The sequence below is a fragment of the Carcharodon carcharias genome, chromosome 15 (assembly GCF_017639515.1).
Source record: "Carcharodon carcharias isolate sCarCar2 chromosome 15, sCarCar2.pri, whole genome shotgun sequence".
Lineage (NCBI taxonomy): Eukaryota > Metazoa > Chordata > Chondrichthyes > Lamniformes > Lamnidae > Carcharodon > Carcharodon carcharias.
Window position 1 is genome coordinate 107,859,191 of NC_054481.1, and position 288,358 is coordinate 108,147,548.

General features: G+C 43.2%; 6 protein-coding genes and 1 pseudogene across 15 annotated transcripts in view; 2 read left to right on the top strand and 5 right to left on the bottom strand.

Annotated features, from left to right (window-relative positions):
• Positions 1–8,606, top strand: part of LOC121288446 (tumor necrosis factor receptor superfamily member 4-like) — a 17,767-nt gene extending 9,161 nt beyond the window's left edge. The window contains exons 2-7 of the mRNA XM_041206979.1: positions 1,606–1,734; positions 2,537–2,620; positions 4,200–4,275; positions 4,914–5,041; positions 6,388–6,498; positions 7,757–8,606. Of these exons, the coding sequence (XP_041062913.1) occupies positions 1,606–1,734; positions 2,537–2,620; positions 4,200–4,275; positions 4,914–5,041; positions 6,388–6,498; positions 7,757–7,848 (620 nt within the window). The 3' untranslated portion in view covers positions 7,849–8,606. The remainder of the gene's footprint in view (positions 1–1,605; positions 1,735–2,536; positions 2,621–4,199; positions 4,276–4,913; positions 5,042–6,387; positions 6,499–7,756) is intronic.
• Positions 8,607–16,982: 8,376 nt separating this feature from the next.
• On the bottom strand, positions 16,983–25,237 carry LOC121288674 (zinc finger protein 239-like). Of its 4 annotated transcripts, XR_005945409.1 has the most exons (4): positions 25,181–25,199; positions 22,626–22,733; positions 21,789–21,947; positions 19,955–20,089 (listed from the first exon to the last, which is right to left on the bottom strand). XR_005945409.1 is itself a non-coding variant. In XM_041207391.1 (3 exons), exons 1-3 carry the CDS (start codon positions 25,185–25,187, stop codon positions 19,122–19,124), a joined length of 1,083 nt encoding a protein of 360 aa, XP_041063325.1. In that variant the 5' UTR covers positions 25,188–25,228; the 3' UTR covers positions 16,983–19,121. The 4 variants fall into 4 exon arrangements, 2 of the variants coding, with proteins under 2 accessions (XP_041063325.1, XP_041063326.1); XM_041207391.1 differs by lacking the exon at positions 21,789–21,947 and having other exon boundaries at positions 16,983–20,089; positions 25,181–25,228; XR_005945410.1 differs by lacking the exon at positions 22,626–22,733 and having other exon boundaries at positions 25,181–25,237.
• Positions 25,238–30,912: 5,675 nt separating this feature from the next.
• Positions 30,913–37,912, bottom strand: LOC121287764 (ceramide-1-phosphate transfer protein). Its single transcript, XM_041205674.1, has 2 exons — positions 37,785–37,912; positions 30,913–34,416 (listed from the first exon to the last, which is right to left on the bottom strand). The coding sequence occupies exons 1-2, from the start codon at positions 37,901–37,903 to the stop codon at positions 33,894–33,896; spliced, it is 642 nt and encodes a 213-aa protein (XP_041061608.1). The 5' UTR covers positions 37,904–37,912; the 3' UTR covers positions 30,913–33,893.
• A 91-nt stretch (positions 37,913–38,003) lies between these two features.
• On the top strand, positions 38,004–69,407 carry ints11 (integrator complex subunit 11). Of its 4 annotated transcripts, none has more exons than XM_041207098.1 (18): positions 38,004–38,067; positions 39,728–39,839; positions 39,925–40,022; positions 41,930–42,003; positions 42,507–42,735; positions 43,174–43,272; positions 46,221–46,255; positions 50,564–50,702; positions 53,900–53,964; positions 56,253–56,442; positions 57,645–57,728; positions 57,838–57,927; positions 59,526–59,688; positions 61,761–61,868; positions 63,686–63,747; positions 63,843–63,985; positions 65,396–65,525; positions 68,975–69,407. In XM_041207098.1, exons 2-18 carry the CDS (start codon positions 39,812–39,814, stop codon positions 69,041–69,043), a joined length of 1,806 nt encoding a protein of 601 aa, XP_041063032.1. In that variant the 5' UTR covers positions 38,004–38,067; positions 39,728–39,811; the 3' UTR covers positions 69,044–69,407. The 4 variants fall into 4 exon arrangements, with proteins under 4 accessions (XP_041063032.1, XP_041063034.1, XP_041063035.1 ...); XM_041207100.1 differs by having other exon boundaries at positions 38,022–38,067; positions 39,725–39,839; XM_041207101.1 differs by having other exon boundaries at positions 38,051–38,099.
• Positions 69,408–73,687: 4,280 nt separating this feature from the next.
• On the bottom strand, positions 73,688–80,342 carry LOC121288523 (lysophosphatidic acid receptor 6). The gene is made up of 2 exons (XM_041207090.1): positions 80,174–80,342; positions 73,688–75,244 (listed from the first exon to the last, which is right to left on the bottom strand). Exon 2 carries the CDS (start codon positions 75,175–75,177, stop codon positions 74,170–74,172), a length of 1,008 nt encoding a protein of 335 aa, XP_041063024.1. The 5' UTR covers positions 75,178–75,244; positions 80,174–80,342; the 3' UTR covers positions 73,688–74,169.
• A 22,243-nt stretch (positions 80,343–102,585) lies between these two features.
• pusl1 (pseudouridine synthase like 1) lies at positions 102,586–207,313 on the bottom strand. 4 transcript variants are annotated; one of them, XM_041206630.1, is made up of 8 exons: positions 207,221–207,313; positions 204,362–204,419; positions 188,869–189,056; positions 178,951–179,100; positions 142,974–143,147; positions 115,076–115,130; positions 106,497–106,659; positions 102,586–103,253 (listed from the first exon to the last, which is right to left on the bottom strand). In XM_041206630.1, exons 1-8 carry the CDS (start codon positions 207,253–207,255, stop codon positions 103,222–103,224), a joined length of 855 nt encoding a protein of 284 aa, XP_041062564.1. In that variant the 5' UTR covers positions 207,256–207,313; the 3' UTR covers positions 102,586–103,221. The 4 variants fall into 4 exon arrangements, with proteins under 4 accessions (XP_041062564.1, XP_041062568.1, XP_041062565.1 ...); XM_041206634.1 differs by lacking the exon at positions 207,221–207,313 and adding an exon at positions 206,981–207,114; XM_041206631.1 differs by lacking the exon at positions 207,221–207,313 and adding an exon at positions 206,480–206,640.
• Positions 174,321–174,439, bottom strand: LOC121288761 (annotated as a pseudogene).
• Positions 207,314–288,358: the final 81,045 nt, after the last annotated feature.

The window sequence follows — 288,358 nt, forward strand, 5'->3', positions numbered from 1 at the left end:
TGGATGTCTGGAAAAACATCTTGTGATAGTGAATTAAATAACACCAATCACCCAGTGCATTAAAAGAATATGGTTGCCGCCATGCCATTACCCATAATTAGGAGTTATTATTTATTTAGGAGTAAGAATATAATTAGGGATTAAGATTTAAGGGGAAATGATGGTGTAGTGGTAATGTTAGTGGATTAGTGAACGCAGAGGCCCAGGCTAATGCTTGGGGGATATGAGCTTGAGGGATATGAGCTTGGGGGATATGAGTTCCAATCCCACCAGAGCAGCTGGTGTAATTTAAATTCAACTAATAAATCTGGAAATATAAGGCTAGGCTAGTCTCAGTACTGATGTCCATAACAGCTATCATTGATTGTTGTAAAATCCCATCTGGTTCACTGATGCCCTTTAGGGAAGGAAATCGACCATCCTTACCTGGTCTGGCCAGACCCATGGCAATGTGGTTGACTCTTAACTGCCTACTGACATGGCCTAGCAAGCTACACAGTTCAAAGTCAATTAGGGATGGGCAACAAATGCTGGCTTTGCCACCGATGCCCACATCCCATGAAAGAATACATTTTTAAAAAAGGAGGGGACATGGACATTGTCACACTCCAACAAGCAATTTAAAAAATACTGCCTTTCAACCTAGTGTTGAAAGTCATTGAATCACAGAGTCACGCAGCACAGAAAGAGGACCTTCGGCAATCGTGTCTGTACTGGCTTTTTGTTAGAGCTACTCAATTTGTCCCTCTTCATTGCTCATTCCATATAGTCCTGCAAATTGTGCAGGAGGCACAATTTGACATAAATTAGGTGTTTTATGTTCAGGACATTGATACAGTTGCCTTGGTGATGGCACAGTGGTAGTGACATACCATTCTCAAATGAAAATGTATTTGAATAAATACAATGCTGACCTTGATTAGATTGAGATTTCCAATATCCTTACTGATGATTTACTTATCTCTTTCACTGTTTTGGTTCTGTAACCAAGGAGGGAATGGTCTTTAAGCATGTCTAGAATTGGGCCATTTCCGTTCAAAAACGCTATCAGAAAAAACATAATAGAAATAAATCTAATCTTTCACTTAAGTTAATATAATCATGTAATCCTGCAGATTAAAAATGTTTGTACTTTTATATAAGGCATTGAATTTTCTATAGATGTTTAACGGACAAAAATATCCAAAATTAGTTTAGTTTGTATTATAGACTCTATAATATTTAACCTCAACCCTATGTTGCATTCTTCCAGTAGAGGATTTTTATTCCTGGTGACAAATGGTGATCTGTGATTCTAGAATGCAAGTTTCACATTGTTCCTGGCTCGGATTTTATTTTGGTTAGTTAAGGATATCACAGGATGTAAGCCTGAGGTGGGTGGATTGGAGTTAAGTTACAGATCAGCCAGGATCCAACGGAATGGTGGAGCAGGCCCAAGGGGCTGAATGGCTTGCCCCTGTTGCTGTGGTCAGAATTTCTAAAGACTTCAAATACTGGTTAATAAAATTATCCAGCAATTCACAGTACAGTGTTCCAACATGATATGGTCATATCATTAATTCTCCAAGTCTGACAGAAAGCATTACTGGCATTTTTTAAAAATAGGATACTACTTGAGAAAACGGTGCGAAAATTTCAACGATATTGCAGATTGTCGACAATGCCCCTCGGGAAAGTATTCTAAAGATTGGAACACGTACAGTTCTTGTGCTCAATGCAGAACCTGTCCCAAAGGTGAGTCTATTAACTACTATTTAGTTTCTAAATCTGCTTATTGCTTCCATCATTCAATCAAGGATTGAAGGTCCACACACATGTGCTACTTTGTATCTATAATTGTTATTTGTAGAATTTCCAGTCTAGAAGGAGAATCTTCCTTTCATCAAAGCTAAGCCTGCTTTTCAGCAGGAACTTTCCACATTCATTCCATTTGCCTGCTCCTTCGCTGCTTCTTTTTACATCCTCTCTTTTCCTAACGCTTAAAGCAATAACATTTTTGATATCTCAATGGAGAGGCAACTTCTGCCACCATTGAAGTGAGGGAGTTGGATGAGAAAGTGACTGTGACAGGACATCAGCTCGTCCAGCTGTGAAGGAGGAGGAACAGGAGAAATGGGGCAGAAAGGAAAAGGAAGGAGGGAAAATTGTCAAAAAAGAGAGAAGGATCCATCAAAAGTCCCTCCTACTGTCCCAGCTGGCAGCTCATTGTTAGATTATGCAAATATGATGTCTTTGATTAAGACTGTTATGTTAGAGGCAATGAAATTTCAGTTTCATGCTCCTCAGCATCTGGATTGGAACCCCAGGCCTAACTTCATATTCTTAAATGTTGTGCTGGGAGGAGTTGCAAGTTTGACATTTGTTTTCTTGTCTGAAGAAGGCTTTGGGTAGTCAATCAGAGAATGTGTTATCGTATGTTTTGATCTTTTTTTCTAAATCAGCATACATTAGAAAAACGTACAAAGAAACACTTTTTATCCTGGTCCTTTTGCAAGAGTAGTGTCTTTTATGAAAATGTTTTTTGTCCTCAATGCAGAAATCGGTACCACATATAAAAAGAATTGTTCCACCACGTCTAATGCTGAATGCTTGTGTGGTAAAGACAAACAATGGAATACAGGTATGAAGCTATTTAATATACTGCAACAAAAGAAATCAGTAAAAATCATCTGAATTACCAGGCCTGATGTCTCCTCAACATTAATCAGGCAAGGAGGCAGCAGGGAAGCTTTATCAATACCTCTTGTATGTCAACCATCCTCTCCCGAGCAGTCACTAACTACAGTGTTACTACCACCTCTCTTTTCACTCCCACTGCAGTAAAGCAGACTTAGGAGCCACAACTTCTTACCTAGACCATTGATCACTAGTGGCCTGATACACATCACATTTCTCATGGGTCTTTGGAAGCTAATCTCTCAGGCTCAGTGTCATTGGTTACTCCTTCAAGTGTATCTCATAACTCCCTTGGTCACACTCTATGGTTGCATATAACCAGCAGATATTGCAGCGATTTTTAGGCAGATTTTAAGCAGCTTAGATAGGGGCCTAAATTTCATTGAGGCAAAAATGACCTAAACTCCAATCCAATAAGGAAACAATAAGAATTAAAGCCTCTACCTGTGTTATTTAGTACAATGTAGATACAGTTGAGGCACTTAAATAATTTATTTATATGAATTGTTGGACAATCCTAAATATAGTGGAAATATATCTCTCTTAGTCACTCCTTATTCACTGGAGGCAGCCTTGAAAATAGGCCTTTCTGTAAAACACCCCATGACATGGCAATGTGAAACTCTTGTTCCAATGACATGATGAATGGGAATGTTTCCGTAGTCAATTGTTCCCATTCAGGTTATCATTGAATGATCATCAATAATTGGTTGAACATAGGCAATGGGAGTACCTTGCATTGAACCCTGACGAGCAAATGCCAGTTTATGCTTCTGTCTAGGTTGGAAACATCTCAATTGCAAGGGACCCCTGACTAACTAGCAGCTTTGCCTGTAAACTGGAAACGTGTCTCCCCAGCACTCACCATTAAGAGGGCATCCACGATCATTTGGGCCAAAGATTTTGTTTGGACAGCAGCAGGCTCATATGACAATTTTATTGTGACATTAATGCATTAAAACCGTCACATCGCATGTTTGCAAGTGAACAAGCAACAGTTTACCAGACAATTTTTTTCATTGCAGCTGTGTCATTTTAGACAGAATTGTTCACAAAAACCAGCAGGAAGGAATGGAAGAAAACAAAATGATGTCAGGGAATATAATTCTTTGTAATTGCTTTTTGAAAGGAGTGAAAAAGTAATGAAACTTACCCCTTTTAAACTTTTATATAAATAAAATTCCTTCAGTGTATGTGAAGATTTAAAAAATACAATTGCTCAAAATGAACAGCCCACGGTTGTTTTTAGTTGCATGCTTAAGCTCAGCATGAGGTAAGAATAGGTCTGAATCAGTTAACTGGAAGCTATTTAATCATCTGCTTATAATTGTGAACATGACTTCATTTGTGTTATATACTGCAGATGCTGGAAATCTGAAATAAATACAGAAAATGCTGAAAATACTCAGCAGGTCTGGCAGCGTCAGTGAAGAGAGAAACAGAGCTAATGTTGCATGCTGATAACCTTTCATCAGAATATTTTGTGATTAACTGTGTTTGTATCTTATTTCCATTCATGGAAGACCTCAATTCCTGTATGCCATGTCAACCAGGATTTTATTCAGATGGAGACGAGAAGCCATGCAAAAATCGGACAGAGTAGGTAAAACTCCTGTACAGCTTTGTTGCTAATATGTGTCTGTTTTAAAGCAGTGAAGGTCTGTATGTGATGGAAGTGTCAGGATTCAGGGTCCTCCCATCCACTTTCCCCTTGCTCAACAAAAAGATTAATTCCCACAAACAGGCATTCTCATTCCATGTGAACTGGAGTCACAGTTAGTGCAGCAAGTAATCCAGCATCACCTGTCCTGGGCAATAGTAGATCCATTTACTGTCTTTGAGTTAATATGCAGGATTCCACTACACACAGACAACACCTTCATAGATAATTAATATCTGACACTTACACATTAAACTAACAATTCACAGATAACAGCGGTTTGGCATCTGATGGTTGAAGACAGCTCTAGTAACACAGTAGCTTTGATAGTTCTGATAGTTTCAAGAGGGGATCTGGAAAGATATTTGGAGGATAAAGCAATTAAAGATAGGAGAAGTAGAAAGACTGAAGCTGTACTTTGGGACCTTTGAGTTCTAGTTAGGTCTCTTCCAGTCCCTGTGTGTTTCTATGTTGTATATAAAGAAATACACAAACAATGTAACCAGTTCAGTCTAACTCCAACATTATTTACTTTTCTTTTGTTCCATCCTCTGCTTTACGTCATATCTCACCCAAGTGGCATACCTACTACAAGGACCACCATAACTCAAGGAAGAACAGCCTCTAACTCTACAACTGTGCCCAGTGCAACGTTGCTCAATACTTCAACTGGACCACTTTCTTCAGTAACAGAAGGTCAACCAGGTTCGTGCCAATGACTGTCTCATGCTTAAACATAATTTCAGTTTAAAAAACATTGCTTTCTGTATAGTTTTTCTGATGAAGAAGGTTTTGAATGGTCTCCATCATTACACTTAACACTGTAAATTAAACATCAGGGCCAGGGATTTTTCACTACGCAGCAGTAACTTTTCTGGAAGAGTAGCAGCAATCCTGCTCAGGTGTGGAAACACAGCTCAGGGCTACAATTTCAGCAGGAGGAATCCCACAGAAATTCCAAGCCCAGGATTTCTTTTTATTTTCCCTGGAAGGAGCAAACAGATCATTACATGAGTGCTTGCAGCTCTCCCACAAGGGGCGTATCCTTATGCAGGAGCCAGAAACGTGAAGGCCAGTTGCCCGAACACCTTTGGGATCAACATCGGCCGATCCAAATTCTAAGAGCCTAAGTCTTTTCAAAAAGACTTGCATTTCTATTGCACCTTTCACAGCCTCACAACATCCCAAAGTATCTTACAGCAGATGAAATACTTTTGAAGTGTAGTCACTGTTATATAGTAAGAAGAGTGGCAGCCAATCTCCGCACAATAAGGTCCCATGAACAGCAATGTGATAATGATCAGATAGTCTGTTTTTAGTGATATTGGTTGGGGGTAAATATTGGTCAGGAAACTAAGGAGAACTCCCTTTCTCTTCTTCAAAGAGTATCATGGGTTCTTTTACAACAACCTAAGAAGGTAGACAAGGCCTCTGTTTAATTTCTCATTTGAAAGACAGATTGGGGTATCATATCCAAGGGATAGAGCGAGGCTCAGCTCTGCAGATTTGCAAGCACAGTCCATTGGACAGTGATCAAAGGCAAGCAATATACGGGCAAGTATAGAACCTACAAGCTTTATGTTTTTATGATTTGCAGCCACACTAAGCAGCAGATTTATTCACTAAGCCACCAGAGACATGTTTCATATTATATACAGGCATTCACGGTTGTGCCCCAAAAACTCCGCATTCGTCCAATTCTGGACTCCCATGCATCCCTGATTTCCTTTGTTTCATCACTGGTGGCCGTGCCTTCAGCTGTCTCAGCTCTTAAGTTCAGAAATTCGTTCCCTAAGACTCTTTTTCCCTCCTTTTAAAAACATATCTTAAAACCTCTCTTTGACCACGCTTTTGGTCACCTGTCCTAATATTTCCTGAAGGCTCCTGCGAAGCTCCTTGGGTCATTTTGCTATAGTAAGGCTCTATATAAATGCCAGTTGTTGTTGCTTCCATGGTGATAAAAGTGTTAGTAATTAATAAATGAATGTTTTGAGATGTTTAAAATTTTGAAATGTAGACCACTTCAATATCACACTGTCTTTTGTCTTTAGCCTTGTCCATAGAAGTCAAATTTTATATCAGTGTCATCACTGTGGCGGCTGTGATTTTTCTCATTTTCCTGATTAAGAGGGGGAAAATGAACCTTGGAGTGAAAAAACAAGGTGAGGACATAGAAGTTTTCAAAGGCATCACCCCTTTCTTCATTTATTTTCTTTATCTGCTTCACAATGCCATTATGCTTCATCTCTACAAATATAAAAACAAAAGCCCCTCAGTAGGTACAGGCTGGAATCAAAATCTACTCTCTATGGTGCTTAATCGATGAATATCAAGGTGATGTTCCAACTAGTTACAGGCACCAGACCCCCTTATCCAGCTTCCCAAAATCCGGAAGGACCCAAGAACATTCAAAGCTGGCACCCTGGATAGCAATTTAATGTAACCCCTTTATTCTTTATTTTTCATACTTTATTTTATGTATTATAAGTACATGCTAGGCCCAAAATCTGTAAAATCCCCAAATCCAGCACACATCCGGTTGTGAGCTTCCTAGATACGGGGTCCGGTACCTGCACAATGTGGTAGAGTTGGGATCTGCATCACTATCTTCACCTCACCTCAACAGCTGACCTGCTCTTTATTTCATGTGATGTCCAGATCACACCTTCCTGCATTATTGCAGCTCCATTCACTCCTGTTATTAGCCTGCAAAATATTAGTTTGTATAATCCATGACCCTTCTCTAGTTGTTAATGTTCATCAAACAAAGCCAGTCAGGAACATGAGATGGACAGCCAAGTGAAGGTGGTAAAGCATGCCTGCATGCAGAGGGAGGGACAGCTAGCCTGTTTGGCGGAGTCAAGTACGTCAAGACTACACAAGCTGTCATTTTTAATTGTGGGGATGATAAACAACAGGACCAAAACTGTGATGAAATTTGGAGGTTGGGGGGGGAGGTGAGGGGAAGCCTCAAATTCCTCTTTGTAAAGTTTAACCTTTAAGTGCAACCTAGCAAATTTGGGGTTTTGTATAGGGGACTGCCACATAATACCTGCTTATAATGCAAAATAAAAGAAGACAAGTTGCTTTAAAAAAATGGAGCCACAACAAATATTGTGATGGTAAATGCCTTCAATTCTGTTTCCAGGATGTTGTGTGGAATAAAGGGCTGGCCGAGTTGGCAATAGGGAAAACTTTATGCCATTTTTGTCTTTTCCACCCTAGTTTGAAAGGTGTTGTGTAAGATGATCTTTTTACACCTGGATTCTGACCCTATCCAATTTTTAATTGAATTAGAAGAAAGAAACAGCCTGATTAGAATGATAGAAAGCAAACTTATTTAGTAACTCTTTCTTCCAAAAGAAATTGACAGGCACACCTTGTAACTAACATGGAATTTTACTGCATTGTTAATTACAGGTTTCCATCGGTGTTTTGGGATCAAACAAGATGTAAAGGGTCCTGTGCAAGAAGTGTCTGAGGATATCACATCAGTGCAAGTAAAGAACTGACCAATCGTGGGTAGGGAGAGGTCTTTAATTGATCTCAAATTGACAGCTCGGTGCCTATACCTGAACTGGAGAACAAACCTGTTCATTGATCATGACTTTTCATCAGACCTCGTTATGAATTGGCTTTACTTGGAATACTGTATGTTATTTGTTAATATGCTTCCATACATTCCTGAGGAGGGCCTGGGAAATGTAATGGGAACAGACATATGGTATTTCGTTGAATCCTTACAGTACAGAAGGAGGCCATTCTGCCCATCAAGTTCATGCCATTTCTCATATTCAGCAGCTAGAATACTACTTCAGTGCTCATACGGGTGAACTTTCTGTAGTGACTTATGGAAGCATAAAAAGTGGCTTGATAACCATCTATTCCTTGGAACAACGTTCTCATTGGTGAGGTGTTCCTATTCAATGTCAAGGCCTAAAGAGTTGGAATCCTTCCTTCAGATCAAGCAGCTTAACTTGGGACATGGGACAGCTGAGAAATAGTTCATTACACCAGTTGTTTGTGTCTGGCCAAAAATATTTCTGTCTGGCAAAGTAAATTCTAGTAACATCGTTTAAACGTGGAACTCATGCTCCACTTTTAGTCAGAGGTGTGCAGCACTCTGGCTCCTGCTTATCTCCTCTGGCCTGTCCCCACTTTTCCCTGGATTTACAAAGCGGCTTGAGTTCCCTCTTGGACAATACTTCCTCCATCCCGCTGTCAGACCACTGTGAATACAACAACAATTCAACCTCTTGAGGAACCTGAGAAATGGCTTTAGGCTTTCATGTAGGCAGTTCTACGGTTAGAATGCTAGTGCATTATGAGGAATATGCGTGAATGGTGGACGCTAGGGAAAACAGTGGGCTTGCGCTTTGTCCTGTTGTTTGCACTTGTTAGAGTTAATGGGCTGTCCTGACCATTAGATCAGAACTGAATTCTCTGCAAGTTTTGAACAAAATATTCATACCTCCAGCCTTTATTGAATAAAATGCACTTCTCAAAATTAGTGGCATTAAAGTTCTCATTCATAATTGTCGTGTCAACAAGATATAGCTTGTTCAGTATTAGGTAGCTTAGTGGAAGCCTGGGGGAGGGTGCTGGGAAAACAGAAGGCTAACAACCAGAGATTGTCCTACACTGACCTTGACTTTATAAACATTGTGGAAATCAGGAACATATTGTTGAAGAAACAGACACACTGAGAAAGAGACAAGATAGGAAAAGCCGCAGTAGGCTGACACACTGAGCCTTGGACTCTTAAGTTTGAAAGCAGACTGCAGCAATGATGAGAGGTGCTAGCTAGAGCTTGTGAAGATTCTATGCAAAACTGGCAGTACAGTTCCTAATGAGTATAGGTTTCAAGCCAAATATTGCCCTTAATTCAGTAAGCAAGTAATTAGCCATAATCTGCAAAAGATTATAAACATCTCCCTCCATTAAAGAGAGACACTCTACTACTTGCAAATAAATTAACCCCTGATATGGCAAAGGGAAAAATGTTCAACGGGAACGATACTCTTGAGTTTGGATCTGAGGCATATTGTTGGGCATCTTAGAGGAAGGTTAACTTGACTATGCCGGTCTGGGAATACTTGAAGTAGATTTGGCGTAGTTAAGATGGGAAAGTGTTCCATTTTGTGACTCTTAAGTGCAAGAAACAATCATCACCAAAACGCAATAACATGAAAATCTCAGGGGAAAGGGGAAGATGAACTGGAAGCTAAGAAAACAGTGAAATATTTTTTATTAAAGAAATGGGGGCAAGATTATCTACATTGTAGCTTGGGTGGATGATCACCTGAGACTGCTTCAGTGCATATGTCTTTACTGTTTCTGAGATGTTTTCTGTAAAACTGCAGTATATTACAAACACTTAGGGATGGGTCACTGTATGTCTTGCTTTGCGCAATATTATGCAAGTTTGAAATTCCAGCTGATTGTGCTATGACTCTGATGTGCAAGGCAATTGGATACAATGCTATGAAGGGAGAGCAGGCCAGTGGGACTCATTTGGGATTCTTCTTGTAAAGTGCCAGCACAGACACAATGGGCTGAATGACCTGCTTTAGTGCTGTAAACCGCTATGGAAAATGTTGAGGAGCCTGTTGCAGGATCTACATATTGTGCCACGCAAAACAAGTGCCCAAGGAAAACACATCTCATTAAGTTAATACTGTAGAAAGTTGAGCCAAATTGAATCTGTAATGGGAGGTTAAAGAAATAGGAAGGATGTATGGTGGTACCTCCAAACTCAAGGAGCTTTGTATGGAAATAATTATGAAAACTGCGAAAGTATAGAGCTCTGGGGGAATTTTCACATTTTTTCGTGAAAATGCTCTGTGAATACAGGGTAATAAATTCTAAGCACTTATTCCATCTTAGGCTAGACGATATAGAAGTAAGAACTCCTCGATCAATTTGTGTTTAAATAGTTGCTTGTTTGTACAGAACTTGGATTTTGTTGAAAAGAGACATGTTGTCAAAGCTTTTTTTCTTGCACTCATCTGGACAAACGCAAGAATGCCAAATTTCGAATGATCACAACAATTTATACTACAAATATTTATATACAATTTAAGCTTCACGTCAAGGTAAATATTGCAAAAAAATAAATAAAGCAAAATGCAAACTAAACTCTCCAGCAAATATTGGGGCTGCTAATGCCTAAACCTGACCAAGTAAAATCTCATGAAAACCTCACAAAAGAGATTTGTTTAAAAAATGATCTGTTAACATTAAGAGTTTTGAATCCAGCCAAAGCTACGTAATGGCGTTTGAAATGTTTGTGAAGTTTTCCTCTGTTCAGGGTGTTCAGGAGAAAAGGGTGCTGATTACTCCGATGCCAGGTACACAGGCCGTACATTCCAGTGATTGGCTAATCAAATCAAACAGCATGTTCCTTCGGTTGTTCATATTAGGCAAAGTACAAACCATACTCAACCAGCCCGCACTGGCAAAACCCAAAATGAAATGTCTACTGTTACATGTGATTCTGCATTTGGGCAGCACTTGCTGAACAATCCTCAGTGCACTAACAGGTACACTAACAACCAATTTAAGATAATCAGTTGAGCTCATAACATGGCTCATTTATGGTTGCTAGATGTGACATATATTAACACGCAAGGAACCTTTCTCTCCAATCAAAAGGAATATGTTCAAGCCTTGCACCTTTTTAAAATTACCAGCAGCCTGGCGAGCCTATAGTACCCTGTTGCTTTCTCCATGGCCATGCCTCAGCCAATAAGAGTCAATCTGCCAACAAATCAGCGCTGCCTTCTCCTATAGTATCAATAGTTGTGATCATTTGAAATTTGGCATTCTTGTGTTTGTCCTGATGAGCGCAAGACAAAAAGCTTCAGCAACATGACATGTCTCTCTTTAGAGCAATTTTTGTTTAGTGAAGAAACTGTTGCAGTGTGCAAGTCAATATTGGTAACAGTGCCTGTAAAAGGTTTTCTCTGGTCACTATTTTAACGACAGGTTTACAATTTGGCAAGAAATAATGAACAGAGGAAATCTTCACAAACATTTCAAATGCCATTACATAGCTTTGGCTGGATTCAAAACTCTTAATGTTAACAGGCCATTTTTAAAACAAACCTCTTTTATGAGGTTTTCATGAGATTTTATTTGGTCAGGTTTAGGCATTGGAACTCAAATATTTGCTGGAGTGTTTAGTTTGCATTTTGCTTTATTTGTTTTTTTGCAATATTTATCTTGACGTGAAGCTTAATTTGTATATTCATCAGCTGTGTTTGATGAAAAGACTGCTATAAGATTCACATCAATGATTAAACAAAAGTTTTACGGGTAATATTTGCTACTTGAAATTTCCATTCCTACAGGAATCACATATTACAGTCTCTTTCTGTGGTACTATTCTGCATATTAATGGTAAAGTTATGGGAAATTTATCATTTTTACTTAAAGTTGAACTAAACTATTCTGCTCATCCTTCTGCCTCTGCTTCAAATTTCCACTCTATTTCTGTTATGTTAGTCTCTAATCCTAGTTCACACTGCAGTGCAATATCTTTACTTGAAATGGTGGTTCTCTGCTACCTCTCTTTTCATAGAGACCTATCAAATTATGTCACAAACCAATTTCACCTATTCAGTGTGCCCAACAACACAAATTGTTCACATCCAGCTAGTAACTAATATTCACTGTCTAAATGCCAATTCACTATCCATTGCCTAAATCTAGGTTTAAAATTCAGTTAGAATGTAAAATACACACAGAAACCCATAATATTTTGAACTACACATCTTTTGGTTGTGTTGTTAAACTGTGGCCTCGTCTGCCTCTCAGGTGGATGTAAAAGATCCCACAGTACTATTTTTGGGAAGAGCAGGGGAGGTCTCACCAAGGGCATTGGTGTCCTGGCGAAGAATTATCCCTGAGCCAACATCTCTAAAACAGATTTCCTGAGCTTTACCACATTTATGTATGCAAACCTTCCTGTGTGCAAATTGGCAGCCATATTCCCCATATCACAAGTGCTTCATTGGCTATAAAGCATTTTGGAACAGCCTGAGCTTGTGAAAGGTGCTATAGAAATGTGAGTCTTTGTCGTCTTCTCACCTCTGAATTGCCACTTTAGACAAATTCCTGTTATGGATGTATTATTTCCACTTATTCCTACTTCAGTCCATTCCCGGTTCACTCAGTGGTGCACTCTTAAATGGGATTATGCCAAGTGTTCGCTTCTGGTTGTATTTTGTTTATATCATAAACCCGAGTGTGATACTATCTTATGGCCGTTTAAATGGCATTTTTGGCCCATGATATTAATGGAGACGATCATTCATTTTCATAAGTGCCTTGCTTTCAACTAATAATTGTTAAACATTCCAATTCACAAGGTTCTTCTATGGAGCCAATTTCATAGACCAAACTGTGAAGTTTACATACAAGGTGATGTAAACAAAGAAATCCTAATGTTCCCCAATTCTGCTGACAATGGGACACTCGCAAACCAATCACAAGCATTTCTCCCCCCCAGTTTCTGCAATTTTGCTGCCGTCTCCTGTAAGGAGAGAATTACCATTTTCCAAGTTTTATATTTGCCAGTTTCAGAATGAAACAATGCTTTGGACTGATTTTAATGAGTTCAAATGCTAATTTGTATCATTGCATTATTGTGGGGAGATGATTTTGGAATGGTAATGTCAATGAACTAGGCTAATGTTCAAGTACAAGTTCAAATCTCAACATGGCAGCTGGTGGAATTTGAATCCAATGAAAAAAAAAACTGGAATTGAAAACTAGTCTGTGATGGTGACCATGAAACTATCGGTGGTTGTTGTAAAAATCCATCTGATTCACTAATGCCCTTTAGGGAAGGAAATCTACTATCCTTACCTGGTCTGGCCTCCATGTGACTCCAGATCCACAGGAATGTGGTTGGCTCTTAACTGCCCTCTGAGGTGGCCTAGCAAGTGACTCAGTTCAAGGGTGATTAGGGAAGGGCTTCAAACGCTGACCTTGCCAGCAATGCCCACATCCCATGAAAGAGTAAATTTAAAAAAAAGGTTCAGATGAACCTTTTAAGATCTCATCAGGCAATGTATTATAAATTTTCTCCAGATTTTTTAGAAATGCACTCGTGAAGAATTTATTCACTCAACTGTTTTAGAATCACTAATGTAAAGCTTGTTTAAAAAAATAAATTATTCTTCATAAATTTCTCCCCTCCTGAAGGCTCAACCTCATGCTTTCTCAATGACTGGAGGTTAAACCAAGGCCCAGTCTTTCTCAGATGGGTGCAAAAGATCCCATGGCACGATATAGGAGTTATTCCTGATGTGCTGGGCAATATTTACCCTCAATCTACATCCCTAAAACAAAACATTTGTTTATTATCATATTGTTTGTGGGAGTGAGCTGGGTGCCAATTAGCTGCCACCTTTCCAACATTACAAACAGTGACAACAATTCAAAATGACATCATTGGGTGTAAAGTGCTTCACTTGTACATTACAGCACTGTTATGGTTTTACAACAATCAGCAATGGTTTTGTGGTCATCATTTTAATTTGAGATTTTTATTGAATTCAGATTTCACCCTCTGCCATGGTGGGATTTGGACCCGGGTTCCCAGAGCATTACCCTGTGTCTCTATAATGCTAGCCCAGTCAAACGTGTACCAGCAAGAATGAAGGGTGGGACTATCCACTAGGCAGAGGCCAATCCATACTACACACAAATGTTTCTTTTATACATATGTTGTATTAAATAAACCAGGAACCATGATAAAGGTCAGACTCTGGCCCAACCCTTAGGATCATGTTGAACACAACCTGTAACCTAATCCAACTAGAACCCATGACATTTACAATATCAGGGAGGAAAGAAAGGGCTGCATTAAGGCTTATAGCTCTGGGATAAGTGATCAGGTTAGGCTGACAATTACAGCTAAATGAAAGAGGCGATGGGGGACTGAGCATGCTGAGGTTATAATTGATATAGACATTGTAGAATTATTTAATAAATATTTTGCTTAAGCATCTACTTGTGCGTATAGAAAGGTAAATAATAAATTATAGGTAAAAGAATGTTCAGGAGACAAGGATGCTAATAATGGATTGAGATTTGACTGAAAGGTGGACAACAAAAGCTGGGATGAATTGAGAGATAATTAAGAGACAGCAAAAGGGTGCAGTAAATAGAGGTTTCCCAAATTGGCAGGCAGAAGTTAGTGGATGTTGCAGGGACTGGCTTTGGAACTGCTTTTTGCTGTTCCTTCCTCATGAAATGTTAAACCAAACACCCCCCAACCAACCACCAAGTCCTCATTCTATCACGGTGGAATCAAACCTCAGTCTGCATTAGTTGGTCCTAAGCTGCTTGTAAGATGTGCCATTGTATATACAGTACAGAATGTATTGCTGTGATGTTTTGAATAATGTAAAAAGCTAAATTACAATATATTATGGGAAGGAAATTCTGAGTTTTTCTTTTCTGCGGGCTTTGTGATTTTACTTTGTTAACGCAGAGCACCTCTAATTTTTAATTTACCAAGATGCCAGTGGATGGCAGCTGTATTGATGCTCAAGAAATGTGATTCTTCAGGGGAAAAATAGCTAATAACCCAGTATAGGTGGTACACTATCTGTAACCTTTTTGCCAGTTTCATTTTATTTTTGTAATATAAAAGTATTTTAAATAAATAAAATCTGCTAAACATCTCACAAATGGTAGTGTTGATTATTAAACAAATGACCATTTTACAAAAGAGCAGTTCTAGACTTCTCAATCTACCCAGCTGTACTGTGCACCCCTGGCTCTGAGTGTGAGGGCGCACAGGGTCCAGAAATGCAGAGTTGCACTGTGGGAAGATGAGGTGGAGTCAAGTGCAAGGTTCAGGAAGCACAGCAATTTCTGTGAACACAGTGCACTTGATCACAGAAACAAAATCCTCGACTTGGGGAGACTAAATGCAGATTGGGTGACCACTTTGCAGAACGCCTTGGATCAGTCTGCAAACACGACCCTGACCTTCCTGTCGTTTGCCATTTAATTCACCATCTTGCTCTCATGCTCACATTTGTCCTCAGCCTGCTGCAATGTTCCAGTGGGGCTTAATGCAAACTTGAGGAACAGCACCTCATCTTCCAATTAGGCACTTAACAGCCTTCTGGACTGGGCATTTGTGTTCAATAACTTCAGACCATGAACTCTGTCCTCCATTTTGATTTGAGAACTGGTTGAAATGTAATTAAAGATCAAATGCCCACTCGAAATTCTGCCTAGCATCTCTGGTTAAGAGGAGAGCTCTCCCATAAATGAACATTGTACCGCTTCTGGCGGATGACTGAAGAGAGGGGCAGGGGATCAGTTTAAAACTGGGAAGAAGCGAATTTAAAAGGACGCCAACTATTTCACATAAAGAGCCATCAGAATGTGGATGGACTTCCAAATGGAGACGAATCCTTTGATTGGTTAAGGGCACAGTACAATTATAAGGTCTTCTTGGATCCATGAGGTAAAATGGGCCAAATAGCCTTTGTAGTGCATATTTATTTTATTGAAACATTGAAAATTATTCAGCTGACTTGCTCTATGCTGGCATTTGACATCGAATGACCAATTTCAGTAACTGGTACTTTACATGCGATATTTCAGTTGATATTCATACCAACGTAGCCTGAACGACAATCTGATTGTAATCGTGATGAATATTGACCTTCCTGTAACAAATGATCTCACAAGTGATCTTGGTTCGTATGAGTAATTCAAAAACGTCAAAGCGGTGTGCCCTCAAGAATGAGCAAAATTTACAAGCGATAGAAACTGGCTTGTCTGTCATCCTGCGTTATTTTACGAGAACAGCTGCTTCGAATTCAATTACAAACTCCAAATACGTTGTATCTGCAATTCTGCTTTAAAATGATCAATCTGACCGGAGAAGCATTACGAAAGCAGGGAAAAAAGATGATAGAGGCGGCATAGGGCAAAAGTTGTTGCAATCGAGCAAGTGATCCCCTCGCCCCCTTCTCTCTGCCTTTCTTTCTGATAGAGCAGTGCACGACAGCCAGCGGGCACGTTTGCATTTGCAAGCAGTCTGCAGTCAATGGGCACAAAGCTACAGGTGCCAGTCCCAAATAGTGGAGGGACCATTAACGACCCCATTTCAATGTGAAGTAGGGGGAAAAGCTTCTTTAAACATCCCACTTTACTCAAACACTAACCGACATCCCACACCACCCAACCCCCACAAACCACAACCCAGTCTATACAAATCCCTAAGCAATGTTGAGGAAGTAGCACTTGCCTTATAACCTTTAACAGTACATGGTATAATCCTCCCATTACAAAAAGAGGATATTCTCTGACTCACTGTGAGCAATACTATGACCCACACCAATAGTTAAAATATTGGTTTAAACAGATTACGACTGACATTTAGCACATCTACTGCCCACTTATTAAATTATGGGAAAATAATACCTATAGTAGTGAAAATATGCAGTAGGCGCTTATGGTTTTCAAATGTTACTCAGTACAGAAGTTGTACAGTAATTTGGCAGTTATACTGTTCTACCCACATCCAAAAAATGGAAAGTTAATGCAAATGTTCAACAGGAATATTCAACATGTACAGAAAATAGCTGCATTGTAGACAGAAAGACAATCATCGGTTCTGTGGCTTTTAATGGGAAATTCTAATTCCACTACACAGGACATTGCGTTTAGCATGGTCACAGTGAAAGGAGGGTAGGGCGTGTATCTTCATAAAGAGTAAAGGAAACTTGCAGTCACTTTAGATAAAGATCTTGATTCACCCATTGAGAAGGATGAGGAGTTATCTTGCCTTCAAATACTGATGAATATTCATTTTATACTCAGGTTGATTACATGCAAGCCTTAGTTTTAAAAAAAATCTTTTTCATGGAACTTCCCTGGTAAGGCAGCAATATACAGGAGTGACTAGGTGATGGAGTGATTTGGTAAGACCCGCCGATGCTGCCGGACCTGCTGAGTTTTTCCAGGTAATTCTGTTTTTGTTTTGGATTTCCAGCATCCGCAGTTTTTTTGTTTTTATCAATATACAGGAGTGACTGGGTGATGGAGTGGGTCGGAAAATGACCTTTTCACCTCTGGGACATGGACACAAATCCAGACTAAATCAATGGAATGAAAGTCCTCTCTGCTGACTATAGGATCCTATTAGAATCAAGATCAAACAGTCTCAATCCAGCTTCTATTGGGTGTGGATCTACAGTACAGAACAAAATGAATTTGAAACTAATTGGCAATGTCATTCATTTAAATCTAAGGGTAGTTGGTATGGGAAAATGCTCTTCTAAGCCTGGGACTGACCTATATTATAGAGCCTTGGTTATGACTGTGTTATACCTGACCTGCGAGTACTTGATGCTATGACAGATCATTTTCTTTTAGCTTCCCAGGGAGGGGCAGGAGGTGGAAGAAGAGTATTTATTCACAGGCCTGAAATCCGTGTTTCAAGATGTTTTGCCGCAATGTGATGGAGCAGCCCATGGACTGGCCCCTTACTTGCAAAGTGCTCAACCTGCTTCAGCATAAAACACAAGAAACATCTGGGGAGGGGAGGGAGCCGAGTCTCCATGTTACATCATACCAACATTTTCTCTGCTGAGGTAAAATATTCTTCAATGGGGAATTCTGTTGAAGTGGACAGCACTTCCCCAAAATGGGCTCTGCAAGACTTTATACAAGAACAATCCCAGCCAAGGAAAACCCCAGATGAGGTAGCTGATTACAGTTTGGGCAACACTAGAATTTATTTCAGCACCAAAAGGTCCTCAAAACAGCAAGATGGCAAATTTTCTGCTTAAAAAGAAAACATAATTATGTTTTATGCTTTCAGGTTTTTGCCATACATTAATTTGGTTCACATATCTTCAATCACTCATGATCAAGTCCCAACCATGAGTATCTTTCCCTGCTGGAGATCCAGCTAAACAGCTAACCCTGCTTGGTGATAGGTTTTAGATACGGGAGTATCTTGTGGCACCGTAAGGTCTCACTTCATTTTTCAAAAGCGATACAGCATCACAACAGATCATGCTTATATGTAGGTTCAAAATATGAAGTGAAATTATCATACAACAGCATAATTGAATAGTGAAGTTATACATTGACAATAAAACATCTTTTTATCTAAGTCGACAATTAGATAGAATAATAAAGGATAGTAACCCTATGAGCTAATCAAATCCTTTGCAAACGATTTTTAAATAGTGTTTCTCTTCATTTTCGGGAACATCAACTCATCTTCTCTTTGCTTCTCTCAATTCCCATGTTCTGACTCCTGGGATATTCCATTGGCCAACTTTATTCTGAGCAGAGAAGAACCTTTTGCATATCCTGGAAACGAGTGACCAGGATTTCATATCTTTTGAAAACTAGACACTCAAATACAAACTGCATCAAAACACAGTCTGTATGGATGTCTGAAAATTGTGCACTAGACTTTAGTTCAAGCCTGTTCCTGGGGAAATTTCACAAGATTGTATGGGGATAGGCTTGATACAAGACTTTTAGCCGGCTTAATTCCCCAAAGCACCAAAACTTGAGTTTCAAAGAGACAGAGACTAAATGATTTGTGCCACAGAAATTCACAGGAATGCCCTTACCAAGTGAATTATTGTCTCTTAATGTAAAAATCTCCCCAGGTTTAAAGTCACTTGGTGCTTGCAGCAAATGATGACAGTCTGGTCTAATGCAGATGCTGTGCGAGATGAGTGTGATGGCTCAAATCTCTGTCTGGTAGCCGCAGCCATTGAGCACTCTACCTCCTATGGACACGGTGGTGACCGATTAGATTGGATGCGCTCTTGAAGCCCTTGCCGCATTCCAGGCAGCGGTAGGGTCGATCGTCAGAGTGTGTGCGGTAGTGTACCTGCATAGTGGAAGTCTGCCGGAAGGCCTTGGCGCAGATGGGGCAGGTGTATGGCCTCTCCCCGGTGTGTGTTCGGCGGTGCCGCACCAGAGTTGAGCTCTGCTTGAAGCCCCGGCCGCAGGTCTCGCAGCTGAAGGGAGGCTCGCCGGCGTGGGCACGGCGGTGTGCCAGCAGCTGAGCTGGGTTGCCGAAGCGCTGGCCACAGATTGGGCAGAAGGCCGGTTGCTCGCCGATGTGTGTGCGGCGGTGGGTGGCCAGGTGGTGGGAGTGGAGGAAGCGGCGGCCACACACCTCACAGGCAAAGCGCCGCTCGCCGCTGTGAATACGTTTGTGCTTGGAAAGGTTCGACGAGGTTTTGAAGCTCTTGGCACACTCGGGGCAGCGGTACGGCCGCTCCTCGGCATGGATGCGCTGGTGCACCATCATGGTGGAGGACTGGCGGAAGGCCTTGCCACACACTGGGCACGGGTAGGGCTTCTCGCCCGTGTGTGTGCGCTGGTGAGTGACCAGGTGGTGCAGCTGGACAAACTCCCTGCCGCACACCCGGCACTTGTACTGCTTCTCACCACTGTGCACCAGCTGGTGGATCAGCAGGTTGTAGGAGGTGCTGAAGCGTTTGCCACAGGGTGGACACCGGAAGGGCCTCTCACCCGTATGGACCCGGCCGTGCCGCTTCAGGTCACAATACTGCTTGAAGCTCTTCCCGCACTCGCTACAGATGAAATGCTTTTGGCCATATTGCCGGGAGTTCTTGCGGGGCTGGGGCGTGGGTGGTGCAGTCCCATCTTCAGCAGCCTCCCCAGAATGAGCGCAAGATTTTGACTGCTGCTTGGTTTCCGTGAGGCCTCCTGTCACCCCTGCAATACAACAGGTTAACGTTAGTTACATATCACAACTCCCTAACAATTAAAAAGTCAAATGCATTCACATTCAACACCTCATATTACTGGGGAGCGATCTGTACACTACTGACCGGTGTTTCTCAGTCCTTCTCCTTTAAGGAGGTCTGCCTGTTTCTTGTTTGCTTCTGTCAGTTAATCATAGAATAGAATGGATACAGCGCAGGAGGTGGCCATTTGGCCCATCATGTCCGTGTTGGCCCTCTGAAGCAGCAATTCACATGGTGCCACACCCCCTGCCTTTTCCCAGTAGCCCTGCAAATTTTCCTTTTTTCGAAAATGATCCAATTCCCTTTTAAAAGCCTTGATTGGACGTGCCTCCATCGCATTCTCAGGGAGTGCATTTTAGATCCTAACCACTCACTGCGTGAAAAGCTTTTTACTCATGTCGCCATTGTTTCTTTTGCCAATTACTTTAAATCTAACCTTCCACCAATGGGAACAGTTTCTCTCTCTCTCTACTCTGTCCAGCCCCCTCATGATACCTCTATCCAATCTCCTCTCAACCTTCTCTTCTCCGAGGAGAACAGTCCCAACTTGTCCAATCTTTCTGTGCAACTGAACCCCTGGAAACATTCTTCCTAAAGTGCGGTGCCCAGAACTGGACACAATACTCCTAGTATTCTAAATAGAGCAACCCACAACATTCTAGAAAGAAGTCAATTTGCCCTATCCAGGTGTTACTAGATCCTTTAAAAAATTACAGGATCTAGATCTTCTCCAAAAACTAATCAGTTCTTCCTTGGGTCATATCCTGTGTTGAAATCCGTCCATTAGTTTTTGAGATATATTGTTTACAGATAAGCAGACTAACAAATGGGATGAAAACGTTATCTCTGCCCAACTTCAGTGGCGGAGGTAATGAAGAATATCTAACATTCCACAAAAGCATTGATTCAGAATGTGTTTATGTTACCATTCCCATATTGCTTCGAACCACCTTCTGCTTTGCACAGATTGGAAAGCTGAGAACACCTCTGGAATCAGGACCCAACCCAGTTGCAGAGAAAGTTGATAGAAGACACCATCATGGTGTGCTGCTTCACCACAGTCAAAGCAAGTGGACAAGTTGCTCAAGTGTTCTCCTGCCTGGACACCTGCAATGCTGCTAAGTTTTCTTGTTGCTGCAAAATTTCAGGACACCAGCCTTTGGGGAAATCAGAAGGTGAGCCACTTGTCACAGGATAACCAGCCTCTGATGTGCTTTAGCGTTCACAGCATTTAGGTGACTGGTCCAGTTGAGTTACTGGTCAATGATGACTCCCCTGCCCCAGGATGTTGATGGTGGGGGGAGTTAACAATGGGAGTGCTATCGAAGGCCAAGGGTACAGTTAGGCTCTTACTTGTTGTAGATGGTCATTGCCTGGTGCTTGCAACCTCATTGGAACAGAGAAAACTGGGGGGGTAACAACTGAGATGTACAAAATTATTAGGGGCCTAGATAGAGTAAATAGGGTTAACCTATTTACTGTAGCAGGGGAGTCAAAAAATAGGGGGCAAAGATGTCAAGAACGATTAGAGGGGAGCTGGGAAAACATTTTTACCACCCAGAGGGTGGTGGCGACCTGGAACTCTGCCTGAAAGGATGGTAGAGGCAGAAATTCTCACCGCATTTAAAAAGTACTTGGATGTATCTACTTGAAGAACTGTGACCTACCAGACTACAGACCAAGTGCAAGGAGGTGGGATTAGGCTGGGTAGCTCTTCCTGACCCGATGGGCTAATTGGCTTCTTTCTATGTCATAAATTTTCTATGATTCTATGCATAGTGCGGATGTTGCTAGCTGCCAGAATGTTGGCCACACAGCTTCGTTATCTGAGGAAACAAGAATGGGGCTGAATACGGCAATCATCAGTGGACAGCCCTACTTTTAACCATCTGATAAAGGGAAGGTCATTGATGAAGCTGAAGACAGTTGATCCCCAAACATTGGTTAAAAAAATCCAGAATACAGTGTAATATATAATAAAAAATTCCCCTATTCAGTCTCACAGTTGTCTTAATATTAAATTATGTTGCAAGGCACAATATTCCTCGTAAGCAACTAAGCAACCGTACATATATATATATATATACTGTACTAAAAAAAATCAAATTTGGACCTTGAACAATATAAATAAACCTTAAAATGATCACCCAGCTCAAACATATTGATGTATATGGCTTATCTACTGTAAAGTCTAATAACCTGTAAGACACAGGGAGTGTGTACAAACTGCAACATCTGGATTAATATTGAATAAATGCTCCCCAAAAATGTTTTGAATCAATTTATCAACATAGCATCAATGCTTTTGTACATAATTACTACTCTGTAAAAAGAAGGGGGGGGAGTGGAATTCTTCTCATATTCTCAGCTTGAAATGGTCCTGTGCGGGTTAATTCCCCTCCCACTTCATTTTGCCCACATTGTACAGCTAATTGTTCGTGTGCAGCCCAGTTCCTTTTCCATCTTAATGCTATCAGCACAAAACCAAATCACAGAATGAGTACTTCGAAAATGCTGACTTCCAACACTGGTTAGGACTTGTGGTGACGAACAGGAGGTTTCTCTTCTTCCAATTATCTGTCCTCCCTTTCTTGGAAGCACTAATACAGTTCCTGTAATTAAAATATAGCATTGTTTTGCTTAATTACATTTAGCCCCACAGTTGCCCCTTTAAATCCAGTTGCAATAGACAAGGAAGTTAAGGCAATCCATGTCTGAGCTAAATCCAATACAAATATTTACAATCGGTTCGACTGTTTACCCTACCCCCTCCCAAACTGTAGGCTTGAGGAGAGGAACCATAAAATTTTAAACAAATGTAGACTAGTATTAGGTGCCAACTCTATTGTTTTTATTTAAGTTAGAAGATAGAATAATATTTTCAGTAGGGACACCCTGGTCCACTCCTCCATCACCCCCTACTCCTCAACCCCCACCTATGGCACCACCCCATGCCCACGCAAAAGATGTAACACCTGCCCCTTCACTTCCTCTCTCCTCACCGTCCAAGGGCCCTAACACTCCTTTCAAGTGAAGCAGCATTTCACTTGCATTTCCCCCAACTTAGTCTACTGCATTCGTTGCTCCCAATGTGGTCTCCTCTACATTGGAGACACCAAAAGTAAACTGGGCGACCGCTTTGCAGAACACCTGCGGTCTGTCCGCAAGAATGACCCAAACCTCCCTGTCGCTTGCCATTTTAACACTCCACCCTGCTCTCTTGCCCACATGTCTGTCCTTGGCTTGCTGCATTGTTCCAGTGAAGCCCAACGCAAACTGGAGGAACAGCACCTCATCTTCCGACCAGGCACTTTACAGCCTTCCGGACTGAATATTGAATTCAACAACTTTAAGTCTTGAACTCCCTCCTCCATCCCCACCCGCTTTCTGTTTCTTCCCCCTTCCTTTTGTTTTTTCCAATAAATTATATAGATTTTTCTTTTCCCACCTATTTCCATTATTTTTAAATATTTTTAAATCTTTTATGCTCCCCCCACCCCTACTAGAGCTATATCTTGAGTGCCCCTACCATCCATTCTTAATTAGCACATTCATTTAGATAATATCACCAACTTCAACACCTATGTGTTCTTTTGTTCTGTTGTCTGTGACATCTTTGGATGATCTGCTTCTATCACTGCTTGTTTGTCCCTACAACCACATCACCCCCTCCACTTCTTCTCCTCACCCCCACCCCCGCCCACCCCCAAACACCTAAAACCAGCTTATATTTCACCCCTTCCTTGGATTCACCCAGTTCTATTGAAGGGTCATGAGGACTCGAAACGTCAACTCTTTTCTTCTCCGCCGATGCTGCCAGACCTGCTGAATTTTTCCAGGTAATTCTGTTTTTGTTTTAGATTTCCAGCATCCATAGTTTTTTTGTTTTTATTTTTTTTTCAGTAGGGAGTCTATTACAGAAATTTTAGACTATATGTTGACTGTTTAATAAATTCACTTCACCTTTTACACTCAGTGAGCTCTGATGTTGTGTCCCTCTTTTGCAAACACAAAAAAGATTCCATGGATCCTTAGGATAAATTGCATTAGCTTGTAAATAATTCGCAAACAGGGATTGTGATTTGTTGTCCAGGATGTATTGCTTATCTGTCTCTCAAGGCAACAGTGGACACTCTCAAAACATATAGGAATTGGCCATGAGAATCATTGAAGATACGAGAGGTGAGAAACTACAGGAAGGAGAGTTGAAAAGATCCCAAAATATAACTTTCATCAGTGCCACTCAACCTAAGCGGCCATTATCCACTTGAGAGTATTGTTAGGGTTCATGACAGTGGGAAGGGCATCACAGAATTGTTACAATGCAGGAGGCCATTCAGCCCATTGTGTCTGCACCGGCTTTCTGAATGGGCAATTCACCTAATGCCATTCTCCTGCCTTCTCCCTGTAACCCTGCACATTCTTCCTTTTCAGATAAGTCTAGCTCCCTTTGGAATATCTCGATTGAACCTTCCTCCACCAAACTCTCAGGCAATGCATTCCAGACCTTAACCACTTGTGAAAAACTTTGTGCCCATGTCCAAGCATGGTCCGTTCTTCAGCTGATACTTTCCTGCAAGAATCAGGACTTGGAACTCTAGCTGACTTTTGTCCTCTTCAATCCTCCAGCACAGAACATTTTATCACCTCTCCCTACTGGGGCAGCGGACTAAAAGTTGAATGAAATCTGCTCAATCTAACTTTCTGACAAATTCCTCCTCTGGAAAGGGGCAGGCTCAAAGAACATGCATTTAATAGCAAGCTAGATAAACACATAAGGGAGAAAGGAATAGAAGGTTGTGCAGAGAGGGTGAGATGAAGCAGTATTGGGGCAGGGGGAAGAGGCTGGTGTGGGGCATCCAGCAGCTGGGCCCAGTGGCTAGAAAAGCTATGCATCTGAAAACAAATGGGAATAAAATACAATGCAAAAATAAATGAGCCTGTTACTTTAAGGAAGAGGAAGCCAAAATACACGATCCCATTCTACAAATATCATTAGTCTACTGTAAATTGGCAGCCCAGCTTGTCTGCAGCTGGTAACACTGAAGGAGGGTTTTACCTGCCATTGTCTGCAGCAGCTCCAACAATCTCCTGCACCTCCCACCCAGAATGCAGCACCACCACAGATTCACTTCCGGACCTGCGCTTTACACTCCTGCTGTCCATTGCAGAGATAGGGGACTTTCTGGAGCGCAGGGGACTCTGGGTAAAATACCTCCATTATTAAAGGTAACCCTGCGATTTCTTCTTTGAAGCTAGATTTGCGATTCCCGTTGTGTTTCTTTTTTAATACTTAAAACACATTTAATTTCCGTTAACTGTTGTACCAGTTTCGGAGCCGGCAAAAATAACTATTTGCATTCAGAAAGAAAATACGCAAACGTAAAATACTGCGGATGCTGGAACTCTGAAACAAAATCAGAAAATGCTGGAAATAATCAGCAGGTCTGGCAGCTTTTTTGGAGGGAGAACTAAAGTCAACGTTTCGGGTTAATGACCGTTCAAAAGAATTGGCTGTTGGTAGAATTCTTTGTTTCCTTGGCTTGATGAAAACAGCACAGAAAGGTTATTAGTGTACCTGAAAGGAACAGGGAAATTGTTAAGAACGATGAAAATGTCATAGTTCATTGACGATCCAAACGTTGTGAGGAACAAAGTTGCTATGCTTGGTCATTTCCATCATTCGGGAAAGTTTACGTTTATTGTCCTGTCTAATCTCAAACATTTGTAATTGTTTGTCAACTCTGTTGAACTTTGGTTTCTCAATAAAACTTTTGCTAAGTGTAGAAGTTCCGGTTCACAAGACCAACAAGATCTTCATGTCAGAGTCAGGCGAGGATGATTACATTTGTAGCAACATCTTTGCAGAGAAGTAAAATAATGATTGTCAGCTCCGATAATGGTCTACTGGATAAATGCACCAACCAGTTCTCCTATTAAGCTACATACACGAGACCAGGAAGACCCCATATCCCTAGTCTGGGATGAAGTAATTGAATTCAATCAGATTAGAGGCAGGGATCTTACAATTGGTCTCAAAATCTTTGACTAAGGGAAGGAAAAAGTCAGCTAGGCTATCTACCTGTTCTCCTATGGCCCCACTAGAAAGTGTACATGTACAAATGATAGAAGAAATGTGCATTTCTGTAGTGCTTTTCAAGATCTTGAAATCCTAATATACTTTGCAGCCAACTCATTACTGTTAGTTGACAAATGGAACAGCCAGTATACACAGCAAGTTCCCAAGCAAGATAAATTTGTTTCACTTGTGTTAGTTGAGGATTAAATACTGATCCAGAATATTGCTCTGCTCAGAATGATATCCTGGGATCTTTTACATTCGTCAGAGCAAACAGGTGAGGTCTTGTATTGTCAGCTTGGCTCAACTGGCAGCATTCCTGTCTCTGAATCAGAAGGTCATAGGTTCAGCTCCAAGGCAGGACTTGAATACATGATTTAGACTCATACCTCAGTGCAGTACTGAAAGAGTGCTACATGGCCAGAGATGGCACCTTCCGGGTGAGACATTAAACTAAGGCCCTCTTGCGTAGATGTCATCTAAAGATGCATCATTATGCATTCTTTCTAGCAGGACTCAATGGATACTGATGAGGAACACTGACTCCAGAAATACAGAAATTAATTGTAATGCCTCCACCATCCACTTGGATAAGATCACCTAACTCAGCACAAACTGGGAATCAAATGTAAGACCTTCTGGTTGGCACGGCTGAGATACACATTGGCTCTACAAAAGAAGAGTCATCCAATAAAGTAATGTGAACAATATTACTCATGTAAATTCTCAATTTGAATCTGTTTCTAACCTTGACCCATTTTATTTGATGCATTTTGTTCATAGGATGTGGGCAGGGCAAGTTCACATTTATTGCTGATTCCTAGTTTCCACGAGGAGGTGGTGAGCCTTCTACTTGAACCGCTATAGTCCATGTAGTGATAAGTTCTCCCACCACAGCATTAGGGACAGAATGGCCCAGGATCATTGCCCAGAAATGACGAAGTCAGAATGGTGTAAGTGACTTGCGAGGGAGATTTGGAAATGTTTTTCCCATTGCTCCAGCATCTTAATTATTTGTTTTCCTCTAATTTTCTTCCTTTCCCTGAGGTAATCTCACATAGCTATGCAGTGCCAGTGAGCTGGCAGCTCTCTTGTGACCATGTCAGAAATGTCAGAATGGGCAGGTTTATCTGTTTATTGAGTTTTAAGGGCTTAATTATAAATTGAACAAGGATATCAACATCTGTTATAGCTCAGTTTGCTTACTGAACTATCAGAACACACTATTCCTGTGTATCTACTTGAGAGGAAATCCAGTTTAATTTCATAATTTTGACCCTGAGAGATTGTTTCTGCTGATCGAGGAATCTAAAACATGGAGCAGTCTCAGGATAAGGGGATTGAGATGAGAAATTACTTAAAATTTTTGGAATTTTCTACCCCAGATGGTTGTGGATGCTCCTTCATTAAATACATTTAAGGCTGGGATAGACAGGTTTTTGATGTCTCAGGGAATCAAGGGATATGGGGGACAGGCCGGAAAGTGGAGTTGAAACCCATGATCAGCCTTGATTGTACAGAATGGTGCAGCAGGCTCGATTTGCTGTATGGTCTAGTCTTGCTCCTATTTCTTGTGGGGTGTGCTTTGAATAAAGCTGAACAGAATCTGTTCTTTTCAGAAGGTCCATTATGTGTTTAGTTATCTCCCAATTACTGTTAAAGCACAGAACCATATAACAGGGCCACTTAATCTCCCTTGGAATGGATCATAATGAATAATTAACATGAATGCAAGTTGTTGGTGGTTTCCTGTTTCATCTGGGTGCTTATCAAATAAATTGCACCATCTACTGGCTATATGTGCAATTACCTAGCATCATTATAAACCTTAAACATTTTGGAATATAATGATATGGGAACTATCAACCTTCAGCAAAATCCTTAACCAAATAATTTCAGACACTGCACTCTTTAATTGTAATTACTTTAATCTTTTTTCTCTTCCCCAATAACTTTAGTGTGATGACAATTTGAATTTGGAAGAACCCAGATACAGATACCCATCTGTATCTTTACAAATTAAGAGGCAGTGATGGGTGAATCACACTTGTGGGTATGCTAATGGAAGAGCCTGAACCTGAATGCAGATATACACCACCTATAATCATACTGAAAGCCAAATGAAGCAGTCACGAGTTGCCTTGTGACTGTAAAATGCCTGGCAGACATTTAGCAACTTCACATTCAGTCAAACCGAAACCCAGCAGACATGCTTGCATCGTGCAGGGATGTCTCCCCAGCTGTTCGAGTTAATACTGCAAAATTCGCACTTTGTAGCAATTCCCTCTGCTGCAAACCTATAACTCGCCATACAAGATAGCTTTGGGAATTCTATAAAGCAAGCAGGTGAATTATATTTCCAGAAGAGAACAGTTGGACATTTGGATGAGGCAGTAAAGGTTTGGAGCATTATGAGCAATTAAAAATGTTCTCTCTTGACCTGTTAAATTGCTTCCCCAGTTTGCCTTCAAAACCTTTGTTCCTATCAAATCACCCACAGGGGTCGATTTTCATTGCCTTTGTCCAGCATTCATGGCCTCAAAATGAGATCACTAGTCTTACCACCCTTAATACTGGCTGTCTAAAGTATTATCCAATGTCAGACAACAGGGAAAGTGGGGTTCTATTATGTAAATAGGGCTCCAATTGTAATTTTTGGTCCAAGCCTGCCCCACCAAAGGTAAGTGTCAAATTATTTTTGAGGGCCCTGCACAAGAATGAGCAAAATTCTGGTTTTGCTGAAGGAACACGTGCTTTAGTCTGCAATTGCCCATGGAACGAGGCACTAATCTCCCACTGCAAAGTGATCTGCTGTAATCCATCACCTAAAGCAGTACAGTCATTATGTAATCCCAGAGTGTTGAAAGAAGCAGCTAAAGAGATATTGGTGATCATTTTCCAAAATTCTATAGATTGTGGTATGATTCCTGCGGATTGGAAGGTAGCAAATGTAACCCCTCTATTTAAGAAAGGAGGGCGACAAAACAGGGAACGACAGACCTGTCAGTCTGATATCAGTAGTAGAGAAATGCTAGAATCTATTATAAAGGAAGTGATAACTGAACACTTATAAAATATTGGTAGGGCTGCGCAAAGTCAACATGGATTTATGAAAGAGAAATCATGTTTGCCAAATCTGTTAGGAATTTTTTGAGGTTCCTAGCAGAATAAATAAAGAGGAACTAGTCGTATTTGAATTTTGAGGCTTTTAATAAGGTCCCATACAAGAGGTTAGTAAGCAAAATTAGGGCACAAGGCATTGGCATGGAATGGGTTGAGAATTAGTTAACAGGCAGAAAACTAGACAGTAGGAATAAATGGGTCATTCTCAGGTTGGCAGATTGTACTACCAGAATTATGGGGAGGTGGTGGCATAGCAGTATTGCCACTGGACTGGTATCCAGAGAGCCAGGGTAATGCTCTGGGGACCTGGATTTGAATCCTGCCATGGCAGATGGTGGAATTTGAATTCAATAAATATCTGGACCATGAAACTATTGTTGATTGTCATAAAAACCCATCTGGTTCACTAATGCCTTTTAGGGAAGGAAATCTGCTGTCCTTACCTGATCTGGCCTACATGTGACTCCAGACCCAGTGTGGTTGACTCTTTAAAAAATGCCCTCTGAACAAGGGCATTTATTATTTGTTTGTGGGATGCCCATGAATGAATAATAAAAATCAGTGTTTGTGCCCCAGCTATTCACAATTTATAATAATGATTTGGAGGTGGGGACCAAATGTAATATTTCCAAATTTGCTTATGACACAAAACTAGGTGGTAATGCGAGTTGTGAAGTGAATACAAAGACGCTTCAAGGGGATTTGGGTAGGCAAGAACAAGGGAGATGGAACAAAATATGAAGTTATCCACTTTGGTAGGAAAAACAGAAATGCAGAATATTTCTCAAATGGTGAGAGATTGGGAAGTGTTGACAACCAAAGGGACCCGGTGTCCTTGTTCATAAATCACTTAAAGCTAACATGCAGATGCAGCAGGCCTTTATTGCAAGAGGAGTTGAATACAGGAGTAAAGATGCCTTACTGCAATTGTATAGAGCCTTGGTGAGACTGGACCTGGTGTATAGTTTTGGTCTCCTTACCAGGATATACTTGCCATGGAGGGAGTGCAACAAGGGTTCACCAGACAGAATCCTGGGATGGCAGGATTGTCCTTTGAGGAGAGATTGAGGAGACTGGGCCTCTATTCTCCAGAGAGTTTAGAAGAATGAAAGCTAATCTCATGGGTGGGTTTGGGGGGGGTGGGGGGGGGGGTGTCTAGAACCAAGAGACACAGTCTCAGAATAAGGAGTATTTAGGACTGAGATGAGGAGAATTTCTTCACTCTGAAGGTGGTGAATCTTTGGAATTCTTTACCCCAGAGGGCAGTGGCGGCTCAGTCATTGAGTATGTTCAAGACAGAGATCAATTTCTATTGATTAAAGATATCAAGGGACATGGGGAGAGGGCAGGAAAATTGCATTAAGGTAGAAGATCAGCTATAATCTAGTTGAATGGCGGAGCAGGTTCAAGCAATCAAATGGCCTACTCCTGCCCCTATTTCCTATGTTACTAAGTTACGATGAGCATGACGACAGTAGGATGACATTTGGCATCAGCAGGCTGCTGAGAAATTCAATTTACTTACCTGTTTTCCTGCACTCCTAAGATTGATGAGCCTTAACAGTTTATATACCAAGCACAACGCAAAATGATGTACATCACAATTTAATGCTTTTATACAGTGAACATAATTATTCCAAAATTACAAAGATACCCTAATTTTAAATAAATTATGAATCATGTTTGGTCAAAGATCAAATATAAACATATTTCTGATATTATAAACATCTACATTCAGAAGGAAGTAGTATTATTTTTGAAGTCCAGCAATTATAATGTTATTATAATGGTTGAAATTTAGACAAGTTTATAACTAGACTAACGATTATGAAAATCCTCCAAAGTAGGTCAAACTCATTCACGTATAATAGTTGAAAACAAGGAGTGTAAGAGTTGCCTTTTTGACTACTCAAAGACTCGTGTTGATTAAAGCGGATATGTGAACAGGATTAGGAAAAAAAATCCCAGTAACAATTCTGATCTCAGTGAAAATAATCATTAAGACTAACTTCCAGTGTTCTTCACATAATTAATTAAAGTTTATCTGCAATTGTTTGAAATCCCTTTCTTTTTGTTTCCTGTTTCCATCTATGTCCTAAAAGCAGTGACTCTTCCTGGGGTAAAAGGCCACTGGCTCCATTGTTCATGTTTTAGTCTAGACAACAAGCAGCAGCTTCTTGGACCACAGGGAGCATCACAGCTGAGCTGATCTTGTTTTCGCAGAAATTCTGCACATACTGTTTCCAGTTTCTGCGGAAACACTGGATTTTCCACTCCCTAACCAGTTAATAGACCGGCGCTGTTAACAGAATTCACTGACTACAATTCCTGTTCTTCTAAAAGAGTTATAAATGACTAATCTTCCGCAGCTAATCAACTGGGTAAGTGCACTGCCCCTGCACAGACCAAAAAAGGTTCATTGTTCAACCCAAAAATTTGCTGCGCTCCATTGAGGCATTAAAATTGACCTGAATGACAGTGGGGGAACAGGGCAAGGAAAAATCACAGCTGATTGTTAACCATCGATTTCTGTCTGTCTGTCTATCCAGGATTAGGCGTGGATGTCATGCCCTTTTATAACAAGACACTATCCAGGATCACCTGTTGACAGGCCATTCTGGAAAACAGCAAATGCCAGTTGAACTGTACCCAGAAAGAGGCGGGAGAAACAAAAATACACAGTAAATGGCTTATTCTTTCCACACAGAACAATGAAAGCATTCCAGGTGTTCTTAAACTAACATACATTCCCTTTTCATTTCCTAACTTGCAAAGCAAATGATATGGTTAAAAGATACATGAAGTATACCAAGAAAACGCAGTTCAAAAAGTTATCTAAACCATATATTCTAGTTCTACGATGACTTCAAATTTCTCCGAATTCAATCTTGCAAAAGTAATACTGGGGACTGGTCTCTTTTTAACTGTGGTAGTAATCTAATGGCTTTGTTGCTCATTCCAAGCAATAGCTTTTATACAACTTAATTCAATCACATAACAGTATCAGTCAGTATCTGAAATGAGAACATTTTAGAGCCTTCGTCATGAACTTGTTCATAGCTGGACCAAGTACACCTACCATCTTGGAGCTAAGAACAACTGAATTTAAAAATGATATTTGGATAGTGGGAGGGAAGCTTTTTAAACTTACCTGTTTACGGAGTATAACAAAGCTATAGAACACATAAAGGAGATGACTCATTAGCCTATGTTTCATCTTCTCACAATTACAAGCTCAGCTATACAATTGTGTATCACTCAGCTGGGAGGGGCCCAGAATCAATCTATGGCTTGGACTCAGCTACCCTGTTTCATTGAGGTAGTACAAATGGCTTTGCTGTCCTTGGACAAAAGAAACAGGAACAAAAAATTGTCAGTCACCGCGCCCCCCCACCCGCCCGCCGCCAAACCTACTTCGAAATGCACAAAATGTTTAAGTCACTGACAACAGAATTAGGCTGGACTGTGATGAATGCCATAGTTAAACAGGCTCACAGCCCACATTCAGACATGAAGAATGAGCATTTGGAAAAGGCATATGTTTCTGATACCCTTAGAATCATAGGAAACACTGCGGAAACACTGGATTTTCCACTCCCTAACTGGTTAATAGACCGGCGCTGTTAACACCGTTAGAGAGTAGAGAATATAATGGTGAGAGTGGGGGCAATTTATAGTGTTAACTTTTCTCATTGAAGACATGTGATCTTCATTTACACATCCAAAGATTATTAAAGCATGTTCTTGGTCAGCAATAGGGATTGAATTAAAGCTTACTCTTGTGCATTGGAGCTTGAGGCATTGCAAATGAATATTCTTGAAATTTTTTGAAGGATCATTTTCATCCTTTTAAAATGACTCCTAGGCTGTTTTACCCAGCTTTTAAACAGTTGGGCATCTTCATGGCACCAATACCACCTGAAAAATGCAGAAGCAATGGCGGTTTGTGCTGCAATAAATATTGATGCATGGCAAACACCACTGGCAGCCAAAAAAATATGAAAAAGAGGTTTTGAAGCAGGCCATTTCATGAATCAAATGTCACTGTGAAAGTAAATGATGGAGATTAGGGATAGTAGTCCTATGGAACGAAATACTTTCTATTTTGGGCAGCAGTGTCTGCAATCATTCCCAGGTTAGCTACGATTACGGTTAAATGCTGAACAACACTCCCATAATCTGTTCTAACCTTTGAGAAGCATCCTGGCTGTACCTAAACCTATTTTTCACTTTCCATACCAGTCATCCTATGACCCTCCCAAACCAGTTCTGCACTGTGGGGCCACGCCTTTTAGCAACTAGTTTGAAATTTCTCAGCTTCATTTTACGAAGAATCCATACAGACAAGTGACATTTTCATCCCGTCAGTCTAGGGATCTCATTGATATTTACCCTTTCAATAAACAGTTTCGCAGAGTGAAGGGAGTAGCCAATAAATTATTTTCAGGTGAATTGATGTTAAAGTAGTTTTTTCTATTAAACGTGGAATATTTGGTAGCTGAAGTTTGCATTTGAAGATACCACTATTAAAATGCCCAACACAACCCAACTGCTTTACAAAAGTGCTCTATTAAGGAAGGTCAAGCAAGCCGTGTTTACTGTATAGGTCTTGTGTGATGTTGTAAGTCTTTGAAATGAGTGGCAGTGCTTCTCCCAGTATAGCCACAACCTTTTCAGTCGGACCCATATTCATAATCTCAAAGAAGCTTGCTCGGCTTGGCAGCATATAAAAGGCAACAGCTGCAGCTTTGCATATTATCCAGGGATGATAGTTGGCCAGGGAGTCATTATAGGCCTCTGTACAAAGGACGGACGTTTTGCTATCGTCAGGAGCTACCCGCAACTTCTCCAGAAAGAGCTGCAGCCACTTGAGGGCACGATGGAGCCGCAGTAACGTACGACAGCCAGAATTCGAGTAGTCGCCCCGCTTCTTCAGATCCACAAGGTTGTGGTCTACCTCAAATTTCACCATTGACTGAATTGTTAGATAATCATGGCCATTTGCACCACATCTGTAGTTTTCCAGAATTTGGATTTTGGCGACGGCATCGCTTGAAATAAAGGAAAAGGCCTTCCCGAGGCTATTCATGAACCTAAAGGGTAACAAACAGAAATATATCTTAGCATTACCACCAACATCCTGGTTTTTAAAAATTGAATTAAATCACTGATCTAACAAAAATTAAAATTAAAAATTGAGGAGCAATAATCCTAGAGCAACCACAAAATAAGCCCATTGTCAAGCAGGTCACCACATCCAGAAAAACAGCTACAACTTGAACTCCAGTTCAACTTGTATGTTGCAACTAAAAGGTTGCAATTTTGACCCCTGATTTTTCACTGAACTGGAATCGTAGAAGCACCACAATTGTACTTCACCTCTAATGGCTAGAGAGGGGGGAAAATAGGGGTCCCTCTTCTGATTGCTAGCCAGTGAGCGCCTGCCAGAAGTACCAAAGAGAATGGGACTGAAGTCAGCAATGATGTTACCAGTGAATGAAATATATCGCCATTCCTTCACTGCCACTGGATCAAAATCCTGGAATACCCTTCCTGACAGCACTGTGGGTGCACCTACACCACATGAGCTGCGGTGGTTCAAGAAGGCAGCTCACCACTACCTTCTCAAGGGCAGCTAGAGATGGGCATTTATTGCTGGCCCAGACAAAGCCCACATCCTGTGAATGAATTTAAAAAAGTCTGCCAACATGAACCATCAAGACTTGCAGTTAAATACCCACTGAAGAGTTGCCGAATGCCCAAAGTATCCCAGTATAGAATCAGTACCTTCAGGAGATGAATTAGCTAAGAAAATTTGAGAGGGATTAAAAGTGACTTTTACATGCCTCAGATTATAACACATTTCTTAACAAAATTGGTATTCCTTTTGAAAATTTTGTCAAGAGGCACTCACACATTGCATGTACACATTTTCTCCAAAGTAGCACCCAGCCATTAACTGAGTTCAAGTTGCACCTACTTGTCAGGATGTAGTGACTTGCTTTGCAATGAGCCAAATATTGTGGTGACTCTTGGATTACTGTTTCCAAGCAGAACTTTTATACAAAATATTAAAGATTTTAACCATAGATTAATAAAAATGCAGTATATCCATTGTCATGTCCATAAGTAGTCACCATGTCCTGTTCCTGAACAAATTACTAATGAAGTGGATTCATTTAGAGAAACGCTAAATTTGGGGAACTAAAAACCACTACTTGTTTGCTAGAAATGTGCCACCTGCATGGGTAGGTATACTGAATGTACTATTAGTGTGGGAAAATGGGACATTTAATCAATATCTATTGACTTATAATGTTAGTGAAGTGCATTCTTGCACTAGAGAACTTTAACAGCTCTGTTCATTAAACAGCACAACTCTAAATTCACTGAAAACTGAAAGCTCACTTAACTAAAACTTTAAATCTAAGTATTAAGGCAATTATGAATAGAATTAAATAGGAAAACAAACTAGGAATCAGAATTAAAAATGGTAGATGTGGAGGTACACAATGAGTCATTGGTTCAGATGTTACTGTGGTAACACTGGCTTCACTACTCCATTGAAAATGGCAGGAACTTCGGGAGTCCAGACATGCAATGAATCACTTGGAAATCCCGAAGTTGCTGTCAGTGATGTTCTGTATTTCTCCAAAGTGTGTACTATTGAGGGCCCCCAGGCTGCAATCATTGGGAAATCTATGACATGATAAGAACTTCCACTCTTCCATCATTAGTCTCGCAGTAAAAAATACTTGAAAAGTTACACCTCGCTGACAGAGATGTAATTGGGTTTTCAATGGTGTACCAACTTCATAATTACTGCCAAAAACCCTTACAGGCCCTGAAAAGCTCATTTATATGTGTGGGATGTCTTCTTGATATGTTTTAATGACCTAGACTGTGTTGTGCAGGGCATAATTTCAAAATTTGTGACGGATACGAACATTGGAAACATTGTCAACTGTGATGCGGATAGACTTGACCTTTAAAATTACATATGGGTGGATTGGGCAGATGAAGTTCAATGCAGAGGTGTGAGGTGATTCATTCTGGCAGGAAGAATATGGAGAGACAATATAAAATGAAGATAGAAATGCTAAAGGAGGTGCAGGGAAAAAGGGACTTTGGTGTATATATGCATAAGTCATTGAAGGTGAAGGGGCATGTTGAGAGAGCATAGGTATCCTAGGTTTTATTAATAGGGGCATTGAGTACAAGAGTGAGGAGGTCATGTTAAACTTGTATAAGATGCTAGTTAGGCCTCATCTGGAGTACTGAGTCCAGCTCTGGGCACCATACTTGAGGAAGGATGTGAAGGCATTGGAGAGAGTACAGGGGAGATTCACAAGAATGATTCCAGGGATAAACAACTGTAGTTATGAGGATAGATTAGAGAGGTTGGGTCTATTTTCAATGGAGAAAAGAAGGCTGGGAGGGGACTTGATAAAGTTATTCAAGATCTTGAGCGGTACGGACAGGGTAAATAGTGAGAAACTGTTCCCACTCAAGCGTACATAAAGAACTAGAGGGCATAGATTCAAAATAATGGACAAAAAGAATAGAAGTGATGTGAGGAAATTTTTTTTTAACCCAGAGGGTGGCTAGAGTCTGGAACAAACTTCCTGAGAGCGTGGTGGAGGCAGGTTCGATCAAGGTATTTGGATAGGGAATTGGATTGCTATCTAAAAAGAAAGAATGTGCAAGGTTATGAGATAAGGCAGAGCAGTGGGATTAGGCAGAATGCTCTGTCAGCGAGCCAGTGCAGACTTGATGGGTCATATGGCCTCCTTCTGCACTGTAAAGATTCTGCGATGTCACTATCTGAAAACATAAAATAAGGGTTTTAAGTGAGTTTAACTTCCTGGTTTTGTGCTCTGTGAATATTTCAATGCAACTGACTACTTACCCTGCTCCCTGACACTGGCTGCTGCTGCACGCTAAGGCATTCCCTCGACTTGGTGCCAGATTTAAACTGCCGTTAGGAAAGGGAAAGTACAAACTACTGAGATTACTAGATCTTTGTGGGCAGCTTTCTTCGAGATCACCAGCGAGCATCTTTGCTTTATCACTAACCACAAAATCCAGGCCAATGTTTTTCGGAGGACATGGTTCTGGTAACGTCCCAAAATCCGAAGCTGTCTTTTCTCCACAATTCTATATAGTACCAATATTTCTGCTTCTTAGTAGATTGGGAGATAGGGATTTCATTTACAAGATATATAAATCACGAAAAGCTATTTAATGAAGAGATTATCATCATTCAAGTGCATTTGGCAATTAAACAATTTACAATAACTTTCATACCCATGTACTATTATCACCATGGGAAATGGCTCACATTATCTCATTCGCCCCAAATATTTGTCTTGTTAAGTTTGTATGTTACCAAAAATTTTGTACTTTGCCCTCACACTAAGTGAATTTGATTATGATGAAAGGATTATTTGAAGTCACTCACTTTACCAGCCCCTTCCATCCATTTAAGTAGTGCTCCTGCACGATCTCCCCATCGTCAGTCAGACAGTTTCTGAAACACTCCAAGGCCTCCACCAGACTAAACTTGACCGGGTCAACCATTTTCAAACCGGAAACTAGCCCCACTGGCCCCAGCTAACACAGCGCGGCCTCCCTCGCAGGAAGCCCCGCCCCCCCACACCACGGAGCATCCGATTGGTTGATTTCCCCTGTCAGTCGGGGGTGTCTTGGTAACGCTGGCCTTCTCGGGCCTGGCTGGCAATGAGGTAGGCCTGAGGCTGGCGTGGTGGCTCTGCCGGTTAGTGGCTGCGGTGTGTGGGGGAGGAGAGAGAGGGCGGTGGCTGTCATTGACCGGGGCCACCGCGTGTTTAAAACCTGCAGCAAGATAGAGACAATAAACTAAGTTGTGTTTTTAACTGCACTGTCTAAAATGGGAATCCGAAGACTTTGGTTGTGATCTTATAGTAATACCGACGAATGGAGGCCTCAGCTGGCTTTCTCCAATGCCCACTTTCACTATCTGGATCTTTGCTGCACCCCACTGCAAACCAGTGTTGTGTAGTCAATTCAATTCAAATTGGCAGTTTAAATTTTAAAAGTCCCCACCTTTTAATGGGATGAATGGTGTTGAGTTTAAACCATTGCATAATTCAAATGCAGAAAGCATTTTTTGGATTATTCGTAGTGAGGCAGTTTTTTTTTGCAGCAGCTTGACTGCTTCATGGTCACTTTTATTGTTACTGTCTTAAGCTTTTTAGTTTTAGTTATCCTTTGTATCCAGTTGAAATTCTCAAGCTCCCAGTGTGGGATTTGAATCCATATTCTCTGGATTATTAGTCCCTGGATTAGTCTCTAGACCACTATGCTACTGTACTCATTGATTTTTATGAAGGTCTTTTAAATGAGAGTGATTGCAATTGAAAAGGCCATAAAAAGCAGATGAGTTTCAAGGTTTTATATATTGGAACATTGAAAATAAAGTTAAGGAAGTTCATTTGTTCAAAGCATTGCATCCATGGTACAGTGAAGATCTACTAGAATGATAAGCAACAAGTTTTGTTTTTTTTATTCATTTAAGGGATGTGGGTGTCGCTGGCTAGGCCAGCATTTATTGCCCATCCTTAATTGCCCTTGAAAAATGCTCTAAGTTATTTCATGGAGATGTAATCAGACAGGAGTACCAGAAATAAAAAGCTGTAGTTATGATAATCAGCTCAAAAATTGAATCTATCTTCATTGGAGCAAAGAAGGTTAATTAGAGATTTAATAGAGGTTTTCAAAGTTCTTAAAGATTTTAAAGGGTAAACAGTTGGCATTTTGTAACAAGATTTAGGATTATACTGGAAGAACAAAGGGGAAACACTAGTAGAACCTTTTTGACACACAGGCATTGTACAAGTGACTATTGAGGTTCAGACTATAATGGTTTAAAAAATAAATTGAATAAGTATTTGAGATAGACATTTGGAAAAAGAAACAGGGAAAAGGAACCTGATAAGAATAGATAGCTTCAGTTGAAGTGGCAACACCACAAACTAAATTTTATGATTTCACTGTTTGTTTAGTATTGAAAGAATGATTGAAAGAATGGGAAAGTTAGAATCTTTTTCACACAGGCATTACATACGTGGCTACTGAGGTTGAGACTGTAACTGTTTAAAAAATGAATAAGTATTTGAAAAAGTCATTTTGTAAAAGTATATAGGGATGTAGCTTTTGAAAAATTGTTTCTAAGGTTATCACGGTTACTTAGAGGTACTATTAATCTTCCTCTAGACTTCAGGACACACTGCTACTCCTTTCCCCTCTCCAACTGGTACACAGAGACATTCTCCCCTCCCCTTCCGTATCTATACATAGGAGACAGTAAACCAAGAGGTCTCTCATGATGCATTTTGTTGATAATGTCTGCTTTAAACTTAGCAGATCTGTTTTGCTGAATTTAAGATGAGTGACTGATTTCATCAGTGCGATCTTGGAAGCACGAGGTGCAGGGAAACCTGGTTGCAAATGCCGGAAATAAAAGTCACACCTTTGGGTAAGAATTCAGATGTTCAGCTAAGTTAATGGATGCAATCCTTAGAACGATAAACTTGCAAAATGACGAGTCCTTGCTTTTTCAGGGGCAGGCCAAGATGTGGGCCGCAGCTGCATCCTGGTCTCAATTGGTGGGAAAAACGTGATGCTGGATTGTGGAATGCACATGGGATATAATGATGATGTAAGTACATGGAATTATTGAATAGTAGAAAATTTGGGAAAATTCTTCAGCCAGTGCTATTAAATAACAGAATTTCATATGGTTCATTTGTCAACATTTGTGTCTTCCTAAAGACATGGGCCTGCTACTCCATCAGTAGAGGTGTTGCAGGGTTCCCAGCCTCCTGCAGCCTAAGGCATCCCATATCATTGGGGGCAGAGTTATTTCCATAACTGGGACAGCTGCCCATCCCACTCTGCCAATGGTAATTAGCATTGAGGCCCGGATAAGGCCCTTCCTTTCTGTTCATTGGCTGTTGTATTCTGTTAGGCCTAGGGAGAGTGTAAGAACACAACAAGTGGGAACAGGAGTACGAACCCTCAAAGCGCCTCCACCATTCAGTAAGATCATGGCTGATCTACTACCTGAACTCTGCTTTCCTGCTTTATCCCCATATCCCTCTATCCCCTTAGTGCCCAAACATGTGTAGTAATCTGGAAACTGTCCCCTGTAACTGTCTTTGTATGTAAGGGGTAGGGTGATGTCTCGGCCTCTTCAGACTGGCTTGTACATGGAATGAAATCACACAGATCTAGGTTCTTCTACAACTGGCTGCCTGGCTAAGATCAGCTATCTTAGCTTGGACTGCGATTCAAATCTGGGGCCATCCTAGCTTATATGGGCCAACTATTCATGGTTTAAATATGTCAGGGAAGCTACTGAGCTAAATAATTTTATGAATAGCTTCTATTTCAAAGGTAGAGTAAGTTTTTTTTTAACCTCAACTCCACATGTTGTGGCCTTGCTGAATTCTGTCCCTTTAACATGTACAGTCAGTGCGACAAATGCAAGTTATGTCCCTGACATTTTCATAAAGCTATCAGTGGAATTGAAGATGGCAGTGAAATCATAGTTAAGTATAACAGTGGTTAGTGCCGTAACTGCAACTGAAAAGTGCAGATTTCAGGATTAGGACTTAAATTGAGCTCATTACTTACAAACTGTACTTGTCATGTTGTGAATGAACCCTCAGTTACAGCTGCATCACAAGCAGAGTCAGAAATTGCTGTATTTCAGTACGCTACAGCAAACATTATTATTTTTTCCCTTGTCACAGATGGGGACAGTAGTGTGAGAACTTTTTCTAATGTATTTACAAATGCACACAACTCTTGAAGTAATTTCTCCTTTATATTTTTTCAATCGCCGCTTCTTGCAAGGTTCCAGTCACTGGATGCCCTCTGGCATTCCTACCATCCCAGATGGAGGTGTGATTTCATGAGTTTGTGCTTCCAATGGCGAGTCTGTCCCATTCTGAGCACTTGTCTGAAGTTCAGATGCATGTGATACTTTTAAGAAAATGGCTGGAAAATGATGCACGGACCATGCCTAGGTTTCCAATAATGCAGATCCACTGGACAAGAATCTCTTGCTGAGAGTGCTTAAGTCAGAATGCTACCCCTCATGATTTTAGAGAAGGTACTCAATCATGAGGAGTAGAACAATTGGGCCTGATTCCTGCCTTCACTTGGCATTCACCCACTTGCATTCTCAACACATGTTTCTAGGTAACAATTAGACGCAGGAGCCCTCTGATGTTTCTCCTAAAAGGGTGAGCAGATAGGTCAAAGGAATTGTCTTTATCTAGGAGTTTGTTGGAACATAAAATGCTTTTCCACCACAAGCTGGAAGACTCCACTGCATCTTTTCACAGGAGCTTCGATAAACCTTTGAAGCAGATGAAGATAGATAACGATGAAATTAGTAAAGTGGCAGCACAGACCTGATGGGCCAAATGGCCTTCTTTCTGTCTGTAAGCTTGCCAATTATTCCCCAGCTGCTGTAGCAGCACAGAGAGGGAGTTGAAGCGGAACTTTCCCTACAGCACTGTCCAGTAATTTGTGATTTATTGCTGCTTGTTATTTCAGAGACGCTTTCCTGATTTCTCTTATATAACTCAAAATGGAAGACTAACAGAATTTCTTGACTGTGTCATCATCAGGTAAATATTACTCTCATAGATTGTAACTTGTGACATCATTAGAGCTGAGGTGAAAAGGAGACCTTGCTCCTGGCTGTAGTGTTTGTTTTGAATTTTATTTGCTGCTGGGCCTGCTGAGTGTTTTCAACAGTTTCTGTTTTTATTTCAGATTTCCAGCATCTGCAGCATTTTGCTGTTACAAACAATGATTTTAGTCCCAAAAGATTTAAAATTGGTTTTGCTATTATTTTTAGAATGTAAGGATTATTCTAGCATGCTGCGATGGATTTTCTTCAGTTCTGTACAGAATCTGCTTATGACCTGTTTTTAGAGTAAATAGAATGGAGATACTGGATGAATCCAAAAGGGATTCTTCAGTAATGTAGGTGATAGGTGAACTGTTAATTTCCTAGCCTTGCTTTCTCAAAAGCAAACATTTTACTAAGTTAACCCTAAATTTTCCAACTTCTCTGAAAACGTACCCTTGTTGTAGTGTTTATCTATACAATCTTTAATCTTCTCAGTCATTTCCACCTGGATCACTGTGGTGCCCTTCCTTATATGAGTGAGATGATTGGCTACGATGGTCCCATATACATGACCCACCCTACAAAAGCCATTTGTCCAATCCTTTTAGAAGATTATCGGAAGATTACAGTTGATAAGAAAGGCGAGACAAACTTCTTTACTTCTCAGATGATCAAAGACTGCATGAAGAAAGTTGTAGCTGTTCACCTGCATCAAACCGTACAGGTAAGCAATGTTGCTGCAGAGTCATACGAACTCAAAACGTTAACTGTGCTCCTCTCCGCAGATGCTGCCAGACCTGCTGAGTTTTTCCAGGTATTTTTGTTTTTGTTCAGGTAAGCAATGTGTTGGTTGCAGTCTTTTGTTTAAAAAGTAAGAAATATTAACTTGCACTAGGAGAACAGATACACAGGATTTGTAGATAATGCACCAATCTGACTATGATCACCAGGCTTATGGTATCTTAGATAGGATTTTTGTTTTAATGTTACTTACAATGAAAGGATTTTCCATTCTGATGCCCCTTGATTCCAGTACAGACTGATTCACTGACCTTCTATTCTATACTGCCTGCCACAGGACTCTGGTCCCATGCTGCAAACAGGATTACTAGAATTGTCTAAATTAGAAAATACTGATTTGTATTTTGGAATGATCTTCTAGGTTGACGATGAACTCGAAATTAAAGCATATTATGCTGGGCATGTGCTAGGTGCAGCCATGGTCTACATCCGGGTGGGCTCCGAATCAGTGGTCTATACAGTGAGTATGAATGAACCTTAGCCATGGCACCATTCATTTATTATTACATGGGTGTAATGCCAATCAATTGCTTGAAGGCTAGTTATTCTGATTGAATGTTGATTTTTGTGGGCTATGCCGCCTTGGATATGAATGATCATAGAGGTGTGACAACGTCTCCCGTTGCACTGAACTATTTGTATAATGCACAGTGGTATCATAGTGCTAGATACACTGAGAGATGTCCACATTGATATACAATCTATATCAATGATTTGGATGAAGGGATAGAATGTATGATAGCTAAATTTGCTGATGACAAAGATAGGTGGGAAAGTAAGTTGTCAAGAGAACATAGAGTCAACAAAGGGATATAGATAGGTTAAGTGAGCGGGTAAAAAATTGGCAGGTGGAGTATAATGTGTGAAAATGTGAACTTGTCCATTTTGGCCAGAAGAATAGAAAAGCAGAATATCATTTGAATAGAGAGATTGCAGAATTCAGAGGTACAGAGGGATCTGGGTGTCCTGGTATGTGAATCACGAAATGTTAGTGAGCAGGTCCAGAAAGTGATTAGGAAGTTGAATGGAATGTTGACATTTATTGTAAGGGGAATCGAGTATAAAAGCAGGGAAGTGTTGCTACAGCTGTACAGGGCCTTAGTGAGACTGCATCTGGAGTACTGTGTATAGTTTCAGTCTCCTTATTTAAGAAAGGGTATAATCAGAATCACAGTGCAGAAGAGGCCCTTCGGCCCATCGAGTCTGCACTGACATGTGAGAAACACCTGACCTACCTACCTAATCCCATTTACCAGCACTTGGCCCATAGCCTTGAATGTTATGACGTGCCAAGTCATACATTAGAAGCAGTTCAGAGAAGATTCACTTGACTGATTCTTGGGCTGAAGAGGTTATCTTATGAGGAAAGGTTGAGCAGGTGAGAGTGAGAGATGATCTATTAGAAATATGTAAGATCCTGAGGGAACTTGACAGGGTGGATGCTGAAAGGCTGCTTTGCCTTGTTAGGAGTCTAGAATTAGGGGACACAGTTTAAAAATTAGGGGTCTTCCATTTGAGATAGAGCTGAGAATAATTTTTTCTCTCCAGGGTCATTTGTGGCATTCTATTTCCCAGAGAGCAGTGGAGGCTAGATCATTGAATATATTCAGGGCTGAATTAGATTTTTGATTGACAAGCAAGTCAATGGTTATGGGGGGGCAGATGGGAAACTGGTTTGGAGGTTGCAATCAGATCAGCCATGATCTTATTGAATGGTGGGGCAGGTTCAAGGGGTCAAATGGTCTACTCAATTCTATTATTCTTGTGTTCTAATGCTGTTCTATGATATACAATACACTGATCCTATATAGCAGCTGTTTTTGTCCTGTTAATTTTCATTTGCTTTCATCTTTACTGAAGTTGTTGATGCCAGACTATGGTTATAGTGACCTGAAGTATTGTTCATGTGTGAGCTTACACTGAGCACGGTAGAAAACTATTGAATCATGGTGGGGGAGAGCATCCAATCGTACCCTCATCCATTTACACATCCGCACTTTCTAACAAGAGTCATTGGATACAAATTAAGGATGGAACTTAGGCTGGCTTTTCCTGTCTGCTTTTTTTTTATTTGTTCATGGGATGTGAGAGCTGCTGGCAATGCCAGCATTTGTTGCCCATCCCTTATTTTCCTTGAGAAGGTGGTGGCGAGCTGCCTTCTTGAACCGCTGCAGTCCATGTGTAGGTACACTCACAGTGCTGTTAGGAAGGGAGTTCCAGGATTTTGACTCCACATCAGTGAAGGAATAGTGATATAGTTCCAAGTCAGGATGGTGTGTGGCTTGGAGGGAAACTTGCAGGTGTTGGTGTTCCCATGCATCTGCTGTCTCTGTCCTACAAGGTGGTAGAGGTTGAGGGTTTGGAAGGTGCTGTTTAAGGAGGCTTGACAAACTGCTGCAGTGCATCTTGTAGATGGTGCACACTGCTGCCACTGTGCATCAGTGATCGGGTGAGCGAATGTTTAATGCGGTGGATGGGGTTCCAATCAAGCAGGCTACTTTGTCCTGGATTGTGTCGAGCATCTTGAGTGTTGTTAGAGCTGCACTCAACCTGGCAAGTGGACAATATCCCATTACACTTCCGACTTGTGCCTTCTGGATGGTGGCATCTAATCCGGAAAGCCAGTTGGTGAAGAATAGTACTGGAGCCAGTCTCTACTTGATTTTGCATTTATTTACAGAATGAAACATTATAAGCATACACCTCCTAACTCAGCCACACCACAGTTGCATAAGTGTTTCTTGAAAGCCCAATTAATGCTACCATCTGCATACAGTTAAACACCATTTATATACAGTTAATTGTGGAAAAGCTTTGGGGTGTTAGGAGGTGAGTTACTCATCACAGAATTCCAAACCCCTGACCTGCCCTTATAGCCACAGTACTTACATAGCTGGTCCACTTACGTTTCTGATCAAGGGTAATTCCCAGGATGATGACGGTGAGGGAATTCAATGACGGTAACGTCGTTGAATGTCATGGAGAGATGGTTAGATTCTGTCTTGGTGGAAATGGTTCTTCCTTGGCACTTGTGTGGTGTGAATGTTACTTACCACTTATCAGCCCAAGACTGAAAGTTATCTAGGTCTTTCTACATGCAGACACGAGCTGCTTTAGTATCTGAGGAGTTGCAAATGAAACTGAAGACTTTGCAATAATCAGCAAACATCCCCACTTGTGACTTTATGTTAGAGGGAAGGTCATTGCTGAAGTAGCTAACATCTAGCCCAAGAGGTGCTGAGATCATTTATAGTGACCTCTGACACTTGTCTGAAAGCACAGACTTCAATTTATTTAAATTAGAAATCGCTGAGACAAACCAAAAATATAAGGATCAACTTGAGTTTTTTTTTTACATGTTGGCTTTTCGCCCTCTGATTGTATTTATTTTGGTTTTAACATTTGCAGGGTGACTACAACATGACACCAGATCGACATTTAGGGTGAGTTTATGCATTTTGTCATATTCTTGTTGTACTTCAAAATGTATTTGCTTCAACTACAATTTGCCGGTGAATTGTTCAGAACGTTACAATACTGCTATTCTCCTCAATGCTGAATCATGGATATAGCATAAGGCTACAAATCTGCCATGCTTCTTTTAGTTTTACCCAGCCTCTGCCCTCTGATTTCAACTTCCTGGGCTCACCATGTATTGCATGAGAATTTGCTTTTCTCTTGATAGGGTTGGATGCTGAATCCCCATGTCCGCCATTTTCCGTTCAGATTGCCGCGCATTGGCAGCGTTTGACACAGAGTCAAAGATCCCAACTGCGGCAATTTTTAAAGCATTTTGGAAAATTCTCCAAACTGTGACCTGCACTGTGTATTCTGGATCTTTGAATGGATATGTAGGACACCAGACTAACATTAAAACTTAGAAAGCTTTGATTGTACTTTTTAAGCATGCTGTCCCTAATGTACCTAACTAATGGTTTGATTAATTCAAACTTCGTCATTCTTCTGTATAAATATTAAAGAATGAAAGAGCCCAGGTAATTCAGGACTTTTATCGGGCCCCACACACTGATTTCTGTTCTTTATGGTTTTTATTCTGTATGCTAATAAGTTGGCAAAAAATTTCTGTGTAAGCATCACAGGCTGTAAATCGGTGTAATTTTTGACATAAGCTTCCGGTTATTCCATTAAATAAATTCCAGATCAATGTTTACCATTCAGTATACTTTTTATTTTTGTAGAAAATATTTATGATGCAACATGTAATACCACAGGCATCCACAAAGTGTCTCACTTGCACACTATATATAAGACCATAAGACATAGGAGCAGAAATTAGGCCATTCGGCCCATCAAGTCTGCTCCACCATTCAATCATGGCTGATAAGTTTCTCAACCCCATTCTCCCGCCTTCTCCCCGTAACCTTTGATCCCCTTACCAGTCAAGAACCTATCTATCGCGGTCTTAAATACACTCAATGACCTGGCCTCCACAGCTTTCTGTGGCAATGAATTCCATAGATTCACCACTCTCTGGCTAAAGAAATTTCTCCTCATCTCTGTTCTAAAAGGTCTTCCCTTTACTCTGAGGCTGCGACCTCGGGTCCTAGTCTTTCCTACTAATGGAAACATCTTCCCCACGTCCACTCTATCCAGGCCTTTCAGTATTCTGTAAGTTTCAATCAGATCCCCCCTCATCCTTCTAAACTCCATCGAGTACGGACCCAGAGTCCTCAAATGTTCCTCATATGTTAAGCCTTTCATTCTTGGAATCGTTCTCGTGAACCTCCTCTGGACCCTCTCCAGGGCCAGAACATCCTTCCTGAGATACGGGGCCCAAAACTGCTCACAGTATTCTAAATGTGGTCTGACAAGAGCCTTATAAAGCCTCAGCAGCACATCCCTGCTTTTATATTCTAGTCCTCTCGAAATAAGTGCCAACATTGCACTTGCCTTCCTAACTACCGACTCAACCTGCAAGTTAACCTTAAGAGAATCCTGGACTAGGACTCCCAATTCCCTTTGCACTCCAGATTTCTGAATTCTCTCCCCATTTAGAAAATAGTCTATGCCTCTATTCTTCCTACCAAAGTGCATGACCTCTCACTTCCTCACGTTATATTCCATCTGCCACGCCTTTGCCCATTCTCCTAACCTGTCCAAATTCTTCTGCAGCCTCCCCGCCTCCTCAATACTACCTGTCCCTCCACCTATCTTGTTTCATCTGCAAACTTAGCCAGGATGCCCTCAGTTCCTTTATCTAGATCATTAATGTATAAAGTGAAAAGTTGTGGTCCCAACACTGACCTCTGCGGAACTCCACTAGTCAACGGCCGCCATCCTGAGAAGGACCCCCTTATCCCCACTCTCTGCCTCCTGCCAGACATCCAATCTTCTATCTAGTAATTTTCCAGTCCTCTGGGACCCTCCCTGACTCCAGTGATTCCTGAAAGATTACCACTAACCCCTCCACTGTCTCTTCAGCTATCTCATTCAGAACTCTGGGGTGTAATCCATCTGGCCCAGGTGATTTATCCACCTTCAGACCTTTCAGTTTTCTTAGCACTTTCTCCTTGGTTATGGCCACCATACTCACCTCTGCCCCCCCGACTCTCTTGAACTTTGGGGATGTTACTAGTGTCTTCCACCGTGAAGATTGATGCAAAGTACCTATTCAGTTCCTCCGCCATTTCTTTGTTCCCCACTACTACTTCTCCAGCGTCATCTTCCAGTGGCCCAATGTTCACTTTTGCCTCTCTCTTACCCTTTATATATCTAAAAAAAGCTCTTGCAATCAGAGTATGATGCTAGTTTGCCCTCAGCTGCAGTATTACATCCAGTTCTGGGTCCCGCACTTTAGGAAAGATGTGAAGGCATTGGAGAGAGTGCAGGAAAGATCTACAAGAATGGTTCTGTGATGAAAAACTTCTATTATGAAGGTGGATTGGAGAAGTTGGGACTAATTTCCTTGGAGATAAGAAGGCTGAGAGGGGATTTGATGAAGGATCTGGACAAAATAGACAGGGAGAAACTGTTCCTGCTAATGAAAGGATCAAGAATGAGAGGGCACAAATTTAAGATAATTTGCAAAAGAAGCAAAAGTGATATGAGAAAAATCTTTTTCATGTAGTGAGCCTGGTCTGGAAGGCATTTGCCTGAGAGTGGTGGAGGCAGGTTAAATTGAGGCATTCAAAAGGGAATTAAATTATTATCCGAAAAGGAAGAATGTGTAGGGTTACGGGGAGAAGGCGGGAGAATGGCAGTAAGTAAATTGCCCATTTGGAGAGCTGGTGCAGGCACAATGGGCCGAATGGCTTTCTTCTGCACTGTAAAAATTCTGTGATTTGTGATTTCTTACTCCCCGCTTACTTTACTGCCATTGGCAGCAGACCTAAATTTGACAGCATTGCTAAAAGCAAGTGAGTTGGTGCTACTGCTGCTGGAGTACCTGAAGATACTTTGCTTGTCTCCTTCACCGGAGCCACTAGCATTAAATATAAAAATGCGCTTCTGTCCTAGCCAGCCTTCTTGGTCATGGATGCTGAGGACTCAGCCTGCCCTTAAGACCAGTTGTACAATTATGGACTTTCTCCAGTCTGTGGCCAGAAATGACCTTTAAAAAAATGTGTGCCCAAGATTGCATGTGCACAGTTGCCAAAGGTTTTATGTGATCCGCCCTTCCACATAAATGGGATAAGTTTCTGTTCAAAACGGTCCTGAGTTAGAAAGAAGGTTTGGCACCTTATAGATTTTGTCATTTGTCAACCTTTGTGGTCATATACAGCCCACAGATTACTTGTATTCAAGCCAGTTGCCCCCTTGTAACGTTGGCACACTGTTGCTTTTGATCTGGATGTGAGATTCATTAGCTGGATCTGAAAACCATGTACCCTAACTCATGAAATAACACAATTTAAACTAACCTCTGTTTCATAAGCCTGAAGATGGACGAAGGGAAAAATTTGCAGGTCTTGCATGATTGCCTTCCTGTAGTTGGCACAGTGTCTTGTGTGATTCTCAAAAACACCAAAATGATCATTCTATTGGTTTCAGTGCGATGGCACAGTCTAAACATATCCTTTCCCCACATACAGCAGGTTAGTTCTGTCAGTGAGAGGGGCAGGCTGGCTTGTAACTGGAAGGATATATTTTCTCATGGGGTAAATTGATGTCCAAATCACTTCCTGATATCTTCGGATGATTTGAAAAGAAGCTACATGTTTATCACTTATTTCATTTTAGCTCAGTAAGGTAGCTAGTGATAGAGACTGTGTTTTCCTTATCCTAATTTGAGTTCCATTTTCATTTTCAATGAATGAGGTAATTCCAGAGCTTTGATACCTCACTTGTATTTTGTTATTATTTAGAAAATATTTTACTGTTACTGGATTCCTTTTGCAAGTGTAACGCATCTTGTTCAATAGAAGAAAAATCATGCTTTGGGGCATATATACGAACAGAAAATAAAGTAACAAATTAAATAGTTTCTTGAAAGAAAGGAATATTAAAATACATAGGCAGTAAACGGGAGGTGGGATTGCGGAGCTGTGGGGGAAGAGTCAGGGAATTGGGACTAATTGGATAGCTGTTTCAAAGAGACTGCAGAGGCACGATAGGTCAAATGGCCTCCCTCTATGCTGTAAGATTCTATGATGGACTATGGCTTATGTGGGAAAAAAACACCAGTCTAAAGTTGATGGGCCAAACAGCCTGTTTCAGTTACACCAATTATTCTATGTTTTGAAGAATTTGAAGCAATTTGTCAAACCGTGACTTACCTTTCCTTGTGTTAGAGCTGCTTGGATTGACAAGTGTCGTCCTGATTTATTTATCTCGGAATCCACGTACGCAACTACAATCCGAGACTCGAAGCGTTGCCGAGAAAGAGACTTTCTGAAGAAAGTGCACGATGCAATAGAGAGGGGTGGAAAGGTATGATGTGAATATCAAACTCTGAAGAAAAATGAAAAGTAGATGTGCTTCCTGAATACTCACATTTTTCTTTCAGCTTTTTTTTAAACATTCATGTAACCTCTCTAAAGCTGATCTGAGCCTTATTGTAGTCTCCAGGCTCAATGTCTGGTCTGTGTTGAACTAACTGATCACAGCCTTAATGCTGTACTTGCCCTCTGCGCCCTGGATCAAGTGGCCACTGCTGAAGCTGTGTGCCAGTAAGGGTTGGATGAGGGTAGGGTCAACTTCTGTGGGACATCAGTCGCCTGATAACCTGCGGACGTTGCTATGATGTGGGGCCTTGAGTACAAGAGGGCAACCAGCGTCCATGGACCTAGATTTGATGTCAGGACAGATGAAAGAAGATTAATGAGGAAAGAAAAAATGAAAACATTCAAAGTTTAGCATGTATTAACCAGTCTCCCATGGATTTGCACAGAGGTAGTCAAGACTTAGAGTAATCTTCAGATGAACCAGGTGGATGAAGGTCATTTGGCCCAGGTATGGTTACTTCCCCATTTTAAAGTTATATATTCTGTCCTCATTTTTGTCTATACATCTGTGAGAACTGCCTGTGCCCACATTCAAAATGGACACTGCCTACTCAAGCTTGTCATGTGGTGAGTGCAGCCTCCTTTACTGGTGCTACAATTTCCATTATAAAGGTGGCATTTTTGTTGATAGGAAGTGTGATTAATGTAAAGTTTTTAATGTGTTCCAGTAATTCTCCTCTGGCTTTGTAACCTTGTCTTGAAAGCTAAGTTAAGTAGGTTAAACAAGGGGGTTTTAGGGAGGTGATGGGTTAGGGTGGGGGTGGGGTGGGGAGAGAGAGAGAAAGAGGAAGAGACACGTTTAGGAGACTACACAAAGGTAAGAGGGAGGTGCGAAGGCATTACCATTGAGCCATACTTACATGTGAAAAGGACTTCAGACTATTATTTTTTTCCAATAGCCTGGCTTTAATTTTCCTTTTGCCTCGTTTCTTATATATGTTAGTAGCTAACTTTGGTCTATTTTGTTGTATGTATTGAGAACTTTTAAATTTTTATAAAAATCTTAGCAATTATTCATGCTTATTAAAAGCACATATATTAAAAATGAAAATATTTCACTGTTTCAATGTTCATAGGGCAAGATATGGTGAAATACTGTATTCTGATTTGGCCATTTGTCCATGATTCTTGGAAGTAGGGTCTCTGATTTTCTACCTTGCTGTTTGAGTGGTATGATACAGACCAGAAGGTCCCAGCTTCACCTTCCAGCGTAAGTTAGAAATCTCAACCATGGTAAAGGTAGAAGTGGTACCTCAGAAGCTGCAATGGCTGTGATCAGCCTTAGCAGCTTCATGTCTGCTCAGACTACTGCCAGTGGAGCAAGGATCCCTCTGCCACCTTCAGACTCTTGCAGCTTTCAGTCCAAGCAGCAGCAAAAGGTGTTCTTCAGCTTTGGTGCAAGCCAACAACCCCACAACAAACATGTAGCTAAAGAACCTGAGATATCTGTGAACCCCAGCAACTGATGTGGAGGCTTCAACTGGATCTAGCAAAACATCCAACTATATTGGGCCTCTTTCCTGCAGATGCAGCCTGACTCACTGATCTTAGGCCAATTATTGAGCAACATAATCTGTGATCTTCTCTCATATAATCATGTGTGAAACCACTCTTGTGACAGTGAGCTCCGTCTCTCTCGACCACCTCCCCACACCCACCCACAAACACACACACACACCCCTCCCCCCTCCCCAGCCACAGCTTTCTTTCCAATATATCCTGAGCCTGCTGGCCCAGCCCTGCTGAAAAGGCTTCATGATGGCGGCCTCCTGTCTTGTGTCATAGTGGTCAACTCTGTGTTAAGCATCGCCTGGTGTGACTCAGGAACCACACTCTGGCATGCCAGTCCCTGCCGCATTCGCTGGTTTAAAAGGCTTCACCCCCGAGGTGTGAAAACTATGTACTGAAAGGAATCTGAATGTATATGTTTACAAACGATCTCCACAGCAGAGCATTGAGTCTGTTCTTTGGTGTATCACTGTCTGAGCACAAATACAAGTATTTCACAGTTCAATAATAAAATGATTTGGGGAAAACAATGGAAGTAGCATATTGCCCTCGACAGCAGAGATTGCAAAGTTTACAGAGTAGATTTCCTCTCATTATCACATTGATTGAAAATAATTTGTTTCAAAGAATTGTTTTGCTTAGTCCTGATTTAAAAATTAAGTGAAACTCTGAAGAAATGTCGAGAGGTTGAATCACTTTGAGAGGTTCAGCTCCTTTTTTTTTGCTCTGTGGTTTTCAGCACTCCCTCATGTTCTTTTCCCAAATGTAGGGGAAGGCCTGATCTCTTGTTCGGTTGCAAAGGTGATCATGGCATTGACCAGTTTTTTTTTTTGCTTTGCCTTCAATGTACACTTTGGAGGTGGAAGGTTGGGGGATGGTGTCTGGGTTTGGGGTTGGTGGTGTTAAACCATCCTCCAATGAACAACCAGTGATTTCTCCCCCACCCCAAGTATTGTCAGGTATTTTTCTAAATTTAAAATGTCCCCTTGTGAATATTCTCTAATTTTCTGCCCTCCTCTCCTATGCACACTGCCTCATGCTATATGGAGTCGAGGTGCAGATCAGTCATGATCTAATTGAATGGTGGAGTAGGCATGAGAGGCTGAATGGCCTCTTCCTCATGCCAGACAGCCTCCAGTATCCTACTCAATGTGTGTATCTAGATAGCGAGTATCAGTGCCAGCTGTCGCATTGAGAAGGGATCTCACATCTGAGCCTCAACCAACACCTCAACACCCACAATTAAAACAATTAAATTAACACCCCAACACCCACACGCAGCCATTTTCCTGCAGGAGTCAGCAATTTGGAGCGGAACCCCACCTCTTTCACTCCTACAAAATCCCCCCGTCTGAGATGACTGAGCCTAACGGCAACAGGTTGACTGAGATCAGCCAGCTCTCAGCATGGTCCAGTAAGCAAAAGTGGGATCCAATGGTCTGAATAACTGAGCGCTACACCGGTCAGCATCTTTACTCACTAGACAACCAGGGAAACTCAACAAATAAAACATGAATAAATGTAGTACTGTTTTTTTTTAAATGCTTGTTTAGAATATTTAACCAGATGTAGAATGGTGTCACAAATGCATTTTGACAAACTTCATTTTAATAGGTGTTGATTCCTGTCTTTGCCCTCGGACGAGCCCAGGAGCTTTGCATCCTACTGGAAACCTTCTGGTAATTTTTGTCAGCTTTCAAAGAAATGGCATATCTAAAGATAATGAAGATTATTTTCCATGAGGGTAGAAAGGCAGTGAGCAGATATTAGTCACCTGCTGCAAAACTTTACAAAAATTCTGAGAAAAGTTCTGAAATCCAGCTGATAGTCAGCTTTTGTGCTGAGAATTCCTACCCAAGTCCTTAGATCACCACAGTCCCAAGGTCTCACTTACATAAAAAAAATCACTCAATTCTTCTTGGTACTTAAACAATTAAAGCCATTCAGATGTTAGCAATGATCATATAACTGCAGTATTGACTTTACATTGCTTAAAGATACTGTTTCGTATGTTATAAAGTCTGGCAGAAATACTGTTTTAAATATTTTCCTTTCAGCTGCACCTGACTTGGCCTCCCTCTCTTGTTCTCTCTTAGTTAAATGTGATAAATAATTTATATGAGGGGGCGGCTAGCTCAGTTGGCTAGATAGCTAGTGTGTAGATCAGAATAACACCAACTACGTGGGTTTTATTCCTGTTCCGTTTGATCTGACTTGGGATCTGCCTCATCACCCCCTGCCCCTGAGAGTGGAAGACAACAACAAACCACCACTGACAAAAACTGCCAAGAAAATGACTCAGGGTTAAACATCGGCAGCCAAGGACCTGCCTTTGGGCTAAGCACACATGAATGCAAAAACAAATTCAACTTTTAATATGTTTCTTGTGTGACATTGTTCACAGCCACATGTACACCAATGTCATCCAGCTCTACTTCTCCACTGCCTCTCTGTTATCAGACTGTTTTTCCGACATCCAGTCTTGGATGAGCTCAGATTTGTTCCATTTCAACATCGGGAAAGCCAAAGACATTGCCTCTGGTCCCCACCAATTCTATTGCCCCTTCCTTGACCATTGTTTTAGGTTGATCCAGACTATTTGCAAACTCTGTCCTATTCGACCCTGAGCTGAACTTCCAGCTCCAGTCCACTCAATTATAAAGATTAATTCACTTGACCTCCATAAAATCACCCGTGTCTGCCCTTTGCTCAGCTCATCTGCGGATAAACTTTCTCTGTGTTTGTTACATTCAAACATGACTATTCCCATGCTCTCTTAGTTGGCCTCCCATCCTCTAAACTTCAGCTTATCCAACGCTCACCCCACTCTGTCTCTGCAACCCGCACCAACTTCTACCTCTGGCCTGTAATGCGCTCCCCATCTACCTTCACCGCTTCTGGCTGTTCATGTGCATAATTTCCTGGAAATGTTCAATGTACAAGATATTCAATAGAAATTTGAAAAAATAGGAGGAAACCTCAGCACACTTGTGTGCTTCCCAGTCCCCACCGATGAGCCATGATGGACTCAAGTCTTCCATGTCTCTACCTAACGACACCATCTTCCCCCTCTGCTCCTACTCCCTGCCATGCACAGAAGACCCAGATGAACTGAGTAATTCCAAATCTCAAATCCCAGGTCTCATTTCCTTACAGGTCTGGTTTCTGTATCTATTGTCATCCGCAAACCAACAGTGAGTGCCCCCACACCGTGCTTCCTGTCAGTTCCTCTCAGCCCAGCACTTCCTCTTTCATTTGCATGGGTTTTTTTGTATTTTTCTGCAGCTCTGATGGCACAAATTAGCTGTATTAATAATATGTTGTAAATTAGTTAGCATAACATCTAGCCTTTAAAACACCATGGGCCAGATTGGCTGCCAAAATAACGGTGAGATTAATGCCTTTTTCATCACTTGTGTGTGAGTGGTACAGCAACTGCAGGAGTGAGGCATATGCATGGTTAAATATAAATATCAAAAAAGTTATAATCCAAGATGCAATGTTAGTTACCTTTGTGAACAGCATCTCGCTGTCTGCCTCACCATTAAGCAGCCTCGAATACCATGCAGGCACTGTACCTGCACAGTAGATATGAACTAAGCCAGCTTCGGATATTTAGAGCTTGTAATTAGTAATATTAATACCCTTTTAACAATGTGGTAATTGTTAATTACTGCCAGTCAGCATCTCTGATGCTGAAGATTAGCTATTGCATCATGGAGTCTGAGTTCGTCAGGTTTTGGACTTTTTGGGGCAATTTCAACCATGTCAATTTTTAAAAGAATTTTTGCTTTTTCTTCTGTCTATCCCTTCATCCAGCTTTTCTTTTGGTCTGTTTATTTCTTTTTCATAATTAATTTGACATTGAATTTACCCACTAATTCACTCTCATTCAGCTAAATTACCCCTGATAATACACTGACTGATAAAGACGGTTTCAGAGTTTGATTGTCATGTCTAATTTCAGGGAAAGAATGAACTTGAAGGCACCCATTTACTTCTCAACTGGATTGACAGAAAAAGCTAACCATTATTATAAATTATTCATTACATGGACCAATCAGAAAATTCGGAAGACATTTGTGCAGAGGAACATGTTTGAGTTCAAACACATCAAGGCATTTGATCGGACATATGCCGACAATCCTGGACCAATGGTATGTTGCTGTCATATTTTGACTTGTTGTTTCAATCTGCTTCAAATCTTTCAGCTGTGTACAGAAATTTCTGGTTCCAAAAAAGTTTTCTTCTTTGTTTGAGTCGATATGAAAATTTTAACATAGACTAGATTCATATTTTGAACTAAAAGCCTCTATATGCCTATAGTCATGACGTTTGGTTGAAACCCAAATGGTACAGAAGGTGGTACTAATTAAGGTGTTAATGGGGTGAGAAAGTTTAGTTGCAAATAGAGACTAGAGAAACTGGGGCCCTTTTCTCAAAACAGAGAAGTTTGAGGGAGGATTTGATAGAGGTGCTCAAAATTGAGGTATTTTGATTAGATTAAATGGAAAATAGTATTAATGCAGTCATTTCACTACTACTGGTCATTTAGTTGGTAACTGGAAAGGCCTCATTTAACATCATGACCAAAAGAATGAAGGAGATATTCAGAGAAATCCTTTTATGCAAGAAGTTGTTAAGAGATTGAATACTTAATCAGAAACTGAGGGAACCAAAATTCATAACCATTGTAAAAAGGAAGTTGGTAAATATTTGGAGATGGTAAATTTTAAAGGGTATTGTGAAAGAGTAAAAGAATGTTACCAAACTGCTAGGTCGTCTTTGCGTGCTGCAAAATTCTATGGACAGAATTTCACCCATATCAGGTGGGCTCGGCAGGGGTGGGTGGGGATGGTTGGGAAGCTGACCGCTGCCTGCAATCGGCACCAGACCGCGATTTCACGCTGGTGGGCCTTAAGCGTGAAACGCGAGCAGCAGCCCTGAGTGCTGCCTGTGCGGGTGGGGGCTGGTGGGGAGGTGGATGGCATGGTGAATGCAAGTCGAGCGAGCGTGACCTTCATGCATGCGTGCAAGTGAGCGCTTCATAATTTCCCTGAGGCAGCTCTGAGATGAAAACATATGAAAAAAAAAATAAAAATGCAATGAAACATGACCCTCATGTCCCTGCTCATGTGATAGTCACATGCTATTAATGAAAAATTAAAGTTTTTATTTTATTTGCTTTTTAATTACTATCGATTAGCTGTCTTTGGCGTTTTGATTTGTTCAGTCATTAGATTTCATTATCCTCATAATTGTGCTCTATTGCACTATGAAATTAAAATGTAAAAGTTTGTACCATAATATTTGATGGAATCAGTCATCTTGAAGGTTGATTTTTTTTTTTTCCCCTCAGGTTGTCTTTGCTACACCAGGCATGCTTCACGCTGGGCAATCCCTCCAGATTTTCAGGAAATGGGCAGGCAATGATAAAAATATGGTAAGACAGCAGGCCCACCGACACCTAGTTTTCAACGTTGGCCTTTTCTCAGCTATAAGTTCAAAATTAAATATCACTTGGGCTCTAATATGCTCGGTTGCTCTCTCAGGTCATCATGCCAGGGTATTGTGTACAAGGAACCGTGGGACATAAAATCCTAAGTGGCCAGCGGAAACTCGAAATGGAGGGCAGGCAGACTGTAAGTGTTCCTTTGCATACGTTAATAAATTGGGCTTTTAGACATTCAGGATTGTACAGAACCAGAAAAGACCATCGTGGTCCTCTTAACCAGCCCCAAAGCAAAAGGCATTTGTTGCTGTGATACTTTATCATATTGATTCGCATCAAGTTAATTGCTTTGCAGTGTAGTGACTGGTGAAAGCAAGATCCCACAAAATGGAAGTGATTTGAATGAGCATCCGTGTTGTCTGGCAGTATTAGTTGAGGAAGCAATTTATTAACTCCCTCAACTTCTTGCAGAAGTCCTTCTGATCTGGAAGAAGGAAGGAACTTTGGTTTAATGTCTCATTTGCAGGACAGCCAAGGCAATGGTTAATGCCTCTGCATTCTCCTCCCCATTATCTTTCATTATTCTGTATGTAAGCCAACTGACCTTGATGACTTTTCTACTTTTAATTTAGAGTTCAAACTTTCAATAAGGTCTTCCCTAATTGTTTTTCTTCCTGTGTAACATTCCCAACTTCATTGTCTGTTCTTGTAGCTCAGATATCTAATCTCCTCTGAGTTTAGTAGCCCTCCTCTGTATCCTCCCTGAAACCAGGATTTCCTGATTGTAATCAATGGCCAAAATTGTCTTAAGTTATCCACTAGGACCCCTGATATGTCTCTGTATCGTGTCCTGTATTCTTCTACCATTCATCTTGCAGTTCCAATACTTCTTCCCCATCTCCGCCAGCATTTGTCCACATTTGGCAGCTGTTAGACTGAGCCTTAATTCATCCAGATTTCCTGTAATTGGTGTGCTTAATCCCTGTTATTTGTAGCTCTTCCTTCCCTGCTGCTAAATTTCATATCATTAACAAACTTCAACACCATTGTTTTTGTCCCCACCCTGAATCATTTATGTACATTGTTTAAAAAAAGCCTCATCACTAATTCCTCAACCGCCCAATAATCACCTCCCTTTATCTTGCTCTAGCTCCATGTCCTTTGTTTCCTGTGACTCAGCCAATTCCTGACTTGCTGCAGGAGCTTCTTTGGGGCTCCAGCTGTTTCACTGAATAAAGATTTGCCTTGAATATATTTACAAAAGTCATCCACTTTAATGGTGTCTTGTATTTTTGTAATTTTAATCTCATTATTTTATTTTCCTGACCGGCTCTCTAATCTATTTTCATAAATACCTCTGACTTTGATCCATTGGGATGTATACATGAGGAAGGACATGTTCACACTTCTTTATTAATGAACCAGCGTTGTCATTTGGGTCAGCTTGTCTATTTTAAAATTGTAAGCGTATATCGTGGGATGTGCTGAAACCAGCTGAGGAAGCCCTTTTTTCTTATTATTAGTCAAGTTGATCTTGTCTCCTTTTGTGCTATTATTAGAGATCTCTTGGCTGTTAGGCATTGGGAGTTACAACATGTGTCACAAAATAAGATTTATTGCTCATTGTGTCTTAAACATGGTTTGTCTTCAGGATTTTTTTGTATTAATTCTAAATTTGGTATTGAGATTTTGAGTTTCTTTAATTAAAGATCATTTTAATTCTATTCGATTGAAAATAGTATTTATAATACTGCACATTACTTCTGTTGTTCATGTTATCCTCCCCAGCTAGAAGTGAAGATGCAGGTGGAATACATGTCATTCAGTGCACATGCTGACGCCAAAGGTATCATGCAACTTATCCGTCAAGTAGAACCACAAAATGTGCTGCTGGTCCATGGAGAGGCTAAGAAGATGGGATTCCTTAAAGAGAAAATTGAGCAGGAGTTCAGTAAGTATCACTGAAGCTCGCATACTGTATTATTACCCTCTGCAAGGCAAATCTTTTCATGTGAAGAAAATATCAAGTATTACATAAAATAAGAATAGGACAAGATATTCAGCAAATTGGCATTCTCTACCAGTTTGCTAACAATGAGGATTTCATCTTTTTAATCCCAATTCCCTTTTCTCACATTCCTTAATTGATACTTTAGGAAACATCTTTATTAGTTCTGCTGATGGAGCTGTATATACCACATTTTCACAGCCTTTTGCATGAAGAAGTTGTTTCTGAATTTACTACTGATTGGCTTTCTTTGGATTTTAAGATAATGTCCTTTTCGATCTAGATTCCAATACAGAAGGGCAGTTTTTTTTTCCTCTCTGTACCCTGCTATTCCCTTCTTCATTACAAATACTTAAGTCACATAACCCCTTAACCTCTCTTTAACCCATGTTTGTCCAATTTTTTGACATGGCTAAATCCCATCACCCAAAGTATCATTCTGGTGAATTATTGCTTTACATACTCCAAGCATTTGCTTTTATATTCTATATGTCTCGCGATGAAGCCCAGAGCCCCTTTGTTTTATCTGATTCCACTTAATGATTTATATATTTGGACTACTAAATTCCTTTATTTATCTGCACTGCTCTGTTTCCTCGTTTAGACTGGATTTTCATCTGCCATTCTTGTGTCCAAAATGTACTACCTCACAGGATAGTCTATTACTGTCATTTACTTAATTGAACTGTCGTCCTCTTAAACCTCACCACACTTCCTAGCTTAGCATCGTTTGGAAAGTTGGAAATACTTTTCTAGGTACAAATCTCAATCATTTAGTATAAAGTATAAAGCTGGGCTCCTAGCAGCAATCCTGCGGAACACCACTTGTCATTATTTGTCAAGCCAAGAATATTTCTTTAATCCCAACTGTTTTCCTTGCACTTCCTAATCACTTTCCTATCCAAGCGCAAAGTTTAACCAACAATCTCTTATGCAGAACCTTATCCAACTGAACTCTAGCTGGAATTTATGATATTTATTGTGCTTTGACTGACCCAGTGTAGTGATTTAGTACATTGCCTTTTGTATCTCTGGGACCTGGATTTGAATCCTCCCAGATAGCTTGGACAGAGGTGCCCTCTCTGCCAGCTCTAACGATGCCATGTAAAATTAATTTGGATAGAATTAACCTTGGTGCTTGTGTGTACAAAGCCCAGGACAGCCCACATTCTGGGATAAATTGGCACTAACTGGGTAACTCACTGAGAGGCCATCAAGATGGCTGGTGTGTGAAGTGAAGGCTGGGATTTTCCGGCCCCCGTCGTGGGTGGGCCCTGCCTTAGGTGAGGTGGCACCCCAGCCAGAAGCCCATTAACTTGTGGCGGGATTGGAAGATCCCAACGGCAGGCAGGTGTGGAAAATCCCACCCGAAGAAAATCACACTGGTATGATGGAAGTGCTGTTCTCGGGTGGGATAGAATGACTTTTAAACTGCATTTGGTCTTGTTATACCCACCTTCGAGGTGTGTGATATTAAAAAAACTCTGCCCAAAGGAGAAACATTCATTGTTCTTGAATGCTGATATCCCTCACCTCAATCAGCACAAAATGGACGCCCAAAAAAACTCACGTTTTCTTTCCTTTTCTTTCCTGCAGATGTAATTTTGAATCATTCCACTACCCAGTTGGAATGAAGCAAAAACCCTTTGTATCTGGCAGACTTCCGCTTGATGAAAAGCCAGATGCTGCTTTCTCCTTGTTCCCATTGGTATCAAGTAGCTCATTAATGTCATCTGATGTCACTGTCCCCAAACACAGCCCTCAGATGTGGCGTTTCTTCCCATCTCCGTCAGGAATGTGGCTGCTCATTCCAATTGCAGATGAAATCCCCCCAAGTATGATGATTACCTGTCCTGGCAGTTTGTATTCCCAATGTGCCAATCCACTGCCAAGGTGCAATTTCACTAATTTTTTTAAAATTATGTTTTGTTGCTGGCATTTTCGATACATTTTTGGTTTAACGTGGTGGAGAGAAGACTTGTAATACTTATTTACATTTTTGTTTTTTTGTTCAGGTATTAACTGCTACATGCCAGCCAATGGAGAGACAGCTTCAATCACCACTAATCCCAATATTCCCGTGGATATATCTCTCAGCTTGCTCAAGGGAGATTCAACTCTTGGTAACAGAATAGGTCTTAACCTTAAGATTTAGGAAATAGCCTACTTTTTTTTAAAAAGACCTGAGATTCCCTTTATAAGTAAAAGTATGATTGAATTATGGCTCCAATGTTTAATGCATTGCCCAGCCTGGAACTGAGGCACACCAGCCAAGATTGCCCCAGGTTTGTTCACAGATCTGTTGGTGGGGAAGGGACACACAGATAACTCCAACGTAAGAGTCACGTGGGTTTATGCTCACCTAACTTATATTATCAACTGGAAAACACAGGTGCTTAGATATAGGCCAAAGAAAAGCTGGAGTTCAGCGGTGATGCTCCCCATTGGTGAATAGCTTGCCCACACTTATTATCTGCACTCATCTATGAGAGAGAGGCAATTGAGTGAAGTATCATAGCATGACCAGCACCTGTGGAACTATCTGCCAACAAGACTCTGCTTCAGCAGTGGGGCGAAAAATATTTAAGGAAGGAAGGACATGCATTTATCAAGCACCTTTCACAATTTCAGGACATCCCAAAGTATGTTTCAGCCAATGAAAGTGCTTATGACGTTTAGCCATTGTTGTAGAAAGCACAGCAGCCACTTTGCCCACAGCAAAATCCCACAAGCAGCAAATTGATAAATGAACAGAAATTCACGTTTAGTGATAATTGAAGGATATCAGTCGCATGAGAGCTCTCCTGCTCTTCTTCAGATAGTGCCATGGGATTTTTTTTTTACATTCACCTGAGAAGGCTCCTGATTTAATGTCTCACCCAAGAGGTGGTACATCTACCAGTCCTCAGTATTGCATTGGGACTTGAACCATAACTTTGAGTTAGAGGTGAGATGACGTTCTTGGTGGTCACTTGCAAAAGTTCTTCCTGTGTGCCTATTTTCCTCGAAACTTCCTCATTAGTCGTGTCTTGTCGAACTAATCTTCATCATATGCCTCAGAAACCACATCTCTGCTGCCATTAGTTCATTTTCCATTGTCTTGCTTATATTCCAACTTCTCTATCCAAGTAGTAATGTTAAGCTGATGCAGCATTTCTGTAATCTCTTTCTGCTTTCCATAGGGACGTTCTTATTTGTAAAGAGGTGTGAAATTGTTTTTGTGAAGGTTTGTTTGCAAGTGTTATGTGCTTCCTGATGTCTTGATCACTTTCACTAAGTGAAATAGTTTGGCTATTTTCAATCCAGTTTCTGGTGAGCGCAAGTCCTTACCACAAAACTTCCCTTTATCTGTGTCACCGTCATGTTTCATTTACAGTCTGACAAACCACAAGAGTAGAAGATATGCAAAATGGGAACGCCACATATAAATGCAGTGGAAGTTTTATTATTGTGGTGTGAAGTTTAAACTACATTATTGATAGAATGTCGAAGCATCTTTACTGTGTATGTTAACTGACAGAGCAGCTGATGCACTGGATGCACAATTTGAAGATAGGTCCATTCCTATCACAGACAGTTTGATTGTTCTGTGTACTGACATGGACCAAAGACAGTATGATAGCAGGTCAATGTTGGACTGTAATGCAGGAGACTATCACTCCACTGGTATTCAAAGAACAGGCCAGTAGCAACCTGGAGACCCAGGAATTTGGGTCTGCGCCAGTGAGTGCCACTGAGAAGCCACAACATTACATGATTTATATTGTATTGAAGTAAAATTCACTACAATTTCCTGCGGAGGTTAAAAACTTCAATTTATTAGATGATTTTTAAGAAAATAACAAAACTAAATATTTTACATTTCATAAAGACTATGTCTGTAAGCACGGATACTGATACTTGCTGTGATGTCTATGACTTTTCTCCCCTTGTTCTGTAGGCCCAGTACCTGATCCAAAGAAACCAAAACTAATGCATGGTACACTGATTATAAAAGATAATGTGAGTAGTGCATGTTTCATGTATTTTTAGTGGAAATTTGGGAATAATTGAAGGAAAAATTAAAAGTCATCCATTCCTGTTGCTTTTACATTTAGAACCTTCGCCTAGTTTCACCTGAACAGGCTGTGAAAGAGTTGGGTCTCAGTGAGCATCACCTTCGTTACACGTGCAAAGTTCAGATACAGGACCACCACTCAGAACAGGACACCTTAAACCGAATATACAACCACCTGAAAAAGTGAGCACATTACCCTACTTAGGTCAACAGAGGCAGTAACTAGCTTCACTTTTTATTTTAACTGTAGCAGAATACAGGGGTGAAGTTAGACATATGAATCAACGAAAAATGTGTCATTCAGAGCAATGGCTGAAAAGGATAAAAAAACACAAAATAATAAAGCAAGAAACAGCCAAATGTGTACACACAAGGAACATGAAACTTAAAAATATATAATTCAAAACTGATTATTGTTCTGTTCAATTCACTGCTGAGGTGCAGGAGGTATAATGAAGGGTTTTTTTGTATTTTCTCTCCATTGCCATTATGATTTTGAATCTGCTGCCATACCTTCTCAGGTTTGGTGGTTTCGGTTCCTACATTTGGGTCCCATGTCCCTAATGAGCAGTAATTGACTTGCGTTGCATAAAATCTATTTATACGATAGCATAACCCTAGGGATGTCACAATTCTTGTCTTACGAACTGGTTATCGTGTCTTTAACTTGTGATTTCACATATTTCTTCAATCTGTAGCAATTATATTGATCAGAGAACAAATTAACATCAAGCAATGGTCTGCTTGATGATCGGCCTTGTTTAATTCAAACAAAACACTTTATCTCTTGAAATAATACAAAATAATGAAAATGCTAAACTTCCGCACATCTGTCATTCATCTTTGACTTAAATAACCTCTCCCCACCGTCCTGTATGCTAACCTTCTGAGTGTAGGCAACAGTTGGCCCTAACAGATTTTTGTTTACAAGTCAGACAGCCTACTTGTGTTTTGTCACTGTTCTAACCCCCTGTTGTCACAACTTAGATGAGGGCCTATGGTAGAAAGTTTCCGCTGCATATCTGGGACCAGAGACTTCTCAACATAATGGGTGTGAGGTTGTTAGAAGTTACCAATGCAAGCTAAAAAAAAAACTGGTTACTGTTTAAATCTTTGGGAAAAGCACTTCAGTACCTAGCTTATTAGTATATTAACTATTTTTTCACCTTAGTACTAAAAAAAACAACTTTTGAATGACTGTGCTATCTGGTAAACCTTTATGTTTAAATGTAGCTTCAACCTTTTCTGTGGCAATATGGACAGAAAATCCCAAAGAATGACAAATATCTATTCTCCAGTTGGTGACTAGGTGTCCTGTTCTGGACTGGACCCCTCAGTATTACATATATAACTGATTTGCATAAATGATAATACAGATAAATATTGTTTTCTAGGAAGAAAGACAAGGAAGAAATTAGCTAACGAAGGGTGAAAGAGTCCAGTTGTTGGTGAAGGGTGAAAAAGTTGTTGACCTTTAATTTGAGTCCCATATATATAGTTACTGTTTATAAAGCATTAAGATACAAGAGCTTTCTAAATTGCTCAACCGGTCAATTTTTAAAATTCTTTCCTTTCTTCAATGTCTTCTTGAAGCATCTTGAAGGATTATCCCATTCAACATCTCCCTGATGGCTCTGTGATGGTGGAGTCCATTCTCATTAAAATCAGTGCAATGTCTGATGATCAGAGTACTAAAGATGTGTTAGTTTCATGGACCTACCAGGTGAGTGAAGCAATTTTGGAGAGTCGGTGACTTTCATGCACAATGGGGAGTGCTGCAAAATTGCAGCTTCTGTTTAGAATGTTCCACATGTTATCAGACATCTAGCTAGAGGCTCGATGAATGTCTTTCACACTCCCATGTCCTGTTTTATATAGGTCAGTAATTGTTGAGATTGAGTAATGTCCAAAGATACCCCACACATCTAAAAGTGCCCCTCCTCTGAAAAGGAGGGCGACTCTGCTAATATCCAAACTAGTGCCCTTAAGTGAAGAAATATGACAAACTGCAATTGTGAAATTAGATTGAAGGATGTAGCCAATCCCTTAAGATGCCCATCAGTGCAGAATGTTGTCAGTGACCTGTGAAACACTGCCTGTGCAGCAGGGGTTACATGTGTGCGCATGTGCAGGTGGGTGGGGGGGCGCGGGTGGGGAAGCATGTGTGCCCATGCTGGGGTGCATGTGTCTGTGCGGCATGGTGTTTGTCTGTGTGGGCATGTGTGTGTCTACTTCTAGGATCACCCACAGTTTGAAACATAGCTTAGCAGTTAGATTGACATATTACCCTATCTATCTGTGAATGGTTGAGATAGCCAAGTGCCTCAACAGACCCTCCAGTAGAAGTTCCCTGATCTGATCTTGCTATATTTACAAGATGGTTGCTATGATGGTCAGCCAAATGTTGAGGAGAATCTCCTCAACTGGCGAAACAGAGATCCTGAACCTTTGGCATAGCCCATACATCTATGAATAACAATCTTTCTCTCACTGCAAAAGGGTGTGAAAAACCTTTTTTTCTAAAGGCAGTCATTTCATTCTGAAATCCATTGTAAGTTAATTTCTGTTCGTGAGATGGTTTGCAGATTTACCTGTAAACAGAATTTGCAAGTACCCGGCAATCTTTACAGTTATCTCCCAATTGACCCCTTGGCCAATGTAGACCAACTTCTACCGAATAGATTGGCACTCCACTGTTAAGGGTCTAATTTTTCCTCCATCTCCACCAATTTTGAAAGGTTTGGTAGAGAAACATGCAGCCCCAGGTCTCCTCAGAAGTAACTGAGCAGTCTTGAAGGGACAGGGTCCAGTTAGTAGCGAAACATTAGACCTCGGGCTATCCGTGTGCAATGTCATGGGAGACAAGTTAATTTGGATAATTTATTGTACCATGGAGATGAGGCCCAGTTCCAGCAATTCTGACATTCGCATTTCTGACAAATTTCAGTAATTTGCCATGGAGATGGTTTATTTTTGTGGTGCCCTAACTCTGGAGTGTTGTGTTTGCATTCAGCCATTAAGTGGGTACTTTGTTGGTCAGTCTATTTATAAGATTTGAAGCTTCTAGCAAATCTTGTTGTGGATGCTGAATTTGCTTCAATATTTTAAAAGTTTGAATACCTGCTTAAAGGGGAAAGCAAACTGCACTCCAGCAGAAGTCAGGAGAGGCAGAGGAGGAATATCCAAATGCAAGTACTATTTACATATTTCAAACTGGTGCATAGAAACCATGCATGTGCACAAGAAGCCTTTTCAATGTTGAGTCCTCCCCTCTAGTTAAGTAAATAAATTTGCAAAAGAGTTATGCTTGATAGAAGCTGTGTAATATAAATATGCCTTTGTTCCATGGAGAATTGTTATTGGTTAATTGTTAACATGGACATCTCTTACAGTCAGCAGCACTGTCACTGATTGGCTTCCTTACTAGTTTTTCATTTATTGCCAAATCTGAAAGACGGAGATCCATCATACAGGGCATCACCATGGTTCAGCTGAGTCAGAGATAAACCGATATAAGTAGGCAGTATGATTAGGTGACTACAAGCATGGATGTTTAATAGGAAGTGTGTGAACCTAAAAGTGGCACCAAACTGCAGATAAGCGGCATATTACACCACTTCTACATTACGCCAGTCTGATGATGTAGTTCATATTGAGAGAAATTCTTTTTAAGGGATTTCCCATATGAGTGCTCAGTGTAGCGGAATCATAAACCATTTTTTATATTGAAGGTATAGGAAATTATAGTTGACTGGACATACATGGTGTCCTCCAGTAGCTCAAAAATAAGAAGCTACCACCTCTAGGAAGATTAGTAGATTGATGATTATTCTGTATTAAATTGAAGTGAGTGATTGTTTCATCTGCTGATTAGACTGTGACAGTTGGATTAAAGTGGGCAACAGAGCAGAACTGGTTCGTCACTCCCAGTCACCTCCATGGGAATGGGTGCTGATTGAATACTGTTTTGATTGAGAATTTAACCGGTTATTTATACTTACAAATTGTCCTCTGAAATTATACTGTCGGGATTGTGTTCCTTGGAGATTTTGTGATTATCGTTGATTGATTGTTACCTTTCAAAGCTTGTAAACTCACTTCAGTTTGACTAATTATTTAATTTTCCAAATAAATCATTGATGATTTACACCCATGTAATCTTTTAAAATCCGTGACAGAAATTTGTAAAGGGAACTAAAGCTGGAGTAATTTTATTTTTTTTTTTTTAATTACGTTACTCAATCTTGTCTTTTACTAGGGCTGACCGTTCTTAGATTGTCATTTGATCATTTTTCTTAGTGCTTGGTTCACTTAGTTGGATGTGAGTCTTTAACCTGCTCATAGACATGTGCAAATTAAGTAATTAAGAATCTGTACTATTATATAAACCTGTGACCCCCATGGAAAATTTCATTACTTAAATGAGAGATTATGGAATTTTCCAGTATGCAACTGTTATCAGTCAGGCAAGGTAACTTCATAGTTTGTGCCCACGATAACACTGATTGGGTGTTGCATTACTTGAAGTTGGTTTCATTTTCTGTGGCGGAGGATTAAAAATTTACCAAAAGGTTAACTGCAGCAGAAGGAAAATTACACCGAGTTCACTTTTACAAATGTGACCTGGTCAAATTTGAGTACGACACAAGTTGCAAAGTTATTTGATCTGTTTCCATCAGATGAAAGCTTTAGTTCAGCAAAGCAACTCCTCCCCCCCCACCGCCCCCAGTGGAACTAAAGTGCAGTTGTTAATTAACATATTACATTTTATATGATGAACTGTTTAACAATAACTTGCATTTATATTGTACCTTTAACACAGAAAAATCATAGAATAGTGCAGCGCACAAGGAGGCCACACGCCCATCTACTCTTTGCTGAATGCTTCAGAGTGATCCACAGAAGAAATATTAAAAACTGAGCTAGAACGTGCCAAGCACTTAAAAAAAAGGCAGGAAAAATCTGGCCCATCAACCTGTCCCAATTAGGACATTTAAAATCTGGAATATTTCTCTTTAATCTCCTTAGGTAATTAAAGCAATTCCAGGGGACCCATTGACCCTGATTAACCAGGTCCTTACCTCTTCTGCAAGGCCTTGCCCGAGTCAGGTCTAATTCTTTATGCTGCTTCTGAACATACACTACTTACTGACTAAATATGTTTTTTCCTAGGATGAAGAATTGGGCAGTTACCTGATAACCTTATTAAAGAAAGGACTGCCTCAGTCTATTGCTCTCTGATCCACAGGGTTTCGGAAACAAATTAAACACCATAGAAAGATTATCTTTTTGATATTTTTATATTTGCTTCCTATCTAAAAGAGACATGCCTTGCAGGAGTCAAGAAGTTATGTTAAATATGCTGTTGTTTATAGAGTTAAATATGCTGTTGTTTATAGAGAATTGGAGATGGGGGCACTGAGACCTACGTAATCTGTAGATTACAACATGAGTGACTTTTTGCATTTGCTGTGGTTCCATTTTATTTTTCTAAATAGGCATGTTTTTGTGGGTTGGATTGGGAATTGAGAAAGGATGTGGCTCACATACTGTTTCGTCTATTATTTTACCAAAACATGTTTGTAAAATAAATTTTAAAAATAGAGTTTGGATTTTGTGATCCATTTTGTGTTGCTTTATGACATCCTCCGATAAGCAGAGATAAACATTGCCTTTTGTAAGCATTGCAGTCTGTTGAGTATCTGGATCCTCAAACGCAAGGCCAATATTCATGTCCACTACTACTTGAAACATAACTGGACCAGCTATATAAAACTACAAGAGCAGGCTAGGAAATCTACAGTGAGTTACTCTTCTCCTGGCTCCCCAAAGCCTTTCCACCATCCATAAAGCACAAGTCAAGAGTGTGATGAGTGCAGCTCCAACACTCAAGAAGCTCAACACCATCCAGGACGAAACACACCACTTTTATTTTAACCTGATCAACTAACTTAAACAATAATTTCTTTCACCACTAGTGCACCATGGCTGCATTGTATACTGTCCACTAGATGCACTGCAGCAACTTGCCAAGGTATCTTCGATAGCATCTTCCAAACCTGTGACCTCTACCCACGTAGAAGAACAAGGGTAGCAGACACATTGGAAAACCACCACCCTCCATGTGACACACCATCCAGATTTGTGAATATATCATTGCTGTTCCTTCACCAGGTCTGGAACAGCATCTTGAACTTCCTACCAACAGAACTGTGGGTGTACCTACGCCATAGGGATGGCTCACCACCACCATCACCTCGAGGGCAATTAGGAATGGGCAACAAATGTTGGCCTTAGCAGTGATGCTCACATCCTGTGAACAAATATAAAAGATTCTGAACTGAACTTGGTTGCATGTTCCAGTCAGGCTGGGCTGGGTCTTTGAAGGTCCAGTCTGAAGCAGCTGTGAGCTTCATTAAGTATTCAATAGAGGACAGGAAAGGGCGCAGCTTCAATTAGCAGCTAGACCTCTAGCTCAAAACACCCTGGACACCTAATAGGAATGGGGTCACCCAGTGAGTCTTCAGGCAAGAGGACCTATAGAACACCCCCAGATGATGTTGGTAAATATTTAAAGGCTTTTATCTGGGCCTTTAGTAACTTGTTTTGATCATTTCTTGCTGGCACTGAGACTTTCATATGCATTTGCTGCAGGCCTTAATCACTAGGTAGCCCTCTAAGTGTCAATAAAGGTAAGAACCCATTGTTGAGTCTGCTTCTACACGCTCCCAGGCTTCCCTCAGCTCTTCCACTCTGAAGAGGATCCTGATACAAGCTGGTGGCCTTCAGGTGAACTTTGGCAAACATTCACCAATACAAGCAACAACTCATGCCTGAGATTCAGGTACAAAATCCATAACTTTGTGTTCTTTCTCTCAGAAAATTGGGCCTCCATCTGGCACTAGTCGATATGTCAGCACGGATTGATTCACCCTCACCTCTGGATGCACGGGTGATCCCAGCAGGGTATTGCATTGGAGGGGAATGTCCTACAAAGGCCTCTCCCACAGTTATAATCGGTGCCTGTTAATTCATTTGGCCTATGAACCATTGTTTTCCTCAACAAAATGAGGCCTTAATTAGTTGACAAAAATTGTATTTTCCCAGCAAAGACAAATATAGATTCATACAGCACAGAAAGAGGCCATTCGGTCCAGTGTGCCTACACTAGCTCTTTGAAAAAGCCATTGAGTTAGTCCCATTTCCCTGCTCTGAAACATATCAAAGACCAGCTATCATTCAAGTTCCAGTTTATTATATAGTATTTCTTGCCATTTTATGAGCTTTGAGACATGAACCAACATGATATTTTTGGAACAAACTCCTGAAAAGACTACACAGAAAAGATTGAAGCAAAAATAGTTTTAATTAACATTTATCTTAAAATACTTAAAATCCTAAAATAAAATTTCTTAAAAACATCACAATTAAAATGCAAACTACAACTTGAGAACTAAAGACCAGAAGTTGAACTAAATTTCATTTGAAGACTAGATTAAAATAAGACTTAACATTTCAAATAAAGAGACTAGAAGGAAACTAAAATTATTTTGAAGGGAAAAACGCCCAGCCACCTGGAGTTCACATTAGTGTGGTTACTTCTGGTACATTTTCATACTTTAGTGCTGAGCAAATCACTGTGTGTGTGTAACTGGACGATACTGGAGTAATCCTTGTCATCAAGTGACTGGGGACCCTGAACGGGATTAAATTACTCAACATTATTCAATGCGCAGTGCATACTTCTTCGAGAAGCTTCTCATGATTAGCAACAAGCTTTCAACAAGTTTTTCTTACCTTTCGGTCCATCCTCAATAGATTCTCAAATTGGATACGCACCATGGGGACTGCACGCAGATTGTCAGATTCTTTTGTAACGTTAATTTAGTAACTCATTATTTCTGTAGCCACAGACAAAGAAAAAATGCTTTCTGCAACAATAGCACTATTTTCTTTCAGTTAGCCTACACTGACTTCCAAATGGAGGGTCCCTAGGAATGTAATATTTGTAAATGGACCCCTGTTGGGCATAAATTAATATTTTCAGGAAAATCAGGAAATCTTAATATTTGCAAATGATCACCAGCATTGTATTAATATTTGCACAGGGTGCAATGGAACCGGTTAATTTTGTGGCTGAGTTGGGATGGGGGCAGGAGGGGTGGTGTAATTCAAATCAGTTACTATTTATAAGGGGTTGAATGGAATTTGTTATTATCTGCAGAGTTCAGCAGCAGTGAGTTACTATTTGCAGGGCGTGCTTGGAATATTTGCAGTCAGTTCTTCAGAATCTAATATTCTGTGTAAAGTTTACATGACAGACACAGGTGACTTAATCCAATGCTCCACAAATCCCTCCACTTACCTTATTTTGCCCATCCCTATCAGTATATTTGCAGGGATTGTCACCAGAGTCTGGTAATATTTTCAGAGGTGGTTGGAGAATATCTATTCCTAATGGACAAGTTGTTAACACTACATCCATTGCAGGCACTAAGGGAAACTGGGACTAGAAGCAATAACAACATTTATTTACATAACTGAAACATAAAATATTGAGAGCACTCAACAGGTTAGGCGGCACCTGTGGCGATCTCTGCTGGGTGCAGCATTATCTGTTTTTAGTTCAGATTTCCAGCATCTGCAATATTCTAACATAATCTATCAATCTCAGTTTTGAAATTGTCAGTTGACCTCCAGCCTTTACAGCTTCTTGGGGGAGGGGGGAGGGGAAGGGTTACAGATTTCCACCATCCTGTGTGTGAAGATGTGCTTCCTGACATCACATTTGAATGGCTTGACTTCATTTTTAAGGTTATGCCTCTTTGTTGTGGACACCCCACCACAGGAAATAGTTGTTTTCTGCATACACTATTAAATCCTTTGGGCAGTAGGTACTCAATTATATCCATTTTATTGGAATTGATAATTAACCTAAATGAATATTAGCAACCAGTATAATTATGATCTCATGCCAACTCACTTTTATTTAAGTAAAATTAACAAAGCTGTGATACCCAAAAACATCAACCTAAACTTTAGTGTGTTACCTTAATGCACATTTTCTTTTGTTTTTGTGTATTAGCCAGGATAACCAGTGTGCAGGCAGAGAGCTGCAATGGAGATTGAGATCTGACACATAGCGATTGCTGCAAGGACAGGAAAAACTTGGAAAAATTACGCTGGGCACCAGTGACCAAACACAGTCTTCCTGTCACCCACTGAATGCCGATCCATGGTTTCAGGGCTCAAGATCCTAAACAGAAGAGATGGGGGATAGAGAAAAACTATTTCTAATAGCTGGGAGTGGAGGACTAGGGAATATAGTCAAAAAATTAGAACCAGACCTTTTAGGAGTGAAATTAGGGACAGAAGGCGATTTCAAGCTGGCGGACCAATTAAGTCCCACCCAGCGTGAAATATGAGCGGCAGCGCTGCCTGTGTGGTTGGAGAGAGGAGGGTGAATAGTTCGAGCGTGAACTTTGTGCATGCGTGTGAGTGCATGCTTGAGAATCTCCCTGAGGCACAGAGCTGCTTGAGGGAGACGAAGAGTTTAAAAAAAAATAAAGAAATGAAAAATGTTATAAAACCTTGTTATAAATGTTATAAAAAATGTTATAAGTCCCCTCATGTGACTGTCACATGAACAGGGACATGTTATTAATTAAGTTTTATCATTTTTATTTTATTCTTATTTGCTTTAGGAAACCTCATCCCACTCATAGATGAGGTTTCTTAAAAAGTGCAATGGCCACTTGGCCTTTTTGCCTGCCCGCCTACTGTAAGGTTGGACAGGCAGTGAAAAATGTCAGTTAATTGAGACTTTAATGGCCTTAACAGGCATGTTAATTTTCGGCAGGCGTGCTGTCGATTCACTCGCGCGCCCGCCGACCGAAATATCGTGCGACTGTGTGTTGATGTTAGGACGCTCGCCCAACGTCAACACATTTCATTTTACACCCGAGCAGGTTGGGCGTGCGCCAGCCCGCTGAGGTAAAAATCAGTGGGTGATAGGAAACACTTCCATACACAAAGGATGGCAGTTTGGGACCCTCTTCCAAAAATGGCAACTAATGCTAGATAAATTGTTCATCCTAAGTCTGAGATTGTAGATTTTTCTTAAACAAGGGACATGGAGCAAAGGTAGGTATACAGACTTAGGCCACAGATCAGCCATGATCTCACTGAATGGTGGAACAGGCTCGAGGGACTATTTGGCTTACTCCTGTTCCCATGTTCCTGACCACTGCACTGAGATAGGTAAGCAGTAAATTGTTACTTTGACTTCAAAACTCAGCTGGGATAGTCACAAAACCAGCATACATTCAGACCCTGAGTGACATAGTTTGTACACGTGTCTGGCAGTATCAGATTTCAGTTTTCTGCCAGACTATGGTGGTAACCTGCTGAACTGATTTTTTTTCCCTATTGAAATTTAAAACTTGCTGAATGGATCTCTTTTTTCGATCGTAACTTAACCTAAAATGGTTGGTTGCAAAGTAATATATCAGAGGGTCTAAGCAGCTGTTGAGGCTGACTAAGGCCATCGTAACTCGCCTGAACTTGTACAGAAAGCTCTTGAAAGCACAGTTTTGAATGAAGTCCAAGCGAGCGAGGAAATAGAACAAATGGGTGACATGATAAGGGACAAAACAAACAACTGAGATCACCAAAATGACCCGGATCATTGTCAAAGCCTTTTCCTTGTAGGCACTACTGTTAAGCTGAGTTATTTTCTTGGCTGCCAAAGGGTAAAATATTATGATGATTGTAAACGGGATGAAGAAACCAAACAAGAGTGCCAGAATGTTGTAGGCTGCCATTCTGTTGAACAAGGTATCGAGGTCAAAGTTCTCGAAGCAAGTTGTTGTGTTTTTGAAAGTGTTGTTGAGTGTACCGCCAAAGATTAAGGGAAGCATGATGGTCAGGGAGAGGATCCACACCAGAGCTGAGATTATCTTCGAGCAGTGCGTGTTTCTCATCCTGATGTATTTTCTTGGGTGGACCACTGCTAAATAACGGTCCATGCAAATGAGGCTGAGAAAAGCTAGGCTGACGTATATGTTAGCAAAATAGAGGGTCCCTGTAATCCGGCAGGTTATGTCCCCAAAGGACCAGTCATTCTTTCTTATGTGGTAGCAGATTCGAAAGGGCAAGGTGCAAATGTAAATGATGTCTACAACAGCCAGGTTTGTAATGTACACGTAGGATGGGGAGGCTTTCTTCATTTTCTTGGTCAATAAACACAAAGCTGAAACATTTCCAATCAAGCCCAGAATGAACACAATGCTGTAGACTACTGGAAATAAATAGAACTGGAAATTAGCCTCATAATTGCAGCTAACGTTTGAGGGAATGTTTTGTGAGCTGTTCATGTTTTCGTCTCCCTTCAGCTGACCTCTGACTCCGTTATATGATCAATGTAGTGGGTTTTAAGGAGATCTGGACACATAAAAAAATTAAATGTTACCAGAGGAATTGTTATCTACAAGGAACACGGTAAAAGCTGTTGTTCTTTTTAAGCAACCTTTTTCATCTAGAATTTATCACGTAGAAAACAACCAAGAAAAGCCTTCATCCTCACAAACAAAGACGATAACAGAAATATTGGGAAGGGTTTCAGGTAGAGTTGCCAACTGTGATTAAATGTATTGCTGGAGGTTTCATCACATGACTTGCCCCAATGCTCCAGCCATTTGTTGACCATCCATCCTTGTGATGCACTGTCTTCCTACTTCAACTGGAAAGCAAAAAGACTCATTGCCCATTTGGATGATGATCGTCACCCAAACAGCCCTTCATTCCCCCATTTTCAATATTTTTATACCTTGTAAAAAGAAATGTCTAAGGGAATGTTTTTTTAAAATAACTATTTTTTATGGGCCCCAGCTATGCCTGTCTCTTTATGGGGTATGTGGAACATTCCTTGTTACAGTCCTACTCCGGCCCCCTTCCACAACTCTTTCTCCGGTACATCGATGATTACTTCGGTGCCGCTTCATGCTCTCGTCAGGACTTGGAAAAATTTATTAATTTTGCTTCCAATCTCCACCCCTCCATCATTTTCACGTGGTCCATCTCTGACACTTCCCTTCCCTTCCTTGACCTCTCTGTCTCAATCTCTGGTGATAGACTGTCCACCAATATCCATTACAAACCCACCGACTCCCACAGCTATCTCGACTACAGCTCCTCACACCCCGCTTCCTGTAAGGACTCCATCCCATTCTCTCAGTTCCTTCGCCTCCGTCGCATGTGTTCCGATGATGCTACATTCAAAAACAGTTCCTCTGACATGTCCTCCTTCTTCCTTAACCGAGATTTTCCACCCACGGTCGTTGACAGGGCCCTCAACCGTGTCCGGCCCATCTCCCGCGCATCCGCCCTCACGCCTTCTCCTCCCTCCCAGAAACATGATAGGGTCCCCCTTGTCCTCACTTATCACCCCACCAGCCTCCGCATTCAAAGGATCATCCTCCGCCATTTCCGCCAACTCCAGCATGATGCCACCACCAAACACATCTTCCCTTCACCCCCCTTATCGGCATTCCGTAGGGATCGCTCCCTCCGGGACACCCTGGTCCACTCCATCACCCCCTACTCCTCAAACCCCTCCTATGGCACCACCCCATGCCCACGCAAAAGATGCAACACCTGCCCCTTCACTTCCTCTCTCCTCACCGTCCAAGGACCCAAATACTACTTTCAAGTGAAGCAGCATTTCACTTGCATTTCCCCCAACTTAGTCTACTGCATTCGTTGCTCCCAATGTGGTCTCCTCTACGTTGGAGAGACCAAACGTAAACTGGGCGACCGCTTTGCAGAACACCTGTGGTCTGTCCGCAAGAATGACCCAAACCTCCCTGTCGCTTGCCATTTCAACACTCCACCCTGCTCTCTTGCCCACATGTCTGTCCTTGGCTTGCTGCATTGTTCCAGTGAAGCCCAACGCAAACTGGAGGAACAACACCTCATCTTCCGACTAGGGACTTTACAGCCTTCCGGACTGAATATTGAATTCAACAACTTTAGGTCGTAAGCTCCCTCCCCCATCCCCACCCCCTTTCTGTTTCCCCCTTCCCTTTTTTTTCCAATAAATTATAAAGATTTTCCTTTTCCCACCTATTTCCATTATATTAAAAAAAAAACCCCACTAGAGCTATACCTTGAGTGCCCTACCATCCATTCTTAATTAGCACATTCGTTTAGATAATATCACCAACTTTAATTTTAACATCTATGTGTTCTATTGTACTATTGTCGTTGACATCTTTTGATGATCTGCTTCTATCACTGCTTGTTTGTCCCTACAACCACACCCCCACCCCCCCTCCACCTCTTTGTCTCTCTATCTCTCCGCCCCCCACACACACACCTTAAACCAGCTTATATTTCAACTCTTTCTTGGACTCGAATGCAAGTTCTGTCGAAGGGTCATGAGGACTCGAAACGTCAACTCTTTTCTTCTCCGCCGATGCTGCCAGACCTGCTGAGTTTTTCCAGGTAATTCTGTTTTTGTTTTATATTTTTTAATGTCCTGATGATTTTCTCCAGGGTTGCACACAGCAGTGTCCTGGAGATTGATTTTCAATTCTTGGAGACTTCAGACCAATCCTAGAGGGTTGGCAACCCAAGTATCAGGGAATAACACACATTTTACAGATTCAGGTAAGTACATAAGCTTTGGGAGAAAAGGTACAGGAATAGGAAGCAGTTGGATGTTTTATTCTGGAAGAAGAAAGGACACTTGCATTTATATAGTGACTTTCACAAACTCAGGACTTCCCACAGCACTGAAAAGTACTTTTTGAAGTGCAGTCACTGATAATAATGTAGGAAAGATCAGTCAATTTGCGCATGGCAAGTTCCTATAAAACATTCCCTGTCATAATGAGTATGATGTCAACTGAAGTAAATTGGCCAGGGCACTGGGGAGAACTCCCCTGCTCTTCTTCAAAATAGTGTCATGAGACTGTAATAATTATAGTTTTGATAAATGTAGGGCTGTAGCTTTAAGAATAATCCTGTGTTTAACATCACATGGTCTGTGTAAACCAATGAGTTAGCAGTGTGGGGAACCTCTAGGGGAGAGTTCTTCTTTAGTTATAGAGTTTGATGCATGCATGTAGTTGCTACTGCTGTCTTGTAAATAAAGTTCAACGTTTCCACCAAGAAAAGTTGCCTGGAAAATCAACTCTATAACAGAGGTCTTTTACGGTCAGCTGATCGGGGCCACATCTGATCTGATCAGAGAAGGGTGAACATTTAAGAGTTCATTCCCAAATCACACGGGAGCAGACACAAAAGGGCATGCTTATTTTGATAAAAACAAAAAACTGCGGATGCTGGAAATCCAAAACAAAAACGGAATTACCTGGAAAATCTCAGTAGGTCTGGCAGCATCGGCGGAGAAGAAAATAGTTGATGTTTCGAGTCCTCATGACCCTTCAACAGAACTGAGTGCATATTAGGAAAGGGGTGAAATATAAGCTGGTTTAATGGGGGATGGGCTGGGGGGAGAGAAGTGGGGGCTGGGGCGGTGTGGTTGTAGGGACAAGCAAGCAGTGATAGGTGCAGATAATCAAAAGATGTCACAGACAAAGGAACAAAGAAGTGTTGAAGGTGGTGATATTATTTAAACAAATGTGCTAATTAAGAATGGATGGTAGGGCACTCAAGGTACAGCTCTAGTGGGGGTGGGGTGGAAAGAGTAGCAGGGCATACAAGATTTAAAAATAATGGAAATAGGTGGGAAAAGAAAAATCTATATAAATTATTGGAAAAAACAAAAGGGGGAAGAAACGGAAACACTTCTTTGTTCCTTTGTCTGTGACATCTTTTGATTATCTGCTCCTATCACTGCTTGTTTGTCCCTACAACCACACCCCGCCCCGCGCTTCTGTCCCCCCACTGCCCCCCCCACCCTCACCTTAAACCAGCTTATATTTCACCCCTTTCCTAATATTCAATCAGTTCTGTTGAAGGGTCATGAGGACTCGAAACGTCAACTCTTTTCTTCTCCGCCGATGCTGCCAGACCTGCTGAGTTTTTCCATGCTTATTTTGATACTTTGTAAGTGTGGGAGTTGTCTCATATGATATCACAAGGTATACCCAATAGTCCAAAGAATCCACTGTTGCCAACGGAGATGGGGCATTTAAAAGTTACAAGTTTGGAATTCCTTGCTGCAGTTAATCACTGGGCTAAACTGCCTGTCCCAAGCCAGACCAATTTTTGCTTTTTTAAAGTTTTTCATACCTTCAGCTGGCTCCCTAACTCTGGAAGCAAGGTCTCATAGTCAGTTTGCTTTCCTCCCGACTTGAGGTGTGAGCTTGCATTGTGCTTCCATGGGTGCCTGACCGACATATATCCTAAACCCAGGGATCAGGGAGGCAATTAGTGGGCTTGCAGGAGTGTGGTCTCTGCCTTCCTAGGATCAGGGGAAATACAGCATCTGGATTTAGATGACAGAGGTTGATTCAATTATTGTTGTTAAGAAATGCAAATAGTATTTTAAGTTACACTTCTCGAAGTAAATCATCCAGAATTTTGCATTTAAGAGTATAATGAGGGGTGATTTCTGGCCTTCCAGCTCCAAGGTGCTGCTTAGGAAGTGGAAGCTAACATCCACATTGCTGCCGATGTAGTGAATCCTGTTGTTTAGCTGATGAATTTGCTTGTTAATGAGAATGAGTGAAAGGGTCTTGGGCTGACTCCCAGGTTTCTGCCTTCCCATGGATTAGCTGAGTCAAGGCAACAAACGCTGTGATAATGGAATGAGTCTGAATCACATATTAATTCCAATCCAGCACCACATCTTAGGCCTGCAATACTTGGAAGCAATCTGTACAGACGCACATTTGCTTACATTTTTACAGCATAATTTGTTGTAGCATACTTCACAGAACATAAACCAGTAACTTTAATGTACAAAACCTCTGGGTTTGTTCCAGCTAGATATTGTTAGGAGCCACTAACCAACTCACATTTGATCTCAGTTGAAATTTGTTGTTATCGCCTATATAAGATGATTAAATATCTGCAGCAAATAAAGAATAAGAAACTTCTCCACATGGAAAGTGGTTATTCATACAATTATTGTAGCTGTTATATTAAAAACCTTACTGTTTTTTAAATTGTGAAGTGTCAATGGATCTGTAAACACCAGGATTTAACCAACCTGACGTTGTAATATTGGGCAGAAAGACTATCAGATGCATTAAATAGTTTAATTTCATGTATTTCACTTGCTTCCTTTGAAGGTTTTTCTCAGCTTATAAGAACATGGACAATTTCACTTTCTGGGGATCTGCTTTATAGGTAGACCCATGGAATAATAGCAGAAAATGCAATATATTATACATCACTCACCAAGTATGGCTAACAGTTTTTCAGATATGATCCTTTCCGGCTTTACAATAACCTCAGTGGTTGAATTTGTTTTGAAAATCAGGATCCTGTGCAGCTAGCTGAAAGCAGGTCTCAAATACATTCATTCTGCTTTTCAGATAGCAACTTCACCCAACACGTTGCAACAGCGACAAATGGTTTACATCACGGCCAACCTCCCCTGCAAAATGGAAAGGATGTGAAGCAGATTGCTGCAAAAACTATGATGCACAGCACAAATCGTCATGCAATTCAGCACCCAAAGGATGTCTTCTAGCCCTTCAGTTCATTTCTGTGTAGCCCACACAGCAGATAAAAATAGCCCTTGGGCTACAACAAACTACTCCATTGATGTAGGCAATTTCCTGTGAAGTAAATATATTGTTTATTGTTAAATCTAAATCAATTTTCACAAACAATTCTAAGTAAATCTTATGTGCCTTATATTTTGGGAGCACTTAAATTGTTTTAAACTGTAACAGTGACAATCCCAATAGTTTCTCATAGATCCAAGCTCTATGACTTTGCAATATTGCTTTCACAAGAACAGGTAAGATAATGTTGTTTTATTTCTTTAGATTGTAGTTTAAGTATAATGACTGTCACAGAATCAATGGTGCTTTGTTTTTTCAGTCTGAATGATTGGACTGCCTGAGAATGAATGGGTAAACTCACACAAACTATTAGAAATTTCAGGAATGGATAAAGGATATCAGATTCATTAAAGCTGGCCCTATTTGATGCATCGATCCAATCATCAGCTTCTCGCTACCTCCCTCAATTTATTTTCCAAAGAAATTTAAATCAAATGCCTTTTAAACCTTAAATGCGGCCCCTTTCAGCATCTTCCCTGGTAACAAGTCTTTGAGCGATTTCCCTTTTGGTTCCTAATACGGATTTTTGTCTTGAGCTCCCGAATATTTGACATTTTTACCATAGTGAAGCATTTGTCTAGATCAACTAGATTTCATAATCTGAAAAACTGTAAGGTCAAGAGGTTACTCAGCATAATATAAAAGCAAAATACTACGGATGCTGGAAATCTGAAACAAAAACAAAAATTGCTGGAAAAACTCAGCAGATCTGACAGCATCTGCGGAGAGGAATACAGTTAACGTTTCACGTCCATATGACTCATCAGAACTGAGGAAATATAGAAATGAGGTGAAATATAAGCTGTTAGAGGGGAGTGGGACAGGTAGAGCTGGATAGAGGGCCAGTGATAGGTGGAGGCAAAGAAGAGATTGCCAAAGATGTCATAGACAAAAGGACAAAGGGGTCTTGATGGTGGTGATATTAGCTAAGGAATGTGCTAATGGTGACATTAAGGGTAGAAAGCAGGATGAGCAAGTGACAGATAGTCCTAGTGGGGGCCGGGTAGGGAGGGATCGAAATAGGCTGACACGATTGGTCTGCCAGGACAGTCCTGTTTGTGGATTTTGGGTAGGAGGTAGAAGTGGGCCATCCAAGGTTGGGAACTATGAGGTTGGAAGCTATGGAGGGAAGATCTCCAGAGGAGATGAGGTCAGTGACAGTCCTGGAAACAATGGCTTGATGCTCAGTGATGGGGTCATGGCCTGGGGGAGGTAGGAGGAAGTGTCTGCGAGTTGACGCTCAGCCACTTCAATGCGCCAGACAACAACAGCACCACCCTTGTCAGCAGGTTTGGTGACAAAGTCAGGGTTGGACCTGAAAGAACGGAGTGTGGCAAGTTCTGAAAGAGACAGGTTAGAGAGGGTAAGAGGGGCAGAGAAATTGAGACAACTCAAGGTTACTCAGCATAATGGTCAGCCCTCTTAATATGGGTAAGAAAAGTCTCCTGCCACACTTTGTAAGAATTCACAAAATCTGACCATTAACATGGAAATCCATTTGAGTCACTCCCCATTCTTTGCTTTCAACACAATCTTACAGCACCAGGTTCCTGCCAAAACCCAGGATCAGCCTTTACTAATACTCAGAACCCAGCTCCTGCGCTTGCTAATCCCCAAGACTCCTGCCAGGTTCTTTAAAATATTAAATCTGCTCAAACTGATGCAACTTTCTTACCATTTATTATTTATCTAATGTTTTTAAAAAGGTAAGACTTAAAAGCTGAGATCAAGGATTTTGTAAAATCAAGAAAATACACTGAAGGGTTTGGTTGAACATGAAGATCTAGGTGTTTAAATCAATAAATCCCTGACAGTGCTGAGTGTAGGCAAATAAAGCCACTCAGATCAAACTCAGGGGGCTCACAGATGAAACAGGATAAGGATTGCCATATAAATACTGTGGCTACAACAGCAGGTCAGAGACTGGGAACTCAGTGGCGAGTAAGTCACCTCCTAACTCCCCAAAGCCTGTCCACCATCTACAAGGCACATGTCAGGAGCGTGATGGAATGCCCTCTACTTGCCTGGATGAATGCAATAATGCTCAAAACCCTCAACACCATCCAGGATAAAGCATGCCACTAGATCAGCACCTAATCCATCACCTTAAAAATTCACTCTCTTAACCACCAATGCACAATGGTAGCAGTGTGTACCATCTACAAGATGCAATGCAGCAACTCGCCAAGTCTCCTTCGACAGCATCTTCCAAATCCGTGACCTCTACCACTATGAACAACAAGGGCAGTAGACACATGGGAACATCACCACCTGCAAGTTCCCCTCCAAGCCACACACCATCGTGACTTGGAAATGTATCGCCGTTCCTTCACTGTCGCTGGGTCAAAATCCTGGAACTTCCTTCCTAACAGCACTGTAGGTGTACCTACACCACATGGACTGCAGGGGTTCAAGAAGGCAGCTCACCATCACCTTCTCTAGGGCAATTAGGAATGGGCAATAAATGCTGGCCAAGCCAGTGACACCCACATCTCATGAACGAATACAAACTAGAAGAAAAAAAATTGGAGATCCGATTCAGCTCAACTTGGTACTAAATCTCTGCAGCTCGCTTTTCTCTTTTGATTCACTCATTTACTGGTAATAAGATACACACTGACAAAGGGATTACAATTTATTCAGCAGAAAGCTACATTTGAAGAGTTCTCATCGAGACACCATTTTATGATGTATTATTCATCTCTTTTTCTACCTGAACCACATGAAGCAGAGATGGGGGCCAGTGACTTGGATTTAAGTTTTCCATCTCACAGCAGCCATCATCCCACACTCAAACTCTGAATAACACCAGCTCAGATACACCCACCTCAAAGGATGTGGTAAGAATGCAGAGAGCGCACGGAGTGATTCATACAGCAAATTGAGCGGCAGCTAGCACAGGAACTTGTGTTTCTGAGGCCAACGATGCAGATACTGAACCCACCTTTTCTGGAATCAACCCTCACATGGATGGGATCCAGATAACTGGGTACTTGCTTTTAAGTTTCCTGAGCTTCAAAGCTTGCTGCAACTATTGGAGACTGCCCCAAGCAATTTTCAACAGGCACTGGTTGATGTGGCCCTGTCCATTGATCAGTCCAAAGTGGAATCGAAACACCGCTTCATCACAGAGTGTATGGTAACTTGAGAAATATCTACAACACGGACCCAGCTCTGTGACAGTGGCTCAAGAGTAACCACCATATTGAATACATAGGTGGCTGCCGTAGAAGCCTTTGACTCCATTAGTTAACAGGTTGTCCTCTTCTTCTTCAACAGGCTCTTTACAATTGCATAAAGGGGCTTCAGCAATCTCACAGAGGGACAGGTTAGCTCAGTTGGCTAGAGTGTGGTTCAGAATAACACCAAAAGTGTGGGTTTTATTCCCATTCCAGCGGAGCTAGACTTGGGACCTGCCTCCCTGCCCTGCCCCTGAGAGTGGAAGGCAATGGAAAACCAGGACCAACAAAAACTGCCAAGAATACAGCGCAGGAATGAGCCAAGGACCTGCCTTCGGGCGGAGCACATATGACACGAGAATTAACCAAGGCTGTAATGAGGTCAGGAGTGATCCTGGTGGAACCCAAACTGATTGTCAGTGAGCAGGTTATTTCTAAGCAAGGGCTGCTGGATAGCACTGTTGATGACCCCTTCCATCACTTTACTGATAATTGAGAGTAGACTGATGGGGCAGTAATTAGCCAGGTTGGTTTTGAACTGTTTTTTGCGTACAGGACATTCCTGGGCAATTTTCCACAAAGCCAGGTAGATGCCAGTGTTGTAGCTGTACTGGAACAGCTTGGTTAGGGGCGCAGCAAGTTCTGGAACACAATTCCTCAACACTATTGTTGGCATATTTTCAGGGCTCATAGCCTTTGCAGTATCCAGTGCCTTCAGCTGTTTCTTAATATCACGTGATGCTGGGAACCTCTGGAGGAGGAAGAGCTGGATCATCCACTCGGCACTTCTGGCTGAAGATTCTTGCTATTTGCTTCAGTCTTATTTTTTGCTCTGATGTACTGGGCTCCCCCATCATTGAGGATGGGGTATTTATGGAGCCTCCTCCTTCAGTGAGTTGTTTAATTGTCCACCACCATTCTTGACTGGATGTGGTAGGACTGCAGAGTTTAAATCTGACCTGTTGGTCGCGGGATTGCTTAGCTCTGTCTATCACTTGCTGCTTATGCTGTTTGGTACGCAAATAGTCCTGTGTTGTAGCTTCACCAGGTTAATGCCTCATTTTTAGACATGCCTAATGCTGCTCCTGGCATGCCCCCTGCACTCTTCATTGAATCAGGTTTGATCCCCTGGCTTGTTGTTAATGATAAAGTGGGGGATATGCCGGGCCATGAGGTTACAGATTGTGTTTGAGTACAATTCTGCTGCTGCTGATGGCCCACAGCGCCTCATGGTTGCCTTGTCTTGAGTTGCTAGATCTGGTTGAAATCTATCCCACTCAGCACAATGGTAGGGCCACACAACACGATGGAAGGTATCCTCAATGTGAAGACGGGACTTTGTCTCCACAAGGACTGTCTGGTGGTCACTCCTACTGATGCTGGTATGGACAGATGCATCTGTGGCAGGCAGATTGGTGAGGGTAAGGTCAAGTATGTTTTTCCCTCGTTGGTTCCCTCACCACCTGTCGCAGAGTCAGTCTAGCAACTATGTCCATTAAGACTCAGCCAGCTCGATCAGTAGTGGTGCTGCCAAGCCACACTTGGGTACATTTTGTACCCTTGCCACCTTCAGTGCTTCCTCCAAGTGGTGTTCAACATGGAGGAGCACAGATTCATCAGCTGAGAGCGGGGGGGCAGTATGTGGTAATAAGCCCATGTTTGACCCGATGCCATGAGACTTCATGGAGTCCGGAGTCAATGTTGAGGATTCTCAGAGCAACTTCCTCCTAACTATATACCACCGTGCTGCCACCTCTGCTGGGTCTGTCCTGCCAGTGGGACAGGACATACCCATGGTTGGCAATGGTGGAGTCTGGGACATTATCTGTATGATTCAGTGAGGATGACTATGTAAGCTGTTGCTTGACTAGTCTGTGAGACAGCTCTCCCAATTTTGGCATAAGCCCCCAGATATTAGTAAGGAGGACTTTGCAGAGTTGCCAGGGTTGAGTTTGCCATTTGGTTTCATTCCTCTTTGACTTTCTAGCAGTATGATAAAACTGAGTGGCTTGCTAGGCCATTTCAGAGGCCATTTAAGAGTCAACTCACTGTTGTGGGTCTAGAGTCACATGTAGACCAGATCAGATAAGGATAGCAGATTTCCTTCCCTCAAAGATATTAGTGAACCAGACAGGTTTTTACAAGAATCGACAATGGTTCATGGTCATAATTAGACTTTTAATTCTAGATTTTTATTGATTGAATTCAAATTCCACCAACAGCTTTGGTGGGAATCAAACCCTGGTTCCCAGAGCATTACCCTGGGTCTCTGGATTATTAGTCCAATGATAATACCACCGCCACCCCCCATGACAATATCATAGTTACCATTCATCTATATCAAGCAGAGCAGTGGGCTTAGTGAGACTAAGTAAGGCAGGAGGCATGAATTATGCATGGATTGTGGTGCTTTCTTTCAGGATGACAACTCTTGGATGCTCCCATCCACCTGTTTTTTGTTGATGTGTGAGGAAGCAGACAGGAGCAGTTGCCCTCTTAGCTCCTGAGCTGGAACAGAAGCCCATGACCAGAAAGGTTGAGGACTACCTTCATCACATGAGCTCTTTCTGAAACACAGCAGTCAGCCACCTCACATATTCCTGCCACAAGATCTAGAGCACTTTAGGCACCCAGGGTGACAGATGCTACTAAAGAGGAATTCACACAGTGAAATAAAACTGGTTGCACGGCACTTGTACTATGTGCAGAATGGTGTTATAATATTGGATATTGTACCAGATTATGACAGGAATGAGATCTTTGCATGCTCAATAGGGACTGAAGGCAACGTGGGATAAAGGATATTTGTTGATTGCCTGCAATGGATACACACAGTGGTTTAGGTGGTGTTGACAGTAACAGCCTGTTAAATGGCTCCAGTTGCAGGCAATGGTAATTCAACAGCTTCAGTCTCCTGTATCCCCTTTGTTGGTGTTTGTTACCTCTTGTTGCTATGTTTTGATGCTTTCTTGGGCTGCAAAGTTGTGTAGCACGCATCAGGGTCTGATGAAGTGGGAGACATTGGCCAGGCTAAGTTGTAGCACACCTGATAAATGTCTACATCATCACTTGTGAAGTATATTTAATCATGACTCTAATGGACAGCCATAGTGAGATTACAATTCTAGGCAGCACAGGGTCGCATTGGGCTTTTAATAACATCATGACTTCTGCCAGGGAAATGGGCACTGATCTGCATGACTAAGTACAGGTGGCACAGACCAGTTAGACAGTAATGAGATGATAGCCCTTACAGTTCATGATTATGTACAGGAACACACAAGGATATGTAGGTGCAACCCTGGACTTTGAGGAACCCTGCAATTTAAAAAAATACAATAACCTCTTATGTTATTTCCAGTTGGTCATAGAGAAAGCAATGACGTTGTAAGCTCTGACAGATAGTACAGCAGGTCTGCTTGATACATCTGTGCATTGCAGATTGTCAGAATATGCTCATTCACCCCATGAGAGCCTGGAATGAGTCTTAAGGCATAAATGTCTAGGGATGAAGTTACCTTCCTAGCCACTGACGTGCCACATCAAACCTGGGGTTTGGCTTTGGGCTTGCGTGCAGTATTTGGTAAAACCTACCACAACCTTCCTGGTGAATCTTAGTCTACATATTCACTGTTCCTCAGACAAGTCCAGGGAATTCCATCTTTGACTTAGCTGTAGCTTACCAACCGTGTGGCTTAGCAACCATGGATATCCAAGTTATAAAATTAATTCAGTCTGCTTCTTACACAAAGGTGAGAATGTCCAAATGACATCATATCTACTACTTTAACATTGTGAAATTTGGGTTCTTATTTATTTTTGATGACATCTTTCTATGCCAGTCACACAACCCCACCGGAAATGTACATCATGGATGGAGGTCCAAGGTAAGTGATCTCCACTCATATCTCTGGTCAACTGAGCCTGGATAATGTTGATTGATGGAGCAGTAATCAATCTGAAATCCATCTTATATTGTCTTTCTTCAAATTGTTTCGACGCTTCTCAGCCAAACACAAAAGCTTTGATTATTATGTGTTTTGTTGATAAAAGATGTAAATAATCAAACTCATCAGAGTTGTGCTCTGTTTTAATCCAATGTGTAAGGAAGCTGTTTTGAAAAATTCACTACTTTCCACAATGTCACCTACCACCAACTGCCTACACCATAACCATTCATTCTCCATTCACACTAACCATTTATCAAATTACATATTATTTCTTCTCCTAGCAAACATCCCGAATTCTCATTCCAGCTTCGCCCAAACCGCATATGTATTATGCCCAAGTGCTCAAATACTCACTAGATTCATAGGGTCATAGAGATCTGCAGCACAGAAAAAGGCCCTTCGGCCAATTGAGCCTGCAACGGGCAAACAAGTACCTAACTATTCTAATCCCATTTTCCAGCACTAGGCCCATAGCCTTGTATGCCATGGCATCGCAAGTGCACATCCAAATACTTCTTAAATGTTATGGGGTTTCTGCCTCTACCACCCTTTCAGGCACTGAGTTCCAGACTCCCACCATTCTTCATCACATCCCCTCTAAACCTCCTGCCCCTTACCTTAAATCTATGCCCCCGGTTATTGATCCCTCCACCAAAGGGAAAAGTTCCTTCCTGTCTATCCAATCTATGCCCCTCATAATTTTATACACCTCAATCATGGTTCCCCTCAATCTCCTCTGCTCCAGGGAAAATTACCCCAGTCTATCCAAACTCTCATCATAACTAAAACTCTCCAGCCCAGGCAACATCCTGGTAAGTCTCCTCTGCACTCTCTCTAGTGTAATCACACCCTTCCTGTAATGCGCATGCCAGAGCTGCACGCAATACTCTAGCTGTGGCTTAACAGCGTATTATAGTTTCAGCATAACCTTCCTGCTTTTATATTCTATGCCTCGGCTAATAAACGCAAGTATCCCATGCGCCTTCTTAACCACCTTATCTACCTGTCCAGCTACCTTAAGGGACCAGTGGACATGCACACCAAGGTCCCTCTTATCCCCGGTACTTCCCAGGGTCCTACCATTCATCGTGTATTCCTGTGCCTTGTTTGTCCTGCCCCAGTGCATCATCCCACACTTATCCAGATTAATTCCATTTGCCGTTGATCAGCCCATCTGACCAGTCCATCTATATCCTCCTGTAATCTAAGGCTAGCCTCCTCAATATTTACCGCCCCACCAATTTTCGTGTCGTCCGCGAACTTACTGATCAACCCTCCTACATTCAAGTATAAATCATTTATATATACCACAAACAGCAAGGGATCCAACGCCGATCCCTGTGGAACCCCAATGGACACAGGCATCTAGTCACAAAGACACCCCTCGACTATCACCCTCTGCTTCCTGCCACTCAGCCAATTCTGGATCCAATTTGCCAAATTGCCTTGGATCCCATGGGCCCTTATCTTCGTGATCAGTCTCCCATGTGGGACCTAATCATAAGCCTTGCTGACGTCCAAGTAGACTACGTCAAATGCATTGCCCTCATCTACACACCTGGTCAGCTCTTCGAAAAATTCAATCAAATTGGTCAGACATGACTTCCCCTTAACCAAACCATGCTGACTGTCCTTGACTAATCCCTGCCTTTCCAAGTGTAGATTAATTCTATTCCTCAGAATTGCTTCCAATAGTTTCCCCACCGGTGAGGTTAGACTGACTAGCTTGTAGTTCCCTGGTTTATCCCTTCCTCCCTTCTTGAATAACGGTACCACATTGGCTGTCATCCAGTTCTCTGGCACCTCTCTGTGGTCAGAGAGGTATTGAAAATTATTGCCAGTGCCCCTGCTATCTCCTCCCTTGCCTCTCTCAACAGTCTGGGATACATTTCATCCGGGCCTGGAGATTTATCTACTTTTAAGCCTGCCTGACCACTTAGAACCTCCTCCGTTTCGATGCTAATTTCTTTAATTATATCACAGTCCTTCTGCCAGATTTCCATACCCATGTCATCCCTCTCACTTGTGAACACTGACACAAAGTATTCATTTAGAACCCTACCGACTATTCTGATTACTCCTTGATTCTCCATCCTCGTTCACAACTTATTCCTCCATTACAAGTACCCACTTCCCCATAACATTCACAAGCCTTTCCAAACTACTTGCTACCTCATAACTGCCTCGCTTTCCCAATGTCCTTATCTCTAAACCCAGCAAATCTTTCTCAAACACCATATCACTTTATTTAGCCTGAACAATGCTGCAGAAAATCCACCTGATGTGAGAATTACAACAGGACATTCAAGGGTTATATGGAATGAATGTGGTCTGTTTTTGTAGAACTGCGGAATCTGTTCCAGATAGTGGGGAAAGATGAAGTGAACAGTGGTCATAAATGCTCTTGAGCAGTTACCACTATTTAGAGTTCCAGGAGTCTTCTATATACCCAGATCACCTCTGTAATTGTTAACCACCTGTGGGATACCAAGAACAGGAGATCTCAATCTATTTATAAAAATGTGAAAAAAACAGCAGAATTTCATAATCTTCTAATGGCCACACAAATGCAAAACAACTTTAGAATATTTTCATCATGACTTGTTCAATCTGTTACTCCAATTGATGGCCCATTGCTGGGATTGCCAGGGGGAACCTTATCATGGTTTTGGAAGGGAGAGGAAGGTGTGAGGGTAGAAGCATGGGAGATGGGTTGGACAATCACAATGGGTGGGAAACCTTAGCTAAGGGAGAAGGAAGACATGTCAGAAGCGCCGTTTTGGAAAGTGGCAGTGGAGGCGAAGGAACTGAGAGAATGGGATGGAGTCCTTACAGGAAGCAGGGTGTGAGCAGCTGTAGTCAAGGTAGCTGTGGGAGTCAGTGGGCTTGTTATGAATATTGGTGGACAGTCTATCATCAGAAATTGAGACAGAGAGGTTAAGAGAAGGCAAGTATCAGAGATGGACCATGTGAAAGTGATGGTGGGGTGGAAATTGGAAGCAAAATTGATAAATTTTTCCAGGTCCAGATGAGAGCATGAAGCGGCACCGAAACAGTCATCGATGTACCGAAAAAAGAGCTGTGGGAGGGGGCCTGAGTAGAACTGGAACAAGGAATGTTCCACATACTCCACAAAGAGACAGGCAAAACTGGGGCCCATGCGGGTACTCATAGCCACATCCTTTATGTGGAGGAAGTGAGATAAGTTTAAGAGAAATTGTTCAGTGAGAGAACAATTTCAGCCAGACGGAGCAGCAGTTTAGCAGCATTCACTGCTCTTAATGCGGTTTCCACTTTTCACCCCACCAGCCTCCGTATTCAAAGAATCATCCTCCACCATTTGCGCCAGCTCCAGCATGATGCCACCACCAAACACATCTTCCCTTCAACCCCCTCGTTGAAATTCCATAGGGACCGTTCCCTCCGGCACACCCTGGTCCACTCCTCCAATACCCCCAACACCTCTACCCCCTCCCATGGCATCTTCCCATGCAATTACAGAAGGTGCAACACCTGCCCCTTTATCTCCTCCCTCTTCACCGACCAAGGGCCCAAACTCTGCTTTCAGGTGAAGCAGTGCTTCACTTGCACCTCCTTCAATTTAGTCTACTGCATTCACTGCTCCCAATGCGGTCTCCACTACATTGGAGAGGCCAAACGCAGACTAGGTGACCGCTTTACGGAATACCTTCGGTCTGTCCACAAGCATTACCCAGACCTCCCTGTCACTTGCCATTTCAACACACCATCCTGCTCTCATGCCCACATGTCCGTCCTTGGCCTGCTGCAATGTTCCAGTGAAGCTCAATGCAAACTGGAGGAACAGCACCTCATCTTCTGACTAGGCACTTTACAGCCTTCTGGACTGAATATTGAGTTCAACAACTTCAGAGCATGAATTCTCTCCTCCATCCTCACCCCTTTTTTTTATCCCCTTTTTTCAATATTCATTTTCATTTAAAAAAAATTTATCCACTTATTTTCATTTTCATTTATTTTCATTTTTATTCATTGTTTTATTCCCACCTTTTATCCTATTTTCAATCTTTTTTCCCACCACCGTCCTCTACCCCCACCCCATCCCCACAAAAGCCATCTGTCACTTGTTCATGTTGCTCTTTCCAGAGTGCTTACCCTTGTCCTGCTATTATCACATTCTGCTTTCTGACCTTAATGCCACCATCAGTATCTCCTTCAGCCAGTACCACTACCATTAACACCCCTTTGTCCATTTTGTTCATTACATCTTTGGCAATCTCTCCTTTGCCCCCACCTATCGCTGGCCTTCTATCCAGCTTCACCTGCTCCACCCCCTCTTAAACAGTATGTTTCATCACATTTTTACTTCTCTTTAGCTCTGAAGAAGAGTCACATGGACTTGAAATGTTAACTCTGTTTCTCTCTGCACAGATGCTGTTAGACCTGCTGAGCTTTTCCAGCACTTTATGTTTTTGTTTCAGATTTCCAGCATCTGCAGTATTTTGCTTTTATGCACCATTGTTGTATTCCTTTCCATATTTTAATTAACTTATACAAAGCACAGGCAGATAAGAATTCTACAAGACATCTATACATCAATTAAGCATTAGGGCTACTGAGCGTAAATGTTAATTGATGATGCTTGATACCACACTCTGTTATCTTGAATAAGCAAACACCAAAACTACCTTGAGGCTTGTTATCTCAGTGGGAAGTCACAACATTTAATAAGACAACAGGAATGTCTATAATGAGTCATAGTCATAGAAGTCTACAGCACAGAAAAAGGCCCATTGAGTCTGCGCCGGTCAAACAAGTACCTAACTATTCTAATCCCATTTTCCAGCACTGGGCCCATAGCCTTGTATACCATAGCATCGCAAGTGCACATCCAAATACTTCTAAAATGTTATGAGGGTTTCGCCTCTACCACCCTTTCAGAGAGATGGTCCTATGAATGAGGAACACAACAGATGATAATCCACCACCTAAATAAATAAGAAACTAATCATGCACTAGACTGAGCCAATCAGAATCCAAAATTAGGACAAATCAAGTAGTCTGGAAAGAGTTAAAAAGCACCAGCTTTGAGCTATCAGGCGTGCTGAATTTGAAGACTGTTTTCCAGCTGGGAGTAGAAGACCACAGAACTCGAGAGACAGGGAAAGAGAGAATTCCCTCGTGCTCTAGGCTGAATTAGGATGAAAGAACTGTGTTAAACCAGTAGTCATTGCCTAGCTTTGTTAATTATCACTTTTATTCTTTCATGGGGTGTGGGCATCATTGGCAAGACCAGCATTTGGTGCCTTTGCACTGAGTGATTTGCTGGGCCATTTCTGAGGGCAGTTAAGAGTCAAACACATTCTGTAATGACAGCAGATTTCATTCCCTAAAGGATATTAGTGAACCAGATGGGTGTTTATGAAATTGATGACAGAGAAAAGCTTTCAATTCTAGATTTATTAATTGAATTTAAATTCCACCAGCTACTGTGATGGGATTTGAACCCATGTGGCTAGAGCATTAGCCTTGGCTTCTAGATTACTAGTCCAGTGACATTACCATTACACCACCATGCTTAGGTTGTGGGCTCGTGGGATATTATGTAGGAGGAGGCAGAGTTAAGAAGAGAAACTTAGAAGTTTAGGCTTTTACACTAAAGTTACAAAGAGCGTGAGTGACTGAGAGTTGCTTAATATATGTTTCATGAATTACCTCACTCGATTGTGTCCTATTGCCTGAAAGGTCAAAGACTTAAAAGATCAAATTAATATTGAGTAGGTAGATCTGGAGGTTAACACCCGCCCCCAAAACTTACAAATCAGTGACCCCGATGTGATTTGAGATGAAATAGAAACATCTATCATTTGTAACAAGGGATCTCGGTGTATCTGTCAGGCCAACAGTAGCATTAGGAAGGGAAAGCCCTCAGGGTTGTGGGATCATTGCGAACCCACCAGTGACTCAGACACTTAAAGATGATAGCTAAAAGTGTTTCTTCTCTCTACCAAGAAAAGTTGGACAAGATGTCTTAACAGAGCAGTTTTGAGCACCCTCATATAGAAAGGCGATCAAAGTAATAACAAAGGGAAATTGTAGGTTCATAGGTTATTATGAAGGAAGAGGCAGAGTTAAGAAGAGAAACTTAGAAGTTTGGGCTTTTTCACTAAAGCTACAAAGAGTGAGTGTATGAGAGTGAGTGAGTGTGTGAGGATGTGTGTGTGTGTGTGTGTGTGTGTGTGACTGAAAGTGAGTGAGTTTGTATGTGAGTGAGTGTGTCAGATTGAGAGTGTGAAAGTTGTTACAAACCCAGCTGATATTACTACCAGACCAGTCAGATGCTAGAGGGGAAGCTGAGTTGATAAATCCTATCTATTATTTTGAAACCATGGAGGAAAGTTACTGAACAGATTCACTCGAGTCTGCTGATGAACTTTCAACACAAAGAATAAACATTTATTAAACAAGAAAAATGAACTGTATGACACCAGACAAAAAGATTGGAAAAAAATCTCACTACAGATACAAGATGATGATTCAAACATTTACTATTCTTTTACCGCAGCTATATCTCTACAGGCACATACAAATTTGGAAAGATAATATGATTTACCATATCTATCTTATAATCTAATATTCAGGGTAAGAATGGGGTACATGTGAACCAACTGGTGAACTGTGGTCAGATACACCACACTCCAAAGTAAATGACAGATGTGACCACAGCAGACTCTATGGGTTTCTCCACAAACCACCCAGATGTTTGTCAGACCATGAGCCAACCAGCTCAGTAAAACTCTGTCTTTCTCATAAGGATTTCCAATCTCCACTTTGAAGAACTTACCTTGGAATTCTCTCCAAACATTGCTCCCATTCGGATGGTTTCAATATCGCCAGGATTTCAATCTCGTCTTCTGGGATTCCTTTCCCCTGGAGCTCCGTGTACACTCAAACTTCACCTTCCAAGCACAATTTCAGATCTTCAGCTGTGCCAAGCAGAGCACCACTGCTCAAGGGGCTTGCCTTTGGCTGTTTCCTCGGGTCTTCAGGGCTTATCTCAAGCCCACTTTGCTTCAAATCTGCTTCCCGCAGCTCTTTCTTTAATTTGGAGCCTTTTTCTCTGCTCCTGTCATTTATTTTGACTCAGCAGGATCGATCTCTGATCACTGTCCCTGCCTGGGACCTTCTTCTGGGACCTCTTTCTGTCCTATTCCCTGGTTTGGGACCTTCTTCTTGGTTTGGGCCTTCTCCCTGCCCCATGTCCTGCTCCCTGGAACACCTTTTCTGGAATGGCACTCCGGTTTGGGTCACCTGACCTGCAGTTTCACACTGTTTCGATTTTCTTTTCTTTCTGTGCATGTGCACAGGGCTGGTTCTGGGCCTAAAGAAAGTAAAAATCACTAACGGCAATTGTGTGGCTATTTCCTGGCTGGCGCACGCACGAAAGGCCCTAAGCTCCGGCCTCCGACTGATGAGCTCAACTTAAGGTAAGTTTTTTTTATGTTTTATCACAGAGTGAGTGAGTGAGAGTATGAGATGAGAGTGAGTGAGTAAGTGAGTGTGTGTGACAGTGAGTGAGAGAGAACCCTGAGACTCAGAATGACACACACACACACACACACACACCCCTCCCCTTCTCCTCTTGCCCCACATTCGTAGCCACACTTTTGGCCGAGGAAACCCCAGGCTGAAGGGCAACCTGTTTCTGACTGCCACTTTTGTGTGAACTCCATCGAGGCCATCTTGGAAGTGTGCACCGGCAGAGGCAAACGCTAGGTCGGTGTTAGTTAATACCAACTCCTTAGCTGAGGCCCAGTCCCCTCCCTCTTCCTGGTGACCAGGACTTGGACCTGATCTGTCTGTCTCTAGCTCTGCTTCTTAAGTGAAGATGCAAAAAAGGTTTCACTAATTAGCTCTGGTGTTTGGCACTTTTTAATGGCCATTTCTATTATTTTTTTTAAATTATCAATTTATTTCTTTGACATTAATATTGCTTATGTTTTCTTCATAACTTTTTTTGAAATTTATGTATAATGTTGTGCCAAACCAGATCTCAGGCAGTTGCTACTGGGTTTCTTGTTGAAGGGGAATGAAAGGCTCACAAGAATCCAATTGCTTTTTGGAGGGCTAGCAAAAGCGGCTATTTTTGCTCCAGTAAAAACAGGGAGTGTTGGAAATGTTGAGCAAATCTGGCAGCATCTTTGCGGAGAGAAACAGAGGTCAGTGATCCTTCATCAGAACTAGCAAAGACCACGGACCTTGAAGCATTGACTGTGGGCGGAACTGTCTGGTCCCATTGGCTGTGGGTGTCATGGCAGGCATGAGCGGACAATATGGCGAGAAGGCCAAAAATCTGTTTCACGCCAATGTTTGCGATCGTCCGCTCCACCCGTCAATGGCGTGCCCCGTTTCCTGCCACTTCACGCCGGGAACCTCATTTCAATACTTTAGCATCTAATTATCAGCCCCGCTTGCTGGAATCACCAACTCGCGTCACATTTACCACCCATGTCAGCCTAACGTCAGAACGGCTTCATCACTGCCTTTAAAAAGTGTGCAACTGGCGAGGGGAACTCAGAGACAAGTGCACACAAACCTGCGTAGTGCTTGCGAGCATCACCCATAGGACATCAAGGAAGAGGCATTTGGTGGGGGCACAGGTGACTGAGGGGGTCGTCCGACCCGACTGTCTGCCTCTTTTCTGCAGCTATGTTCGAGGCCGGGTGTCCCTGGAGAGGGAGCACGCGGAATCTACCGGCAGCGCGAGGCCTTCCATGCTCGGTGCGCACCACGGGATCTGGGATGTTTTATTGACCCCCTTAATCACATTTTGTTTAATGTTTGTAAATTTCCTTTAAATTTTGCCTTTGTTTTTACAGTTTCCCTTTAAGATGGTGCTTTTTAATTTGTCCCCAATTTTGTTAATTTAGTTTATTTGGTTGACTCAAAGGAGTTACATCTTCTTCTTTGCACCCAGTGTAGAAGGGGGCCGGGAGGGAGGAGGACTTCCTTGTGAACCTGCTCCTGGGCCTGGCCAAGTTGACCATTAACAGGTCCAGACAGCGGGCAATTGAGGGGGTTGTCTGATCCCACTGTCTCCCCCTCTTCCATGGCTATGTTTGCAGCCGGGTGTCCCTGGATAGGGAGCCAGCACCATCAAGGCCTTCCATGCTTGGTGGGCAATGTGAGGACTGGGGTGTGTTATTTGTTTTGACTAGAAGGAATAACATCTTCATAGAACCATAGAAAAGTTACAGCACAGAAGGAGGCCATTCGGCCCATCTTGTCCATGCCAGCCCAAGGACACCCAGGTGCCCTTTCTAATCCTACCTTCCTGCACCCGGCCCATAGCCCTGCAGCTTACAGCACTTTAGGTGCAAATCTAGGTATTTTTTAAAAGAGTTTAAAGTTTCTCCCTCTACCACCAACTTGGGCAGCGAATTCCAGATACCCAATACCCTCTGCGTAAAAAAGTTCTTCCTCATGTCCCCCCTACACCTTCTGCCACTTATCTTGAATTTATGTCCCCTGGTTCTAGAATTCTCCATCAAGGGAAACAATTTTATCCTGTCCACTCTATCTCATAATTTTGTATACACCTCAATCAAGTCACCTCTCAGCCTTCTTTGTTCCAAGGAAAATAACCCTAACCTATCCAAGCTCTCCACATAGCTACACTTTTCTAACCCTGGCAACATTCTTGTAAACCTCCTCTGCACTTTCTCCAGAGCTATTTCGTCCTTCCTGTAACGTGGTGACCAGAACTGCACACAATACTCCAGTGTGGCCTCACCAGTGTTTTATACAATTCCAACATTATATCCTTACTTTTATATTCTATACCTCTGCCAGTGAAGGAGAGCATTCCATATTCCTTCTTTACAACCTTGTCTACTTGAACTGCTGCCTTCAGCGACCTGTGTACTTGTACGCCAAGATCTCTCACTTCATCTACCCCTCTTAGTATATTCCCATTTATTTTGTAATCCCTGTAACTATTTGACCTCCCTAAATGTATGACTTCACAATTCTCTATGTTAAAATCCATCTGCCACTTTACCGCCCACTCCACCAACCCATCTATATCATTTTGGAGATTATAGCTATCCTCTACACTATCCACTACTCGGCCAATCTTTGTGTCATCTGCAAATTTCCCAATCGTTCCCCCGCCGTTCATGTCCAAATCGTTAATATATAACACAAACAGCAAGGGTCCCAACACCGAGCCCTGTGGAACACCATTTGAGACAACTTTCCATTCGCAAGGGCATCCATTGACCATTACCCTTTGTTTCCTGTTACAAAGCCAACCTTTTATCCAGTTTGCCACATTACCCTGAATCCCAAGGGCTTTTACTTTCCTGACCAATCTGCCATGTGGGACCTTGTCAAATGCCTTGCTAAAATCCATGTACACAACATCCGCTGCACTACCTTCATCAACACTTCTTGTCACTTCCTCAAAGAATTCAATCAAGTTTGTGAGGCAAGACCTTCCTTTAACAAATCCATGCTGACCATCCCTGACTAGTCCATGCTTTTCCACATGACAGTTAATCCTATCTCTCAGGATTGATTCTACTAATTTGCTCATCACCGATGTTAGACTAACTGGCCTATAATTGTTTGGCATTTCCTTTGATCCTTTTTTAAACAATGGAACTACGTTTGCATAACCTTCCTAACTCTGCTGCAATATCTTGGTGCTCCCCCGACATCCACAGCGGAGGTGGAGGCAGCCTGCTGGCTGCAACGGCCTGTCTGTGATAACTTCGGTGTACGTCCTCTGGAGGGCTGAGACCTGGGGGGGCCCCAGCCTGCTTTGGGTGTCCTGCTGCGGTCCAGCTCCACCCTCTTCGGCCTGTTGAGCTGGAGCTGCGGGGTCACAGGAAGAGGAGGTTTGAAATGGCTGGAAACTCCCGGAGTCACCTTGGTGGATGGCTCCGGGGTGTCGGGCTGCTGGTCCTCCTCCCTATGGGTGCCCAACAGCCTCTGGTTGACTCCTTGAGGAGAAGAGCAAGCTGGAGTGGTATCAAGCTGCCGCACACCCCTCTCATTTTGACATTGTTGAAGGCCAACTATGGTATCAACGTTGGAGTTCAGCCCGTGCAGCAGTGCAGGACCGATGTCCTGAACCAAGGTCTTCATGGCAGTTGCCATCCTGTCACTGTTGACCTCAATGTGTTGGCATGCTGGCACTATCACATCGGCCTGAAGGTGGACAGACTCCTCCATCATACCTTGCAATCTGAGGAGGGAACCAGACACCCTTTCCTGATGTTCCCGTAATTGCCTGTGTAGCTCCACCAACTGATTGAGGACCGAGTCCAGAGGCTCATCACCTGACTCGGACTCAGAAGATTCCTTGCCTCCAGCAGTCCTCCAAGTGCCGGTGACCAAAGGTGTCCCAGCCTCTGCCTGCTGTGGAACAGATTGTGTTGTGTGTTCACCAGATTATGATCCTGAGGCTACTCAACATCTAGGTCCCACCAAAGTGCATGTCGCTGCACTGTGACGGGTCTACAATGATGCTGCCCTCAGGGTATTCATCTGATGTGCTCTTGGTACTGGGGTCAGGATCAAGGTTGCCTGAGGGCGACACGTCAGATGTGCCTCGGACAGAAAGCGGAGATCATTAGGCAGCCGCATTGAACACAGCATGGTGGACTCAGAGTAGCGTTGAGAGAGGGACGATGTGGTGCAGGATCCTCATGTGAGTGTTGACTGTTGACCTCACTGTCGCTGCAGGAACGGTCAGTATCCTCTGTGGCCAGATCCAATGCTGGACTCTCGAATGGAATGAGGACCTTGATGTTTGGCACTCCAGCCCCAGTTTGGGACCTCTCCCAGCGATTGTGCACAATCTTGTCCTGTATAAAGACAGATGGAGAGAGTGTGAACAAGATGCATGCCAGGCCAAATGAGGAGGATGGCAACCATGCATGTGTGCTGAGTGCAGCCATGGACGGGATGAGGAGGCTATCTCCTAAGGAGATGAAGCCGATGGAGATGTGAGGGTGTGTGTGTGAGTAAGTGGTGATGGCCCTTGAGCTGGCCATGAGTGAGATGCCAGTGAATGTGTGATGGGCTTGTGAGTGGGTGAGTTCAGATTGATGAGATGGTTGATTTACCCTGGTGGAATGGATGAGGTCATTCATCCATTTTCTGCACTGGAGGCTGACCTCTTGTGTGCAGTGTTGGTACTGACCACCTCTGCCACTGCCTCCCAAGCCGGAGTGGTGAGGCTGATGGGCCTCCTGCGGCCAGAACGAAGGTAGAGAACTTCGCAGCAGGCATCCATGGCATCCAGAAGGTGCCTCAGGGATCGGGGGGGGGTTGCAATCTTCCTGGCTTTTGGGGCCATGTCTTCAGCAGAGCAGTCCTGGGCTGCAAGCATTGAGATTTGTGTGTTCAGCTGCATTTTAAATATGGCACCCAGCGTGAGGGAGTGGCGAGGCAACGGTGTGGTGGGTCAATCAGACTCCTCCCACCAGTGATCTGATGTGTTTCCTGTGACTGTAATTTATGAGGTGGGATTGGGACGAAATATTACGAGAACTTGCCATTGTGGCCAGTGGGTAAAATTACTTCTTTCACACCTGCTACCACACTTAGTGCAAATCTGAGACAATTCCTCTCTTCACAGATGCTGCTTGGCCTGCTGAGTATTTCCAGCATTTCCTGTTTATATTTCAGATTTCTGCATCTGCAGTACTTTCCTTTTCTATTATATGCTCCTTGCTGGTCATATGTAAGTGTGGTTAGTTTCAATTTAAAATGAGAAAATATTTATCCCTCAATGCAAAGTGTAATCTTTCTGTTAACAAAGCCCACTTTTGTGGATAGAAATAGCACATAATTATAGGTGAATTGGTTGCTGCTAATTTACTGGAAGGTTTTGCCATCTTTAATCTTAGAAGTAAAATCAGGAGTCCTGCATCAATATAATATGCCACTGTTAGTTCAAGATATTCTCATCTGTACATAGGGTTAAAAACAAAAAACTGCAGCTGCTGGAAATCCAAAACAAAAACAGAACTACCTGGAAAAACTCAGCAGGTCTGGTAGCATCGGCGGAGAAGAACAAAGTTGATGTTTCAAGTCCTCATGACCCTTCAACAGAACTGAGTAAAATTAGGAGAGGGGTGAAATATAAGTTGGTTTAAGGTGGGGAGGTGGGGGGAGAGAAGTGGGGGGGGTGGGGGGGTGGTTGTAGGGACAAGCAAGCAGTGATAGGAGCAGATAATCAAAAGATGTCACAGACAAAAGAACAAAGAGGTGTTGAAGGTGGTGATATTATCTAAAAGAATGTGCTAATTAAGAATGGATGGCAGGACACGCAAGGTACAAATAGCTCTAGTGGGGGTGGGGTGAAATAAGACTAAAAGGGCATAAAAGGTATAGATTTAAAAATAATGGAAATAGGTGGGAAAAGAAAAATCTATATAAATTATTGGAAAAAACGAAAGGGAGGGGGAAGAAACGGAAAGGGGGTGGGGATAGAGGAGGTAGTTCAAGATCTAAAGTTGTTGAATTCAATATTCAGTCTGGAAGGCTGTAAAGTGCCTAGTCGGAAGATGAGGTGCTGTTCCTCCAGTTTGCATTGAGCTTCCCTAGAACAATGCAGCAAGCCAAGGACAGACATGTGGGCAAGAGAGCAGGATGGAGTGTTAAAATGGCAAGGTGTTCTGCAAAGCGGTTGCCCAGTCTGTGTTTGGTCTCTCCAATGTAGAGGAGACCGCATTGGGAGCAACGAATGTATTGGACTAAGTTGGGGGAAATGCAAGTGAAATGCTGCTTCACTTGAAAGGAGTGATTGGGCCCTTGGATGGTGAGAAGAGTGGAAGTGAAGGGGCAGGTGTTGCATATTTTACGTATGCATGGGGAGGTGCCATAGGTGGGGGTTGAGGAGTAGGGGGTGATGGAGGAGTGGACCAGGGTGTCACATGTACATAGGGTTGTTGTTTGCGGTGGCTGAGGTTCAAGTTCTTTGGATGTTGCCATCTGGATACTGCGTAGGGCCAGGTTGAAAGAAGTAAAGCTGGTTGCATAATATGAATGACCAAGTTGTGTGGACCAAGCTGAAAGTTGGAGAACATTTTCTTTGAATTAGAAATTAGCATTTATTTGCTGATGTAAAAAATTGAGCCAAAATTCTGAAGGGTTTTCTTTGTTCATTAAAGTTTGCTTGTTCCACTCCTCAACTCCTTGTTCCACTCACCAGACTTGCCTCCTGCGGGCCAACAGCACCTATTCCTGGCTAATTATGTTCAAATTGATAAAACACTGTCAAAAAAAATCTCCCCAACACCAAAAGTAATCAACAAAAATTCAAAAAATGAATCCAGCCTTACAGCTTACGCTTCCATCTCTAAACTGTTACATTTTACCGGTAACTCACCCATCTCCTGTGCAGACTCGATGGGCCGAAGGGGTTCTTCTGCACTGTGTGATTCTGTGATCCTGGTTCCATGGAGTATCATTTGTAGCTATCCATATAGCCTCCAATCCTGTCCCTAACCGCATAATCATCCAACTTTTAAAAAAAATGTACCAACTACATTAGCTTGGAAAGTATATTGTACATCCATTAATCTCTGGGGTTATAAATACAGATAGAGATAATGTTGTGTAGATTCCAAGAAGGTTGGTACAATGGGAATATTCTGTCAATGGTAATGTAAGATGAGATGGGCATCCTGCAGATTTACCTTTGAAGGCTGGAAACGGGTTTGGTGGAATCCATTTTGGAGTGTATTGTGGATGTGTTTTAGCAGAAGGGGAATTAATAGGCTGCATGGCATTTTTTTTGCTCTACCTTCTCTCATGTTATATTCCTACTCACGTTCATACATATAGCTCTCTGGAAGCTCATTATTTTTGGTAGTTTCCAAGACAGACAAAAAATAGGCCTTTATCCAACATTGTATTTTCTCCACAATTTGTAACATATTCAGGACTGTTGATGAAATGTAAGCAAGTCTTTGCGCAACTAAACCAATCCTTTTTGTTAATAATTGTCATGTATAAGTGGCAGGCGTGGCACACTTGGTAGCACTCTCGTCTCTAAGTCACAAGGTTCTGGGTTCAAGTCTTTGGCACAAAAATATAGGCTAACACTCCAGTGAAAGACTGAGGGAGTGCTGCATAGTCAGATGTCTTTTAGACGCGACATTAAACCAAGGTCCCATCGGCTCTATCAGGTGGATTGAAAGGTCCAATGGCACCTGAGGAGGGTTCTCCCCAGTGCCATTGCCAATATTTATCTCTCAATCAACACTGCAAAAATACAGATTATCTGCTCATTATCACATCGCTGTTTGTGGGAATTTTCTGAGTGCAAATTAGCTGCCACGTTTCCAAAATTATAACAGTGACCACGCTTCAAAAATACTTGTTTGGCTGTAAAGCGCTTTGAGACATCCGGTGGCTGTAAAAAATGCTAGATAATTGCAAGTCTTTTTTTCCCTTTCTTTGCTACAATAGGCTTTGGAGCCAGAAGTCTGTTCCAAGATACTTTACAGAGCTTGCAGACCGATCCACAATCACTGAATTACACTTTCTCCCACTTCAAGATCTGTAAAACAAAACAAAAGGCAACTTTTTTTATGGTTGCCATGACAATTCACAATTAAGCCTCTAGGGGCCCTCAAGATTTGGTTGCTAGAGAAACACATTCATTGACATCTGTTTAAGACTCACAGCTGTAACATCTGGCATGCATAACAGCGCCAGGACTGCTGGCAAACCTCAACCTCTATTAACATGCAAGACAAATATGCTTTGCACATGAACAGTGCTGAGTCTGTAGTTTAATCAGCGGTTTCAATGGAGAGGTTATGAGCAAGCTACTTAATGAGAAGCAGTACATAGAAGGCACAGAATAACATACAATCTAAACCTAGCTGTCCCTTCCCTCAAAACATCAATATAATTTGTAGGATGCAGTGTAAATAAATGAGAGGACCTGTAAACAAAATAATTCCTGTCATGAAATTATTGCCTCTGCTTTGGGAAAGCAGAAAACATGGTAGAGCACCAGTAACCAACTAACTCACTCCATAGCTGACATTTTCTGAGTGTGTGGACTGCTGGTGCTTTAATCTCTTTTCTGTTAACTTTCCCCTTATTGAACTGCTTTGGTTATATTTTGCCCATTTAAAAATATTACCCTGGTCTCTTCTATGAGACCTGACCTTTGCTGGGGTCCAGGTTGGCAGAAGCTGGCACTGACCTTTGCTGGGGTCCAGTTCTGCAGAAGCTGGCACTGGACTTTGCTGGGGTCCAGGTCGGCAGAAGCTGGCACTGACCTTTGCTGGGGTCCAGGTCGGCAGAAGCTGGCACTGACCCTTGCTGGGTTCCAGTTCTGCAGAAGCTGGCATTGACCCTTGCTAGGGTCCAGTTCTACAGAAGCTGGCATTGACCCTTGCAGGGGTCCAGTTCTGTAGAAGCTGGCACTGACCTTTGCTGGGGTCCAGGTTGGCAGAAGCTGGCACTGAACCTTGCTGGGTTCCAGTTCTGCAGAAGCTGGCATTGACCCTTGCTAGGGTCCAGTTCTACAGAAGCTGGCATTGACCCTTGCAGGGGTCCAGTTCTGTAGAAGCTGGCACTACCTTTGCTGGGGTCCAGGTCAGCAGAAGCTGGCACTGACCCTTGCTGGGTTCCAGTTCTGCAGAAGCTGGCAATGACCCTTGCTAGGGTCCAGCTCTGCAGAAGCTGGTATTGACCCTTGCTGGGTTCCAGTTTTGCAGAAGCTGGCATTGACCCTTGCAGGGGTCCAGTTATGCAGAAATTGGCACTGAACTTTACTGGGGTCCAGGTTGGCGGTAGCTGGCATTGACCCTTGTTGGGATCCAGTTCTGCAGAAGCTGGCACTGACCCTTGCTGGGTTCCAGTTTTGCAGAAGCTGGCATTGACCTTTGCTGGGGTCCAGTTCTGCAGAAACTGGCATTGACTCTTGCTGGGGTCCAGTTCTGCAGAAGTTGGCACTGACACTTGCTGGGGTCCAGTTTTGCAGAAGTTGGCACTGACCTTTGCTGGGATCCAGGTCGGCAGAAGCTGGCATTGACCCTTGCAGAGACCCAGTTCTGCAGAAGCTGGCATTGACCCTTGCTGGGGTGCAACTCTGCAGAAGCTGGCACTGACCCTTGCAGAGGTCCTATTTCACAGTTGCCTATTGAATATAGTGCCTTGGCCAAAGCAGTAGTTCTTCAATTATAAGCCTAAGTGTTGAGTACTCAGGAGGCCATTTCGAATTTGGGGGCATCGCAGTTGAGTCTGATTTCTTCTGCTCCAGATATCCACATAAGTCCACTTCCCAGCAGGAGTTTTGGGCAAACTTTCCCCTTCTTAACTCAGCGATCCCGAGTCCAAGTTTAACATCACAGCAGCCACACTGACTAAAACCAGTTAATTCAACAGAAGGAAAGGACGGAATCTTCCAGTTCTGTGTGCATCATTCACCAACAAGGCCACTTGGAGAGTCTTTATAATGAGAGGAGCATGACAGAGCTGAACAAATTGGTTTAACTTTTTTTTTGCAAAACTATTTAAATGGCAATAACTTTGACTTGCTCTCTGTTATATTTTTCTGTGTCACTCTCTGGGCAATGTTAATTATCTGGACTTACAAATCCAGGAATCCACCAAACTGGCTGTGACTTGTCCACCCTATTTAAATAAGAGTGTGTGTGTGTGTGTATATCTGTATTTGCATGCATACATGTGTGTGTTTGTATATATGCCTATGGATATGTGTACATATTTGCATATACAGACAAACATAAATATTAGTTTGTATCCATGCTTGTACTTATATAAATTTCCCAGAGAGATTGTTACAAGTGTACAGCACAGAAACAGGCCATTCGGCCCAATGGCCTATGCTGACATTATGCTCCTCAAAGGTCTCCTCCCACCCCTCTTCATCTAATCCTATTAACATTCCCTTCTATTCCTTCCTCACTCATGTGACTACCCCTTAAATCCATCTATACTATTCACCTACTCCTTGTGTTAGTGAGTTCCACATTCTCACCATTCTTAGGATAAAGAGCTTTTACTGAATTCCCTATTGGATTTATTAGTGACTATCTTATATTTACAAATATATATAATATATATACAAATGTATTGTGTGCATCATTTTATAGTTATGTGTGAGTCAGCATGTATATCATGTGTAACAGTGTTTGTATATGCATCCTATGCCTGAACATGTCTGTGTGATTGATAGTATATGACTCTTTGTATATGTGTGTATCTGTGCCTATGTAAGTATGCGAGTATCCTTATAAGAGGTGTAAATGTGAGAATAAGTGCCTGTAAATGAATGTGCAAGTGTGTCTATATAGGAGGAGCGTATGTATACAGTACTTGTATGTGTGCATATGAGTGCCTGTATATATGAGTATGTGTGAGTTTGTATATATGAGTGTGTGTCTGTATATATGATAGCAGGTCTGTATGTGTGAGAATGTGTTGCATCTATATATATGTGTCTGTGTGCATAAAATAATAAAATATATTTTTATGTGTGTGTGTACATGAGTGTTTCTGTACATGTGTTTGAATGTGTGATAGTATGTACATACCTGTATATATATATATATATGTGTGTGTCTGTATATATGAGTGAATATAAATGAGTGTGTGTGAACGAATGTGAGTATACGAGTACAAGTGTAAATAAATGTCAGTGTATGAGTGTGAGTGTACATGAGTGTGTGTATATAAGCATGTTTATTGTGCTAAGATTTCTCTCTCAAACAAGAATGAGGAATCACACAATCATCACTTTCATGATGTTCTAGCTTCTTACCCTTTGTGTCATATTCCACATTCTTCAAAAACAGGCCATCAGGTGGGGCTATAATGTTCTGTGGATAAGCCCTAGAATCCCGCACCTCGAGCAGATCTGCTATATGTCGGGGCATTAATTTGCCCTGTCCAACAGCAACCAGAGCACCTGTCATTCTCCTCACCTGGAACAAAAACATTTTTAAAAAAAATCCTTCTACCATTACACGGTTTCACATTTTGGGAACACTACCACAGTGGAGCACTAGGAGCTCCATTTTCTTTTACTAGTCAGATACTTCTTATTTTGTCATGGCTTGTGCTCCTCCAGAAACCATCTTTGGCAGCCAAGGCAGCTGACCTGCTCTTATGCCTCTTTCAGTCTTTTTCTGTAATCAGCCCCAAGGCAGCAAGTTAGAGCAGCCAATGGCAACCCTTCATCTCAATCAAGCATCCAATAGATGAGATTACACCAATATCTAAATGGAACAATGAACCACATGTCATCCAGTGACAATCTGAAGCACTAACAGTGATAATAGTATTCTTCCTTAACACTTTCATGTAAGGGGTTCTCTGCTCAGTGCTAATTTCTGGTTATTATCACAATACGCTCATGATAATTCTTCTAAACTGTACAAATGGTAGTCTTTTTTTGTAACTCTAGCAGCCTGCAATGCTGCAGCAATGGTACTCATGGGTTTCATCTCCAGCCAACTGGTTTTGGCTTATAGTACTATTTCACCATCAACGCTTTTACAGTGGTTTGTGTAAATGGACATTGATTCCCATGATCAGGAAGTACAGTTCTGCCTTTGCAGTTCTTGCATGACACAAGTCAAACAATTAAACCAGCTGGCTTCACATAGTTACTTCCTTTTATCACCAATTTCTCTGAATGGAGGAAACATCAGCCACAAGACCAGATTGTAAAGACTACAATAACTATTACAACAATTTGTGTTTAAATAGCACCTTTTAGTGAAATTAAGCAACTCAAGGTGCTTCACAGAAGTGTTATCAAACAAAATTTAGCACCAAACCACATAAAGAAATATTAAGACAGATGACCAAAAGCTTGATCAAAAAGGTTGGTTTTTAAGGATCCTTTTAAAGGAAGAAAGAGGAGAGGGGTAGAGAGGTTTAAGGAGGGAATTTCAGAGTTTAGGGCCTAAGTAGCTGTAGACACGGCTGCCAATGGTGGAGCGATTAAAATAGGGGGTGTATAAGAGGCCAGAATCAAAAGAATGAGCAGTTCTCGGAGGCATGTAGGGCTGAAGAAGGTTACAGAGATAGGGAGGGCAATGAAGGGATTTGAAAACAAGATTGAGAATTTTAAATTGAGGCATTGTCGGACTGGGAGCCAGAGTAAATCAATGAGTACAGGGGTGCTGGGTTAATGGGACTAGGTGTGAGTTAGTATTCAGGCAGCAGAGTTTTGGATGAGCTCAAGTTTATGGGGGGGGTGGAAGATTGGAAGCCAGCCAGGAGAGTGTTAAAATGGTAAACTCTAGAGGTAACAATGGGATAGATGAAGGTTTTAGTAACAGATGAGCTGAGGCATGGATAGAGTTGGGCGATGCAATGGAGTTGGAAGTAGGCAGTCTTGGTGATGGCACGTGTGGTTGGAAGCTTATCTCAGGGTCAGGTACAACAGCAAGGTTATGAATGATCTGGTTCAGCTTCAGGCAGTTGAAAGGGAGAGTAATGTAGTCAAAGGCTAAGGATTGGAAATTTGGCGAGAATCAAAGACAATAGCTTCTGTCTTCCTGATATTTATCTGCTAATTGATCAACAATGACGCATCAGCATTACACAATAAGTATAGATTCAAGGGTAAACAATGTCAGACTAATGTCTTGTGGTGACTGAACAGTGAACTGTAAAACTACAATGTTAAACCTTGATCACGGCCTGCCTGATGATTCTCTTCCATTGCTTGTCTCAGTAATGTTCAATGTCAGATAGGCTACCGATTTCAAGCAAATAAGTAGGAGAGTAAGATGGTGCAACTTAGACCAATATGTATGGGTTTATTCAATAGAAATGTTGGCATTACACTGCTCAAAAATATCTTCCTGTGGGTGCCTCGGTGGAACAATGCAATGGGGCAGTGCAGCATTCAGGTCTGAATCATCTGGACGCAGGCATGTTGCAATGAGGTGGGGCAGAGAGCAGAAGACAAGTACTGTATTCCCAACAGGTTATGAGGGAATACTGGATGGGTGGGTTTTGAGGAAATATTCTAAGGCTGGGAATAGAGGTCTGGAATCCTGAAGATGTGAGAGGCACTATAGAAATAAAAATTCCCTTTTTCCTCGGTTGTTATTGCTGGAAAGGAAGTTTTCCATTAGGGTAGAGATTTTGCCATGTGCTCCAATGATGCAAATCTTTGTGCTCAGGTAATTATAGAATAACTGCCTGGGGCCTTCCCAGATTGCTGAATCAACTCCACACTGCAGATGTTCACATGACATACAAAGGAAACATGAAAACTTTGCCTCTCAAATGAAATTCAGAACACGGTCAATGACCTTCACAAGGTGTCACAACTTATACAGCATTTCTGTACACGCATCTTGGGATTGGACGCAGGATGTTTAAGGAAGGGTGAACTTGCTTTTATACACAGTCTTATACAGAAGAGTGGGCAGTGTGGAAATCTGGGCAAACATAGCAGCCGATTTTGCCACTGAATGGTCCAATAACAGTCATGACATGAATGACCAGTTAATCTATTATTGGTGAGAACATAAGAAATAGGAGCAGGAGTAGACAATATGGCGTTTGAGCCTGCTTCGCCAGTCAACACAATCATGGCTGACCTTTGGCTTCAACACTACTTTCCCACTACTCCCTATTTTCCCACTACTCCCCATTTTCCTTGATTTCCTGATGGACCAGTCAGTCTATCTCAGCTTTAAATATACCCAACGATGGAGCATCCACAACCCTCTGGGGTAGGGAATTCCAAAGTTTCACAACCCCTTGAGTGAAGAAACTTCTCATCTCAGTCCTAAATGATCGACCCCTTATCCTGAGACTGTGCCACCATGTTCTAGATTCCCCAGTCAGGGGAAACAATCTCTCCATGTCTACCCTGTCAAACCTCTTCAGAATCGTGTATGTTTTAATAAGATCACCTCTAATTCTTCTAAATTCCAGAGAGTATACTCCCAGTTTTCTTAGTCTCTCATCATAGGGCAACCCTCTCATCCCAGGAACCAATCTAGTGAACCTTTGCTGTACCCACCTCAAATGCAAGTATATCCTTTCTTAGGTACGCAGACTGAAACTGCATACGATACTCCAAATGTGGTCTCACCGAAGCCCTGTACAATTGTAGCAAGAACTCATTACTCTCTCCTTCAACAAAATGTCTCATGTTTGATAAAATGATGTATTTTGCTCTGTGCAATTGCTGCTTAATCATACTCTCAGTGCCGCCAGCAGAGGTCTCTGTAAGCTTTCTGCCAGAAGTTTCTCAAGCACTTGTGTCCTGATGGGAGACTGTCAGTGTGTTTGGTTTGCCAATGATCACAGCGTATGTTAATCACAGTCACTTTCAACTAACACTGGAAATGTGATAGGGAAGGTCTGGACACTTTGCAAAATTCATGACTGACTACAGTTAATGCACCATTAGAGTGGTAGCTCAGTTCTTGGAGGATTAAAACTGCTGACTAAAAAACTTATTTACTTATTAGAGATTCCAACCTCAGCAGCAAAGCCACCTGAATTTGGATGGATTCAGGTTGGTTTAAAAGAACACATGGAAACCCTGCTACAGCTAAGGGGTGTGGCAAAAGGTGTGCTAGGTGGAACCAAGGCATAACAAACACTATCAATTTCCTTCATATTGACATACAGCAACTGTCTAGAACCAGTTTTCACAACTACCCACAACACACTAACTGATGGCTGTCGCTCTGTGCTATTCCTGCCTTACACCATGCTGGGAGACTCCAGCAGTATCCCTTCTGCCCTGACTGACATTTTCAGCCCTACCATTTCCTCTGACCTCAAAAGGAATTCCTCTTTGGTTTCCTCTTTCATGCCAAACAATTCTTTTCCTCTTAACAATAAATCAATAAAGCCCCAGTTTGTTTAAGATTGACCATATGTGCAGGGAGGCTCATCAAATATCTTGCTGCTTTCTTTGGCTGTTATCTGATCGGCAATCACTTTCTCACCTCCAGCCTCCCCCACAGAGTCCCATTAAGACCAAGAACTTAGCCCGCCTGATCACAGAAATGAACTGCCACTTAGCTTATTGTGAAATATATACTGACGTATTTTGTATACACTGGGAAGCACCGGCGAACAGCAGCATGCCAGCTCCCCATCAGCAGTCAGAATGTCTGTAGTAAATCCAATCATGAAGGTTAAAATAACATAAATGACTTAAAAATAGAACAATGGCACTCCTAATGACTCAGTTGGTAAGTGAAATAAATAGTGAGAACTGAGCAATTCGGACCAGCAAGATGCTAGTTTTGATCCGTGGTCCATGATGTGTTGGTTCATCGCATACAGGGGCTAGTTGTGGTGCTACAATTGGTCTCAGTGTTACCACAGAATGAAAGAATGGTTACAGCACAGAAGGCGGCTTTTTGGCCAGTTCCGTCTACACTGACTCTAAGAGTTACTCAGCTAGTCCCATTCCCCTGTCTTTGCCCCATAGCCCTGCAATTTTTTTCTCTTCAGATAATTATCCCATTCCCCATTGAAAGCCATGATTGAATCTGCCTCCACCCTCAGGCAGTGCATTCCTGATCCTAACCACTAAAAATATTTCTCCTCATGTCACCTATGGTTCTTTTGCCAATTATCTTAAATCAGTGTGGCCTATGGTTCTCAACCCTCCCATCAAAGCCTTCTGCCAGACCTCTCATGATTTTGAACACCTCTATCAAATCTCCTCAGAACCTTCTCTTCTCTAAGGAGAACATCTCCAATCTCTCCATGTCCCTCATTCCTGTCTTGGCTATGATGAGATAAACCTGCCAGGACTCCCACGTGACCTATTCTTAATCCTGCTGGAACACTGTTCACATTTGTGCTGGCCTCTGTAGTGAAACATCTGAGCAAATTATTGTCTGGATGGTGTATTAGAGGGCATGCAGACATCATTTCCCAATCAGAGGTCAGCATTCTCAGGAGAATAGGGGAGAAATGACTGGCCGAGGGCTAAGACCTTGCAGTTTACCTGTACGGTAGTATGGTCACCAAACAGACTCTCCTCAAACTACCACAAAATACCAGCCCGTTGATCTGTGCTCTTTATATCATGGAACCTACTATTCACCTACTCAATTCCATAGACCCAACACACAATCCACTCCCAGCCAGCAGAACATTCTTTATCACTATATACTTTCTGAAAATGATGGTGTCAGTATCTGCAGGAAACTCCCTGCGATTTCACAGCTTCCACATTTTATGGCCAGTGATAAAGCATATGGGAGGTCTTCTGGAGGAGTGGGTAGGGTCCCTGCCTTGGAGCCAGAAGCTCCCCGGGTTCGAGTCCCATTCCAGGACTTGATGGCCAAGGAAGGTGTGTTTGTAACGCAGCCAAACAGGTTGTGTATCAACCTGCAATTCCTTCCAACATACACCAATGGCAGGCAGTAATAGTGGGAGAGATTCCTGGTCATCCATGTATTGGAAAGAAAATTGGATCCTTTACCATCACTATTTGTAGCTCAGCACTACAACGTGCAGGTAAAAATGCATGTTGCCACAGCAACTCAGACTCATTTGGCTTGCCATCAGACTTGGCATTCGATCCCCATTTCGGCTGGGGTGGATTCAGGACCGGACTCCTTGCTCTACCTGTGGTGGAAAACGTGGTGCTGTGGGACGGACCTGCCTTCGGGCAGAGAACTGAAGAAGTTGATAAAGCACATCTGAGTCAAGTCTTTCTGTGGTATTTTGCTAAGGTTTGCCAGTGACTTTTCCACATTTCCAGATGATTTACTGCTTTAGAGCTGCATTGTTTGATATCACTTTTAAATTTATGTCAATGTAATGGGAAGTAGTACAAAGATAGGGCTGAAAATGTTTATAGTGTCAGACAACTGAAGCTTGTCAGCTTAACTGTGGAGCAAGCAACTGCAGTAAAAACTGGCTGACCATTAACTGAAATGCTCAAGTCTCACCAAACAGATTGAGCATTTTAAAGGAATTTACTAAACCATTAGATGCAGATCAGCTGGCTGACATTGTGAAACTGGATATTCTAAAGTCCTTTAACAAGGTGCCATGCAACAGGCTACTTTAAAAGACAGAGTCATGTGTGATCAGGAGGCAGATACTGGATTGCATAAGGAACTGGTTGCAACCTCAGACCCTTGAACAGAAGCTTGATGTTGCTGGCAGTGGCTTTGTGTGGGGACCTTATACCACGTAACAACTATTGGTATCAGAACCATTGCTCTTCCCCATCTTTATCAATGATTGGAATAAAGGCGGCATGGGGACCAATGCACAAAGTGGTGGATAATACAAAAATTTAAGCGGGTGATAAGACCTTGAATGCTAAAACTAAATTACAAGTAGATCTAGATTCACTGGGACAATGGACTTGTGTGTGGCAGATGTGATTGAATATAGATAAATATAGTGTTATTCACATGGGTACAGCTGATGCCAAACATTTGTACACTCCCTGCCAACAGCTGCAACACTCAAACTCTCAAATATAATCCTAGCTAACACTGCAGTGCATTACTGAGGGTCTGCTACACTGTTACTTGTGCTGTTGCACAGGAGAAATGTTAAACCATGGGCCTGTCTGACTGTTCATTTGGATATTAAATTCTCACTATTCAAAAAAGAACAGGGAGTTTGATTTTCATGCTGACTGACCAAGAATGAATGGTCATCAGTGTGTCCTGGCGCAACATTTAACCCTAAACCAACACAAAGAACCAGATTAACTGGTCAATTATCTTATTACTGTTTGAGTGATATTGTGTGTGTAAAACAATTGCTGAGTTTGATTAGATATCAACATTCACTGCACTCCAGAAAGTGTTTAATTGTATGTGAAGCATTTTGTTTCTGGGAACTGTGATAAAATGTTATGTAATTCGAGTCTTTCCAAATATGGCTGAATATTACTTATTGCCAACATTACACTAAATTCTACATACATCTTCTGTTTTGTGAAGTCAGGAATATTGCAAAATACATTGGAGAATATTGTAGCCATTGCTGCAATGTTGGTTATCGCAGCAAGACATGATACAAAGATATTTATAAGGATAGATAATTCTTGAGTATTGCTGAAAAAAGAGATTTTTTTGTCAAAGCTTTTCGTCTTGCACTCATCAGGACAATTCGCAAGAAAATACCAATGTCAGGGGAAACAACATATTTATACTGTATGAGGTGAGAGTATTGGTCGATTGACAAGTGGACTCTGAATGGTAGAGGCGTTACCATGGAGAATGCACCGGTTAATGGTGACGGACAATTAACTGCAAATCATTATTTGAAATTTAAACCAGGCAGCTTGACCCTGATTGGTCAAGACATTGCCCTGGGGAATGAACCAGTGAATGGCTGTCACTTATTTCAGTTAGCTGAAACAGGTACAATGTATGTACATGTTCTTTCTGTCTGCAAAGAACAGGGTCCTGAGTATTCATGTATGTAGCTTCCAGTACACGCAAATGTGCCACACTGCAAGCCCAACTGACAATCTTAAATTGGTTATCAGCATAATTCTTAGCACACTAAGGATTATTTAGCAAATGTTGTCCAATCGCAAAATCACATCTAATGTTGTACACTGTGTTTTGAGTTTTGCAAGCATGGGTTACGGTCCGTACTTTGCCTGTTGTGAACAGCAGGAGGCACATGCTGTTTGATACGTACTTTGGTACGTACTGCCAACATACCTAGCACCACATTGGCACTGAGAATTATACTCACAACCAATTTAAGATTGTCAGTTGGGCTTGCAGTGTGGCGTATTTGCCTATACTGGCAGCTACATATATTAATACAGGGCCCTGTTCTTTGCAAACAGAAAGAACATGTACACACATTGTGCTTGTTTCAGCTAAACAAAATAAGTGACAGCCATTCGCTGGTTCATTCCCCAGGAAAATGTCTTGACCAATCAGAGCCTGGTTTAAATTTCAAATAATGCTTGGCAGTTAATTGTCAGTCACCATCACCTGTGCATTCTCCATGGTAATGCCTCAACTATTCAACTGCCAACCAATCAGCACTCTCTTCTCATAAAGTATAAATATGTATTTCCCCTGACACTGGTATGTTCTTGGTGATGAGTGTAAGACGAAAAGCTTCAACAAAATGTCTCTTTGTCAGCAATACTCAAGTTCTGTGCTACCAAACGACTATAGGTAATCCTAGTGTTTAAGATTTTTAAAAAATCATCATTGCTTTTGGGTATTGCTGAAAAAAGAGGCATGCGGTTGAAGCTTTTCCTCTTGCACTCATCAGGACAGAATCACAAGAATACCAAATCTCAAAGGGAGCAACAATTTATACTGCATGAGAAAAGGGTGTTGATTGATTATTATTTTTATTTGGCAATATCTCAGGCTGTTTGCATTCCACGCTCACCTGTTTGTAGAGGAAGGATCTGCTCCTGAAGGTCAGCTCCCAGAATTCCAGGTGGCTAAGATCAATTGAGACAAAAAGGTTGTCAGTTTTCAACTCAGGATACAAGTAAGCAATATTCTCTGAACTTATAACTCTTGATAAATGTACTTAAAACAAGTTTAGCAATTTGATGTCCACATCCTGCTTGGATAATTGGCGCCTTTCTTTTTTGTGAATGTTTTTTCAATCTCTTTGGCCTGCAATATTGCCATCTTGAAATTAGGGCTCCAATAACCTGTGTTAAGCTCCAATAGCTGTTTGGCAATAAAGATCGAGACCATGACAGACTTCTTCAAACAGAGTTTTATTTTTATTGCGTAAAATTCTACAGAGAGAACTTGCCTCACCTGTTTTCCCTTTTATAATCTTTATAATGATCAACCTAAAAGGAATTGGTGTACTTGGTGACTGCTTTTGTGCCTTCAGAGACAGTGTGTTTGGCCAGTTCCCCTGGCAGCATGATCTCTCTGGCTGAAATGGTGTGGTGCTTGTTGTAGTGAATGAGGTGCTAAGCCTCGGAGGCGATGCGCTTGAAAATATCAACAACGAAGGAATTCATAACACTCATGGCCTTGGATGAGATCCTGGTGAAAGGGTGGAGCTGGGTCAGCACCCTGTATACATAAGTGGAATAGCTCTGCTTGCGAGATTTTCTCCACTTCTTGGGGACTTCTTGGTGAATATAGTCAGTGACTGCTTCAATGCCTTGCGCCCTTAGCCGCAGCCGCCACCTCAGGCATAACAGTCGATTTGGACCAAATCAAGTCAATTATACATCCAAATGGTTACTTAGGTTGTTAACTGATAATTAGCAATTGAATGCCTTGTGAGTTAACTGTCTCCTTCCCCAACAACCCGGGCAATCCCAGTGGAAGACACCACCGCTTCAGGCGGCTTGATTAAAATTGAATTTACTGAAGAAGCCAGGATTGGAGGAGCACAGAGATCTTGAAGAATTGTGGGGCTGGAAGAGGATACATAGATAGGGAGGGGCGAGGCCATGGACAGATTTAAAAACAAGGACAAAAAATTTTAAATTGAAGCATTGCTGGGCCAGCGTTTACATCAATCCTCAAACTGAAAACAAACTGAAATGAGTAAAAGATAATTTTGTTTAAAATGGTCTTAAATCCCTTTTATCCTGATGTTACTTACTTACAAATGATCAGGAGCGATTGTTAAAATAATTACCTCCCTCAGTACTCTATTTTCTTTTGAAATTTTAATTTATGTATTGATGTTCCACCGTAGAACACCTTCGGAATCAATGCTCTGAAAGAACTAAGAAAAAAATCAGCTGGATGAGTTCTTGACTCTCTGACGTATGATGTTGGAAAATGGTCAGTATGGTCACCTTGGGAGTTCAGAGAGAAACTTTCGGAACTTTTTCTCTTCCTGAATTGGCCGTGAGTTTTTAAAATATTTTTTCATCGCTTGGTGGAGATTTTGTGGCTGGGTAACATCGGGCATTATGATGCTGAGCTGTAACATTACTGTATGGGACAGGCTTGATCAACCAGCTGACCTTTTCCTGTTATGTTGGTATGTAACACAGTGCGGTTTTGTGATTCTCCTCATTGTGGCTTCACATTCCTGGCTGGAGGAGGGGATAGAAAGCTGTTGGCCTCTCCTTCCCAACCAGGCCACACACACTGTGCTTCATAACCATCAACTGAAGTTAGTTTCGCACCTTAGAAAGGTTCAAAACCTAATGCAGGGCTGGATAGGGAGATCGTGGCTGGAGATCTCATCGTGGTTTCTTTGTTTTTAATGCACGTTTACTGAAAACCTCATTCCTTGATCTCCACATCATAAGACAAAAGAAACTTAAAATTAGCTTGGTAAGCTTCTCACAGAAGTTTCCTAATAGTCAGTAGTATTCAGACTCACAACTGAATGGGTGGTAGGTTCATGCGGAGCGCTAGGCCTCAGGTGACTGACTGACATCCCAACCGGTGAATAGTTTGTGACACAGTGATGTGAGAAGGGGGGAAAAAGAATGGCTTAAAACTAACAAGTGCTAAATACAGATAAACCAGAATGTTCCAGGTTTTGTTGCTGGCCTGTATTGAGTCAACCGATCTTAGCCATAATGAAGCAGCAATTCAGCCTGAGGTTACAAGTTCGGCCTGGCTCATCAGTCACTCCAGGTGGAAAGTATTAGCAGGTGGATGCCAAGTGAGGACAGGGTGCACTTGGAAATAATGCACTCTCCAGCTGAATAGTCCAGTGGCATTCGCAGGCTCATGCATCTGAAATAGGGACTTGGGTGATTCAGTACCCACGGAAATGTACCCAAAATGATTTAGGGTCTTCAGGAGATGAGGGCGCAGAAACCTTTAAACAAACTGACTACCATGATCAGATTTGGAACAGAAGACAGAAGAAATGATTTGATTCTACAGGCGCTTGTACTAACTAGCAAGTCTGCTTCATGGATGGGTTAAGCTGTGGGAGAGCATATACCCAGACAAAGAGTGGTCATGTTTCTGGGCCTGTGCATTTTGTTCTAAATCCAAAAAACATTCACAACTGCACATGTACAACATTGGCTTTTTGTTCTGTATCAATTATGTCAAGAGCTCATTTCTTGCCACACAGGGTCTGGCAGAGTGTGCCATAACCACTGAGAACAGCAGAATATATCCCAGACAACTTAAACTATTAGAAAGGGAGTCAGATCATGGGCTGGTCCAAGCAGCTGGCTTTGAAATACTGTACGGGGTTTGAGGCTAGAGGAGGAGGGACAGTTGTACAGCCAGTGGACTAACAGGAGCATTTAGTGCCTCCTCCTTCAATTTCAAGGACGGTGCAATCACGCCTGGTGACTGCGGAAAATGAGCTGCATGAGAAATGCATCATTTCTATTCCCCTTTCAAAATGTGGACAGAAACCTGTGCGTGCACAGTGTAGTTTCTAACCCACACAAACACAGCATTTGTCCCTCACATGTGAACCACGTAGAAAGAAAGTTGAGTAAAATGCTATATTTTACTATGCCCAAAACTGAATGGGGAGCAGGTACTGGCTGGGCCAGGCAGGAGGCGTTCAGAGGCAGATCGCTATGCTTGGCCTCTCTAGTGAGGAAAATTCACAGAAAACCCCAAACAGCAGATTAATAATTTAAAGCTTCTAAATTTTGATTGGAAAGACAATATTGTAAAATTTCGAGTTTCTGGTTTACGGCTTTTATTTTTGAAAAAAGAGAAGTAATTTCTGAGCACAAGATTCTAAAATCGCAGAGTTCGGCTGAAAGGCCAAACCCTTAGTAACACGCATAACATACAAAGCAAACACTGCGCTGGCAGGTTTGAACTGGGCAGCTGTGATCTGGGGGAGCTGAGTGAAATCTGTAAAAGATGTCAAAGACAGGGAGGGCTTTTTCTTGAGATGCTGCCTTAGTTTCTGCAATCAATTGTATTCCACAGGAGACTGCTGCAGAGGAAACTGCTTCTCCCCAAGGAGCCAAAATGCTGCTTATTTGCTGTTAGCAACTTTTGTGCGTCAGACTTAGAGGCATTGCTTCCTGTCCCCACAAACTATGCACGTCTTATCAGGCTTCTTATGCCTAGCCAAGGTGATTAGCTCTCTGCTAAAAGGCCAAACAGTGCATGGAATGGGAGACAAGTGTCAGCGTCTGTTTCTTAGTTGAACAAAATACCATTTTTCTCACGAGCTTTATAGAGGAAAAAAATCTGCATTCCTTCCAGAAAACAAAATACAGCATTTAAAATAAATATATTTCCCACTGTTCAGCCTTAATTCTGATTATAATGAAGGCAATAAAATAGAATTCTGCAGCTCCCTCTGTTGTTACCTGTACTGTCCTATGAGGTCAGAAGGACCATGGCCAGGATTTTACGGCCCCACCTTAAAAAAAAAAATCCACCCCTGGCGGATGCGGTGAGCCATTTAAATCTCCATACAGTCCGGCAGGACCGTAATATCCCACCAGGTTGGGGGGGGTTGCTGTAAAGTGCTGGCCCATATTCTAGATCAGTCAGAATCATACCTGAGGCAGGGATGGGCCATTGGCCCCGGGGTTTTGCTGTGGATGAAAACATTCAGTCAGCCACAAGTAACATCCCCCAGTCGGAATATGCCCATATAGAGGAAGGCAGGTTGGCAACAATGCCAACCCATGATGGAATAACACACCACAAATCCTCACACAAGAAGACCAGTGACTCAAGGGAGGGTACTGGAAATGAGTTACATACCAGGAAATTCTGTGACGATTCCCGCCTGCTGCTTTGGTCTCCTCATCACCCTGCCCCCAAATTGTGAGTGTTCTGTTCCTGTAAGAGTGCAACAGATGTGCCCACCCCTCCTTGCTGCCAGAGTGGCATTTCGCTGTCTGGGCATTGGCAGTGGCCCTGGCCATAATCAGGTTAAAGAATTAAGTTTTGAAAAGAATTTTCTCTGCAGAAAGCCAGCTTTAGGAAGTTATTTAATCAATTAGAGAGGGATTATCTTCTTTGTAACATACTCACACCTAACTATTTCCCAGTGTGCAATGGACTAGTATTGGTTCAAGATTGTTGCTGGAACCTTTAATGTTTCAAATTTGCATTAGCGCCTTGACTTTAGATTTCAATGCAGAGTGTCTCAGTGTTTCACAGCCAATGCCTTTTCTTCTGGGATCAGTCACTGTTGTTATGTGAGTAACTGCAGCAGCTGATGTGTGCACAGCAAGGTGCCACAAACAGAAAATGTGCTGAATGCCTAGCCAATCTGTTTGTGATTGTATTGGTTCAAGGAGAACTGTTGACCAGGAAACAGGGAAAACCTCTTGCTCTCATTGGTAAAGTGCAACAACTTCCTTTATGGGCACCTGAAAAGGCAGGTGGGGCTTAATATGATGCATCATTCTAAAGACTAAACCTCTGAAATTAAAGCATTGCCTCAGCACTCCAGTGTTGTCCCAGCCTAACTTCTCTGCTCAAGTCCAACAGTGGGGACTTCTGACCACCACATGTCTCAAAGCACTATATAGCCAACAAAGTACTTTTGAAGTGTAGTCACTGTTGTAATGTAGGAAACATAGCAAGCTCAATTTTTTTGTGAGGTTGATTGAGGGATAAATATTGGCCAGGACATTATGGAGGTGGGGGGGCGGGGAGAGAGAGAGAGAGAGTTGGGGGGGGCTGCGGGGTAGGTGGAGGGGGGACAACTACCCCACTCTGCTTCCAAATAGTGACATGGGATCTTTTACATCCATCCGAGCAGGCAGCAGAGTGTCAGCCTTTATTGCTGTCCTGTCAAAATTACACCGCATTTGCTGAATTTGGCATAACAGCAGTGTAAAGGAGTTACACCGACATAGATGTGGCAAGGTTAAATTCACAGTCTGTATTCAAAGGGGTGTTGATGAGCATCCAAAACTAGACTCATTACTTGGATGCTGGGAAGAAAAGTCTATTCCTCAGATGGACTATCTCAGGTAGATCCCATTTTGCTCTTGTCACTTACTCTGGTTTCCCCTTTGAAGTAAGTCTGTGGTGAGTTACCTATCACCTGTGACCAATTTATTTTTAACTAACATTTTTCCTGTGCTGGCAGCCATTATATTTTCCCCCTGGGCTTCGAAGCTAATGCCACTGAAATTAATTATACTTACAATCTTGAAGTCTAGTTTGATTGAGAAAACATAATATTCTCTCGGATTTGCAATATCTTCCACCTGCTCTCAAAGCTTTCTTCCTCCTTTAAATGAGTGATTGTAGCTTTGTTTACTCAAGACAGTACAGCACCGGCAATCTAACCAACTCCACCTCTGCAAATCGTTTTGAAAGATAAACAAACATGCTGTAGAAATTGTAACAGCCAAATTGAGCCTATTTTAAAATAAATAAAACTCTTCTGCCTGTGCTCCGGGTGTGTAGTTCCCTGGCAGTATGGCCTGATATTGTGGTAATGTCCTCTCGGGAGCTCTAGTCCACTACTGTGTGACCAGTGGGAAAACTCTCTTTAGTTTGCTTCTATTGCTGGCCCATCACTTTTGCTAATACAAGTACAGTATTTTCTGCACTCGTGGCATCAATCGGTATCAAGAGAATTAACCCTGTAATTAGAATATCTGTTACTGGATGTTAAAATGGAATCATAACAGGAACAGAGATTGGTGCTTATTTCGGTACCAGTGAAATCACTGATGCAAGAGACAAAGGGGCAGCATACGTAGGAAATGGGAGTGCAAAGTTCTCCTAATATGGGAGCCAACTTTCTCTGGGTTTTGCCCTCCTTCATCCATACATTTCTTTCCTCTCCTGAACTCATTAAATCGTGCTTTGATGAGGGCCAGTCGCCCTCTCTCTTGCCCAAATTTACCTGTGAAATTCAATAGCAGATTTCAAGGATTGTGGCAGTCTCAGCTGAGCTTGATCTCATTGTCCCCAATACCAACACAACAATATGGATCGCTGCAAAGCCATTAGCTAACTATGCTAATTTCCGTTGTTCTCCAGCTCAAGCATGTTGTGTATAATTAGGCTCCTGCTACAGATGTCCAGTTAAATAATGTCCTTTCTACAGGCTTCATCGGGAGAAAATCCTGCCCCAATCACTGTACTAAATCCACAAATTCACACATCATGCCTTCAAGGATCACAATGCCATTTAGCGATGTGAATGCCAAATGAGAAATAAACAATTTTTTGCTTACTCAAGGTTCAGCCTCACTGATGCACCATGTGTTTATTCTGTCAGTGATGTGTAAAACTGCATTAGAAGCTTTTCTGACAGCTGTCACAATAAAAGGGAAGAAAGACTCAAAAAAAAGGATTGAAGAGCATTGAATGGTCATTTTTAAAGGAGCTTTAAGTTTACCAATCCAAATTATTTTTCCATACCTGTTTATATATACAAACACACAGATACACACATGCGCATTACGACAACTTGCCAAAGCTCCTTCAACAGCACCTCCCAAATCTGTAACCTTTACCATATCAAAGGACAAGGGCAGCAACCACAGGGGAACACTGCCACCTCCAAGCTCCAATCCCACCCCCAAAAGTTACACATCATCCTGACATCCGCGTCACTGGGTCAAAATCCTGGAACTCCTTCCCTAATGACACTGTGCGTGAAGCTATATAACGTGGACTGCAGCGGCTCAAGAAGGCGGCTCACTATCACCTTCACAAGGGCAATTAGGGATGGGGACTAAATGCTGGCCTAACCAATGAAACCCACATCCCACGAACAAATAAAAACACACCCATGCTCACACAATATGTGTTAAAAGTATTACTTTCTCAGAAGTTGAAGTATGCCATTAAATCATAACAAATTAAAAACTGAACAGCTCTGAGCTAGGTGTAATTATAGAAACTTTAGACTTTTCATCAATGATTCCTACAATTAAGATATGCTACAATTTCTAACTCCACCACTCAGCTATTTCCAACATTCTAAATTAATCTATTATGTTATCTCTGAAAAAGAGACTCCAAATTGTTAGTTTGCCTGTCAGTCGAACAATGTTCTGATGTGCTGCATACACGTAACTGACCCCTCTTTTCATTTTGAGATTGCAAAACAATTCCACCTTCTAGTCTTAAAGGCTGGGACACCTGCATTATATGCTGTAATGTTTCTGTTCTGGTAAAATAATACCTTTGGCTTACCATGCGAGGTTCACTGGTGTATAGAGTACTCAACATGTACTCTATGAGGGTACTCTTCACATAAAGAACCTGAATTACTTCAGTGACTAATCCACACAATCTAGATGCTTCCAGTGTCTACAAAATAACAGTGTCTAAACCTGCCTTGGTGGTTAAGTAATTTCCAACATTTTGAGGGAGTGAAAGACACCTCCAGCCTCTTGTGGGTAATGCCTTTGGTGAATGTTTTAGAACGACTAGTCAATCATACACTGAAGTCCCAAAATGAAGTTCTCAAATCAAAACTAGTTTCACTGCCTTTCAGATAATCACCAGCAATTAACCCTCTAGCATCCTCAATTTTCTACACATTAATGCACTTTGTGTGCAAATTACAATAGTTTGACAGAATAAAGAGTATTATGATTATTAGATAATAACTTAATTTAGCCATCAGAAACTGTGAAAACAAGATGCCCTCAACATTCCGGAATGTGAAAAATTCAGCGTGCTTCCACTCCCCATCATTACCTAGTAACTCCCATAAGGAAGTGGTGTGTGTGGATATTTTAGGGATGCTGGATTTAAGCAGTTCCCTCTTTCTCCCCCTAACAGTGTAATAAACCTGCTGACACACTCTGTCTGGACTAACAGAGGAAGCCAGCCACATGGATGAGGCCAGGGTCCATGGAAACCACCAGGAGCAAGATCTTCAGGTGAAAGGTGAAGGTGAAGGTGGGGGGTGGGGAGAAGCAAAGAGAAATTGTGGTACTGGTGGAGGTTTGGGATCAGTTGGTGCACCTGATGAGACTAAGAGAGTGGGGGAAGGGGAACAAAACCTGGAAAAATAATATGGTACACAGACTCATTGAGCTAAAAAACATTCCATTTAATTGCTGCCTTTTAACTCACTGCCAACATTTAATGGAGTGCAACAGATGCCTAGGACAGATGATTGCCATTAGTGCAAAAACAACAGGAATTGATGCCATTAAATAAACCACAAGACATGGTGCAAAGCAGAGATTGAGCTAAGTGCTGGGCTCTGCACTTTGCTACCCTAATGCAGTTCACAATGTGAGAGTAAATGGCGATGAATTTATCAAAGCTTTATGCAGAACCTTACAAACTGAAAATGGCAGTCAACCTGTGCTCACATTATCACTGGAAACCATCCAGTTGTGTGTCTAACTGGAGGTGCTCCCTCAGTCATTGTTGCTTTGTGTGTAAAAATGTGTGTCTTTTATATATGTACACACAAACAGTATACTTTTTGGTATTCATTCTTGGGTTGTAGATAGTCCTGGCTAGGCCAGCATTTATTGTCCATCTCTTGTTGCCCTCGAGACGTTGGGGGTGAGCAGCCTCCTTGAACTATTGCATCATTGTGAAGATTCTGCCATTGTACTGTTTGGTAGGGAGTTCCGAGTAGTGAGCTGTTTCGCCACTTTCAAAGATAAGGAGGTTTCCTTGTATAAGCATAGGATAGAAACAATAGCTGAAGGAACTTAAAAAAATGTTACCTGTTTATTTACGTAAATATCAGGGCAAGTGAAAGCACCCCTGAGGACAGAGAGAGCTGGGAATCACCCGTGAGAGTAATCTGGAGCGCACACAGCAAAAATATTTAGTTTAAAGAGGATAGCAGGAGCCAAAAATATAATAGGAGCTTAGCAATTTATTTTATTCCAGATGGACAAGCCAAGATAGACTGAATGGCCTCCCGCAATGATCTTGTAAATTAAACCTTCATTAACAGATACTTTCCTTAAGTAGAAATCTTTCCTTTTAAACTTGAATAAAGGTTACTGATTTAAATAAACTTGTCCATTAAATTCTAGATGATCTGGTGATCTAGATGATCATCATCAGTTAGGCATGACTATTTATGAGATGTACATACCATGTTCGTGCATGCGTACATGAAATATATATTTGTTATGTTATAATATATGTTAAAATTTGGCATTCGTCTATCTCGGGAGACGATGGACTGTGCCCAGCATATCTGTCACTTTTTGGATTGAACATTGACTGTTGTGGCTGTAGAGGCTGATATGCGAGTGGCTGCTCTTTCTGCAGCTGACACAGAGGAAAAGCATTGACCCATGGTCAACCGATATTTTTCTTTCCTGTGGGTTTTCTTTTCTGCCATCGGTCATTTGTTTTGTCCTCAGCTTTTTCCATACCCTTCCTGACTGCATGTCTCCAGGCCCTCCGGTAAGCAGTGAGGACTTCCCATGCATCAACTCCGATCCTGGTCAACTTGAAGTCTCGCTTATAGATATCCTTGTATCCCAGACATGAGCGACCTGTTGGTCTCATGTTGATAGCAATCCTTGCCATAGAGCATGTCTTTGGGGATACGGCCGTCATCCATTTGGCTCACATGACCCAGCCAATGGAGTCGCTGCTGACTTAAGAGGGCAAACATGCTGGAGATCCCTGCACACAGTGAACTTCCATGTTAAGCACTCTGTCTTACCAGGGGATGGCCAATATTCGTCTGAGGTAGTGGAAGTGGAAGCTGTTCCCCTGCTTTTCTTGGCTTGCATAAGTTGTCCATGCCTTGCTCCTCCGGTTGCTGTGATATGTCCAGCATGCTAGCATAGTGGGTGGTGCATAGTGGCTATTCTGCTCGTCACCTCTTGCTTTCAGCTCTCACTGCCTGCTAGCAGTACAACTATTGTGAAAAGAGAGCTGAGTGCTTAAGCCTCTCCTGCTAGTACGTATTCTCTTCATCAGCAAGGCCTATGTAGTGCCTCCCTGTGGTGACATACTTAACTGGGTACCTCACGGACCCAAGCTAAAGTGCAGGGGACCCAGAGGAGGACTGGCCCCCAAACGCATGGCATATAGCCCATGGATGTGCGGTTGCACCCCACAAACATAACCCCAGCAAGAGTAAATAGCCCCACTGCCATGCAGATGTCTCGGGAGAGAAAGCAGCTAAGGGATAAACCCTGCCAGAAAATCTTGAGTGGAGTCCTGTATGCAGTAATTTGTCATCTATCAGACAGCTTTCCAGAAATTCCTGCAGCAGAGCTGGTACTAAACAGTACTGGTTACATCCTTTCCTTTAGACAATATTAACAATGCCGAGAGGGGGGTCCCGATGCTTGGGCAACTCAGGGTCTCCGTACTATTTGGCCAGGCCTGCGCCCTGGAGAGGACACTCTAGCTTTGTGGGTTATGTTGGCACACCATGAGAAGAAACAGTTACCAGTTATAATCTCATTATATTGGCGTAGAGCACGAGTGCCAGGGCTTACTTCCGATGGTGGGAGGGATCATTGGATAGCTACCAGCTGCCTCGAGCTGGGCAGCTCTGGTCAGTTAGGTGCTGTCCTGCCATGGCTTGCTTGCTTCAATGGGTGCTTGGAGGTTAGAGAGTCATCTCTCGAAAGGTGGGTTGCTAATCTATGCATCAGGCAGGCCAATCCTTCGCATCACAAACTGAAGCGTAAGGACTATGAATCTTGGCCTTATAATGGTGACTGCTTCTTCCTGCTTTTTTTTAAATTTTAAATTAATGTTATATGTTCTAAGGCAGCTAAAAGCTAAATAGCAGTAGATAAATAATAGATTCCTTAACTGCTGCTCCGGTATATAACAAGTATTGTTACTCTAAAGCATTTTCCTGTCAGGTACCATTATCACTTCAGACACACTTCCTCCTGTTGCTTAGCAACAGTGAGCTTGCCAATGGAAGCAGCTGCTGGCATTGCCCTTTAATGTTCTCATCTGCTTCACCTTAATGCTTACATGCTTACTAAGTTAGTTTTGCTGCAAAATAAGAATGTCACATCAGAATTTATTTCACATGCATTTGAAAAATGGGCAATTATGGCTATGAGTATAATTAATCATTTAAAAAAAATCACTCCACACTGAGATTATATCAACTGATCCGTGTAAAAAAAAAGCACTTATAATAAATTAATACTTTGATTACCGAAATTCAAGGACGAAATTCAATTGCGCTGTAACAATAATTTCACTTGAAAACAAATATTTACAGTGCTGACTTGGAGCTTTACGAAAATTGCAGCCTTCATTAAATTGGTTTATATGGGAGTACCGTCATGCTTTGGAAACTGAATTTTCTCCTCTGGCATCCTTTTATCCTGCCCTATTTGAAATGGACTTCAATTATAAGAACACAAAGTAGAGGACGACGAAAGGCCAATTATTCCACTGACCTGACTCTTTCTAACAGCCCATGGGCCTGATTCTCCTCCTATTCATGGGTGAATGGCAGGGCAGGATCTCTGCATGCTCACGTGACTGCCACCTAGTTTCCTTTAGAAGGGCCTATTTGATTATGTGGGGCAGGATTGCAGCAGTAAAGCTGCTGGGAAATGTTTTACCAGCACAGACAGGAAGTGAAACCAATTAAAGTGACATGTTCCTCAGCGAATGGGAAATCCACAAAGAACTATAATTAAGGAAGGAGTGGGATGGGAGTGGGGGTTGGGCAGAAGAAGGTGGTGGAGGGGGTGGGGGTAGTCAGTCTTAATAAGGATTCTCAGGTTTCTGACTCATCCATTCATGTGTTTCCAGCAAAAGTAACAACCAGACTCCTGGGGGCTAGAAACAGGGGGCCACATAAAAGGATGGTGCAAACATTATGGAGAGAGATTGCTGAGGCAGTCAATGGAACCTGTATCACACTGAGAGCTGCCAGACAGCGCAAGATAACGTTTAATGGCCTCACAAGGTTCGTCAAGGTACGTAAAGGTGCTATTCCTCATCAAAGCCTGTGCAGTTTATATAGGAATGGCCCTCCCCTGACCTGATGGTGAAGGGGATCACTCACAGGGCATAACCCCACTGTCTGAACTCACACTCCCTACCTTAAAGGGGAACTCTGGAAGGAAGGGTTTTTAAAAAGGAGTCAGCATTATAGTTATAGGATGGATATAGGCACGTGGGTGAAAACAAGTGTGGTTGGCGATCAGATTCACCAATAACAACTTGCATTTATATAATCTTTAATATAGGAAAATATCTCAAGGTGTCACTCAGAGACTTAATCTGCAAAAAAAAGGACACCAAACCAAACAGGTATGTTTTGAGGAAAGTCTTAAAAGAGGAGAGAGAAGGGGAGGAACAGAGAGCTTTAGAGCAGGAATTCCAGAGCACTGAGACCTAGGTGGCTATAAGTACAGTTGTCAGTGGTAGAGCAAAGTGAGCGATGCACAAGAGGTCAGGGATGTTTGAGAGGGGTGTGGAGTGTAGGGCTGGAGGAAGTTAAAAAAGTCAGGAGGAATGAGACCAAGAAAAGACTTAAATGCAAGATTGAAAACTTAAATCCGAGGCACTCCTGAACCAGGAACCAATGTAGGTCAGTGAGCTCAGGGTTAGTGTCCTATTGGATAAAAATTTGGCTTAAGGACAAAAAGTAGCGAGTTGTGATAGATGGTTGTTTTTTCAGACTGGAGGGTGGTAGACAGTGGTGTTTCTAAGAGTCAGTGCTAGGATCACTGCTTTTGCTGCTATATATAAACGACTTGGATTTCGGAATATGGAGTAACATCTCAAAATTTTCAATAATACCAAATTTGGCGGAGTGGCAAACACCTGCAACAGGAAACAGATATGTTAGCAGAATTGGCAGACATGTGGTTGATGGAATTTAATACAGAGAAGTGTGAGGTGATGCATTTTGGCAGAAGGGATAGGGAGAGGCAATAAAAACTTAACGGTACAGTTCTAAAAAGTGTGCAGGAACAGAGGGACCTGGGCTGCATGTGCATCAACCTTTGAAGCTGGAAGGATATTGTGAGAGTGATTAGCAAAACATATGGGATATTGGGCTTCATAGATAGAGGCATTGAATACAAAAGCAAGGAAGTCATGATGAATCTTTGTAAAACTCTGGTTGGGTCACAACTAGAGTACTGCGCACAATTCTAGTCACCACACTTTAGAAGAGATATAAAGTTCTTTGACAAGGTGCAGAGGAGAGTTACCAGAATGTTTCCTGGGATGGGATGGGGTTTAGTTACAAGTTTAGGTTGGAAAAACTGGTGGTGTTGTCCTTGGAACAAAGGAGATTGAGGGGAGATTTGACAGAGGTCTACAAGATTATGACAGGTTTAGTTAAGATAGACAAGGAAAAATTCTTCCCATTAGCTGATGGTACAAGGACCAGGGGGCACAGATCTAAGATTTAGGGCAAGAGATGTGGGCTAATGTGAGGAAAACGTTTTTGCGCAGCAAATTATAATGACCTGGAACTCGCTGCCCACGAGGAGGTGGAAACAGAAACAATCAATCATTTCAAAAGGAAACTTGAATTAAATAAACTTGCAGGGCTTTGGGGATCAAGTGGGGGAGTGGGATTGACTGGATTGCTCTGTGGGGAGCCAGCAAGAACCCGATGGGCCGAGTTGCCTCCTTCTGTGCTGTAAATGGCTTTATGACTTTGGGGGATTGGTGAGAAGGATTTGGCACTCGATAGGGTACTAGTAGCAGAGTTCTGGATGAGCTGAAATATATGGAGTGTGGAGACTGGGAGGGAGAGCAATAGAATAAATAGAAGCCTACTGTTCAAAGATAATTATTTTCCAATGACAATTTTATCCTTAGCAAGCAAGTATATTGAATAAATTATTTTCATGTTGGTTACTGTGGTCTGAATTTCATAGTTACGCATTCCACACAAACTAGAGTAAGGAGATAAATAGAACCAGAATGATTTTATGAATTAATTTACAAATTACATACAATTATAATTATTTTTTTGGGCAGTGGTCTGGGGGTGTCACCCAATTAATTCATTGTTACCATCATATGGAAGGAAGATGATTATTTACGGTTTTCACATTAGAGGCAGAGCATGAAAAGATTTATGGAGGCATAGATAAATTTAATCTGGAAGATTGCACAAATTAATTCAGGGCATAGATCAAACCATGTATTAAATTAACCATCTCCAGCCTAGGGAAGCTAACAAAATTAATTATTTATATTTAAGTCAGCCTGTAACCAGTCAGGAGAAAGGTTTATTTCATGAGTAAGGAGAATGGTCCAGGAATGGTGCAGACCAATTGAGTGAGAGGCCTGTGGGGCAGGGTGAAGCCTGAGACACAGAAGGCCACCTGGGGGCTGGGAGTGAAGTAGGCTGGCAAGCAAAACAGCACCAGAAGGGGAATAACTTGTGGCCTTTTAGGAGAGTAAAGCCTATAGGCAGGCATCTTCAACTCAGCTTAACCCTGTCCTCAGCTAAAGTCTGACATGTGTGCCCCAGCGCTAATCAACAGAGAGTAAGCAAGAGCTGATTATTATCATATCCTTAGTCTGAAATGTGGGTCTGCTCCTCAAAAGCTGTCAGTTGAAATGGCAGCTAGATGCAAAGCTGGATCCTAAGGGGAGACACTGAAGCATATTTCACGAGCTGGTTTGGAACAACTTGTTCTTTAAGTGGAAAATATGCGGAGCTGAGAAAGCTGTAAGCAAACACAGGCAAATGACAAGATAGTGCTGGCTAGCATTCTTGGAAGCTGGCTAAGATTCATTAGGAACTGTTTTTTGGCGCGCGGGATCTCAACATTAAACCATTTGTGATATATGACAAAATGATAGAGGAGAACAGATGCAATGAGTTATCCCAAAACAGGAATAAGGTTCAGCTTTGTAAGATTTTAGATTCAAGGTATTTACAGGCATATTGTCCTCTGCCAAGTGCCTTTCTCTATTAAACCACATCTGCAGATGTTTCTTATGTATACACCATGTGTGGATATGGACCATCAATACATATTTCCTAACAACTATTCCAAACACAATAAATCCAAAATAGTTATCCCATCAGATTCAGCTTTAATAAGGAGATATTTTCATACATTTGATGCAGTTAACCAGTTGATTAACAAGGTTATGTATTGTAGAATCTATAACATATCTATGGCCCAAGGAAAGGAGATCATTAATTTTTTTTTTAGGTGTCAGTTGTGGCTCAGTGGTAGCAATCTTGCCTGTGAGCCAACACCCACTGTAGAGACTTGAGGCCAAACTCTGGGTTGATAGTCCTGTACAGTACTGGGGGAGGAACTGCCTTTCACATTAGATGTGACACTGAGGCCCTGTCTGCCCTCAGGCAGATATAAATGTTCCCACTGCCACTATTGCAATAAGTAACCAGAGGGAAGTTCTTCTGGTGTCCTGGTCCAACACTTACTCTTCAACCAACACCAGCAAAAAAGATTATCTGGTCAGTTCCCTCATTGATGTTTGTGAGAGCTTGCGGTGTGCAAATTAGCTTTCCACATTTCCCTGCATTATAACAGTAACTACACTTCAAAACTACTTCATTGGAGATAAAGCCCTTTTGGACATCCCATGGCACTTTTTGGAAGAAGAATTGTTGGTGGGGGTTGCTCACCCTCACCCAATATTTATCCCTCTCCCAACATTACTAAAGCAGACTATCTGGTCATTTGCCTCATTGCTGTTTGTGGGAGCTTGCTGTGTGCAAATTGGCTGTTGTGTTATATTACAACAGAGCCCACCCTTCATTGGCTTTGGGACACACTGAAAATGTAAAAGGGCTAGATGAATGCAAGTTCCCTCTTCATTCTTTAACAGAATGGCTAAGCATCATAGATAGAAAGCATGGTTCACTGACAGGAGATCTTGATGTGTTAATAGATGGATTCCATTCAAAACAGAAGCAGCTGTTTGGAAAAGGAGAGCAAGCAAAGTCAGGGAAGGTGTTACAAGGAAGTTAATTGCAGAAAATATCACTGGCCAATCCACCATGAGTAGTATTTGGAAAGAAATACAGACACAGTTCCATGGCCTGAGAAGGGTCATCGAGCATCATAAGCTGGGGAACAGGGAAATGCATTACATAACACTACAGTAGCACAGGGTAGTCAGTGAAAGGTGGCACTAAAATGACTGAAGTTAACCTATTTCAAGTATGTTATTGTGGCAAGCAAAAATGGATCATAATCATCATGTACACACCAGCACATAGGATGGTGCTAAGATACAGAAGGAACTGACACCCTATTAGCAATGTTGACAATAAGAATAAGTACTTAAGACAGGCATTGGCACAGCCACGTTAATGTATGCAGTTGCATTCAGGTTAGCTAAGTATATAAATGCAACTGCCCTGCAGAATTTGTAAGTCAAAGAAAGAAAATGCATCCACATCGACAATGAACAATCCTTCACAACTGGTATTGCTCTACAACAATGAGTTTCATGATCTCCTAATGTAGTTTATTGGCTGTAAACCACTCTGGAATATTCTGAGGATGCAAAACATGCTACGTAAAAAGTTCCCTTTTTCTAAAATGTCCCCTTTTGCTCTCCTCTCAGATACACATGATGGTAATAATGTGCATCCAGCCCTGAAGAGCACAACAGCTCACAGCAGAGGAAAGAACATCACCCTCAGCACTGCCTGGTGTAAGTGGCAGACACAGCCAACAGGCACAAACACTGCAATTGTCAGTATGATGTGGGAGCTTAGTGACCCTGAATCAACTGCCTTCTCTCGGAATGTCCATTATCACATGGAGGGAAAAGTTATATTAGAAGTAAATTAATGTCCCACACCCACAGAAAGGGCAGTACTGATACCTAGCTGTAGTTCAGGTCAAAGTCAAACCCAAAGTTCTGTCATGAGGCACTGCTCTGTTGTTTTGACTTGGATAGCAGCTCCTCTGTCACCTGGTATTAGCCTGTAGGGACTATAATGCCCTCCTATGCCTTTTGCACTCACTCCAGAGCTTTCTCCATCAGCTAATTAACAATTTGATAACATATTACCACACTGTTTCCCCACAACATTTGTAAAAGAAAATCAACAGCCAAACTTTTGCAACACTTATTCACAATTTACTCTCCTACTGAATACAAGGTCTGGTGGACTTTAACAACACCAAGCAGAGGCACATTGCCGATTGTTATTACTCCATCTTTGGCAGCCTTGCCTTCAGTTGCCTGGGCCTAAGCTCTAGAATTCTCTCCCTAAACCTCTCCACTTCTCCCCCACTCCTTTAAGACGCTCCTTAAAACTTGCCATTTTGACGAAGCATTTGGTCACTTATCCCATGTGGCTCAGTGTCAAATTCTGTTTGATAATTGCTTTTTTGAAGCTCCTTGAGATGTTTCACTGCATCAAGGGTGCCATGTAAATGCGAGTTGTTAATTTCAAGAAGGTATTTTTGCTTGATGGCTAAGAAATTGCTAAGCAGAAACATTGTCTCTTGTTCACTAGTTGCATTTCGACCCTCATAGAAACCCAAAACATAGTTTATGTCAATCTACCCATCATTCCCAAACTACTCTACAATCTGTTAGTCTGGTTTCAAATCCTTTTCCACCCACGTTAATGGGCAAATGACACTGCAAATTAGGACCCCTTCCCATTAGCCTGTCCACTGCCAGTAAAGATGACATTCTCTAGCTGCTGGTGCTGCTGCCTGTGGAGGCATTAAGAACAAATCACAAATGGGTGCTGGTACCTTTTGAGACACAGTGTCACTTTATTTTCCTGACAGTGTCACTGTGAGAGTCAGATTTACCAGCTGCAGTGGGACAGTGAGGTGAGGGAATCTTAAACTAGTGCCAACTCTTGAATATTTACTCTGAGAAAGAGCAGCTTGGCCCGATTTATCACACAGCTGGTGGCTCTATATGATTAGGTTCAAGAACTAAAACAAATAAATTCCTGCCTTCCCTTTGTGCTGCACTGGTGAAAAGCAAGTTCTTTCTTTTGCTGTGAGAATCCTAAAGATTGAGCAGACACTCGATGATAAATCTGGATGAAAACCTTGAGATAGGCCATGCCAGTGAATTAACTCCTGAAAGCAAAGCCTTGTCTAATAATTTCCTCTCTAACTCATTTATCAGTCGCATACACTTAGCAGCAATTGAATATCACAGGCTAGTGAAATACTAGCCACTGTTACATCTAATGGGACTGACGAGATATGAAGCAGTGAATATGAATGGATGGCGTAACCTAGTACAATAATCTTTTGTGTTATCCTTTGAAGTGCACGGTTTTTAATACCAGGCCTACTTTCTCATTAATCTAGCATGGCCGTTTTCAAAAGCTTTGCTTGCAAATCTGTAAACCGTTGACCTTCAGCCTTCTTGTCATGATTTTGGCACCAGACTTCTGTATTCTGCCACACGTTTGAATCCGTGAATATCACCAGTTACCACCCCTCCTTATAAATACCCTGGCTTAATTAACTAAGCAAGATAGCATCATTTCCTCATCTTCATTGGGTGGAAGAACATATCACTCTAGCAGATTGTGAATCAAACTATAAATAAAAGTGGCAAATGGAATTTAATCCAGATAAGTGTGAGGTGATGCACTTGGGCAGGACCAACAAGGCATGGGAATACACGATGAATGGTAGGATCCCGGGAAGAACCGAGGATCAGAGGGACCTTGGTGTGCATGTCCGCCGGTCTCTTAAGGTTGCGGGACAGGTAGATAAGGTGGTTAAGAAGGCATATGGGATACTTGCCTTTATTAGCCGAGGCATAGCATATAAGAGCAGGGAAGTTATGCTGGAACTGTATAAAATGCAGGTTAGGCCACGGCTAGAGTATTGTGTGCAGTTCTGGAATCTACATTATAGGAAGGATGTGATTGCAGCAGAGAGAGTGCAGAGGAGATTTACCAGGATGTTGCTGGAGAGTTTTAGTTATGAGGAGAGATTGGATAGTCTGGGGTTATTTTCCCTGGAGCAGAGGAGATTGAGGGGAGACATGATTGAGGTGTATAAAATTATGAGGGGCATAGAGAGAGTAGAAGGGACTTTTCCCCTTGGTGGAGGGATCAATAACCGGGGGCATGGATTTAAGGTAAGGGGCAGAAGGTTTAGAGGGGATGTGAGGAAGAATTTTTTCACTCAGAGGGTGGTGGGAATCTGGAACTCAGTGCCTGAAAGGGTGGTAGAGGCAGAAACCCTCATAACATTTTAGAAGTATTTGGATGTGCACTTGCGATGCTATGGTATACAAGGCTATGGGCCCAGTGCTGGAAAATGGGATTAGAATAGTTAGGTACTTGTTTGACCGACACAGACTCGATGGGCCGAAGGGCCTTTTTCTGTGCTGTAGACCTCTATGACTAAAACTTACTGAGCATTAAGACAGGTAACTGAACAGCACTAAACACAAATCATGACGACAAACTTTACTTCTCCCAAGTTAACTTGCAGCATAAAACTAACCCTTGAAACCCTATTTGCTAACGTGGGACCTATTGCTGATGACTTCAGCCTGACTGCTGTCTTTGTCTTAAGCCTCACTGGTGACTTCATTCATTGCAACCATGTCAATAATTATGAATGAAGGTCCTCTGTTTGACTCCTGAGTCTTGCTATGACTGCGTCGAGGAAAAGGCATAAATTGATTAGCAGGACACAGGAGGTTTGCTTTCTGAGTGTCCAATGATGCTGAGCCCAAAGAAATTATCTATAAACCCAAAACGTAATAAAAGATGTAAGTTAGATGTAAATGATACCCAAATGCATACTACTTTAGACCTTAATAAGGTAAACTGTCCTTCTAACAGGGTCCTAATAAGGTAGGAAAGATCAGCAGACTTTACAAAATGGGTTAGGAAAGGAAATTGAATTGGTGGTCCTGAGGAGGTAAGGCTATGAGACTGGTGTCTTATGGATGATTAGACAATAGTAGGAAATGGGTAGATTTGACACAGAGTTGCACGGAAATGGAACACCCAGGAGACTGCACTACAGCTAAACCACAAACTGACAAAAGAAAAAGAACCCACGTCAAATGCAACCGTGTATATCTGATTACTGTTCAAAACTCCTGTAAGGCTTACATTAGCTTGCATATTTGAGACCAAGGAACAATCTGTTGCACAACACTTTGGGCAAATTCAAATGTCTTGAGTATTCTGTATAGCATTTATTTTAAAGAAAAACATTTGTTATTTAAGAAATATTTTTATGGTCCTAATTATAAAAATTGTTATGACCAGTCCCTGGCTGGGGTCCGTCAATTTGTTAACTTTCTGAACTGGACCACAATTTTGTTATGCTTCCGGGTGAGGAGGAATGAGCTGGCTCCCCTCCTTTATTCAACTCCCTCAGTTGGTCGCAACAAGGTTAATTTAAAAGGGATCCCTTCCCTCATGGATACCTTTTCCCAGTCCAGATGTATTTATGTTTTAGAAGGAGCCAATTTAACCAGGCTTACTTGAGTCAAAGAAAAAGTAAGTTTATTAGTTACTAAAAACCTAAGAAATATAATAAAAACACAACACACATACACAGATCAGAAACAGGAAGTTAAAAATCCAAAAATAAAAGTTAACAAAAATTTATGAATCAGTCTTTGGCTTGTCTGTGAGGTATAGATGGTGAAACGTTATGGCTGTTAGGCTGGGTGATTCCGGTAGAGCCGGCTTTAGTAGTTTAGCAGTTGGCTGAAGAAGCTGTCCTATTTCCTTTCTGATTGTGGCTTTGCTGACTTGCCGCCAGCAACAGAGAAATGGAGAGAGAATTTGCCTGCGATGAAATGGAATACTCCCCACTTGCCTGGGTGAATGCAGTTCCCACAACATTCAAGAAGCTTGACACCATGCAGGACAAAGCAGCCCACTTGATTGGCACCACATCCACAAACATTCACTCCCTCCACCACTGACGCAGAGTAGCAGCAGTGTGTACCATCTATAAGATGCACTGCAGGAATTCACCAAGAGTCCTGAGGCAGCAACTTCCAAACCCAGGACTACTACCACCTAGAAGGACAAGGGCAGCAGATGGATGGAAACACCACCCCCTGGAAGTTCCCCTCCAAGTTACTCACCATCCTGACTTGGAAATATATCACCATTCCTTCACTGTCACTGGTTCCAAATCCTGGAACATCCTAACAGTACTGTGAGTGTACCTATACCACATGGACTGCAGCAGTTCAAGAAGGCAGCTCACTGCCACCTTCTCAAGGGCAACAAGGGATGAGCAATAAATGCTGGCCTAGCCAGCGAAGCCCACATCCCATAAATGAATTAAGAAAAGGTGGATGTGCAAAGGATGTTTCCTCTTCTGGGACAATCTAGAACTAGGGATCACTGTTTAAAAATAAAGGGTCATTCATTTAAGACCGAGATAGGGAAAAAAAAATTCTCTCAAAGCATTGTGAGACTTTGGAGCTCCCTTCCTCAAAAGGCGGTGGAAGCAGAGTCTTTGAATACCTTTAAGACAGAGTTGGATAGATTCTTAATAAGCAAGGGGTGAAAGGTTATCGGGAGTCGGCAGCAACGCGTAGTTGAGGTTAAAATCTGATCAGCCATAATCCTACTGAATGGCGGAGTATGCTCCAGGGGCCTACTCCTGCTCCTAGTTCGTGTAAGTCACATAAGAGAACATTAGCAGATGACCAGAAGCTTCAACCTCCTGACTCCCCAAAAGCCTGTGCACCTACAAGGCGCAAGTCAGGAGTGTGATAGAATATGAATATTCTTCAAAAAGACATTACAGGCTCTGACGGACAATAGAGGTAATGAACTTTTTAGTGAAAGATAAAACATAGGCTGAAGTGTACCACAATGCTATGGCACATTGAGGGGGCGAAACAAAACTCCCCTAGCATTGCTAGTATATGAGGTTCATGCTCAAGACTGAAATTCATTGAAATCGTAAGATTTGTGATTGATTATCCCAGATTTTAAACAAGCCATTGACACTCAAGTACAATGTCAATTGGAAATTTGATACTTCTCATTTCGCCTGCCATGCCCATAAGACATAAAGGAAAATATATATTTCTATGTCATCCTGGCTACTTTATAAACTTACTTTTTTAAAAAATTGACAAATGGCTGGACTGATAAAATGCCCACAGCTGACCACATGCTGGTAGTTCTAGAGAGTTATGAGAAGTTATAAAATGGACAAAGGTTAACACAACAAACACCTGGAATGTAACAGTCCTTACATTATATTGTCTTGGCTGGAATGTTTATACAAAGGACTAGTAGACGAGGCGTCCTGCACCAGCCAGCGCTGGACAAAGGCAGGGCTATTGGGACTCCTCATCTCCAACATTGTGCTAATTGTTCTACAGTTACCTGCTCAAAACACAATGGGTTTTAACAAGGGGGCTTCTTAGCTGAACAGCTCAACCTGAAACCACCCTGTCACATGACCGAGACTTGCGCTGTTTGAATTGTTTTAACTATACAGCTTTTGGGTTCTATCTTCAGTTACTGTTTAACCTCAGAAGAGATAACAGGACTCCAGGCCATAGCCTCTTACCTTTGTCTCTCTCAAAGTCTGATCTCCAGAAAGAATCCTGCATTTCGCCTACAAAGCAAACTAATTCTCAGAACACAAAAATACTTTGCTGCATCTTCATCTGCCTCAGCTTTCAACTGTGCTCCTAGGAAAAGACTAGAACTTCTGCCAGACAAAGCCAACTGAAAGAGCCTTCCTTGGACAGTGACTTACCGGTCCCTGGATTCACATGAAACAATAACTTTATATTTTTTTGTATGGCCTTTGCCCTGTACCTCTTTCTTTCCCTTAGTCTTCGTTTATTGTGTGAATGTGCTGGGCTTACTTAGCAACAACCCTTCCCCACGTTTTGAATGTGTGTAAAATAAACTAACCCTCTGATTTTACCCTATCTCGAACTTGCTGTGGGGTTATTGATAAAGGATTGGATCACTCCAGAATTGAAGGGTTGGCAAAAATATACTGCCACTTACAAAGGGGGAAATCAAAAATAAAAAATACCTTTCTGTTTATGGATGGGTGGTGAGAGAAGAAATCAGAGCTGTTTTATATTAAACCCCCTCCTATCTGTAACACCCCATATAATTTAATTTCCGCTTTACAAGAAACATAAAATGGGAAAGCCAGTAAACTGGATTGGAATGGGGTTATTTGAATTGGTTTTGGAATGTCTTTTGACTATGTTTTAAAGTAATGTGCCATTATACAAATTACAAAATGGTAGTGAAATGATGTGTGGTTAAAATGTAAATGAGTTAAGTTTTGATGTTGTTTCCTCACAGAATGCAAATAATAAAGAATTGGTTAATCTGTTTCAAAAATTGGTAAACGCCTCACGCCCACTGTGTTGGGAAGTCTATGGTTCCTTTTTTGGCTACAAACAGAGGCAGATTAAAAATACACACTTGACAGTTCCACCAAAGCGCTGCAAAGTCAGACATGCTTTCAAACAGAAAGCTGTGTGAACAAGTTTTGACCATGTTCAGAAGAAAAGAGCAGGAGATTAGCGAGGAGTTATTTTGTTTAAGACAATTAAATAGACCCACTGATGTGAGGACATGTGACAAGTTCATTATTTTGTATTACGACATGCAGACAAGTTATGCTAATCGAGAAAGGTACATTTGATCTTAATGTTGCTGTGCATGTTCACTCACTGTGCAACAAAGTAACCTACATACATGCATACAAAGATACATATGAACAAGGAGCAGTAGGCCATTCACCCCTCAAGCCTGCTCCGCTATTTAATAAGATCGTGGTTGATCTGAAATTTGCATCCCATTTACCACTAACCTATCACTCCCTTGCTTATCAAGAATTTATCCACCTCTGCATTAAAAATATTCAAAGACTCTGCTTCCACCATCTTTTAAGGAAGAGTTCCAAAGACTCATGACCCTCTGAGTGAAAAAATTTGGCCTCATCTCTTGTTTTAAATGGGCGACCCCTTATTTTTAAACAGTGATGCCGAGTTCTAGATTCTTCCGCAAAAGGGAACATCCTCTCCACATCCACCCTGTCAAGGCCCCTCAGGATCTTATATGTTTCAATCAAGTCACCTCTTACTCTTCTAAACATCAACGGATTAAACCTATGAATTTGTATGTGGCCTCATCTACAGTTCAAGTACTGTCTTGGTCTATCTTTGAAGAGATTGAAGCACGTGGAGAAAGATACAAATATCCACTACAGGTTTCAGGTGAATATTAATCTTGCACCCTTGGGTTAGGTTATAATGTGGTTAGATACTGGGATGTACCAGTATGCTCCTAAATTTAAGATACTTCTGGAATGACTAGCACTGTTGCACCCCACATAATATCTCTAGCAAGTCTTTAAACTTGCAATAATAATCTGTTTACAAAATGAGGTTGTAGGCTATTGACTTATTTTCCAAGGGGGAGATGCATGAAATATTCATGACAACACTGGGGTCTCACCAATTCCTCAATACACACTGGATGTGAGAATGCTGACTGAACTTTGTGACTTACAGCTAAATGGCCACGAAATTTGCAAACTGCGATGTGAATCAGTATGTAATCTGCATTGCTTAATCCAATTTTATATTTAAATGAGCCATCGATTGAACAATTTGAGGAGATGCAGTACATTAACTCAGAAAAAGAAACAGCTTATTGCTCTGGCTTATCCCACAGGAGTTTTCGTGTTTAACAACATTCAACCAATCATGTTACTAATAGTCATTTGATAGTACTGAACTTGAGTATTGCTGAATAAAGACATTTTGTTGAAGCTTTTCATCTTGCACTCATCAGACAATCGCAAGAATACCAGCGTCAGGGGAAGCAACAAATTATACTATCAGAGAAGAGTGCTGATTGGTTGGCCGGTGGACCCTGATTGGTAGAGGCATTGCCACGGAGAATGCACCAGCTAATGGTGACTGACAGTTAGCTGCCGAGCATTGTTTGAAATTTAAACCAGGCAGCTTGACTCTGACTGGTCAAGGCATTGCTCTGAAGAATGAACCAGCAAGTGGTTATCACTTACCTTGTCTAGCTGAAACAGGTGCAATGTGTGTACATGTCTTTTCTGTCCACGAAGAACAGGGCCCTGTGTATTAATATATGTAGCTTCCAGTACACACAATACTTTGACAAAATGTCTTTTTTCAGCAATACTCAAATTCTTTTTACTGATGGTGAGTGCTTTTCTGAGGTGGAAAACCACAGTTGTGAAGTTAACTTTGGCTTTATCTGGAATTCTTACTAGCTTCAGGAACCAGCATGGCTATACTGGCCCCAAATCATCAAATATGACTGAAGCAGAGTTCCTCTTTGGTACCGAGCAGAACTCACTAAGTAGAGTCAGGCAAATCTTTCCTTCCTTGTCCATTTGCTTGTGAAACACAGTAACCTAGACAGTACGATAATGATTGATGGTGGAAAAATCCTTCAAAATTATCATCGATGCACGCGCCAAGTGACGCTTCAAGACATATTCGAGTGTTCAGCTCCAACCATTGTAATAAAGGAAGGGCTGAAAGAAAAGTACTTAGCTGCCAAATCAGAATTGTGATTCATTCATACTGGAACCAAAATTGTGGCATACTTGGTTCCAGAATCTAGTCTGTTTGATTACATATATCCATCTTGGAAATGGAGAAACAGTGCTGAGATTAAAATGTACCATAAATAGGAGGTAGAGTAAGAGAACATGCAGTTTAAAATAAATGCTCACTCTAGTCAGCTCCCACTTTTATTATTCGACGACAGTCCCGACTTTTTTGGATAATATCACTAAACATACCTTAAAGATTAAAGAATATCCAGCACAACATACCAGAGATTGCAGACAGTTATAAGATGTTACACATGGCTATAGTGGTCCATAAAACATAACTAAAATTCCTCTGGTGTTTACTGTTCTCGCTCCAGTCTAAATTATAGATCATCATGAAAATACTCTCGATGTTGCTCTAAACATGAAATATTGTTAACACACACAACAGTAATAACTCATCTGGTTGGCCTCCTACCCTCACTTAAAACTCTGTTGCTCTCATCCTATGCCAAGATCTGCTGACCGACCAGCCCTGACCTTGCTGACCAATCAGGCCTAACCTTGCTGAGCAATCAGGCCTGACCTTGCTAGCATACATTGGCTCCCACTTGCCCAATGCCTCAATTGTAAAAATCTCATCTAGGACAGGATTTTTAAAAGCCTAACACAGCCTCGCCTCTCTCTATCATGACAATCTCCTCCAGCATGACAGTCTCCCCGAACTCTGCTCCTTGGACTCTGGCCTCTAATGCATCACCCCTCCCATTACCCTACCTCTGGGTATCCTATCTTTAATCACCTTGGCACATGTATGGGACTGTTACCCCGAGATCCTTCCACTCCATCATTTCCTTTAAGCTTTCCATCAAAGCCACCTCCTTGACCAAGCTTTTGGTGCGCTTCATAATTTGGGTCAGCATCCACTTGCTTCCTGAATTGCCTTACACTTTGCTACTGATAGGTGCTAGAGAAATGCAAGTTATTGCCAATATATGAACAGCTGCGGTGCTTTACCTTCCAGAGTAATTTTAATTTAAAAAAAGAAAAAATGCAGGAATAAAAAGAGAAAATACTGGAAATACCCAACAGGTCTGGCAGCAGAGGGAACCAAGATAAGCTTCAGGTCAGTTCAGTATCAATTCAAATGAAGAAGTCACAGGCCTGAAACGTTAACTCTGTTCCTCTCTCCACAGGTGCTGCCAGACGTTCTGAGCATTTCCAGCATTTTCTGTTTTTATTTCAGATTTTCAGTGCCTATAGTATTTTATTTTTATATGAAGAGTTGTGTGCAAGTTTGCTTCTGATGAAGTGAAAGCTTTGGCCATAATGTGAAAGCTAGAATGGGACTTTAGGTACCAGTAACAGTCAAGAGCAAAATAAGTGGGCCTGTTCCACTGATTTCTCAGCATCATCTGTTGCAAGGATACCCTGCAGCCTTTCCATACTGAACACGCTGAACCAATCTGTAATATCAAGGCTTTAGTTAGACTGAATTGCTCACTCTAGTGTACTTGTAGCTGCAATTTGCTCATTCCCTGCTCCTTTCTGATCTTCAAGCTCTCATCAGTTTAAGCTGCTGGGGTGTTTCAATTGGAGGACAACCTCAGGCTGCCAGGGTGCCTTCCTGGGGGAATCTCACAGCTTAGCATCAAATACACCTGCTTCATGGAGTTCCAGCTGAGTGACTGTGAAGTGGCACTCAATGAGGCCTCGCCACTTTTCTCTGGTGAGGGAAGGGGGGAGGACAGGGCCTTGGCAACACATGGCTCAGGGCAGCTGAGAAGGCACAGAAAGTAGGAGAAGGCCAAAAACCTGAGTGATCGCCTGTCGAGAGCTCAGATAGGTAAGCTGTGGTTAGTGAAGCAGGGGAAGAAATAAAGCAAGGTAACGCTTAGTCACAAACAAATGGCAGGGAGGGAGTGAAGAGTCATGGTACTTATTTCCAGAGTTTTCTCCTACCTGTGGAAATTTTGCTGCAAAAAGATGCTAAAACCTGGCATTATGTCCACCTGGAGCAGTGTTTTCAGCGGTGACTTGAAGGGAGTCTCGGAGTTCAAGGAGCGGTAGGTACTGAAGTCATGCGTGCCCAACAGGATCTGGGCTGCCTCTTTCATGACGTCTGCATTTAAAGGTCTATTTAAGAAAGGAAGAAGTGGTCACTAAAAATGTAAGCAGGTCAGTGCAAAAATTATGCATTCAGGTGACATCAGCCCAAGTCCTTTGGAAATTCAAACACTGTCTCAACACAATCTCAGTTTGACTTAGACAGGTGCCTGTTTTCCCTTATGGTTTATGTACTTGATGAAAGTGCGGTCTATATCAAACACTTAGTAAGGCAATTGCATTCTTAACGTACTAGCCACAGCCATTAACACTTTTCACAGGCACGCACAGTACTTTTCTGCCAAGACCAAAAAGATCATTTTGTAAGCAAGAAGCATTAATTCTCTACAACACCCTAATTCCAAGCCCCTGCCCTGGCCACCCCCACTGCCCAGTTTTTGCCCCTCTACTAGTATCAGAGACACATGATTGGGATATCGTTCTACTTGAACTCACTGCATTCAATACTTCCCCCAAGTATCCCTTCATAATAAAAACAAAAATACCTGGAAAAACTCAGCAGGTCTGGCAGCATCTGTGGTGAGCAGCACAGTTAACGTTTCGAGTCCAAATGACCCTTCAACAGAAATAAGTAAAAATAGAACAGAGGTAAAATATAAGCTAGTTTAAGGGGGGGTGGGACAAGTAGAGCTGGATAGAGGGCCAGTGATAGGTGGAGATAACCAAAAGATGTCACAGACAAAAGGACAAAGAGGTGTTGAAGGTGGTGATATTATCTGAAGAATGTGCTAATTAAGGTTAGAAAGCAGGACAAGCAAGGTACAGATAGCCCTAGTGGGGGTGGGGTGAAGGAATCAAAAAAGGCTAAAAGGTAGAGATAAAGTAATGGATGGAAATACATTTAAAAATAATGGAAATAGGTGGGGAAAGAAAAATCTATATAAATCATTGGAAGAAAAAGGCGGGGGGGGTGGTGGAACAGAAAGTGGGTGGGGATGGAGGAGAGAGTTCGTGATCTAAAATGGTTGAACTCAATGTTCAGTCCGGAAGGCTGTAAAGTGCCTAGTCGGAAGATGAGGTGCTGTTCCTCCAGTTTGCGTTCAGCTTCACTGGAACAATGCAGCAAGCCAAGGATGGACATGTGGGCATGAGAGCAGGGTGGAGTGTTGAAATGGAAAGAGACAGTCTTCCTTCCACAGCTTCCAACCTGATAGTCTCCCAACCTCGGACAGCCCGCTTCTACCTCCTACCCAAAATCCACAAACAGGACTGTCCTGGCAGACAGATCACGTCAGCCTGTTCCTGCCCCACGGAACTCATTTCTTGCTATCTTGACTCCATTCTCTCTCCCCTTGTCCAGTCCATTCCCACCTACATCTGTGATTCCTCTAACACCCAACATCATATCAACAATTTCCAGTTCACTGGCCCCAACCGCCTCCTCTTCACCATGGATGTCCAATCCCTCTACACCTCCATCCCCCACCGGGATGGTCTGATGGCTCTCCACTTCTTCCTCGAACAGAGGCCCGAACAATCCCCATTCACCACTACTCTCCTCCATTTGGCTGAACTTGTTCTCACACTGAACAATTTCTCCTTTAACTCCTCTCACTTCCTCCAAATAAAAGGTGTGGCTATGGGTGCCCGCATGGGCCCCAGCTATGCCTGTCTCTTTACGGGGTATGCGGAACATTCCTTGTTCCAGTCCTACTCCGGCCCCCTCCCACAACTGTTTTCCCGGTACATCGATGATTACATCGGTGTTGCTTCATGCTCTCGTCTGGACCTGGAAAAATTTATTAATTTTGCTTCCAATTTCCACCCCTCCATCATTTTCACATGGTCCATCTCTGACACTTCCCTTCCCTTCCTTGACCTCTCTGTCTCAATTTCTGGTGACAGACTGTCCACCAATATCCATTACAAGCCTACCGACTCCCACAGATACCTCGAGTACAGCTCCTCACACCCCGCTTCCTGTAAGGACTCCATCCCATTCTCTCAGTTCCTTTGCCTCCGTTGCATCTGTTCTGATGATGCCACTTTCAAAAACAGTTCCTCTGACATGTCCTCCTTCTTCCTTAACCGAGGTTTTCCACCCACAGTGGTTGACAGGGCCCCTAACCATGTCCGGCCCATCTCCTGGGCATCTGCCCTCACACCTTCTTCTCCCACCCAGAAACATGATAAGGTCCCCCTTGTCCTCACTTATCACCTCACCAGCCTCCGCATTCAAAGGATCATCGTCTGCTATTTCTGCCTACTCCAGCATGGTGCCACCACCAAACACATCTTCCCTTCACCCGCCCAGCAGCATTCCGCAGGGATCATTCCCTCCGGGACACCCTGGTCCACTCCTCTATCACCCCCTACACCTCAACCCCCTCCCCCGGCACCTTCCCATGTAACCGCAGAAAGTGCAACACCTGCCCCTTTACTTCCCCTCTCCTCACCGTCCAAGGGCCCAAACACTCCTTTCAAGTGAAGCAGCATTTCACTTGCACTTCGCTCAATTTAGTTTACTGCATTCGTTGCTCCCAATGTGGTTTCCTCTACATTGGAGAGACCAAACGCAGACTGGGTGACCGCTTTGCAGAACACCTTCGGTCTGTCCGCAAGCATTACCCAGACCTCCCTGTCGCTTGCCATTTCAACACTCCACCCTGCTCTCATGCCCACATGTCCGTCCTTGGTTTGCTGCATTGTTCCAGTGAAGCTCAACGCAAACTGGAGGAACAGCACCTCATCTTCCGACTAGGCACTTTACAGCCTTGCGGACTGAACATTGAGTTCAACAATTTTAGATCATGAACTCTCTCCTCCATCCCCACCCCCTTTCCGATTCCCCCCACCTTTTTCCCCAATAATTTATGTAGATTTTTCTTTTCCCACCTACTTCCATTATTTTTAAATGTATTTCCATCTATTGCTTTATCCATACCTTTTAGCCTATTCCGATTCCTTCACCCCACCCCACCCCCACTAGGGCTATCTGTACCTTGCTTGTCTTGCTTTCTAACCTTAATTAGCACATTCCTCAGATAATATCACCACCTTCAACACCTCTTTGTTCTTTTGTCTGTGACATCTTTTGGTTAACTCCACCTATCACTGGCCCTCTATCCAGCTCTACTTGTCCCACCCCCCCTTAAACTAGCTTATATTTCACCTCTATTCTATTTTTACTTATTTCTGTTGAAGGGTCATTCGGACTCGAAACACTAACTATGCTCCTCTCCACAGATGCTGCCAGACCTGCTGAGTTTTTCCAGGTATTTTTGTTTTTGTTTTGGATTTCCAGCATCTGCAGTTTTTTTTGCTCTTATCCCTTCATAATGTTTGCAGTCACACAGCAAGTGTTGGTATCCATACATAAGATCATAATAGGAGCTGCAGTAGGTCTAATGGCCTCTCGAGCCTCCTCTATTATTCACTAAGATCATGATGTATCTTCTACTTCAACTCCACTTTCTGGCTCTATCTCCATATTCCTTGATTCCCTTAGAGTCCAAAAATCTATTGATCTGTCTGGAATACCTTATATGACAGCAGCCACAGCCACTCTGGGAAGAGATTTCCAAAGATTCCCAACCCTTTCAGTGGAGAAATTTCCCCTCATCTCAGTCTCTCTGGCTGGGGAAACAGCCTCTCTGCATCTACCCCGTCAAGCCCTCTCAGGATTTTAAATGTCTCAATAAGATCACCTCTCATTCTCTACATTCCAGAGAGTACAGGTCCATTCTACTGAATCGTGGGGGAGTTAGAGTCAAGCCCCATCCTGTCTTCATCTAACGACTGTACATGTGCAATTTCCAGCGGCGGGTAATGGAATATTTACAGCCCTAGCTGAATTGCCCCCTCCCTGGGCCAGTGGCCAATTGTAAGCAGTGGCCACACTCACTGAGCTCAGCTTATTCAGCACACTAACAGGGGACTGATTTTGAGCTGGATAGTCCCACCAGGGCACATAAAACAACTGAGGAAACAGGGGAATGCCAAGTACATTTGTTCACATCACTGTTGCTCCTGAATCCTGGTGTTTTCCCATTTCTAAATGGAATTGAAGGTCCAAATGACCGCCTTCTGAACCATAATGACTCTCTATGATTAGTACAGCTTGAACTTCAAGGTAATTATGCCTGGCCAAATTCTGACAGTGAGTTTTAGTTTTGCACAAGGAAGTATTTTTAAACTAGTCATGATAAATGTAATTAGTTCAAAATACATATTTCGATTGCAGAAATATGTTAATTTTTTTTACATTTTACTTCCTTGGAGCTGAATACCCAAACACAGAATGGCTACAGCACAGAAGGCCATTCGGCCCATCATGTCTGCATCAGCTTTCCAAAGGAGCAATTTACCAAATGTCACTCCTCAGTCTTTTCCCCATAACCCTTCTTTTACAGTTGATAATCCAATTTCCTGTTGAATGCCTCAGTTGAACCTGCCTCCATCAAACTCTCAGTCAGTGCATTCCAGATCCTAACCACATGCTGGGTAAAAAAGTTACTCATGTCTCCATTGCTCTTTTGCCAATTACCTTAAATCTGTGCCCTCTTATTCTCAATCCTTCTATCAAAGGGAGCAGTTTCTCCCCAACTACTCTGTCCAGACCCCTCATGATTTTGAATACCTCTATCAATTCTTCTCTCAACCTTCTCTTCTCCAGGGAAACAGACTCAGCTTCTCCAATGTATCTATGTAGCTGAAGTTTCTCATCGCTTGAACCAGTTTTGTGAATCTTTAATGCGCTCTAATACCTTCATATCATTCCTAAAGTGTGGAGTCCAGAACTGGACACAATACTCAAGTTGAAAGCAAACTAGTGTTCTGAACAAACTTCTCATAACTTCCTTGCTCTTGTACTCTATTCCCCTATCAATAAAGCTGTATGTTTTATTAACTGTACTCTCAACCTGTCCTGCCACCTTCAATGACTTATGCACATATTCATCCAGATGCCTCTACTCCTGTATCCACTATAGAATTGCACCTTTTATTTTATATTCTCTCTCCACGTTCTTCCTACCAAAATAAATCACTTTGCATTTTTCTGCATTAAATTTCATCCACCCATTCCACCAACCTGTCTATGGCTTTTCAAGTTCTACACTATTCTCCTCACTGTTCACAACGCTTCAAAGTTTTGCATCATCAGCAAATTGTGAAATTGTACCCGGTTCTTAGGTCATGACTTTTCAAAACACAGGCCAGTTCTGGTACCAGATCGACTGTATTTAGGTCATGCCTGAAATGGCTTATAGCAGATGTTAGTGCATGTGATGCACTTACAAGATTATGGAATTCAGCACAAGACACAGTTAAATGGAAGTGAGTGAGAATGAATGAGCCAGAAGGTATTGCTGATAACGACCGCAAGATGTAAACCACAATATGAGAACATTTTGCATGTTAAAACACTGGTTTCAGTGTCAGTGAGTGTTTGAATGCTGGTGTTCAGGGTCAGTGAGTGTTAGAACATTTGCGTTCAGGGTGAGTGAGTGTTATAAAATGGAAACATGGAAAATAGGAGCAGGAGTAGGTCATTTACCCCTTCGAGCCTGCCTTTAGCATCCAGAAATATATTTCCTTCTTAAATATATTCAATGACTTGGCCTCCATAGCCTTCTGTGGTAGAGAATTCCATAGGTTCTCCACACTCTGAGTGAAGACGTTTCTTTCACCTCAGTCCTAAATGGTCTATCCCCTATCCTGAGACTGTGCCACACCATGTTCTATTCGCCCCAGTCAGAGGGAATATCATCCCTGCATCCAGTCTGCCCATCCCTGTCAAAATTGCATATGATTCAATGAGGTCTCCCCTCACTCTTTTAAGCAGCAGTGAATACAGGCTTAGTCGGCCCAGTCTCCCCTCATACGACAATCCTGCCATCCCAGGAATCATTCTGGTAAACCTTCGCCCACTCTGACTATGGCAAATATATCCTTGCTATTCAGGTATTAATGGTGTATCAGGTCAGTGAGTGTTAGAACGCTGGTGTTCAGTGTTAGTAGTGTTAGAACACAGGTGTTCAGTGTTAGTGCGTGTTAGAGCACTGGTGTTCAATGTCAGTGAGTGTTAGAACACTGGTGTTCAGTGTCAGTGAGCGTTAGAATGCTGGTGTACTGTGTTAGTGAGTGTTAGAAAAATGCTGGAGTTCAGTGTCAGTAAATGTTAGAACAGTGGGGTTCAGTGTCATAAAATGTTAGAACACTGGTGTTCAGTGTCAGTGAGTGTCAAAACAATGGCGTTCAGCGTCAGTGAGATTAGAGCACTGGTGTTCAGTGTTAGTCGTGTTAGAACACTGGTGTTCAGTGTCAGTGCGTGTTAGACTGTTAGTAGTGTTAGAACACCGGTGTTCAGTGTCAGTGAATGTTAGAAGGCTGCTGTTCGGTGTCATAGAAAGCTAGAGCACTGTAGCTCAATGTTCGGGTGTGTTAGAACACTGGTGCTCAGTGTCAGTGAGTGTTGGAGCACTGGCATCCAGTATTAGTGAGTGTTAGAACGCTGGTATTCAGTGTTAGCAAGTGTCAGAACACTGGTGTTCTGTGTTAGTGAGTGTTAGAGAACTGGTGTTCAGTGTCAGTCAGCGTTAGAGAACTGGTGTTCAGTGTCAGTGAGTGTTAGAACACTAGTGTTCAGCGTCAGTCAGTGTTAGAATGCTGGTGTTCAGTGTTAGTAGTGTTAGAACGCTGGTGTTCAGTGTTAGTAGTGCTAGAATGCTGGAGTTCAATGTCAGTGAGTGTTAGAACTCTGGTGTTCAGTGTTAATGAGTGTTAGTACAGTGGTGTTCAGTGTCATAGGATGTTAGAGCACTGGAGGTCACTGTTAGTAGTGTTAGAACACTGGTGTTCAGTGACAGTGAATGTTAGAAGGCTGGTCTTCAGTGTCATAGAAAGTTAGAGCACCGGTGCTCAGTGTTCGGAAGTGTTAGAACACTGGTGCTCAGTGTCAGTGAGTGTTAGAGCACTGGCGTTCAATGTTAGTGAGTGTTAGAACACTGTTGTTCAGTGTTAGTAAGTATTAGAACACTGCTGTTCTGTGTTAGTGAGTGTTAGAATGCTGGTGCTCAGTATCAGTGAATGTTAGAACACGGGTGTTCAGTGTTAGGGAGTGTTAGAACACTGGGGTTCACTGTCAGTGAGTGTTAAAACAATGGCGTTCAGCTTCAGTGAGACTTAGAGCACTGGCTTTCAGTGTTAGTAGTGTTAGAACACTAGTGTTCAGTGTCAGTGAGTGTTAGAACGCTGGTGTTCAGTGTTAGTAGTGTTAGAACGCTGGTGTTCAGTGTTAGTAAGTGTTAGTACAGTTGTGTTCAGTGTCTTAGGATGTTAGAGCACTGGTGTTCACTGTTAGTAGTGTTAGAACACTGGTGTTCAGTGTCAGTGAATGTTAGAATGCTGGTGCTCAGTATCAATGAGTATTAGAACGCTGGGATTCAATGCTAATAGTGTTAGAACGCTGGTGCTCAGTGTTAGTGCATGTTAGAACACTGGTGTTCAGTGTCAGTGAGTGTTAGAGCACTGGTGTTCAGTGTCAGTGAGTGTTAGAACGCTGGTGTTCAATGTCAGTGAGTGTTAGAACACTGGTGTTCTGTCTGAATGAGTATTAGAACACTGGTATTCAGTGTCATTGAGTGTTAGCACGCAGGTGTCAATGTTCGTAGTGTTAGAACAGTGGTGTTCCATGTCAGTGAGTGTTAGAGAACGGGTGTTCAGTGTTAGTGAGTGTTAGAACACTGGTGTTCAGCGTCAGTCAGTGTTAGAACGCTGGTGTTCATTGTCAGTGAGTGCTAGAACACTGGTGTTCTGTGTTAGTGAGTGTTAGAACGCGGGAGTTCAATGTTAATAGTGTTAGAACACTGGTGCTCAATGTCAGTGAGTGTTAGAATGCCGGTGTTCAATGTTAGTAGTGTTAGAACACTGGTATTCAGTGTCAGTGAGTGTTAGAACATGGTATTCAGTGTCAGTGAATGTTAGAATGCTGGTGTTCAGTGTTAGTGAGTGTTAGAACGCAGGTGTTCAGTGTCATTGAGTGTTAGAACACCGGTGTTCTGTGTTAGTGAGTGTTAGAACACTGATGCGCAGTGTCAGTGAGTATTAGAACGCTGGTGTTCAATGTTAGTACTGTTAGAACACTGGTATTCAGTGTCAATGAGTGTTAGAACACTGGTGTTCAGTGTCACTGAGTGTTAGAAGGCTGGTGTTCAATGTTAGTAATGTTATAACACTGTCGTTCAGTGTTAGTGAGTGTTAGAACGCAGGTGTTCAGTGTCATTGAGTGTTAGAACACCGGTGTTCTGTGTTAGTGAGTGTTAGAACACTGATGCGCAGTGTCAGTGAGTATTAGAACGCTGGTGTTCAATGTTAGTACTGTTAGAACACTGGTATTCAGTGTCAATGAGCGTTAGAACACTGGTGTTCAGTGTCACTGAGTGTTAGAAGGCTGGTGTTCAATGTTAGTAATGTTATAACACTGTCGTTCAGTGTCAGTGAATGCTAGAACACTGGTGTTCTGTGTTAGTGAGTGTTAGAACACTGATGTTCTGTGTCAGCGTGTGTTAGAACGCGAGTGTTCAATGTTAGTAGTGTTAGAACACTGGTGTTCAGTGTCAGTAAGTGTTAGAATGCTGGTGTTCAGTGTTAGTAGTGTTAGAATGCTGGTGTTCAGTGTCAGTGAGTGTTAGAACGCTGGTGTTCAGTGTTAGTAAATGTTAGTACAGTTGTGTTCAGTGTCATAGGATGTTAGAGCACTGGCGTTCACTGTTAGTAGTGTTAGAACACTGGTGTTCAGTGTCAGTGAATGTTAGAACGTGGGTGTTCAATATTAATAGTGTTCGAACACTGGTGCTCAATGTAAGTGAGTGTTAGAATGCCAGTGTTCAATGTTAGTAGTGTTAGAGCACTGGTGCTCAGTGTTAGTGAGTGTTAGAATGCTGGTGCTCAGTGTTAGTGAGTGTTAGAACGCTGGTGGTCAGTGTCAGTGAGTGTTAGAGCACTGGTGTTCAGTGTTAGTAGTGTTAGAACGCTGGCGTTCAGTGTCAGTGAGTGTTAGAACACTGGTGTTCAGTGTTAGTGAGTGTTAGAATGCTGGTGTTCAATGTCAGTGAGTGTTAGAACACTGGTGTTCAGTGTTAGTGAGTGTTAGAACACTGGTATTCAGTGTCATTGAGTGTTAGAATGCTGGTGCTCAGTGTTAGTGAGTGATAGAATGCTGGTGTTCAGTGTTAGTAGTGGTAGAAAGCTGGTGTTCAGTGCCGGTGAGTGTCAGAATGCTGGTGTACTGTGTTAGAAAGTGTTAGAAAAATGCTGGAGTTCAGTGTCAATGAATGTTAGAACAGTGGGTTTCAGTCTCATAGAATGTTAGAACACTGGTGTTCAGTGTTAGGGAGTGTTAGAACACTGGGGTTCACTGTCAGTGAGTGTTAAAACAATGGCGTTCAGCTTCAGTGAGACTTAGAGCACTGGCTTTCAGTGTTAGTAGTGTTAGAACACTAGTGTTCAGTGTCAGTGAGTGTTAGAACGCTGGTGTTCAGTGTTAGTAAGTGTTAGTACAGTTGTGTTCAGTGTCTTAGGATGTTAGAGCACTGGTGTTCACTGTTAGTAGTGTTAGAACACTGGTGTTCAGTGTCAGTGAATGTTAGAATGCTGGTGCTCAGTATCAGTGAGTATTAGAACGCTGGGATTCAATGCTAATAGTGTTAGAACGCTGGTGCTCAGTGTTAGTGCATGTTAGAACACTGGTGTTCAGTGTCAGTGAGTGTTAGAATGCTGGTGTTCAGGGTGAATGAGTCTTAGATGGCTGGTGTTCAGTGTTAGCAGTGTTAGAACACTAGTGTTCAGTGTCAGTGAGTATTAGAGCACTGGTGTTCAGTGTCAGTGAGTGTTAGAATGCTGGTGTTCAGGGTGAATGAGTCTTAGATGGCTGGTGTTCAGTGTTAGCAGTGTTAGAACACTAGTGTTCAGTGTCAGTGAGTATTAGAGCACTGGTGTTCAGTGTCAGTGAGTGTTAGAACGCTGGTGTTCAATGTCAGTGAGTGTTAGAACACTGGTGTTCTGTCTGAATGAGTATTAGAACACTGGTATTCAGTGTCATTGAGTGTTAGCACGCAGGTGTCAATGTTCGTAGTGTTAGAACAGTGGTGTTCCATGTCAGTGAGTGTTAGAGAACGGGTGTTCAGTGTTAGTGAGTGTTAGAACACTGGTGTTCAGCGTCAGTCAGTGTTAGAACGCTGGTGTTCATTGTCAGTGAGTGCTAGAACACTGGTGTTCTGTGTTAGTGAGTGTTAGAACGCGGGAGTTCAATGTTAATAGTGTTAGAACACTGGTGCTCAATGTCAGTGAGTGTTAGAATGCCGGTGTTCAATGTTAGTAGTGTTAGAACACTGGTATTCAGTGTCAGTGAGTGTTAGAACATGGTATTCAGTGTCAGTGAATGTTAGAACATGGTATTCAGTGTCAGTGAATGTTAGAACATGGTATTCAGTGTCAGTGAATGTTAGAATGCTGGTGTTCAGTGTTAGTGAGTGTTAGAACGCAGGTGTTCAGTGTCATTGAGTGTTAGAACACCGGTGTTCTGTGTTAGTGAGTGTTAGAACACTGATGCGCAGTGTCAGTGAGTATTAGAACGCTGGTGTTCAATGTTAGTACTGTTAGAACACTGGTATTCAGTGTCAATGAGTGTTAGAACACTGGTGTTCAGTGTCACTGAGTGTTAGAAGGCTGGTGTTCAATGTTAGTAATGTTATAACACTGTCGTTCAGTGTTAGTGAGTGTTAGAACGCAGGTGTTCAGTGTCATTGAGTGTTAGAACACCGGTGTTCTGTGTTAGTGAGTGTTAGAACACTGATGCGCAGTGTCAGTGAGTATTAGAACGCTGGTGTTCAATGTTAGTACTGTTAGAACACTGGTATTCAGTGTCAATGAGTGTTAGAACACTGGTGTTCAGTGTCACTGAGTGTTAGAAGGCTGGTGTTCAATGTTAGTAATGTTATAACACTGTCGTTCAGTGTCAGTGAATGCTAGAACACTGGTGTTCTGTGTTAGTGAGTGTTAGAACACTGATGTTCTGTGTCAGCGTGTGTTAGAACGCGAGTGTTCAATGTTAGTAGTGTTAGAACATTGGTGTTCAGTGTCAGTAAGTGTTAGAATGCTGGTGTTCAGTGTTAGTAGTGTTAGAATGCTGGTGTTCAGTGTCAGTGAGTGTTAGAACGCAGGTGTTCAGTGTCAGTGAGTGTTAGAACACTGGTGTTCAGTGTCAGTGAGTGTTAGAACACTGGTGTTCAGTGTCAGTGAGTGTTAGAACACTGGGGCTCAGTGTCAGTGAATGTTAGAACACTGGGGCTCAGTGTCAGTGAATGTTAGAACACTGGGGCTCAGTGTCAGTGAATGTTAGAACACTGGGGCTCAGTGTTAGTGAGTGTTAGAATGCTGGTGCTCAGTGTTAGGGAGTGTTAGAATGCTGGTGTTCAGTGTTAGCTGTGTTAGAACATTGGTGCTCAGAGTTAGTGAGTATTAGAACACTGTTGCTCAGTGTCAGTGAGTGTTAGAATGCTGGGATTCAATGTTAATAGCGTTAGAACGCTGGTGCTCTGTGTCAGTGAGTGTTAGAACACTGGTGTTCAGTCTCAGTGAGTGTTAGAACACTGGTGTTCAGTCTCAGTGAGTGTTAGAACACTGGTGTTCAGTGTCAGTGAGTGTTAGAACACTGGTGTTCAGTGTCAGTGAGTGTTAGAACACTGGTGTTCAGTGTCAGTGAGTGTTAGAACACTGGGGCTCAGTGTCAGTGAATGTTAGAACACTGGGGCTCAGTGTCAGTGAATGTTAGAACACTGGGGCTCAGTGTTAGTGAGTGTTAGAATGCTGGTGCTCAGTGTTAGGGAGTGTTAGAATGCTGGTGTTCAGTGTCAGTGAATGTTAGAACACTGGGGCTCAGTGTTAGTGAGTGTTAGAACGCTGGTGCTCAGTGTTAGTGAGTGTTAGAACACTGGTGTTCTGTATTAGTGAGAGTTAGAACACTGAAGTTCAGTGTCAGTGAGTGTTAGAACGCTGGTGTTCAGTGTCAGTGAGTGTTAGAATGCTGGTGCTAAGTGTTAGGGAGTGTTAGAATGCTGGTGTTCAGTGTCAGTGAATGTTAGAACACTGGGGCTCAGTGTCAGTGAATGTTAGAACACTGGGGCTCAGTGTTAGTGAGTGTTAGAACGCTGGTGCTCAGTGTTAGTGAGTGTTAGAACACTGGTGTTCTGTATTAGTGAGAGTTAGAACACTGAAGTTCAGTGTCAGTGAGTGTTAGAACGCTGGTGTTCAGTGTTAGTAGTGTTAGAACACTAGTGTTAAGTGTCAGTGAGCGTTAGAGCACTGGTGTTCATTGTTAGAAGTGTTAGAATGCTGGTGTTCAGTGTCAGTGAGTGGTAGAACGCTGGTGTTCAATTTCTGTGAGTGTTAGAACACTGGTGTTCAGTGTCAGTGAGTGTTAGAATGCTGGTGCTCAGTGTCAGTGAGTGGTTGAACGCTGGTGTTCAGTGTCAGTGAGGGTTAGAATGCTGGTTCTCAGTGTCAGTGAGTGTTAGAACGCTGGTGTTCAGTGTTAGTAGTGTTAGAATACTAGTACTCAGTGTCAGTGAGTGTTAGAGCACTGGTGTTCAGTACTAGTAGTGTTAGAACACTGGTGTTCAGTGTCAGTGAGTGTTACAACGCTGGTGTTCAGTGTCATTGAGTGTTAGAATGCTGGTGCTCAGTGTTAATGAGTGTTAGAATGCTGGTGCTCAGAGTTAGTGAGTGTTAGAACGCTGGTGTTCAGTGTTAACAGTGTTAGAACACTAGTTTTAAGTGTCAGTGAGTGTTAGAACACTGGTGTTCAGTGTCAGTGAGTGGTTGAACGCTGGTGTTCAATGTCAGTGAGTGTTAGAATGCTGGTGCTAAGTGTTAGGGAGTGTTAGAATGCTGGTGTTCAGTGTCAGTGAATGTTAGAACACTGGGGCTCAGTGTTAGTGAGTGTTAGAACGCTGGTGCTCAGTGTTAGTGAGTGTTAGAACACTGGTGTTCTGTATTAGTGAGAGTTAGAACACTGAAGTTCAGTGTCAGTGAGTGTTAGAACGCTGGTGTTCAGTGTTAGTAGTGTTAGAACACTAGTGTTAAGTGTCAGTGAGCGTTAGAGCACTGGTGTTCATTGTTAGAAGTGTTAGAATGCTGGTGTTCAATGTCAGTGAGTGGTAGAACGCTGGTGTTCAATTTCTGTGAGTGTTAGAACACTGGTGTTCAGTGTCAGTGAGTGTTAGAATGCTGGTGCTCAGTGTCAGTGAGTGGTTGAACGCTGGTGTTCAGTGTCAGTGAGGGTTAGAATGCTGGTTCTCAGTGTTAGTGAGTGTTAGAACGCTGGTGTTCAGTGTTAGTAGTGTTAGAATACTAGTACTCAGTGTCAGTGAGTGTTAGAGCACTGGTGTTCAGTACTAGTAGTGTTAGAACACTGGTGTTCAGTGTCAGTGAGTGTTACAACGCTGGTGTTCAGTGTCATTGAGTGTTAGAACGCTGGTGCTCAGTGTTAATGAGTGTTGGAATGCTGGTGCTCAGAGTTAGTGAGTGTTAGAACGCTGGTGTTCAGTGTTAGCAGTGTTAGAACACTAGTTTTAAGTGTCAGTGAGTGTTAGAACACTGGTGTTCAGTGTCAGTGAGTGGTTGAATGCTGGTGTTCAATGTCAGTGGGTGTTAGAACGCTGGTGTTCAGTGTGAGTGAGGGTTAGAACACTGGTGATCAGTGTCAGTCAGTGTTAGAACGCTGGTGTTCTGTGTTAGTGAGTGTTAGAACGCTGGTGTTCAGTGTTAGTCAGTGTTAGAACGCTGATATTCAATGTCAGTGAGTGTTAGAACACTGGTGTTCAGCGTCATTGAGTGTTAAAATGCTGGTGCTCAGCGTTAATGAGTGTTAGAATTCTGGTGTCCAATGTTAGTGAGGGTTAGAATGCTGGTGCTCAGTGTCAGTGAGTGTTAGAATGCTGGTGTTCAGTCTTAGTAGTGTTAGAATACTAGTATTCAGTGTCAGTGAGTGTTTGAGCACTGGTTTTCAGTACTAGTAGTGTTAGAACACTGGTGTTCAGTGTCAGTGAGTATTACAACGCTGGTGTTCAGTGTCATTGAGTGTTAGAACGCTGGTGCTCAGTGTTAGTGAATGTTAGAATGCTGGTGCTCAGAGTTAGTGAGTGTTAGAACGCTGGTGCTCAGTGTTAGTGAGTGTTAGAATGCTGGTGCTCAGAGTTAGTGAGTGTTAGAACGCTAGTGCTCAGTGTCAGTGAGTATTAGAACACTGGTGTTCAGTGTCAGTGAGTGTTAGAACACTGGTGTTCAGTGTCAGTGAGTGTTAGAATGCTGGTGTTCAGTGTCAGTGAGTGGTTGAACGCTGCTGTTCAATGTCAGTGGGTGTTAGAACGCTGGTGTTCATTGTGAGTGAGGGTTAGAACACAGGTGTTCAGTGTCAGTCAGTGTTACAACGCTGGTGTTCTGTGTTAGTGAGTGTTAGAACGCTGGTGTTCAGTGTTAGTCAGAGTTAGAACGCTGATATTCAATGTCAATGAGTGTTAGAACACGGGTGTTCAGTACTAGTAGTGTTAGAACACTGGTGCTCAGTGTCAGTGAGTATTAAAACGCTGGTGTTCAGTGTCATTGCGTGTTAGAACGCTGGTGCTCAGTGTTAGTGAGTGTTAGAACGCTGGTGCTCAGTGTTAGTGAGAGTTAGAACGCTGCTGCTCAGAGTTAGTGAGTGTTAGAACGCTGGTGCTCAGTGTTAGTGAGTGTTAGAACACTATTCTTCAGTGTCAGTGAGTGTTAGAACGCTGTTGCTCAGTGTTATTAAGTGTCAGACTGCTGGTGTTCAGTTTTATTGAGTGTTATATTGCTGGTGCTCAGTGTCAGTGAGTGTTAGAATGCAGGTGTTCAGTGTTAGTAGTGTTAGAACATTGGTGCTCAGTGTTAGTGAGTATTAGAACACTGTTGCTCAGTGTCAGTGAGTGTCAGAATGCTGGGATTCAATGTTAATAGCGTTAGAACGCTGGTGCTCAGTGTTAGTGAGTGTTAGAACACTGGTGTTCAGTCTCAGTGAGTGTTAGAACGCTGGTGTTCAGTCTCAGTGAGTGTTAGAACGCTGGTGTTCAGTCTCAGTGAGTGTTAGAACACTGGTGTTCAGTGTCAGTGAGTGTTAGAACACTGGTGTTCAGTGTCAGTGAGTGTTAGAGTGCTGGTGCTCAGTGTTACGGAGTGTTAGAACGCTGGTGTTCAATGTCAGTGGGTGTTAGAACACAGCTCTTCAGTGTCAGTGGGTGTTAGAATGCTGGTGTTCAGTGTCAGTGAATATTAGAAGGCTGGTGTTCAGTGTTAGTGAGTGTTAATGCGGTGGTGATCAGTGTCATAGAAAGTTAGAGCACTGGTATTCAGTGTTAGGGAGTGCTAGAACACTGATGCTCAGTGTCAGTGAGTGTTAGAGCACTGGTGTTCAGTGTCAGTGAGTGTTAGAACGCTGGTGCTCAGTGTTCGTAGTGTTAGAACATTAGTGCTCAGTGTTAATGAGTATTAGAACACTCAGTGAGTGTTAGAATGCTGGGATTCAATGTTAATAGCGTTAGAACGCTGGTGCTCAGTGTCAGTGAGTGTTAGAACGCAGGTGTTCAAAGTTCATAGTGTTAGAACACGGGTGCTTAGTGTTAATAAGTGTTAGAACACTGGTCCTCAGTGTCAGTGAGTGTTAGAACGCTGTTGCCCAGTGTCAGTGAGTGTTAGTAGTGGTAGAACATTAGTGCTCAGTGTTAGTGAGTATTAGAACACTGTTGCTCAGTGTCAGTGAGTGTTAGAATGCTGGGATTCAATGTTAATAGCGTTAGAACGCTGGTGCTCAGTGTCAGTGAGTGTTAGAACGCTGGTGTTCAGTGTTAGTAGTGTTAGAATACTAGTATTCAGTGTCAGTGAGTGTTAGAGCACTGGTGTTCAGTGCTAGTAGTGTTAGAACACTGGTGTTCAGTGTCAGTGAGTATTACAACGCTGGTGTTCAGTGTCATTGAGTGTTAGAACGCTGGTGCTCAGTGTTAGTGAGTGTTAGAACACTGGTGTTCAGTGTCATTGAGTGTTAGAATGCTGGTGCTCAGTGTTAGTGAGTGTTAGAATGCTGGTGCTCAGAGTTTGAGAGCGTTAGAACACTGGTGCTCAGTGTTAGTGAGTGTTAGAATGCTGGTGTTCAGAGTTAGTGAGTGTTCTAATGCTGGTGCTCAGTGTCACTGATTGTTAGAACGCAGGTGTTCAAAGTTCATTGTGTTAGAACATGGGTGCTTAGTGTTAATGAGTGTTAGAACACTGGTCTTCGGTGTCAGTGAGTGTTAGAACGCTGTTGCCCAGTGTTAGTGAGTGTTAGAATGCTGGTGTTCAGTTTTAGTGAGTGTTAGAACACTGGTGTTCAATGTCAGTGAGTGTTAGAACACTGGTGTTCAGCGTCATTGAGTGTTAGAATGCTGGTGCTCAGCGTTAGTGAGTGTTAGAATGCTTGTGTGCAGTGTTAGCGAGGGTTAGAATGCTGGTGCTCAGTGTCAGTGAGTGCTAGAACGCTGGTGTTCAGTGTTAGTAGTGTTAGAATACTAGTATTCAGTGTCAGTGAGTGTTAGAGCACTGGTGTTCAGTGCTAGTAGTGTTAGAATACTGGTGTTCAGTGTCAGTGAGTGTTACAACGCTGGTGTTCAGTGTCATTGAGTGTTAGAACGCTGGTGCTCAGTGTCAGTGAGTGTTAGAACGCAGGTGTTCAAAGTTCATAGTGTTAGAACACGGGTGCTTAGTGTTAATGAGTGTTAGAACACTGGTCCTCAGTGTCAATGAGTGTTAGAACGCTGTTGCCCAGTGTCAGTGAGTGTTAGTAGTGGTAGAACATTAGTGCTCAGTGTTAGTGAGTATTAGAACACTGTTGCTCAGTGTCAGTGAGTGTTAGAATGCTGGGATTCAATGTTAATAGCGTTAGAACGATGGTGCTCAGTGTCAGTGAGTGTTAGAACGCTGGTGTTCAGTGTTAGTAGTGTTAGAATACTAGTATTCAGTGTCAGTGAGTGTTAGAGCACTGGTGTTCAGTGCTAGTAGTGTTAGAACACTGGTGTTCAGTGTCAGTGAGTATTACAACGCTGGTGTTCAGTGTCATTGAGTGTTAGAACGCTGGTGCTCAGTGTTAGTGAGTGTTAGAACACTGGTCTTCAGTGTCAGTGAGCTTTAGAACGTTGTTGCTCAGTGTTATTAAGTGTTAGACTACTGGTGTGCAGTTTTAGTGAGTGTTATAATGCTGGTGCTCAGTGTCAGTCAATGTTAGAACCCTGGTGTTCTGTGTTAGTGAGTGTTAGAACGCTGGTGTTCAGTGTTAGTCAGTGTTAGAACGCTGATATTCAATGTCAGTGAGTGTTAGAACACTGGTGTTCAGTGTCATTGAGTGTTAGAATGCTGGTGCTCAGTGTTAGTGAGTGTTAGAATGCTGGTGCTCAGTGTTAGTGAGTGTTAGAATGCTGGTGCTCAGAGTTTGTGAGTGTTAGAACGCTGGTGCTCAGTGTCACTGATTGTTAGAACGCAGGTGTTCAAAGTTCATTGTGTTAGAACATGGGTGCTTAGTGTTAATGAGTGTTAGAACACTGGTCTTCGGTGTCAGTGAGTGTTAGAACGCTGTTGCCCAGTGTTAGTGAGTGTTAGAATGCTGGTGTTCAGTTTTAGTGAGTGTTAGAACACTGGTGTTCAATGTCAGTGAGTGTTAGAACACTGGTGTTCAGTGTCAGTGAGTGTTAGAATGCTGGGATTCAATGTTAATAGCATTAGAACGCTGATGCTCAGTGTTAGTAGTGTTAGAATACTAGTACTCATTGTCAGTGAGTGTTAGAGCACTGGTGTTCAGTACTAGTAGTGTTAGAACACTGGTGTTCAGTGTCAGTGAGTGTTACAACGCTGGTGTTCATTGTCATTGAGTGTTAGAACGCTGGTGCTCAGTGTTAATGAGTGTTAGAATGCTGGTGCTCAGAGTTAGTGAGTGTTAGAATGCTGTTGCTCAGTGTCAGTGAGTGTTAGAACACTCGTGTTCAGTCTCAGTGAGTGTTAGAACACTCGTGTTCAGTGTCAGTGAGTGTTAGAATGCTGGTGCTCAGTGTTAGGGAGTGTTAGAATGCTGGTGTTCAGTGTTAGTGCGTGTCAGAGCACTGGTGTTAAGTTTCAGTGAGTGTTAGAATGCTGATGCACTTTGTTAGTGAGTGTTAGAACACTGATGGCGTTCAATTTCAGTGAAAGTTAGTACAGTGGGGTTCAGTGTCATAGAATGTTAGAACACTGGTGTTCAGTGTTAGGGAGTGTTAGAACGCTGGTGTTCAGTGTTAGCAGTGTTAGAAAATTGGTGCTCAGTGTCAGTGAGTATTACAACGCTGGTGTTCAGTGTCATTGAGTGTTAGAACGCTGGTGCTCAGTGTTAGTGAGTGTTAGAACACTGGTCTTCAGTGTCAGTGAGCTTTAGAACGTTGTTGCTCAGTGTTATTAAGTGTTAGACTACTGGTGTGCAGTTTTAGTGAGTGTTATAATGCTGGTGCTCAGTGTCAGTCAATGTTAGAACCCTGGTGTTCTGTGTTAGTGAGTGTTAGAACGCTGGTGTTCAGTGTTAGTCAGTGTTAGAACGCTGATATTCAATGTCAGTGAGTGTTAGAACACTGGTGTTCAGTGTCATTGAGTGTTAGAATGCTGGTGCTCAGTGTTAGTGAGTGTTAGAATGCTGGTGCTCAGTGTTAGTGAGTGTTAGAATGCTGGTGCTCAGAGTTTGTGAGTGTTAGAACGCTGGTGCTCAGTGTCACTGATTGTTAGAACGCAGGTGTTCAAAGTTCATTGTGTTAGAACATGGGTGCTTAGTGTTAATGAGTGTTAGAACACTGGTCTTCGGTGTCAGTGAGTGTTAGAACGCTGTTGCCCAGTGTTAGTGAGTGTTAGAATGCTGGTGTTCAGTTTTAGTGAGTGTTAGAACACTGGTGTTCAATGTCAGTGAGTGTTAGAACACTGGTGTTCAATGTCAGTGAGTGTTAGAACACTGGTGTTCAGTGTCAGTGAGTGTTAGAATGCTGGGATTCAATGTTAATAGCATTAGAACGCTGATGCTCAGTGTTAGTAGTGTTAGAATACTAGTACTCATTGTCAGTGAGTGTTAGAGCACTGGTGTTCAGTACTAGTAGTGTTAGAACACTGGTGTTCAGTGTCAGTGAGTGTTACAACGCTGGTGTTCATTGTCATTGAGTGTTAGAACGCTGGTGCTCAGTGTTAATGAGTGTTAGAATGCTGGTGCTCAGAGTTAGTGAGTGTTAGAATGCTGTTGCTCAGTGTCAGTGAGTGTTAGAACACTCGTGTTCAGTCTCAGTGAGTGTTAGAACACTCGTGTTCAGTGTCAGTGAGTGTTAGAATGCTGGTGCTCAGTGTTAGGGAGTGTTAGAATGCTGGTGTTCAGTGTTAGTGCGTGTCAGAGCACTGGTGTTAAGTTTCAGTGAGTGTTAGAATGCTGATGCACTTTGTTAGTGAGTGTTAGAACACTGATGGCGTTCAATTTCAGTGAAAGTTAGTACAGTGGGGTTCAGTGTCATAGAATGTTAGAACACTGGTGTTCAGTGTTAGGGAGTGTTAGAACGCTGGTGTTCAGTGTTAGCAGTGTTAGAAAATTGGTGCTCAGTGTTAGTGAGTATTAGAACACTGTTGCTCAGTGTCAGTGAGTGTTAGAATGCTGGGATCCAAAGTTAATAGCATTAGAACGCTGGTGCTCGGTGTCAGTGAGTGTTAGAACACTGGTGTTCAGTCTCAGTGAGTGTTAGAACACTGGTGTTCAGTCTCAGTGAGTGTTAGAACACTGGTGTTCAGTGTCAGTGAGTGTTAGAACACTGGTGTTCAGCGTCATTGAGTGTTAGAATGCTGGTGCTCAGCGTTAGTAGTGTTAGAATACTAGTATTCAGTGTCAGTGAGTGTTAGAGCACTGGTGTTCAGTGCTAGTAGTGTTAGAATACTGGTGTTCAGTGTCAGTGAGTGTTACAACGCTGGTGTTCAGTGTCATTGAGTGTTAGAATGCTGGTGCTTAGTGTCAGTGAGTGTTAGAGCACTGGTGTTCAGTGTTAGTAGTGTTAGAATAATAGTATTCAGTGTCAGTGAGTGTTAGAGCACTGGTGTTCAGGGCTCGTAGTGTTAGAACACTGGTGTTCAGTGTCAGTGGGTGTTAGAACGCTGGTGCTCAGTGTCAGTTAGTGTTAGAATGCTGGTGTTCAGTGTTAGTGTGTGTTAGAACGCTGGTGCTCAGTGTTAGTGTGTGTTAGAACGCTGGTGCTCAGTGTTACTGAGTGTTAGAATGCTGGTGTTCAGAGTTAGTGAGTGTTCTAATGCTGGTGCTCAGTGTCAGTGAGTGTTAGAACTCAGGTGTTCAAAGTTCATAGTGTTAGAACATGGGTGCTTAGTGTTAATGAGTGTTAGAACACTGGTCTTCGGTGTCAGTGAGTATTAGAACGCTGTTGCCCAGTGTCAGTGAGTGTTAGAATGCAGGTGTTCAGTGTTAGTGGTGGTAGAACATTAGAGCTCAGTGTTAGTGAGTATTAGAACACTGTTGCTCAGTGTCAGTGAGTGTTAGAATGCTAGGATTCAATGTTAGTAGCGTTAGAACGCTGGTGCTCAGTGTCAGTGAGTGTTAGAACGCTGGTGTTCAGTGTCAGTGAGTGTTAGAATGCTGGTGTTCAGTGTCAGTGAGTGGTTGAACGCTGGTGTTCAATGTCAGTGGGTGTTAGAACGCTGGTGTTCAGTGTGAGTGAGGGTTAGAACACTGGTGTTCAGTGTCAGTGAGTGTTACAACGCTGGTGTTCAGTGTCATTGAGTGTTAGAACGCTGGTGCTCAGTGTTAATGAGTGTTAGAATGCTGGTGCTCAGAGTTAGTGAGTGTTAGAATGCTGTTGCTCAGTGTCAGTGAGTGTTAGAACACTGGTGTTCAGTCTCAGTGAGTGTTAGAACACTGGTGTTCAGTCTCAGTGAGTGTTAGAACACTCGTGTTCAGTCTCAGTGAGTGTTAAAATGCTGGTGCTCAGAGTTAGTGAGTGTTAGAATGCTGTTGCTCAGTGTCAGTGAGTGTTAGAACACTCGTGTTCAGTCTCAGTGAGTGTTAGAACACTCGTGTTCAGTGTCAGTGAGTGTTAGAATGCTGGTGCTCAGTGTTAGGGAGTGTTAGAATGCTGGTGTTCAGTGTTAGTGCGTGTCAGAGCACTGGTGTTAAGTTTCAGTGAGTGTTAGAATGCTGATGCACTTTGTTAGTGAGTGTTAGAACACTGATGGCGTTCAATTTCAGTGAAAGTTAGTACAGTGGGGTTCAGTGTCATAGAATGTTAGAACACTGGTGTTCAGTGTTAGGGAGTGTTAGAACGCTGGTGTTCAGTGTTAGCAGTGTTAGAAAATTGGTGCTCAGTGTTAGTGAGTATTAGAACACTGTTGCTCAGTGTCAGTGAGTGTTAGAATGCTGGGATCCAAAGTTAATAGCATTAGAACGCTGGTGCTCGGTGTCAGTGAGTGTTAGAACACTGGTGTTCAGTCTCAGTGAGTGTTAGAACACTGGTGTTCAGTCTCAGTGAGTGTTAGAACACTGGTGTTCAGTGTCAGTGAGTGTTAGAACACTGGTGTTCAGCGTCATTGAGTGTTAGAATGCTGGTGCTCAGCGTTAGTAGTGTTAGAATACTAGTATTCAGTGTCAGTGAGTGTTAGAGCACTGGTGTTCAGTGCTAGTAGTGTTAGAATACTGGTGTTCAGTGTCAGTGAGTGTTACAACGCTGGTGTTCAGTGTCATTGAGTGTTAGAATGCTGGTGCTTAGTGTCAGTGAGTGTTAGAGCACTGGTGTTCAGTGTTAGTAGTGTTAGAATAATAGTATTCAGTGTCAGTGAGTGTTAGAGCACTGGTGTTCAGGGCTCGTAGTGTTAGAACACTGGTGTTCAGTGTCAGTGGGTGTTAGAACGCTGGTGCTCAGTGTCAGTTAGTGTTAGAATGCTGGTGTTCAGTGTTAGTGTGTGTTAGAACGCTGGTGCTCAGTGTTAGTGTGTGTTAGAACGCTGGTGCTCAGTGTTACTGAGTGTTAGAATGCTGGTGTTCAGAGTTAGTGAGTGTTCTAATGCTGGTGCTCAGTGTCAGTGAGTGTTAGAACGCAGGTGTTCAAAGTTCATAGTGTTAGAACATGGGTGCTTAGTGTTAATGAGTGTTAGAACACTGGTCTTCGGTGTCAGTGAGTATTAGAACGCTGTTGCCCAGTGTCAGTGAGTGTTAGAATGCAGGTGTTCAGTGTTAGTGGTGGTAGAACATTAGAGCTCAGTGTTAGTGAGTATTAGAACACTGTTGCTCAGTGTCAGTGAGTGTTAGAATGCTAGGATTCAATGTTAGTAGCGTTAGAACGCTGGTGCTCAGTGTCAGTGAGTGTTAGAACGCTGGTGTTCAGTGTCAGTGAGTGTTAGAATGCTGGTGTTCAGTGTCAGTGAGTGGTTGAACGCTGGTGTTCAATGTCAGTGGGTGTTAGAACGCTGGTGTTCAGTGTGAGTGAGGGTTAGAACACTGGTGTTCAGTGTCAGTGAGTGTTACAACGCTGGTGTTCAGTGTCATTGAGTGTTAGAACGCTGGTGCTCAGTGTTAATGAGTGTTAGAATGCTGGTGCTCAGAGTTAGTGAGTGTTAGAATGCTGTTGCTCAGTGTCAGTGAGTGTTAGAACACTGGTGTTTAGTCTCAGTGAGTGTTAGAACACTGGTGTTCAGTCTCAGTGAGTGTTAGAACACTCGTGTTCAGTCTCAGTGAGTGTTAAAATGCTGGTGCTCAGTGTTAGGGAGTGTTAGAATGCTGGTGTTCAGTGTTAGTGCGTGTCAGAGCACTGGTGTTAAGTTTCAGTGAGTGTTAGAATGCTGATGCACTTTGTTAGTGAGTGTTAGAACACTGATGGCGTTCAATTTCAGTGAAAGTTAGTACAGTGGGGTTCAGTGTCATAGAATGTTAGAACACTGGTGTTCAGTGTTAGGGAGTGTTAGAACGCTGGTGTTCAGTGTTAGCAGTGTTAGAAAATTGGTGCTCAGTGTTAGTGAGTATTAGAACACTGTTGCTCAGTGTCTGTGAGTGTTAGAATGCTGGGATCCAAAGTTAATAGCATTAGAACGCTGGTGCTCGGTGTCAGTGAGTGTTAGAACACTGGTGTTCAGTCTCAGTGAGTGTTAGAACACTGGTGTTCAGTGTCAGTGAGTGTTAGAACACTGGTGTTCAGTGTCAGTGAGTGTTAGAACACTGGTGTTCAGCGTCATTGAGTGTTAGAATGCTGGTGCTCAGCGTTAGTGAGTGTTAGAATGCTTGTGTGCAGTGTTAGTGAGGGTTAGAATGCTGGTGCTCAGTGTCAGTGAGTGCTAGAACGCTGGTGTTCAGTGTTAGTAGTGTTAGAATACTAGTATTCAGTGTCAGTGAGTGTTAGAGCACTGGTGTTCAGTGCTAGTAGTGTTAGAACACTGGTGTTCAGTGTCAGTGAGCGTTACAACGCTGGTGTTCAGTGTCATTGAGTGTTAGAATGCTGGTGCTTAGTGTCAGTGAGTGTTAGAGCACTGGTGTTCAGTGTTCTAACACTACGAGCCCTGGTGTTCAGTGTCAGTGGGTGTTAGAACGCTGGTGCTCAGTGCCAGTTAGTGTTAGAATGCTGGTGTTCAGTGTTAGTGTGTGTTAGAACGCTGGTGCTCAGTGTTACTGAGTGTTAGAATGCTGGTGTTCAGAGTTAGTGAGTGTTCTAATGATGGTGCTCAGTGTCAGTGAGTGTTAGAACGCAGGTGTTCAAAGTTCATAGTGTTAGAACATGGGTGCTTAGTGTTAATGAGTGTTAGAACACTGGTCTTCGGTGTCAGTGAGTATTAGAACGCTGTTGCCCAGTGTCAGTGAGTGTTAGAATGCAGGTGTTCAGTGTTAGTGGTGGTAGAACATTAGAGATCAGTGTTAGTGAGTATTAGAACACTGTTGCTCAGTGTCAGTGAGTGTTAGAGTTAGAATGCTAGGATTCAATGTTAGTAGCGTTAGAACGCTGGTGCACAGTGTCAGTGAGTGTTAGAACGCTGGTGTTCAGTGTCAGTGAGTGTTAGAATGCTGGTGTTCAGTGTCATTGAGTGGTTGAACGCTGGTGTTCAATGTCAGTGGGTGTTAGAACGCTGGTGTTCAGTGTGAGTGAGGGTTAGAACACTGGTGTTCAGTGTCAGTCAGTGTTAGAACGCTGGTGTTCTGTGTTAGTGAGTGTTAGAACGCTGGTGTTCAGTGTTAGTCAGTGTTAGAACGCTGATATTCAATGTCAATGAGTGTTAGAACACTGGTGTTCAGCGTCATTGAGTGTTAGAATGCTGGTGCTCAGCGTTAGTGAGTGTTAGACTGCTGGTGTCCAGTGTTAGTGAGTGTTAGAATGCTGGTGTTCAGAGTTAGTGAGTGTTCAAATGCTGGTGCTCAGTGTCAGTGAGTGTTAGAACGCAGGTGTTCAAAGTTCATAGTGTTAGAACACGGGTGCTTAGTGTTAATGAATGTTAGAACACTGGTCTTTGGTGTCAGTGAGTGTTAGAACGCTGTTGCCCAGTGTTGGTGAGTGTTAGAATGCAGGTGTTCAGTGTTAGTAGTGTTAGAACATTAGTGCTGAGTGTTAGTGAGTATTAGAACACTGTTCCTCAGTGTCAGTGAGTGTTAGAATACTGGGATTCAATGTTAATAGCGTTAGAACGCTGGTGCTCAGTGTCAGTGAGTGTTAGAACACTGGTGTTCAATGTCAGTGAGTGTTAGAACACTGGTGTTCAATGTCAGTCAGTGTTAGAACGCTGGTGTTCTGTGTTAGTGAGTGTTAGAACACTGGTGTTCAGTGTTAGTCAGTGTTAGAACGCTGATATTCAATGTCAATGAGTGTTAGAACACTGGTGTTTAGCGTCATTGAGTGTTAGAATGCTGGTGCTCAGCGTTAGTGAGTGTTAGAACACTGGTGTTCAGTGTCAGTGAGTGTTAGAACGCAGGTGTTCAAAGTTCATAGTGTTAGAACACGGGTGCTTAGTGTTAATGAGTGTTAGAACACTGGTCTTCAGTGTCAGTGAGTGTTAGAACGCTGTTGCCCAGTGTCAATGAGTGTTAGTAGTGGTAGAACATTAGTGCTCAGTGTTAGTGAGTATTAGAACACTGTTGCTCAGTGTCAGTGAGTGTTAGAATGCTGGGATTCAATGTTAATAGCGTTAGAACGCTGGTGCTCAGTGTCAGTGAGTGTTAGAACGCAGGTGTTCAAAGTTCATAGTGTTAGAACATGGGTGCTTAGTGTTAATGAGTGTTAGAACACTGGTGTTCTGTGTTAGTGAGTGTTAGAACGCTGGTGCTCAGTGTCAGTGAGTGTTAGAATGCTGGTGCTCAGTGTTAGTGAGTGTTAGAACACTGGTGTTCAGTGTCAGTGAGTGTTAGAATGCTGGTGCGCAGTGTTAGTGAGTTTTAGAACACTGGTGTTCAGTATCAGTGAGTGTTACAGAATTGGTGTTTAGTGTCAGTCAGTGTTAGAACACTGATGTTCAGTGTCTGTGAGTGTTAGAACACTGATATTCAATGTCAGTGAGTGTTAGAACGCTGGTGTTCAGGGTCATTGAGTATTAGAATGCTGGTGCTCAGCGTTAGTAAATGTTAGAACGCTGGCGTTCAGTGTGAGGGAGCGTTAGAATACTGGTGCTCACTGTCAGTGAGTGTTAGAACACTGGTGATCAGCATCGGTCAGTGTTAGAACGCTGGTCTTCAGTGTTAGTGAGTGTTAGAACACTGGTGTTCAGTGTCATTGAATGTTACAATGCTGGTGCTCAGTGTTACTGAGTGTTAGAACACTGGTCTTCAGTGTCAGTGAGTTTTAGAACGTTGTTGCTCAGTGTTATTAAGTGTTAGACTGCTGGTGTGCAGTTTTAGTGAGTGTTATAATGCTGGTGCTCAGTGTCAGTCAATGTTAGAACCCTGGTGTTCTGTGTTAGTGAGTGTTAGAACGCTGGTGTTCAGTGTTAGTCAGTGTTAGAACGCTGATATTCAATGTCAGTGAGTGTTAGAACACTGGTGTTCAGTGTCATTGAGTGTTAGAATGCTGGTGCTCAGTGTTAGTGAGTGTTAGAATGCTGGTGCTCAGAGTTTGTGAGTGTTAGAACGCTGGTGCTCAGTGTCAGTGAGTGTTAGAACACTGGTGTTCAGTGTCAGTGAGTGTTAGAACACTGGTGTTCAGTGTCAGTGAGTGTTAGAATACTGGTGCTCAGTGTCAGTGAGTGTTAGAACGCAGGTGTTCAAAGTTCATAGTGTTAGAACACGGGTGCTTAGTGTTAATGAGTGTTAGAACACAGGTCTTCGGTGTCAGTGAGTGTTAGAACGCTGTTGCCCAGTGTTAGTGAGTGTTAGAATGCTGGTGTTCAGTTTTAGTGAGTGTTAGAACACTGGTGTTCAATGTCAGTGAGTGTTAGAACACTGGTGTTCAGTGTCAGTGAGTGTTAGAATACTGGTGCTCAGTGTCAGTGAGTGTTAGAACGCAGGTGTTCAAAGTTCATAGTGTTAGAACACGGGTGCTTAGTGTTAATGAATGTTAGAACACTGGTCTTCGGTGTCAGTGAGTGTTAGAACGCTGTTGCCCAGTGTTGGTGAGTGTTAGAATGCTGATGTTCAGTTTTAGTGAGTGTTATAATGCTGGTGCTAAGTCTCAGTGAGTGTTAGAATGCAGGTGTTCTGTGTTAGTAGTGTTAGAACATTAGTGCTGAGTGTTAGTGAGTATTAGAACACTGTTCCTCAGTGTCAGTGAGTGTTAGAATACTGGGATTCAATGTTAATAGCGTTAGAACGCTGGTGCTCAGTGTCAGTGAGTGTTAGAACACTGGTGTTCAATGTCAGTGAGTGTTAGAACACTGGTGTTCAATGTCAGTGAGTGTTAGAACACTGGTGATCAGTGTCAGTCAGTGTTAGAACGCTGGTGTTCTGTGTTAGTGAGTGTTAGAACGCTGGTGTTCAGTGTTAGTCAGTGTTAGAATGCTGATATTCAATGTCAATGAGTGTTAGAACACTGGTGTTCAGCGTCATTGAGTGTTAGAATGCTGGTGCTCAGCGTTAGTGAGTGTTAGAATGCTGGTGCTCAGCGTTAGTGAGTGTTAGAATGCTGGTGTCCAGTGTTAGTGAGGGTTAGAATGCTGGTGCTCAGTGTCAGTGAGTGCTAGAACGCTGGTGTACAGTGTTATTAGTGTTAGAATACTAGTATTCAGTGTCAGTGAGTGTTAGAGCACTGGTGTTCAGTGCTAGTAGTGTTAGAACACTGGTGTTCAGTGTCAGTGAGTGTTAGAACGCAGGTGTTCAAAGTTCATAGTGTTAGAACACAGGTGCTTAGTGTCAATGAGTGTTAGAATACTGGTCCTCAGTGTCAGTGAGTGTTAGAACGCTGTTGCCCAGTGTCAGTGAGTGTTAGTAGTGGTAGAACATTAGTGCTCAGTGTTAGTGAGTATTAGAACACTGTTGCTCAGTGTCAGTGAGTGTTAGAATGCTGGGATTCAATGTTAATAGCGTTAGAACGCTGGTGCTCAGTGTCAGTGAGTGCTATAACGCTGGTGTTCAGTGTTAGTAGTGTTAGAACACTAGTATTCAGTGTCAGTGAGTGTTAGAGCACTGGTGTTCAGTGCTAGTAGTGTTAGAACACTGGTGTTCAGTGTCAGTGAGTGTTAGAACGCAGGTGTTCAAAGTTCATAGTGTTAGAACACGGGTGCTTAGTGTTAATGAGTGTTAGAACACTGGTCTTCAGTGTCAGTGAGTGTTAGAATGCTGGTGCGCAGTGTTAGTGAGTGTTAGAACACTGGTGTTCAGTATCAGCGAGTGTTACAGAATAGGTGTTTAGTGTCAGTCAGTGTTAGAACACTGATGTTCAGTGTCTGTGAGTGTTAGAACACTGATATTCAATGTCAGTGAGTGTTAGAACGCTGGTGTTCAGGGTCATTGAGTATTAGAATGCTGGTGCTCAGCGTTAGTAAATGTTAGAACGCTGGCGTTCAGTGTGAGGGAGCGTTAGAATACTGGTGCTCACTGTCAGTGAGTGTTAGAACACTGGTGATCAGCATCGGTCAGTGTTAGAACGCTGGTCTTCAGTGTTAGTGAGTGTTAGAACACTGGTGTTCAGTGTCATTGAATGTTACAATGCTGGTGCTCAGTGTTACTGAGTGTTAGAATGCTGGTGTTCAGTGTTAGTGAGTGTTAGAAGGCTGGTGCTCAGTGTCAGTGAGTATTGGATCGCAGGTGTTCAGTGTTACTGGTGTTAGAACACTGGTGCTCAGTGTTAGTGAGTGTTAGAACACTGGTGTTCAGGGTCAGTGAGTATTAGAGAATTGGTGTTCAGTGTCAGTCAGTGTTAGAACGCTGATGGTCAGTGTCAGTGAGTCCTAGAACACTGCTGTTCTGTGTTAGTGAGCATTAGAACACTGGTGTTCAGTGTCAGTGAGTTTTAGAGCACTGGTGTTCAGTGTTAGTAGTGTTAGAACGCTGGTGTTCAGTGTCAGTGAGTGTTAGAGAATTGGTGTTCAGTGTCAGTCAATGTTAGAACGCTGGTGTTCAGTGTCAGTGAGTCCTAGAACACTACTGTTCTGTGCTAGTGAGCGTTAGAACACTGGTGTTCTGTGTCAGTGAGTTATGGAGCACTGGTATTCAGTGTTAGTAATGTTAGAACGCTGGTGTTCAGTGTCAGTGAGTGTTAGAACACTGCCGTTCAGAGTTAGTGAGTGTTAAAACATTGGTGTTCACTGTCAATAAGTGTTAGAACGCTGAGCTTCAGGGTCAGTGTGTGTTAGAACACCGGTCTTCAGGGTCAGTCCTGGTATTCTGGTGCCCAAGAATGCTACTCTAGAACCATAGAACCATAGAACACTACAGCACAGAAAACAGGCCATTTGGCCCTTCTAGTCTGTGCCGAAATATTATTCCGCTAGTCCCATTGACCTGCACCTAGTCCATAATCCGCCAGACCTCTCCCATTCAGGTATCTATCTAATTTATTCTTAAAACTTAAGAGTGAGCCCGTATTTAACACGGCAGACGGTAGCTCGTTCCACACTCTCACCACTCTGAGTGAAGAAGTTCCCCCTAATGTTCCCCATAAACCTTTCCCCTTTCACCCTAAAGCCATGTCCTCTCATGTTTATTTCTCCTAATCTAAGTGGAAAGAGCCTACTCGCATTTATTCTGTCTATACCCCTCATAATTTTGTACTCTCTGGTGCAATCTCAGTGTATACACAAGCACTTAATGATATCACGTGTTACTATAGAGCTGTTCAGTGTTGCAGCAGTTATCATGATAGTGCTCAGTGGCTGCAGTGTTTGCATTATGTGCTCCATGGGAGGATGGTGGCTTGGCCTAAATAGCCAAGTGGTTATGGTACTGGGCTTGTAACCCCAAGATCAAGAGTTCAAATCTCACCAGGGCAAATTATGAAACAATGGGAGGGTGGTTTGGATTGTTGTATGTTGCTCCCGGGCATCAGTTTGCTGATGTTCACCTCAAACTCTTACACGTCAATAAAAGACATCTGGGTGACAAGCTGGAAACAACTGAGCCTGAGGAGCAGCTCCTCAGCAGGAGTCAACATCTGGGAGTAGGGGAGAGGGTGGGAGTGAACATTGGAAAGAAAAGAGTGGGAACATTCCAGAATGAAAAGGCTTGATATAATTCTAATAGACATCTATTGCACTCTAATAATAAATAAAAAATTAGTATGGATAGCAGATGTGGAAGTGCTGTCAGATGTAGAGATTTCAATTTAAATTTCACAGGGAGCTCAGTGTCTGAAAGAAGCCTTTAGTCTGATAGAAAAGTCTAGAAACACACTGACTTAGAAATAAACCTGCAGCAGATTTCATTGGCCACTCAAACCAAGAGGCTCAAGGTTTGATGGAAATTCACTAAGTGGGAATGAGGACCTCAATGCCTACATTACCAGACCTCAGGTAAATGCTGGGAGGGGAGAGTGGTTTTGGAGTGAATTATGGAGGGTGCCCAATATGATTTTTGTGGAGTCAGAGGATGACTGCTGTTAATTCTGGTTTCAGAGGCCATGTAAATTTTTTAAAAATACACTTATTCGCCTGCTCCTAATTACCGACAAGTATTGAAAATGAGTCCTTTAATAGGATTAAGGCCCCTAATTTACCTATATCCTAGAAAAAGACCCCACAAATATAGCAGTGGGGACTATTGCCAGCGTCAATTGGGCACAGGGTGACCCACTGCTAAATTGGTATGCTTTGTGCCAGTTTTACACCCAAGAAACAGGGACAGGGCCCCCCAGTTTCTACTCCACAAAGTGCTGGTGTTGCTACTCACATTGACTTTCACAAATTAGATAGCCTGGCAGTGAAGCATAGAACTGGAGCCTAATCTTTAGAGAATTACAGAGACATACATGGCATATCGTATGCCTCTAATCCAAGAGCACAGTTTCAGCTCGATCCTATATATATGTGTATATATATATATATATATATATATATATATATATATATATATATATATATATATATATATATATAAATATATATATATATACACACACATCTCTCTTTCGTAATTTTGATGTTTGAAATTGAATTTTGCCAACAAAACAAAAATCAATTTTCTCAGGAAATGCAGTAAAGCTGTTTGCATGGCAATCTGGGGATGGCACCATTTCAAATGTGCTCATATATTTAAAATGTCTAATCTCTAATTGGTTCACTTTTCAGGACAAGTAACTCTTTCAAGTACAAACAAGTTTCCATCTGTTCCTATTCAGATGAAGTTACATTGTTTCATAGTTTGCCATTGTGAAATTTGAACTCTTGATTCATAGTTTGCCATTGTGAGATTTGAACTCTTGATAGTTTTGCCATTGTGAGATTTGAACTCTTGATAATCTTTTAAATCAAGCTCTCCACCTCCAGTGATGTTGTAACTCCTTCGAGTACAAACCCGTTTCCATCTGTTTCAGATGAAGTTACATTGTTTCATAGTTTACCATTGTGAGATTTGAACTCTTGATTTCAGATGAAGTTACATTGTTTCATGATTTTACCATTGTGAGATTTGAACTCTTGATCTTAGGGTTACAAACCCAGTACCATAACCACTTGGCTATTTAGGCCAAACTTTGAACTCTTGAACTTGGGGTTACAATTCCAGTACCATAACCACTTGGCTATTTAGGCCAAGCCCAAAGCCTACTGCACCTGGTATTCCCAGGCATTCTCCCATCCAAGTACTAACCAGGACTGAGTCTGCTTAGCTTCCGAGATCAGACGAGATCAGGCGTTTTCAGACTAGTATGGCCATAGGCAACAAAGCACTGAAGAGCTGGCTTAGTTACACATTTTTACAGCACCAGCATTGTTTCATAGTTTGCCATTGTGAGATTTGAACTTTTGATACTCTTTTGAGTAAACCTGTTTCCATCTGTTTCAGATGAAGTTACATTGTTTCATAGTTTGCCATTGTGAGATTTGAACTCTTGATACTCTTTCGAGTACAAACCTGTTTCCATCTGTTTCAGATGAAGTCACATTGTTCCATAGTTTGCCATTGTGAGATTTGAACTCTTGATCTTGGGGTTACAAACCCAGTACCATAACCACTTGGCTATTTAGGCCAAGCTTAAAAGTGTCTTGTTTCCTCTTGAGGATGAAGACAACTTCACCCTTCCCTTAGAAATAAGCATCACTGATGTCAACTTGTCTTTCATTTGTAACTCTTTTGAGTACAAACATGTTTCCATCTGTTCCTATTCGGATGAAGTTACATTGTTTCATAGTTTGCCATTGTGAGATTTGAACTCTTGATACTCTTTTGAGTAAACCTGTTTCCATCTGTTTCAGATGAAGTTACATTGTTTCATAGTTTGCCATTGTGAGATTTGAACTCTTGATCTTGGGGTTACAAACCCAGTACCATAACCACTTGGCTATTTAGGCCAAGCCTAAATGACTAGCCTTTAACTGGCAATTTTCAGGAACCTACACCTGATTTCTCTATAAAGCGACTGCGATAGGACTCGTACCTGCAATCGTCTGATAGCATCAGTACAAACACCGAAGTCAGACGCCTTATCCATTAGGCCACGCTGCCTGTACTTAAACCTGTTTTCCATCTGTTTCAGATGAAGTTATATTGTTTTATAGTTGGCCATTGTGAGATTTGAACTCTTGATCTTGGGGTTACAAACCCAATACCATAACCACTTGGCTATTTATATGAGCACAGGCGAATCCCCAGTTAATGCCCACCACCTGAATACAATTAAACACCCAATTAATGTACAAATAACAGCGACTGCTAGAAATAAAACTGGTGAACAAATGTGAGGCCCACAACCTCAATGACTGGAATGTGCCAGGCAACCATCAGTTTTAAAAAAATATTTCCTTTGGCACGACTGACTGGCATTATGGTGACCAGGTCTGCTTGACATTATCTGCCTTACAAGAAAAACAGTAAAAACAATTATCAGCCAAGTGCAGGTTTCTATCTCTTAACAGGATAAAAATACATTCCCCCTTTACTGCTTGATGCATTCTAATTACAGCAAAGTGTATTCTTTCTTAAAGGAGTGCTCAACATTCAAACTGCTGCAGAGAATCGTGATTGAGTTTTATCAGCGTGTTCAATTCTATTCAATTTGTTTTGAATGTTATGTTTATATAGTTACACAGATGGTATAAGCAGAGGAAGATTAATTGCTGAACCTATAAGTGTGTGAGAGATGATATCACAAAGGAGTTAAAATGATATAATTGCTGTTAATTCAGCCACCTTTGCACTGTCAGCTCCCTGGGAATCTGGTAATCTAATCAATATCTACTGTTTGAATAAATTGAAACATTATTTTTACAAACTCACAGGGTTCTATCTGAAATATAACACACACACACTCAATCAGTGCTGTTTTATTCCAAGGCAACATTGCTGAAGTAAATGATGAGAATGATCCCAGACATAAGCATTGCTGACTCTGGAATTCTGAAACAAAAACAGAAAAATGCTGGAACTTTGCAGCCAGGTCAGTCAGCATTCAGGGAGGGGCCAGTGCCTCAACATGGATGATGGCCAATCAGAAAAGGAATCCTGTTTTACTGAATGTCATTCAAATATTCACCATGGGTGAAACCAATGTTCCCAAAAACAAGGACTGTTTGTAATTGAGCACTATTTTAATCGTGGCCTAGTCAGTGATTTGTAGGAACATAGGTGCAGGAGTAGGCCATTCGGCCCATCAAGCCTGCACTGCCATTCAATTAGATCATGGCTGATCATCTACCTTAACTCCACTTTCCTGTACTATCTCCATGTCCCTTGATGTCATTAGTCTCCAGAAATCTATTGATTTCTGTCTTGAACATATTCAATGATTGAGCTTCCACAGCCCTCTGGGGTAGAGTAGTCCAAAGATTCACCACCCTCTGAGTGTTCAGACCCAGTATTACCCTTTAGCTTTTGCCTATAACCTTCCTAAGAAAACCCAGGATTCCATGTGTTTTATTTTTAAAACAGATTTATCAACTTAAAGATGCATGTGTCTGAGCCCCATAAGTCTCCTTACTTCTAAAGTTTTTGCATTTAATGTGCAATTTCTTTCCTTATTCTTTCTCCCAAAATGAAACATCTTGCATTAAATTCTATTTAATAGCTATCTGCCCAAACTACCAGCCTATTTCCTCCTGAAGTCACTTACTGTCCTCTTCGCAGGGAACCATATTTTTGTATCTGTTGTAAATTTAGAAAGTGTGCCGAAGTCCAGAGCATTTATGTATGATGAGAAGTGTGGCAGTCCCAACAATGATCTGTCAGCTGCACCACTGTTGCATACCTTAATCCAAAAAACACTCTTTAGCCAGCGTTCTGTTTTCTGTCCTTTATGCATCCTGCTATTCATGCTGTAACACACCTTGTAATAAATGCCATGTGACTTAATTTTATCCAATGGACATCTTATGTGAACAACTTTTGAAAACCTATATACACATCATCCACTGCATTCCCATTATCAATATGCTCTATTATTTCCTCAAACAACTCAATTAAATGTGTCAGTCACTGCTTGCTTTTTAAGGACTTAACTTGCTGTCCTAATTTGTTTTGAAATGAGTATTAATTTATGCTGTTTTCTGACCTGTAGAATCTTGCCCAGAAGAAATAAGACTTGCGTTTATATAATCCTTTTCACAACCATCAGACATCTCAAAATGCTTTACTGCCAATGAAGTATTTTTGAATTGTAGTCACTGTTGTAACGTAGCAAATGCAGTAGTCTATTTGTGCACAGCGAGCTCCCACAAACAGCAAAGAGAAAATGATGAGATAATCTGTTTTTGTGATAGTGATTGAGTGATAAATATTGGCCAGGACACCGGAGATAACTCCCCTTTTCTTCTTCAAAATAGTGTCATGGGATCTTTTATGTCTACCTGAGGGAGCAGACAGGGCCTCAGTGGAACATCTCATCTGAAAGGTGGTAGCTTCAACAGTGCAGCATTCCCTCGATGCTACACTGGAGGCAATCTAGATTTCTGCACTCAAGTCTTTGGAGTGAACGCAGGACTTTGTGACTCAGAGCTAAGAGTGCTACTAACTGAGCCATGGCTGACATGACATTAGGCTGACTGCTCTAGAGTTATCTGGTGCCTGTTTTACCCCTTTCTCTCCTCTGGAACAGCAAAGAACACTGTAAAAGACTTCAAGAAGATAGAGGTAAGAGGAATGGGTGGACAGTTAGATGAGCAAGAAACTCAAGGTTTCAAATATATAATTCCCTGATAGGGCAGGTAGGTAAAGCCATAAAAAGACAACATCAATCTTCTGATGAATGCCTGGGAAGGGGTAAATGGGAAATGACATCATTACTACAATAAAGATCCTTCAGTGCTTCTGATCTCTGGAGCAGTGAAGCCATACAGTGAGTAGTGGAATGGAGACCTACTCGGGTTTAAGAGACAAAGGTGCTACCAACAATTGTCTGTGTGTGAGAGAGAGGAAGAAATTGAAAGGAGGAATGAGGGAGAGGGGAATGAAAAAAAGGAGAGTGGAGAAACAGAATTGGACAATTCGGCATCGAGGGTGGAAATGAAGAAAGAGAAATGGAGATAAAATCAAAAAGGAGAGTGAGAGAAGGGGGATTAAGTGAAGGAATGATGAAAGAGAAATAAGAGATAAAAAAAATAGAATCAGAGAGGAGGAATGAGGGGACGAAAAGACAAGAGAGAAATAAGGGAGAAAGTGAATGAAAAGGGGAAGAGAGAAGGAGAGTTGGAATGAAAATGAGGATAAATGAGACATATTGTAAGAGAAGTGGGGAAGAAAGAAAAGGACTGAGAGTGGCAAAAAGAAAAAGAATATAAAAGAGATAAAAAGAGCAGGAATAATATGAGTAATAGAAAGGAGATTGGGAAAGAAATGGAATATGGGAGAGTGGGACCAAAAGTGGATAATAAATCAGGCAGAGAGGAAGAACAGGAGAGTGAGAGGGAATAACAGAATGCATCCCAGGCTTACATTAAATATCTGGAAACCAAACTTATTACGAGTCGCATCGATGGAAGAGATTCCAAAATTAAAATTACAGCAAAAAGACTGACGAACATACTTGTATATTATAATCAAAACCTGTGGCTCTTTGTCAACATCCAATTTCTTTTCCTGGCTTGGGTTTGAAAGATTGCACGCCTATGTGGAAGAAGCTGGATTGATGAGCATCTTTTTACAATTCCCCCTTTCACATGTTCTTATAGTGTACAGAAAGGTCAATGTTCTGAGAAGTCAAAGTGAATTGTTGGAACACAAAGTGATCTTTCCACTCACCTATTAGCCACAGGCCAGCAAAGATTCCTTTCAAATACTGGAAGCTGAGAACGGTGGCAGCATCCTGTCACAAGTCGGTACACATACGTCCGTGATAGAGCCCTGAATCGAGCATTGAAGTTATCAGCCACTCGAAAAGCTTTTAAGACACTGTCAAAAAATGTTTTTGAAAAAAGGTCTTTATCAGGTACAGGGTATAAGTTACGATTGAAAGGCAGTCAGAAAGTCTGCTGTTCAGCCCATTGTTATTTACGTTAAAGTGTATGAGCTATGCTCAAAACTGATTATTGCAAATATGTCTGGTCAGTAATAGTTTAAATAAGGCTTATCTTACAGACTTGGAAATACCTCTTGCCGAGTGCCAGAATAAGCTCAGCAAACCATTATATTTAATAATCCTGCTCCATTATAAAAAGCTGTTCGCTATTCTCTATATAACATAGGATTGTGAGCATGTTACATGGTTTATATACACATATATTGATGTATTGTCTTGTCCATGCCAGGCACTCCCTCTCCACAAACTTTATTTCCTGTGCCATGATTTGGAACCTCCGTTTTTATGTCAATATTTATCATTGAAACTATGGCTGAGTTTTTGTGCCCTGCCAAAGTTGGGAGCGGAGATGAACAGGGTCTGAAAATGCTGATGCCAGTTGACGTGCTGGCTTCCTGACCCTGTGCCTGGCGCCAGCCTTTTTGCCGAGATGGGTTTGGGGCTGGCAATGATGCCCAATCCCACAAGGGGTGCAGCCCACTTGCTGCCCTTAATTGGATGGCGAGCCCTTCTCTATGCCAATTAAGGGGGCTCCACTGTGAAAATCCCAGAGTGACTGCATCCCCCAGGGACAGGTTCGGGACCCAGAAACAGTCCCGACTCCTGTGGAGTCTGCCTATGGAGTGAAACTTCAGCCTTGTATATGTAAACGTTTAAAATAGAAATGTCCCATAGGAAATATTATCATGGAAGAACACAAAATTAACATGTCAACGTTTTACTGTTCAATCTGTTGATGAAACAATTAAATTTACTCAAAATGTTTTTTCAAAAAAAAATCATCCAGCAACTTTTTTCTCAGCAATTAAAATTTTTAATATTAAAATAAGGTTCCAAACAATTGTTCTAAATTGCATTTCACAATAACATGATTATATTCAGTGGGTTGATCAGCATTTGGTAAGAAAGAGATAGATTAATATTTTGGATCAGAGCCTTCATCAGATCTATGAGTGCATTTTCCCATGTTTTATTTCAAACTAATAGATCTCATTCAATATTGCTCAAATGAGTCATAGGTGCACCGTATAAGGCAGAAGATTGGCATTTCTGATTTATAATTCCTGAAAGTTTGTTTTTATTATATGGCATTCTGGAGTTTTTAACCAGTTTTAATCAGTTTTAAGCAGTAGTTTGAGGATCGAGCTCATCATCTGGCAACAGTAAATAAGTGGCATTTGCACCTTCCCCTTTTTACAGCATGAAGTACCAGTTGGACGTTAATAATGTGTCAGGTAACAGCAATCGAGAGATTTAAATACACTGAGGGAGAGGTACAGGCTTTGGCATCATTTCAACATCATTGTAGAAACAAAACCAGGGTTTTGGCAGAACTGCAGGGTGGAAAGTGAGGTTAGGCTCACTGGAATATTCCTAAAATCAGTCAGAAATGGGGGGCCTGGGGGCACAAGGAGAGCCTCTGGATCTGAGCAACAACAACTTGCATTGATTTTGCACCTTTAACCTCGTAAAACATCCCCAGGGCGCCTCACAGAAGCATCCGCAGATGCTTCGGCACTGCTTCGAAGCAGTTTCTGCAAAAAATTGAATTCAGTATGTTGCTGGAATTCTGGGATGTGTCCCCCGGTTTCACAGCTGCAGTTTATTAGAAGTTGAACATTGACTTCCAGCAAACATAGGTGTTATTAATCAGGGCCTTTTTGGTTTTCCTGAGCTGCTTTCAATGAAGTAGATGTGGAGAATGATGAGATGGGATTATTCTGCAAACAACAATTGACGGTAGACTAATTTTGAATTTTAAATCTGCGATTGATGGATTTTTGTCAGCCAAAGGTATTAAGGAATACGGGGCAAGGGCGGCTATGTGAAGTTAGGTTGCAGATCAGCTATGATCTCATTGAATGGCAGAACAGGCTTGAGGGGCTAAATGGCCTCCACCTGTTCCTATGGATAAGGGAAATGCACAATAATAGTGTATTATACAGCTAGGCCTTGATAGTAACCCCAACCACCACTCCCCCACCCCACCAGGATGGGCATGAGGGGGTCAGGAGGAGTGTTTAAAAAATGAAAAAAAGGAGAATTCATCCCCAACTGCCATGTATGCACCTGCTGCCATTTTCCCAGTAGCAGTTTTCGAGGTGTTCAAATGTCCAGCCATGAAGAGGTCGGGCTCCTCCTGAGGCTCCTACAATGAAGTTGAAAGTCTGATTTATATTTTACAGTTGCTGCCCAGGTTTCCCATGGCTCAGGAATCCCGGCTATGGAAGGGAGGTGGAAGCTGTTGGACCCACCAAGTTAAGTGTCTTTTCCAGTCCTCCATGTGGGCCAGCAGGAGCAGGAGTTCTTACCCCTCTCCCCCGAGCGCTGTAAAAAGTCTTTGACCCTCCCCTCTGCCAATCACAGCCTCTTTCTCCACCCTCTTCTGATGGCCGGCCTCCGCCTTCCAGACCCAATGGCCTCTCTCTTCAAGCTGTGGACTATCTCCAGAAATTTAACTTAAAAGTTGCATCTTTTACCATTCAGCCCCACGAACATGTGAGGGGCACGACTTCTCTCTCCAATTAACGAGATGCCCGCGCCGATACAATATATGAGGCGAGCCAAAGCAGGAGTATGCATTCTCATTTAGGTCTTGAAAGCACTGGGATAACTCTATTGCTGGCATGATGTCATCCTTTGATACACCTTTACATGGTTCCAATATCCTTTCTATAATGGTCACATTGTACTGCAGCTGCGTTTTAATCAATGCCTTGTACAGAATCCTCGCTTTTGTATTCAAAATTCAGAAGCCGATCTGTCCTTTTTTTAAGGCTTTTCCTGCCCTAAATCTGCTCATAAAAATGTGTACCTTTGCCCTTAGGTTGATGTTTCTCCACTCAAATAAAAAAGTTCTGATTTAGCGTATACTTCCACACCCCCTTCTTCTTCCACAATGTATTACTTCACGTTCATTTACATTGAACTGCAATTCCCTGGGCTCGCTGCACATCTTGTCAATCTGAGAAACATCTATTATCTCCCCCAGACAGTTACCTCCTGCCCTTCAACTTGCTGGAGTTCAGTTGAAAAATGGAGATAAAAGGACCTACAGTTCCATTTGCATTATGGGTGTTAGTATAGCCTGACTCCTAATACAATTACTTTGCACTGGAAAGCAAGAGTCCCCAATCCCAGTTCTGTTAACTTCCCACAGCAAGGCAAGCTGTGAACCGAGGCCCAGGTGTACACAGGTCAGTTAGTTCTGCCTAGGGCTGCAGGTGTAGTAGAGGCAGATAGTGAGCACTACTGTTTTAGAAATGGAAGAGTCCACTCAGAAGCCAATGTTGCACAAGTAAATTTGGGGTAGAAGAGAGCAAAAGTTTTAACAGCAGTTCTATCATTATTAAAAGAATTAAATCATCATTAAAAGAAACAAGAGTGACACGAGGAAAAACATTTTTATGCAATGAGTGGTTAGGAACTGGAACGCATTGCCTGAGAGTGTGGTGGAGGCAGATTCAATTGAGGTTTTGAAAAGAGAATTGGATATTATCTGAAGTTAAGTTAAAAAATTTGCAGGGTTACGGGAAAAGGTGGGTGAGTGGAACTTGGTGAGTTGCTCTTCCAAAGAGCCAGCATGGACACAACAGGCCAAATGGCATCCTTCTGTGCTGTAAACATTCTAGGATTCTATTTATCTTATGTCAAGCTGGTTGCTGAAAGGCATATGTATCAGCTCTATGGAGTAAGACTAAATTACTTGGGTTTGAAAATGTGATCTATTTTGAGATATCCCTCATTAAAGGACTGTTACAAATATTTAAGGTAAGTCTTGTGGTGCAGTGGGTAGTGTCCCTGCCTCTAAGCCAGAAGCTCCGGGTTCAAGTCCCACCCCAGGACTTGATGGCCAAGGAAGGTTGATTATCAACCTGCAAATCCTTCCAACACAAGCCAATAGCAGCAGTAAAAGCAGGAGCGATTCCTAGTCAGCTGTGTGATGGAAAGAAAGTTGGAGCCTCTAACTCGCTATCTATAGTTCAAGACTACAAATGTATGTAAAAGTGCATGTTGACAAAGGAACTTGGGCTCCCTGAGTGACCTGCAACAAACCCCACCACCACATATATTTAAATAGCTAGTGAACTCTTTTGATCATCAATCTTATTTCCAATTTCTCCCCAGTACTACTTACAGCTTTGTAAAAAGCCTGTTACAATACAGAAAAAGTAATTACTTCATTAGCTAAGTATTGCTCTAAATTTTCTCAAACTATTAAGCTGAAGCTAGGTTTCTGGCCTGACGCCAAGTATGTCTCTTGTTGAATTAATGTAAGCCGTAAACCTGCTTGGCTGATCCTTACAGTTGAAGGAGGTTGTGTTGAAACAAGGGCCAAGAAAGAAAGTGGAGCCAAATAAGGATATTAAGATGTATTTGTAGTTTACAACAAAATATGGTCAATTCCTCCTTTAGTAAGAGATCTAGTCCTACCTCTGATCAACTCATGATGGTTGAGCTTGACTGAGGACATGTTGGGTCACAATGTCATGCTGGAATATACCACATGGCCGGAGGGTGAGAAATAACATAGGCTTTGATAGAGACTTGCGAAAGGTACAGGCTTCACAGGTTGTAGTCAGCTCAGCATTAAATTAATTAAGGTTAGGTAGTGACTGGACCACATTGTTTAAAGTAAATCTAATTGAGCCACACAGTCCAGATAGGTCCTAGTTTTCACAGTCAGTCTGTGCTGAGACCTCATCGTAGATTGGGGCACTACAATTGATTTCAGCACCATTAGTTAGAGCGGGGAAAAGTCAATCAGAGTTCCCACACCTGATCGTCCTCCATTGAATTCTTGTAAGAAGTGCAAATTATAAATATTGGCCAAGGATAGTAACACACCAGTCTGTGTTTCACAAGGTACAATAATGTTGTGGTTATTGGTACTGAACTAACAATCTAGAGGACGTGAATTCAAGTCCCACATTAGCAAGTTGTAAAGTTGAATTCGCACACCTATTGATTTACAGGCTGCTACCAGGAAAATAGCCATGAAAGCTGTCAGACTAACTAATGTCCAGGGAAGGGAATCTGCTGCCTCTATCTGCTCCAGCCAACAAATATGGTAGATGATTAATACCCTCTGGACCATCCCCTCAGTAGTCAGGTCAACCAGAAATAGGCAATAAATGGGTCCTTACGTCCCAAAATGAAAGTATTGTCACTAGCACTAATAGTAGTGAGATTGAAGACAAATTATGAATATCTTCCAAAATGGTAATGTTCATGTGGTTTAAGGGTGATTTTTCCTCTAATATATCAATATCAGCATGCTAAATATGATGAGACACTGGAGGACGGCCATGAAGCTTCACCTTATCAGACTGTGTGTTTGGAAAGAGAAAATAAAAATCCAAAATTGAAAGCTGAAATTTGTCAAGGTACAGTTGACCTGGCAGCTTGGACTTTTTACATATTGGTCTGGGGAAGGGAGAAGTGATTGGGAGAGAGGAAGAGGGCAGGGATTGGGAGGGGATGATCAGGAGGGAACCAGCCACAGACTTCAGCACTGCAATGGAGTCAGGAGGAGCAGTCCTGTACCTCCCAGCTGCACATTCAGGGAAGCATTCTTTTAAAAAACATACCTTTTTGATGGAGGCCTCCACCAATCCCACTGGAAAGGTCGCATGTAGATCACTCTTTCCAGCATGGCTCTGGCGAAATACATAGCAGCTGAGTTGTATGATGGGGGGGTCTCAAACAAGCACTTGGCCCCCTTTTTGAAGATGAAAAGGGCCTAATGCCTGTTTCAGGCTCAGGCCCTCGAAAACTCTTTTGCTGTCTTTACCTATAGGACAGACGGTGCCCTTCCAGCATATAAAGAATGCACATGCCACACCTGCCATATTGGATATGTTGGCACCAGTTCTGCGTCTAAAAAACAGGCAAGTGTTATTGAATTTCTAGGCCATGGTCTCAGTATTCTGTAGGTGTCTTGATACCTGTTTAGCCAACCCTCAATGACATGAAAAAGCTTGGTACCATAACTTGTGAGCATCTTCCATCACATTAGTATGTCCCAAAGTTATTTACATCCAAAGAGGTAGTTTTAAAGCGTGGAAGACCAATATGTACACAGCAAGGTTCCACAAACAGCAAAGAGGCAAATGACCAGGTCAGCTTTTTTGGGTGGTGTTGGTTGAGAGGTAAATGTTGACCAGGACTTTGGGGAAAAAACTGCTCTTCCAATAATGCCCTGGGATCTTTTACATTCACCTGAGAGAGCAGACAGGAAATTGAGTTTAACGAAAGACAGCAACTTCATCAATAGAGCACTGAAGTATCAGCCTACACTATGTGCTCGAGCCTTTGGAGTGAAGCTTGAATCTGTGACCTTCTGCTTCAGAAGCAAGAGTGACACTGCTCAGCCAAGGACACTCCAGTTAAGGAGTGTTGCTTCAATTCTAAAACAGTTTCTAACAAATGAGCATTGTATCAAGAATTTAAATTTCTCTTGCAGCCCTACAGTACTATAAGGAAATACTTGGATAATTTATAACTGTTGATCTTGGGATCAGAGCAGAGCTTTGACAGAGACAGCGTATTGATTAGGCTATGCCAGAAAAAAAATCTATGCAGACTCATCATTTACTGTAATAACTTATTAAAGACCTTACTGGAAGGCCTGGAAGAGTGCCAAGGTTTCTAATGCAGTTTGGCAACCATGTACTGCTCTTACATATACTGCATCTACCCTCTATTCACCATACTCCATAGAATAAGCCTTGGATTTTGATTTTTATTGTTTCTTCTAGAAACAGTTTGATGATGTGAAAGACTTTGCCATGGCCCAGGTAACTATTTGAATTATCCTATGCTGTTGGTGGCCTCCTGTCAGAAGCAGTCTGTTTTAAGATGGCACTGGATTTTGGTCGCTGTTGGCTGCTCCTCAGAGTTCATCTCAGTACAGCTCCAAAGACATTCGAGAAGCTGGACACCATCATGATAAAGCAGGCCACTTGATTGGCACACCATCCACCACCTTCAACATCCAGTGGCTCCACCACCGATGCATAATGGCAGCAGTGTGTACCATCTACAAGATGCAGTGCAGTAACCCACAAAGGCTCCTACAACAGCACCTTCCAAGCCTGCGACCTCTACTACCTAGAAGGTCAAGGGCAGCAGATGCATGGGAACACCACCATCTGTAAGTTCCCTTCCAAGTCACACAACATCCTGACTTGGAAATATATCGCCATTCCTTCACTGTCGTTGGGTCAAAATCCTGGAACTCCCTCCCTAAAAGCTCTGTGGGTGTAACTACAGTGCTTCAAGAAGGCAGCTTACCACCACCTTCTCAGGGGCAATTAGTGCTGGGCAATAAATTCCCCCGTAAAAAGAATAAAAAAAGACAACGTGGATTTTCAGTGTCGCCTCTGTGATCTCAGTTTTAATGAAAACTACCTTGAAAAATATTTGACGAAGCACTTCAAGTCATTCAGCATTCGGATTACAGCACATACTTAACCTCACATCCTTTGATTAAACCCTCTGGTGGCCACCTATCCTGATGACTCATTTGTTAAGCGTAATATCCAGAATGGAACTGAATCACACTGACTAAGAATGTCCCGGGGGGGTTTAATGCCTGGCCTACTCTGACCTACAGCAGCAGCAATCAATCAAACTCAGTGTCCTGGGTTAGGGAAAGAAAATAAGCTAGGGATCCTGCTCCTGATTCCCTCCAGGCATTCTTGCTTGAAGTCACCTATGTGGGTGCTTGGTGGGAACAGGGGGGCCAAATAGGCAACTCCTGCTCCTAATTCATATGTTTAACAGGATAGGGAATAACTATTGTGCCTTTACTGTCATTTAGCCTGCCAACCCTCATTATTTAGGTTCACACACAAGGTAAGCCAATTTGGGTAAGGCATTGGGAAGATGCCAATGACCTTGATATTATAGCACAGCAAGAGTCATGCAGGGGAGACTCCGAGCTCTCTTTCACATTTGGCAATTAATTGTTCAAGCTTCTTGCTGCCTATTAAGCATAAAATTATGCAGCAAAGGTGGACATTCAGCCCATCGTGTCCATGCTGGCTCTTTGAAAAAGCCATCCAATTAGTCTCACTCACCTGCGCTTTCAACATGGCCTGGCAAATCTTTCTTTTAAAGTATATATCAATTCCCTTTTGAAAGTCCACCACTCTTAGAGGCAACCCCCTCCAAGACTGTGACATTCTTCCTAAAGTGTAGGGCCCAGAATTGGACCCAATACTTCAGTTGAGGCCTAATCAGTCATTTATAATGGTTGAGCATAACTTTGTTGCCACACACCAAATGTTTTACGTTGTCTCTCTTTCAACATGATATGCATTCTGAAAGAAATTAAGTCAATATATTATACAAATAGCTATAAACATATACAGATTCATCGTCTTGTTGTTATTCAAATAATTTTCATAACACCCAAACTGACACACTGCTACGCACAGAGATATGAATCCTTAGGCCAGAAAAGATTTTGAAATATTTTTTCCAATATACTTGCAGACAACAAAAAAAAAAAGAGCCAAGCTGAAGATCACAGCATTCAGAGGCTAGGTAGATTTCTCTGACATCATCCAGAGAGAAACAAGGACGTTGCAAAGCAATAGCTCAGTGATTAATAACGTGAAACCATTTTATTGTTCTCAGGATTTTAAACAAAAAAATTGCTGTGGGTCCCTAGTGTTTATGATTGACAGGAAGACTGGCTACTTATAAAGATTTCACATTTCAAGCCCTGTCTATTCAATTCTGCTCTTTTCAAAAGATGTGATAAACGCTGATTGAATTTTGCTTGTTAAAAATACCATTTGATCAAAGCAGTAATAAATTATTCCAGAGTGCAGACTCTGCACAGTCAATCGTGCAGCTGTGATATTGATCCATCAAGAAAAATTGTACTTTTCTTCAAGCCAGTCACAAAATAATTAATTCAATATCTGCAGAGATTTGTTTGTTTGTTAAGGCACTTAAAGATTCTGTCAAGGGAGGTGAACACACCAAGGTTTGAAACATTTTTGAACAGCGTTCTTCTTGTGAGGATGAATTTATATTGTCTACCATTATCTATCTATCATTACTGAGCAGACTGCCTAATCTCTTGTATCAGGCACCAGAGTGTAAGTAAGGTCACAACCTGGCAAGAAGGGAGGTGGAGGAATGTTTTTATTATAACAGTAACATTTTACAACCGTATCCATATTGATTTCCCTACATCAGGGGTCTGCAACCTGCAGCTCATTGAGGACTCAGGCTCCTGACCTTGATCAATCGAATTCATTTTGTTGGTAACTAAATTGCTTGTTTCATTTTTTTAAACTTTTATTAACATTTTACTTGTGAGAAAATATCATTCTTGTAAAAACTTTTAAACGTTGTTGAAATTAGTCTCTGTTTCACTTTTCATTCTTATTGGTATTCAAGTAACAGCACTGCAGCTCTTAAGATGCTGCATTTGTGATTAAGTTTTTATAACTGGCTATTCTTGTCATTAAGGCCCTTGCCCTACACTGTGGCCTGAAAACACTTCAGTCCCAAATATGATGCAAAAAACAAGCAGCTCCCTCAGAAACCATCGCCATAGCAAACCAAGATCATGTCCGTTTTACCAGCGTCTTTTTCCTCTATCACACCTGTCAACTTACCTGATTGGCTCAGGTTTCAAATGGAAGTTCAGTGCATCAACAAGGAGCTCTGCTGAAAATGGTAGCTTTCCCTCCTTTCTCTGGATGTCGAGGTGAGCAGAATTGCACAGAGCATGTACTCCACTGTCCGTACGACTGGAGATTGAGATGTTGACTTCATTGATGGGCTGGAGCTTCTGCACTGCATCCTAGTATATGGTGGAAACACAGAACAGTAAATTGCAGCACAATCGCACTACTTCAGTTCAGTAATGTATTTTCACTAGAAATCAAGGCAAAAGGCCATGGTCCAACTTGTAGGACATCTTCAAGGCTGAAAAAGTAAACAGGAGGCAATATCAATCAGAACTAAAGATTAGGTGACACCAAGCAGATTTTAAAAGCTTGGTGAAAAACAGCCTGGGAATTACTATCAGCAATGGTATCAAATAAGCACTTAACCCTCAGGCCAGAATTCCTTGCTCTGCTATTTTACTGGAGGACTTAAACATGTGAGATCTTCTGTTAGAAAGCAGGGAGAGCCGCTTGATATGAAGATGCTTTATACAATTAAACTGTCAATTGTAATTTCTAGCCTAAGGTGAAGGGAGGTAAGGGGATCCACAGTTTGAGGTCAAATAAAGGTGTTGGAGGGAAGGGACATGTACAATGGGGATTACCTCACAAGGGCCTCCCTGCTACGGTCTTATCTCAAAAGTGAGACTCTCCAGAGTTGTCAACAATATTCTGAAGAAGCTTTCCAAGTGGCAATATTTACTTAAAGAGGGGACCACTGTAGCCATACTCTCAGCAGAAACATAGTGCAACTTGAGGAACTCTTAATGCTGGAATATTGTGGTATACTTGCCCATAATTCTAAGCAGGCTACAGTTTCTTTAAAAAATGGCATCCTTCTCTTCATACATAAACTTTATTTCCGATTCCCCTCTTGACATTCAACTGTAACTCCAAAGAAGCCAGATAGATGATTTCCATTTGTCATTTTTTTTTTAAGCAGCATTTTTTGAAACAGCTGTTTTTATTAGATTGAATGCAGAGAACCCCATGAACCAGTCCACAGCTGTGTCTAAGGCAGGGAAAATTGCAGTACTTTGCTGAAAGAAGCAGCATTTTGCACATTTTGCCAGGCTTCTGTATCCACTTTCCACAGGGAATGGAAAATAGTTGGAAGAAGAGAAGCAAATCAAATATTCATGACTGAAAAATGGCTTTGTCTTTTCCTCTCCCAGTCTCTCCCTGTAGTCCACATATTGCTGTAATTACTGAGTTTGGAAGGTACAGATGAAAACTGCTCTCCAACTCCAGAAATCTTTGTCAAACCATATGCACCCAAGTATTTTTTGACAACATTACAGGAAACCTTGTTCGAGTTGCTCAACTTAACCAGTTGGACTTAATCCATCTTTTGGGCCATGGACATAATTGCTGGCTTTTAAGTAGACAGAAAATAGGTTTTTAAACCGAGAAATCTGTATGAAGGGGCATCACCTGTAGTGCTAGTCACCAATGGCGGAATTTTACTGACCTCAGGTGGTGGAGGATTGGGGGGGGTGGGGGGGGGTGCGCAGTGGGTGGCAGTAAAATCCTGGACGGGTCAGGTCAAGAGGGCCCCCCAGCTCGCACAGTCCCGCTGCCAGGGAAATCTCCCAGCGGCAGGGACAGCTGACTGCCAAATGGAGGCAGCTGGCCAATTTGAAAGATTATAGGCCCAATTAAAGGTGATTTTCCCTGGCCGCTGGTATCAGGGAGAGGGCTGTCGGCAGCAAATGACAGCCCCCACTGGCCCCAAATCTGCCGCTAGAGGGGACTCCTCTCCGTTCTCCAGCTTCATGTAAAGATTTATTTAAGGCTCACCACTCCGAGGGCACCTCAAAATGAGGATGTTCCTGACTTCTTGCTGCCTCAGTGGCTCTGCCAAGGCTCCAGAGCTGTTGGCCCAACAGAGGGTCGCCGGTGTGGGAGGCCCACCCACCCACCCGCCCACCTGCCTCAGCATAAATTGGGCGCCTCCCCTGCCTGCTGGTTCTTAATCGCCTCCTCCTGGTAATATCGCAGGTCAAGTCCTGCCACCTGCCTGCCTGAGTATGCTGGCTACCCAAAAAACCACCCCAACGATGGTACCTTCATCGCTTTGGAAAAATCTCGCCTCAAATTTCAGAAAGAAGGAAAGGAACTTGTATTTGTTGAGCACTTCACCATGTCTTCAGGATTCACCAATCAAATGCTCTTAAAATCTATTTGCTGCTATTTTAAATGCCAACCCGGTAGCCAATCTACACACAGCAAGATCCCACAAACAGTCAGCAAGGCGAATAATCATTCGCTTGACATAGTGTTAGTAAGTGAAGGAGGGGAATTGGCTGGGACACCTCAAATAATGCCTTAGGGTCTTTTGCATCCAGCTGAGCAGACAGGTCTGCCTTGATTCAACATTCCAAAGGTGGCACCTCCTACAGTTTGCAACCCACATTGTACACGCTGGCGCTGGAGAGGGGGTCAAATCAATGGCTTGAAAACAAGAATGCCAAACTGAAAAGTGTAAGAGAAAATATGAGGCATTTTTGTCTTGAACTAGGTGATTGCCAATGCCCCCTGGCAATGTATGGCTGCACAAATGTAAGAACTATGCATGTGTACAACACATGCAGGCATCACTGTACTGAACTCCAATCTGTGACTGGGCAGCTCAGGTTTCAGCTTTCTCTTTTATTGAGATCCCTGTTTTTTTTCCACTGGCACTGTTCCTAAACACACAGCAGTTCCAAATCCTGAGAACAAAGGCTTTCTGTTGAAAGACATAAAATAATTGGAAGACACGCACAAGTCTACACGTGATAACAAGATTTGATTTCTCAGTAAATGATGGGAGTGGGGAAGGGGGTGGTAGCTACAAGGAATCAAACTCTATCCTAGGAAAGCTCTTAAAGCAGCTTCCTTATGATAAGGAGCAAACGAGTTATCAGATACAAGCTCCAAATTTTTAAGAGCAGAAAATGCTAGAAATACATTGCAGGCCCATCACCATTTGAGTGAACGAGCAGTTTGACACCCCAATGGATGGCCCTTCTAGCAGTCCTGCCACACATAACACAGCAATTGTAATCCTACCCGTGAGCTTTGTGCAGCTTTCGTTTCATTGCCTCACGGTTGCCTCACAACACAGACAGCTCAATCACCATCTTTGGACACACCTCAAACCTAGGTAAGAATGTGGAATATCACAGCTGGATTGGTACAACACCTAAAGTTACCCAGGCACAAACAGGCCTTCAGCAACTTCACGGTCCTTTAACAAAATATGCCTGAATGCATGGGATGGCCGTGAACAAAATTTAGCATCATCTCTCTAACTTGCAAAAAAAAAGACATTTTTCTCCTATTCTGTTGTCATAGTTTCAGAGATCTCAGAGACAGAGATTGTGGGCGTGGGTGGGGGTGGAAGAGAGCAGAATTATTTACAAATTCTCTCCAAAGATATAAATATGTAGCAGGGAAGTTAAGTCTTTATATAAAAAAACTGCTTAGGGTTCAGTTGGCATACTGTGGCCAATTCTAGTCTGCACATTTTAGGAAGGATGTCAGGGTTGTGGAGAGGAGATTTACTGGAATGATACCAGGAATGAGCGTTTTCAGTTCTATGGGGAAACTGGGATTATTTTCCTTAGAGCAAAGAAGATTAAGGGGTACTTTAGAGGTCTTCAGAATTTGAGGAATTTTGAGAGGATAAATAAATAGAATCTGTTTGCGACACCTTTATTCAAAAAGGGAGGGAGACAAAAAAAGGTAACTATAGGCCAGTTAGCTTAATATCTGTCATTGGGAAAATGTTAGAGTCTATTATAAAGGATGTAATAGCAGAGCATTTAGAAATGCATAATATAATCAAGCAGAGCCAGCATAGCTTCATGAAGGGGAAATCATGCCTGACAAATTTATTAGAATTCTTTAAGGAGGGAACAAGCAGGAAAGATAAAGGGAAACCAGTAGATGTAACATATTTGGATTTCCAAAAAGCATTCGATAAGGTACCACATGTAAGGCTAATTAATAAGATAAGAGCCCATGCTGTTGGGGGTAGCATGTTAGCATGGATAGAGGACTGGCTAACTAATAGAAGACAGAGAGTTGGTATACGAGGGGCAATTTCAGGATGGCAACATGTAGTGGAGTGCCACAGGGATCAGTGCTGAGGCCACAATTATTTACAATATCTATTAATGACTTGGATGAGGGAAATGAATGTACTATTGCCAAGTTTGTGGATGACACAAAAATAGCTGGGAAGGCAAGTGGTGAGGATGTCTCAAAGAGTCTACGGAGGGTTATAGAGTTAAGTAAGTGGGCAAAAATATGCCAGATGGAATATAATTTGGGAAAATGTGAGATTATGCACTTTGGCAGGAAGAATAAAGGATATGAATATTATCTGAATGGAGAAAGACTGAAGAAAGCTGCAGCACAGAGGGATTTGGGGGTCCTCGTGCATGAAGTATAGAGGGATTTGGGGGTCCTTGTGCATGAATCCCAAAAAGGTAATGTACAAGTTCAGCAGGTAATAGGTAGGCAAATGGAATGTTGGCCTTTATTTCAAAGGGAATAGAGTGTAAAAATAGGGAAGTCTTTCTAAAACTGTACAAGGCACTAGTTAGACCACACCTAGAATACTGTGAACAGTTTTGGTCCCCTTATCTAAGGCAAGATATACTGGCATTGGAGGCAGTCCAGAGAAGGTTCACTAAGTTGATCCCGGGTATGGAGGGATTTTCTTATGATGACAGGTTGAGTAGGTTGGGCCTGTACTCATTGGCGTTTAGAAGAATGAGAGGTGGCCTTATTGAAACATATAAGATTCTTAGGGAGCTTGACAAGGTAGATGCTGAGAGGTTGTTTCCCCTTGTGGGTGAGTCTAGGACCAGAGGGCATAATCTCAGAGTGAGGGGTCGCCCATTTAAGACAGAGATGAGGAGGAATTTCTTCTCTCAGAGGGTTGTTAATCTGTGGAATTCTTTACCACAGAGGGCTGTAGAGGCTGGGTCGTTAAGCATATTCAAGGCTGAATAGACAGATTTTTAATCAGTAAGGGAATAAGGGTTATGGGGAAAAGGCAGGAAAGTGGAGTTGAGGATTATCAGATCAGCCATGGTCTCATTGAATCGCGGAGCACATTCGATGGTCCAAATAGACTACTTCTGCTCCTACATCTTATGGAGAGCCAATAATCAGGGACACAGAATTAAGATAATTGGCAAATACAATCAGAGGAAAGATGGTAGCTGAGCTCCACAGTAACAGACCTGTATCCCTACTGGTCCAAACCATAATAACCCAAGTCAAATCTAATATGGCTGAAATCAAATGTTCCTGAAAGTCAGAGAGTCAACAATTCAAATAGGGAAAGAACTAAATATTTAAGAAAGATCCACCAGATGTGTTCTCTCTGCAAGGAACTCATCTTACTCCCACAGGACATGCCAAGCTCACATAGGATTGGGTTGACCAAGTCCAGGCTTGTTCATTCCCAGCTAAAAGTATGGAGTGATATTTGTGATCGGCAAACAACTGCCCTTTTACACTGGAAGTTGCCAAACCAAGGAAAGAAGACTTGTCTATTCCAATCAAGGGGAGAACAGAAGGTTGATAATGTTATTCCTTTATCATCAACACAAAGAGCTGTAGCTGCAGACCCAGAGTTGGCATTGAAGGATATATTCTTGCTTCCTCCTTTTCGTATCACTACGCTTCCTCTGGACAACATTGTTCTAAAGAATAACACCAGATGCCATATGAATGTTAACGCTCGCCGTCACCCTCAGCCCCATTTCTGATTTGTTACGATGCTTGTCTGGCATTCACTACTGGATGAACAGAAATTTCGTCCAGTTAAATACTGGGAAGTCTGAAGCTGCTATCTTTGATCCCTCCCACAACCTTCCCACCGACTCCATCATTCACCCTGGTCACTGTCTGAGACTCAATTAGTCTGTCCAGAACCTCAGTCTATTTGACTAAACTGAGTCTCCGACCCCATATCCTGTCCACATCCAAGACCACTTACTTCCACCTCCATAACACTGCTCATCTCTGTCCCTGTCTTAGCTCATCTGCTGTTGAAAGCTTAATCTATGTTGTAATTATCTGCAGATTCACCTAATTCAATATTCTTATGGCTGCTTGTTTACCCTGACTATCAGCATCCTGGGGATTACCATTGACCAGAAACTCAAATGGACCAGCCATATAAATACTGTGGCTACAAGAACAGGTCAAAGGCTGGGAATTATGCAGCAAGTAGCTCACCTCCTGACTCCCCAAAGCCTGTCCATCATCTACAAGGCACAAGTCAGGAGTGAAATGGAATACTCTACACTTGCTGGACGAGTGCAGCTCCAACAATTCTCAAGAAGCTTGACACCATTCAGGACAAAGCAGTCCACTTGATTGGCACCCCATTCACCACCTTCAACATTCACTCCCTCCACCACTGACACACAGTGGCAGCAGTGTGTACCAGCTACAAGATGCATTGCAACAATTCACCAAGACCACTTCGATAGCACATTCCAATCCCACAGACCTCTACCACCTAGAAGGACAAGGGCAACAGAAGCATGGGAATCCCACCACCTGCAAGTTTCCCTCCAAGTCACACACCGCCCTGACTTGGAAATATATCGTTGTTCCTTCACTGTCACTGGGTCAAAATCCTGGAACTCCCTCCCTAACAGTACTGTGAGTATACTTACACCATATGGACTACAGCGATTCAAGGTGACAACTCACGACCACCTCCTCAAGGGTAATTAGGGATGGGCAATAATTACTGGCCTATCCAGCAACACCCACATCTCATGAGCGAAAAATAAAAAAGCATCTTTTGCACACCACTGGCGGCCATTCTTTCAGCTACCGAAATCTGGAATTCCTTATCAAAACCTCTCTGCCTCTCTCCTCGAAGAGGCTCCTGCAAACCTACCTCTTTGGCCAAGCTTTTGGTCACCCGTCCTAATGTCTCTATATATGGCTCAATGTCACAACTTGTCTGAATGATCCTGTGAAGCACCTTAGGCCTTTCACTACATTAAAGCCCATTATATAAATGCAAGCTGTTGTTATAATTAATCAGTTAAAAAGCAAAATGATGCAAATGTTCCTGGTTGCATGGATGTCATATTAGATAAGTGATTCCATAATGAGTAATATTGACAAAAAGGAAAACTGGATCAACTATTGTTTGAATCAATACTTTGTGTTAATCAGTAGAAATTAGCAATAATCGAAAACTTGGGCTTCTATGATTATAGGCGCTGCCTGATGTAGCACTAACCACGAAGAACAAATGAGCCTAGATTCAGTTAGTGGTCAGTTCTTTGTAAGTTTGGGTGAGAGTAGGGATGTAATGATCATTGTGAGCAATCCCAGGATAAATAACTACATCGAATTTACAACATAGAAACAGCCCATTCGGCCCAATAGGTCCATGCCAACAGGTGTCAATGCTCCACATCGGTCTCTCCCGCCCTACCAGAAAATCCTTCTATTCCTTTCTCCCTCAGATGATTATCTTCAACATATCTATGTTACTCGCCTCAACCACTCGCTGCAAAATCCACATTCTAACCACTCTCTGGGTAAAGAAGTTCTCCTGCATTCCTTAATGGATTTATTGGTGACTATCTTAAATTTATGAACTCTAGGTTTGGACTCCCTCAAAAGTGGAAACATTTCTTTTACATCGACCAAACCAAATCCCTTCATAATTTTAAAGACCTCTATCAACTCACACCCCCCACCAGCCCACCCAGTCTTCTTTCTTCCAAGAGGAAAGAGCTCCAGCCTGTTTAGTCTTTACTTCCTGTTATTTGTACCCTCTAAGTCTGGTATCATCCTTGTAAATCTTACTTGCACCTTCTCCAATGCCGCTGTATCCTTCAAGTTAAACGGTGACCAGAAGTGAGTGAGAATGTGTGTAGACATTGGACGATTTGACAAGAGTCGCTCCTTGACACTCACTGTCGCAAGGTGTCCAGAGGCTGTCAGTACCTGTGAAACCGTACCTGAATAAGACTGAGTGCTGCTGTCAAGCGTGGGAAATATTGCCACATTTAGAAGCTTGTTATATTCAATTTTAAAAATTTTTCATGACATGCGGGCATCGCTGATAAGGTCAGCATTTGTTGCCCATCCCTCGCGGGTGTCACACATGATCCCCTCCCACATTTGTAATATCCCAGGACCTGCATCGTAACAGCAGCTTGAATGCACCCAACCATCCACTGAGCCCTCTCATACCTGTTTAAGTCAGAAACACATCGCTGTTGAGGACATATTGCTATATTCAATGCCTTATCTAGGACCTGGATAAACTACACTTTCCAAACCCTATATATTTTTCTTTTAAGAAATCTCTGAGCAAGGCAATGGACTTTTGTTGTTTATACTCAGTCCAACGGAGATAAGAATTAATAAATCACATTAACAATGCTTTGAACAGCAGGACAAGATCTGATAATATCCCTCAAATAATGTGACACCTGTATTGAAGGGTTTGTAATAGAAATTTTCCTATCTTAAAAGAGAATATTTCTCTGTTTGAGTGCCACCTTTCTAAAATAGTATAAGATGCCTAAGATAAATTGCTGAGTGAAGGAGTCTTCTCTTTATTCAGAGTCTGTTCAATAAAACCTCTTGTCTACAGGAGGTGGCGAGATCCCTGAACATGTTTTACTTTGAATAAAGAAGTTGCTATCTGCCATTTATTGTGGCATTGCTAGTTGCATGAGAAGCAACTGTGCTCTTCTGAACTACCACACGATCCAAAGTGTTTCGAAGGGAGTCCTGGCATTTTTACTGGTGCTGCACATGGTGTTGCTATGTTTTATGCTTCAAACAACTGTGTAGGGCCAGACCACGTCCATACATGTTATATAGATATCCTTCTGCTCCAATACCATAATCTTAGAAGAGTTCAAGGAGAGAAATTTAGCTATTTCACCCAGTAAACTGAATATTATCAGAAAATTCAAGAAAGCTGGATCATTTTTACAGTGAAGAAACAATTGCAAGGTATAAAGCAGTATAGTAACAGGTTTTTAAAAAACTTTTTGGGGGTGCAGGCCTGCACATTCCCATCATCCTCCATTCCAATAACAAGAAGGGGGGATGGGCTGCACTTCCTACTTATGTGACAGTCGGAGAAATTCTTCACAGAATCTGCTCCCATTACCTTCAGGATTATTGGGCATTTTAAAAGAATAAGGCTCCATTTTAATAATGGGCTGCTTATTTGGTAGGGGCTGTTTCATTTATTGAATGGCATGCAGCCTCCACCTCATGTGGGATAAAGCCACTTATGGGAAATTCACATGCGCATAAAAATATAGTTAGGATTTTGTAACTAGGTGGTCTTATAACACATATTATTATATTATAAAACACGGTCTGGTTCTTTCACGTTGCGTGAAGTCCCAAGACCTGCCTCCTGTCAGTAGTGCGAATGCATGCAACCACCCACTTAGCTCACCACTATTCAGCTACTGGTTTAAGCTAAATCTTTGCACAATTCTGGCCTCTTGTGTATTCCTGATTTTCATCACTCTGCTATTGACGGTTCAGCTGCCTAGACCCTAAACTCAGGAATTCCCTCCTGAAGCCTCTCTGCTTCCATCTCCTCCTTCAAACTCCTGACCAAGCTTCTGGTCATCTGTCCGCTAACTCATTATGTGGCTCAGTGTCAAATTTTGTTTGAGGACACTCCTGTGAAGTATCTTGGGATATTTTATTACATTAAAGGTGCTATCTAAATGTAGTGTACGAGGCGGAAGAAATAATCCATAAACTACTACAATCTGTATTGTTTTTGCTGGTACACAGTTCACTGTGATGGATGCAGATTAAAGGGAGAATCACCCAAAGTGAATTCTTGCAGACTTTCCAACAAGTGAGTTGATGACAGCAGCTACTCTGTTGTTGATCAACATTAACTTTCTAAACTATGGATGGTGCTTACTGCAAGAAAGAGGTAATAAAAAAAAAGACAGAAAAAGGAACTCTTTTAGCAGGTTGTTATTATTTAAAATACCTAATTTGAGAAGTCCACAATTGTATCCTAAGACTTTCCTTGACAAAGTCGTTGCTGTAGATATGAAAGTGAACAGTACTGGGTGGCTGGGTGGGATCATTCACCCTCCCCCCCTTCTCCTTACGTTTGGGCTACAGTTCTAAAAGCACACCTTCTGATACACTGAAGAGGTAATGGAGCCCACTGGCCAAAGAGCTGGCCAATCATTGCTTGGATTCACATGACGAATGGTCACTTGAATGAGTAAGGAGCTGCAGGGTGGCTGCCACCTTGGAACAGTAACCCTGCAATAATCAGCATCTTCAGAAGAAGAGAAATCGGGGTGGGGGAGTTGCAGAGGAAAGGAGAGGCAAAGAGAAAACAAGATTTCAGAAGGGGTCACAGATTGAACATTCCTCTCCCTCCAAAAATGTAAATTTTATACAAGAGAGATTTTGACACTGACACTTTCATTAACAAGAATGTCAAGTGTTATAATCTCTCGTCAGCTAACCTATCCATCTATCTATGAACATAACTTGTCAGAAGATTCTCAAGATTTTATAAGCCAGAAATTTCCCTTTTTAATAAGCCCCAGGCGGGAGATAAATCTCAGCCCCATATGGAGCGAATCAAGTTAAAAGAAAACCACAATAAAGAACGCATTTGAATTCCACAATGATAATCTGTGGCAGGCCCAGGTCTGTCCGTCTGCTGCATAACATTCATACACACACACAGACATACACACACAGACATAAACACACGCACACAGACACACACACATGGCAGCAGGAAGAAGAGCCCCTAGTGCAAGGTGCAGAATGGCTGGGAGTCTGACTGATGATCATTCCCCACCAGCAAGGGCTGGTTTTAATTAAAAATGGGTTCTTCTTAAGAGAATCTGTGATATATGATGTTTACATTATCATCGCACACAGATTTTGCTGTGATACAGTTCCCAACAGCTCTCGAGTGCATTCCCCAAGTCACCATCCTTCATAAGTCAGCAGGCTTTCCCACTATAGGAGGCATCTCAGCAGACCCTGTTTCTGTCCTCATCCCATGTCCACACTGGTTCACTTCCCAGTGAGCCTCGATGAATAAGGATTGAGAGTGGGAATGCTGAGTTTTCTTTGCTCTTCCCTAACCTAGGAATGTTGCATTCCCAATTGAGATTAGTTAGCTCAGGACAATAGGCCATCTAATCCCTAATTGGAAAACAATTCCATCCAGAAAATCCCTGTTGGACACAAAGCAACATTCCATTTGCCAAACTCCTGACATTAAATCTTTTAATTCAAAGACCACAGGAACGTTGCTGATGTAATGGATTTGAATTCCCCACCAGTTGTGACAGAAACAGAAAGGCAATTCTGACCCCAGACTACAATCACAGTCTGGTGCTAATTCACGCCCTACTCACCTCATTTTGGAATCTCTGATTCAGCTAAAACACTTCTCACTACTGAATTCTATGTTCAATACATTGAACTCCCCTCAGCTGTTCACAGCATACAGGATTCAGCAGTTTCCTTCACTAAAATGGCTTGTGATTTGATCCAAATTGCAGATTTTTATGCAAGGATAGAGAAATGTTTCGCGGGGGAGGGGGGGGGTGGTGGTGGAAGCAAATGAATGGTAAATGTATTGGCAGGAGATTGATATAAACAAGGTAAAAATCAAGGTTGGAAAAGCTCACAGATCGATGAGCAGTATCAGACCGGGTGTGCGTTTACCAACTGAGTTGCAGAGATCTACTGAATGAACTTTTAGCTGTGCGAAATGATGAAAAATTACTTCAAACAAAAATAGTAGCGCATTCATAGTAAAGTCACATTTTACATGATAGACACTAGACAGTAAAGCTGTATTAATCAGCCTCAGTGTTTGTGGACGGTCCAGGCCTGATTGAATTTAGCGAGGAGAGACGTGGCAGCATGATCATAAAAGCACCATGTCTGCTTGCAATGCGGCAGTTTTTGTACAATATCAGCCAATTCAACCAGCATAAATTAAAAGCCTGTACAAGCCTCCCTCAGTAATCATTACTTTTAATCCGACTCTCTCATCCATACTGCAGACAGGCTACACTCCTGACAACAAAGTAAAATCATATAGTTCTAATCCAACTTTCCTGTATCAAGACAAGCATTGGCGACTGCTCTGCACTTGTAACTCGAACAAGGGCTATTAAAGATTCGTCCAATATCGAAATGCCAAGAGCATCCTGGCAGAGTTTGAGGAAGCTGTACAACTTCTGCTGTGAAGTGCTCCAATCCTGCATTCTCAGACATAGAATGTATTCAATGTTACAAGTTTGTAACAGACTGCAGGCTATCTGTTCATAGAATCACAAAATCTCAAGCACAGAAGGGGGCCAAATTGGTCCATCGTGCCACTGTTGGCTCTCTGAAGTTTCTATCGAATTACCCCCACTCCCCACTTTCCCCACTGCCCTGCAAACACCCTTTCAGACAGTGCATTCCAGATCACAAAACCCACTGTGTTTAAAAAATAAATCCTCATTTCCCCTCTGGTTCCTTTATCAATTATTTGAAATCTGTGTGCTCTGGTTACCAATCCACCTGCCATGAAAGTTTCTCCTTATTTACTCTATCAAAACACTGTATAATTTTGAGCACCTCTATTAAATCTCCACTTAACATTCTCTGCTCTTAGGAAAGCAATCAATGCTTCTCTGCATAACTGAAGTCCCTCATCCCTGGTATGATTCATCTAAATCTCCTCTTCCCTCCCTCCAAGGCCTTGACATCTATCCTAAAGTGTGGTGTCCAGAAATGGATACTGTATTCTCTCTGAGGCCTATCTAGTGATTTATAAATGTTTGCCATAACTTCCTCATGTTTGTATTCCATATCTCTATTAATAATCAAGAATATTGCTGAAGAAAGACACATGTTGTCGAAGCTTCTCACAGCACTCTCTTCTCACGAAGTATAAATTGTTGTTCCTTTTACATTTGGTATTCTTGCAAACTGTCCTGATGAGTGCAAGATGAAAAGCTTCAACAACATGCGTATTCTTTCAGCAATACTCTCAAGTTCTGTACTATCAAAGTCGAGAAACCTGTATCAGATTGCCCTGCCCTGCTACCCACAAAAATTCTTGCATGTGAACTCCTAGATCTAGTTTATATTACCTCTGCTCAGTCTTCCTCCCAAAGAGCATCTTTGTTATCCTGTTTACAACACTCTTGTATATTTCACTGACATTAATACATGCTATTTTACTGGCTATTATACCTGTGTGTTATCTTTAATATTAAAAAGCATACACATCTGCAAGTTTCCTCTCTTACCACTTGATTTCCTGTTTTCATGTTTTTGTCAAGGTCTTTTGTAAACTTTGTTCCATTATAGATTCCTATCGCCTTTATTCTACTATTTATTTCTTCAGCTAACATTTCTAATGTGCAAACTAAGGATTTACTCAAAACGTAAATCATATGAACATATGTAGTAGGAGCAGGAGTAGGCCATTCGTTCTCTCGACCCTGGTCTGCCATTCGATAAGATCATGGCTGATCTGATTGTAGCCTCAACTCCACATTCCCGCCTTTCCCCGATAAGACTTTCACCCCCTTGCTTATCAAGAAATATTGCTGATCAATCATATTTGATAACATGTCTAAACTTACCCATTGATTTTTTTCATTCTTTTCGAACCTTAAAACAGATACACAAGCCACTCCATGCAATGCCACCCAGCACATTAGTGCTGAAGCCATTGAATAGGAACGAGTAACAGTATTACTGGTTTAGGGGTTCGGAAAGAATTGTAATGCTGGTTATGTCTTTTTGGTGGATCCAACTGGAGGTCCAGTGTGCTCTGCCCATCATCTTGAACAGTGGGCCAATCAGTGGGACAGGGGGACGAATTTAATGCACTCCCATGTGGTGGGATAGGTGGTGAGGGGCATTTAATTGGGCAGGAGAGTGGTAGATGGGGATCTTGTCACCTTCTTGACTCCACCCCGATTAAGTCCATGGTGGGAATGCCCATCCCGCCCCACTGCCAACTGAGATTATTAAGTGGGCAATTAATGCCCACTTAAGTGCCTCATCCTGTCACTGCTGCCAACACCCCACCCTCCCACCATCATTTAACTGTGGCCTGGGTTCCTTGGCAGTCCTGGGCCAGAAATGGGTGTTATACCAGTAGCAGCAGCAATCACCTCCCCAGTGACAAAGCAGAGCAATGAAGAGCTGCAAGCCCCTGATTGGTTGGCGGCTCTTGGTGGGTGGAAATTCTGCCCTGGGGTAGTGGATGCTTTCCCATTTGTTATGACTTTCCAGGGGATCTCAGAAGTATTCATTAGAACAATAGTGGCTATTTATTGCAGTTGTTGACTGTTGTCCGTACTTGAAAGCTCTGCCCCTTTCCTTTTCAGAGATAGATTGACTTATTAACTTGGCGTACCTATCCCAACACCAATCTCATACCATGCGTTCTTTATCTCGATAAATCCAAGATTTGACCATGTACTCCCACAGCTTTCAACTTCTTCATGACGGTTGCATGAAGGTACAAGTGCCATTTGACCACCATGCCTCTGATAGCTCTTTATCAGGGCGATCCAACATAATCTCACTGCCCTGCTCTTGCATGACATTGTTGTATCTTAATGAAAACATGAGGAAAAACCTTTTCACGCAGCAAGTGGTTGGGATCTGGAATGTGCTGCCTGAGATTGTGGTGGAGCAGATTCAATTGAGGCATTTAAGAGGATACTGGATTATTATCTGAAAAGAAAGAATGTGCAGGGTTACAGGGAGAAGGCTGAGGAGTGGCACTAGGTAAATTGCTCCTTTGGAGGGCCAGTAGACACACAACGGACCGAATGACCTCCTTATATGCTGTAACCATGCTGTGATTCTGTGAATATTCATCCACCTTTCCCTTAAATAACGTAGTGGTCTTTGCCTCCACATGCTCCGTGACAAAGAATACCACGCTTCAACAACCCCCTGCAGAGTTAAATATGAACATACGAATTAGGAGCGGGTGTGGGCCATTTGCCCCCTCAAGCCTGCTCTGCCATTCAATAAGATCAAGGCTGATCTGATTGTGGCCTCAACTCCACAATCCTGCCTACCTCGGATAACCTTTGACTCCCTTGTTAGTCAAGAATCTAATACGAACAAGTTCTCTTACCCCTTCACTCAGCAACAATTCTAAACTGATGACCCTTTATCATTGATATCAAAACTAGATGATATAGTCTCACTTGCAAGCCTAATGGAAGCCAAGGAAAGCAACCTAAGACAGGTTCCCAAAGTTCGTGACAGTCCACAATCAAATTTAAACTGCAACTTGCCCTGTTTATTACTGTATCTCCATCACTCATTTTAATATGGAGACCAGTTAATACATTGCACTGCAAATTTAACGCATATAGGTATGATCACTTACCTCCAAGTAATTCTGAACCCCAAGAACAGGTTGGTGTGAAGGACTTTTCATTACTCCGCTGTAAAGAGTGAAATATAGTGTTTGTATTAGAGGTGACCTTACATAATTGACAGAAGTACCACAAACTTAACCGCATTAAAACATAAACCTATTGAGAATCTGCAGCTTTCAGAGTTACTCTAGAGGAAGCCTACACTTTGTGATGTTTAACAAAAGCATTTTGTCCACGTATCTAATGTGGCCTCCAGAGCCAGTTTTCAAAATGCTGATCAGACAGGTAAGAAGAGTGGAAGATCATAGGCCATTCCTCTCCTGTTTGCCGTTGATAGGCTCACATCAGCAACAAATGATGGAGAGAAACAGTCTGTGATTGGTGGAGAACCAGAGTGCCGGAGCCCTGGGCAGGAGAAGCTGGCCGCAGGGCCTGAGGTCGGATGAATGGGGAAGAGGCTGTCTGGCTGGCATGTGTGAGAGATTGAGGGAGGGAGGGAGTGACCGAACGAGTGTGTGCATGTGTGGGAGGGAGGGACTGAGTGTGGGAATAAGAGAGTGAGTGCACGTGGGCGCATGTTGGAGTGACTGCGTGCGTGCAGGAGTAAGAGTGTGTGTGGGCGCATGGGGGAGTGAGACAGAGTGTGGGCACATGAGGGAGTGAGAGAGTGAGTGAGTGTGGGTGCATGGGGGACTGAGAGAGTGAGTGAGTGTGGGCACATGGGGGAGTCAGAGAGCATGTGTGTGCGGGAGTGGGAGAGTTAGTGAGAGTGCGTGTGGAGTGAGTGAATGCGTGAGGAGTGAGTGAGTGAAAGTGTGTGGGGTGAGAGTGAGTGAATGTATGTGGAGTGAGTGAGTGAATGCATGTGGAGTGAGTGAGTGAATACGCGAGGAGTGAGTGAGAGTGAATGCATGTGGAGTGAGTGAGTGAATACACGAGGAAAGTGAGTGACTGTGCATGGAGTGAGAGAGAGAGTGAATGCACGTGGAGTGAGAAAGTGAGTGGATGAGCATGGGGGTGAGAGAGTGAGTGACTGCGCATGGAGTGAGAGAGCGAGTGAATGCGAGAGGAGAGTGAGTGAATGCATGTGGGGGTGAGAGAGTGAGTGAATGCGCGTGGAGGTGAGAGAGTAAGTGAATGCGCGTGGAGGTGAGAGAGTAAGTGAATGAGCACGGGGGTGAGAGAGTGAGTGAATGCGCGTGGGGGTGAGAGAGTGAGTGAATGAGCACGGGGGTGAGAGAGTGAGTGAATGGGCGAGGGGGTGAGAGAGTGAGTGAATGCGCGTGGAGGTGAGAGAGTGAGTGAATGAGCACGGGGGTGAGAGAGTGAGTGAACGTGTGTAGGGGTGAGAGAGTGAGTGAACGTGTGTAGGGGTGAGAGAGTGAGTGAACGTGTGTAGGGGTGAGAGAGTGAGTGAACGTGTGTAGGGGTGAGAGAGTGAGTGAACTTGTGTGGGGGTGAGAGAGTGAGTGACCGTGTGTGTGGGGCTGAGAGAGTGAGTGAATATATGTGTGTGTGTGTTTGGGGGGTGAGAGAGTGAGTGAATGTGTGTAGGTGTGACAGAGTGAGTGAACATGTGTGTGTGTGAAGGTGAGAGAGAGAGAGAGTGTGTGTGTGTATGTGGAGTGAGTGAGTGTCTGCCTTACTCCCAGTCTCAGGTTTCTCGCTCACTCACCACCACACACCAACACACCTACTCACAGTGGGTGAGGGGGAAGTGACCCTCTCACACACTGGTCATTTTTATTAATTACTCCTTTATAACAACAATTTATTGCTATGACATTGCTTTTTTTTGCTCCACAATTGTTTCTTTTATTACCTCAACTATCTTTTAAAATACAGTTTAATGCTGTGCCAAACCTCATCTTTCTGAAATTTGCTCACTGAAATTTGAGCAGGAAAAAAGTGAAGGAGTGCCGCTGCCCCCAAAGCGAAAAAGCTGGACAAGCCTGCTGAAGACTCAGGGTCCCTTGAACTGACTGTAGATTCCTGCTAACACTGATGTGTTAAATCACAGTATACGAGGAACAAATCTACTTGCTTAAGAATTGAATGACAAACTGACAGGTTCTGTCTCAGTTTAATCACTGCAGAGGTCAATAACATGGAATAAGTTTGCAAACCATAAACTGAGATCCATATCATCGAGTTGAAATGTATTTATTTCACTCCCGTCTCAAAGCCACTCACGTCCAATTTATGGTCAGTGCCAGGAGCTCTCGGGCACCTCTTGCAAGTGGCTATTTTTCATTTGTAAGTAGCAGCCGAAGGATCTTATCCAGTCCTTTTTTTAATGGGCCAGCATTTATTGCCCATTCCTAACTGCCATTGAGAAGGTGGTGTAGGTACCCCCACAGTGCTGTTAGGGCTCAGCTGAGTTCCACAGAGGTGCAGTAGTCAGTAGTTACTGAACAACCATCAGGGGTCGATTACGTTGCCTGGTCAATTCTCCTTTCCTTAGTCAAAAGACACTGGGGTCAAGGAAGCAGCGACCAGCCGGCGGCCGGGATCAGTCTGAGGCCTTTCCCAGTATGAGAGACCGGGCAGAACAGCTGCACCCACAACTGGGAAAGAAGGAATAACTTTCCAAATGTGTCTCTGTGAAGGCGGCAGATTGCACCCACCTGTACCCAGTGCCAAAGTACTGGAAGTATATTAAATACCGCGCCTTGACCGCCATTGGCCACACTGCCCGATACTGCTCCATGGGAACAATATCCTTCCTCTGAGTTCCAGAGCGACAGACACAACCAGGACCTCAGGGCACAACAATAACATCCTGACAGCAAAAATAGGTCAACAGACCGACTGAAGGTAGCAGACAATGATTAAAGCACACCCATAATACTTTAGCTACTACTTACAATTGAGTCTGACGCTCTCTAGCCCTTTGGGTCATGAGGTTTGGTGGGGGGGTGGAAGATTTACACAGGCGTTTTTTAGCACAGCCCCGAATGCTCTACAACAGCCGGAGATAGGGCGCATTCGGGGTCCTTCACAAAAGACGACGAACGTCTGACACCGTTTAAAGGTGAAAGCCAATGGGAAGCGGCGTGGGGGCGTATCTCAGGTCCTGAGGTGGATAACCAGAGAGAAAGGGATCGGGGGAGGGGGGATGGATAGATAGGGAGAGGGAGAGGAAAATAGGTAGGTAGATAGGGATATGGATATGGAGAGGGAGACAGAGACAGAGAGAGAGAGGGAGGGAATGAGATAAATGGATAGGGAGGGCGATAGCTAAAGACAGAGAGAGAGAGAGCATTTGGGAGGGAGATAGATGGATAACCAGGGAGGGAGGGAGATAGATAGGGAGGGAATGAGACAGATGGAAAGGGAGGGAGATAAATAAATGGATAGGGAGGGAGATAGATACATGAATAATGAGGGAAGTAAATAAATGGATAGGGAGGGAGATGGATAAATGGATAGGGAAGGGGACAGATAGATGGATAGGGAGGGGGATAGATAGATGGATAGGGAGCGGGATAGATAGATGGATAGGGAGGTGGATAGATAGATGGATAGGGAGATGGATAGATAGATGGATAGGGAGGGGGATAGATAGATGGATAGGGAGGGGGATAGATAGATGGATAGGGAGGGGGATAGATAGATGGATAGGGAGGGGGATAGATAGATGAATAGGGAGGGGGGTAGATAGATGGATAGGGAGGGGGGTAGATAGATGGATAGGGAGGGAGAATGATAGATAGATGGATAGGGAGGGAGAAAGGTAAGTAGATGGATAGGGAGGGAGGTGGATAGGGAGGGAGGTGGATAGGGAGGGAGATGGATGGGGAGGGAGATGGATGGGGAGGGAGATGGATGGGGAGGGAGATGGATGGGGAGGGAGATGGATGGGGAGGGAGATGGATGGGGAGGGAGATGGATAGGGAGGGAGATGGATAGGGAGGGAGAAAGGGAGTGAGATACATAGATACATGGATAGGGAGGGAGATAGATAGCTGGATAGGGAGGGAGATAGATAGATGGTTAGGGAGGGAGACAGAGAGATAGATGGAAAGGGAGGAAGAATGAAAGATAGATGGAAAGGGAGGAAGAATGAAAGATAGATGTATAGGGATGGAGATGGACAGATAAATGGATAGGGATGGAGATGGACAGATAGATGGATAGGGAGGGAGATAGATAGATGATAGGGAGGGAGATGGATGGATAGCGAGGGAGATAGATGGATGGATAGGGAGGGAGATAGATGGATGGATAGGGAGGGAGATAGATGGATGGATAGTGAGGAAGATAGATGGATGGATAGGGAGGGAGATAGATGGATGGATAGGGAGGGAGATAGATGGATGGATAGGGAAGGAGATAGATCGATGGATAGGGAGGGTGAATAATAAATGTATAGAGAGGGATATACATAGATAGATAGGGAGGGATATAGGTAGATGGATAGGGAGAGAGATCGATAGATGGATAGGGAGTGAGATAGATAGATAGATGGATAGGGAGGGAGATAGATAGATGGATAGGGAGGGGGATAGATAGATGGATAGGGAGGGGGATAGATAGATGGATAGGGAGGGGGATAGATAGATGGATAGGGAGGGGGATAGATAGATGGATAGGGAGGGAGATAGATAGATGGATAGGGAGGGAGATGGATGGGGAGGGAGATGGATAGGGAGGGAGATGGATGGGGAGGGAGATGGATGGGGAGGGAGATGGATGGGGAGGGAGATGGATAGGGAGGGAGATGGATAGGGAGGGAGATGGATAGATGGATGGATAGGGAGGAAGATAGATAGATGGATAGGGAGGGGGAAAGGTAGATGGACAGGGAGGGAGATAGCTAGACAGGGTGGGAGATAGGGAGTGAGATAGATAAATGGATTGGGAGGGAGATAGATAGATGGATTGGGAGGGAGATAGATCGATAGGGAGGCAGTTAGACAGATGGATAGGGAGTGAGATAGATAGATGGATAGGGTGGGAGATAGATAGATGGATAGGGTGGGAGATAGATAGATGGATAGGGAGGGAGATAGATAAATGGATAGGGAGGGAGATAGACAGAAGGATAGGGAGAGAGATAGATAGATGGATAGGGAGGGAGATAGGGAGTGAGATAGATAGATACATGGATAGGGAGGGAGATAGATAGATGGATAGGGAGGGAGAAAGATAGATGGATAGATGGATAGGGAGGGAGATAGATAGATGGATAGATGGATAGGGAAGGAGATAGATAGACAGATGGATATGGAGGGAGAATGATAGATAGATGTATAGGTAGGGAGAAAGGTAAGTAGATGGATAGGGCGGGAGAGAGATAGATAGATGGAAAGGACGGGAGACTGATTGATAGATGGACAGGGAGGGAGATGGGTAGATAGATGGATAGGGAGGGAGAATGATAGATAGATGGATAGGGAGGGAGAAAGGTAAGTAGATGGATAGGGAGGGAGAGAGATAGATGGAAAGGACGGGAGATTGAGGGATAGATGGACAGGGAGGGAGATGGATAGATAGATAGATGTATAGGGAGGGAGATGGATAGATAGATGATATAGGAAGGGAGATGGATAGATAGATGATATAGGAAGGGAGATGGATAGATAGCTGGTATAGGAAGGGAGATGGATAGATAGATGTATCGGGAGGGAGGTGGATAGATACATGGATTGGGAGGGAGATAGACATGGATAGGGAGGGAGATAGACAGATGGATAGGGAGGGAGATGGATAGATGGATAGGGAGGGAGACAGATGGATAGGGAGGGAGATCGATAGATGGATAGGGAGAGAGATCGATAGATGGATAGGGAGATCGATAGATGGATAGGGAAGGAGATAGATAGATTGATAGGGAGGGAGATATATAGATGGATAGGGAGGGAGATATATAGATGGATAGGGAGGGAGATAGACAGATGGATAGGGAGCGAGATAGAGAGATAGATGGATAGGGAGGGAGATAGGGAGTGCGATAGATAGATACATGGATAGGGAGGGAGATACATGGATAGGGTGTTACATAGATACATGGATAGGGAGGGAGACAGGGAGTGAGATAGATGGATTGGGAGAGAGAGATAGATAGATGCATAGGGAGGGAGATAGATAGATGGATAGGGAGGGAAATAGATAGATGGATAGAGAGGGAGATAGATGGATGGAAAGCGAGGGAGATAGATGGATGGATAACGAGGGAGATAAATGGATGGATAGCAAGGGAGATAGATAGATGGATAGGGAGGGGGGTAGATAGATGGATAGGGAGGGGGGTAGATAGATGGATAGGGAGGGGGATAGATAGATGGATAGGGAGGGGGATAGATAGATGGATAGGGAGGGGGGTAGATAGATGGATAGGGAGGGGGATAGATAGATGGATAGGGAGGGGGATAGATAGATGGATAGGGAGGGGGATAGATAGATGGATAGGGAGGGGGGTAGATAGATGGATAGGGAGGGGGATAGATAGATGGATAGGGAGGGGGGTAGATAGATGGATAGGGAGGGAGAATGATAGATAGATGGATAGGGAGGGAGAAAGGTAAGTAGATGGATAGGGAGGGAGGTGGATGGGGAGGGAGATGGATGGGGAGGGAGATGGATGGGGAGGGAGGTGGATGGGGAGGGAGATGGATGGGGAGGGAGATGGATGGGGAGGGAGATGGATAGGGAGGGAGATGGATAGGGAGGGAGATAGGGAGTGAGATAGATAGATACATGGATAGGGAGGGATAGATGGATAGGGAGGGAGATAGATGGATGGATAGCGAGGGAGATAGATGGATGGATAGCGAGGGAGATAAATGGATGGATAGCGAGGGAGATAGATAGATGGATAGGGAGGGAGAATAATAAATGTATAGAGAGGGATATACATAGATGGATAGGGAGGGATATAGATAGATGGATAGGGAGTGATACAGATAAATGGATAGTGAGGGATATACATAGCTGGACAGGGAGGGAGATAGGGAGTGCGATAGATAAGTGGATAGGGAGTGAGATAGATAGATGGATAAGGAGAGAGATGGATGGATAGGAAGGGAAATAGATAGATGGATAGGAAGGGAGATAGATAGAAGGATAGCGAGGGAGATAGATAGATGGATCGGGAGGGAGATTGATAGATGGATCGGGAGGGTGATAGATAGCTGGATCGAGAGGGAGATAGATAGCTGGATCGGGAGGGAGATAGATAGCTGGATAGGGAGGGAGATAGATAGCTGGGTAGGGAGGGAGATAGATAGCTGGATAGGGAGGGTGATAGATGGATAGGGGTGTAGATAGGTAAATGGATAGGGAGTGAGATGGATAGATGGATAGGGAGGCTGAAAGGTAGATGGTTAGGGAGTGAGATAGATAGATGGATAGGGAGGGAGATAGATGGACAGGGAGGGAGACAGGGAGTGAGATAGATACATGGATAGGGAGGGAGATAGATCGACGGATAAGGAGGGAGATAGATAGACGGATAGGGAGGGAGATAGATGGATAGGGAGGGAGATAGATAGACGGATAGGGAGGGAGATAGATAGACGGATAGGGAGGGAGATAGATAGACGGATAGGGAGGGAGATAGATAGACGGATAGGGAGGGAGATAGATAGCTGGATGGGGGGGAGATAGATAGATGGATAGGGAGGGAGATAGAGAGAGAGATCGAATGGGAGGAAGAATGAATGATAGATGGAAAGGGAGGAAGAATGAAAGATACATGGATAGGGAGGGCGATGGACAGATAGATGGATAGGGAGTGGGATAGATAGATGGATAGGGAGTGAGATAGATAGATGTATAGGGAGGGAAATGTATAGATAGATGGATATGGAGTGAGATGGATAGATAGATGGATATGGAGGGCGATGGATAGATAGATGGATATGGAGGGCGATGGATAGATAGATGGATATGGAGGGCGATGGATAGATAGATGGATAGGGAGGGAGATGGATATATACATGGATAGGGAGGGAGATTGAGACATGGATAGGGTGTTAGATAGATACATGGATAGGGTGGGAGATAGGGAGTGAGATAGATAGATGGATAGGGAGAGAGATAAATAAATGGATAGGGAGGGGGATTGATAGAAGGATAGGGAGGGGGATAAATAGACGGATAGGGAGGGAGATAGTAGGATACCGAGGGAGATAGATAGATGGATAGGGAGGGAAATAGATAGATGGATAAGGAGGGAGATAGATAGCTGGATAGGGAGGGAGATAGATAGCTGAATAGGGAGGGAGATAGATAGATGGATAGGGAGGGAGACAGAGAGTTAGATGGAAAGCGAGGAAGAATGAAAGATAGATGGAAAGGGAGGAAGAATGAAAGATAGATGGAAAGGGAGGAAGAATGAAAGATAGATGTATAGGAATGGAGATGGACAGATAAATGGATAGGGATGGAGACGGACAGATAGATGGATAGGGAGGGAGATAGATAGATGGATAGGGAGGGAGATGGATGGATAGGGAGGGAGATAGATGGATGGATAGGGAGGGAGATAGATGGATGGATAGGGAGGGAGATAGATGGATGGATAGGGAGGGAGATAGATGGATGGATAGGGAAGGAGATAGATCGATGGATAGGGAGGGTGAATAATACATGTATAGAGAGGGATATACATAGATGGATAGGGAGGGATATAGATAGATGGATAGGGAGAGAGACCGATAGATGGATAGGGAGAGAGACCGATAGATGGATAGGGAGAGAGACCGATAGATGGATAGGGAGGGAGATAGATAGATGGATAGGGAGGGAGATAGATAGATGGATAGGGAGGGAGATTGACAGATGGACAGGGAGCGAGATAGAGAGATAGGTGGATAGGGAGGGAGATAGGGAGTGAGATAGATAGATACATGGATAGGGAGGGAGATACATGGATAGTGTGTTACATAGATACATGGATAGGGAGGGAGACAGGGAGTGAGATAGATGGATTGGGAGAGAGAGAGATAGATAGATGGATAGGAGATAGATGGATGGATAGCGAGGGAGATAGAAGGATGGATAGCGCGGGAGATAGATAGATGGACAGGGAGGGAGATTGGCAGATAGTTGGATAGGGAGGGAGATAGGTAGATAGATAGATGGATAGGGAGGGAGAATAATAAATGTATAGAGAGGGATATAGATAGATGGTTAGGGAGTGATATAGATAGATGGATAGTGAGGGATATACATAGATGGACAGGGAGGGAGATAGGGAGTGCGATAGATAGATGGATAAGGAGAGAGATAGATGGATAGGAAGGTAGATAGATAGATGGATTGGAAGGGAAATAGATAGATGGATAGGAAGGGAGACAGATAGAACGATAGTGAGGGAGATAGATAGATGGATAGGGAGGAAGATAGATAGATGGATAGGGAGGGAGATAGATAGATGGATAGGGAGGGAGATAGATAGCTGGATAGGGAGGGAGATAGTTAGCTGGATAGGGAGGGAGTTAGATAGCTGGATAGGAAGGGAGATAGATAGAAGTATAGCGAGGGCGATAGATAGATGGATAGGGATGGAGATAGTTAGATGGATAGGGAGGGAGATAGATAGATGGATAGGGAGGGAGATAGATAGATGGATAGGGAGGGAAATAGATAGCTGGATAGGGAGGGAGATAGGTAGATGGATAGGGAGGGAGAAAGATAGATAGATGGATAGGGAGAGAGATAGATAGCTGGATAGGGAGGGAGATAGATAGCTGGATAGGGAGGGAGATAGATAGATGGAAAGTGAGGGAGATAGATAGATAGATGGATAGGGAGAGAGATAGATAGCTGGATAGGGAGGGAGATAGATAGCTGGATAGGGAGGGAGATAGATAGGTGGAAAGGGAGGGAGATAGGCAGATAGTTGGATAGGGAGGGAAATAGATAGATGGATAGGGAGGGAATTAGATAGATGGATAGGGAGGGATATAGATGGATAGTGAGTGACATAGATAGATTGATAGTGAGGGGTATATCTAGATGGACAGGGACGGATATAGATGGACAGGAAGGGAGATAGGGAGGGAGATAGATAGATGGATAGGGACGGAGATAGATAGATGGATAGGGATGGAGATAGATAGATGGATAGGGACGGAGATAGATAGATGGATAGGGAGGGAGAGAGATGGATAGGGAGGGAGATAGATAGATGGATAGGGACAGAGATAGATAGATGGATAGGGAGGGAGATAGATGGATAGGGAGGGAGATAGATAGATGGATAGGGAGGAAGATAGATAGATGGATAGGGAGGGAGATAGATAGATGGATACGGAGCGAGATAGATAGATGGATACGGAGCGAGATAGATAGATGGATAGGGAGGGAGATAGATAGATGGATAGGGAGGGAGATAGATAGATGGATAGGGTGGGAGATAGGTAGATGGATAGGGAGCGAGATAGATAGATGGATAGGGAGGGAGATAGATAGATGGATAGGGAGGAAGAATGAAAGATGGATGGAAAGGGAGGAAGAATGAAAGTTAGATGGAAAGGGAGGATGAATGAAAGTTAGATGGATAGGGAGGGAGATGGACAGATAGATGGATAGGGATGGAGATAGTTAGATGGATAGGGAGGGAGATAGATAGATGGATAGGGAGGGAGATAGATAGATGGATAGGGAGGGAGATAGATAGATGGATAGGGAGGGAGATAGATAGATGGATAGGGAGGGAAATACATAGCTGGATAGGGAGGGAGATAGGTAGATGGATAGGGAGGGAGATAGATAGATAGATGGATAGGGAGAGAGATAGATAGCTGGATAGGGAGGGAGATAGATAGCTGGATAGGGAGGGAGATAGATAGATGGAAAGTGAGGGAGATAGATAGATAGATGGATAGGGAGAGAGATAGATAGCTGGATAGGGAGGGAGATAGATAGCTGGATAGGGAGGCAGATAGATAGATGGAAAGTGAGGGAGATAGATAGATAGATGGATAGGGAGAGAGATAGATAGCTGGATAGGGAGGGAGATAGATAGCTGGATAGGGAGGGAGATAGATAGGTGGAAAGGGAGGGAGATAGGCAGATAGTTGGATAGGGAGGGAAATAGATAGATGGATAGGGAGGGAAATAGATAGATAGATGGATAGGGAGAGAGATAGATAGCTGGATAGGGAGGGAGATAGATAGCTGGATAGGGAGGGAGATAGATAGGTGGAAAGGGAGGGAGAAAGGCAGATAGTTGGATAGGGAGGGAAATAGATAGATGGATAGGGAGGGAAATAGATAGATGGATAGGGAGGGATATAGATGGATAGTGAGTGACATAGATAGATTGATAGTGAGGGGTATATCTAGATGGACAGGGACGCATATAGATGGACAGGAAGGGAGATAGGGAGGGAGATAGATAGATGGATAGGGACGGAGATAGATAGATGGATAGGGATGGAGATAGATAGATGGATAGGGAGGGAGATAGATGGATAGGGAGGGAGATAGATAGATGGATAGGGAGGGAGATAGATGGATAGGGAGGGAGATAGATAGATGGATAGGGAGGGAGATAGATAGATGGATAGGGAGGGAGATAGATAGATGGATAGGGAGGGAGATAGATAGATGGATACGGAGCGAGATAGATAGATGGATAGGGAGGGAGATAGATAGATGGATAGGGAGGGAGATAGATAGATGGATAGGGAGGGAGATAGGTAGATGGATAGGGAGCGAGATAGATAGATGGATAGGGAGCGAGATAGATAGATGGATAGGGAGGGAGATAGATAGATGGATAGGGAGGAAGAATAAAAGATGGATGGAAAGGGAGGAAGAATGAAAGTTAGATGGAAAGGGAGGATGAATGAAAGTTAGATGGATAGGGAGGGAGATGGACAGATAGATGGATAGGGAGGGAGATAGATCGTAAGGGAGGGAGATGGATGGATAATGAGGGAGATAGATGGATGGATAGCGAGGGAGATAGATGGATGGATAGGGAGGGAGATAGATGGATGGATAGGGAGGGAGATAGAGAGATGGATAGGGAGGGAGATAGAGAGATGGATAGGGAGGGAGATAGAGAGATGGATAGGGAGGGAGATAGATAGATAGATGGATAGGGAGGCAGATAGATAGATGGATAGGGAGGGAGATAGATAGATGGATATGGAGGGAGACAGATAGATGGATAGGGAGGGAGATAGATAGATGGATAGGGAGGGAGATAGAGAGATTGATAGGGAGGGAGATAGATAGATGGAGAGGGAGGGAGATGGATAGATGGATAGGGAGCAAGATAGATAGATGGATAGGAAGCGAGTTAGATGGATAGGGAGCGAGATAGATAGATGGATAGGGAGGGATATACATAGATGGACAGGGAGGGTGATTGATGGACAGGGAGGGAGATAGGGAGTGCGATAGATAAATGGATAGGGTGTGAGATAGATAGATGAATAATGAGAGAGATAGATGGATAGGAAGATAGATGGATGGATATGAAGGGAAATAGATGGATGGATCGGAAGGGAGATAGATAGAAGGATAGCGAGGGAGATAGATAGATGGATAGGGAGGGAGATAGATAGACGGATAGGGAGGGAGATAGGTAGCTGGATAGGGAGGGAGATAGATGGATAGGGAGGGAGAAAGATAGATGGAAAGGGAGGGAGATAGGCAGATAGATGGATAGGGAGGGAGATAGGCAAATAGTTGGCTAGGGAGGGAAATAGATAGAAAGGGAGGGAAATAGATAGATGGATAGGGAGGGATATAGATAGATGAATAGGGAGTGATATAGATAGATGGATAGTGAGGGGTATACATAGATTGACAGGGAGGGAGGTAGATGGACAGGGAGGGAGATAGATGGATGGATAGGGAGAGAGATAGATAGATGGATAGGGAGGGAGATAGATAGTTGGACAGGCAGGGAGATTGGGAGGGAGATTGATAGGTGGATAGTGAGGGAGATAGATAGGTGGATATGGAGGGAGATAGATAGATGGATACGGAGCGAGAAAGATAGATGGATTGGGAGCGAAATAGATAGTTGGATTGGGAGCGAGATAGATAGATGGATAGGGAGCGAGATAGATAGATGGATAGGGAGCAAGATAGATAGATGGATAGGGAGGGTGATAGATAGATGGATAGGGGTGTAGATAGGTAAATGAATAGGGAGTGAGATAGTTAGATGAATAGGGAGGGTGATAGAATGATGGATAGGGCTGTAGATAGGTAAATGGATAGGGAGTGAGATAGATATATGGATAGGTAGGCCGATAGGTAGATGGTTAGGGAGGGAGATAGATGGACAGGGAGGGAGATAGGAAGTGAGATAGATAAATGGATAGGGAGGGAGATAGATCGACGGATAAGGAGGGAGATAGATAGACGGATAGGGAGGGAGATAGATATATGGATATGGAGGGAGATAGATATACGGATATGGAGGGAGATAGATAGACGGATAAGGAGGGAGATAGATAGACGATTAGGGAGGGAGATAGATAGCTGGATAGGGAGGGAAATAGATAGATGGATAGGGAAGGAGATAGAGAGATAGATCGAATGGTAGGAAGAATGAACGATAGATGGAAAGGGAGGAAGAATGAAAGATAGATTGATAGGGAGGGAGATGGTCAGATAGATGGATAGGGAGGGAGATGGATAGATAGATGGATAAGGAGGGAGATGGATAGAGAGATGGATATGGAGGGAGATGGATAGATAGATGGATATGGAGGGAGATGGATAGAGAGATGGATATGGAGGGAGATGGATAGATAGATGGATAGGGAGGGAGATGCATAGATACATGGATAGGGAGGGCGAAATATACATGGATAGGGTGTTAGATAGATACATGGATAGGGTGGGAGATAGGGAGTGAGATAGATAGATGGATAGGGAGAAAGATAGATAAATGGTTAGGGAGGGGGATTAATAGAAGGATAGGGAGGGGGATAGATAGACAGATAGGGAGGGAGATAGATAGAAGGATAGCGAGGGAGATAGATGGATAGGGAGGCAGATAGATAGATGGATAAGGAAGGAGATAGTTAGCTGGAAAGGGAGGGAGGTAGATAGATGGATAGGGAGGGAGACAGAGAGATAGATGGATAGGGAGGATGAATGAAAGATAGATGGATAGGGAGGGAGATGGACAGATAGATGGATAGGGAGGGAGATGGACAGATAGATGGATAGGGAGAGAGATAGATAGATGGATAGGGAGGGAGATAGATGGATGGATAGCGAGGGAGATAGATGGATGGATAGGGAAGGAGATAGATGGATGGTTAGGGAGGGAGATAGATAGATGGAAAAGGAGGGAGATAAATAGCTGGATAGGGTGTGAGATAGATAGATGGATAGGGAGGAAGACAGAGAGATAGATGGAAAAGGAGGAAGAATGAAAGATAGATGGAAAGGGAGGAAGAATGAAAGATAGATGGAAAGGGAGGAAGAATGAAAGATAGATGGAAAGGGAGCAGGAATGAAAGATAGATGGAAAGGGAGGATGAATGAAAGATAGATGGATAGGGAGGGAGATGGACAGATAGATTGATAGGGAGGGAGATAGATAGATGGATAGGGAGGGAGATAGATGGATGGATAGCGAGGGCGATAGATAGATGGATAGGGAACGAGATAGATGGATGGACAGGGAAGGAGATAGATGGATGGATAGGGAGGGAGATAGATGGATGGATAGGGCGGGAGATAGATAGATAGATGGATAGGGAGGGAGATGGGCAGATAGATGGATAGGGAGGCAGATAGATAGATGCATATGGAGGGAGCTAGGCAGATAGTTGGATAGGGAGGGAGATAGATAGATAGATGGATAGGGAGGGAGAATAGAGAGGGATATACATAGATGGTTAGTGAGGGATATAGATAGACGGATCGGGAGTGATATAGATAGATGGGTAGTGAGGGATATACATAGATGGACAGGTGGGAGATAGATGGACAGGGAGGGAGATAGGGAGTGCGATCGATAAATGGATAGGGTGTGAGACAGATAGATGGAAAAGGAGAGAGATAGATGGATAGGAAGATAGATAGATGGATAGGAAGGGAAATAGATAGATGGATCGGAAGGGAGATAGATAGAAGGACAGCGAGGGAGATAGATAGCTGGATAGGGAGGGAGATAGATAGCTGGATAGGGAGGGAGATAGATAGCTGGATAGGGAGGGAGATAGATAGCTGGATAGGGAGGGAGATAGAAAGTTGGATAGGGTGGGAGATAGATAGATAGATGGATAGGGAGAGAGATAGATAGCTGGATAGGGAGAGAGATAGATAGCTGGATAGGGAGGGAGATAGATAGATGGAAAGGGTGGGAGATAGATAGATAGATGGTTAGGGAGAGAGATAGATAGCTGGATAGGGAGGGAGATAGATAGCTGGATAGGGAGGGAGATAGATAGATGGAAAGGGTGGGAGATAGATAGATAGATGGTTAGGGAGAGAGATAGATAGCTGGATAGGGAGGGAGATAGATAGGTGGAAAGGGAGGGAGATAGGCAGACAGTTGGATAAGGAGGGAAATAGATAGATTTTTAGGGAGGGAAATAGATAGATGGATTGGGAGGGATATAGATGGATAGGGAGTGATATAGATAGATTGATAGTGAGGGGCATACATAGATGGACAGGGAGGGAGATAGATGGACAGGGAGGGAGATAGGGAGGGAGATAGATAGATGGATAGGGAGGGAGATAGATAGGTGGATAGGGAGGGAGATAGATAGATGGATAGGGAGGGAGATAGATACATGCATAGGGAGGGAGATAGATAGATGGATACGGAGCGAGAAAGATAGATGGATCGGGAGCGAAATAAGATAGATGGATCGGGAGCGAAATGGATAGATGGATAGGGAGCGAGATAAATAGATGGATAGGGAGCGAGATAGATGGATGGGGAGCGAGATAGATAGACGGATCGGGAGCCAGATAGATAGATGGATAGCGAGGGTGATAGATAGATGGATAGGGGTGTAGATAGGTAAATGGATAGGGAGTGAGATAGATAGATGGATAGGGAGGGTGATAGATAGATGGATAGGGAGGGAAATAGATAGATGGATAGGGAGGCAGGTAGGCAGATAGATGGATGGGGAGGCAGATATGCAGATAGATGGTTAGGGAGGGAGATAGAGAGATGGTTGGATAGGGAGGGAGTGATATAGATAGATGGATAGTGAGGGATAAACATAGATGGACAGGGAGGGTGATAGGGAGTGCGAAAGATAAATGGATTGGGAGGGAGATAGATAGATAGATAGGGAGGGAGATAGATAGATGGATAGGGAGGGAGATAGATAGATAGATGGATAGGGAGGGAGATAGATAGATAGATGGATAGGGAGAGTGATAGATAGCTGGATAGGGAGGGGGACAGATAGCTGGATAGGGAGGGTGGTAGATAGCTGGATAGGGAGGGAGATAGATAGCGGGATAGGGAGGGAGATAGATAGCTGGATAGGGAGGGAGATAGATAGATGGAAAAGGAGGGAGATAGATAGATGGATAGGGAGGGATATAGATGGATAGGGAGTGATATAGATAGATTGATAGTGAGGGGTATACATAGATGGATAGGGAGGGAGATAGATGGACAGTGAGGGAGATAGGGAGGCAGGTAGATAGATGGATAGGGACAGAGATAGATGGATCGATAGGGAGGGAGATAGATAGATGGATAGGGAGGGAGATAGATAGATGGATACGGAGCGAGAAAGATAGATGGATCGGGAGCGAAATAAGATAGATGGATAGGGAGCGAAATAGATAGATGGATAGGGAGCGAGATAGATAGATGGATAGGGAGCGAGATAGATAGATGGATAGGGAGCGAGATAGATAGATGGATAGGGAGCGAGATAGATAGATGGATCGGGAGCGAGATAGATAGATGGATAGGGAGTGAGATAGATAGATGGATCGGGAGCGAGATAGATAGATTTATAGGGAGGGTGATAGATAGATGGATACGGGTGTAGATAGGTAAATGGATAGGGAGTGAGATAGATAGATGGATAGGGAGGGTGATAGATAGATGGATAGGGAGGGAAATAGATAGATGGATAGGGAGGCAGGTAGGCAGATAGATGGATGGGGAGGCAGATATGCAGATAGATGGTTAGGGAGGGAGATAGAGAGATGGTTGGATAGGGAGGGAGTGATATAGATAGATGGATAGTGAGGGATAAACATAGATGGACAGGGAGGGTGATAGGGAGTGCGAAAGATAAATGGATTGGGAGGGAGATAGATAGATAGATAGGGAGGGAGATAGATAGATGGATAGGTAGGCCGATAGGTAGATGGTTAGGGAGGGAGATAGATGGACAGGGAGGGAGATAGGGAGTGAGATAGATAAATGGATAGGGAGGAAGATAGATCGACGGATAAGGAGGGAGATAGATAGACGGATAGGGAGGGAGATAGATATACGGATATGGAGGGAGATAGATAGACGGATAAGGAGGGAGATAGATAGACGATTAGGGAGGGAGATAGATAGACAATTAGGGAGGGAGATAGATAGACGATTAGGGAGGGAGATAGATAGCTGGATAGGGAGGGAAATAGATAGATGGATAGGGAAGGAGATAGAGAGATAGATCGAATGGTAGGAAGAATGAACGATAGATGGAAAGGGAGGAAGAATGAAAGATAGATGGATAGGGAGGGAGATGGTCAGATAGATGGATAGGGAGGGAGATGGATAGATAGATGGATAAGGACGGAGATGGATAGATAGATGGATATGGAGGGAGATGGATAGGTAGATGGATATGGAGGGAGATGGATAGATAGATGGATATGGAGGGAGATGGATAGATAGATGGATATGGAGGGAGATGGATAGATAGATGGATATGGAGGGAGATGGATAGATAGATGGATATGGAGGGAGATGGATAGATAGATGGATAGGGAGGGAGATGCATAGATACATGGATAGGGAGGGCGAAATATAAATGGATAGGGTGTTAGATAGATACATGGATAGGGTGGGAGATAGGGAGTGAGATAGATAGATGGATAGGGAGAAAGATAGATAAATGGATAGGGAGGGGGATAAATAGCTGGATAGGGAGGGAGATAGATAGATGGATAGGGAGGGAGATAGATGGATAGGGTGGGAGATAGGTAGATGGATAGGGAGCGAGATAGATAGATGGATAGGGAGGGAGATAGATAGATGGACAGGGAGGAAGAATGAAAGATGGATGGAAAGGGAGGAAGAATGAAAGTTAGATGGATAGGGAGGGAGATGGACAGATAGATGGATAGGGAGGGAGATGGACAGATAGATGGATAGGGAGGGAGATGCATAGATACATGGATAGGGAGGGCTAAATATAAATGGATAGGGTGTTAGATAGATACATGGATAGGGTGGGAGATAGGGAGTGAGATAGATGGATGGATAGCGAGGGAGATAGATGGATGGATAGGGAGGGAGATAGAGAGATGGATAGGGAGGGAGATAGAGAGATGGATAGGGAGGGAGATAGAGAGATGGATAGGGAGGGAGATAGAGAGATGGATAGGGAGGGAGATAGATAGATAGATGGATAGGGAGGCAGATAGATAGATGGATAAGGAGGGAGATAGGGAGGGAGATAGATAGATGGATATGGAGGGAGACAGATAGATGGATATGGAGGGAGACAGATAGATGGATATGGAGGGAGACAGATAGATGGATAGGGAGGGAGATAGAGAGATGGATAGGGAGGGAGATAGATAGAGAGATTGATAGGGAGGGAGATAGATAGATGGAGAGGGAGGGAGATAGATAGATGGATAGGGAGCAAGATAGATAGATGGATAGGAAGGGAGTTAGATAGATGGATAGGGAGCGAGATAGATAGATGGATAGGGAGGGATATACATAGATGGACAGGGAGGGTGATTGATGGACAGGGAGGGAGATAGGGAGTGCGATAGATAAATGGATAGGGTGTGAGATATATAGCTGAATAATGAGAGAGATAGATGGATAGGAAGATAGATAGATGGATAGGAAGGGAAATAGATAGATGGATTGGAAGGGAGATAGATAGAAGGATAGCGAGGGAGCTAGATGGATAGGGAAGGAGATAGACGGATAGGGAGGGAGATAGGTAGCTGGATAGTAAGGGAGATAGATGGATAGGGAGGGAGAAAGATAGATAGATGGAAAGGGAGGGAGATAGGCAGATAGATGGATAGGGAGGGAGATAGGCAAATAGTTGGCTAGGGAGGGAAATAGATAGAAAGGGAGGGAAATAGATGGATAGGGAGGGATATAGATAGATGAATAGGGAGTGATATAGATAGATGGATAGTGAGGGGTATACATAGATTGACAGGGAGGGAGATAGATGGACAGGGAGGGAGATAGATGGATGGATAGGGAGAGAGATAGATAGATGGATAGGGAGCGAGATAGATAGATGGATCGGGAGCGAGATAAATAGACGGATCGGGAGCGAGATAGATAGATGGATAGGGAGGGTGATAGATAGATGAATAGGGGTGTAGATAGGTAAATGGATAGGGAGTGAGATAGATAGATGGATAGGGAGGGTGATAGATAGATGGATAGGGAGGGAGATAGATAGATGGATAGGGAGGCAGGTAGGCAGATAGATGGATGGGGAGGCAGATATGCAGATAGATGGTTAGGGAGGGAGATAGAGAGATGGTTGGATAGGGAGGGAGTGATATAGATAGATGGATAGTGAGGGATAAACATAGATGGACAGGGAGGGTGATAGGGAGTGCGAAAGATAAATGGATCGGGAGGGAGATAGATAGATGGATAGGGAGAGTGATAGATAGCTGGATAGGGAGGGAGGTGGATAGCTGGATAGGGAGGGAGATAGATAGCTGGATAGGGAGGGAGATAGATAGCTGGATAGGGAGGGAGATAGATAGATGGAAAGGGAGGGAGATAGATAGATGGATAGGGAGGGATATAGATGGATAGGGAGTGATATAGATAGATTGATAGTGAGGGGTATACATAGATGGACAGGGAGGGAGATAAATGGACAGTGAGGGAGATAGGGAGGCAGGTAGATAGATGGATAGGGACAGAGATAGATGGATGGATAGGGAGGGAGATAGATAGATGGATAGGGAGGGGGATAGATAGATGGATAGGGAGGGAGATAGATAGATGGATACGGAGCGAGAAAGATAGATGGATCGGGAGCGAAATAAGATAGATGGATAGGGAGCGAAATAGATAGATGAATAGGGAGCGAGATAGATAGATGGATAGGGAGCGAGATAGATAGATGGATGGGGAGCGAGATAGATAGATGGATCGGGAGCGAGATAGATAGATGGATAGGGAGAGAGATAGATAGCTGGATAGGGTGGGAGATAGAGAGCTGGATAGGGAGGGAGATAGATAGATGGAAAGTGAGGGAGATAGATAGATAGATGGATAGGGAGAGAGATAGATAGCTGGATAGGGAGGGAGATAGATAGCTGGATAGGGAGGGAGATAGATAGGTGGAAAGGGAGGGAGATAGGCAGATAGTTGGATAGGGAGGGAAATAGATAGATGGAAAGGGAGGGAAATAGATAGATGGATAGGGAGGGAGATAGATGGATAGGGAGGGAGATAGATAGATGGATAGGGACGGAGATAGATAGATGGATAGGGAGATAGATGGATGGATAGGGAGGGAGATAGATAGATGGATTGGGAGGGAGATAGATAGATGGATACGGAGCGAGATAGATAGATGGATAGGGAGGGAGATAGATAGATGGATAGGGAGGGAGATAGATAGATGGATAGGGTGGGAGATAGGTAGATGGATAGGGAGCGAGATAGATAGATGGATAGGGAGCGAGATAGATAGATGGATAGGGAGGGAGATAGATAGATGGATAGGGAGGAAGAATGAAAGATGGATGGAAAGGGAGGAAGAATGAAAGTTAGATGGAAAGGGAGGATGAATGAAAGTTAGATGGATAGGGAGGGAGATGGACAGATAGATGGATAGGGAGGGAGATGGACAGATAGATGGATAGGGAGGGAGATAGATCGTAAGGGAGGGAGATAGATGGATGGATAGCGAGGGAGATGGATGGATAGCGAGGGAGATAGATGGATGGATAGGGAGGGAGATAGATGGATGGATAGGGAGGGAGATAGAGAGATGGATAGGGAGGGAGATAGAGAGATGGTTAGGGAGGGAGATAGATAGATGGATAGGGTGGGAGATAGGTAAATAGATAGGGAGCGAGATAGATAGATGGATAGGGAGGGAGATAGATAGATGGATAGGGAGGAAGAATGAAAGATGGATGGAAAGGGAGGAAGAATGAAAGTTAGATGGAAAGGGAGGATGAATGAAAGTTAGATGGATAGGGAGGGAGATGGACAGATAGATGGATAGGGAGGGAGATGGACAGATAGATGGATAGGGAGGGAGATAGATCGTAAGGGAGGGAGATAGATGGATGGATAGCGAGGGAGATGGATGGATAGCGAGGGAGATAGATGGATGGATAGGGAGGGAGATAGATGGATGGATGGATAGGGAGGGAGATAGAGAGATGGATAGGGAGGGAGATAGAGAGATGGATAGGGAGGGAGATAGAGAGATGGATAGGGAGGGAGATAGAGAGATGGATAGGGAGGGAGATAGATAGATAGATGGATAGGGAGGCAGATAGATAGATAGATGGATAGGGAGGCAGATAGATAGATGGATAGGGAGGGAGATAGGGAGGGAGATAGATAGATGGATATGGAGGGAGACAGATAGATGGATAGGGAGGGAGATAGAGAGATGGATAGGGAGGGAGATAGATAGAGAGATTGATAGGGAGGGAGATAGTTAGATGGTGAGGGAGCAAGATAGATAGATGGATAGGAAGGGAGTTAGATAGATGGATAGGGAGCGAGATAGATAGATGGATAGGGAGGGATATACATAGATGGACAGGGAGGGTGATTGATGGACAGGGAGGGAGATAGGGAGTGCGATAGATAAATGGATAGGGTGTGAGATAGATAGATGAATAATGAGAGAGATAGATGGATAGGAAGATAGATAGATGGATAGGAAGGGAAATAGATAGATGGATTGGAAGGGAGATAGATAGAAGGATAGCGAGGGAGATAGATAGATGGATAGGGAGGGAGATAGATAGATGGATAGGGAGGGAGATAGGTAGCTGGATAGGGAGGGAGATAGATGGATAGGGAGGGAGAAAGATAGATAGATGGAAAGGGAGGGAGATAGGCAGATAGATGGATAGGGAGGGAGATAGGCAAATAGTTGGCTAGGGAGGGAAATAGATAGAAAGGGAGGGAAATAGATAGATGGATAGGGAGGGATATAGATAGATGAATAGGGAGTGATATAGATAGATGGATAGTGAGGGGTATACATAGATTGACAGGGAGGGAGATAGATGGACAGGGAGGGAGATAGATGGATGGATAGGGAGAGAGATAGATAGATGGATAGGGAGGGAGATAGATAGTTGGACAGGCAGGGAGATTGGGAGGGAGATTGATAGGTGGATAGGGAGGGAAATAGATAGATGGATAGGGAGGGAGATAGATAGATGGATATGGTGGGAGATAGATAGATGGATACGGAGCGAGAAAGATAGATGGATCGGGAGCGAAATAGATAGTTGGATTGGGAGCGAGATAGATAGATGGATAGGGAGCGAGATAGATAGATGGATAGGGAGCGAGATAGATAGATGGATAGGGAGCAAGATAGATAGATGGATAGGGAGGGTGAAAGATAGATGGATAGGGGTGTAGATAGGTAAATGAATAGGGAGTGAGATAGATAGATGAATAGGGAGGGTGATAGAATGATGGATAGGGCTGTAGATAGGTAAATAGCTAGGGAGTGAGATAGATAGATGGATAGGTAGGCCGATAGGTAGATGGTTAGGGAGGGAGATAGATGGACAAGGAGGGAGATAGGGAGTGAGATAGATAAATGGATAGGGAGGGAGATAGATCGACGGATAAGGAGGGAGATAGATAGACGGATAGGGAGGGAGATAGATATATGGATATGGAGGGAGATAGATATACGGATATGGAGGGAGATAGATAGACGGATAAGGAGGGAGATAGATAGACGATTAGGGAGGGAGATAGATAGCTGGATAGGGAGGGAAATAGATAGATGGATAGGGAAGGAGATAGAGAGATAGATCGAATGGTAGGAAGAATGAACGATAGATGGAAAGGGAGGAAGAATGAAAGATAGATGGATAGGGAGGGAGATGGTCAGATAGATGGATTGGGAGGGAGATGGATAGATAGATGGATATGGAGGGAGATGGATAGATAGATGGATATGGAGGGAGATGGATAGATAGATGGATATGGAGGGAGATGGATAGATAGATGGATAGGGAGGGAGATGCATAGATACATGGATAGGGAGGGCGAAATATACATGGATAGGGTGTTAGATAGATACATGGATAGGATGGGAGATAGGGAGTGAGATAGATAGATGGATAGGGAGAAAGATAAATGGATAGGGAGGGGGATTAATAGAAGGATAGGGAGGGGGTTAGATAGACAGATAGGGAGGGAGATAGATAGAAGGATAGCGAGGGAGATAGATGGATAGGGAGGCAGATAGATAGATGGATAAGGAAGGAGATAGTTAGCTGGAAAGGGAGGGAGATAGATAGATGGATAGGGAGGGAGACAGAGAGATAGATGGATATGGAGGATGAATGAAAGATAGATGGATAGGGAGGGAGATGGACAGATAGATGGATAGGGAGGGAGATGGACAGATAGATGGATAGGGAGAGAGATAGATAGATGGATAGGGAGGGAGATAGATGGATGGATAGCGAGGGAGATAGATGGATGGATAGGGAAGGAGATAGATGGATGGATAGGGAAGGAGATAGATGGATGGTTAGGGAGGGAGATAGATAGATGGAAAAGGAGGGAGATAAATAGCTGGATAGGGTGGGAGATAAATAGATGGATAGGGAGGAAGACAGAGAGATAGATGGAAAAGGAGGAAGAATGAAAGATAGATGGAAAGGGAGGAAGAATGAAAGATAGATGGAAAGGGAGGAAGAATGAAAGATAGATGGAAAGGGAGCAGGAATGAAAGATAGATGGAAAGGGAGGATGAATGAAAGATAGATGGATAGGGAGGGAGATGGACAAATAGATTGATAGGGAGGGAGATAGATAGATGGATAGGGAGGGAGATAGATGGATGGATAGCGAGGGCGATAGATAGATGGATAGGGAAGGAGATAGATGGATGGATAGGGAGGGAGATAGATGGATAGATAGGGCGGGACATAGATAGATAGATGGATAGGGAGGGAGATAGGCAGATAGATGGATAGGGAGGCAGATAGATAGATGCATACGGAGGGAGCTAGGCAGATAGTTGGATAGGGAGGGAGATAGATTGATAGGGAGGGAGAATAATAAATTGATAGAGAGGTATATACATAGCTGGTTGGGAGGGACATTGATAGACGGATCGGGAGTGAAATAGATAGATGGATAGTGAGGGATATACATAGATGGACAGGTGGGAGATAGATGGACAGGGAGGGAGATAGGGAGAGCGATCGATAAATGGATAGGGTGTGAGACAGATAGATGGAAAAGGAGAGAGATAGATGGATAGGAAGATAGATAGATGGATAGGAAGGGAAATAGATAGATGGATCGGAAGGGAGATAGATAGAAGGACAGCGAAGGAGATAGATAGAAGGACAGCGAAGGAGATAGATAGATGGATAGGGAGGGAGATAGATAGATGGATAGGGAGGGAGATAGATAGCTGGATAGGGAGGGAGATAGATAGATGGATAGGGTGGGACATAGATAGATAGATGGATAGGGAGAGAGATAGATAGCTGGATAGGGAGGGAGATAGATAGCTGGATAGGGAGGGAGATAGATAGATGGAAAGGGTGGGAGATAGATAGATAGATGGTTAGGGAGAGAGATAGATAGCTGGATAGGGAGGGAGATAGATATCTGGATAGGGAGGGAGATAGATAGGTGGAAAGGGAGGGAGATAGGCAGATAGTTGGATAAGGAGGGAAATAGATAGATTTTTAGGGAGGGAAATAGATGGATTGGGAGGGATATAGATGGATAGGGAGTGATATAGATAGATTGATAGTGAGGGGCATACATAGATGGACAGGGAGGGAGATAGATGGACAGGGAGGGAGATAGGGAGGGAGATAGATAGATGGATAGGGAGGGAGATAGATAGATGGATAGGGAGGGAGATAGATACATGGATAGGGAGGGAGATAGATAGATGGATACGGAGCGAGAAAGATAGATGGATCGGGAGCGAAATAAGATAGATGGATAGGGAGCGAAATAGATAGATGAATAGGGAGCGAGATAGATAGATGGATAGGGAGCGAGATAGATAGATGGATCGGGAGCGAGATAGATAGACGGATCGGGAGCGAGATAGATAGATGGATAGGGAGGGTGATAGATAGATGGATAGGGAGGGAGATAGATAGATAGATGGATAGGCAGAGTGATAGATAGCTGGATAGGGAGGGAGATAGATAGCTGGACAGGGAGGGAGATAGATAGCTGGATAGGGAGGGAGATAGATAGCTGGATAGGGAGGGAGATATATAGCTGGATAGGGAGGGAGATAGATATATGGAAAGGGAGGGAGATAGATAGATGGATAGGGAGGGATATAGATGGATAGGGAGTGATATAGATAGATTGATAGTGAGGGGTATACATAGATGGACAGGGAGGGAGATAGATGGACAGTGAGGGAGATAGGGAGGCAGGTAGATAGATGGATAGGGACAGAGATAGATGGATGGATAGGGAGGGAGATAGATAGATGGATAGGGAGGGAGATAGATAGATGGATAGGGAGGGAGATAGATAGATGGATACGGAGCGAGAAAGATCGATGGATCGGGAGCGAAATAAGATAGATGAATAGGGAGCGAGATAGATAGATGGATCGGGAGCGAGATAGATAGATGGATAGGGAGCGAGATAGATAGATGGATCGGGAGCGAGATAGATAGATGGATAGGGAGCGAGATAGATAGATGGATCGGGAGCGAGATAGATAGATTTATAGGGAGGGTGATAGATAGATGGATAGGGGTGTAGATAGGTAAATGGATAGGGAGTGAGATAGATAGATGGATAGGTAGGCCGATAGGTAGATGGTTAGGGATGGAGATAGATGGACAGGGAGGGAGATAGGGAGTGAGATAGATAAATGGATAGGGAAGGAGATAGATCGACGGATAAGGAGGGAGATAGATAGACGGATAGGGAGGGAGATAGATATACGGATATGGAGGGAGATAGATATACGGATATGGAGGGAGATAGATAGACGGATAAGGAGGGAGATAGATAGATGATTAGGGAGGGAGATAGATAGCTGGATAGGGAGGGAAATAGATAGATGGATAGGGATGGAGATAGAGAGATAGATTGAATGGTAGGAAGAATGAACGATAGATGGAAAGGGAGGAAGAATGAAAGATAGATGGATAGGGAGGGAGATGGTCAGATAGATGGATAGGGAGGGAGATGGATAGATAGATGGATAAGGAGGGAGATGGATAGATAGATGGATATGGAGGGAGATGGATAGGTAGATGGATATGGAGGGAGATGGATAGATAGATGGATATGGAGGGAGATGGATAGATAGATGGATAGGGAGGGAGATGCATAGATACATGGATAGGGAGGGCGAAATATACATGGATAGGGTGTTATATAGATACATGGATAGGGTGGGAGATAGGTAGATGGATAGGGAGCGAGATAGATGGATGGATAGGGAGGGAGATAGATAGATGGATAGGGAGGAAGAACGAAAGATGGATGGAAAGGGAGGAAGAATGAAAGATAGATGGAAAGCGAGGAAGAATGAAAGATAGATGGAAAGGGAGGAAGAATGAAAGATAGATGTATAGGGATGGAGATGGACAGTTAAATGGATAAGGAGGGAGATGGACAGATAGATGGATAGGGAGGGAGATAGATAGATGGATAGGGAGGGAGATGGATGAATAGCGAGGGAGATAGATGGATGGATAGGGAGGCAGATAGTTGGATGGATAGGGAGGGAGATAGTTGGATGGATAGGGAGGGAGATAGTTGGATGGATAGGGAGGGAGATAGATGGATGGATAGGGAGGGAGATAGATGGATGGATAGGGAGGGAGATAGATCGATGGATAGGGAGGGAGAATAATAAATGTATAGGGAGGGATATACATAGATGGATAGGGAGGGATATAGATTGATGGATAGGGAGAGAGATCGATAGATGGATAGGGAGAGAGATAGATAGATGGATAGGGAGGGAGATAGATAGATGGATAGGGAGGGAGATAGATAGATGGATAGGGAGGGAGATAGACAGATGGATAGGGAGGGAGATCGATAGATGGATAGGGAGGGAGATAGATAGATGGATAGGGAGGGAGATAGATAGATGGATCTGGAGGGTGATGGATAGATAGATGGATAGGGAGGGAGATGGATATATACATGGATAGGGAGGGAGATTGAGACATGGATAGGGTGTTAGATAAATACATGGATAGGGTGGGAGATAGGGAGTGAGATAGATAGATGGATAGGGAGAGAGAGAAATAAATGGATAGGGAGGGGGTTTGATAGAAGGATAGGGAGGGGGATAGATAGACGGATAGGGAGGGAGATAGAAGCATACCGAGGGAGATAGATTGATGGATGGGGAGGGAAATAGATAGATGGATAGGGAGGGAGACAGAGAGATAGATGGAAAGGGAGGAAGAATGAAAGATAGATGGAAAGGGAGGAAGAATGAAAGATAGATGTATAGGGATGGAGATGGACAGATAAATGGATAGGGAGGGAGATGGACAGATAGATGGATAGGGAGGGAGATGGATGGATAGCGAGGGAGATGGATGGATAGGGAGGGAGATAGATGGATGGATAGGGAGGGAGATAGTTGGATGGATAGGGAGGGAGATAGTTGGATGGATAGGGAGGGAGATAGTTGGATGGATAGGGAGAGAGATAGATCGATGGATAGGGAGGGAGAATAATAAATGTATAGGGAGGGATATACATAGATGGATAGGGAGGGATATAGATAGATGGATAGGGAGAGAGATCGATAGATGGATAGGGAGAGAGATAGATAGATGGATAGGGAGGGAGATAGATAGATGAATAGGGTGGGAAATAGATAGATGAATAGGGAGGGAAATAGATAGATGGATAAGGAGGGAGATAGACAGATGGATAGGGAGGGAGATCGATAGATGGATAGTCAGAGAGATCGTTAGATGGATAGGGAGGGAGATAGATAGATGGATAGGGAGGGAGATAGATAGTTGGATCTGGAGGGCGATGGATAGATAGATGGATAGGGAGGGAGATGGATATATACATGGATAGGGAGGGAGATTGAGACATGGATAGGGTGTTAGATAGATACATGGATAGGGTGGGAGATAGGGAGTGAGATAGATAGATGGATAGGGAGAGAGAGAAATAAATGGATAGGGAGGGGGATTGATAGAAGGATAGGGAGGGGGATAGATAGACGGATAGGGAGGGAGATAGAAGCATACCGAGGGAGATAGATTGATGGATAGGGAGGGAAATAGATAGATGGATAGGGAGGGAGACAGAGAGATAGATGGAAAGGGAGGAAGAATGAAAGATAGATGGAAAGGGAGGAAGAATGAAAGATAGATGTATAGGGATGGAGATGGACAGATAAATGGATAGGGAGGGAGATGGACAGATAGATGGATAGGGAGGGAGATAGATAGATGGATAGGGAGGGAGATGGATGGATAGCGAGGGAGATAGATGGATGGATAGGGAGGGAGATAGATGGATGGATAGGGAAGGAGATGGATCGATGGATAGGGAGGGTGAATAATAAATGTATAGAGAGGGATATACATAGATGGATAGGGAGGGATATAGATAGATGGATAGGGAGAGAGATCGATAGATGGATAGGGAGAGAGATCGATAGATGGATAGGGAGAGAGATAGATAGATGGATAGGGAGGGAGATAGATAGATGGATAGGGAGGGAGATCGATAGATGGATAGGGAGAGAGACAGATAGATGGATAGGGAGGGAGACAGATAGATGGATAGGGAGGGAGATAGATAGGTGGATAGGGAGGGAGATAGATTGATGGATAGGGAGGGAGACAGAGATAGATGGAAAGGGAGGAAGAATGAAAGATAGATGGATAGGGAGGAAGAATGAAAGATATATGGAAAGGGAGGAAGAATGAAAGATATATGTATAGGGATGGAGATGGACAGATAAATGGATAGGGAGGGAGATGGACAGATAGATGGATAGGGAGGGAGATAGATATATGGATAGGGAGGGAGATGGATGGATAGCGAGGGAGATAGATGGATGGATAGGGAGGGAGTTAGATGGATGGATAGGGAAGGAGATAGATCGATGGATAGGGAGGGTGAATAATAAATGTATAGGGAGGGATATACATAGATGGATAGGGAGGGATATAGATAGATGGATAGGGAGGGATATAGATAGATGGATAGGGAGAGAGATCGATAGATGGATAGGGAGAGAGATAGATAGATGGATAGGGATGGAGATAGATAGATGGATAGGGAGGGAGACAGATAGATGGATAGGGAGGGAGATGGACAGATGGATAGTTAGGGAGATAGACAGATGGATAGTTGGGGAGATAGACAGATGGATAGGGAGAGAGATCGATAGATGGATAGGGAGAGAGACAGATAGATGGATAGGGAGGGAGATAGATAGATGGATAGGGAGTGAGATAGATAGATGGATAGGGAGGGAGATAGATTGATAGGGAGGGAGATATATAGATGGATAGGGAGGGAGATAGACAGATGGATAGGGAGCGAGATAGAGAGATAGATGGATAGGGAGGGAGATAGGGAGTGAGATAGATAGATACATGGATAGGGAGGGAGATTCAAGGATAGGGTGTTACATAGATACATGGATAGGGAGGGAGACAGGGAGTGAGATAGATGGATTGGGAGAGAGAGAGATAGATAGATGGATAGGAGATAGATGGATGGATAGCGAGGGAGATAGAAGGATGGATAGCGAGGGAGATAGATAGATGGACAGGGAGGGAGATTGGCAGATAGTTGGATAGGGAGGGAGATAGATAGATAGATAGATGGATAGGGAGGGAGAATAATAAATGTATAGAGAGGGATATAGATAGATGGATAGGGAGGGATATAGATAGATGGACAGGGAGGGAGATAGGGAGTGTGATAGATAGAGGGATAAGGAGAGAGATAGATGGATAGGAAGGTAGATAGATAATAATAAATGTATAGAGAGGGATATAGATAGATGGATAGGAAGGGAAATAGATAGATGGATAGGAAGGGAGATAGAACGATAGTGAGGGAGATAGATAGATGGATAGGGGGGGAGATAGATAGATGGATAGGGAGGGAGATAGATAGCTGGAAGGGAGGGAGGTAGTTAGCTGGATAGGGAGGGAGATAGCTGGATAGGGAGGGAGATAGATAGCTGGATAGGGAGGGAGATAGATAGCTGGATAGCAAGGGAGATAGATAGAAGGATAGCGAGGGAGATAGATAGATGGATAGGGATGGAGATAGTTAGATGGATAGGGAGGGAGATAGATAGATGGATCAGGAGGCAGATAGATAGCTGGATAGGGAGGGAGATCGATAGCTGGGTAGGGAGGCAGTTAGCTGGATAGGGAGGGTGATAGATAGATGCATAGGGGTGTAGATAGGTAAATGGAAAGGGAGTGAGATGGATAGATGGATAGGGAGGCTGAAAGGTAGATGGTTAGGGAGGGAGATAGATAGATGGATAGGGAGGGAGATAGATGGACAGGGAGGGAGACAGGGAGTGAGATAGATACATGGATAGGGAGGGAGATACATGGATAGGGTGTTACATAGAAACATGGATAGGGAGGGAGACAGGGAGTGAGATAGATGGATTGGGAGAGAGAGAGATAGATAGATGGATAGGAGATAGATGGATGGGTAGCGAGGGAGATAGAAGAATGGATAGCGAGGGAGATAGATAGATGGACAGGGAGGGAGATTGGCAGATAGTTGGATAGGGAGGGAGATAGATAGATAGATAGATGGATAGGGAGGGAGAATAATAAATGTATAGAGGGGGATATAGATAGATGGATAGGGAGGGATATAGATAGATGGATAGGGAGTGATATCGATAGATGGATAGTGAGGGATATACATAGATGGACAGGGAGGGCGATAGGGAGTGCGATAGATAGATGGATAAGGAGAGAGATAGATGGATAGGAAGGTAGATAGATAGATGGATAGGAAGGGAAATAGATAGATGGATAGGAAGGGAGATAGATAGAACGATAGTGAGGGAGATAGATAGATGGATAGGGAGGGAGTTAGATAGATGGATGGGGAGGAAGATAGATAGATGGATAGGGAGGGAGATAGATAGCTGGAATGGAGGGAGATAGATAGCTGGATAGGGAGGGAGATAGTTAGCTGGATAGGGAGGGAGATAGATAGCTGGATAGGAAGGGAGATAGATAGAAGGATAGCGAGGGAGATAGATAGATGGATAGGGATGGAGATAGTTAGATGGATAGGGAGGGAGATAGATAGATGGATCAGGAGGCAGATAGATAGCTGCATAGGGAGGGAGATAGATAGCTGGGTAGGGAGGCAGTTAGATAGCTGGATAGGGAGGGTGATAGATAGATGGATAGGGGTGTAGATAGGTAAATGGATATGGAGTGAGATGGATAGATGGATAGGGAGGCTGAAAGGTAGATGGTTAGGGAGGGAGATAGATAGATGGATAGGGAGGGAGATAGATGGACAGGGAGGGAGACAGGGAATGAGATAGATACATGGATAGGGAGGGAGATAGATCGACGGAGAAGGAGGGAGATAGATAGACGGATAGGGAGGGAGATAGACGGATAGGGAGGGAGATAGGTAGACGGATAGGGAGGGAGATAGATAGCTGGATAGGGAGGGAGATAGAGAGATAGATCGAATGGGAGGACGAATGAATGATAGATGGAAAGGGAGGAAGAATGAAAAATACATGGATAGGGAGGGCGATGGACAGATAGATGGATAGGCTGTGAGATAGATAGATGGATAGGGAGTGAGATAGATAGATGTATAGGGAGGGAAATCTATAGATAGATGGATATGGAGTGAGATGGATAGATAGATGGATGTGGAGTGAGATGGATAGATAGATGGATTTGGAGGGCGATGGATAGATAGATGGATAGGGAGGGGGATGGATATATAGATGGATAGGGAGGGAGATTGAGACATGGATAGGGTGTTAGATAGATACATGGATAGGGTGGGAGATAGGGAGTGAGATAGATAGATGGATAGGGAGAGAGATAAATAAATGGATAGGGAGGGGGATTGATAGAAGGATAGGGAGGGGGATAGATAGAGGGATAGGGAGGGAGATAGAAGGATACCGAGGGAGATAGATAGATGGATAGGGAGGGAAATAGATAGATGGATAAGGAGGGAGATAGATAGCTGGATAGGGAGGGAGATAGACGGATAGGGAGGGAGATAGATAGACGGATAGGGAGGGAGATAGATAGACGGATAGGGAGGGAGATAGATAGACGGATAGGGAGGGAGATACATAGACGGATAGGGAGGGAGATAGATAGCTGGATGGGGGGGAGATAGATGGATAAGGAGGGTGATAGATAGCTGGATAGGGAGGGAGATAGATAGCTGGATAGGGAGGGAGATAGATAGCTGGATAGGGAGGGAGATAGATAGATGGATAGGGAGGGAGACAGAGAGATAGATGGAAAGGGAGGAAGAATGAAAGATAGATGGAAAGGGAGGAAGAATGAAAGATAGATGTTTTGGGATGAAGATGGACAGATAAATAGATAGGGATGGAGATGGACAGATAGATGGATAGGGAGGGAGATAGATAGATGGATAGGGAGATAGATGGATGGATAGGGAGGGAGATGGACGGATAGCGAGGGAGATAGATGGATGGATAGGGAGGGAGATAGATGGATGGATAGGGAAGGAGATAGATCGATGGATAGGGAGGGTGAATAATAAATGTATAGAGAGTGATATACATAGATGGATAGGGAGGAATATAGATAGATGGATAGGGAGGGATATAGATAGATGGATAGGGAGAGAGATCGATAGATGGATAGGGTGAGAGATAGATAGATGGATAGGGAGGGAGATAGATAGATGGATAGGGAGGGAGATAGACAGATGGATAGGGAGGGAGATAGATAGATGGATAGGGAGGGAGATCGATAGATGGATAGGGAGCGAGACAGATAGATGGATAGGGAGGGAGATAGATAGATGGATCTGGAGGGAGATAGATAGATGGATAGGGAGGGAGATAGATAGATGGATAGGGAGGGAGATAGATAGATGGATAGGGAGGGAGATAGATAGATGGATAGGGAGGGAGACAGAGAGATAGATGGAAAAGGAGGAAGAATGAAAGATGGATAGGTAGGCCGATAGGTAGATGGTTAGGGAGGGAGATAGATGGACAGGGAGGGAGATAGGGAGTGAGATAGATAAATGGATAGGGAGGGAGATAGATTGACGGATAAGGAGGGAGATAGATAGGCGGATAGGGAGGGAGATAGATATATGGATATGGAGGGAGATAGATAGACGGATAAGGAGGGAGATAGATAGACGATTAGGGAGGGAGAAAGATAGCTGGATAGGGAGGGAAATAGATAGATGGATAGGGAAGGAGATAGAGAGATAGATCGAGTGGTAGGAAGAATGAACGATAGATGGAAAGGGAGGAAGAATGAAAGATAGATGGATAGGGAGGGAGATGGTCAGATAGATGGATAGGGAGGGAGATGGATAGATAGATGGATAAGGAGGGAGATGGATAGATAGATGGATATGGAGGGAGATGGATAGATAGATGGATATGGAGGGAGATGGATAGATAGATGGATATGGAGGGAGATGGATAGATAGATGGATATGGAGGGAGATGGATAGATAGATGGATAGGGAGGGAGATGCATAGATACATGGATAGGGAGGGCGAAATTTACATGGATAGGGTGTTAGATAGATAAATGGATAGGGTGGAAGATAGGGAGTGAGATAGATAGATGGATAGGGAGAAAGATAGATAAATGGATAGGGAGGGGGATAAATAGCTGGATAGGGAGGGAGATAGATAGATGGATAGAGAGGGAGAAAGAGAGATAGATGGAAAGGGAGAAAGAATGAAAGATAAATGGAAAGGGAGGAAGAATGAAAGATAGATGGATAGGGAGGGAGATGGACAGATAGATGGATAGGGGGGAGATGGACAGATAGATTGATAGGGAGGGAGATAGATAGATGGATAGGGAGGGAGATAGATGGGTGGATAGCGAGGGAGGTAGATGGATGGATAGGGAAGGAGATAGATGGATGGATAGGGAGGGAGATAGATGGATGGATAGGGAGGGAGATAGATAGACAGATGGATAGGGAGGGAGATAGGCAGATAGATGGATAGGGAGGCAGATAGATAGATGCATATGGAGGGAGATAGGCAGATAGTTGGATAGCGCGGGAGATAGATAGATAGATGGATAGGGAGGGAGAATAATAACTGGATAGAGAGGGATATACATAGATGGATAGGGACGGATATAGATAGATGGATCGGGAGTGATATAGCTAGATGGATAGTGAGGGATATACATAGATGGACAGGGTGGGAGATAGATGGACAGGGACTGAGATAGGGAGTGCGATAGATAAATGGATAGGGTGTGAGACAGATAGATGGATAAGGAGAGAGATAGATGGATAGGAAGATACATAGATGGATAGGAAGGGAAATAGATAGATGGATCGGAAGGGGTGAGATAGAAGGATAGCGAGGGAGATAGATGGATAGGGAGGCAGATAGATAAATGGATAGGGAGGGAGATAGATAGATGGATAGGGAGGGAGATAGATAGATGGATAAGGAGGGAGATAGATAGCTGGATAGGGAGGGAGATAGCTGGATAGGGAGGGAGATAGGTAGATGGATAGGGAGGGCGATAGATAGATAGATGGATAGGGAGAGAGATAGATAGATGGATAGGGAGGGAGATAGATAGCTGGATAGGGAGGGAAGTAGATAGATGGAAAGTGAGGGAGATAGATAGATAGATGGATAGGGAGAGAGATAGATAGCTGGATAGGGAGGGAGATAGATAGCTGGATAGGGAGTGAGATAGATAGGTGAAAGGGAGGGAGATAGGCAGATAGTTGGATAGGGAGGGAAATAGATAGATGGATAGGGAGGGAAATAGATAGATGGATAGGGAGGGATATAGATGGATAGTGAGTGACATAGATAGATTGATAGTGAGGGGTATATCTAGATGGACAGGGACAGAGATAGATGGACAGGAAGGGAGATAGGGAGGGAGATAGATAGATGGATAGGGATGGAGATAGATAGATGGATAGGGAGGGAGATAGATGGATAGGGAGGGAGATAGATGGATAGGGACAGAGATAGATAGATGGATAGGGAGATAGATAGATGGATAGGGAGGGAGATAGATAGATGGATAGGGAGGGAGATAGATAGATGGATAGGGAGGGAGATAGATAGATGGATAGGGAGGGAGATAGATAGATGGATAGGGAGCAAGATAGATAGATGGATAGGAAGCGAGTTAGATAGATGGATAGGGAGGGAGATAGATAGATGGATAGGGAGGGAGATAGATAGATGGATAGGGTGGGAGATAGGTAGATGGATAGGGAGCGAGATAGATAGATGGATAGGGAGGGAGATAGATAGATAGATAGGGAGGAAGAATGAAAGATGGATGGAAAGGGAGGAAGAATGAAAGTTAGATGGATAGGGAGGGAGATGGACAGATAGATGGATAGGGAGGGAGATGGACAGATAGATGGATAGGGAGGGAGATGGATCGTAAGGGAGGGAGATAGATGGATGGATAGCGAGGGAGATAGGTAGCTGGGTAGGGAGGGAGATAGATGGATAGGGAGGGAGAAAGATAGATAGATGGATAGGGAGGGAGATAGGCAGATAGATGGATAGGGAGGGAGATAGGCAAATAGTTGGCTAGGGAGGGAAATAGATAGATAGAAAGGGAGGGAAATAGATAGATGGATAGGGAGGGATATAGATAGATGAATAGGGAGTGATATAGATAGATGGATAGTGAGGGGTATACATAGATTGACAGGGAGAGAGATAGATGGACAGGGAGGGAGATAGATGGATGGATAGGGAGAGAGATAGATAGATGGATAGGGAGGGAGATAGATGGATGGATACGGAGCGAGAAAGATAGATGGATCGGGAGCGAAATAGATAGTTGGATTGGGAGCGAGATAGATAGATGGATAAGGAGCGAGATAGATAGATGGATAGGGAGCGAGATAGATAGATGGATAGGGAGTGAGATAGATAGATGGATAGGGAGCAAGATAGATAGATGGATAGGGAGGGTGATAGATAGATGGATAGGGGTGTAGAAAGGTAAATGAATAGGGAGTGAGATAGATGAATAGGGAGTGTGATAGAATGATGGATAGGGCTATAGATAGGTAAATGGATAGGGAGTGAGATAGATAGATGGATAGGTAGGCCGATAGGTAGATGGTTAGGGAGGGAGATAGATGGACAGGGAGGGAGATAGGGAGTGAGATAGATAAATGGATAGGGAGTGAGATAGATCGACGGATAAGGAGGGAGATAGATAGACGGATAGGGAGGGAGATAGATATACGGATATGGAGGGAGATAGATATACGGATATGGAGGGAGATAGACGGATAAGGAGGGAGATAGATAGACGATTAGGGAGGGAGATAGATAGCTGGATAGGGAGGGAAATAGATAGATGGATAGGGAAGGAGATAGAGAGATAGATCGAATGGTAGGAAGAATGAACGATAGATGGAAAGGGAGGAAGAATGAAAGATAGATGGATAGGGAGGGAGATGGTCAGATAGATGGAGAGGGAGGGAGATGGATAGATAGATGGATATGGAGGGAGATGGATAGATAGATGGATATGGAGGGAGATGGATAGATAGATGGATAGGGAGGGAGATGCATAGATACATGGATAGGGAGGGCGAAATATACATGGATAGGGTGTTAGATAGATACATGGATAGGGTGGGAGATAGGGAGTGAGATAGATAGATGGATAGGGAGAAAGATATATAAATGGATAGGGAGGGAGAATAGATAGACAGATAGGGAGGGAGATAGATAGAAGGATAGCGAGGGAGATAGATGGATAGGGAGGCAGATAGATAGATGGATAAGGAAGGAGATAGCTGGAAAGGGAGGGAGATAGATAGATGGATAGGGAGGGAGATAGAGAGATGGATAGGGAGGGAGATAGATAGATGGATAGGGAGGGAGATAGATAGTTGGATAGGGAGGGAGATATGGAGGGAGATAGATAGATGGATATGGAGGGAGACAGATAGTTGGATAAGGAGGGAGATAGAGAGATGGATAGGGAGCGAGATAGATAGAGATATTGATAGGGAGGGAGATAGATAGATGGAGAGGGAGGGAGATAGATAGATGGATAGGGAGCAAGATAGATAGATGGATAGGAAGCGAGTTAGATAGATGGATGGAGAGCGAGATAGATAGATGGATAGGGAGCTAGATAGATAGATGGATAGGGAGGGATATACACAGATGGACAGGGAGGGTGATTGATGGACAGGGTGGGAGATAGGGAGTGCGATAGATCAATGGATAGGGTGTGAGATAGATAGATGAATAATGAGAGAGATAGATGGGTAGGAAGATAGATAGATGGATAGGAAGGGAAATAGATAGATGGATCGGAAGGGAGATAGATAGAAGGATAGCGAGGGAGATAGATAGATGGATAGGGAGGGAGATAGATAGATGGATAGGGAGGGAGATAGGTAGCTGGATAGGGAGGGAGATAGATGGATAGGGAGGGAGAAAGATAGATAGATGGAAAGGGAGGGAGATAGGCAGATAGATGGATAGGGAGGGAGATAGGCAAATAGTTGGCTAGGGAGGGAAATAGATAGATAGAAAGGGAGGGAAATAGATAGATGGATAGGGAGGGATATAGATAGATGAATAGGGAGTGATATAGATAGATGGATAGTGAGGGGTATACATAGATTGACAGGGAGAGAGATAGATGGACAGGGAGGGAGATAGATGGATGGATAGGGAGAGAGATAGATAGATGGATAGAGAGGGAGATAGATGGATGGATACGGAGCGAGAAAGATAGATGGATCGGGAGCGAAATAGATAGTTGGATTGGGAGCGAGATAGATAGATGGATAAGGAGCGAGATAGATAGATGGATACGGAGCGAGATAGATAGATGGATAGGGAGTGAGATAGATAGATGGATAGGGAGCAAGATAGATAGATGGATAGGGAGGGTGATAGATAGATGGATAGGGGTGTAGAAAGGTAAATGAATAGGGAGTGAGATAGATAGATGAATAGGGAGGGTGATAGAATGATGGATAGGGCTATAGATAGGTAAATGGATAGGGAGTGAGATAGATAGATGGATAGGTAGGCCGATAGGTAGATGGTTAGGGAGGGAGATAGATGGACAGGGAGGGAGATAGGGAGTGAGATAGATAAATGGATAGGGAGGGAGATAGATCGACGGATAAGGAGGGAGATAGATAGATGGATAGGGAGGGAGATAGATATACGGATATGGAGGGAGATAGATATACGGATATGGAGGGAGATAGATATACGGATATGGAGGGAGATAGATAGACGGATAAGGAGGGAGATAGATAGACGATTAGGGAGGGAGATAGATAGCTGGATAGGGAGGGAGATAGATAGCTGGATAGGGAGGGAAATAGATAGATGGATAGGGAAGGAGATAGATAGATCGAATGGTAGGAAGAATGAACGATAGATGGAAAGGGAGGAAGAATGAAAGATAGATGGATAGGGAGGGAGATGGTCAGATAGATGGATAGGGAGGGAGATGGATAGATAGATGGATAAGGAGGGAGATGGATAGATAGATGGATATGGAGGGAGATGAATAGATAGATGGATATGGAGGGAGATGGATAGATAGATGGATATGGAGGGAGATGGATAGATAGATGGATAGGGAGGGAGATGCATAGATACATGGATAGGGAGGGCGAAATATACATGGATAGGGTGTTAGATAGATACATGGATAGGGTGGGAGATAGGGAGTGAGATAGATAGATGGATAGGGAGAAAGATAGATAAGTGGATAGGGAGGGGGATTAATAGAAGGATAGGGAGGGGGATAGATAGACAGATAGGGAGGGAGATAGATAGAAGCATAGCGAGGGAGATAGATGGATAGGGAGGCAGATAGATAGATGGATAAGGAAGGAGATAGCTAGAAAGGGAGGGAGATAGATAGATGGATAGGGAGGGAGACAGAGAGATAGATGGATAGGGAGGATGAATGAAAGATAGATGGATAGGGAGGGAGATGGACAGATAGATGGATAGGGAGGGAGATGGACAGATAGATGGATAGGGAGAGAGATAGATAGATGGATAGGGAGGGAGATAGATGGATGGATAGGGAAGGAGATAGATGGATGGTTAGGGAGGGAGATAGATAGATGGAAAAGGAGGGAGATAAATAGCTGGATAGGGTGGGAGATAGATAGATGGATAGGGAGGAAGACAGAGAGATAGATGGAAAAGAAGGAAGAATGAAAGATAGATGGAAAGGGAGGAAGAATGAAAGATAGATGGAAAGGGAGGAAGAATGAAAGATAGATGGAAAGGGAGCAGGAATGAAAGATAGATGGAAAGGGAGGATGAATGAAAGATAGATGGATACGGAGGGAGATGGACAGATAGATGGATAGGGAGGGAGATGGACAGATAGATTGATAGGGAGGGAGATAGATAGATGGATAGGGAGGGAGATAGATGGATGGATAGCGAGGGCGATAGATGGATGGATAGCGAGGGCGATAGATAGATGAATAGGGAAGGAGATAGATGGATGGATAGGGAGGGAGATGGATGGATAGGGCAGGAGATAGATAGATAGATGGATAGGGAGGGAGCTAGGCAGATAGATGGATAGGGAGGCAGATAGATAGATGCATATGGACGGAGCTAGGCAGATAGTTGGATAGGGAGGGAGATAGATAGATAGATGGATAGGGAGGGAGAATAATAAATTGATAGAGAGGGATATACATAGATGGATAGGGAGGGATATAGATAGATGGATCGGGAGTGATATAGATAGATGGATAGTGAGGGATATACATAGATGGACAGGTGGGAGATAGATGGACAGGGAGGGAGATAGGGAGTGCGATCGATAAATGGATAGGGTGTGAGACAGATAGATGGAAAAGGAGAGAGATAGATGGATAGGAAGATAGATAGATGGATAGGAAGGGAAATAGATACATGGATCGGAAGGGAGATAGATAGAAGGACAGCGAGGGAGATAGATAGATGGATAGGGAGGGAGATAGATAGATGGATAGGGTGGGAGATAGATAGATAGATGGATAGGGAGAGAGATAGATAGCTGGATAGGGAGAGAGATAGATAGCTGGATAGGGAGAGAGATAGATAGATGGATAGGGAGAGAGATAGATAGCTGGATAGGGAGGGAGATAGATAGCTGGATAGGGAGGGAGATAGATAGCTGGATCGGGAGCTAGATAGATAGATGGATCGGGAGCGAGATAGATAGATGGATAGGGAGGGTGATAGACAGATAGATGGTTAGGGAGAGAGATAGATAGATGGAAAGGGTGGGAGATAGACAGATAGATGGTTAGGGAGAGAGATAGATAGATGGATAGGGAGGGAGATAGATAGCTGGATAGGGAGGGAGATAGATAGATGGATAGGGTGGGAGATAGATAGATAGATGGATAGGGACAGAGATAGATAGATGGATAGGGAGCGAGATAGATAGATGGATAGGGAGCGAGATAGATAGATGGATCGGGAGCTAGATAGATAGATGGATCGGGAGCGAGATAGATAGATGGATAGGGAGGGTGATAGATAGATGGATAGGGGTGTAGATAAGTAAATGGATAGGGAGTGAGATAGATAGATGGATAGGGAGGGTGATAGATAGATGGATAGGGAGGGAGTTAGATAGATGGATAGGGAGGCAGGTAGTCAGATAGATGGATAGGGAGGCAGATATGCAGATAGATGTTTAGGGAGGGAGATAGAGAGATGGTTGGATAGGGAGGGAGTGATATAGATAGATAGATAGTGAGGGATAAACATAGATGGAGAGGGAGGGTGATAGGGAGTGCGATAGATAAATGGATTGGGAGGGAGATAGATAGATAGATAGATAGGGAGGGAGATAGATAGATGGATAGGGAGGGAGATAGATAGCTGGATAGGGAGGGAGATAGATAGCTGGATATGGAGGGAGATAGATAGCTGGATAGGGAGGGAGATAGATAGATGGAAAGGGAGGGAGATAGATAGATGGATAGGGAGGGATATAGATGGATAGGGAGTGATATAGATAGATTGATAGTGAGGGGTATACATAGATGGAGAGGGAGGGAGATAGATGGACAGTGAGGGAGATAGGGAAGCAGGTAGATAGATGGATAGGGACAGAGATAGATGGATCGATAGGGAGGGAGATAGATGGATGGATAGGGAGGGAGATAGATAGATGGATAGGGAGGGAGATAGATAGATGGATAGGGAGCGAGATAGATAGATGGATAGGGAGCGAAATAGATAGATGGATAGGGAGCGAGATAGATAGATGGATAGGGAGCGAGATAGATAGATGGATCGGGAGCGAGATAGATAGATGGATCGGGAGCGAGATAGATAGATGGATCGGGAGCGAGATAGATAGATGGATCGGGAGTGAGATAGATAGATTTATAGGGAGGGTGATAGATAGTTGGATAGGGGTGTAGATAGGTAAATGGATAGGGAGTGAGATAGATAGATGAATAGGTAGGCCGATTGGTAGATGGTTCGGGAGGGCGATAGATGGACAGGGAGGGAGATAGGGAGTGAGATAGATAAATGGATAGGGAGGGAGATAGATCGACGGATAAGGAGGGAGATAGATAGACGGATAGGGAGGGAGATAGATATACGGATATGGAGGGAGATAGATAGCTGGATAGGGAGGGAAATAGATAGATGGATAGGGAAGGAGATAGAGAGATAGATTGAGTGGTAGGAAGAATGAACGATAGATGGAAAGGGAGGAAGAATGAAAGATAGTTGGATAGGGAGGGAGATGGTCAGATAGTTGGATAGGGAGGGTGATGGACAGATAGATGGATAGGGAGGGAGATAGATAGATGGATAGGGAGGGAGATAGATGGATGGATAGCGAGGGAGATAGATGGATGGATAGGGAAGGAGATGGATGGTTAGCTAGGGAGATAGATAGATGGATAGGGAGGGAGATAGATAGATAGATGGATAGGGAGGGAGATAGACAGCTGGATAGGGAGGGAGATAGATAGCTGGATAGGGAGGGAGATAGATAGATGGATAGGGAGGGAGATAGATAGATGGATAGGGAGGGATATAGATGGATAGGGAGTGATATAGATAGATTGATAGTGAGGGGTATACATAGATGGACAGGGAGGGAGATAGATGGACAGTGAGGGAGATAGGGAGGCAGGTAGATAGATGGATAGGGACAGAGATAGATGGATGGATAGGGAGGGAGATAGATAGATGGATAGGGAGGGAGATAGATAGATGGATAGGGAGGGAGATAGATGGATGGATAGCGAGGGAGATAGATGGATGGATAGGGAAGGAGATAGATGGATGTTTAGGGAGGGAGATAGATAGATGGATAGGGAGGGGTATACATAAATGGACAGGGAGGGAGATAGATGGACAGGGAGGGAGATAAGGAGGGATATAGATAGATGGATAGGGACAGAGATAGATTGATGGATAGGGAGGGAGATAAATAGATGGGTAGGGAGGGAGATAGATAGATGGATAGGGAGGGAGATAGATAGATGGATACGGAGCGGGAAAGATAGATGGATCGGGAGCAAAATAAGAGAGTTGGAAAGGGAGCGAAATAGATAGATGGATAGGGAGCGAGATAGATAGATGGATAGGGAGCGAGATAGATAGATGGATAGGGAGCGAGATAGATAGATGGATAGGGAGCGAGATAGATAGATGGATAGGGAGCGAGATAGATAGATGGATCTGGAGCGAAATAGATAGATGGTTAGGGAGGGAGATATATAGATAGATAGGGAGGGAGATAGATAGATGGATCGGGAGCGAGATAGATAGATGGATAGGGAGCAAGATAGATAGATGGATCGGGAGCGAAATAGATAGATGGTTAGGGAGGGACATATATAGATAGATAGGGAGGGAGATAGATAGATGGATCGGGAGCGAGATAGATAGATGGATAGGGAGCGAGATAGATAGATGGATAGGGAGCGAGATAGATAGATGGATCGGGAGCGAGATAGATAGATGGATCGGGAGGGAGATAGATAGATGGATCGGGAGCGAGATAGATAGATGGATCGGGAGCGAGATAAATAGATGGATAGGGAGCGAGATAGATAGATGGATCGGGAGCGAGATAGATAGATTTATAGGGAGGGTGATAGATAGATGGATAGGGGTGTAGATAGGTAAATGGATAGGGAGTGAGATAGATAGATGGATAGGTAGGCCAATAGGTAGATGGTTAGGGAGGGAGATAGATGGACAGGGAGGGAGATAGGGAGTGAGATAGATAAATGGATAGGGAGGGAGATAGATCGACGGATAAGGAGGGAGATAGATCGACGGATAAGGAGGGAGATAGATAGACGGATAGGGAGGGAGATAGATATACGGATATGGAGGGAGATAGCTGGATAGGGAGGGAAATAGATAGATGGATAGGGAAGGAGATAGAGAGATAGATCGAATGGTAGGAAGAATGAACAATAGATGGAAAGGGAGGAAGAATGAAAGATAGATGGATAGGGAGGGAGATGGTCAGATAGATGGATAGGGAGGGAGATGGATAGATAGATGGATAAGGAGGGAGATGGATAGATAGATGGATATGGAGGGAGATGGATAGATAGATGGATATGGAGGGAGATGGATAGATAGATGGATAGGGAGGGAGATGCATAGATACATGGATAGGGAGGGCGAAATATACATGGATAGGGTATTAGATAGATGCATGGATAGAGTGGGAGATAGAGAGTGAGATAGATAGATGGATAGGGAGAAAGATAGATAAATGGATAGGGAGGGGGATTAATAGAAGGATAGGGAGGGAGATAGATAGACAGATAGGGAGGGAGATAGATAGAAGCATAGCGAGGGAGATAGATGGATAGGGAGGCAGATAGATGGATGGATAAGGAGGGAGACAGAGAGATAAATGGATAGGGAGGATGAATGAAAGATAGATGGATAGGGAGGGAGATGGACAGATAGATGGATAAGGAGGGAGATTGACAGATAGATGGATAGGGAGGGAGATAGATAGATGGATAGGGAGGGAGATAGATGGATGGATAGCGAGGGAGATGGATGGATAGGGAAGGAGATAGATGGATGGTTATGGAGGGGGATAGATAGATGGATAGGGAGGGGTATACATAAATGGACAGGGAGGGAGATAGCTGGACAGGGAGGGAGATAGGGAGGGAGATAGATAGATGGGTAGGGCCGCAGATAGATAGATGGATAGGGAGGGAGATAGATAGATGGGTAGGAAGGGAGATAGATAGATGGATAGGGAGGGAGATAGATAGATGGATACGGAGCAAGAAAGATAGATGGATCGGGAGCGAAATAAGAGAGATGGAAAGGGAGCGAGATAGATAGATGGATAGGGAGCGAGATAGATAGATGTATAGGGAGCGAGATAGATAGATGGATAGGGAGCAAGATAGATAGATGGATAGGGAGCGAGATAGATAGATGGATCGGGAGCGAAATAGATAGATGGTTAGGGTGGGAGATAGATAGATAGATAGGGAGGGAGATAGATAGATGGATAGGGAGGGAGATAGATAGATAGATGGATAGGGAGAGAGATAGATAGCTGGATAGAGAGCGAGATAGATAGCTGGATAGGGAGGGAGATAGATAGATGGAAAGGGAGTGAGATAGATAGATAGATGGATAGGGAGAGAGATAGATAGCTGGATAGGGAGGGAGATAGATAGCTGGATAGGGAGGGATATAGATGGATAGGGAGTGATATAGATAGATTTATAGTGAGGGGTATACATAGATGGACAGGGAGGGAGATAGATGGACAGGGAGGGAGGTAGGGAGGGAGTCAGATAGACGGATAGGGAGGGAGATAGATAGATGGATACGGAGCGAGAAAGATAGATGGATCGGGAGCGAGATAGATAGATGGATAGTTAGGGTGATAGATAGATGGATAGGGGTGTAGATAGGTAAATGGATAGGCAGTGAGATAGATAGATGGATAGGGAGTGAAATAGATAGATGGATAGGGAGCGAGATAGATAGATAGATAGGGAGCGAGATAGAGAGATGGATCGGGAGCGAGATAGATAGATGGATAGTTAGGGTGATAGATAGATGGATAGGGGTGTAGATAGGTAAATGGATAGGCAGTGAGATAGATAGATGGATTGGAGGGCGATAGATAGATGGATAGGGAGGGAGATAAATAGATGGATAGGGAGGCAGATAGGCAGATAGATGGATAGGGAGGCAGATAGGCAGATAGATGGATAGGGAGGCAGATAGGCAGATAGATGGTTAGGGAGGGAGATAGAGAGATGGTTGGATAGGGAGGGAGTGATATAGATAGATGGATAGTGAGGGATAAACATAGATGGACTGCGAGGGTGATAGGGAGTGCGATAGATAAATGGATAGGGAGGGAGATAGATAGATATATAGGGAGGGAGATAGATGGATAGGGAGAGAGATAGATAGCTGGATAGGGAGGGAGATAGATAGCGGGATAGGGAGGGAGATAGATAGGTGGAAAGGGAGGGAGATAGGCAGATAGTTGGATAGGGGGGGAAATAGATAGATGGATAGGGAGGGAAATAGATAGATGAATAGGGAGGGAGATAGATAGATTGATAGTGAGGGGTATACATAGATGGAGAGGGAGGGAGATAGATGGACAGGGAGGGAGATAGATAGATTGATAGTGAGGGGTATACATAGATGGAGAGGGAGGGAGATAGATGGATAGGGAGGGAGATAGGGAGGGAGATAGATAGATGGGTAGGGAGGGAGATAGATAGATGGATAGGGAGGGAGATAGATAGATGGATAGGGAGGGAGATAGGTAGATGGATAGGGAGGGAGATAGATAGATGGATATGGAGCGAGATAGATAGATGGATAGGGAGCGGGATAGATAGATGGATAGGGAGCGAGATAGATAGATGGATACAGAGCGAGAAAGATAGATGGTTCCGGAGCGAAATAGATAGATGGATAGGGAGCGAGATAGATAGATGGATAGGGAGCGAGATAGGTAGATGGATAGGGAGTGAGATAGATAGATGGATCGGGAGCTAGATAGATAGATGGATAGGGAGGGTGATATATAGATGGATAGGGAGGGTGATATATAGATGGATAGGGAGGGAGATAGATAGATGGATAGGGAGGCAGATAGGCAGATAGATGGATAGGGAGGCAGATAGTCAGATAGATGGTTAGGGAGGGAGATAGAGAGATAGTTGGATAGGGAGGGAGTGATTTAGATAGCTGGATTGTGAGGGATAAACATTGATGGACAGGGAGGGTGATAGGGAGTGAGATAGATAAATGGATAGGGAGGGAGATAGATAGATAGATAGGGAGGGAGATAGATAGATGGATAGGGAGGGAGATAGATAAATGGATAGGGAGGGAGATAGATGGATAGGCAGGAAGATAGATAGATGGATAGGGAGCGAGCTAGTTAGATGGATAGGGAGCGAGATAGATAGATGGATAGGGAGCGAGATAGATAGATGGATAGGGAGTGGGATAGATAGATGGATAGGGAGCGAGATAGATAGATGGATAGGGAGGGTGATAGATAGATGGATAGGGGTGTAGATAGGTAAATGGACAGGGAGGCCGATGGTTAGATGGTTATGGAGCGAGGTAGATAGATGGATTTGGAGGGAGATAGATAGATGCATATGGAGGGAGATAGGCAGATAGTTAGATAGAGAGGGTGATAGATAGATAGATGGATAGGGAGGGAGAATAATAAATGGATAGAGAGGGATATACATAGATGGATAGGGACGGATATAGATAGATGGATCGGGAGTGATATAGATAGATGGATAGTGAGGGATATACATAGATGGACAGGGTGGGATATAGATGAACAGGGAGGGAGATAGGGAGTGCAATAGATAAATGGATAGGGAGTGAGATAGATAGATGGATAAGGAGAGAGATAGATGGATAGGATGGTAGATAGATAGATGGATAGGATGGTAGATAGATAGATGGATAGGAAGGGAAATAGATAGATAGATAGGAAGGGAGATAGATCGAAGGATAGCGAGGGAGATAGATATATGGATAGGAATGGGGATAGATAGATGGATAGGGAGAGATATAGAGAGATTGATAGTGAGGGGTATACATAGATGGACAGAGAGGGAGATAGATGGACAGGGAGGGAGATAGGGAGGGAGATAGATAGATGGATAGGGAGGGAGATAGATAGATGGATACGGAGCGAGAAAGATAGATGGATCAGGAGCGAAATAGCTAGATGGATAGGGAGCGAAATAGATAGATGGATAGGGAGCGAGATAGATAGGTGGATAGGGAGCGAGATAGATAGGTGGATAGGGAGCGAGATAGATAGATGGATAGGGAGCGAGATAGATAGATGGATAGGGAGTGAGATAGATAGATGGATAGGGAGCGAGATAGATAGATGGATAGTGAGCGATATAGATAGATGGATAGGGAGCGAGATAGATAGATGGATCGGGAGCGAGATAGATAGATGGATAGGGAGGGTGATAGATGGATAGGGGTGTAGATAGGTAAATGGATAGGCAGTGCGATAGATAGATGGATCGGGAGGGTGATAGATAGATGGATAGGGAGGGAGATAGGCAGATAGACGGATAGGGAGGCAGATAGGCAGATAGATGGATAGGGAGGCAGATTGGCAGTTAGATGGTTAGGGAGGGAGATAGAGAGATGGTTGGATAGGGAGGGAGTGATATAGATAGATGGATAGTGAGGGATAAACATAGATGGACAGGGAGGGTGATAGGGACTGTGATAGGTAAATGGATAGGGAGGGAGATAGATATATAGATAGGGAGGGAGATAGATAGATGGATAGGGAGGGAGATGGATAGATAGATGGATAGGGAGAGAGATAGATAGCTGGATAGGGAGAGAGATAGATAGCTGGATAGGGAGGGAGATAGATAGCTGGATAGGGAGGGAGATAGATAGGTGGAAAGGGAGGGAGATAGGCAGATAGTTGGATAGGGAGGGAAATAGATAGATGGATAGGGAGGGAAATAGATAGATGGATAGGGAGGGATATAGATGGATAGGGAGTGATATAGATAGATTGATAGTGAGGGGTATACATAGATGGAGAGGGAGGGAGATAGATGGACAGGGAGGGAGATAGGGAGGGAGATAGATAGATGGATAGGGAGGGAGATAGATAGATGGATAGGGAGGGAGATAGACAGATGGATACGGAGCGAGAAAGATAGATGGATCAGGAGCGAAATAGCTAGATGGATAGGGAGCGAAATAGATAGATGGATAGGGAGCGAGATAGATAGGTGGATAGGGAGCGAGATAGATAGATGGATAGGGAGCGAGATAGATAGATGGATAGGGAGCGAGATAGATAGATGGATAGGGAGCGAGATAGATAGATGGATAGTGAGCGATATAGAAAGATGGATAGGGAGCAAGATAGATAGATGGATCGGGAGCGAGATAGATAGATGGATAGGGAGGGTGATAGATGGATAGGGGTGTAGATAGGTACATGGATAGGCAGTGAGATAGATAGATGGATAGGGAGGGTGATAGATAGATGGATAGGGAGGCAGATAGGCAGATAGATGGATAGGGAGGCAGATAGGCAGATAGATGGATAGGGAGGCAGTTAGGCAGATAGATGGATAGGGAGGCAGATAGTCAGATAGATGGTTAGGGAGGGAGATAGAGAGATAGTTGGATAAGGAGGGAGTGATTTAGATAGATGGATTGTGAGGGATAAACATAGATGGACAGGGAGGGTTATAGGGAGTGCGATAGATAAATGGATAGGGAGGGAGATAGAGAGATAGATAGGGAGGGAGATAGAGAGATAGATAGGGAGGGAGATAGATAAATGGATAGGGAGGGAGATAGATGGATAGGGAGGGAGATAGATAGATGGATTGGGAGCGAGCTAGATAGATGGATAGGGAGCGAGTTAGATGGATAGGGAGCGAGATAGATAGATGGATAGGGAGTGGGATAGATAGATGGATAGGGAGGGTGATAGATAGATGGATAGGGGTGTAGATAGGTAAATGGACAGGGAGGCCGATGGTTAGATGGTTATGGAGCGAGGTAGATAGATGGATAGGGAGGGAGATAGATAGATGCATATGGAGGGAGATAGGTAGATAGTTAGATAGAGAGGGTGATAGATAGATGGATAGGGAGGGAGAATAATAAATGGATAGAGAGGGACATGCATAGATGGATAGGGAGGGATATGCATAGATGGATAGGGAGGGATATAGATAGATGGATCGGGAGTGATATAGATAGATGGATAGTGAGGGATACACATAGATGGACAGGGTGGGAGATAGATGGATAGGTAGGGAGATAGGTAGTGCAATAGATAAATGGATAGGGAGTGAGATAGATAGATGGATAAGGAGAGAGATAGATGGATAGGATGGTAGATAGATAGATGGATAGGAAGGGAAATAGATAGATAGATAGGAAGGGAGATAGATCGAAGGATAGCGAGGGAGATAGATAGATGGATAGGGATGGGGATAGATAGATGGATAGGGATGGGGATAGATAGATGGATAGGGAGGGAGATAGATAGATGTATAGGGAGGGAGATAGATAGCTGGATAGGGAGGGAGATGGATAGATGAATAGGGTGGGAGATAGATAGATAGATGGATAGGGAGGGAGAAAGATAGATAGATGGAAAGGGAGGGAGAATAATAAATGGATAGAGAGAGATATACATAGATGGATAGGGAGGGATATAGATAGATGGATAGTGAGGGATATACATAGATGGACAGGGTGGGAGATAGATGGGCAGGGAGGGAGATAGGGAGTGCGATAGATAAATGGATAGGGAGTGAGATAGATAGATGGATAAGGAGAGAGATAGGTGGATAGGAAGGTAGATAGATAGATGGATATGAAGGGAAATAGATAGATGGATAGGAAGGGCGATAGATAGAAGGATAGCGAGGGAGATAGCTAGATGGATAATGATGCGGATAGATAGATGGATAGGGAGGGAGATAGATAGCTGGATAGGGAGGGAGATAGATTGATAGATGGAAAGGGAGGGAGAGTAATAAATGAATAGAGAGAGATATACATAGATGGATAGGGAGGGAATAGATAGATGGATAGTGAGGGATATACATAGATGGACAGGGTGGGAGATAGATGGACAGGGAGGGAGATAGGGAGTGTGATAGATAAATGGATAGGGAGTGAGATAGATAGATGGATAAGGAGAGAGATAGATGGATAGGGAGCGAGATAGATGGATGGATAGGGAGGGAGATAGATAGATGGATAGGGAGGGAGATAGATAGATGGATAGTGAGGGATATACATAGATGGACAGGGTGGGAGATAGATGGACAGGGAGGGAGATAGGGAGTGTGATAGATAAATGGATAGGGAGTGAGATAGATAGATGGATAAGGAGAGAGATAGATGGATAGGGAGCGAGATAGATGGATGGATAGGGAGGGAGATAGATAGATGGATAGGGAGGGAGATAGATAGATGGATAGGGAGGGAGATAGATAGCTGGATAAGGAGGGAGATGGAGAGGGAGGGAGATAGATAGCTGGATAGAGAGGGAGATAGATAGCTGGATAGGGAGGGAGATAGATAGCTGGGTAGGGAGGCAGATAGATAGCTGGATAGGGAGCGAGATAGATAGCTAGATAGGGAGGGAGATGGAGAGGGAGGGAGATAGATAGCTGGATAGAGAGGGAGATAGATAGCTGGATAGGGAGGGAGATAGATAGCTGGATAGGGAGGGAGATAGATAGCTGGGTAGGGAGGCAGATAGGCAGCTGGATAGGGAAGGAGATAGACAGATGGATAGGAAGGGAGATAGAGAGATAGATGGAAAGGGAGGAAGAATGAAAGATAGATGGAAAGGGAGGAAGAATGAAAGATAGATGGAAAGTGAGGAACAATGAAAGATAGATGGAAAGTGAGGAACAATGAAAGATAGATGGATAGGGAGGGCGATAGATGGATGGATAGGGAGGGCGATAGATGGATGGATAGGGAGGGAGATAGATGGATGGATAGGGAGGGAGATAGATGGATGGATAGGGAGATAGATGGATGGATAGGGAGGGAGATGGATGGATAGGGAGGGAGATCGATAGATGAATAGGGAGGGAGATGGATAGATACATGGATAGGAAGGGAGATAGATAGATAGATGGATAGGGAGGCAGATAGGCAGATAGATGGATAGGGAGGCAGATAGGCAGATAGATGGTTAGGGAGGGAGATAGAGAGATGGTTGGATAGGGAGGGAGTGATATAGATAGATGGATAGTGAGGGATAAACATAGATGGACAGGGAGGGTAATAGGGAGTGCGATGGATAAACGGATAGTGAGTGAGATAGATAGATGGATAGGGAGTGAGATAGATAGATGGATAGGGAGGGAGATAGTTAGATGGATAGGGAGGGAGATAGTTAGATGGATAGGGAGGGAGATAGAAAAATGGATAGGGAGTGAGATAGATAGATGGATAAGGAGAGAGCTGGATGGATAGGAAGGTAAATAGATAGATGGATAGGAAGGGAGATAGGTAGAAGGATAGCGAGGGAGATTGATAGATGGATCGGGATGGGGATAGATAGGTGGATAGGGAGGGAGATAGATAGATGGAGAGGGAGGGAGATAGATAGCTGGATAGAGAGGGAGATAGATAGCTGGATAGGGAGGGAGATAGATAGCTGGGTAGGGAGGCAGATAGATAGCTGGATAGGGAGGGAGATAGATAGATGGATAGGAAGGGAGATAGAGAGATAGATGGAAAGGGAGGAAGAATGAAAGATAGATGGAAAGTTAGGAAGAATGAAAGATAGATGGAAAGTGAGAAAGAATGAAAGATAGATGGATAGAGAGGGAAATGGTCAGATAGATGGATAGGGAGCGAGATGGATAGATAGATGGATAGGGAGGGAGATGGATAGATAGATGGATATGGAGGAAGATGGATAGATAGATGGATATGGAGGGAGATGGATAGTTAGATGGATATGGAGGGAGATGGATAGTTAGATGGATATGGAGGGAGATGGATAGATAGATGGATATGGAGGGAGATCGATAGATAGATGGATAGGGAGGGAGATGCATAGATACATGGATAGGGAGGTAGAAATATACATGGATAGGTTGTTAGACAGATACATGGATAGGGTGGGAGATAGGGAGTGAGATAGATAGATGGATAGAGAGAGAGATAGATAAATGGATAGGGATGGGCATTAATAGAAGGATAGGGAGGGGGATAGATAGACGGATAGGGAGGGAGATAGATAGAAGGTTAGCGAGGGAGATAGATGGATAGGAAGGCAGATAGATTGATGGATAAGGAGGGAGATAGATAGCTGGATAGGGAGGGAGACAGAGAGATAGATGGATAGGGATGATGAATGAAAGATAGATGGATAGGGAGGGAGATGGACAGATAGATGGATAGGGATGATGAATGAAAGATAGATGGATAGGGAGGGAGATGGACAGGCAGATGGATAGGGAGGGAGATGGACAGGCAGATGGATAGGGAGGGAGATGGAAAGATAGATGGATAGGGAGGGTGATAGATAGATGGATAGGGAGGGAGATAGATAGCTGGATAGGGAGGGAGATCGATAGCTGGATAGGGAGGGAGATAGATAGCTGTGTAGGGAGGCAGATAGATAGCTGGGTAGGGAGGCAGATAGATAGCTTGATAGGGAGGGAGATAGATAGATGGATAGGAAGGGAGATAGAGAGATAGATGGAAAGGGAGGAAGAATGAAAGATAGATGGAAAGGGAGGAAGAATGAAAGATAGATGGATAGGGAAGGAGATGGACAGATAGGTGGATAGGGAGGTAGATTGATAGATAGATAGGGAGGGAGATAGATGGATGGATAGGGAGGGAGATAGATGGATGGATGGATAGGGAGGGAGATGGATGAATAGGGAGGGAGATAGATGGATGCATAGGGAGGGAGATAGATGGATGCATAGGGAGGGAGATAGATGGATGCATAGGGAGGGAGATAGATGGATGCATAGGGAGGGAGATAGATGGATGCATAGGGAGGGAGATAGATAGATGGTTAGGGAGGGAGATAGAGAGATAGTTCGATAGGGAGGGAGATATATAGATAGATGGATATTGAGGGATATACATAGATGGACAGGGAGGGAGATAGGGAGTGCGATAGATAAATGGATAGGGAGCGAGATAGATAGATGGATAGGGAGCGAGATAGATAGATGGATAGGAAGCGAGATAGATAGATGGATAGGGAGCGAGATAGATAGATGGATAGGGAGGGATATACATAAATGGACAGGGAGGGTGATAGATGGACAGGGAGGGAGATAGGGAGTGCGATAGATAAATGGATAGGGTGTGAGATAGATAGATGAATAATGAGAGAGATAGATGGATAGGAAGATAGATAGCTGGATAGGAAGGGAAATAGATAGATGGATCGGTAGGGAGATAGATAGAAGGATAGCGAGGGAGATCGATAGATGGATAGGGCGGGCGATAGATTGATGGATAGGGTGCGAGATAGATAGATGGATAGGGATGGAGATGGATAGATGGATAGCGAGGGAGCTAGATAGAAAGGGGAAGGAGATTGAATGATGGATAAGGAGGGAGATAGATAGATTGATGGGAGGGAGATAGATAGATCAATGGGAGGGAGATAGATAGATCGATGGGGGGGAGATAGAGAGATGGATAGGGAGGGAGACAGATAGTTGTTTAGGGAGGGAGACAGATAGTTGTTTAGGGAGGGAGACAGATAGTTGTTTAGGGAGGGAGACGGATAGTTGGTTAGGGAGGGAGATAGATAGATGGATAGGGTGGGAGATAGATAGATGGATGGGGAGGGAGATAGATGGATAGTGAGGGAGATAGATAGATGGAAAGGGGAAGGAGTTAGATCAATGGATAGGGAGGCAGATAGTTAGATGGATAGGGAGATAGATTGATGGATAGGGAGGGAGATAGATAGCTGGTTAGAGAGGGAGATAGATAGCTGGTTAGAGAGGGAGATAGATAGCTGGATAGGGAGGGAGATAGATAGCTGGATAGGGAGGGAGATAGATAGCTGGGTAGGGAGGTAGATAGATAGCTGGGTAGGGATTCAGATAGCTGGATAGGGAGGGAGATAGATAGATGGATAAGGAGAGAGATAGATGGATAGGAAGGTTGATAGATAGATGGATAGGAAGGTAAATAGATAGATGGATAGGAAGGGAGATAGGTAGAAGGATAGCGAGGGAGATTGATAGATGGATCGGGATGGGGATAGATAGGTGGATAGGGAGGGAGATAGATAGATGGATAGTGTGGGAGTTAGATAGCTGGATAGAGAGTGAGATAGATAGCTGGATAGGGAGGGAGATAGATAGCTGGGTAGGGAGGCAGATAGATAGCTGGGTAGGGAGGCAGATAGATAGCTGGATAGGGAGGGAGATAGATAGATGGATAGGAAGGGAGATAGAGATATAGATGGAAAGGGAAGAAGAATGAAAGATAGATGGAAAGGGAGGAAGAATGAAAGATAGATGGAAAGTGAGGAAGAATGAAAGAGAGATGGATAGGGAGGGAAATGGTCAGATAGATGGATAGGGAGCGAGATGGATAGATAGATGGTTAGGGAGGGAGATGGATAGATAGGTGGATATGGAGGAAGATGGATAGATAGATGGATATGGAGGGAGATGGATAGTTAGATGGATATGGAGGGAGATGGATAGATAGATGGATATGGAGGGAGTTCGATAGATAGATGGGTAGGGAGGGAGATGCATAGATACATGGATAGGGAGGTAGAAATATACATGGATAGGTTGTTAGACAGATACATGGATAGGGTGGGAGATAGGGAATGAGATAGATAGATGGATAAGGAGAGAGATAGATAAATGGATAGGGAGGGAGATAGATAGATGGATAGTGAGGGAGATAGATAGCTCAATAGGGAGGGAGATAGATACATGGATAGGGAGGGAGATAGATAGCTGGGTAGGGAGGCAGATAGCTGGATAGGGAGGGAGATAGATAGATGGATAGGAAGGGAGATAGAGAGATAGATGGAAAGGGAGGAAGAATGAAAGATAGATGGAAAGGGAGGAAGAATGAAAGATAGATGGAAAGTGAGGAACAATGAAAGATAGATGGATAGGGAGGGTGATAGATGGATGAATAGGGAGTGATATAGATAGATGGATAGTGAGGGGTATACATAGATTGACAGGGAGGGAAATAGATGGACAGGGAGGGAGATAGGGAGGGAGATAGATGGATGGATAGGGAGGGAGATAGATAGGTGTATGGGGGGGGAGTTAGAGAGATGGTTAGGGAGGGAGATAGATGGATAGAGAGGGAGACAGATAGTTGGATAGGGAGGGAGATCGATAGATGGATAGGGTGGGCGATAGATTGATGGATAGGGTGCGAGATAGATAGTTGGATAGGGAGGGAGATGGATAGATGGATAGCGAGGTAGCTAGATAGAAAGGGGAAGTAGATTGAATGATGGATAAGGAGGGAGATAGATAGATTGATGGGAGGGAGATAGATAGATCAATGGGAGGGAGATAGATAGATCAATGGGAGGGAGATAGATAGATCGATGGGGGGGAGATAGAGAGATGGATAGGGAGGGAGACAAATAGTTGGTTAGGGAGGGAGACAGATGGTTAGGGAGGGAGATAGATAGATGGATAGGGTGGGAGATAGATAGATGGATGGGGAGGGAGATAGTTAGATGGATAGCGAGGGAGATAGAAAGATGGAAAGGGGAAGGAGATAGATCAGTGGATAGGGAGGCAGATAGATAGATGGATAGGGAGATAGATTGATGGATAGGGAGGGAGATAGAGAGTTGGATAGGGAGGGAGATAGATAGTTGGATCGGGAGGGAGATAGATAGCTGGGTAGGGAGGCAGATAGATAAATGGATAGGGTGGGATATAGATAGATGTATAGGGAGGGAGATGGATAGATGGATAGGGAGGGAGATAGATGGATAGGGAGGGAGACAGATACTTGGATAGGGAGGGAGATAGATAGATGGATAGCGCGGGAGATTGATGGATAGGGTGCGAGACAGATAGATGGTTCGGGAGGGAGATGGATAGATGTAGAGCGAGGGAGATGGATATGGAGGTAGATAGATTGATGGACAGGGAGGGAGATAGATGGACAGGGAGGGAGGTAGTGAGTGTGATAGATAAATGGATAGGGAGGTAGATAGATAGATGGATAAGCAGGGAGATAGATAGATGGATAACGAGGGAGATATTTAGATGAGTAGGGAGGGAGATAGATAGATGGATAGGGAGGTAGATAGAAAGATGTATAGGGAGGGAGATAGATGGATGGATAGGGAGGGAGATAAATAGATGTACAGGGTGGGAGGTGGATCGATAGAAGGATATGGAGGGAAATAGATAGATAGAAGGATAGGGAAGGAGATAGTTAGATAGATGGATAGTGAGGGAGATAGATAGATGGATAGTGAGGGAGGTAGATAGATGGATAGTGAGGGAGATAGATAGATGGATAGGAAGGGAGATAGATAGATGGATAGGGAGGGAGATAGATAGATGGATAGAATGGGAGATAGATGGATAGGGAGTGAGATAGATAGATGGACAGGGAGGAAGATGGATGGAGAGATGGATAGGGAGGGAGATGGATCCATAGATGGATAGGGAGGGAGATCGATAGATAGATGTATAGGGAAGGAGATAGTTAGATCGATGGAGAGGGAGGGAGGGAGATAGATAGATGGATAGGGCGGGAGATGGATAGATGGATAGGGTGCGAGATAGATAGATGGATGGGGAGGGAGATAAATAGATGGACAGGGCGGGAGATAGATGGACAGGGAGGGAGATAGATGGACAGGGAGGGAGATAGTGAGTGTGATAGATAAATGGATAGGGAGGTAGATAGATAGATGGATAAGCAGGGAGATAGATAGATGGATAACGAGGGAGATATTTAGATGAGTAGGGAGGGAGATAGATAGATGGATAGGGAGGAAGATAGAAAGATGTATAGGGAGGGAGATAGATGGATGGATAGGGAGGGAGATAAATAGATGTACAGGGTGGGAGGTGGATCGATAGAAGGATATGGAGGGAAATAGATAGATAGAAGGATACGGAAGGAGATAGTTAGATAGATGGATAGTGAGGGAGATAGATAGATGGATAGTGAGGGAGATAGATAGATGGATAGTGAGGGAGATAGATAGATGGATAGTGAGGGAGATAGATAGATGGATAGGAAGGGAGATAGATAGATGGATAGGGAGGGAGATAGATAGATGGATAGGAAGGGAGATAGATGGATAGGGAGTGAGATAGATAGATGGACAGGGAGGAAGATGGATGGAGAGATGGATAGGGAGGGAGATGGATCCATAGATGGATAGGGAGGGAGATCGATAGATAGATGTATAGGGAAGGAGATAGTTAGATCGATGGAGAGGGAGGGAGGGAGATAGATAGATGGATAGGGCGGGAGATGGATAGATGGATAGGGTGCGAGATAGATAGATGGATGGGGAGGGAGATAAATAGATGGACAGGGCGGGAGATAGATGGACAGGGAGGGAGATAGGGAGTGTGATAGATAAATGGATAGGGAGGTAGATAGATGATGGATATGGAGGGACATAGATAGATGGTTAGGGAGGGAGATAGGTGGATGGATAGGGAAGGAGATAGATAGATGGATAGAGTGGGAGATTGATAGATGGATAGGGAGTGAGATAGGTAGATAGATAGGGTGGGAGATTGATGGATGGATAGGGAAGGAGATAGTTAGACAGATGGATAGGGAGGTATATAGATAGATGGATAGTGAGGGAGGTGCACAGATGGATAGGGAGCGAGATAGAGAGATAGATGGATAGGGAGGGATACATGGAGAGAGTTAGATATATACATGGATAGGCAGGGAGATAGATAGATGGATAGGCAGAGAGATAGATAGATGGATAGGGAGGGAGATAGATAAATGGATAGGGAGGGAGATAGATGAATAGGGAGGGAGATAGATGGATAGCTGGATAGGGAGATAGTTGGAAAGATGGATAGGGAGTGAAATTTATGGGTAAGGAGGGCAATAGATAGATGGATATGGAGGGAGATGGATAGATGGATGTGGGGGAGATAGATAGATGGATAGGGAGGGAGTTAGCTAGATGGTTAGGGAGGGAGATAGATAGATGGATAGGGAGGGAGATAGATGGATGGATTGGGTGGGAGAGAGATGGATGGATAGTGAGGGAGGGAGATGGATGGATAGGGAGGTAGATAGATGGATAAGGAGGGAGATAGATAGATGGATAGCGAGGGAGATATAGGGAGGGAGATAGATAGATGAATAGGGAGGGAGATAGATAGATGGATAGTGAGGGAGATAGATAGATGGATAGTGAGGGAGATAGATGAATAGGGAGGGAGATAGATAGATGGAAAGGGGAAGGAGATAGATCGATGGATAGGGAGCGAGATAGATAGATGGATGTGGGGGCGTTAGAGAGATGGATAGGGAGGGAGATAGATGGATAGAGAGGGAGACAGATAGTTGGAGAGGGAGGGAGATAGATAGATGGATAGGGCGGGCGATAGATATTTGGATAGGGTGTGAGATAGATAGATGGATGGGGAGGGAGATGCATAGATGTATAAGGAGGGAGATGGATAAGGAGCGAGATAGATTGATGGACAGGGAGGGAGATAGATAGATGGACAGGGAGGAAGATGGATGGAGAGATGGATAGGGAGGGAGATGGATCCATAGATGGATAGGGTGGGAGATCGATAGATAGATGTATAGGGAAGGAGATAGTTAGATCGATGGAGAGAGAGGGAGGGAAATAGATAGATGGATAGGGCGGGAGATGGATAGATGGATATGGTGCGAGATAGCTAGATGGATGGGGAGGGAGATAAATAGATGGACAGGGCGGGAGATAGATGGACAGGGAGGGAGATAGGGAGTGTGATAGATAAATGGATAGGGAGGTAGATAGATAGATGGATAAGGAGGGACATAGATAGATGGTTAGGGAGGGAGATAGGTAGATGGATAGGGAGGGAGATAGGTGGATGGATAGGGAAGGAGATAGATAGATGGATAGAGTGGGAGATTGATAGATGGATAGGGAGTGAGATAGGTAGATAGATAGGGTGGGAGATTGATGGATGGATAGGGAAGGAGATAGTTAGACAGATGGATAGGGAGATATATAGATAGATGGATAGTGAGGGAGGTGCACAGATGGATAGGGAGCGAGATAGAGAGATAGATGGATAGGGAGGGATACACGGAGAGAGTTAGATATATACATGGATAGGCAGGGAGATAGATAGATGGATAGGCAGAGAGATAGATAGATGGATAGGGAGGGAGATAGATGAATAGGGAGGGAGATAGATGGATAGCTGGATAGGGAGATAGTTGGAAAGATGGATAGGGAGTGAAATTTATGGGTAAGGAGGGCAATAGATAGATGGATATGGAGGGAGATGGATAGATGGATGTGGGGGAGATAGATAGATGGATAGGGAGGGAGTTAGCTAGATGGTTAGGGAGGGAGATAGATAGATGGATAGGGAGGGAGATAGATGGATGGATAGGGAGGGAGATAGATGGATGGATTGGGTGGGAGAGAGATGGATGGATAGTGAGGGAGGGAGATGGATGGATAGGGAGGTAGATAGATGGATAAGGAGGGAGATAGATGGATAGCGAGGGAGATAGATAGATGGATAGGGAGGGAGATAGATAGATGGATAGGGAGGGAGATAGATAGATGGATAGTGAGGGAGATAGATAGATGAATAGGGAGGGAGATAGATAGATGGATAGGGAGGGAGATAGATAGATGGAAAGGGGAAGGAGATAGATCGATGGATAGGGAGCGAGATAGATAGATGGATTGGGGGGGGGCGTTAGAGAGATGGATAGGGAGGGAGATAGATGGATAGAGAGGGAGACAGATAGTTGGATAGGGAGGGAGATAGATAGATGGATAGGGCGGGCGATAGATATTTGGATAGGGTGTGAGTTAGATAGATGGATGGGGAGGGAGATGCATAGATGTATAGGGAGGGAGATGGATAAGGAGCAAGATAGATTGATGGACAGGGAGGGAGATAGATAGATGGACAGGGAGGCAGATAGATAGATGGACAGGGAGGGAGATAGATAGATGTACAGGGAGGGAGATAGATAGATGGATAGGGAGGGAGATAGATAGATGGATAGGGAGGGAGATAGATAGATGGATAGGGAGGGAGATAGATGGATAGGGAGGGAGATAGATGGATAGGGAGGGAGATAGATGGATAGGGAGGGCGATAGATGGATAGGGTGGGAGATTGATAGATGGATAGGGAGTGAGATAGATAGATAGGGCGGGAGATAGATCGATGGATAGGGAAGGAGATGGATCAATAGATGGATGAGGAGGGAGATAGATAGAATGATGGATAGGGAAGGAGATAGTTAGATAGATGGATAGGGAGTTAGATAGATAGATGGATAGGGAGGGAGATAGATAAACGGATAGGGAGGGCAATAGATGGATAGCGAGGGTGGTAGATAGATGGATAGGGAGGGAGATAGATATATAGATGGATAGTGAGGGAAATAGATAGATGGATAGGGAGGGACATGGATAGATGGATAGTGCGGGAGATAGATAGATGGACCGGGAGGGAGAAAGATGGACAGGGAGGGACTAAGTGAGTGTGATAGATAAATGGATCGGGAGGGAGATAGATGATGCATATGGAGGGAGATGGTTAGCTGGATAGGGAGGGAGATAGATGGATGGATAGGGAGGGAGATAGATGGATAGGGAGATAGTTGGAGAGGGAGGGAGATAGGTAGATGGATAGGGAGATAGATCAATGGGTAGGGAGGGAGATGGATCGATAGACGGAAGGGGAGGGAGATAGATAAAATGATGGATAGGGAAGGAGATAGATAGATGGATAGGGAGGTAGATAGTTAGATGGATAGGGAGGGAGATAGATAAATGGATAGGGAGGGCAATAGATGAATAGCGAGGGAGGTAGATAGATGAATAGTGAGGGAGATAGATAGATGGATAGGGAGGGAGATAGATAGATGGATAGGGCGGGCGATAGATAGATGGATAGGGTGCGAGATAGATAGATGGATGGGGAGGGAGATGCATAGATGGATAGGGAGGGAGATGGATAAGGAGGGAGATAGATTGATGGACAGGGAGGGAGATAGATTGATGGACAGGGAGGGAGATAGATAGATGGACAGGGAGGGATATAGATAGATGGATAGGGAGGGAGATAGATGGATGGATTGGGTGGGAGAGAGATGGATGGATAGTGAGGGAGGGAGATGGATGGATAGGGAGGTAGATAGATGGATAAGGAGGGAGATAGATAGATGGATAGCGAGGGAGATATAGGGAGGGAGATAGATAGATGGATAGGGAGGGAGATAGATGGATGGATAGTGAGGGAGATAGATAGATGGATAGTGAGGGAGATAGATGAATAGGGAGAGAGATAGATAGATGAATAGGGAGGGAGATAGATAGATGGAAAGGGGAAGGAGATAGATCGATGGATTGGGAGCGAGATAGATAGATGGATGGGGGGGGCGTTAGAGAGATGGATAGGGAGGGAGATAGATGGATAGAGAGGGAGACAGATAGTTGGATAGGGAGGGAGATAGATAGATGGATAGGGCAGGCGATAGATATTTGGATAGGGTGTGAGATAGATAGATGGATGGGGAGGGAGATGCATAGATGTATAAGGAGGGAGATGGATAAGGAGCGAGATAGATTGATGGACAGGGAGCGAGATAGATTGATGGACAGGGAGGGAGATAGATAGATGGACAGGGAGGAAGATGGATGGAGAGATGGATAGGGAGGGAGATGGATCCATAGATGGATAGGGTGGGAGATCGATAGATAGATGTATAGGGAAGGAGATAGTTAGATCGATGGAGAGGGAGGGAGGGAAATAGATAGATGGATAGGGCGGGAGATGGATAGATGGATAGGGTGCGAGATAGCTAGATGGATGGGGAGGGAGATAAATAGATGGACAGGGCGGGAGATAGATGGACAGGGAGGGAGATAGGGAGTGTGATAGATAGATGGATAGGGAGGTAGATAGATAGATGGATAAGGAGGGACATAGATAGATGGTTAGGGAGGGAGATAGGTAGATGGATAGGGAGGGAGATAGGTGGATGGATAGGGAAGGAGATAGATAGATGGATAGAGTGGGAGATTGATAGATGGATAGGGAGTGAGATAGGTAGATAGATAGGGTGGGAGATTGATGGATGGATAGGGAAGGAGATAGTTAGACAGATGGATAGGGAGATATATAGATAGATGGATAGTGAGGGAGGTGCACAGATGGATAGGGAGCGAGATAGAGAGATAGATGGATAGGGAGGGATACACGGAGAGAGTTAGATATATACATGGATAGGCAGGGAGATAGATAGATGGATAGGCAGAGAGATAGATAGATGGATAGGGAGGGAGATAGATAAATGGATAGGGAGGGAGATAGATAAATGGATAGGGAGGGAGATAGATAAATGGATAGGGAGGGAGATAGATGAATAGGGAGGGAGATAGATGGATAGCTGGATAGGGAGATAGTTGGAAAGATGGATAGGGAGTGAAATTTATGGGTAAGGAGGGCAATAGATAGATGGATATGGAGGGAGATGGATAGATGGATGTGGGGGAGATAGATAGATGGATAGGGAGGGAGTTAGCTAGATGGTTAGGGAGGGAGATAGATAGATGGATAGGGAGGGAGATAGATGGATGGATTGGGTGGGAGAGAGATGGATGGATAGTGAGGGAGGGAGATGGATGGATAGGGAGGTAGATAGATGGATAACGAGGGAAATAGATGGATAGCGAGGGAGATAGATAGATGGATAGGGAGGGAGATAGATAGATGGATAGGGAGGGAGATAGATAGATGGATAGTGAGGGAGATAGATAGATGGATAGTGAGGGAGATAGATAGATGGATAGGGAGGGAGATAGATAGATGGAAAGGGGAAGGAGATAGATCGATGGATAGGGAGCGAGATAGATAGATGGATGGGGGGGGGGGCGTTAGAGAGATGGATAGGGAGGGAGATAGATGGATAGAGAGGGAGACAGATAGTTGGATAGGGAGGGAGATAGATAGATGGATAGGGCGGGCGATAGATATTTGGATAGGGTGTGAGATAGATAGATGGATGGGGAGGGAGATGCATAGATGTATAGGGAGGGAGATGGATAAGGAGCAAGATAGATTGATGGACAGGGAGGGAGATAGATAGATGGACAGGGAGGCAGATAGATAGATGGACAGGGAGGGAGATAGATAGATGTACAGGGAGGGAGATAGATAGATGGATAGGGAGGGAGATAGATAGATGGATAGGGAGGGAGATAGATAGATGGATAGGGAGGGAGATAGATAGATGGATAGGGAGGGAGATAGATGGATAGGGAGGGAGATAGATGGATAGGGAGGGAGATAGATGGATAGGGAGGGCGATAGATGGATAGGGTGGGAGATTGATAGATGGATAGGGAGTGAGATAGATAGATAGGGCGGGAGATAGATCGATGGATAGGGAAGAAGATGGATCAATAGATGGATGAGGAGGGAGATAGATAGAATGATGGATAGGGAAGGAGATAGTTAGATAGATGGATAGGGAGTTAGATAGATGGATAGGGAGGGAGATAGATAAATGGATAGGGAGGGCAATAGATGGATAGCGAGGGAGGTAGATAGATGGATAGGGAGGGAGATAGATATATAGATGGATAGTGAGGGAAATAGATAGATGGATAGGGAGGGACATGGATAGATGGATAGTGCGGGAGATAGATAGATGGACCGGGAGGGAGAAAGATGGACAGGGAGGGACTAAGTGAGTGTGATAGATAAATGGATCGGGAGGGAGATAGATGATGCATATGGAGGGAGATGGTTAGCTGGATAGGGAGGGAGATAGATGGATGGATAGGGAGGGAGATAGATGGATAGGGAGATAGTTGGAGAGGGAGGGAGATAGGTAGATGGATAGGGAGATAGATCAATGGGTAGGGAGGGAGATGGATCGATAGACGGAAGGGGAGGGAGATAGATAAAATGATGGATAGGGAAGGAGATAGATAGATGGATAGGGAGGTAGATAGTTAGATGGATAGGGAGGGAGATAGATAAATGGATAGGGAGGGCAATAGATGAATAGCGAGGGAGGTAGATAGATGGATAGGGAGGGAGATAGATAGATGGATAGTGAGGGAGATAGATGAATAGTGAGGGAGATAGATAGATGGATAGGGAGGGAGATAGATAGATGGAAAGGGGATGGAGATAGATCGATGGATAGGAAGCGAGATAGATAGATGGATAGGGTGGAGTTAGAGAGATGGTTAGGGAGGAAGATAGATGGATAGAGAGGGAGACAGATAGTTGGATAGGGAGGGAGATAGATAGATGGATAGGGAGGGAGAAAGATAGATAGATGGAAAGGGAGGGAGATAGGGAGATAGATGGATAGGGAGGGAGATAGGCAAATATTTGGCTAGGGAGGGAAATAGATAGATGGATAGGGAGGGGAATAGATAGATGGATAGGGAGGGAAATAGATAGATGGATAGGGAGGGAAATAGATAGATGGATAGGGAGGGATATAGATAGATGAATAGGGAGTGATATAGATAGATGGATATTGAGGGGTATACATAGATTGACAGGGAGGGAGATAGATGGACAGGGAGGGAGATAGGGAGCGAGATAGATGGATGGATAGGGAGGGAGATAGATAGATGGTTAGGGAGAGAGATAGATAGATGGATAGGGAGGGAGATAGATAGTTGGACAGGCAGGGAGATTGGGAGGGAGATTGATAGGTGGGTAGTGAGGGAGATAGATAGGTGTATGGGGGGAGTTAGAGAGATGGTTAGGGAGGGAGATAGATGGATAGAGAGGGAGACAGATAGTTGGATAGGGAGGGAGATCGATAGATGGATAGGGTGGGTGATAGATTGATGGATAGGGTGCGAGATAGATAGATGGATAGGGAGGGAGATGGATAGATGGATAGCGAGGTAGCTAGATAGAAAGGGGAAGGAGATTGAATGATGGATAAGGAGGGAGATAGATATATCAATGGGAGGGAGATAGATAGATCAATGGGAGGGAGATAGATAGATCGATGGGGGGGAGATAGAGAGATGGATAGGGAGGGAGACAGATAGTTGGTTAGGGAGGGAGACAGATAGTTGGTTAGGGAGGGAGATAGATGGATAGGGTGGGAGATAGATAGATGGATGGGGAGGGAGATAGTTAGATGGATAGCAAGGGAGATAGATAGATGGAAAGGGGAAGGAGATAGATCAATGGATAGGGAGGCAGATAGATAGATTGATAGTGAGATAGATTGATGGATAGGGAGGGAGATAGATAGCTGTTTAGAGAGGGAGATAGATAGCTGGATAGGGAGGGAGATAGATAGATGGATAGGAAGGGAGATAGAGAGATAGATGGAAAGGGAGGAAGAATGAAAAATAGATGGAAAGTGAGGAAGAATGAAAAATTGATGGAAATTGAGGAAGAATGAAAGATAGATGGATGGGGAGGGAGATGGTCAGATAGATGGATAGGGAGGGAGATGGATAGATAGATGGATAGGGAGGGAGATGGATAGATAGATGGATAGGGAGGGAAATGGATAGATAGCTGGATATGGAGGAAGATGGATAGGTAGATGGATATGGAGGGAGATGGATAGATGGATATGGAGGGAGATGGATAGATAGATGGATATGGAGGGAGATGGATAGATAGATGGATAGGGTGGGAGATGGTTAGATACTTGGATAGGGAGGTAGAAATATACATAGATAGGGTATTAGGCAGATACATGGATAGGGTGGGAGATAGCGAGTGAGATAGATAGATGGATAGGGAGAGAGATAGATAAATGGATAGGGAGGGGGTTTAATAGAAGGATAGGGAGGGGGATAGATAGACGGATAGGGAGGGAGATAGATAGAAGGATAGCGAGGGAGATAGATGGATAGGGAGGCAGATAGATAGATGGATAAGGAGGGAGATAGACACCTGGATAGGGAGGGAGACACAGAGATAGATGGATAGGGAGGAGAATGAAAGATAGATGGATAGGGAGGGAGATGGACAGATAGACGGATAGGGAGGGAGATGGACAGATAGATGGATAGCGAGGGAGATAGATAGATGGATAGGGAGGGAGATAGATAGCTGGATAGGGAGGTAGATAGATAGCTGGGTAGAGAGTCAGATAGCTGGATAGGGAGGGAGATAGATAGATGGATAAGGAGAGAGATAGATGGATAGGAAGGTAGATAGATAGATGGATAGGAAGGGAAATAGATAGATGGATAGGAAGGAAGATAGATAGAAGGATAGGGAGGGAGATAGATAGATGGATAGGGAGGGAGATAGTTAGCTGGATAGGGAGGGAGATAGATACCTGGATAGGGAGGGGGATAGATAGCTGGGTAGGGAGGCAGATAGATAGCTGGATAGGGAGTGAGATAGATAGATGGATAGGAAGGGAGATAGAGAGATAGATAGAAAGGGAGGAAGAATGAAAGATAGATGGAAAGGGAGGAAGAATGTAAGATAGATGGAAAGTGAGGAACAATGAAAGATAGATGGATAGGGTGGGCGATAGATGGATGGATAGGGAGGGAGATAGATGGATGGATAGGGAGGGAGATAGATGGATGGATAGGGAGGGAGATAGATGGATGGATAGGGAGGGAGATAGATGGATAGGGAGGGAGATAGATAGATAGATGGATAGGGAGGGAGATAGATAGATGGATAGGGAGGCAGAAAGGCAGTTGGATGGATAGGGAGGCAGATAGGCAGATAGATGGTTAGGGAGGGCGATAGAGAGATGGTTGGATAGGGAGGGAGTGATATAGATAGATGGATAGTGAGGGATAAACATAGATGGACAGGGAGGGTGATAGGGAGTGCGATGGATAAATGGATAGGGAGTGAGATAGATAGATGTATATGGAGGGAGATAGATAGATGTATATGGAGGGAGATAGATAGATGTATATGGAGGGAGATAGATAGATGGATAGGGAGGGATATACATAGATGGACAGGGTGGAAGATAGATGGACAGGGAGGGAGTGCGATAGATAAATGGATAGGGAGTGAGATAGATAGATGGATAAGGAGAGAGATAGATGGATAGGAAGGTTGATAGATAGTTGGATAGGAAGGTAAATAGATAGATGGATAGGAAGGGAGATAGGTAGAAGGATAGCGAGGGAGATTGATAGATGGATCGGGATGGGGATAGATAGGTGGATAGGGAGGGAGATAGATAGATGAATAGTGTGGGAGTTAGATAGCTGGATAGAGAGTGAGATAGATAGCTGGATAGGGAGGGAGATAGATAGCTGGGTAGGGAGGCAGATAGATAGCTGTATAGGGAGGGAGATAGATAGATGGATAGGAAGGGAGATAGAGATATAGATGGAAAGGGAAGAAGAATGAAAGATAGATGGAAAGGGAGGAAGAATGAAAGATAGATGGAAAGTGAGGAAGAATGAAAGATAGATGGATAGGGAGGGAAATGGTCAGATAGATGGATATGGAGCGAGATGGATAGATAGATGGATAGGGAGGGAGATGGATAGATAGATGGATATGGAGGAAGATGGATAGATACATGGATATGGAGGGAGATGGATAGTTAGATGGATATGGAGGGAGATGGATAGTTAGATGGATATGGAGGGAGATGGATAGATAGATGGATATGGAGGGAGATCGATAGATAGATGGATAGGGAGGGAGATGCATAGATACATGGATAGGGAGGTTGAAATATACATGGATAAGTTGTTAGACAGATACATGGATAGGGTGGGAGATAGGGAGTGAGATAGATAGATGGATAGGGAGAGAGATAGATAAATGGATAGGGAGGAAGATAGATAGATGGATAGGGAGGGAGATAGATAGCTGGATAGGGTGGGAGATAGATACCTGGATAGGGAGGGAGATAGATAGCTGGGTAGGGAGGCAGATAGATTGCTGGATAGGGAGGGAGATAGATAGATGGATAGGAAGGGAGATAGAGAGATATATGGAAAGGGAGGAAGAATGAAAGATAGATGGAAAGTGAGGAACAATGAAAGATAGATGGATAGGGAGGGTGATAGATGGATGAATAGGGAGTGATATAGATAGATGGATAGTGAGGGGTATACATAGATTGACAGGGAGGGAGATAGATGGACAGGGAGGGAGATAGGGAGGGAGATAGATGGATGGATAGGGAGGGAGATAGATAGGTGTATGGGGGGGAGTTAAAGAGATGGTTAGGGAGGGAGATAGATGGATAGAGAGGGAGACAGATAGTTGGATAGGGAGGGAGATAGATAGATGGATAGGGAGAGAGATCGATAGATGAATAGGGAGAGAGACAGATAGATGGATAGGGAGGGAGACAGATAGATCGATGGGAGGGAGATAGATAGATCAATGGGAGGGAGATAGATAGATCGATGGGGGGGAGATAGAGAGATGGATAGGGAGGGAGACAGTTAGTTGGTTAGGGAGGGAGACAGATAGTTGGTTAGGGAGGGAGACAGATAGTTGGTTAGGGAGGGAGATAGATAGATGGATAGGGTGGGAGATAGACAGATGGATGGGGAGGCAGATAGTTAGATGGATAGCGAGGGAGATAGATAGATGGAAAGGGGAAGGAGATAGATCAATGGATAGGGAGGCAGATAGATAGATGGATAGGGAGGGAGATGGATAGATGGGTAGGGCGGGAGATAGATAGATGGACCAGGAGGGAGATAGGTACAGGGATAGGGAGGGAGATAGGTACATTGATAGGGAGGGAGATAGATACATGGCTCGGGTGGGAGATAGCGAGTGAGAAGGATAGATGGATAGGGAGAGAGATAGATTTATGTATAAGGAGGGCTATAGATAGATGGATACGGACGGAGATAGATGGATGGATAGGGAGGTAGATAGATGGATGGATAGGGAGGGACATAGATGGATGGATAGGGAGGGAGTTAGATGGATGGATACGGAGGGTGAGAGATGGATGGATAGGGAGGGAGAGAGATGGATGGATAGGGAGGGAGATAGATGGATGTATAGGGAGGTAGATAGATGGATGGATACGGATGGAGGGAGATGGATGGATAGGGAGGGAGATAGATAGATGGATAGGGAGGGAGATAGATAGATGGATAGGGAGGGAGATACTTAGATGTATAGGGAGGGAGATAGATAGATGGATAGGGAGGGAGATGGATGGATGGATAGGGCGGGAGATAGATAGATGGACCAGGAGGGAGATAGGTACAGGGATAGGGAGGGAGATAGGTACTTTGATAGGGAGGGAGATAGATACATGGCTAGGGTGGGAGATAGCGAATGAGATAGATAGATAGTTAGGGAGAGAGATAGATTTATGTATAAGGAGGGCTATAGATAGATGGATACGGACGGAGATAGATCGATGGATCAGGAGGGAGATAGATGGATGTATAGGGAGGTAGATAGATGGATGGATAGGGAGGGAGATAGATGGATGGATAGGGAGGGAGAGAGATAGATGGATAGGGAGGGAGAGAGATAGATGGATAGGGAGGGAGATAGATGGATGGATAGGGAGGGAGATAGATGGATGGATAGGGAGGGAGACAGATAGTTGGTTAGGGAGGGAGACAGATAGTTGGTTAGGGAGGGAGACAGATAGTTGGTTATGGAGGGAGATAGATAGATGGATAGGGTGGGAGATAGATAGATGGATGGGGAGGCAGATAGTTAGATGGATAGCGAGGGAGATAGATAGATGGAAAGGGGAAGGAGATAGATCAATGGATAGGGAGGCAGATAGATAGATGGATAGGAAGGGAGATGGATAGATGGGTAGGGCGGGAGATAGATAGATGGACCGGGAGGGAGATAGGTACAGGGATAGGGAGGGAGATAGGTACATTGATAGGGAGGGAGATAGATACATGGCTCGGGAGGGAGATAGCGAGTGAGAAGGATAGATGGATAGGGAGAGAGATAGATTTATGTATAAGGAGGGCTATAGATAGATGGATACGGAGGGAGATAGATGGAAGGATAGGGAGGTAGATAGATGGATGGATAGGGTGGGACATAGATGGATGGATAGGGAGGGAGTTAGATGGATGGATACGGAGGGTGAGAGATGGATGGATAGGGAGGGAGAGAGATGGATGGATAGGGAGGGAGAGAGTTGGATGGATAGGGAGGGAGAGAAATGGATGGATAGGGAGGGAGAGAGATGGATGGATAGCGAGGGAGGGAGATGGATGGATAGGGAGGTAGATAGATAGATGGAAATGGAGGGAGATAGCTGGATAGGAAGGGAGATGGATAGACGGGTAGGGCGGGAGATAGATAGAATGACCGGGAGGGAGATAGGTACAGGGATAGGGAACGAGATAGGTACATTGATAGGGAGGGAGATAGATACATGGCTAGGGTGGGAGATAGCGAGTGAGAAAGATAGATGGATAGGGAGAGAGATAGATTTATGTATAAGGAGTGCTTTAGTTAGATGGATACGGACAGAGATAGATGGATGGACAGGGAGGGAGATAGATGGATGTATAGCGAGGTAGATAGATGGATGGATAGGGAGGGAGATAGATGGATGGATACGGAGGGAGGGAGATGGATGGATAGGGAGGTAGGTAGATAGATGGATAGGGAGGGAGATAGATGGATAGGGAGGGAGATAGGTAGATGTATAGGGAGGGAGATAGATAGATGGATAGGGAGGGAGATGGATAGATGGATAGGGCGGGAGATAGATAGATGGACCGGGAGGGAGATAGGTACAGGGATAGGGAGGGAGATAGGTACTTTGATAGGGAGGGAGATAGATACATTGCTAGGGTGGGAGATAGCGAGTGAGATAGATAGATGGTTAGGGAGAGAGATAGATTTATGTATAAGGAGGGCTATAGATAGATGGATACGGACGGAGATAGATCGATGAATCAGGAGGGAGATAGATGGATGTATAGGGAGGTAGATAGATGGATGGATAGGGAGGGAGATAGATGGATGGATAGGGAGGGAGAGAGATAGATGGATAGGGAGGGAGATAGATGGATGGATAGGGAGGGAGATAGATGGATGGATAGGGAGGGAGAGAGATAGATGGATAGGGAGGGAGATAGATGGATGGATAGGGAGGGAGATAGATGGATGGATAGGGAGGGAGATAGATGGATGGATAGGGAGGGAGATAGATAGCTGGATAGGGAGGTAGACAGATAGCTGGGTAAGGAGTCAGATACCTGGATAGGGAGGGAGATAGATAGATGGATAAGGAGAGAGATAGATGGATAGGAAGGTAGATAGATAGATGGATAGGAAGGGAAATAGATAGATGGATAGGAAGGGAGATAGATAGAAGGATAGCGAGGGAGATACATAGATGGATAGGGATGGGGATAGATAGATGGATAGGGAGGGAGATAGATATGTGGATAGGGAGGGAGATGGATAGCTGGATAGGGAGGGAGATGGATAGCTGGATAGGGAGGGAGATGGATAGCTGGATAGGGAGGGAGATGGATAGCTGGATAGGGAGGGAGATAGATACCTGGATAGGGAGGGAGATAGATAGCTGGGTAGGGAGGCAGATAGATAACTGGATAGGGAGGGAGATAGATAGATGGATATAAAGGGAAATAGAGAGATAGATGGAAAAGGAGGAAGAATGAAAGATACATGGAAAGGGAGGATGAATGAAAGATAGATGGAAAGTGAGGAACACTGAAAGCTAGATGGATAGGGAGGGCGATAGATGGATGGATAGGGAGGGCAATAGATGGATGGATAGGGAGGGAGATAGATGGATGGATAGGGTGGGAGAGAGATGGATGGATAGGGAGGGAGATAGATGGATGGATAGGGAGGGAGATGGATAGATGAATAGGGAGGGAGATAGATAGATAGATGGATAGGGAGGGAGATAGATAGAAGGATAGGGAGGCAGATAGGCAGATAGATGGATAGGGAGGCAGATAGGCAGATAGATGGTTAGGGAGGGCGATAGAGAGATGGTTGGATAGGGAGGGAGTGATATAGATAGATGGATAGTGAGGGATAAACATAGATGGACAGGGAGGGTGATAGGGAGTGCGATGGATAAATGGATAGGGAGTGAGATAGATAGATGGATAGGCAGGGAGATAGTTAGATGGATAGGGAGGGAGATAGTTAGATGGATAGGGAGGGAGATAGATAGATGGATAGGGAGGGAGATTGATAGATGGATAGGGAGGGATATACATTGATGGACAGGGTGGGAGATAGATGGACAGGGAGGGAGATAGGGAGTGCGTTAGATAAATGGATAGGGAGTGAGATAGATAGATGGATAAGTAGAGAGATAGATGGATAGGAAGGTAAATAGATAGATGGATAGGAAGGTAAATAGATAGATGGATAGGAAGGTAAATAGATAGATGGATAGGAAGGGAGATAGGTAGAAGGATAGCGAGGGAGATTGATAGATGGATCGGGATGGGGATAGATAGGTGGATAGGGATGTAGATAGATAGATGGATAGGGAGGGAGATAGATAGCTGGATAGAGAGGGAGATAGATAGCTGGATAGGGAGGGAGATAGATAGCTGGGTAGGGAGGCAGATAGATAGCTGGATAGGGAGGGAGATAGATGGATAGGAAGGGAGATAGATAGATGGAAAGGGAGGAATAATGAAAGATAGATGGAAAGTGAGGAAGAATGAAAGATAGATGGATAGGGAGGGAGATGGATAGATAGATGGATAGGGAGGGAGATGGATAGTTAGATGGATATGGAGGGAGATGGATAGATAGATGGATATGGAGGGAGATCGATAGATAGATGGATAGGGAGGGAGATGCATAGATACATGGATAGGGAGGTAGAAATATACATGGATAGGTTGTTAGACAGATACATGGATAGTGTGGGAGATAGGGAGTGAGATAGATAGATGGATAGGGAGAGAGATAGATAAATGGATAGGGAGGGGGATTAATAGAAGGATAGGGAGGGGGATAGATAGACGGATAGGGAGGGAGATAGATAGAAGGATAGCGAGGGGGATAGATGGATAGGGAGGCAGATAGATTGATGGATAAGGAGGGAGATAGATAGCTGGATAGGGAGGGAGACAGAGAGATAGATGGATAGGGAGGATGAATGAAAGATAGATGGATAGGGAGGGAGATGGACAGATAGATGGATAGGGAGGATGAATGAAAGATAGATGGATAGGGAGGGAGATGGACAGGTAGATGGATAGGGAGGGAGATGGACAGATAGATGGATAGGGAGGGTGATAGATAGATGGATAGGGAGGGAGATAGATGGATGGATAGCGAGGTAGACAGATGAATGGATAGGGAAGGAGATATTTGGATGGATAGGGAGGGAGATAGATCGATGGATAGGGAGGGAGATAGATAGATGGATAGGGAAGGAGATAGATAGATGGATAGGGAGGGAGATCGATAGCTGGATAGGGAGGGAGATAGATAGCTGTGTAGGGAGGCAGATAGATAGCTGGGTAGGGAGGCAGATAGATAGCTGGATAGGGAGGGAGATAGATAGATGGATAGGAAGGGAGATAGAGAGATAGATGGAAATGGAGGAAGAATGAAAGATAGATGGAAAGGGAGGAAGAATGAAAGATAGACGGAAAGGGAGGAAGAATGAAAGATAGATGGATAGGGAAGGAGATGGACAGATAGGTGGATAGGGAGGTAGATAGATAGATAGGGAGGGAGATAGATGGATGGATAGGGAGGGAGATAGATGGATGGATAGGGAGGGAGATAGATGGATGGATAGGGAGGGAGATGCATGGATGGATAGGGAGGGAGATAGATGGATGCATAGGTAGGGAGATCGATAGATGAATAGTGAGGGAGATAGATACATAGATGGACAGGGAGGGAGATAGATAGATAGATGGATAGGGAGGCAGATAGGCAGATAGATGGATAGGGAGGCAGATAGGCAGATAGATGATTAGGGAGGGAGATAGAGAGATAGTTCGATAGGGAGGGAGTTCTATAGATAGATGGATATTGAGGGATATACATAGATGGACAGGGAGGGAGATAGGGAGTGCGATAGATAAATGGATAGGGAGCGAGATAGATAGATGGATAGGAAGCGAGATAGATGGATAGGGAGCGAGATAGATAGATGGATAGGGAGGGATATACATAGATGGACAGGGAGGGTGATAGATGGACAGGGAGGGAGATAGGGAGTGCGATAGATAAATGGATAGGGTGTGAGATAGATAGATGAATAATGAGAGAGATAGATGGATAGGAAGATAGATAGCTGGATAGGAAGGGAAATAGATAGATGGATCAGAAGGGAGATAGATAGAAGGATAGCGAGGGAGATAGATAGATGGATAGGGAGGGAGATAGATAGATGGATAGGGAGGGAGATAGATAGATGGATAGGGAGGGAGATAGATAGATGGATAGGGAGGGAGATAGATAGATGGATAGGGAGGGAGATAGATAGATGGATAGGGAGGGAGAAAGATAGATAGATGGAAAGGGAGGGAGATAGGGAGATAGATGGATAGGGAGGGAGATAGGCAAATATTTGGCTAGGGAGGGAAATAGATAGATGGATAGGGAGGGAAATAGATAGATGGATAGGGAGGGATATAGTTAGATGAATAGCGAGTGATATAGATAGATGGATAGTGAGGGGTATACATAGATTGACAGGGAGGGAGATAGATGGACAGGGAGCGAGATAGGGAGGGAGATAGATGGATGGATAGGGGGGGAGATAGATAGATGGATAGGGAGGGAGATAGATAGTTGGACAGGCAGGGAGATTGGGAGGGAGATTGATAGGTGGGTAGTGAGGGAGATAGATAGGTGTATAGGGGGGGAGTTAGAGAGATGGTTAGGGAGGGAGATAGATGGATAGAGAGGGAGACAGATAGTTGGATAGGGAGGGAGATCGATAGATGGATAGGGCGGGCGATAGATTGATGGATAGGGTGCGAGATAGATAGATGGATAGGGAGGGAGATGGATAGATGGATAGCGAGGGAGCTAGATAGAAAGGGGAAGGAGATTGAATGATGGATAAGGAGGGAGATAGATAGATTGATGGGAGGGAGATAGATAGATCAATGGGAGGGAGATAGATAGATCGATGGGGGAGAGATAGAGAGATGGATAGGGAGGGAGACAGATAGTTGGTTAGGGAGGGAGACAGATAGTTGGTTAGGGAGGGAGATAGATGGATAGGGTGGGAGATAGATAGATGGATGGGGAGGGAGATAGTTAGATGGATAGAGAGGGAGATAGATAGATGGAAAGGGGAAGGAGATAGATCAATGGATAGGCAGGCAGATAGATAGATGGATAGGGAGATAGATTGATGGATAGGGAGGGAGATAGATAGTTGGTTAGAGAGGGAGATAGATAGCTGGATAGGGAGGGAGATAGATAGCTGGGTAGGGAGGCAGATAGATAGCTGGATAGGGAGGGAGATAGATAGATGGATAGGAAGGGAGATAGATGGAAAGGGTGGAAGAATGAAAGATAGATGGAAAGGGTGGAAGAATGAAAGATAGATGGAAAGGGAGGAAGAATGAAAGATAGATGGAAAGGGAGGAAGAATGAAAGATAGATGGAAAGGGAGGAAGAATGAAAGATAGATGGATAGGGAAGGAGATGGACAGATAGGTAGCTAGGGAGGTAGATAGATAGATAAGGAGGGAGATAGATGGATGGATAGGGAGGGAGATAGATGGATGCATAGGGAGGGAGATAGATGGATGCATAGGGAGGGAGATAGATGGATGGATAGGGAGGGAGATAGATGGATGGATAGGGAGGGAGATAGATGGATGGATAGGGAGGGAGATAGATGGATGGATAGGGAGGGAGATGCATGGATGGATAGGTAGGGAGATAGATGGATGCATAGGGAGGGAGTTCGATAGATGAATAGTGAGGGATATAGATACATAGATGTATAGGGAGGGAGATGGATAGGGAGGGAGATAGATAGATGGATAGGGAGGCAGATAGGCAGATAGATGGATAGGGAGGCAGATAGGCAGATAGATGGTTAGAGAGGGAGATAGAGAGATAGTTCGATAGGGAGGGAGTGATATAGATAGATGGATATTGAGGGATATACAAAGATGGACAGGGAGGGAGATAGGGAGTGTGATAGATAAATGGATAGGGAGCGAGATAGATAGATGGATAGGGAGCGAGATAGATAGATGGATAGGAAGCGAGATAGATAGATGGATAGGGAGTGAGATAGATAGATGGATAGGGAGGGATATACATAGATGGACAGGGAGTGTGATAGATGGACAGGGGGAGAGATAGGGAGTGCGATAGATAAATGGATAGGGTGTGAGATAGATTGATGAATAATGAGAGAGATAGATGGATAGGAAGATAGATAGCTGGATAGGAAGGGAAATAGATAGATGGATCGGAAGGGAGATAGATAGAAGGATAGCGAGGGAGATAGATAGATGGATAGGGAGCAAGATAGATAGATGGATAGGGAGGGAGATAGATAGCTGGATAGGGAGGGAGATAGATAGCTGGATAGGGAGGGAGATAGATAGCTGGATAGGGAGGGAGATAGATAGCTGGATAGGGAGGGAGATAGATAGATGGATAGGGAGGGAGATAGATAGATGGATAGGGAGGGAGATAGATAGATGGATAGGGAGGGAGAAAGATAGATAGATTGAAAGGGAGGGAGATAGGGAGATAGATGGATAGGGAGGGAGATAGGCAAATATTTGGCTAGGGAGGGAAATTGATAGATGGATAGTGAGGGAAATAGATAGATGGATAGGGAGGGATATAGATAGATGAATAGGGAGTGATATAGATAGATGGATATTGAGGGGTATACATAGATTGACAGGGAGGGAGATAGATGGATAGGGAGGGAGATAGATGGATGGATAGGGAGGGAGATAGATAGATGGATAGGGAGAGAGATAGATAGATGGATAGGAAGGGAGATAGATAGTTGGACAGGCAGGGAGATTGGGAGGGAGATTGATAGGTGGGTAGTGAGGGAGATAGATAGGTGTATGGGGGGAGTTAGAGAGATGGTTAGGGAGGGAGATAGATGGATAGAGAGGGAGACAAATAGTTGGATAGGGAGGGAGATCGATAGATGGATAGGGTGGGTGATAGATTGATGGATAGGGTGCGAGATAGATAGATGGATAGGGAGGGAGATGGATAGATGGATCGCGAAGGAGCTAGATAGAAGGGGGAAGGAGATTGAATGATGGATAAGGAGGGAGATAGATAGATTGATGGGAGGGAGATAGATAGATCAATGGGAGGGAGATAGATAGATCGATGGGGGGAGATAGAGAGATGGATAGGGAGGGAGACAGATAGTTGGTTAGGGAGGGAGACAGATAGTTGGTTAGGGAGGGAGATAGATAGATGGATAGGGTGGGAGATAGATAGATGGAAAGGGGAAGGAGATAGATCAATGGATAGGGAGGCAGATAGATAGATGGATAGGGAGATAGATTGATGGATAGGGAGGGAGATAGATAGCTGGTTAGAGAGGGAGATAGATAGCTGGATAGGGAGGGAGATAGATAGCTGGGTAGGGAGGCAGATAGATAGCTGGATAGGGAGGGAGATAGATAGATGGATAGGAAGGAAGATAGAGAGATAGATGGAAAGGGAGGAAGAATGAAAAATAGATGGAAAGGGAGGAAGAATGAAAAATTGATGGAAATTGAGGAAGAATGAAAGATAGATGGATGGGGAGGGAGATGGTCAGATAGATGGATAGGGAGGGAGATGGATAGATAGATGGATAGGGACGGAGATGGATAGATAGATGGATAGGGAGGGAGATGGATAGATAGCTGGATATGGAGGAAGATGGATAGGTAGATGGATATGGAGGGAGATGGATAGATGGATAGGGAGGGAGATGGATAGATAGATGGATAGGGAGGGAGATGGTTAGATACATGGATAGGGAGATAGAAATATACATAGATAGGGTATTAGGCAGATACATGGATAGGGTGGGAGATAGGGAGTGAGATAGATAGATGGATAGGGAGAGAGATAGATAAATGGATAGGGAGGGGGATTAATAGAAGGATAGGGAGGGGGATAGATAGACGGATAGGGAGGGAGATAGATAGAAGGATAGCGAGGGAGATAGATGGATAGGGAGGCAGATAGATAGATGGATAAGGAGGGAGATAGATACCTGGATAGGGAGGGAGACACAGAGATAGATGGATAGGGAGGAGAATGAAAGATAGATGGATAGGGAGGGAGATGGACAGATAGACGGATAGGGAGGGAGATGGACAGATAGATGGATAGGGAGGGAGATAGATAGATGGATAGGGAGGGAGATAGATGGATGGATAGGGAGGGAGATAGATGGATGGATAGGGAGGGAGATAGATGGATGGATAGGGAGGGAGATAGATAGCTGGATAGGGAGGTAGATAGATAGCTGGGTAGGGAGTCAGATAGCTGGATAGGGAGGGAGTTAGATAGATGGATAAGGAGAGAGATAGATGGATAGGAAGGTAGATAGATAGATGGATAGGAAGGGAAATAGATAGATGGATAGGAAGGAAGATAGAAGGATAGCGAGGGAGATAGATAGATGGATAGGGATGGGGATAGATAGATGGATAGGGAGGGAGATAGATAGATGGATAGGGAGGGAGATAGATAGCTGGATAGGGAGGGAGATAGATACCTGGATAGGGAGGGTGATAGATAGCTGGGTAGGGAGGCAGATAGATAGCTGGATAGTGAGTGAGATAGATAGATGGATAGGAAGGGAGATAGAGAGATAGATGGAAAGGGAGGAAGAATGAAAGATAGATGGAAAGGGAGGAAGAATGTAAGATAGATGGAAAGTGAGGAACAATGAAAGATAGATGGATAGGGAGGGCGATAGATGGATGGATAGGGAGGCAGATAGATGGATGGATAGGGAGGCAGATAGATGGATGGATAGGGAGGGAGATAGATGGATGGATAGGGAGGGAGATAGATGGATGGATAGGGAGGGAGATAGATAGATAGATGGATAGGGAGGGAGATAGATAGATAGATGGATAGGGAGGGAGATAGATAGATAGATGGATAGGGAGGGAGATAGATAGATGGATAGGGAGGCAGATAGGCAGATAGATGGATAGGGAGGCAGATAGGCAGATAGATGTTTAGGGAGGGAGATAGAGAGATGGTTGGATAGGGAGGGAGTGATATAGATAGATGGATAGTGAGGGATAAACATAGATGGACAGGGAGGGTGATAGGGAGTGCGATGGATAAATGGATAGGGAGTGAGATTGATAGATGGATAGGGAGGGAGATAGATGGATAGGGAGGGATATACATAGATGGACAGGGTGGGAGATAGGTACAGGGATAGGGAGGGAGATAGGTACATTGATAGGGAGGGAGATAGATACATGGCTCGGGTGGGAGATAGCGAGTGAGAAGGATAGATGGATAGGGAGAGAGATAGATTTATGTATAAGGAGGGCTATAGATAGATGGATACGGACGGAGATAGATGGATGGATAGGGAGGTAGATAGATGGATGGATAGGGAGGGAGATGGATGGATAGGGAGGGAGTTAGATGGATGGATACTGGGGGTGAGAGATGGATGGATAGGGAGGGTGAGAGATGGATGGATAGGGAGGGAGAGAGATGGATGGATAGGGAGGGAGAGAGATGGATGGATAGGGAGGGAGAGAGATGAATGGATAGGGAGGGAGAGAGATGGATGGATAGGGAGGGAGAGAGATGGATGGATAGGGAGGGTGGGAGATGGATGGATAGGGAGGTAGATAGATAGATGGAAATGGAGGGAGATAGATAGATGGATAGGAAGGGAGATAGATGGATAGGGAGGGAGATAGATAGATGTATAGGAAGGGAGATGGATAGACGGGTAGGGCGGGAGATAGATAGAATGACCGGGAGGGAGATAGGTACAGGGATAGGGAAGGAGATAGGTACATTGATAGGGAGGGAGATAGATACATGGCTAGGGTGGGAGATAGCGAGTGAGAAAGATAGATGGATAGGGAGAGAGATAGATTTATGTATAAGGAGTGCTATAGATAGATGGATACGGACGGAGATAGATGGATGGATAGGGAGGTAGATAGATGGATGGATAGGGAGGGAGATGGATGGATAGGGAGGGAGTTAGATGGATGGATACGGGGGGTGAGAGATGGATGGATAGGGAGGGAGATAGATGGATGTATAAGGAGGTAGATAGATGGATGGATAGGGAGGGAGATAGATGGATGGATACGGAGGGAGGGAGATGGATGGATAGGGAGGTAGATAGATAGATGGATAGGGCGGGAGATAGATGGATAGGGAGGGAAATAGATGGATCGGGAGGGAGATAGATAGATGTATAGGGAGGGAGATAGATAGATGGATAGGGAGGGAGATGGATAGATGGATAGGGCGGGAGATAGATAGATGGACCGGGAGGGAGATAGGTACAGGGATAGGGAGGGAGATAGGTACTTTGATAGGGAGGGAGATAGATACATGGCTAGGGTGGGAGATAGCGAGTGAGATAGATAGATGGTTAGGGAGAGAGATAGATTTATGTATAAGGAGGGCTATAGATAGATGGATACGGACGGAGATAGATCGATGGATCAGGAGGGAGATAGTTGGATGTATAGGGAGGTAGATAGATGGATGGATAGGGAGGGAGATAGATGGATGGATAGGGAGGGAGAGAGATAGATGGATAGGGAGGGAGATAGATAGAAGGATATGGAAGGAGATAGATAGATGGATAGGGTGGGAGATAGATATTTGGATAGGGAGGGAGTTAGCTACACGGATAGGTCGGGAGATAGATAGATGGATAGTGCGGGAGATAGATAGATGGATAGTGCGGGAGATAGATAGCTGGATAGGGTGCAAGATAGATAGATGGATAGTGAGAGAGGTAGATAGATGGATAGTGAGGGAGATAGATAGATGGAAAGGGGAAGGAGATAGATTGATGTATAGGGAGGGGGATAGATCGATGGATAGGGAGGGAGATAGATAGATGGATCGGGGAAGATAGATAGATGGATAGGGAGCGATAGATGGATAGGGTGCGAGATAGATGGTTTGGGAGGGAGATGGATAGATGGATAGGGGGGGATAGATGGATAGAAAGGGAGACAGATAGTTGGATATGGAGGGAGATAGATTGATGGACAGGGAGGGAGATAGATGGACAGGGAAGGAGATAGATGGACAGGGAGGGAGATAATGAGTGTGATAGATAAATGGATAGGGAGGTAGATAGGTACATGGATAAGCAGGGAGATAGATGGATAAGGAGGGAGATAGATAGATGGATAGGGACGGTGATAGATAGTTGGATGGGGAGGGAGATAGATAGATGCATAGGGAGGGAGATAGATAGATGGATAGGGTTGGACATAGATCGAGGGATAGGGAGGGAGATTGATAGATGGATAGGGAGGGAGATCGATAGATGTATAGGGTGGGAGATGGATTGATAGATGGATCGGAAGGGAGATAGCTGGATGGATAGGAAGGGAGATAGAAAAATGGATAGGGAGGGTGATAGATGGATAGCGTGGGAGATAGAGAGATGGAAAGGGGAAGGATATAGATCGATGCATAGGGAGGCAGATAGATAGATGGATAGGGAGGATAGATAGATGGATAGGGAAATAAATTGATGGATCGGGAGGGAGATAGATAGTTGGATAGGGAGGGAGATAGATAAATGGATAGGGCAGGAGATAGAGAAGGAGGGAGATAGATAGATGGACAGGGAGGGAGATAGGGAGTGTGATAGATAAATGGATAGGGAGGTAGATAGATAGATGGATAAGGAGGGAGATAGATTGATGGACAGGGAGGGAGATAGATAGATGGACAGGGAGGGAGATAGATAGATGGATAGGGAGGGAGATAGATAGATGGATAGGGAGGGAGATAGATAGATGGATAGGGAGGGAGATAGATAGATGGATAGGGAGGGCGATAGATAGATGGATAGGGTGGGAGATTGATAGATGGATAGGGAATGAGATAGATAGATAGGGCGGGAGATAGATCGATGGATAGGGAGGGAGATGGATCGATAGATGGATGGGGAGGGAGATAGATAGAATGATGGATAGGGAAGGAGATAGATAAATGGATAGGGAGGGCAATAGATGGATAGCGAGGGAGGTAGATAGATGGACAGGGAGGGAGATAGGGAGTGTGATAGATAAATGGATAGGGAGGTAGATAGATAGATGGATAAGGAGGGAGATAGATTGATGGACAGGGAGGGAGATAGATAGATGGACAGGGAGGGAGATAGATAGATGGATAGGGAGGGAGATAGATAGATGGATAGGGAGGGAGATAGATAGATGGATAGGGAGGGAGATAGATAGATGGATAGGGAGGGCGATAGATAGATGGATAGGGTGGGAGATTGATAGATGGATAGGGAATGAGATAGATAGATAGGGCGGGAGATAGATCGATGGATAGGGAGGGAGATGGATCGATAGATGGATGGGGAGGGAGATAGATAGAATGATGGATAGGGAAGGAGATAGATAAATGGATAGGGAGGGCAATAGATGGATAGCGAGGGAGGTAGATAGATGGATAGGGAGGGAGATAGACAGATGGATAGTGAGGGAGATAGATGGATAGGGAGGTAGATACATAGATGGATAGTGCGGGAGATAGATAGATGGATAGTGCGGGAGATAGATAGCTGGATAGGGTGCAAGATAGATAGATGGATAGGGTGCGAGATAGATGGTTTGGGAGGGAGATGGATAGATGGATGGGGGGGATAGATGGATAGAAAGGGAGACAGATAATTGGATAAGGAGGGAGATAGATTGATGGACAGGGAGGGAGATAGATGGACAGGGAGGGACTTAGGGAGTTTGATAGATAGATAGATAGGGAGGGAGATATATAGATGGATTGGGAGGGAGATAGATTGATGGATGGACAGGGAGGGAGATGGATGGAGAGATGAATAGTGAGGGAGATGGATAGATAGATGTATAGGGAGGGAGATGGATAGATAGATGTATAGGGAGGGAGATGGATAGATAGATGTATAGGGAGGGAGATGGATAGATAGATGTATAGGGAGGGAGATAGATAGATGTATAGGGAGGGA

What these genes read in the sequence shown, in the direction of transcription:
- LOC121288674 (XM_041207391.1), bottom strand. An exon ending in TGGAAGTCAGCATTTTCGAA is followed by an intron (nt 20,090 to 22,625) that starts GTACTCATTCTG and finishes GTTGTATTGCAG; the next exon opens with GGGTGACAGGAGGCCTCACG.
- LOC121287764 (XM_041205674.1), bottom strand. Translation starts at nt 37,903, where the DNA reads ATGGTTGACCCGGTCAAGTTTAGTCTGGTGGAGGCCTTGGAGTGTTTC. An exon ending in GGATGGAAGGGGCTGGTAAA is followed by an intron (nt 34,417 to 37,784) that starts GTGAGTGACTTC and finishes GTTACCCTTTAG; the next exon opens with GTTCATGAATAGCCTCGGGA.
- pusl1 (XM_041206634.1), bottom strand. Translation starts at nt 207,063, where the DNA reads ATGGAGCAGTATCGGGCAGTGTGGCCAATGGCGGTCAAGGCGCGGTAT. An exon ending in TTGAAACCTGAGCCAATCAG is followed by an intron (nt 179,101 to 188,868) that starts GTAAGTTGACAG and finishes ATTTTTTGACAG; the next exon opens with TGTCTTAAAAGCTTTTCGAG. An exon ending in TTGCAGCAAAATTTCCACAG is followed by an intron (nt 115,131 to 142,973) that starts GTAGGAGAAAAC and finishes AATTGATCTTAG; the next exon opens with CCACCTGGAATTCTGGGAGC.
- ints11 (XM_041207098.1), top strand. Translation starts at nt 39,812, where the DNA reads ATGCCGGAAATAAAAGTCACACCTTTGG. An exon ending in CTTGACTGTGTCATCATCAG is followed by an intron (nt 42,004 to 42,506) that starts GTAAATATTACT and finishes TAATCTTCTCAG; the next exon opens with TCATTTCCACCTGGATCACT. An exon ending in AAATGGAGGGCAGGCAGACT is followed by an intron (nt 57,928 to 59,525) that starts GTAAGTGTTCCT and finishes TATCCTCCCCAG; the next exon opens with CTAGAAGTGAAGATGCAGGT.
- LOC121288523 (XM_041207090.1), bottom strand. Translation starts at nt 75,177, where the DNA reads ATGAACAGCTCACAAAACATTCCCTCAAACGTTAGCTGCAATTATGAG.